This window comes from Chlamydotis macqueenii, chromosome 4 (genome assembly GCF_036417535.1).
Source record: "Chlamydotis macqueenii isolate bChlMac1 chromosome 4, bChlMac1.mat, whole genome shotgun sequence".
Lineage (NCBI taxonomy): Eukaryota > Metazoa > Chordata > Aves > Otidiformes > Otididae > Chlamydotis > Chlamydotis macqueenii.
Window position 1 is genome coordinate 59,996,122 of NC_141559.1, and position 288,358 is coordinate 60,284,479.

Below are 288,358 nucleotides of genomic sequence, written 5' to 3' on the forward strand. Positions count from 1 at the left end.
TCTTTAAAAGAAAAATTAAAATCTGTGTGGAATTTATCTATTTCCGGGTTCCTGCTTTCTTGTTAGTGTTTTGATTGCTTAACTGAAGAATTCGCAGTATGAAATTTCAGGTTCTTCTATTGCTCTGTAAACAAACTTCTCCTATAACGTTTTCTCTAGGAAATAATTAACTTCCTTGGGTAGAGTGGACTGACCTGTCTTCCACACCTGTTGTCACATCTGGAACCTCTGCAGTGATCAGAAGATTTTATTTTTTTTTTCATAATCCAGTGGTAACCCACTGCTAAATGAGATGGTGCTAAACTTACTCTTACTCAATGTCTCTGCTTATACATGGAAAGATTACAATTTCCTTATAACCTGTGTTACCAGCTTTGGAGAATAACTAGTAAAACGTGAGCTTCCAAGATGCAAAGTCTTCCATAGAAATCCAACTTTTATAATAGTTTCCCATCCTGTTGCCTGTTCTTTATTGCTACCGGTGTCTTCACACTTACCTGTATAGAAATAAATCAAATATCAAAACATTAAAAATAGATGTTGGCCAACCAGATTCCTCATTAATTCCTTTTGTACCAAAGGAGAACTGAAATATTTAGGTTCTACTTAATAAGTGACCCATCTGAATACGGGGAGCATAATTGGTTGGCATCTGATATAACTACCCTCAGCATGGTGCTTGGGGTAATGGGGAAGGAGTGTCTTGCAAGCTGTGCAGTTTTTGAGAGAAATCTTTAAAATTTGCAGTTTACACTTGATTCCAGTAACTTGTTTTTTTTCTGTGACTTTGTTTTCTCAAAATACTAAATTTTACACGTATTTTAATTCTTGGGGAGCAAGATGAAAAAAATGCTGTGATTTGCACTTGAAGTTCAGATTAGAAAAATCTAATCGAGTGGATATTGAAAAACCAGATACCTGTCCTGGGGGCATTTGTTGCATTTATTTCTTTAAAGGTGTTTTTGTTTTTGTTTTTTTTTTGTTGTTGTTGTTGTTGTTTGGTTGGTTTCGTTACTTAAATAGTTTGTCATAGTTTGTTCTATAGTGCAGTAGGGCCAGCAGCTGCCTGAGGCTGGGGTGTGGGGAGTGGCAGCGGCTCCCCCGGGAAGGGCAGGACTGGGCCTCGAAGCCGGGGCCTGTCCCACCGCCCCATGCCAGTGGATATCGGGCTCCGCCCTCGGGCCGGGCCGAGGGTGGCCCGGGTTGTCAGCCTGCAGGTAGGCCCGACTGGGGCCCGTGGGCAGGCTGGGCGGGGCTGTGGGGAGCTGGGGCAGGGTCTGATGGCCCCGGGGGGCTGAAATGGGGTCCTGGGCAGGCAGGGGGAGCCCCCGGGGGGGTAGGGGGGGCAGGGGCAGTGACAGTGAGGCCTGGTGATGCTCTCCGGGCCCTCACAATATAAAAGCAGGCATATGCTATGTCCTGTCATAACCATAACTAGTGATATGCAATGTGCAAGTGGTCTTTCACAGTCATTTAGTATTACAGTAACCTTTGATACACAAATGTGCATATAAAATTTACATGCACTTATGAAAATGCTTAGAAAGGCCTATTAAAGGAGGACAGTGGTAGAGAAATCAACAGTACTACAATACTCTAAAAACATATAAAGCTTCTTTATTTTACAGATAAAATATGATGACTTTCAACTGTAGCTGAATATATTTCTCTTGAGTCTGAGACTTTAGGGTTTTTTAATTGCTTTTAGGGATATCATTAATGTTTTGAGAAACTGAAATCTTGATTTGGTCTTGCAGTATTTGGAGGAAAAGAGGGAATCTGTATTTAAACATAAATAATTTACGTATCTACACATTACTTAAAAGCCAGCTCCTAATATTCTGATCCTTATGTGTGTGAATGGTTAGACTACAATTCATCATCTACTCTTGGCAAATGCATAGTTGGTGTTTTTCATATATCCAGTGAAGTATATATCTTCTAGTACTTCTTTTATGCAGCTGTTATATAATCAGAAAATGCATAAAGCACAAAAGGCACAAGATAAGTTTTCATATGACTTTAAAAAATTTATTAAGAGTTTATAACAGACTCAGAAACCACAAAATTTCAGTATAAAATGTCAAGCACTTTCTAGTTCAACCATTAAGATCCCACTTTTGATGAAATGGTAGCACCAAGTTGGTCTCTATCTCCTTTGCTTCTGCAACAAAGGTTAACATACTAGAATGACATTCAGAGAAAGGATAAACAATCCAGGAATGCAGCTGTGATATTTTCAGATCTTGCACTTAATTCAACTTGGAAGTTTGATCCCTTTCCTGCTCTACGTTTAAGGACTGCAGCAGAGCCAGGGATGGGTCCACACTGGCTCTTGCTGTTTGTATATAAACAAAAGACATCTAGATGGGGAAGTCTGAGATGCAACCTATCTGCGAGCTGTATTGTTAAGGCAAGTGATGCGTGCCTGGAAAGTTTAGCAGAGTTGAGAGGTCTCAGGCTGTAGTTTTACAACAGTCTTAATCTATCCAAACTGGTGGGAGTGAGTTTTGATCCCTCACCTCTGATAGTGTGTGTGCAATTCTTACATGAGCTGCTTCAGCTTCTAGACTAACAGGTTACCCTCTCTCTTGGATTTGGCTAGGCTTCTGCTGTTTTAATAAACTGAAGCAGGTCACTTGGGGTATTGAATAAAATCTGGGAGAGGTGCAAGGGAAGAGATGAGGCTATCATCCTAACAACAACTGCACTTGCACAGATTTAGGCTTAATCCAGAATGGAACTGTAACCACAGCGAAGTGCAAGCCAAGCTGCCTTTCCTATTTCATACTTCATTAGATCATAGAACTTTGGGTCAGTTTCATTTTTTTTTTATGCTAACAGGATGAAAATCTGTGGCTTCTAATTCCATGGCTTCTATAGTTCTGTTTTAAATAACAGAACTTTTCAGAACCTGGAACACGCAGTGTGTGCCGACCCTCTTGAGGGTCAAAACCAAAGGAAATGTTTGCATGAGTCCAGGTGAGGTGGATATACAGCAAAATATCCTATGTGGAAGAAATGATGCTTTGCCCTCCTGGTTGGTCCCATAGATAAGAGTGTTAACATTGCCATCAGGCAAGGGAGACCTTCTGTACCTCAGGCAGTACAAATTAAAAGGCTGTATAAAACAGCTGAAGGGACAGAGGTTTAGTCCCAACCCCTTTTATATATGCTGTTCGTAACAGCTGTCCACAGGTGCTGTACATGTGTTCATATAGACCCAGAAACAAAATCTGGATCTTACCCAGTGTATTAGAAGGAAACATACATCTAGTACTTGTCGTCATCTTCCAGGTCTTCCCCTGCAGTTGCAGCTTCTAGCGCAGCCAGAGCTGCTGCAACTTCTGCATCTTCCTCCTCAGTGTCTCCATTGGTGTCTTTATGGTTGGGGTGTGTGGGTGCCTGTGCTATTGTGGTAACAGCCACGGCAGCGATACCACCAGTAATGCCCTCACTCAAAGTTGCAGAGTTAGTTTTTAAAGGTTCAATACTGCTCTCCTTCATAGGCGAAGGTGGGGTTACACGAAGGTCCTGTATTGCTGAAGGCCCAGTGTTTTGGTCTGAATGTGCACAATTGCCTGAAGAGCTGTCTTTCTCAACATAGTTCCTGGTTTGATTGCCGTTTTGGGGATAATCAACATCTGGCAGTTGTATGGCATTTGTTTGTGTCTCCAGTACTGTACTTGCTTTGAGAAAGATGCTATCTTCTGCAGACCGGGAGTTCCCATCTTCAATACTGTTCGGCTCATTGCAGGCTGCCTTCCTCTGACTGCCTCCCTCTAGGTCAAGTTCTTGGCCAGACCTATTTGATTTGGTGTAAAAGTCTCTGTTGCTGGCTGAAGAAGACGCTGGCTGGCTGGAGGTTCCCTGTTCCCTGGCTTCTTTCACTGGGTTTGTGTTGGGATTGAGCACGGGGTGCGCTCCAGCACAGGAGTTGCCACCATTGACTGCAACGTCAAGCTTTGCAACACACTTCACGAGGCCATCCTCTTGAAAATCATTGCCTCCGTGGTTCCAGAGAGTTTCTTTTGTGCTATTTACTTGATTTTTATTTTCTGTTCTGTTTAGCTCATCCTTCTGGGGTTCATTTTTGTGTTCTGGAATTTCACTGTTATCTTTGAATATGGATTTATTGCTGCCTTCCTCATTGTGTTTGTAGCTGTTTACTTCATGAATGCATCCAGGTGATTGTACTTGTTCTGGATCAAAAATATAGCTGGAGGAAAATTTGTAGAGGAAATGTTAATTATGCTGTTAATAATTAGAAAAAGAATTAAGCTTAATTTTTAAGCTGGAGATCTTGAGGAACTGGTGTCACTAAACTTTACCTGGGGTCCTGAGACTAAACTGAATGGAATGGGACTGATTGTAACTAACACCTGCAGTGAGATTCCGTAGGAGCATAAGGAGGATGTCAGAGAACCTTGTGCTGGTTGTTACATATTTCCAGCTTTATTTTTTTCTTTTTTCTGGGGGGTAGATTAGCTAATGAGTAGTCATCACATAGATTGTTAATTAACATGTCCTCATGTAGTTGCTAAAATATCTCCCCATTTTTTCCTGATGTTCTTTCTTTCAAGTCTTATCTTTTTGCCCTGTAATTTTTTTTTTAACTTTTGTCCCCTCCTATTTCCTCTCTTACTTAAGTTAGGAGCAAGAGGAAAAAATATCCTTGTCTTATTTCTCCTCTTTATCTCTCTCTTCTTTATCTCCCCTCCTTCTCTCATAGCACTTTTCTTTCCCACTTCCTTACCTGTTCTAGAGAAGGGAAGGAGTAACCGTCAAGTGGGGCATGAACTGTTGTATTTTTAAAACTAGCTAGTCTCCCTCTCCAGAGAGACTTTTAATGTGGGAATTGTTCCCACAACTATCTACATTTAAAAGCTATGATGGAAGCAAGGATCTGTAGATCATTTTCATTGCTTAGGAGAGAGGGAGGATATCACAAAGTCATTCTGCTGAAATGAGGAAAGCTCATGCTACCTAAATGAGAAAAAGCTTTGCTAAATATGAGTTTTTAATGGCAAGCAATTTTTCTGTGGCATAGGAATTCTGGAAATAGACCTCAATTACAGTAAATCAAAAGGACATTCACAGGAAATCAGTATGGCTATGCGCTGGCATGACTTTAAACACACTGTGAACTTCAGGAAAACTCCAACCTTGTAAATAGGCTTAATTTAATTAAGCAACAGGTGTAAGGGAGCACAGACCCATGTTTTAATGCATTTATTTTCTTCACTGTAAGCAACTCTTGTTTTGTTGTACCTTTGTATCATTTTGCAGCACCTGCACCCCATCTGGATTTTCTTTAATCTGAAATGAGAGAGGGAAAGCAAGGGAGAGAAGAAGTGAGTGAAGCATTATGAATTTAATGTATGGGCAATTGCATTGAAAATTATGCTCATGTTTAGAAGGGGTTTATTAGCTAAAAAGGAAGAAGTCTACACAAGAATGGATGCAGTATAGTTCAAGGTCTTCCTAGGTTGTCTCACATTGTCACTGGCCTTTAGTGGAGGAAAAAATATGGGGAAGAAATTAACAGTTCTTAGTGGTGTTCTAGAATATTTTCCTAGGCAATTTTATGATTTGGAGACTCCAAAGTCAAAGAGTGGTGTTCTTGTTGTTTGGGTGCTTCTAAATTTTTATTTGGCAGCTATTGATGGAATCCTCTTCCATGAATAGACTCAGTTGTTTTCTGAACTCCAATAAACTGCAAGCATCTACAGCATCCTTTACTCAGGAGATTCACAGCCCAGCCTTGCCTGTGTGAAGAAGCACCTGCTTTTGTTTGACTTCAACCTGATTCTTACTGGTGGTATTTGATGCCTTCTGCTTCCTATATTAGAACAGACAGTGACAGGCTGAGAGAGTTGGGGTTGTTCAATCAGGAGAAGAGCAGGCTCTGGGGAGCTGATCTTGTGCTGTGTCTTGTCATCCCTCACCCCTCAACAACATCATAGCAGGAATTCTGAGACAGGGTTTTTCATCTGAAGAGGATGCCGTAACTGGTGAGGTGGCCGTGTGTACTGACCTTCCTTAGAGGCAGCTGCTCTACAGTACAAACATGTTTGGACAGGTTTGACTAGATCTTGGGCTTATTTGAGCTGGCTGGCATAGCCATCTTTTCCAGCCAAAGAGGAATTCTTAACACAATTTGCTTTGAACATGTTAAAAGCTGAATTAGCTGTAGCCCTTCTTAGGTTAAGACTGATATGAAGCTAATTCAGTTGAGCTAAGCCCTACGTGGAAACTTTTTTGGTTTCACTGACATCTTTCTGGTTTTGCTTAAACCTGTTTCTAAACTGAAAGAACAAAAACTGCATAAAGTTGACCAGCTGTTGATAGACTCAACCTTCCAGTGTCAGTGGCTGGCAGGTTACCCTGTATTAGATAAGTCACCATGTGATCTCTGCTCATGAGAAAGACCATGTACCTTGGCTTATGTTAAGCCTCTTTCTGCACAGACTCTTACCATCCCCCAAGCTTGCCATGGGCTAAGAGTATGCAAAGATTATTTCAGCTCTGCTAAATAATGATAACTTCAGTTGCTGTCTGTTGCCATGTGAGCCCACTGAAATGCCCACACAGCCTTTGGCTTCGCCTTAAAGTTTATAGGTTTGGTGAAACCGGTCCTGGTTTGTGTGCAGACCAGTTGAGAACAGATACTGTGAGAATAGATACCGGTGCTAGCTGGGTGTGGGCACCTCAGGTCAGGATGCTTCTGTTTAAACTTTTATCTGACAAATTTCCTACTCAGTGCTTTTTTTAATAACTTTTTTTTTGGTGATTTTTAAATCAGAAAATCTTCCTTATAGGTTTTAACCATTGGGAAGGGCTAATTGCTGCCCTTTATTCAGTTGTAAAGATGCCTGTGATTGTCATAGAAGGCAATTATAAATGGAAATTACTGTTGTTGTTTTCATGGGAAGCACTTGCCTGGTTGTTTTTTAATTACAGTTAATGTTTGAATTATCTCTGCAGCTACAGAGTTAAGCTTTTCCACTGATTAGTTACAACTGGGTCTGTCCTCTGGCATGAATAAACTATTACATATGGAAAACACTTCATGTTGTATTATCTTATAAATTATTTCACATCTTTGAAATAGGAATATGGCTTTACAATGTCACTATCTGAACACTTGTTTGTTTTTTTTTTTTTTTCCCTTGCCCTTTCTTCCTTATTTATAATAATCTTCCAAGTCAAGCTGGAAAATGCTAACACACGTACCATGGGGAACAAACAAGAAGAGTTAGAGATGTGTGCACGCCTGCAGGGCTATGACCCTGCTGGCATTATCAAGACGTGGTGGGATGGCTCCTATGCCTGGGGAGTTGGAATGGAGGGATGTAGGCTCTTTAGGCAGGACAGGCAGGGGAGACAAGGAGGGAGTGTTGCCCACTATGTCAAGGGTGGAGTGCATGGAGCTCCACCTGGGGATGGAGAAGGAGCTGACAGAGAGCTTATGGGTTATGCCTTAAAGAGAGGGCAGGGACAGGTGACATTACAGTGGGGGTTTGCTACAGGCCACCTGACCAGGAGGACAGAGCAGACAAGGCCCTGTATACCAGATACGAGCAACCTCATGGTCCTGGGCCCTGGTTCTCATGGGGTACTTCAACCACCCTGATATATCCCTGTTGGAGGGACAACACAGCAGGGCACAGGCAATCCAGGAGGTTCCTGGAATGTGTAGATGATAACTTCATCCTGCAAGTGATAGAGGAGTCAACAAGGAGAGGTGCTATGCTGGACCTTGTTCTAACCAACAAGGAAGGGCTGGTGAGGAATGTGGAGCTCAAGGGCAGCCTTAGCTGCAGTGACCATGAGATGGTGGAGTTCAAGATCCTTAAGGCAGTGAGGAGGGCACACAGCAAGCTCACTACCCTGGATTTTAGGAGAGCAGACTTTGGCCTCTTCAGGGATCTGCAGGCGAAGTACCATAGGATGAAGACCTGGAGGGAAGAAGGGCCCAAGAAAGTTGGTTAATGTTCAAGGAGCGCCTCCTCCAAGCTCAGGAGCAATGCATCCCAACAAAGAGGAAGTCAGGCAAAAACGCCAGGAGGCCTGTGTGAATGAACAAGGAGCTCCTGAACCAAAAGGAAGCCTAAAGAGGGTGGAAGCAAGGACAGGTAGGCTGGGAGGAACACAGAGAAATTGTCTGAGCAGCCAGTGATCAAGTTAGGAAAGCTTGAAGCCCAGACAGAACTGAATCTGGCCAGGGACATCAAGGGCAACAAGAAAAGCTTCTTTAGGTACACTGGGGATAAAAGGAAGACCAGGGAGAATGTGGGCCCCTCTCTGAAAGGAAACGGGAGACCTGATTACCTGGGACATAGAGGAGGCTGAGGTACTCAATGACTTTTTTACCTCAGTCTTCACTGGCAAGTGCTCTAACCATACCACCCAAGTTGCAGAAGGCAAAGGCAGGAACTGAAAGAATGAAGAACTGCCAGCTGTAGCAGAAGAGCAGGTTCAAGACCATCTAAGGAATCTGAAGGTGTCCATGGGACCTGATCAGATGGATCCATGGGTCCAGAGAGAACTGGCGGATGAAGTTGCCAAGACACTGTCCATCATATTTGAGAAGTCATGGCAGTCTGGTGAGGTTCCTGATGACTAAGAAAGGGGTAACATAATCCCCATTTTTAGAAAGGGAAATCCCCATTTTTAAAAAGGGAAAAAAGGAAGACCAGGGAAACTACAGGCCAGTCAGCCTCACCTCTGTGCCTGGCAAGGTCATGGAGCAGATCCTCCTGGAAACCATGCAAAGGTTTCCAAGGCATGGAAAATAAGATGATTGGTGACAGCCTTCTCTAAGGGCAAATCATGCCTGGCCAATTTGGTGGCCTTCTATAATGAGGTTACAGCATTGGTGGATAAAGGAAGAGCAACTGATGTCATCTACCTGGACTTGTGCAAAGCATTTGCACGGGACATCCTTGTTTCTAAACTGAAGAGACATGGATGTGATGGATGGACCACTCAGTGGATAAGGAAGTGGCTGAATGGCTGCACTCAAAGGGTGTTGATCAACGACTCAATGTCCAAGTGGAGACCGGTGATGAGTGGCGTTCCTCAGATTGGTATTGGTACTGGCCCTATTTAACATCTTTGTCAGTGATATGGACAGTAGGATACAGTGCACCCTCAGGAAGTTTGCTGATGACACCAGCTGTGTGGTGTGGTCAACATGCTGGAGGGAAGGGATGCCACTCAGAGGGACCTTGATAGGCTGGAGAGGTGGGCTGATGCAAAGCTCATGAACTTCAACAAGGCCAAGAGCAAGGTCCTGCACATGGGTTGGGGCAATCCCAGGCACAAATACAGGCTGGGTGGAGAATGGATTGAGAGCAGCCCTGAAGAGAAGGACTTGGGTATGCTGGTTGATGAGAAACTCAATATGAGCTGACAGTGTATGCTTGCAATCCAGGAAGCCAACCACATCCTGGGCTGCAACAGAAGCATGGCCAGCAGGTTGAGGAAGGTGATTCTCCCTCTCCATTCCGCTCTTGTGAGACCCCCACCTGGAGTACTGCATCCAGTTATGGAGGCCCCAGCATAAGAAGGATGTGGACCTGTTGAAGCAGGTCCAGAGGAGGGCCAGAAAGATGATCAGAGGGCTGGAGCATCTCTCCTATGAGGACAGGCTGAGAGAGTTGGGACTGTTCAGCCTGGAGAAGAGAAGGCTCAGGGAAAACCTCATAGTGGCCTTCCAGTACCTAAAGGGGGCCTACAGGAAAGATGGGGAGAAACTCTTTAGCGGGGCCTGTTGTGATAGGACAAGGAGTAATGGTTTTAAAATAGAAGGAAGCACATTCAGATTGGATATAAGGAAAAAAAAATTAACAATGAGGGTGGTGGAACACTGGAGCAGGTTGCGCAGAGAGGTGATGGATGCCCCATCCCTGGAAACATTCAAGGCCAGGTTGGACGGGGCTCTGAGCAACCTGATCTGGTTAGAGATGTCCCTGCTCCTTGCAGGGGAGTTGGACTAGATGACATTTAAAGGTCCCTTCCAGCCCAAACTATTCTATGAAAATAATTCAGAGGAACAAATTGCTTTTATAACATGAAGAGGCATACTTTAATTCCTGCTTATCGTGTTCTAGGTACCTTGCTATAAAGACTTGTGTACTGTGTGATGTTTAGTGCCATTAACAGATAAGGAGTATTAATAAGCTTCTGTCTGGAGCAGTTTGAATCAAGCGTATGCTACAGACTTGCAACAAAAAAGGGTTAGAGAGCCCAAGCAATGGATAATGATACGTTATCTGATACTAAGTTTAGATACATTGCATCTTTTTTGTGTTAAAACTTTTTTTTTTTTAGTTTTATAAGACGCATATTCCGTTAGATATTGTGTCCTGCTAAATTGATGTGACAATTTCAAATGAACATGATGTGATCTGAAATGCTCCCTTGCAGAACACTTTGGGAGCTATTAGCTCCCCGTCCCCACCTGTCCCTCCTCCCCCACCCCGTCCCTTCTAAAAAAAGGCTGCCTGGCTAAAGCGGCATTAAAATACTTGGTCTGAACACTTAGATTTTCAGAATTCAGATCAAACAGCCATTAATCCTAGACATCATTCTTTCTCAGTCATGAAATTCCTGAAGACTTATAAATTTCTGTCACTGGTTACTATGCAGTCACTTAATCCTGAACACTAACACATCATTTGGCGTTAAAGCTCTACTAAAATATTAAGTACAGATTTTTTTTTTTTTTTTTAGACATGCACTGGAACACTTGTAGCATTTACAGGAAGGAGATGGAGCTGTTCAGGTGAGAAGAATGATAGAGACCTAGAATATTTTAATTTTTTTCTACTCTGCTTAAGTTTGAACTTTGACTTTCTGGCTTTGTGTAGCTGCTGAATCTTCTAAAGTGTGTTCTCTGAGGCTGAACTTGTACCAGTTTCTTGCAAAATAATCAGATTCTTGCAGCATGAGAAAGTAGGATAGCCTTGTGGTTTGCATATTCAGTGTCAGTGTGCTTCAGTTTAAGTTACGCTTTTTTTCAGTGAAAGAGATGGAGGGGGTCCAGCTCTGCCTGTGTTTCCCCCAGCAGACCTTTAGTTGACCATGCAAAAGATAGTCTGCATACAATGTCCTTGCAATATGTTAAAGGAGTGTTCACAGAGAGACTAGGAAGACCTGATAAGAGTGACTTTTGTCCTTTAAAAGAAAATCATACGGAAGAGCAATGATTTTAAAATCATTTGGAAAAAATCCTACTCTGGTTATTAAGGAGGAGTAATAAGACAATTTGAGGAGAGTAGAATACCAATCCAATTAGTACAACAAATGCTGAAAAAGGGGAGGCTGTTAAATATTTTCATGGTGGCATGTACTAAGAATAAAATGGGAATTTTCTTAAAGTGTGAGAAAAACAAGAATAGTGTCTGCCTCCAAAAAAAGTAACTTTGCATTACAAGCCATAATGTGCTTTCAGAAAAGTCTGCTTTGCTTTATGAGATTTGAGAAACACAAGGTATCTGATTTTAAATTATGTAATAACATAGCTTCTATTGTCTATTTAACCCGTAGCTGTGTTATGAATAAACAAAAGGCAAATGAAAAATAATGTCATGAAAATGAAAGGGCAAACGTTTTTTGAGAAATAAAACTGGTTTGATGACCTTTCTTGACATTCTTGGAAGTTTACATAGGAACAGAAAAAGGACAATCTTATTTTTGTTCATGGTGTGTTTTACTTCAGTCTCAATTTTTTTTTTTTTTAAATATCCTTCCAGGAGCAGGGGCAGAAAGGTGAGGGGAGAGAATATTAAAACAGCTTTTCTAGTAGGTCTCATTGATAAGCTCTGGCTTGGTGACTTTTGATCTGGGTCATTCTTTTTAATCTAGTTGTTTTTTTGTTTGGGTTTTTCCTCCCTCGCATCATGGTGCTTTATGAGCTTTTGATGTTTTTTTTTTTACTTTTCTCTCTCCTCCATCCTTTCTTACTCTGTACCAAGTAAGGAGTTTTTTTCCTACATATGTATTATCTGGGCTGCTGAGCCTGAATGCTGCATCTCCCAGGGGCCTGGGGCATCTCTTTCTGCTCACTTTTTACAAGAGAGGCACCTGGAGGCTAGGCTCTGCTGGTGTCTTCCCTGTCATTCTGCTGAGCTTTGCACTCCTTAGTGAAACCTGTTCATTCTCAGGGTACTGACCTGAGCTACCAGTCCCTTTGCAAGGGACAGAAATCCTCATTCATAAAAATTAAGCCTGGCTGCCTCACTGCTAACACAAACACAATTTCCTTAGTGTTTTGTTTTGTTTTTTGTTTTTTTTTTTTTCTGCTAGCAAGCTCTCGCATAGATGCCAAATGCTAACCAGCTAGGAGGCATTCACAAAAGCAAATGTGGGAAGAGAAGGTGTCTGCAGAGAAATATGTACAGAGGGAATATAAAGAATTTGGAGTGGGAATAACCTTAGAGAGCTTTAGGACTTGGCAAGCTTCTCTTAGTTGAGAGGTGGTTTGTTTTCTGTGCCGAGTAGGCATTCACACCTCTCAGAAGATTTCGGAGGCTGTCCTCAGCATGTGCCAAGGTCTGAGAAAGGGTCAGTTGTGGCTAGGTTGGAGGAGGGAAGTGCAGTGTGTTACTGAGGGGTGGAGGCAGAGGAACAATTGATCTGGATGACAGATCCAGAAGCACAGAAAGATTGTGGGACAGATGGTAGAGCTGAGAACTATCTTTAGAAATTTAGAAAACTAATAAACATACAGTAGAAAAAATCACCAGTCTGTGGTAGAGGAAGAGAGGGGATAATGGGGAAAAGAAAGAGCAGGGACATTAGCCATGCACTGTGCTGATCACTGCTATTGGATAAATATAATCTGTAAGAACTGTCCCACTTTGCTTAAAATACAGAGAACGCTTCAAATCTTGTGGGTTTTTTCCTGACCTTAGTCACTATTCTGAGGCCAGAGGACCTCCAAATAGAGAGAGGAAAAAAAAAAAACAGAACAACCATCCTGGGCCCAGAATCCTTTCCTGCTAATACTCTATGGAGACTAACACTGCAGATAAAACATTCGGAGCTGACAGATAAATGTCTTCTGAAAACACAAAACTCTGGATCAGTTCTACTCCTGTACCTGAAAGTTACAACCTAGTTTGTCTGGAACAGTCACATTTAGCATATAGGTGAGAACCAAAAATATTGTGCAAATTGAAGTGGTGTAGAATGCCTGATCTTTTTCATTGGGTCTCCAGAATCTTTGGCAACTCTTGTCTTAGTGTAGCTCTTATAGAGGCAACGATTTTATAACTAGTCTGTACTTAACTCTGCACTGGATCAGTACTTAAAGCTGAACTAAAATCTATCTACTTTCATTTTTACTGACTGAATCTTAGTCTAGAAATTTGTTTTTAAAATGGTCCAGGGAACAACTGAATTGTCATATATAATCTAAAATAAATGAACTAATCTGAAGAAGTACCATAACGTACTCCTTCATAGGAAGCTGGTCCTACCTTGTGGACTATTTTTGTTTGTCATTTTTTCTGTAGCCGTATTGACTTCAGTCTCTTTGTTCACACTTTCTTAAAGTGCAGCACTGAAGAGTCATTTCCACACTGCCATCTTGCAGTCCAGCCTTAGTGAGAATACCCGGCTGTGCCGTCCCGCTGATGGAGTATGACCTGTGGATTCACTCCAAGTCACCCTGCAGTCCCTACTGCCTGCATTGCTGTGCAAGAAAAGTGAACAGTGCAAGTGTTTTTCCTGGTGCAGCTAGGTTTATTCGCCTATTTGGAGGGAGGCAGGCTCTATATTTGGCAATAAGGGGTGTGAGAGTGTTTGCCAGAAACAGCCTTATGCTATCCTGCCAGCACAATGTTATTGCCAAGGTTATCATTGCCTGTCCTTCCTCTCATTACTCCTCCGCCTCAAATGTGCTCTTTTAATTTACTTTACAAATAAAGCTGTGGAGCTGCACAGGTCTACCAGCCACTTTTATTCTCTACTGAGGCCTTATTTGTCCACTGAATGGTTTGCACACATCTTTAGTACAGCTAACTGTGAAGATAAGAGAAGTTGACACAGAGGGACACATCAAAGATGTGTATAAAACTTCTTCAGCCACAGCCTAATGACAGTGGTGACTTACAGCAGTCAGCTTTCGATATTTGACTCCCATTGTCACTCTTTGCTTGTTTCTTTTCAAATCAGATCCCCTGTTTTTCCACAGATAAGTATCATCATTGCATGAATGCAAATAATCCTTACACTATCTTTAGCTGTTGAGAATAATATTTATATATTTTTTTAAGATGATTCTTCCCCGTTTTTCTCTCTGGCCAGGCTGAATTGAGCCCATCAATTGTATGTTATTTGAGCAGTGGCCTGATTCTTTATGTGCTTCCGTGACTGAAGTGTCAAACTTTTGTGTGATATTACACACTGGCGCTCTATACAGACAATGGCTGTTTGTTTCAGTGAGGGAAGAATTTGATGTATTCTGTATGCTATTCAAGGCATGAAGTTTGGGGTTGGTTTTGTGTGTGGGGACTTAAGAGTGTAATTTATGCTTCTTGTCAGTGAAGCCATGAAACTAATTTACACTCGTAGTTTTTTCAAGGGAGAAAAGTGACTTTAACCAGGGCAGGTATCAAAATCTGGAGATTTTCATGCCTCAGAAGCATGTCTTGCTTGTTATCTGGGAATTTTTAGGACTCACTCAGTTGTGGCTTCATAAACTTTGATGTTTTGTATTCTGACATGGAGTAATTCTTTTGTTAGGAGGTAGCTCTGATATCACAATATGTTTTTGCTTCAGCAAGGTAACACATGACAAGATAACAGAATCCTTAAATAACAAAGGTATGCGAGCAGTCATAGCAAGGGGAAAAGCAAACCAAGTGACACTTAAACAGAATTGTTTCTAATTAGATTAATCCCATAGTTTTCAGGAGATTATGGAGCAAAGTGATTGAGCAAAGTCAAACACCCAAATAAAAAACACTATGCTTGCCTGATGAACCATCAATAGAGCATCAGCTAATCACCAGACTATGGCCTAGTCACCAAATAACCACTGGGAATAATGTTATCATTATTTTAACCTCTATCTGTGTGGTGTCATCTGAAAATGTATGCAGGTATCAAGTGTTTATCCAGGAAATGTACAATAATAATTGAAAAAAACCTGCACTTACTGTGCTCTTTGTCCCAGGATCACAACGTTAGCAGTCAACACTAATTACTATGTACATGAAATAGTACAAACTGCTTATTATGTCTTTGGATTATTCATAACAGCATCCAAGGGAGAGTGCAGTCTCCTAGCTGAGAGGTGTGTCTGCTGTGCAGGAGTCAATTATGTCCCCTAATTGTGGGTGCGTGCTGTGGCATTTCTTAACACTGGGGAAAAGCATCCTGCCAGCGTGATGTCTGGCTACAATCTGATGAGAAGCGACTCTGGCAGTCAGGATGCTCAGAGTAATGGAAATACATTTGTATTCTCACTCAAAGAGCTGAAAAAAGGTCAAGTCTAGCCTGATTTTGCTGATAGTAGAAAAATATATGCTAATTATTTTACATATGTGTAGTTGCAATACCAAGAAACTGTGCCAGTATAGTTGGCAATGGCAATACCTGCCAGTTGTTCCATGCCAGTATAAATACTTTACCTGAAACGAGGAGCACCTGAATTGAAGCAAATGCAACATGAGAAACTGCTCCCCTTCTTTACAGCTGCTCTCTCCCTGTGCCTCCAGGCATCTAGCTATGTTTTCATCAGATCCTGATGGTATTTCTGCCCCTACCTTGCCCCTTCACGTTCTTGCTTTTTCACGCAGCTCTTTTGCGCCAAACTGCGCTGCAGTGGCAGGCAGGTCTCAAGGCAGGGAAGCTCGAGTGTTGCCAGTGCAGCCTGAGCACAGCTGCACGTGTTTGCAGGTGTGCTGGCAGAAGGGGAAGGTAATGAAAAGTAGATGCTATCAGTTTTACAAAAGGTGTTTTGTTTTGAGTTGTAACTGTGGGTTATTACCTAAGCTGATCTTCCAAAAAATGTAATAATATGCATAGCTAGGTTAAGTCCTGCTAGCTCCTCCTCAAAAATGTCCTTTCCAAACCAGTAAGGTCAGCCAGATCTCCCACTTATCCCTAGTGGCTTCCTGACAGTATCAGTCAGTATATGAAGTCTCATGTTTTATTCTCATCATAGCTTCTTCTTTCCACTCTGCCAATGTTTTTTATTTTAAAGCCATTCTTGTACTATTTCATTCACTGACTAATCTCTCTGGTAGCTGTAGGCTTTTTTTTGTAAGTACCTCTGAGAAAGTAAGGCCAGGTTCCAGGCAAGGTGAACCCTTTTGTGGGGCGTTTGTTACCGCAGTGGAGTACCTGCCCTAGAGCGCACATGGGCTACAACTTAGAGGTGATCTGAATGTGTCCTTTTTTTCCTGTTATGCTCTTTGCAATTGATTTTAAATATTTATAAGATATTTAAGAGGAAATGCATTCTCTCTGACTAGTTCCTCGTCACTCAGCACTAGGTCACAGAGCATTTCCCTACTCCCATTATTTACCATACAAAATGTTTGTTTTATTTTTGATGATTAAAAGGAAGACCGGGGCAAAGGGTAAAACTCTCACAATCGTTATGCAGTTTGCACAAATGAAAAACAAATATAGCTTGTAGCATAAAAAACACTCATTTGGTCTTCAGCCAAGCTTATTCCCTACATCTGGTCTTCCCAAACTTAGATCACTATTTGGTGTTTAAGTTACTGAAGTTTATATTTCCTGTCTTTTAAAATTGTTAATCCTATGAAATATAATAGCGTGTACTCTAGTGGGGCCTAAAACCCTGAGTCTTGCTTAGCTCCGTATTGTGCAGAGGCAAATGTAGAAATGCACTCCTTCCCAAGCGATGCATGGTCTAAATGTGTGACAAGGCAAAAAAATGGGTATGATAAGCAGATGGTCATGTACTTGTGAAAGAAGGTATCAACAGAGACACTATATTAAATTCAGTAATTCTGTTAGACTAGGCCCAAGTAGGGATCTGTGTTTGGGAACACAGCTGGAACCTCAAAATAGCTATAGCAATTTTTTTTTTGTGTAACAAAGAGGGACTGTATCTGAAATCTCACCTCTCTCAGGAGGTTAAAGTGTCTCTTTGTGACCTTGTGCGACTTTGCACTTTGGAGAATGGATTCTTGGGTTCCAACTCTTGGTCTGAAAAACCTTGGTTGTATCCAGTGTCTTTTTAAAGCACTTAAATAGAAAGAGCCCTAGCATCAGGGGCTGAGATAGTGCTGCCACAGGGCTACAATTCACAGGATCCTTTGCTTACACTTTGCCTGGAACAGCTCCTTTTCCCAGTGGCAGGCTTCAGCAGCCTTCTTCACAGCATGCCATCAAGGATGTGACTTGGTCAGCTGCGAGACATGGCTTTGAGGCGGAGAGTCAAACTACACCAGGACTTCTAATTCATGAGGGAATTCTCTAACCCTTTGAATACTATTAAAATTATCACCGCCTCCCCTGTGGTTTTGGCTGGAAATTGCTGTGGCCGCTGTGTTTTAGGTTGAACATTGTGCTCTAAGTCTGTGAGAGATGTGGCCAGGCTTTGGAACCTCAGCAACACCATGTGGTTTCAGGCCATGGGAAATCTGGTACAGTCACACCCTAGGGCAAGGAGTTCATAAGCTCTCAGCAGACTTGGCTGTGTATCCAGCGAAGTGCCTTGTCCATCCTGGCTTTGACACGTGGATATTTGATTATAAATCCTTATTTTTAACTTGGACTCCCTGTTCTATCATGTATTTACCTGAACAGCCTTTCCTGATTCCTAATACAAATAGTCTGCTTATTTTACAATTTCCAGATGAGAATTGGCAGAGATATTTTGCTGAGACCTGTCAAGATGGTTGGAGCTCTGGTATGTCCATCAAAACAGCTTAGGCAGCTAGATACCTGGGTGGAAATGCGATGTCTGCAGACTTCAGAGAGTGCACTTTCAGTTTGCGCTTAAAATTCACTGAAGTGTCATCAGGACGCTAAAAGTATTAGAGTAACCACAATTAATAATGGAGTTGGAATAAGAAATCTTTTAAAATGCCCTATATTCTTGATTCTACTTAAAAGACTCTGTTTGACTGGATGATATACATCCATGTCATCCATGTGATATACAATAGATTGTCCTGGACTTAGTGAAATGGAAGCCTGAATAGGGTCTGAGGACAGGTTGTCCATATGGGTAACTGCTTTTTCTGCTAGCTAGGTGTTACATTGCAGAGAATCCCACTGGCACAGCAGTGTACGGGTAGAAACCGAGCATTGGCCGTTGATTTGTGCCTTTCTTCCCTGAGGACAGTGGAGACTTCATGTGCGTCATATATATGATGTAGTGAATGTTTTCAAGAGAAAAGTGTGGCTCATTTGCCTCATTTGTCCAGTCTTGCAGGACAGCTCAGATTCAGCTGGAGGAAGTGGCTTATCATTTGTCTGCCGTGATCTTTGTGATAAAGAAATGACATGGCAGGTTATGTTGTAAGGTTGCATTTCTACAAACATTGTAGAATTGTGTTTCAGTGATATTCTGTAATTTCAACCCTGTTCAGCAGCCTGGTCTTAGCATCCTGAAGACCATGAGCCTTTTACAGTGGGTGCATCCATATTCTGTGTGAGAAACAGTCGTACACTGAAATAAGGGGAGACATTTTGGTTTACTTAAAAAAAAAAATTGAGAAGTCCCTCCATTGACCAATTTCTGACTAGTTGTCTGTTTCACTGGAAACATTGATGTTTTTATAGGTATGTTACTGTTTTTGACACTTTCTTTTTCCTAACAGTTTGAACCATTTTCTTGGCATAAAAACTACATACAATTCCAAATCTGATTATTTTTTTTTTGTTTGCCCCAGTGGGTCTCTGAGACCTATCTTTAAAATATTACATAAATGAGAAAAACTGAAGGCTTTCTTACAGATGCTTCCAGTTCTGTCTACAGGGCTAGCTGAAGAAGTGAGATTTCAACTTTTGGATGAAAGATGAGGTAATGAAGAAGGATGTAATAACTTTACAGGACTTGATAAGTTTAGGTCTCAAAGAGTAGAGAGACAGGACAGAAGCGTGCTGCTTGATCCATCAATATATTAAAGGCTTCGGTAAATTCTGAGGACAGAAAATTCAACAGTTGCTGAGAGGTCAAAGACATTTGTTAAAGATAGCAGTAGCTGAAAGATGTTGCTGTACCTGGTGAAAGATTAGATTGAAATTTTAGCTGAATTTGAGGAAGGGCAGATGCTGAGGTCAGAAAGATACATTTGAAGAAAACAACAATATGTCAGGGTCTGCAGTTGCATCCAGCCCTTGGCAGATTTACTTTTGGCTATGTCCCTTTTTGGCCATGTGTGAGATGCTACTGAGCAAACTGATGAATTAGAGTGCCTAATAATAAGGCATGGCTGGGGGATCTCAATACCTGTGTGTGACTTAAACATGAAGTAGCACTGAACTCAGGTACTGAGCTGAAAATTGGAGAATCACTGGTCACTCAGGTCACTGGTTTGAACTGGTATGGCAGTCCCTAAGACTCTGTAGCAATGCAGGATCCATGTGGCAATGTGAATACAAAGCAGATTCTCTCCTGGCTATGATGTAGCCTTAGTTTCCTGCACCCTTACCAGATGGGACCAGGAGAATGCAAATAAGAACAGAATCTGCCTTTCAGAATATTTATTGCTTTGGGGCTGAACAAGCCAGAAACTGCACAGTTCGTTTTTTTTTTGCAGTACTGACAGGAAAGCAAACAAATCCTTGGACTTTAATTTTGTATGCCAGCACAACTGGCTATGGAGCTGCTTGTTTTACATCTCGTGGCTCAGAAGTCACTTTTCCTTAGACTTCCATTTGCAGAATCAGCTGCAGACTATGAGCCTGCTTAAACATAGATGTGGATTGTTTCTCAAATGAAGTTCTACTTCTATATAAATATAATATTAATATATATAAAGACTGTTTTTGTAGCCTCCTGGGATAATTTCATTTTTATTATAGCAGTTTTGTAGATGCTGATATAAAGGAGAAATTCTACTTGGGACATTAGGAAAATGCAAATATCAGACAGTGAGCATGAAGGCTACAGCCTACTGCCACAGGATGAAGTCTGTGGGAAAAAGTTGGCAAGCCAAACTGGTTCCCAGCTACTTCATGCAATTGTGCCATGTACACCGTCACATAGCTGCCAGTAGCTTGCAGCATAGCAGCACACTGTGCACTGCTATGAAATCCAGCTCTTTGTTGATCCTTCATCTGCTGGAAGCTGTTGCCTCTTGTGTTTGCCTGTGAGTTCTGTGCAGCAGCAAAACCCCAGAAAAAAAAAAAATTCCTTCTGCAGCAATTTGGGGTTATAGATAGCAGAACCTCTTAAAAATGCTGTTTAAATACTTTGAATCTTTAGGTGATCTGGGAAACACTTTGTGAACAATGGAAGATAGAAAAGGAGAGAAGGCGGAGACCTCATGTTTTAGATGTTGTGAAATTCTTGTAAGTTAAAATAATAAATCCTATGAAAACAACAATTAATTGTAAGTGCACTAAATGATACAAGTTAACTCATGTTATTTTGGCGTTCTAGCTTATTGAAAACTTCTTTTTTTTTGTTTCCACATCAGTTTTGTGGATAGGCTCAGTGCTTCTTTGGTTGGTTTTATGCTTTTTTTCCCTGTTGAGTTTTTGGAGGTGGTCATTGAAGAGACACTGCTGGGGTTTAGCAGGTGTTTATCCTTTAAGTATGCTATACATTTTTATTTAAGTGAGCAATATTCTGAAAGTAGGGTTGGATGTCTATGGAGATTGCTTCAAATAGATACTGGATTTTTTTTTGTGTATATGCCTTTAGGCAGGATTGAGGTCAGGTAGGATTTGTGATCTCAGCTGTGGTATTCAGTTGTAGCTTTGTGTCCCCAAAAATCATCTTGCCCTGAATATTTCAAATGCTTCTGATTTTGTTTATTTCATCTGAAATATTGCTAGTGGCAGGTATTGTAGTGGTGGTGTTGTACTGCTTAGAACGTCAGCCTCCCTCAATACAAAGAAAATTGGATAAAGCCGTAAGCAGTTAGTATGAGTCAGTGATTCTCTTCTGTACAAAACCCCAAACAACAAGTGGATCAAGGAGCTTTCTTAAAATTGTCAGGATATTGCATTTGACCATTTAATGGAATAACCTGCAGCTCTTTGTAAGGGAATTGTCAGAAGTCAGCGTGCTCTCCCTCTCCAGCCAAATCAATCCTTATGTTTTCCAATTTGTTCTCCTTCCCCAGATCCCCCTCTTTCTTTCCCCTCCTTGCCTTAGCTTGTTCTTCCTGTACCATTTGCCTGCATTTCCACATTTTCTCCTTCCACAGAGAGAAAAATAATCCAGTGATATTCTCCGTTGTGGAGTGCTGGTGTTACAATAGTGAATGGCCATTAAGTGTTAAACCTACATAAGGAGAAAAAAAAATTAATAATCCTACCTTTCAGATTGTACTCCATCGATTGCTTGAAAGGTTTGGCTTAAATATGTTGATCCTACAATAGCAAAACAACACTTTGTGAGTGGTTTCTTCATGTGCCCACACAAGTAAGAAGGATACTCTGAGGCACAGGCTGCCTACTGCAAACAACGTGGAAATATAACAACCTCCTCTTCGTGTCATTGTGAATTTTTAATTTAGATAATGATCAAACAAACCACTTGAGTAGTATGCTCATCCCCTTGAGCTGAACTGGAATGCTAACCTGCTTAAAGTGAGCATGAGCTTGCCTGCTACAGTGGATTAGGACTCATGTGAAGTGTTTAAACAACAACAATAAAATTAGAAAATTTTCAAATATGCAGTATTATGGGATTTTGTTTTACTTTGCTGGGAGCCAGGATATTTATAGTATCAGCTAAAACTTTACCTTTGCTGTGTGCTTGTCAGAATTTTCCCCTTCAGTTTTTCACAAACTTTCAAACTTAAGAAATGCCTCTGGCATTTATGATTCTAGGTATCGGTAAAGCTATTGGTCTTTCAAATATATGTGCTCCAGGCTAAATGGAAAATTCAGCAAAATGTTTTGTATTAAGAATTTACAGAGAGACAGATAAATTCATGAGATGATAGAATGAAACAATGCAGATGCCTTTTCTCCTTTAAAAATATTAATATTTTCTGTATTCCTTATGGTGAGTGGAATGTGGGCATATGCCTATGTGGATCTGTGTGTGCATGCAAAACTGTAATGAATATTAATCACCAAGTTGAGCTTATTTCTGTGAAACGAGTCGTGTATTTTGCTGTGGATTTTAAAATTTGGGCCACGTGCTTTCTTTCGTTCTCAGCATCTCTCTGCTTGAGTGACAATAACTTGAAAAATCTCTTACATGACAAGCCACAAATCCAGACAGAGTTGTGCTTGCACCATTCTTGAAACCTGCAAGGCTTTTCTTGTAAGAGAGTGAGGTTTTCACTGGCCTTGAGATCCCTTTCAGCAGAGCTCTCCTAGGATCTAAGCCAAGGCAGTTTGTTCCTGAATTCAGCATCCATAGATAATGGGGCTGGAGAGGGACAGTACAAGGCAATTTCATGGTCATTGCTGTTGCTGCTGGTTTTGCTATGCTGTCTTTACATACATATTCCTTGCAACTATACTTTTCAGAATTGATGGGTAAACTCTGAAAAGTTTTCATAAAGTGTCTCTGCTAGGTTTCAGGATTTGAAAAGTACCTGTGGCTGCACAGGTAGTTTCATGGTTGCTGTTGGCCTACAAAGTCAAGGCGACAACAATGCATAGTGTCTAACCCATAGGTCATGCTTAGAAGATTTTCTATTAAAAGCCTGAAATATGACTGAAAACTAAATGCAAATTGAGGTGGCCCAGATATCTGATGTCACTCATCGCTAAGGTCAGCCTGGGAACCCTTGATTCGTTGCTTTGCTCCATTGCCCTACAGCAAGTCACTTAAATGGTGGCATACAAGACAAGGTCATATCCTTCTCAGAGCTTAATGTTTGTGCAGCACTTTGGAGATTCATGGCCCTATTCAATCTTATACTGTTGCAAAGGGTTGAGAATGTTTCTGTGCATCTGTTAAAGGTCATGTGTTCCTATTTTTATGCAACTTTTGCAACTTTTTGTCTTGTGTCTCTGCCTTAATTCTATTCTTATTTGATACAGCTGTCATTATTAATTACCAAGTAGCTTCTTCCATTTAATTTTTTGTTCCAATCTGTAATTAATCTTTCTTACAGTGTAATTCTGTCTTGATGTCCTTATTTGTTTTGTATAAGCCATGGCCTAAACATTAATGCGTACAATGAAAATAAAATGAAAAATAAAATCCATGGCCTCTTGCCACATGGTGAAAGGATGCAGATTTTATTTAATAAATGCAAAAGATGTAGCCTGCCTAACTAAACCTTACAGTGCATTTTTATCTCCTGTGAATTGCTTTTGTCTCTTTAATACATTTTTAAGTAGTAGGTTAGCTATAGGGTTTTCTTTTTATTTATAATTGAATTTTGTTTGTTTATTTTAAATCTTCTGGGAAATATGTTTTTATACTTCCCTGGAAATTTAAAATGAAAATGCCAGAAAGGAGAGTTGAAGGGAGTCATAGCTGTTGGTAAGTTGTAAGCTTACCCATTATATCATGTCAAGTGATAACTGATTTCACTGTGAACTTGTGTCTGATGTGTGTGACTGACTTTTGACCCAAAAGTAGGGTGTGTTTTTTCTTTAAGGGAAAGGAAAAGCAAGGAATTAGTAAAACTGTTTGCCTATAATGTTAAAATGAGTGCTGAAAACTCAGTCTCAAACGCTGGATGTTTAACAGAAGAATATGTGCAGAAGCTGGCTTTCAATTGAACCAATAATTCATTTTCTCTGTGTCAGACACGATCAAGCATACCCCATTCTATATTTGTACTTAAACTTCAGTTAAAAATAACCCCTTTTCATTGTATTTGGAGCTTTTTCCTCTTCTTCTTGGTAATAGTTTGGAACATGGCTGTTAGTCCTGCGAATTACACTCAGACATCTTAATTAAATACTCTTTTTACCATCCTCTTTGCTTAGCAACATCCCTTTTGAGATATTCTGGGAAACTTAATACTTGTCTGATGTGTAAAACAGTGTTTGTAAATCAAGGAATGTTGCCACATCCTGCTCCCTTATGTCATTTAATACTTTTTGTATTAATCTTTTTGAGACAGAAACATGAAGCCTTACACACTCAGTCACTCCAACTTATTGCACGACACAATTATGAGTGACCCGAGACCCAGTCTTTGGAATATGGCTTACCATGTTGGTGTAGATCGTTAAAGCGAGTGTATAGTATCTACATGATTGTCATGGATCCAAGCAGCAAGTAGTTTTCACATTCCAAAATAACCTGGAATTTAAACAAAATCATTAGGCTCTCAGAAGCTCGTATTTGCATTTTCCATTTCATTTAGTTGCTGAACAACATGCTATCTCAAAGTCATATAGTCAGAACCTAAATGTGGTACCCTAAGCCTGCTTAGGCATAGACCCAGGGTATGCTTCAGACCTTGCGTGTGTTTTGGCATGGACAAAATTGACCTTTTGGACACTGAGCAGTCATTTCTGTATTTACCTTCTAATGCTGCTGTTTAATCTCTTTCTATGTTTTTGTTTTCTAAGACTGTATTTGTGCTCTGCTCAAAGTGTGTGTGGGGGTGCTGCTTCCTCTGCGCAGGCTCGGCAGTTGTCACTCCAGTCCACCTGTTGTCCTGTTCCATTAGGAGCTCCCACCATGAAGTTTTCAAGCACCGTACACAGTTTCTGTGTTGTATAATGTGTGAAGTTGACCAGCAGTTTTCGTAAGAGCCTCCCTCACCCTGAAGATCAAAGAGAACTAACATATATTTTACTCAAACAATACAGGGTTTAACTCTTTCTTTCCTGAATTCATAGCTTGGTCTTCCAAGCTGATCTGAAGATCAATTGGTTGTAGACACTACTTGTTTTTCTTTGGTCAAAAGTATTAGAACTCCATGCTGTCCCTGACAGTTTCAGAAAATGTTCAGCTATCAACAGTGGTTTTAATTTATGCCCTGAGGTTTGCAGTCCCCTCACAGTTTCCTTCCCTTCTCTAATGGCCTCGGCCCTGCTTCTTGTGTGCTTTCGTGGTATTGTTCAAATACTTTCTTTGCTGCAAATTCTGTTGTCAAATAGCTTTTTTGGGGATCTTTTTTGGTCAGTTCAACTCTTTATCTCAATTCAAATTTCAGTGGAAGAAACCTCTGATTTCCATGCATTCTTTGTGTTTCTACCCATATGTTTCACTATAATTGTTTATTTATGTTTGCATTAATGTGTTCTTTGCGCAAGGCAAGCTGAGATGTGTTTTGTATGTGGGACACTGTATAAAATATGGGCCCACTGCATGTTGATGGTAAAACTGTGATTGACCTTGCTAGGAGTGGAATCAAAGCCTTTAAAATTTTGTTGCAAGGTCATGAAAGGGAGGAGTTTTGTGAAAGCAAAGCTGAATTTAAAAATCCTAAATTGTTTCTATGAATACTGGGAGTGAAGAAATAATCTTTCAACTGTAAAACTGCACACTTCTCCCTCAGGCTTTATAGGGATGACGAGAATTAAAAATGTAGGTAACTAGCTGTTTTGGTTGGGGGGACTGAGGAGGAAGAGAAATGAATAGTCAGTTTTTCTTTACACAAAGCACCTAGGAAATATAATCATGTTGATGTTAGTTATACTATCAATTTTTCTGGAGTTCAAAAAGGTTTTCAAGAGTTTTTGTATATATTTATCATTATGCTAGTTCTTGAATTTGTCTTCACTCTCCTTGTAAATATTGAATATTGTCACTAGTGATGTGAAGAATGCAAGTGGGCAACAGAGGTACCGTGCAGCAGGTAACACTGGAATGAACACTGGCTAACAAATCTTTGAGATCTGACCAATCTCCCTGATTTGTGAAGAGCCTGATCAGTAACTGAAAAGGCCCAAGTTGTTTCCCGAGTGGTAAAAACAAGCTGACAAAAGGAGAGATCTTGATCCACAGCTGCAAATAGACAGTAATCATCTGAAAGAGCTCTGTGATCTTGCCAGTTCCTGGATGAACGGGTTGAACTTCCTGTTATCACCTGTGTGAACTGAGTTTTGCTTATTTTGCCATAAATTGAAAATACAATAAACTGCTGGTGTGTTGGACTGTAAGAAGTGGTATATTCAAATATCTACAAGAGATTTCTGGAGAATTACCACCTTTCCGTTAGCTGAGGCAGCTTAGGATACTGCTGTCTTTTTTTAGTTGATCTTGCAGTCCATTATCATGTGCCCATTTGTGTCCAGATACAGGTTCTTACCTATAGTTTTCTTTTAGTGAGGCCCCTTTGGGTCACTGGCAGAAAGAGATATTTTTATGTTCTGTTTGTTACACCACTTTTGTAAACCATGCTGTACTACTTCTTCCTGGCAACTAACGATCATGAGCTGTTTTAGATGGTAGTATCCTTGTTCCTAGCAGACTTTCTGCTGCCTGGACTCTGAAACACAACAAAATAAATTTGTCTTATGTTTTATGAGGAGTCATACAGAATCATAAAATAATCGATTAAAAGGGAGCTCCAGAGTTCATCTGTCCCAACCTTCCACGCTGTAGAGGTCAATACAGGTCTACAGCATGGTAAGAAACATGTAGCACCCAGGTTTAGCTTGTTAATACATGGGAAGCTTTGATCTTTATTGGCAGTGTCTGCAACAGCAGCATATGGCTCTGCTGGGCAGGTGATGCCGTGTCAATATACTTTGACTCTGTTTGTATAGTTCTTTATTAGTAAAAATCTCCCAGAAACCAGCCTAGGCTGAAATTTCAGCATCCAAAATTTTCCACTTCTCTAACAGTTCCCTGTTCTTAGCTTGAGTGTTAAATGTGTTCTGATTGCTTACCTCCAGATTTCAGCCTAAAATGCTAGCAATCTGTCTTCTGTTTAAAGAACCTACAAGAAGAAAAGAACATACTGTGTATTGCTGTATATGGCTATTTGCATAGATCACTGTGTGCTGAGGCAATACAGAGACATTTCTCTTCCCTCTAGAAGGTGGTATTTCTGGCATGTTCCCTGGGTCTGTTGTTAAAAAGATAATTTTTTTTTTTGTTGTTGTTGCAGTAGATTACATTGCTCCTCAGGTACGGCTTTTTCATTTTAAAGTTTTTGTTGTCAGGACAAGCAAAATAACGGCTAGATAAGAAATGTCTTATGAGTGGGACATTTTACAGCTTCATCCTGCAAGTTGCTTCGGCACAGGGATGTTCAGGTGTCTAATTCCTGTAGACACTATTCAGCCAGCACTGAGAAACCATGGCAATCTGACAGACTGCTCTGCGTGGAGCAGCTTCCTTTTCTTATTTTGTAGAAGATGAGGACATGCAGCCTTTCATACGATCAGAATCTGAGAAATCAGCCTACCCAGATGCTTAAAAATGAATTAAGGGGAGGGAGTGAGTAAAACCAGCTCCTGATTCCTGCAGCTGTCAGTGCCCATAAATCAGCTCTGGTTTTACTTTTTTTTTGGCAGGAGAAGAGCGTGAATTTAATTAATGGGTTTGACTTGCTCTGGAAACACACAGTAGAGAAATTGCCCGATGCACACCTTTCACAGATGCTGTAAACATACGAATGTTATTGTGTATTTACTCATTAATTGTGCTAGCTACAGCTGAATGCCTCAGGCAGGTGGCAAGCCAACGACTGCAACAAATCCTTGTTCTTTGGACACCCTGATCAGAGCCAGAAAGGAGCAGCAGGTTAGCTCCTGGTTTCTTGGTTCCACCCGAGTTCTGCTCAACAAAAGCATTAATAGTGGCTGCTGGAGAAGACTCTAGGGGAAAACAAAAAGAGTGGGTTTTTGTCTGTTTTCCATGATTGGGAATTTAATAATAATATGAAAAAAAAATCAAGTAGAATTATCCTGCCAATCTTTTTTTTTTTTTTAAAAAAAAAAAAAGGAAAAAAAGCCTATTCTTTTTAAAACTATCCCTGCAATGGATCATCAGTAGTATCTTTGCATTCTTTGATTTATCTTGTATTTTTAATTCTATCTTAATATGTGTAATGAGACACAGAAACTGTCGGACTGGATCAGAGCCCAGTTCAGTGCTGTAGTCAGCATCAGATACCTGAGCAGAAGTTGCACAAATACCCTGTTAGGAGCTGGTATTCTGCAGCTTTTACATAACATCAAGCATGGCTTAAGTCTCTGACTTTGAAGACATACATTCTCCTAAAACTTTTACGTTTTAAAACTTATATTTGATTTTGTCATGTTCACTGTTGTGATGCTGGATAGTGTTTGTTGTTTTCTATGGAAACCTCATTATGCTCTTTCCTTCTGTAACAGATTTATATGCAGCAATTACCCAGACTAGTTATGCTGGAGGAAGAATTTTGTTTGCTCCGTTCTGAACTGGTCCTTTTTTTGATCTGATTGAATGTTCCCTGGTATTTATATTGTATAAGAAGATGGTTACACTTTTCCCTTTAGTCTACAGTGCAGTGTAGGATTTTGCTGTCTAGACAGCTTGAGGACTTTGAAAAATGTATACTGAGAAATGCAGCTTTTTTAGAAGAGTTATTCAAAGCATTATTTGAGGTCTTCTATATGGATGGGTCTTTTTGGTTAGCATGGATGTCTCTGAGATGTGGAGGTAATCTTTAAGTAAAGAAAATTGGAAAGTGGTGCTTTATTCAAATACTCAAAATAAGCTTGAAAATGCTGAAAAAAATGGTTGAATGTTGCTTTATATTCCCCATCTGGCCTACAGGTGTAAGAGCATCCTGGAAACTTTAGGTGCAAAATGGCATCGACTCTCCTATGATTGCTTACACCCTGTGATGTTGTACTAACAGTGTGAGTTCTGTGGTTTTTGTTGGATTTTTTTTTCCATTTGTTTGTTGCTTAGGTCCTGCCCCAAAACTCTCACTGTCTGAGGATTTAAGGAGAATTTCAGAACATTATCAGACCTGTGGTGAGTGCATTTATGAATATTTATCTGGAACTCAGGATTCAGAGTGAGTGTTAAGAGTGCAAGCCACTGCACATTTTATTCAGGCAAAATACGCAGACTTCTCTTCCTTTCCCTGTCATGCTCATATTCTGACAAGATCCATGATCCTTGGTTTTTAAACACACATGCCAAAACAAGAACATCCATAACAAATTTCAGTCAAAAAATGCTTCTTCTTATTCTAAGTTTAAATATTTAAACACACTTATAACTTCCCTGGCCAGACATGACATTGGTAATTCTGGGAAATGTTCATAAAGAATACCAGACTCCGGGTGATGGGCGCGCTGGGTCTTTGTGTTTGTTGTAAGAGAACATTTTTTTCATTTCACTGTAGAATAAATATTTTAGCTTTCTCGTCTATATATAACAGCTTTAATCAAAAGATTTTAATAATTTCTTAGATTATCATTGAAGCTATACCTAGCAGCATTTTATCATGAAAAAAATCTTCATCACTTGATTTCATTAGCACAACTTCCTGTAAAAGCTGTGCTGCACACTCTGGGGTCTTACGTAGAGATGACTGAAAAAGTAAATCATTGTCCCCAGCTATTTTGCTTAGGACCTGGCTCTGTAAGCAGTATTCCCAGATACCCAGTCATCTCCCAACCTCTGCCTATTTTCAGGCAGTGGTGACAACGAAACATCTAATTTAGCTACAAAAATTATGCAGGTTTCCGAGGAGTGTAATGCACTGTCATAAGCTCATAAGCTCTTCTGTCAGCAAAGAGCCATGGGGAACCTCCTGTAGGAATGGGATTTCCCTCCATTCACATTTTTGAGGATGTGTGAATGAATGACATTAAATCATGGGCTATAATTTAGACAGTGAGAAGATTGCAGACTGATTCTATAAGTAGAAAAATCCTTTGAGGAAAGAAATTATGTGTATAATCCTGTCAGTCAGAAGATAGAGATTCAGTCAAAAACTAACTTATATAAATGGCTTCATGGTAAAGATTGTGCTAATAGAGGTAAGAAATGTATTTTGCTGAAGACTACAAAAATTGAGAAACATTGAGGAATGATTTTTCTTTTCGAGTAGATGTAGTAGCAAAATATTCTGAGCTATAATTAGTTGACCATGACTCTTCTGTTGCAACATTTGAAATAATTGTCATTACGTAGATTTGTAGTTTAAAGAATCCTGATGTGCTTAGCATTCACTTACACATTTGGATAAGATATGCACCCTTTAAGGCCACAACTTCAGAGTGGGACTTGTTCATTATAGTTCATAACTGTGTGAATATTACAGTGACACAATTGAAGAATAAACTGATATGGAATAGAGGTGCTTCAGGTAACATTTTGAATATTCAGTGCTAGCAAACACAGACTTGGAAGCAGGTTTTCCCCATCACTTTTGCTATGTGCATGCATATATATATTTGATAAACCTTAATGTGCTTGTAAGGGCCTAAAAGGCACATAAAATCCTGCTGAAGCTAGCTTCTCCTGGTCCATTTGAAAGTTCTAGCTTTAATGATAGCAATATTTTCATCCTCCAGCCAAATAAAAGCTCAGGAGGATGTATTAGCAGTGAGTCCTTTGAGCAAAGCAGGCAGTAATGACGATGATGATTTTGAAAATGAAAACATTTCCCTAATGTGGTCTTTAATGCCCTTTCAAAATGGGCAGCAAAGGTGGTTTTCAGACGAGCTACTGCCATTCAATTAGACTGACCTAATTTATTTTCTTCTCTCTCCTACAGATTTCCACAGTGATACAATTTAACTTTCTTAAGATCACGTTGTAGCCTGGATGGGGCTTAGGTTACAGCACCATTAACTGACAGAGTTCAAATACGGAAAATATTCCCTGTGTGGTTGTCTTGTGCGTATGCTCATCTGAGCTAAGAAAACTGAAAAAGGTTTTTTTTTTTTTTTATTTGGGCAGGTGCAACTTTTTAGAAGGAAAGTAAATGCTATTGCAGCCCAGAGCAAATGCTACTGGGTATGACTTATGCAATGTATATACTTTTTTAATTAGAAGAAGTGGAGATTATAGGCCCAGACTCCTATATTTATATCATTATCTTTGTGCTGTCTGCTCACAGTGACATACTAAATGGCACAAAATTCTCACTAAACACCTATAAACTCAGTCGTATGCATCACATCTCACAGCAGAATTGGTTATGCATTTAAAGCAGTTTTATCTAGGAACAGAAATTCTTACTGGGTGTTTCTTCAGCAGCATCTGTTTTCTTTATTTAACTTAATTAAAAGCTGCTTTAGAATGCATTGATGACATCAACATTTGGCTAAGATTATGGAGTGATTGTTCTAGGTTCCAAGCCTTTGCAATAAATAAAAGTTGGTTTTGAAGCATGAAATTACTTTTTTCTTGCAACCTATTCCTTAATTTAAAATTGCTTATCCTATGAGACTGACAGTCCAAGCATCTACTTAAGACTGAAGCCTTGTTTGCCCACAGAAACGACACTGTTGTGAAGCAAGAGTGAACTAATCAAGAGAAACCAATTTTAAATTGTACATAACATCATTGTTATGTACAAAATGGCTTCAGTTTAACTATGTCAGTGCAACACCACACTTTTTTTTAGAGGTCTATGTGTAGTACACACTGGTCTTTCCATGAGCTGCTCTGAGCAATGGTATTGCAGCTGAAGCAGTACCACTGTCGTGTTTAACACAGGCCAGATTCTTGTATCTCCTGTGCCAAGAGACCTCTGCGGTGCCCTGGTGTGAGATTGGCTTCCTTGGGGTTTGCCAGGTGTTGGTATTTACATGCAAACTGCATATGCAGGATTGAAACCAAAGGGATAGTTTAAACGGTGAGAGACATCCTCACTGTTGGTAGTCTTTGATCACTTCATCTATAAAGAAGGTCTCAAATTCAGGTATTTATTTTTCTGTTGTAGGTTTAACTTAACTAACTGGCATGATTTCTATGTATTCCTGGGATTTTAAGAAGTCAATGCAAAGAAGAAATTGATTTTACACTAACAAATACTGTATATAACATTTTTCGGAGTTTCTGGGGATGGTTAAATCTGTAGCAAAGACTTCCTTTTTCTGCAATGTAATCAGGTATGACTGATACCAGTCCTTCGATTGTGTGATTTGATTCTCAGAATCAATAGTTCCCTAGCTTTGACAAAACATAGTTTTTTAATGTTAGAATCAGTTAAAATTAAAATCCTGGACTTCCATTATGCATGCCCAAAGCAAATATTGACACAGTGCTTTTTTTTTATTCTACAAATCACCTATACTTGAGGTCTTAAGTGATCTATGGGAACTAAAAATGACCCCATAAAGGTCTGTGCTGTCCCTTGCACCACAGTGGTTGTAGGTCTTTTGTTATGGTGGTTCACCATAAGCACTTCCCAGAATGATATCTAGAGACATTCACATTTACTGTATATATTTTTCAAATGGCATGTGGTAATAAGGATCAATGAGGAATGTAGCTTTGTTCCAATTGAGAAAACATACATTTTTCTTTGTAGTTTCTATTTAAAATTCTCTGTGAAAAGACCATTTTCCCCTTAACTTTATAGGATAATCTCTGTGGTGATCTTTCCCTATTTGAGAGAATTTTGAGGTTCTTGTACCCCTGGCAAAAAAAAACCATCAGGGCTTAGTTCTTGTGCTCCTTGTCAGGCTGCCAGTTTGATTTCCAAAGAACTAAGCTTCTTTCCCAGTTTGGGTCACAGTGCTGGTAAGATGAGATGGTGAAGTGACAGGAAAGTGGTTGAGTTGCTGATGGAGACCCAGATAGCTACTAGATTCTATCAAATCCTGCCTTGTTCATGTCAAAAAGACACCAGAACTCATTTCAGCTAGGATGGACTGGCAAATCTGCATAAAAATGTAGTCAGTGCTTTCCTAACCCTTCTGCTATCTGATCTAGTTTCAGTCTACATGGCTCATTGTGAGGAGGTGAGGAAGGTGTCTGAAGAAATAAGATATTTTTGTCCTTTACAGAAAAGAAGGCTTTTTCACACTGTGCTATCTGGGATATTACCTCTTTAAATCCTTTAAATGTATCAGGCTTATATTTTTATTTCCTCTGAAGCAAAACTTTCTTCCAGCAAAACTGACATATGAGTGACTTGCGGGGTAGTTTCCTGTCACGACTAAATTTCTGTGATGTTGAACTGCTGCCAAGAGATGGCACTTTTCTCACCTGCTCCTTGTGCTGTGCTGTATGTATTCAAAAGAAAAAAAAAGTGAATTTGAAGATTCACAATGAACAGAAGTCCTCAAAAAAACTCAGTCTGCTGTGGCTAGAGCTTAATCTGAGCCCAAAAGGTAAGAGCCTGTGAACCAGAGGCCTTGATACCCGCTGAAACTGTTGCATTGTCCTAAGATAGCTGGAGTTGGAGGTGTCTCAAAGGTGTCCCCTTGGGCACTGGCTCTGAGCTCAGCCTCTGGTAACCTCCAGCAATGGTGGGAGAGGTTTTCCCCAGAGGTGAGAGGGCACAGAGACAGCTCTCTGCTGATTTCTTCCTTTCTTTCTCTAACAAAGGATTGTCCTTATTCAGGTGGTATTTAATAGTCAGAAAGCAACAAGGGAGTTGGCAAAACAAGCCTGCTGTTCAATTTGCAACACCTGCGCTGTTGTGACATTGTCTTAAAATGCCAGCTCTTCTGCAGCTTGTGTGGTGAGAGGGGAGTGGAAACTTCACTGCTGTGGAAAGGAATATATTGTGCATCATGTTGTGCAAAAGAAACAAAGCTTGGCTAGCTCGAGCTATTTTGAAAGATCCCCTGATGTTATTTTTTAATTTTTTTTTTACTTTTTCAGGTAGTAGAAAGTTTTACACACATGAAAATTGTGGAACCTTGGGAGCTGGGGCTTAGGGAAAGGATGTCTCCATTGGCAAAGCAAAAGAAGAAGGAAACAAGTGGAAAACGTTAATACTAGGGCAATTAGCTGTGTGGTTTGGGTGGAGCAATGATTGGGGAGGACAGCTTTGTGATTAAAAGGCCTGACTAACACCCAGCAGTCTGTTTGTGGCTTTCCTGTTGGCACTACCTGTGCTCTCAGCTGTTGCCCCAGTGGTGGGTGGGCTGCAGAAGCAGCCCGTGGGACATGGCTCCGTCCCAGCTCCAGCGTCAGTAGAGTGCCACATCATGGCAGAACCATTCACAAAGGCCCCACCTAGATGTGTGGCATTTAGTGCCTATTATATATAAGATTTTGCCCCACAAAATCTGTGTAGCTGTCTAGAGTCCTGTTACTGGGAATGACAGTAGCATGCTTGTGGCAGGTACCCTTCTGTCTGAACTAGGCAGCTTGACAGCCACATTGTCCAAAGCAACTGAAAGGTCACAAACCTGGTGTTTCCTTGACCTGGAAGAGTCCCTGCTGCTCTGAGTGAGCTCTAAACCCACTTCATGCACAGGGCAACAACCAGAACCTGCTGCTGTCAAAGCCACATGAGGCAGTGGCCACCACACATTGTATAATAGCCTCCTGATGTCACCCATCACTTGGGATTTCAGGTACCTGTGGTTAAGTGCCTCCTAAATCCAAAGGGATTAAAACCCAGAGCATTTATTTCTCAGGGATGGTGTATTCTTTACTAATAAGCAAGGTGGGATTGGGTTATGCTTCCTTATTCCCCCTAAAGTAAGCAGGTGCCAGAAGTCTGGGTCCAGTCTGGAACTGTCTAGTTCATCTGTGTTTAAACAGGGTATGTCTTACTAGGTGTCTCTGTGACAGCCAGAGCAATGAGGCCTCTATCACTTCTGGTGCCTGTGGATGCTGCTGTAATGCAAACAAGGAAATATCACAAAATCCTGAAGGTAACTCGGAGGCAAAGCACCTACAGCATCTTTATATGGAGAAATTATGCAGAAAGAGAGGGGGAAAAAGCCCTGAAGTATAACGGGAGCTGGGTAAGAATAACAAACACCTCAGAGTCTTCCAGGCATTGCACCCGAATACTTCCAAAAGGCCATTCATGGAAAGCTTTGTGGCAATCAATTGCGATCTTTGCTTCCATGAAGAGATCTTTAGGCTTCCTGGAAAGCAAAATAGATGCCTGGAGAAAGAAGAAAGGTGAAGCCCAGGCAGTAACTTTGTTACCTGGCCGTTCAAAAGAGTTCATTGACACAATGGTAAGTGGTGTTTGTGTTGGTTTTTTTTTTTTGCTGAACTAGAAATAAGAGTGTTCTTAATGGGAGAAAAGTGCATTGGCTCAGTGGGGAGAAGATTTTCTCATACCAGGCTTTTCCAGGCTTTATGATGCTCTAGTCGTAATTTTCCATATAGGTGTGTTATTTTTGCCATGGGAGGAAAGTAGCGAAAGATATCTCTGTGTGGGAAGGTGGCATGGGAGGAGAGTGAAACTAGTTCTGCTAACAGGCTTGTTTCAAACACTACCCTAGAGAGAGACTGCAGATTTTTAGACACAGGGCTCCATGTGGTAGGTGGGACAGGATTTCTATGCTATTGATTAATTCCAAATTGTGTGGGATTTTATTGGCATAAATGAATGGGGTCTTTGCCAACTTAAGCTTAATTTTCCTTCTGTCAAATGAGCTAAGGGAGCTGTGTGATGAGGCAGTTTTGAGGATGAAGGACTCCTGAATATGCAGGGCTTGATGGAATTAACCTTTCAATTTGCTTGTGAGAGGTAGCATGGCTTTTTCTTGGTGGTAATATATTAACTCACATAATTTCTTTTGCAAAGTTTCCAGCAGCCTTATTCAAGAAACCCTTATTCAAGAATCTCCTGGAGCACAGAGGGGTTTTTTTTATGATATCTTTGGATGTTATGCTCCTTACTGGGGATGCCATGGAGATGAGAAAAGCCAAAACAACCTGAATAAAGTACAAATCCTGCAGGGTAACAATAGAGACTTGCACAGATTGGGAAACAGAAGGCCAAACCTAGAAAACAGGTGGCTTTTGATGGACTTAGTCCTTGGGTTAGGGAATTTGTGCCAGTATCTAGGTGAGCTACACACTGCACAGTGAGCTCTGTGGACAGAATATTGCAAGCTGTGGGAATGTGAGATAAAGTAGAATTGAACAGGCTAGAAAAAAAAATCTGTTTTACTGAACAAAAAAAAATCTCAGTCTATGATTAACTTTATTTCATGTCAAGAGTCGAACATAAAAATCTAGGTTCTTCCATGGCAGGATATTGAACAATAAAAGCCCTGTAGCATGGAGAGCATACCACTACTGGATTATCTGCACTAAACGTACTCTAGAGAAATTCAGTCAGGTTTCCTTTATTCTAACAAATACTTACTTAATGCAAATATTACAGCAGTGCAAACCACAGGTTTGCAATAAGCCATGCTTCTGGGGCTCATCTCAGATACTGGTCTTATGAAACAATTTTTTTTTTGCAGATTTGTCTTTTTGCATCAAGCTGGAATGATACAGAGAATGGAAAAAATTTCATAGGGTTAAGAAGAATCAATGATTTACAGACTTAAAAATGGTGCAACAAAGGCAATTTAACATGTTTGGCAGCTTAACAGGTTAAGGCTAAGGTAACTCAACAGGTTTGGGGGGAAAATATGACACTTAAGTTCCCTGAAGTGCAAACAGAACCCACAGGGAAAAAAAAAGGCAGTGTTAGTTTCATTGTTTCAAAGGAAACTTAGGATTATACAGGGAAAAAAAAAATGTATTTTGTGTGTCTGGCAAACTGGAAAATCTTTTGGGAAGATTTCAAGTTATAACTGGATCTTCAAATTGGAATGTAAACAGAAAGAAAAGTTACTGAAACCTGTTTGTAAATAGCTGGAATTTGCAAGAGTTACATCCTTGGTTTGTTACTGCTAGTCCAAAGTGAATCCTACCCAGAGTGGGTATGACCCGCAAAGCACGTGCTAGGAATTCATTGTCCAGTATATTTTCCTGGGAAAACTGACAGAGAACACTATGAATGAATAGCTTGGCCTCCTGCACAAATTCATGGCTGCTAGCAGGCCTGAGAATCAGAAGGCTGTCGGTAGGGCACAGTGTTTGGGCGAAGACATATACAGAAGAATCGTGTGGAAGAAGTAAATGGAGCCTGGAGAACAATATACTTGGCGTAGATGAGTCAGTGAGTTTGAAAGAAAAATTTGACTTGCCCATCTTAAAAAAGAAACCAACTTCAAACTCAAACTTTCCTTACCCAGTTGTTCTGTATGGAAACAGTAAAATCAATTTTATCACTTTTGTCAGGATTTCTTATCCTTCTTGCTTTTTAATTGGATCACAACATGAAATCCAGATAAGTATTGTAGCTTGTCTTGGGAGACCTGAAGAAGATCCTTTCCTCAGCAGAATAATTTGACATGTTGTGGGAGCAGAGTTGGTTTATTTTTTGAGCAAAATGTTAACATTGTTAGTTGTGTCAGATATTGGTGGTCCACAATTTGGATAAATGCCTAGTGTGCAGGGGCACCAAATGTTTAGAATCTGGTATTTCAGTGAATGGTAAGGTATGGAAGCTATGGTGTGCCTGGCTCAAGCAGTTATTTCTGACAAGATCTTGTAGCCTGTAAGTAGAACTACTTGGACTCAGTCAGCTATGGGGATGATTGAGAAGAATCAAATACAAATACGTGCACTAAAAATAGGAATCTTTCTCAACAGTATAAGCCTTGTACATCAGTTTCTTTATCAGGTTATATTTGTATCAGATCTCAGATCAGACATAGCCTGGAAGATACTAATACACCTGATACATTTATTTTTCCTTCATCCTTTTTGAGGGAGTGTCTTTTCCCCCAGTTTCATTGCTCAAGATGCTCCCCCTACACGCTACTGCTTCTACATATCAAGTGTGGGAAGCATACTAGGATGCATTTTTACCTCATTGTTCCTGAACATTCACATAAAGAATGGTCAGCAGAGAGCAGAAAAGCAGAGGATTATTTGGGCTGTAGTTACAAAGTACTACGAAAGTGGATAACAAACCTTTTAAAACAGAAAAATACAGAAAACACAATCACACTCAAAAATCTTCAAGAAAGGACTGATGCAATACCTTAATAAAGACCCTTTTATGTGATGACTTTTTCACTTGCATGAGTTCTTTTTGACTCAAAGGGTTTTTATTTTCTTTTAAATAAAGCACTTAGATTAGTGTGTAAAGCATAGAGATAATTTAATCTAGAGCTGTTTAGAGTGCGTGTCAACTTTTCCATTTGGTTATTCTAAACCAATTTCCTTCACAGACGTTGCATGATGATAGGTGACTAAGGGAATGATTAAACACCACAGTTTTGTGCACAAGAGCAAAGAGGTTTTTATGTTAAATTACAAGAATTATTTCTCAGCACAAGGCAGCCCAAAGTATTGACCAATGCATTAAGAAGGTCCAAATGTGGCTAAGATATGGTGATGGTGAGATAGCAATGAAATACAACTGCATTTCTGTTGTATTATGGAATTGGTTATCTTGATTGTATTTGCAACCTTTTACAGTCTCTCAGTAGAACAATACTTGAAAGCTATAGAAAAGTATTAATTGCCTTAAAAGACTTAGTGTTGTCTGGCATCAAGCCAGTTTAGTAATCCTTTTTTTTTTTTTCCCCTTTTAATCCTGTGCAAAAGAATGGGCTGTATTCACTGAAATTATCAATGAAAATTGCACAATTAAGTCTGACTTGTGGGACTCTGTTTCAGCAGTGAAATAGCTCATGATGCTGTATGCTAACAGCAGGCTGACATTTCCAGCAGAACTCCTTGTTCCAAAGAGTTTATGCCACGGCTGTAAATGGTGTGTCTCAGGTAGCTCTATCGTAAAGCAAATACCCGCTGCCTGTGTGTTAGAACTTTATTTATCGGCCAGTCTGATGTATTACCCCATGACAAGAAAGTTATTGACACTTTAATTTTTAAAGGGTGTTAGTCTCTAGAGGGAGATTTGGCTCTTAGAGCATTTGGGAGACTTGGATTCAAATTCTGCCTCCTGCACAGAGCCATGGGGCTGATTTAGCTCCTTGCTTCTCAAATCTGGCCTTCCCCCACACACAAAATGTGGGTAACAGTATGTGCTCTGAGCTAAATAGATACTCTCTCTCCAAGGGGAAAGTCCAGCCTCATTGATTTCAGTGGAATTCTTTATCGTGGAAGGATGACAGAGAAATGAAATGAAGCTGAGGCTGTAGTTTGATGAATAGTTGGTGCTGGTATTGGCCCTGAAAGCAGCCAGCTGGCATTCCCCTAGCATCTAGCTCTTTGTCCTTGGCTTTGCTCTGTTTTCTTAAACTATCTTTGGGGCTTTTTTTGATTACCTGTGCATTAGCAAATCTGTATTTTTGTATGCTATATAAACATAAAGTAAACGGAAATGCTTTTATAGAAGGTAATTCATTGGATAATTGCACTTGGATAATTGCACTGAGCATTAGTTTTTAATATATATTGGTAAATATGGACTAGCCTTTTAGCAATCTGTGTGCATTCATCCGAAGCAATGGAAAATATTCCTAAGTGATTTTAATTTAGAAAGAGATGTTAAGGACAGAAATTGGACATTGTGCTTGGCTGTAGCTTCTCAGGCCCCTGGAGGCCTTCAGTTCAGGGCTGATGACTGGAGCTTTTGTTTCATTTAGATTGCAAATGAAATCTTATGGTATTTTTGGTCTTTATCCACGTTTGCCTCTGAAATGGTGCCTGGCAGATGAATCTGTATCTTTGCTGCACAGACATTGCCTATTCATTACTAATGTTCAGTGGAGACATACACGTACCCTGACAACAGAAATGCAGGGCTGACATCAAGCCGTGCAACATCTGCTAAATTCACATGGGGAAAGAGAATATGAAAACAAATACACAAAGGGCACAGCTACTGGGATGGTAAATATTGTTTTTTCCATGCCACACCCAAACCAAAAATAGAGACAGAAGAGCCCTTAACAAAGCTTTATTCAAGTTCCTAACAGCTGCCAGTAACTGCTTGTTTTCCACTGAGCTGTTAGTGAAGGAGGCTGCCAGCTTTATTCAAAAGCCTGAATTTGCCTGAGACTTATCCTTCTTTTACCATGAGTAGATCAGAAGTAGATGAGATGAACAGCTACGTGGAAATTTATAGTGTTAAAATCGTGTAAATGTGATCACTATAAAGCTTGCATGTCATAAGAAGAGTAAGAGCCGATAACGCTTTCTTGAAGGGAAAGAAACTGCTGCAATGTGGAGCAATGTGGACTTGCTCGGTGGGCAAGAGGAGCAGCCGGGAAGGGAGCTGGGGGGCTGGCTGCAGGCCTGGAGCTGGGAGGTGCCCTGGTATGGGGTGGGGGGGCATTGGAGAGGGCCCCCCACACCATGCCGCTGTAGGAGAGAGGGCACAGCCCATGGAGGGAGAGGAGGAAATTGTTGGGCAGCGGGGTCAGGGCATAGGCTGTGCTTTCAGCCTCCTAAACTGTTGCACAAACCTCAGGTGCTTAATAAGGGCGATAAAGCTGGGCACTCCCAAACCTACTGCTGATAAAACAGCGTTGCAAAGTGGCTGTGGGATGAAGGGGGAAGCGTGTGTAATAAATAGAGCCCAGTCAATAAGTAACAGTCATCGCAATAAATACAGCGGGGAGGATAGGCAGTCAGAGGCCCGCAGCCTGGCAGGACCTCAGGGCTGTGGGAATGTGGCTCCATACGGCTCATTTGGGACACTCCCTGCCTCTCCTGCCTGAAAGCTACCTTCAGAGACTCCGCATCGGAGTGTCTCCTAAGAGAACATTAATGCCTGAGCAAAGTGCCTTAACATCCAGATGCACCTGTCTTGAGTGTGGGAGATTGGGTGGAAGTGAAATACGCGTGAGGATTTGATACTATGCCCACAGGAGCCAGTATGAAAATTTCCCAAGGTGGACTTCAGGCTGAAAAGGGTTTTCAGTCATGGGGTGTGTGTTCTTCTAGACATGGGATACTCTTGTCCTTGTTACTCAACTCTTTCAGAAAAGCAGATTGCCTGCTATAGCAAGGCATTGGACCTTGTTTACATAAAATCAGACAATTAAGTGTCCTTAATAGAAATACATTACTATATTAAATAGTTGGGAAATGATGGAAAGTTGAGCCAGGCCTGGTTGTTAATACCGAAAAAAGTAAGCTCCAAGGAGATGTCTTACTCCTCGCTATCCCAAATGGAAAAGTAACTTACGTGAATTAATAATAGCATATTCAAACAGAAATATTTTTCTAACCAGAAAGCATCTGTGGCTTTTTAGCAAACATCTGTGGTTAAAGTGAAAAAATAGAAGTTAAGTAAACTTGTACAAATACTGCAGACAGAAAAACGTCACACAAAAAAGAAAACTTGGGCCTTTTTTCCCTGCTTCCTGCTGTAAGTGATTAAATGTTTAGTTTCCAAACAATGTACTCAGCTCTTAATAAAACTTTAAAGTTCCTCCATATGTCTAAGTGAAAGTGACTCAGAGGAGAGCTTAGAGGAAAATTGCTGCTTTTTTCCCCCTTTTCAATAATCCCTTTTGACCTTTATGCCAAAACTCATTTATTTTGTCCATTTTTTTTATCAGACTTTCAATAAGCAAAACTACATTGTGTTTACCTATTCTTAGCAATACATCCTGCTTGCCAGCACTCTTCTTCTGTAGCTGAGCAAAAATCCACGATTTCTACGCATCATTGCCTGGCTGTGAAGTTTTGCTGTTGCTGCTCTAGCACGATCAGGTGCTAAATGAGGTGCTCCTCATGAAGGAGCAGTAGAGATTTGGCACCCTGCTCTGCGTTAGCCGTGCCCTCCCCCCAACTTTGTTGTGTGGAAATCACGGGCATACTCGGCTGACAGGTGACCATATATAATTCTCAGATAAACGGGGTCTGAAGGAGGAATTAGACATTTCAAACACATACTTATTACATTACTACATTTCATCATGTTTCAGTGCGTTGCGTGTGTTGAGTCCCCCCCACCCTAAGCCTTTTGTGAAATGGTATCAGTGGAAGATGTAGACAATGCTGAGGCTGTGTTTAACTAGATACTGTGCAAACATAGCAAAAGACTGTCCCTTCCTGGAAGATGTGAAGAAAGGCTTTCCTTGGCTTTCATTTAGTAAAGTCTGAGAGCAAATACTTACTTTAAGTAAGTTTGTTTCCTTGAGAACAGATACAAACAACAGTGTGGTTAGAGAAGGGCCTTAACCCTCACAAATATTTACCTTACACGGTGACCACTTGCAACTGGGCTTTCCAAGGAAGCCACAGTTCCCTTCACTGGCAGGTTTTGCTCTCTCTTCCCACCTACCTAAAGCTGTGCAAAAATCATCAGGTTGGTGATTTTCAGTATTAGCCTTAAACCTGGTACAAGTTTCCTGAGATGTGCAAGCCTTTTGGAAGATCTGGATTAGCTTTTGACCAATGCTCTGGTTTTGGGGTAAAGAGAAGACTATTCCAAACTTCTGGTAGTGTTTTCATTTTTATGTTTGCTTTACTTCCCTCTAAATCCAAGTGAAAAAAAAATCTCTCTTGGGTTTCCATGAACCTCTCTCTTTTCTTGTTTATGAGCAGGAATCACTAATTTGTGTGTCCTCCCCATGAAATAACACTACATCTCACTCTATATTGATGTGACAAGACAAGCGAATAGATTGGATTATTTAATTAGGAAAATAAAAGTAATAAAGCAGTGCAAATTCCTGTAATGAGTGTAAAATTGTGGGTATAAAGAACATCTGAACTGCTAGGGAGCCAGACAGCAAATGCCTTTTTTGTATTCCTTTCTTTAGGAAAGGAGTTCCTGCTCCCTCTCTGTCGACGGCCAGCCTGTCTTTGTGGTTGCAGAGTCATTTCAGCGTTTGTCCTACCTTCCACCCCACGAAGATACTGTACATAAGAAACATTCAACAAACTTAACTGCAGTGTTACTACGTGACACACCCAGTTTGTACAAACACTGCTTTTAAAAGAGAGACTGGCCGTGGCAGGCTGTTCCTAGCGTGTCAGGTGCAGTGTTGCTCCTCAGAGAAAGCCTGTGGAATAGGATCGCTGTTTATTTGAGAGCTGGTGCATTCCCCTCACTCCCTTAAGATTTAAATTTAGCTTAGCAAATAAGCCCCTTATCTACAAGAATTTAGGAATAGATTTTTCTAAATAATTTAAGTTCAGAGGTCAGCTATAGTAAATTTGGAACAGTTCTTTTAAAGTGTAGTGGCTTCTTGCTATATTCCCCCAGCACAGTTGTGTGCTGGTTAGGAGGTCAGGAGTAAAATTAATTTGATTTAAAAAGTTTTGATGTCTCAGGCTGAACATACTAGGCCATACTAGGGTCCCGGCCCTTCTCAACATTAGACTTACTGTGTTTTGAGATGGACACCCTGAAAGTGAATGACAGTATTTTTTTTTTTTTTAAGCTCTACTGGTAAATTCGTTTGGGCTCAAATTTTCTCAAATTTATTTTAAGTACTTTAAGTATTAACGTATCATTTAAGTAAATGATAAAACACTTTTTTTTTTTTTTCAAAGAAAGTTGAGAGAGTTTATCTGAAGCAAGGTACTGTAGGTATTATTATTCTCTACTTCTTTTTAGTATCCTTTAGCATTATATGGGAAGAAAAAAAAGAGATGAGTTTTATAGAATAAACTGAGGAAAAGATACATTTCTTGCAATCATCACCCAACCATTGTGGGAGTAAAACAGTAAAGACTGCTTGTTGCTTTTGTGCTATGAGAATGCTCAGGGAGTGGAAATTTTATAATGCGCTAGAGATCTTTTAGTAAATATAGATTCCGTAGCTCTATACAATGTAGTCCCTAAATAAATTCCTATAAAGGGATTAAAATGCTGAGTATTTAGAACACTGTCTGAAAACAATTACAGTTTAAAGAAAAATTGTGATTAAAAAAAGTCTTTATGATAAAGTGGCTAATGCTGTACCCTGGAAAAAAATCCTTCAGCATAAGTAAAATAAAGTGAACTCATGCAATATTGCCAGCAATTGTCAGTGAAACTTTATCACTTCATGTGAAAATGGATATGCTTTAATGTCATTTAAATTCTCGATCAACTGGCTTTTAACTGACTTGCCTCTTACTGCCTATTTTTATTTTTTTTTCTTCTTTTACGGAGCAGTGTAATACTCCCATCTGCCTTTCATTTGCTTTTGTAAGATTTTTTTTCTTCTTTAAATGCACCAAATTCTAGGAGGGGAAATCAGAAATTGTGTAAGTTCGGTGAGGAAACCGCATTTGTTAAAGTACACTTTGGTTGAAGTGACAGGGAAACAATGCGCAATTCATGGTATAAGTAAAGTCAAAAGAGTTCTAAATCCCTTCGTTTCAGACATCAAAGACATATTAACTCCCCCTTACCCCACATGCTCTAACACAACCATTTCAATAACTAAGAAATCTTTAAAAATGTTACTTTTTAAATAGATTTGGCTTAAAAAATGGTTTTGTTTGGATTTCTGCTGAGCCCACTGTTCCTCAGTACAAAACCAATACTGACTCTGCAACAGGTGGAACAAGTGAGATCAGATACTTTCAGGATAAAACTATCAGACTATTCTGAAAGCTAAAAAAGAGAGAGAGTGCAAAATATACCCTGTAAACAGTTTCTCTTGAAAGCACAGTATTGCAAGTTTAAAGGAAGAGGAAGCTTTCCTACCTGTAGCTTTTGTGCAGATCAGGAAGTGCAGCTTTTTTCTGATTACAATCTTCCATGGCTTAGCTTGGCTTCTGCATTTGAATGTTAAATATGTAAGAATGCCTTGTTTAGCTTGGGAGTTTGCATGACCTCTTAATGAGACACTGTAGTTAGTGTCATTGGGTATTAAGGCATCATGTGACTGTAGATGAAAATAAAATCCTTTAAAGTTTGCATTTAATACTTCCTAGAATCTGTAACCCTTTACCTGCAAGCTGGACAAAAAGCTGACAGAGCTCACCGTTTTCTGCTCAGGGTTAGAAAAAGGAGAAGAGGAAGAACACATGCCAAATCATTCTTTTTCCTCAGGGACAGTTGCTTACAACGACCACAACAAAGTCCGAGCCCGTCAGTGTAGGAATGATGTAATTTTCCTATTCTTAAAATTAAATCTCACCGTGTCACAAACGGCGCTGGAGAGGTTTGGCAGAAAGTTCCTCTGTTACATTAGGTAGTTTTGCCTAGCAGTGACATTTAATCCCCACTGGTTTGGGTGATGCTCTGCGGAGGAACTCTGTTCTAAGGGATATTTGCAGGCATCGCATCACGTTTACTTGTGAAAGTTGCTGACTTTCCTGGAATCATTTTGGTTTGGGTGTGATGTTTCCAAAAGTGTTATGAAAGATGTTCTGCTGCCACAATCCAGTTACCAGAGCATTCCCTGTGCGTGAGGAGAGACTTAACTTAGGCAATATCTGCAAGCAGTTGGGTCAGGTGTTTCCCAGCTGTAATCTTTAACATATATCAGTGTACCTGGAAACTGTAAAAAAAAAACCCTCTCGGAAAGAACTGGCACTAACATTGCATCAGCCAACTGCCTGTGTCACAGCCGTGGGGTCCAAAGCAGCGCCAACAGAGCCTACTCCATAGTGCTTTGGAAGTGTTCTACTAAATCCTTGGTTTGTCTGTCTGTGGTGTTTAGCTGCACGAAGGCAGTTATATGAGGTTCAGCTGCTGTATGAGTAGGTGTGCTGTTCTCACCCTAAATAATGCTGGATTTAGAGTTACCTCCCTGCCTGGCAGGGGTTGCATCCTTGCCTGCTACGTGTAAGGGGCGTGCTGGAATCCTGCTTGCCTTTCTCATGCAAAGTATCTAAAAATCTCACTTCAGCAGCAGTGTTTCCCCTCTCGTGTGCTGCATCAAGTGAATGACGAGACTGTCAAACTCATGTCAGCAGTGGGCTGCGGACAGCAGGCAGCCGTGGGCCAGGAGCAGAGACTCGACTGCGCCGCCTGCCCCCAGCCTCCCCGTGCCAAGTCGCGCACCCTGGGCGGAGACATTGACTGCCAGCAGCCGAATTCATAAAAGCTGCTTTGGGTGTGCTTACTGTGAACAGAGAGTTATGCCGTAACGTGAAGGCCAAATATAATTTACAGTCTGTGAGCTAGTGAACTGCAAAGCTCTGCAACAGCTCACTGGCATTTTTTTTTTTTTTTTTTTTATTCCTGCAAGCTTTTAGCATTCACTAAAAATAGATTTTAAGAGCCAGGAAATGTCTTATTACAAGACCTTCACTAAACTGTCCCAAAGGCTCTCTGGTCAGTAAGGAAGTGTCAGGGTGACGTATCCCCAGGTTGTTAGAGGCGGTGAGGAGGGCGGGAGATGCAGACAGCTAGGGGCTACCTCTGCAGCATGGAGCGCGCAGGCCCAGGCACAGCGCATGCTGCGTACCCACCTCACAGCCCTGCCAAGCTGCAGCCAGCCTCCGCAGGCCGGCTCTGCAACCAGTGGTGTTTTGCTGTTACCCTCATGGCGGTTGGGTTAATAGGCTGAGAAATGTCCCAGTCAAAAAGCTGTGCTGTAGGCCAGGAGGCCACTGGAAGGGACCTCGGGGAGGCTGCCTCCCCTTCTTTCCTGATACCCGGCCTCCTTGTCAGACCCTTTTCAGGGCTGCTGTATTTTTGACATTCCAGAGATTATTTGTTATTGCAGTTTCTTGAACCCACACCCGGTGTTTCTGCAGTGGCAGAGAAGTTCTGCCCCAGCCCCTGCAGTCCCAAGCGTGCTGTGCTCCCAGAGTACTGTTCCTGAAACCTAACGTTTTCTATGAATATGTGCAAACTGCTGGGATCTTTTCAGGCTGATAGTTTGGTCAGGTTTTCACAGATGTGTTTTGCCTGAAATGATCACTTGTCTCATGAACCCATAGTCCTTGTTCAAAAACACAGATGTGACAACATTTTTTCAAAGGAAAAGCAGTTGAATCATTCAGCCTGCAGAAATCTTCTTTTTCCTCTAATCTCATTCTTGTACCTTAGTCGATGGTTTTGGCTGAGGTTTTCTGAAGAACGTTTGTGCTGAGGTAGAAGTCAGCCTTGAAAAATTACAGCCCAAAAGGTTAACTTTGTAACTTCAGATACTGTCATCAACATGGTCTTAGAGCAGGAAGTGCTGGGCAATTTACTAACAGGCAATGCAATAATGGAGACAAAGGCAGCAAATGATCGTCTTGCTTTTGGGATCTTCTGTTTTCATCTGTGCTACAGCTTGTCCAGATTTTTGTTTCATCTCTCGCCTTGCAAATGTGTGTATTTCACTTTTAGCATGTTTGCTACATCTATTTTAGTCCAAAAGCTATCTCGCGTGTAAAACACACCAAAATGAATCTGGAATCTGAGCTGTGGCATGAAAGTATGGAGGTTATTTTATTTCTCTCTCTTATATGCTACATAAAAGTAAGACCCGTGCTGGCATGGCAGTATTGTGTAGTGGAAGCTGTGAAACCAGGAACATGTAAGTGTGACTTAAATCTGCTTTTGTATATTCCCTGCTGAAGCTGGAGATGGAACCAGTGTGCTGCTGAAAGGGCAGATGTTGCAGGTGGAGGCTATGCCATAGCTGGGAACACACTGGGGACTTTGCTGAGTTGGGATGGATGCATCACCCAGCCTGGTGAACAGGAGCAGCATGGGTCTGGGATGATGGGGCAGTAGAGGAAGGGAGAAGAACTTGCTAAGATCAAATTTTAACAGTCACTTTGGGAACCACTTGTGATTTTAAGAGCTTGCTCTGCTGGACTGGACATCTTGGGAGAACATTCCCTCATGCTTTTCTGGCCTGGATTTTCAAGTGAATTTAGTGCTGTGCAGGTGGTTCTTGGTAGTGAAAGATTTTTTTTTTTCACAGAAGGACGGTGGTGCAAACTGCCCCTTCTGGACAAGCATGATAAAAATGCCTCAACCCACTCTGTGAAGGATTGGGTTGACTGTTCCTTCAGCCTTTGACCCCTCTGTTGAAACTGAGAATTGAGACTATGATTTAAATCCACACGAAGACCACCACTTCACTTCACTTCATGTATGTTTTGAGACTACCTCCAAAATGCAAGGACTAGTGTTCAGTGACCACGTTGGAAAGGTAAACCATGTGAAAAGACATAGCCCATTACTCTCCCTGCAGCCATGTGGGGTTCCAGAAAGAGATATCGAGTAACGTCCTTAACAGGATACAAAAGCTTTGAAGTAAGTCATATTTGTAGCATAACTGCTTGATAATCACAGAATCATAGAATAGTTTGGATTGGAAGGGACCTTCAAAGGTCATCTAGTCCAACCCCCTTGCAAGAAGCAGGGACATCTCCAACCAGATCAGGTTGCTCAGATCCCTGCCCAACAAATCCTTAATAACCAAAACTATCCAAAGGCCCTAGTCCACATTTGAATGATTACATAACCAATTTTATGTTACATAAAAAATAATGTGTGAACAAGTAAGATGTCTTTGATTTTGTAATGAGAGGAAATAAAAGTAGGTTTCAGAATGCTGTCATTTTGCATTCTTAATGTTTATGTTAAAAAGGTATTTTAAAAATCCTTAATCAACAAAATAAAACAATGCAGATTGTTGCTACTAGCCTAATGGTAATGAGCCAAAGGACCCATTTTATGATGTATCATACAGGTATACATAAGTTTTTGACAAAGGGAAAAATCTCAGGATTTTAAGCTGATCTGGGGCTGAAATAGCCCCCCCTACATATGAACATCCTTTTAGCAATAGATTTTTGTTTTGAATTCCCTTTCCTAGATGGCCAAAACTTGTTTCCACAGGTTTATGTACAGGGCTTGAGTATGCAGCATGGAGAAATCAGAGCTGGAGAACCACTGAAACCTGAAAGCCTTCTGAATGCCTTTTCCAGGCTACATGTTAACTCACATTTTGATTTTATCTGATAATAATGTGAAAAAAAGTCAAATGGCCACAGGCCATATGAAATGAAGTCACGGGCCATGCATTCCCCAGCTGTGGTGCAAAGGAAATGACTGATAAAAATATTTTTTCTAGCTGACCTCCGGCTTACCTTTGTCTGCCAAAGAATTTCCGGCTAATTCCCATCTAAAGCTTTCTTGCAGCTACAGCCTGTTCCTAGAGTCTTCTGTGTCAGAAAATACCGACCCCATCTCAGCCTGTTTATTGATGCACTTTAGATAAAGATGACAGCTTTGTTCTAGATAAGCAAGAAGAACTCCTTAAAATCAATTGCTTTATTCCTATTTAGGGATAGAACAGTACTTGGCTTTTGGATGGCTCATTATTAGAGAAACTGTTTTGTCTTGTACAACTGCATAGAGGTGCACGGGGACAGGTTTGTGAGGGGCAGTGGAATGCTCTCTCTTGCAGCAGCAAGTATGTGGATACTGAGCAGCCTAATGGCACTCAGAAACCTGAGTCTGCTGCTTAGGCTTAATGTGTGAGGAGTCTGACCCCTAAGAAATAGATTCAGAAAGCTGGAAAGCTGAACGAGATAGTCTATCTACTAAGACATAGATAACTCTGAGGAGGGACAGGACTTAAACAGCATCCTTCAATGAGACTAGGAACCCAACACTTGGCTTAAGGTCTTAAATGGATTAGGAGTCATGTTCACATTCATCTGGCTTATTGTTTTACAATTAAGAATAACAGTAGTGCTGCCTGACTCTTGCTGTCCATGGTTAGAACATAAAAGACTGAGGTTCAAAGCAGGACAAGAACACCCATGCCGTTCTATATACAGCATCACTGCTTTCACGTGTCAGTGTATTGCTCTGACCAACAATACAAGGGCCTAAAATCAATTCCCTCTTTCACTTGAGATGGAGGGAAGACTGCTCTCGCTTTTAGGCTGATCCTCTTTTTTTGCTGGGGACTATCTACTGCCCCAAGAAGCCGTGCCGCTGTGCAAAAGACTGCAAAGTTCACTGAGCCAGAAAACAAGAGGAACAAGCCTGGTCCCCTATCGATAAGCTACTCAGCTAACCTGAGACTAGCTGGGTTCTGGTAGTGCTTCCCAAAAAAAGAAGAACATTTCTCTGTGTTTTGCTTTATTTCTATGCTATAGTCCTTTACTAACCATAGTTAGCCATTCTTCTGGCAGATAGGAGATGTATCTTCCAAGATAACGGAGGAACTAACTGTGATGGTTTAGCCCGAATTACCACACAGTTTCTTGCTCACCCTCCCCCTCCCCAGTGGGATGGGGGAGAGAACTGGGAAGGAAGGAGAACTCGTGGGTTGAGATGAAGACAATTTACTAAAATAACAAGGGAAGACTACAATAATAACAATATAAGGATATTAAAATATACAAAGTGAACGATATATGTTTTCTCACCACCCAATGTCCCAATGACCGATACAGCCCGTCCCGAGCAGTGATCACGGAAACAAAACCGAGCGGCAAGCAAAGGAGCAAAAGGGAGCCAGCAAGGTAGGGGGAACGATGCCAGCAAAACGAGGAGCAAAGATGGATGCCAGGAAGGCAGATGCCCACTCTGGCCTGCCCCCACTTAATATACTGAGCATGACGTTGATGGCATGGAATACTCTCTTTGGCCAGTTTGGATCAATTATTCTGTCTTTCTCCCAGCTTCCTGCATCTGCAAATTAGCGAGACTTGGAAAGCCGGACGGTGTCCTTGGTCTCATTCACAACAACTCATATCATCAGGGTGTTTTATCAACATTCTTCACACACGAAATCCAAAACATACCAGCTACTGAGAGGAAAAATTAACTCCATCCCTGCCAAAACCAGGACACTAAGTTTCCAACATGAAGCAGGTTATGCACAAGGAGGTCAAGGCTGAAATGTGTGAGTCATGCCCAGTGTTTGACAGAAAGTGGAAGTTAGTTACCTTCAGGATAGGATCCCGGGAGGCGTGGATCCCACATCCCCTTCTGGTAGCTCCATAGATCTGAAGGGGAGTGGGATTTCAGGGGCTCCTCTCTTTTCTGTGCTTTCTACTGAGCAGGTTACACAAGCCTTCATGTCTGTTGACTTTCACATTGGCAGTATGCAATCCAGTCATAAGCAGCATCTAAGCATGGATTTTTCTAGTGCATTTAATTGTTTTTTGAATGCTTTAGTTAGTTAACTGAAGTGGGAAAATATTGGGCTTTTTCCTTACGAACATAGCCTTTAAAAATGATTGAAATACAGGCTAATGGGAACTACAACTGCCTTGTGTCCTTCTGCCCAAGTGTAATTTCCCTAAAATTAAGGGACACACACACAAGCCTGTTTCCTTAGTTTATTAGTACAAACAATGCATACACAAGACTGTATATTGTTTGAAGACTGCAATAGATTTCTAATTTAACAACTCTGTAACAAAATTTAACTAAATTTCACATTTATGAAAATATAAATCTCTGATTGGGTAGGTTTTCCCAACAATACAAAGTTTACATAAAAACATTCAGTATGATCTATTAGTTGCAAACAAGTTAGGAAAAATCATTCAAGTCACTTAATATACTATATTGGCTTGTACATTGAACATTCACACACTACATTAAGTTCTAGCTTAGCATTCATTTCTTGGAAATTTGTGGCATGGAGTTCTGATTTTAAAAATAAAATTGTTTTGTTTAAATAATTTGAAAAAAAAAATTCCACAGGTGTGCCATCTTTAAGATATGTAAGTAGGGAAAAATCTTCTTATCCTTTCAGATGTTGTCCAGTATTTTTTTCTACTTGGGCAAAATGTAATTTTTTTAAAAAGCATTTGTCATTATTTCACAATTTCTGCCTTGAAACTGGTAAAACTGTACAAAAGGCTCAGAACAACTTTAAAGCAGAAAGTGAAGCTTTTAAGTATGTGGAAGTAAGAAAAACCGATTACAAATTGGACCAGTAAAGAACCTTTGGACAGCCTTTATATTTAGTGGAGTATTTCAGCACATATACAAACAGTCCCAGAGTGTTTGGTCATCTGATCTGTATTTATCATGGGAAAGAACAGAAATGATAGTAAGGCAAATGTTATCAAGATTAATATATGGCATGTCTGAAAACTTTCTATTAAGATTACTTTGGGGACATAGGAGATAATTCCTTGCAACAAAATGGATAGCAACTTTTTAACATAAAGAAATTAATGTGTTCATCTGTAACGCTCTTTCTCTTTGAAACAGTTTTCATTATAACCTGTACTAATACACACTGTAAAGACAAAAAGATTCCCCAAACCAAAAATTAAACCCCAAACCCTATATTCCTTTTATGACCTAGGTTTTTATCATTTTTATCACAATACAGAAACCTGAAATCCCTGCATGCAATTAAAAAAAAAAAAATCTTTCAGTCCATTCATTGAGGTAAACAAATCCTTATCACCTCACATGTTGACATGTTTGCAGCTGACTGGCGCCTACTCCTTTCGACCCAAAAATTAATCCCAATTAAAAAAAAAAAGGTAGGTATTTTTTAAGTGATGATGGAATGTATCAAGTGTTCCAGGTTGGCAGGTGACATCTTGTCATTGCACCATCAAGCAGAAAAACTCGTTTTTGCAAGTGGGTATAAAGTTGGCTGTTAGCTATAGACCCATCTAGGCGACTTGGTATATAAAAGAGTGGTCTGCCTCTCCCCACCAATCATGTGGAACTTTAGTTCTAGTTAAAACAGTTTGTCAATCCCAGATAAGATCACCTAACTTCTGTGATAGCATAACAATTTTGATAGTATTGCTAGAAATTTTTAAATCAAGGCCCTGGTGAAATCCTGGACTGAACCTTGTATTCCGAAATTTAAAAAACCCTGCAGCCCATTTGTTCTATGTTTGCTTTTTACGTTTACAGAAATGTAAGAATATTTGTCGAGGAAAAAACAGCTGGTCTGCCCTCTGCTGTTTGTCTGTCTTCCAAGAAATGCACTGATTTTTACTGGAATTCAGAAGACAAATCTATGCATGTATACTATTATTCAGGTAAGCTAGTCCCGACGGTTACTCAGTTGTCAGCAGCAAAGCTGTGTCCTCTGCAATCTATGGCTGAGCACACCTTCTCATAGCAATAGTTGTGTTTTTTGGTTGGTGTTGCTTCACTCACCTCAGGTTCTGCAACTGTAATGGGGCTATCCCTTGCAAACACCTCTGTTGATTCCCTCCAAATGCAGTCTGCAGTCAGTTTGAAGCTATAATTGTGACATTTTGGCCTAATCACTTGTGTTGTGTTGTTGAAAATCTGACGGCTGTTTGAAGTAGCAATTTTGATTTTCAGTGCAGCGTCGACTCGATCCACGACAGTGTAAGTACCTATACTTCCGTCATCAAATCCAATAATAATATTTAAATGTCTCTGTGAGAGTGCAAGAAAAGTGGGAGTTTTATAAAGAGAACAGGCACCGATGTTTTTGCCATCCGCTAACCTCATTACAATTAAGCTAGAGACTGCACCGTTATCATCATCTTCTTCACTGCGAAAACAGATGTACACAAGATAGCGGCCATCACGAGACAGCCTCTGCCGCCAGATGACACCTGGAGCATGAACCACACGAAGTTTTCCGCTGTATAAATCAAGCACATTGATGTTCTCATCACCACGGGTTATAATTCCTAGCTTCCCATTTGGGGATATTTCAAAGTCTTCTAAATTTTTTAAGAAATTGGTAGGCAATTGTACACGTCTGCAGATGACTTCCTCTGTTAGGCTCCAGATGTTCACAGTTTCAGTAGATGTTATAAATACTATAATATCTGGGCAGTCTGGTATCAGTTTAATATCAATAATGCTTGCACCATCATCACAGCAAAACTTCTTGGTTATACTGCCTGTCCAGAGACTCACTGCCAGCACTTTATTCTTCGCCATTCCAACTACGAATGTATTTGCAGTTGTTATAAATGCATTCTGTAAGGCAACTAAAATATTGCAAACCCTATGTCCTGTAGCCAGTCGCCAAACTCTGGATGCATTTTGCTCACAGAGAGAGACTACAAATTGATCATTATGAGTAATCATTAGTTCTGAGATTTTTTGACCATTAATGCGAAAGAGATTTTCACCACTAACAGTGTGCCAAACATACTGGCTGCATTTATCATCTGATGTAATCATTATCTCTCCAGAAGAGGTCAGCACACAATTTTCAACGATACCTTCATGCTTGAACACAGCTTCAATAAATCCAGTGCTGAAGTTCCACTTATGGACAGAATCTGATCCATCCAATGTGTATATTAATTCACCTCTGGCTGGCAACACCAGTCTTTGGATAGGCTTGCCAGATTTGTCAATATTGGACATAGCAGTTATGATGTCTATATCCCAAATAGAAAGGACACCACTGGTGGATAAGGATAGCAGCATGTTATGATGATTTGATTTAATTAGCCTGACTATAGTTCCTGAGATTTCCTGTAAGCTTGCCATACACTGTCCTGTATCTCTTCTCCAAACAAAAATGGCTGAGGTATTTTCCATTGAAGCAATTATACAGTTGCCATTTTTGGACAACACAGCAGATATAAAGCGCTCATTGTGTTTAGCTCTAAACTTTTCAGCCACCTTCCACACATGAGTGTCAAGAAGTTCAATGCTGAGAGCCTTACAAATTAAAATTGCACTTTGGTCTTCAGAAAGCTCTATGCTGACAACTTCACTGTCTTCTCTCCTGCAGTCAAAGTCATCCGTAAGCTGGGGATTCGCGATTTCCTCCGTATTCCAAACAGAAAGGCTACCCTCATTGTCCACCATCACCATTTCTTGGGCTGTGTCCAGAATGAGAAGGAATTTCACAAATCCACTAGAAAATTCAGAGGTCACGGTGGCCAGCTTCTCACCGCTGCCCAAGTGAAAAATGGTCGCGGTGTTCAAATACTGTCCGCAGAACGCATAAACTCCATCTGGAGAACACTGCACACAGGTCACTTCATACCAGCAGTGGAAGTGATAGAGAGGCCAACCGTAAAGCAGATCTATGACAGTAACATCTTTGCTGGCCTCCAGCCAAGCAAGTGCATGGTTGACTGATAATGTAAATCCGTTTATAAAACTGGAGCCCCCCACAATTCCACAATGTTTTGACCCCTTAATTTCCACTTCAGACAGAAGACAGGAATTTATGTTATCGTATATCAAAAGAGTATTTTTTGTGGTAGCCACTACAAGATACTTTTCATCACTAGTAAGCTTCATCCCTAAGATAACAGATGGAGATGTTGTAATCTGCCTTAGTAACTGGCGAGTCTCTACGTCCCAAGTGCTGATGGAGCCATTTTCTAAAGCAGCAATAATTGTGCTAGGATTAAAAGTAGGCAAAATCTCAGTGACGTGCATGCAGCTGGATGACAGTGGCAGGCGCTCAGGGCTGTAAGTCACATCCATGGAAGAATGCAAAGGGACGATAGAGCAGTATTTGGGTCCGTCCTTGTCACATTCTAAGAGGAGATGTCTGAGTTTGGGCAATGAACTTACTACCGGGAGAAGCCTCTGCTGCAATTCAGCAGAGAGTGAACCTGGGTATTTTACTACTTTGAACTTGATACTGCGGAGGGTACTGGCCAGAAATTTCAGCTCCTTTTCCTGCGTGTAGGTGTAAGCCAGTTCAATGTCAGAAAGTGCTTTATCAAACTGCCCTATTCTAATCATGGTGTACAGCCAGCTGAAGTTCATAATGACTCCGTACAGAAGATCATCTGTTCTTCTGCATCTTGTCAAGTGATGAATAAGCTCTGTCATTTTTCTGTGATTGATAAAAAAGATATCAGGCTCTAATGGATTACACTGAAAGACCCACGGCTGATCAGGTGCCTGCCTGTCAAAAGCAGTCTGGTCCATGCAGTGCTTTTCTTCCTCACTTAAGCCTCTACTGTCATGGTCAGGACAACCATTCAAATATTGGTCATTGCTGTAAAAAGGTTTTCTTCGTCCACCTGACCAAACACCAAGGAAATACTCTGCCATGACTGTGTGCATTTCATGCAAGTCGTCTTCATTGTGCAGGTACAATTTCTGGGCAATTAGTTGCAAATGCCTATTTGCCCAAAGCAGCAGCGTTACATTTTTCACCTGTCGCTCTATTAAGTACCCCTGTAAGCCCTCCTTAAGCCTTGCAATGTAGATATATGGAATTCTCAGTGGGTTACTTTCCCTGACACTCTCGCGCAGTTCATATATAACACTGTTGTCAAGGGCTAAAATATCTTCCAGTTCCATTTCACTCAGGCCAGATTTGGACATAGTGATGTAGCCAAGTGCTCTTGACAACAGTCTTGAACCACACTTGCTTTCCAGTGACCAAAACAACTGCTCTATGCTTTCATGGACAGTGACACACAGGGAGGACTCATCCACATCTTTGTGAGATCTCCAGTTCCGGACCTCTCTGAAGGTTAAGTTCACAAACATAGGCAGTGTGCACTTGGAGAATGCTTCATTGACATAAATTTGTTGTCCTGATGTTACTTTTCTTTTAACTCGCAGGAGCTGATGTTTCAGTACTTGGCTACACATCTTTCTGTCCCTTGCAGTCAATTCAATGTAGTTGTCTTCTTCATGAATAAGGCACCTCAGTTTTTGCAGGATCCCATGCTTGTTTGGCAGTGTTGACAAAATTATCCGTACTGAACGGGGAAGGTGAATGGGAAGCCACCAGAGCTTCCTACCATCGTCACTATCTGTTAGCTGTTCCAGGGCATCAAATATTATCACCAGTGGCCTGTGGAATGAAGACTCATTCAAGAGATTGATGAACAAGTCCCGAAGGTCATGAATCTTTTTTGGGTAACTTTGTATGAGGCAACGATAGTTGACTGCTAATTGTTCACAGATGCTTTGAAGTATATTCTTCAGATCTGTAGTTGTTTCGGTGGATCCCAAAAATCTTATAACTACCACAGGGTCAGAATCTGGTCCCATCTCTTCTTGCAGCCAGGAATAGGCCTAGAATGTAGAGCATAATTTAGTTAATATCTAAATGAAGCAGAGTAACTGAGTTTATAAATAGTGACTGCACATATATATATATGTGTAAACATTTAAATGTTACTGGCTGAATGGAAATGCTCTCACTGGAAGTGTTAAAGGCTGGTTTGATTTATATGCACTGGATGAAATTTATATGTGCATTGAAGGAAATTTGTATCATATGTTACCCTTGTTTAGCACAGGTAATATCCCAAAACACTAAATCCCTTACATCTAAGAGGATGCGGGTAGAATGTAGTCCATAAATCCCAGGGTACTCTGCAAAATCTGTGTCTCACTTCTGAAAGCCAGTAGAGAGATTCTCTTATGCAATGTCATCCTTGGCCAGGCAGACCAGAGTGCCACGTAAGCTTGTTTAACATTGATTCCCAGCTGAGTGCACGCCCTGATGATTTTGGAGGACAGGGATAAGAATACAGGATTGCCCTTTACTAGCTGGTTACCTTAGTTGCTATACCACAGAAGTACGCTCTGTCTTGGAGGGCCTGTGACTTTTACACAAGGGGTAAAACGTATCTCTTGCTGTTTTTTGGTTAGCATACTCTAAGGAAGTGAAGAATGTGGCTTTAAATCCTCTCAGTCCGTGCAGGCTAACACACTCAGCTCTCTTACTTGCTAAGTCTTTTCACCTCACTTTAAGTTATTACAGAATATTTTAAAAGAAAAGCATAACCAGAGTCTCTAAGTTAATTTATGTACTCAGATCTGAAATGAGATCTTGAGCTGCAAATCCCAATTTCACGTAGGCAACTCATGTGAATTTATAGGAAGTCACACTTGGGAAAGATACGGGATTTTGAACATTATTGTTCCCTTCTCCATTTCCTTCTGGCTGATACAGCTGTTTCTAAATGTGCTAAATTCTCTGAGCACTCTGCAGGGAACTCAAAGTTGTGACTCCCAGTTGAAGAATTAGGCTCAGAGATGCCACCTTGATCTTTTTCTGCATCTGGTCATGCTTGCACAAAGTGTTTCACTCATCTCCCTGAAGTACTCCGCTCAATGACTGGAACAGCATACGTCAGATAAATAAGCACAGGTATTTTTGCAGGTTATTAAGGACAGATTTGTAGCAAGTGTATCAGCCTAATTCTGGAGTAATTTCTGATGAGAACATAAGATGGCATGACTTGGAAAGACACATTGTATTTGTGAATAAGACTGAAACCAGCATATGATGCTTAGGCTGTTCCAGATTCATAGGACCTTAGTGGAACAAGAGGGAAAGAGATACTTCTAAAATACATGTTGTTAACTCCAAAATATATTGATTCCTATTAGTTTTTTAACAGCTCTGATAAAGTATTTTTGTTTTGGCTAAGCACATGATACAGACACGTTAATATTGAAAGTTAAATCTTTTTCTGAATATAATAATATGCAGGATATACTTTTTATTTTATATATTGAAGGCTGATATCAGATCTGTTGACAAAAGGAAGAATGAAAACTAAGTTGGCCCTTACACACTAATGCTCCTAACATCACCATATTATGTAAGGTATTAATTTACCTTCTTCGCCACTTCAGCTAATAAAAGAGTCTTCCCTGTGCATGGTCCTCCGTATATGATAAGAGGGTTAATGTGTCCTATTTTGCTAGGTAGAACGTACTTGTGAACTATGTTTAATGCCTCACATCTATATTCATAAAAAGTGGAGTATGTTTTACATAGTGATGAGTGTTGAAGAACTTCATCGTATAGCAAGTCTGTCTCGGTGTCAAAATTCTGCTGCACTGTCGCTTGGATTATGTCAATCATGTCTTCATAGAACTGTTTACCAAGTCCTTCAATGTAATGGTTCTCCACTTCTTGGGAGTAGCCCAGTTTCATGTCACAATGAGTGACGGACGTGTACACTCTCAGATTGGATGATGCGACAATGGTAGGAATGAATTCATCCCTGAGCTTGATCAGTTTCTCATGGGCTTCGGGATCTCGTAGAAACTTCCCAGCTGTATGTACCACATCCATGTATTTTCCCATCTCTGGAATTTTAACAAAACGCTCAATGTTGGCAATTTTCCGAATGTAGCAAACACACTTCTTTAGGAAAGCTGGTGTTTGTTTACCCAAGGCAAAATCAAGTTCATCTTCAATAGCTGAGGATGAAAGGAGAACACAGAGTCTCTGTTATCTTTTCTTTATAAACAGTTCAAGAACATCCCCCACCCTCAACGTGCAGGCGCTTAAATGATTGCATCTGTTTTCTGTAAAAAAAAGAAAAAGCACAGAAAAATCACAGGGTGCTTTTGTATGGATTTTGGTCTCAGACAAGCACAATGAACATTTTTTTCTCTTCAATTATAGGAGAAATGCCAACAGAAATATATTTTCATGTTTGTGGAAAGGTTGATAGAAAAGATAATAAATAAATATATTGAAATAATTAGTCTGAACTTTACCAGAGGAAAGATATCTCTTTGCTTGGCTGTGCTTCATTTTTCCTTTCTCATATAGCAATTTCACAGCAGTCTTAAAAATCTTCTTAATCTCTTCTGATATATCTTGCCATTTGTTCTCATTCGTAGAGTTTGAAGAAGTTTCCGTCTTTTAAAAATATCCATAGTTAAACAGTAGCTGTAATATACACATCTACAACTTCAGAAATAAAAGTCTGATATTCAAGATCATAAATAGCAGGTAGCAGAGAAATACATACACTAAAAATAAATAAATGAGAGTTCAACTTTTTATACTGCAGATAATAATAATGTATTCAATTTTAGAATTATAAAAGTCAGCTACTTTGAGTAATTTCTGAAATCCTACTGTAGGCAGCTAATGCAATAATACAGTATCGTTCAAGAATAAGACCAATAACACCTTTATAGAAAGAGGATTTTGAGAACCAAGCCTGAAATAATGATAATAAAGCAGCAGTAATACTGCTAAAATTATCACTCCTTTAATGAGAAGTAATAATAATAATAATTTCAACTTGGATCTCAAAACTGAAAATGAAGTTCCTGGTACCTGTAATTAAGCACCTCATATTAGCTACCATATTTGAAAAAAACAGGATTATATCTGACATTAGTTTAGTTCATTCATTGCTATAGTAACAGTAATCTTACTGTCATCAGAAGGGACTCTAATATAAATTCACTGATCCTTGCAGATGGTGTCTTGCAGATGCCACGACGGAGGTTTCTTTAAGGCAGCTGGAGTCACTGCTGCATTACTTACTGCAGGTGAAGTGTTTAAGGGGTCTCCAGTTTTCCTGGAGGGTGTAATAGGAAAATGAAGAGCCTCCAGGATAAGCTCCCTAGCAACTCTTTCTTGACATGCTCAGAGCTGTGTATCTTTTCTTACTTTCTGTAAGTAAGTTTAAGAAATGTAACTCTATGTTAGTTTTAATGTATGAACATCCTTTTGCTTGCTCCTATGAATCAGAAGCTTGAGGAAAGGTACAAATAATAACAAAATAATAACAAAATTTTTGTTTAATAACAAAAAAAGTCAAGCTTTATTCAAAGGGATGCTGTGGGCATTAGCAAAACAATCCATAAAGTTACAAAACTTGCTTTCTCCCTTGTGATCCAATACTTCAGAATTAGCCACATTATACTGTCTTCAACTCCTTAAAACTCTTTGTGTGTCAATGTTTTTAACATTTTCAATCTTTTTCATGCAACAGAGAAAACATTCTGTTGGATGATAAGGGAATATAGTATAATATTTTAATTTCATTCACTGTATAATACGGTATGCGCTCAAAATGAAGTGAATACTCTGTTAAGGACTTCATTTTTTTGTACACTGAAATCTGTCCTTGGGTATACAGGATGTGTAGGAGGGTAGAACTAAGCCCCAGGTAATACAGTTTTTATTGTCATCGATTAAAGACAAGTGCATGTTTTAAAAAATGATAATTAACTATGTTCAAAAACCTTCTGTTAGAATACAGTTAATAAGTTAAATGTATGGGATCTGATTTGCTGACTAAGCACTTGTCTGATTGTTGAAGAGCTTTCTTGTATGGGAATAGAAGGGAAGATGTATATTTCCTCTGCAAATCCTGTTCATTGAAATCTAGCAAAAGCACAGTACCAGGGGAGGATGAGAAAAGCCGACACTCTCCCTGTTCTAACGTCAGGGAAGGGAAGAGAAATCTGTACAGCTGTCCCACTAGCCCCAGCAGTTAATGATGACTCCAGTCCACTTGCTCTAGCCGTATCAGAGAGCGCATCAATGCAGGAGCCACAGCCCATCATTTTCCTTGGTGTTTTACAGCTGCTCCCTTCACTGTGTACAGAAAAGAAGCATCACTGCACCAGCTCAGGTGTGCACAGGGCTGTAGAAGCCAATTCAGAGACAGCAGATGCCTGGCCCCAGAGACTGCCCACCACTTTAACAGAGAAGATTTTTGTAAGGAGGTGACTATGACTTACTGTATTCTGGTAGTTCTTCAGCATTTCAGATTTTGGTCTGAGGTAATAGGCTGGTGGCACTGCATTCTCATCCCTGCAGTACCACTCTTCTAAAATCCTTGTCTCTAGCTTGGCTTCTACAGCAGCATCTAGGATCATTTCAAATTCCGCTGACTCAACTTCCCCTGGGATTCGGATGTTGCCGTACTTCTCTCCCAGTAGGCCCTGTGTATTTGCAGGAAAGTAGGGATTAAATTTTTATTTTTAGTTACGCAAAAACCCTCCTCAGCATCTGAATTTCATAAAAAACAGTGTGGTAATAACTTAATGACTTTGACATTACTAGGAAGGGAAACATATAGGGTAAGATGAATTACTGTTAAGGGTACTGTACTGAGCTGCATCCTACTACGACGGCTTGGTAAAATTTCAAGTAGATGCATAGTCTTTCATAATATTGACTGGTAATAAAAATACAAAAGCATTCAAAAGAAGTAGTTAAAAAATATCCAACATACTTAGCACAGTACTGACTCGCGTATTATTGATTCCTTTTAGTCCCAGGTTAGGATTAACCTCACATGCAAAAGCAAATGTGGAAATCCTTTTCTCTGGACTCAGGATAAGGATGCATCTCTGAATTCTTTACCTCTTGGCTTTATTCTTAGTTTCCACAGTAATGGAAGAGAAGATTTTTTGTATTCTGTTTGATGAAAATTCACATGATGTTACATACAGCTCATACTGGTATTATTAAAGATGTGGCTTATACCAGCAATACCAAGAATCAATGTTGCAGAACCACAAGCAGCTTTGCTGTCTTGTATTCCCTTGTTGCAAAAAATGTTCAACATCTTTGCCCCCCGTAGCTGTCCACTAGACAAAGGAAAAGTTTTGACCAAATACCAAGTAGAAATGGATCAAACTCTAATTTAGTACTTAAATGCATATTTTTTTTGTACAAAGGTAAAGGTTTGTCGAAGTCAGTTCTTAAACTGTGGCACAGGAGATACTTCACCTTCAAAAATGAGGATTAAAATATTAACTGTAATGCTCTGAATACACATTTTTAGATTTATTTCTGTATTTTGCTGTCCATAAATATTTTATAAAAATACAATTGTAACGTCCTACAACTTTATAGAAGATAGAGTTGTGGGACGTTACTGCATTCTTTTGACATTTTTTTTCAAATTTGTGATCATCAGATTAATTCTGCATTCAGATCTTGGTCCACAGAAGTCAGTGAGAATTCTCACTTCATTTAAAATAGGATTTTTAAATTTCTTTCTTCATTTAAATGTATTCAGTAAAGATTTTGAGCTAATGAGGAGTACTTAATGTGGAGACGAACCAACAGTATCAGCATCTTGATTTGAATCAGAAAGATCTCTTAGTAAAGTAATGCTAATGCAAATATAGTAGTACTCTAAAAATGTAAATGACCTTGTCTGTAAATAATAAAAATCTAAATACTCATTATTTTTAAACTACTTATCATAATGAGAAGCTGTTTTAAACTCTTCCAGCTGAAACTAAACCCTGAAAATCAATAACTGATTATGATGAGCCTGCTTCACCGATTATAAAAGCGTGAAGCCGCAGACCACTTTTCTGAATCCAGCTGTGTTGGCAGAAGGGACTCACGCGGATCACCATAGCGGATCACCATGCTAGGTGCTGTAACTTCAGCACGGAGATGCCAGGGCAGTGCATGCAAACATTTCCTAACCTCTTTCAGGGAAAACCTCCTACAGTAGCTTCATTCAGGAGTCAGGAGAAAGGAAAAAATGTGTTCAGTAACTAGAACTCAATAATAATCATTGTAATGAAATGATCCAGTAATTTTTATTATGTGAATTTATTTTTCCTACGTGATCATTCTAACTAGTAGTCCCCCTCATAGAGAGAGCTGAGTTACTTCACACAGTGAGATAACTGGGGAAAATTTCTAAGTTTTTATTGTTCTGATCTATTCATAGAGCCTTATAAATTTGGAACACTGAAGCTGCAGAGGTTAAACAAAACACAATATTATTTTCCTTCTTTATTCAAATGAGGTTAATAACTCGTATCAGGCTGAATTGCAAGCCTTTGCACTTTCAGATTGATGTAGAAATCTCATAAATTTATCTCAGAGGAGCTTTGCTATGCAAATTTTGCAGTTACCTTGTATAGCAATTATTACTTGAAATTCATTAGGCTACACTTTTTCTGAACTGAAGTCCAGTGGATCAATAGACAGTTGCCCAAGCAAAGATCAACAGCTGGGCCCTTCATTAACAACACTAAAATGTCAACATTAAAATGTCTGGTTTTAATGTACTGCATTTAATCAACTAAATTTGTTTTGGAATTATTCTGTGTACTTTTCTGCTTCTCTGGTACAGTTTGTGCTGTTCTCTCTCCACTATATTATAGGTAAATAACAAAAGGCAGTACTTTAAAATTAAAAGATGGATTTTTTTTTCCTTGTATCTTATCTGTCATTGCCATAGAAGTTTTGTAAATAATCCTGTATTAGGGATCATAGAATCATAGAATGGTTTGGGTTGGAAGGGATCTTAAAGATCATCTAGTTCTGACCCCCATGCCATGGCCAGAGACACCTTCCACTAGATCAGGTTGCTCAAAGCCCCATCCAACCTGGCCTTAAACACTTCCAGAGATGGGGCATCCACAACTTGTCTGGGCAACCTGTTCCAGTGCCTCAGAACCCTCACAGCAAAGAATTTCTTCCTCATGTCTAATCTAAATCTACCCTCTTCCAGTTTAAAGTCATTATCTGTTGTCCTATCACTACATTCCCTTGTCAAAAGTCCCTCCCTAGTCTTCTTGTAGGCCCCCTTTATCATTCTCCTGGCTACTAGAGCAAAACACAATAAAAAGGAAGTTTGGTGTGATCAGAATACTAGAATCACTATGGATGACTGTATCATGAGCTTTTAAATAAAATGGAAGCCTATGCATGTACTATTTGAAAGTTTTAACATTTTTAAAAATCAAATGTTAAATAGTAGAGGACATACATTTATCATGGTGCATCTTGGTGCTATAGATGGCATTGCTAGTATTTTGCTAGAAGTCTAGCATTAGTTGAGGGAACAAGAGACGTACCTAGAAGAGGAATCACACAGACAAGAGTGTCCTCCATTTGGGATGATGGCAGTGAGCATCCGTAAAGCTTAATAATCAACAAAATAAGCCTTCTATTTGCTTTGACGTGTTTCTCCTCTTCTTGTTTGGTTGTGGTTTATGCAAAAGTTTTAAGGTTAATCTTAAAAGATGACAGATGCATTGTGCTAGGAAGAAAAGGAATGAGGAAGTGTGGAGGAAAGAGAAGTCTGAGCAAATATATGGCACACTGCAAGGTGAAAACTGAGTCTAGCTTGTTACTGTTGACATCTAGTGTTTAGGAGAGCCTGAAGTTAACAGCTGTACCAAGAAAGGAACACATCAGTTGAACATCATGTAAGGATCTAAATGCTAAAATATTTAGTTTTAGAAGTTAAAAAGAGAACCATGGGAGAAAGGAAACTGCAGAGGCCATGTCAGCACTCCACTGCCACATATTTTTTCCCTAAGAACTATTCCCTTAGGGAATAGCAGGCAGCACAGTGCTCACCGGTCTTCTGTAACGGTGCCCACTGCACACCAGAAAACTATGATTGGGATTGTGGTAGAAGTCCTTCATACAAGCTGCATGATGTTCTGGTTTTGTTTAGTGAGGGGGGGCCTAAGGTGGCAGCTTCTGTAGGAAACTGCTAGAAGTCGCTCCCCTTTGTTCAGTGGACTCGGCCGGGCCTAGGGCGGACCTGCTGCTGGCCAAGGCTGAGCCAATTGGTAGCAGAATGTCCCGTGATAACGCCTCTGTGATAATGTATTTAAGAAGGGGAAAACAGAAAAAAAAAAAAAAAGAGAAGAGAAGATGTGAAGCAGCTGAGCAGGGGCAGAGAGGGGGAGGCATGAGCCTTGTGGGCCTTGCAGGCCTCACCCTCTGGCCTCCTGCTGGACAGCTGACTGGGCCCAACTCGGCCTGGCCTGGCTGCAAGAAGTGGAGAGGAGATGAGAAGTGAATAAGATGTAAAAAAGATCCTGAGAGGCATCTGCCAGCCTGTTGTGAGGAACGGCTGCAGACGCCAAGGTCAGTGAAGAAGGAGGGGGAGGAGTAATGCGGCTCCTGGCCAAGATCCACCTGCAGCCCGTGGAGGACCCCATGCCGGAGCATGTGGAGGCCTGAAGGAGGCTGTGGCCCGTGGAGGGCCTGCTGGGGCAGCTGTTCTGGAGGGACTGCACCCCATGGAAGAGATGACCCACGCCAGAGCAGTTTCACGAAGGACTGTGGCCCGTGGGAGGGATCCCACAATGGAGCAGGGGAGGAACGCGAGGAGTTCTTCCCCCGATGATGAAGTAGCGGCATAAAACAACGCGTGATGAACTGACCGCGACCCCCATTCCCTCTTCTCCCCCGTGCCGCTCGGGAGGGGAGGTAGTAGAGATAATGTTAAGCCTGGGAAGAGGGAGGGGTGAGGGAAGGTTATCTTGTTCTCTGTCTCATTCTCCTGCTAGTTTTAGAAATAAATGAGTATTTTTCCCCAAGTTGAGTCTGTTTTACCTCTGATGGTAACTTTAAGAATTTCTCCCTGTCCTTATCTCAAACCTCGAGCCATTTTTCTTATATCATCTCCCCCTATTTTCTCGGAGGGTGGGGGGAGTGAGACAGAGACTGCGTAGTCTGGTCCCGATTGGGGCTGAACTACGACAAACGATTTGCCCAGGCTCAGAGCACACCTGTGAAACTTGGCTATGTTTAACGCAGGAATACTGCTTCACGTGGCTGTTGTGAGCAAGGATTCCATGTTTTAGCCAAAACGTAGGCATTTGTGCAATTAAAGGTAAGGAGCAGCTGAACAGATATTCTGGGGACACCTGTGGCACCTACTTGGTGAATATATGTCTTTAGAAAGGCAACTTCAGTTGAGTTAGTGTTTTTGATGTTGTAATACAGTAGAATTGACAAGTAAAAAAAGATAAATAGAAACAGGAACAGGACAGGGAATAAAAAGAGCAGCAGGATCGAAGAAGGGAATTGATCACACAAGTAGAACCAGCGAATTGTAAATACTGTGCTGGGCAGGTCTGTCATTCAGAGCAGGGCAATCCCCAGCACTGCACTGCAGGCTCTGTCCCTCCTAGTGCCCTGGCGGAAGTGAGCTGAGGTTCTGCTATTAGTACCTAACTCTCGTGTAGCCATTTGAAAAATATTCTGGTAAAAAAATTTTATGTGGTAAAAGGCTCTTCATGGAGTCATTCCTGTGCCTTTTGCTACCTCCAGACCAGCCTCAATCTACAGCCCAGTTTCACTGGTGACTTAACTGAGGTATTGAAACACAACTGCTTTTCATTTTTCTGGAGAGAACAAAAGTAGCCGACACTGTTTTTTTGAAGGACTGTGATACCTCATCCCAGGGATGGAAGTAAGAGGCACGCTGAGTAAGTGCAGCTGTTCTCTACCGAGAGACAGATGCTTGAATGCTGGTTTATGTCACATAAACACACCGCGTTCCTGGGGAACAGTTCTTCACCCAAACACACCTTCCTCTGGATGCATGGCATGTTTTTCATTAACAGCAGTCACTAGTGGAACAAAAAAGAAGACTAAGGCCTATAAACAGACTATATGTGTTCACTGGAATCTTAATAAACAGTTTGTAAATCTACATGACAGCTTTAGGATAGGTGCATAGCACAGCACAGGCTGTGAAAACAACATCTTCCCAGGCTTAGAGACAGATGTGAGGCTTGGCAGTATCTCCTTCTAGCTGGTACCAGGGAACAGCCACCTCCTCTCCACTCTTTGGTGTCCCTGTGCTTAAATTTATAGCTGGCTGTGTAAGTCTATTCTATCAGGGTACCACATAAACACTCAGACCTTGAGAGGCCTACATGAGAAGTTCCAAGTCGTGTTTTTCCTCCAGGGCCTCCAGGGCCTGAACTGCATCCGTGCCAGAGGCTTGCGGCAGCCTCTGGAAACATATGGCCCTCTCTCCATATCCCCTGTACATTCAAGTAAATGCAATTTTTTTTTCATAGAAAAATGAAGAAAAATGAAGCAATAGAACTGAAAGAAGATATAGTATCTCACAATCTTGATGTTGTTTTATCCTAAGTCTGCAAATAAGAATACTGTTATTTCAGACCTTTATGAAAAATATCACAGTTCTCTACAGTAATAACCTAAAACTTCAATTGTGATAACAACATTGCAGGAAATTAGTATAGGAAAATTCTTGTATTATAGGAAAATTCCATTGCAGGATTATTATAGGAAATTATTTTTAAAGGGAACAGTAATGTTTACGCTATACTCAGTACCAAGAGACAGTTTTATATGTAGACTCGTGAATTAAAATCTCCCACCTGATGAGTCATTTTCCTTTAATAGTAAAACAACAAATTAAAGATTCATTAGATGGAAGGTGATTGAACTGTTTAAAGCTACCAAGCTGGCAAATATGTATAAAACCCTCACCAACCATTTGTATCTAACAAAACTTTACAGAATTAACACAGAGCAACCTCAGCAGTAGTCTTGTTAGCTTTGTTGAGCCTGAGGCTGAAGTTACGATTAAATGAAGATTAAAAAATTACTGTTTAGACCCAGATGGGAAGTATTTTCCCCTCTGATCTTCTTGGTGTGGAAAGATGTTAAAATTATAGGCACAGTCACAATAATGACCAAAAAGAGGAAACTAACCAGATTTGGATTTTGTCTTGATATGATGGATTCATAGTGATTAGTTCAGACATCACCACTAAAATGTTCCTGAACCCTAAATACCATACGTTATATTAATACAGAACAAGTTGAAATTTTAGATATATTTAATTCCAACTAAGATATTTAAAGGCGATTTTAATTTAAAAAGCTGTCAAATAATAGAAAGTGATATTCATTACTGATTGGTTTCATTAATATTTTTAAACAAAATTTATATTTTAACATCTGCAAGCCAAACCATTTGAAAAGTCAGATTTGTAATGTTTTGTGAAGTGATTTCAGATACTTGTCAACTTAAGAGCAACATTTTTATTGCTGTTTTGCCAACAAAGAAAGCTTCAGATTCACTGAAAATACAGTTTTGTAGCTGGTGAATGATCTGATCCAATGATCTTTTGCTGGGATTCATGGGATCAGTCCTACCACTTCTACTTCTTGGTCTTTGTGCAGTTCCACGTGTGACACTGAAGCACATACATATGCACTGTCTCTTCTCAGAGCAGTCTTGGATTGCCAGCTTTTTGAAGAGTAAGCATTCAATAAATCATCTTTGAAGGAATTAAATCTAACCGCAATCAACTTTTTAACCTGATACCTCTGTGTGTCCAGATCTAAGCCCCGCAAAAACAATTTGTTTTTGCAAGATCCATGAGGGATTAGGAAGTAGTATTGTCCCTATCTGAAATAGGAAGCAGGTGCAGGGAATTAAGCCCGGGCAGGGTTCAGAGCTGTGGCAGGTATGCAGTGGTTAGCTCTCACTGGGTAGTGGAAGTTGTTCCTAATTCTCAGCCCTCTCCTTCCCACTGCTACAGCAGGAAAGCCTTGCCCTCTCATGAATTAGGTCTTGAGTGACTCACATTTCAGCCTGCTAAATTAATGTCAGCTTAAACTGAGATCACTTATTCAAAGTAGAACAGCCCCATTAGGAGAGAGTATCTCACATTACTGAAGATGCAGTGAATGCTTCATGTTCTGGGCTGAAAATTGCCTGCAGGTGCCCAATGTCAGCATTTAGGTGCCACTGAGATGCAGGAGTGCTTCTTCAGCAGCTGCTTGACTTGTAGGGACTGAAGTGCTGTTAAAATGCCTTGGGATGTTCCATTGTTTATCTGTTGTCAAAGGTTGGGAAATGCTGCTCCCACTGATGGCCTGGAGGTGTCCTTTTACCATCTCCAAGGGAACTGTGGTTTGCAATCTGCTAGAAACTCATGCGATGCCTCCCCAGGAGGCCTCAGGCTGAAAACCTGTGAGGAGCAGGCTGCAGTCCATGGGTCATAAGCAAGGCCGGTAATGAGGGAGCTCACCTGTGGAGCAAGAAGCCTGTTTCAAAATCTTTCCTGAACTGGTAGGACAAGTCTGTGGTCACCAGGTGTGTACCCTACTCCTAAGGCTTCTGGCCATCAGTGATGGGGTAACAGCAGCATGTCAAAGCTCCTGCTAGCGCAGCTTCCTCCCTGCATATGGAACCGCATAGCTTTGTATAAGTAACTGAATATTAATTGTAGCAGGAACATGAACCTTATCTTTCCACAGTTTGTGTACAGAGTGCCCTATCGAAGCGCTACAAAGTCAGTCCTCTGGATCCCTGTCTCTCCTGTGGTCACTTGCTCTTCACTGCCTTCTGTGAATCCTTGGGTTAGAGATCTAACTCTCTGCTTTCTCAGCCTGTGCTTCTAGGCTTCCTTCCTCTTGTAGTTAAACTTTTTATTACGAAATAAAAACTTTTTTCCTCTTTAAAGCCATACATTTCAGTCAAATAACCATTTCACCCAGAGAAATGTGTTTTTTTGCACTACGGCTTACTGTGATGATATATCTGCTAGCTGATAAAAACTATGTTACTCAGTAGTAGATCGGTCTGCTGTAGACAAAAAAGACACGTACGGAAAAAATACAAGTAGAAGACTGATATTTCCATTTAACACCAGTTTCAAAAGACATCAAATTTCTTCTAAATATTTTGTCTATAAAGAATACTTATAATTAGATGCTAATACCCACCAATGACTTTATATAGATAGATATATATATATGTATGAATGAATTAAAGACAGAATCACTTCAGCATAGCTACAAGAAATGCTACATTGTTTTCAAATCTTACTTTTTAGATGTATACTGGCCACATTCTATGTCCTGTCTTTCATACTGAATTTGGAGGTAGGCACAGCCAGAGATATTTTGGGGAAAAAACCCCAACAAAGTAACAAAATTAGCTGGAACTTTGTTTCTGAGAAATAAATATTACTTGAATTGAAACTGAGAATTTACTAACAGAAACAAACAGAAAAAAATGTGGGGTTTTTTTTTTTTAAATTACGTAAGGGAACAATAGCCAATTCTTCTCAAACTCAAAGCAAAAATGCTAATGGCTAAACAACAGTGAATCATCTGAACTGAAAACAGAAAAGTATATTTACTTAAATTTATTTTCAATGCACTAATGGTTTCAGTAAGAAGAAAAACAAATACATGACTTAAATTAAAATCTCAATGGAGTATATATGTTAACTGCTTGTTAGGGCAAACTCCAAGCCTTTAAACTGAACTGAAGCGAACAACTGAAACCAAGATGGAGAGGGCTGTAATAACACTATCTAAACCAAATTTTACAAAGCTGGAGTTCCAGAGTAGCTGAGGCCCAAGAGATGTCCTGAAAATAGCTGCCTCTGCTCCTTTTTTTTTCTTTCTAGCGCCAATGCGGAACAATGTGAGGACATCCTGATACATGCACAGAGAGAATATTCTTCGGTTACATACATTTGACTGCTTTTTTTTTTGCCTCTTCATTGTAGTGATTAAAGGACAAAAGTTATGTTGCACTGGAATTAAGTCTCCCCAAAATACTTCCATTAGAAGTAAATAATATGAAAAAAAAAAGGCAAAACAGTTGTAATCTGAGATGTCTAGAATGTACAAGTCAAAGTGCCTTCAGAATAGCATTTTTCTTCTGCTGCCAACAGCTGTAAGGCAGAGCAACTCAGCAACCAGAACACCAGAGCTGCTGCATCTTCTTTCCATTTTTGTTTCATCTCCGTATGGAAACTGGTAACTTCCTGATACTTTTGCCACTGCACCAGATTGCCTATCTATAAAATGAGGCTAATGACAGCTTGCAAAATAAACATTTCTATTTTGAGTGCCAATATGCAATGGTTCTTGTGTATTTATGTACCAGCAGGGATGGGACTGTTGCTTTACATTGTTTGTCTTGTTTAGCTTTTAAGGGAAAAATGATACCATAGCGCAGTATCAAACATTTTCATTTGATTTTTCTCCATACCTAGGTGATAATAAGTGTCCATGCCTAAATCCTTTAGTTGAAGCGTATGGATAGACAGATATTTAGATCTTCACCTGACTGTACGAAAGATAAAATATGAAATATAACGTTAAATTGAAATTATTGAAGTGAACAGAAAACTGAAGGCATAATAAAGACATTTCTGTGCTAAGAAATAGGTATTTTATTTTTTTGCACCTGTCTGGGTATGCATTTATGTTCCTTGGCTTGAGAAATATTGCTGTGCATTGCTTCACAGAGCCATGCCCTAATTTTTGTCTTCCTTTTTTCCCTGGAGGCACTGCAGAAGTACACTGAGGGGGGCTACAGGTATTTCAGAAATTTGAGATGGGTATTGGTTTCAGTTCCATGACAAACAAAAAAGGGCTGCTGAACTACCTTGTAAGAAAACTGACTGGAATTGGGACTTGAAGGATGAGGTGCAAGTGCTGAAGTCTTTTGCTATGAGTAATGTTCCTGACATAAGGTGTAAGAAGAAAATGATGGTGGACTTACACGATACTTAACCTATCGTTCAGAAAATTAGAGAGCAGCTGAACCCAGCTGTAAATGAACCAGTTCCCTCAACTCGGAACTTCACTCACAGTGCAATATTTTTAAATCTCAAAGGTTTTCCCAAGTGGTAGGGAGATATGAAACAATGATGAGTAATTTCTTGAGTCATGCAGAGTGAATATGCTTCCTCAGAAGAAATTAATGACCTACTTCCTTCACCAGAACTCTCCTTTCTCCTGGCTGTGAAAATATCAATGGTCTTCCTCCACGCTCTTTCTCCTGTCTTCTGCATGATCATGAAGCACCAGTTTAGTTCATGTTGTTGCCTTTTCCTTCACCATTTGTCCTTGCTCGGTCTTTAATTTCCCTGAGCATGGGTGCAGGTGAGAAAATCAGTCAAAAACAATAAAATTAGGAAAGACGTCTGTCAATAAAGGTAGGGTTGAGGAAGCACCGGAAAAGATTTTGCCTACCTCTGGCTATAGATTTGAGCTGCTCACTCGCTCTGATTCTCCTCCAAACAAACATATCATTCTCACTTTGCTCCTTTTTTGAAATTGATTAGGAGGTTTCCTGACAGGCATGTATATTTTTCCTCTCACATAAAGCTCAGGACCTTGCAGGTAACTCCTACTGCAGTCCAGATTCCTGTCAACACTCTGACAGGTCCCGTAACACTTTATAACAGTGGAGGTGGGTAGAAAAACAAAAAAGGGTAAGGTTTAATAAAAGACTTGAGCACCCAGTCCAGACTGGAGTCAATAACTTTGTCTGTGGAAATTACTACCCTTCCTACAGGGAGTGGGAAATGTACCTTTCCTGGAAACAGCAAGGAGATCAATCTTGTCTTTTAGAGAAGGGCACGGTGGTGTAACCTCCCCTGCTTTGCAGAATAATCACAACACTCACCCAAGCAGGAAGGAACTGTGAAAGGGTTTGAAATCCTGTCTTGCATCTCATAGGTTGCTAATTGAGAAAAAGCTTTTCCTACTGTTGCTGTTCACTGTGCCTTACTGAGCATCCAGGGGTACAGGCATCACGGAGCCAGAAAGGAAGAAGATACTCTGAGCCTGTCAGCGTAATCAACTGGGAGGAAAGGGCACTGGCTTTTGGACACCAACTCCAGGAGTTAAAAACTAGGACTCTTCTGCATCCCTGCTGCCCTCTTTGGTATACTCCATGTGTAAGAAAGGATGCTGCCTCATGCTGCACCTGTGCACCCTCTAAAAAGGAGCCGTATCTTTGTTTTCTGGGAAATATGATCTTGCCAGGGTTTATCAGAAGGGCTGCTTCGTTTCTAAATTCCCATTTTGGGATAGTATTTAACTGACAAATGATGAGCCAAAGACCTTAGATTAAGGTAATGTTGAGCATGGCAAGAAGAGATGAATTAGGCACCTAAGGGATTAACAAAGAGGCACCCAGTCTGTAGTCACTGCCAAAGTTGCAGCAACTGAGGAGGTGTTTTTAGGACTGCAAAACCTATCCAAATCCTACTGTGGGCACATGCACACATTATTTACTGGAAACGGATCTATACATATATATATGCTTTTCTGTAACATGATTCAGCTATGTTTCCCAGTAACATATATAGCCACTAGGAAGGTATTAGAAAGTGTTACTTAATGAGCATTACCAGAGGCAGATTATCACTGATGGAGTTTTTAACACCTCTCCTAACTTTAGGAAGACTGAAGCTAGTTGTAACATGATATGAGATTTCACTGCAAATTTCCTTTTAGGTTTTTTTTTCTCCTTCTTATTAGAGCTAAACAGATTAATTTAATCTACAAATGAAAAACTAACTTTGTAATTAAATGTAAAGAAAATTATTTCACAATTTGCACAGAATAATACAGTCCCCATGAGCCTGATATGACCCATGACTGTGTAGTGCAGCACCTAAAACACTATTATTAAACATGTTTTGCAGGGATATAAAATAAATGAAGGCCCAAAGGCAAATTTTCCGTATAAGGGACATTAGCTCTAGCAGATCATGCTGCTACGTCTCTACAGCACCCAGAATGTGATGGTTACCACAGTATGCATAACAAGTAGCATAATGTGCTTGCAAGTACACGTGGCATGGCCTATATTATTTATTTTGACTCGTTCCTGGATTTTGACAACTTTTACTTGATTTCTGTGTCCTTATGTGCCAATTGTAACGAAACATTCTTTTCTCCAAGCCAGCTGGCATAGGTTTCAGGGATTGTTATTTGGTACTCTCTGAACAGATACTTTATCAATCTAGTCCTTCAAAGGTGAATAGAAATTATTAGATAATTCCTTGCACAAGAAGACACACATCTAGAAATAGTGTAATTTTCCTTCCCCACCAATGCCAGCAGTATGATGGCCCAATAAACTGAAGAGTGATGTGTAAGTATCAGTCCCTTCTGTACGTTCTTCAATTATTTGCCTGTGTTCCCTACTTCTCTCATGCTTGGAGGGGAAGAACCATTTTTTCTGGTTCTCTTTCATGATAAATTTGTAGGAGGCTAGAAAGGACAGTAGCATAGTTGCAGGATGAAAGGAACGAATTCCTATGAAAGGAACTAATAATCTCAACTGTAATAACAGTTAAGAAGAGAAAGAAAAATGTGGAAGGGATCTTCAAAAAAGCTGAACTGAAGGAAAAAGACTAAAGCAAGCACTGTGGTAACAGAGATTAAAGCTCTCCTTGGCTTCATAAAACACACCGCTTACACCCTTGACAAAGACTGCGGCTTATTAAGAATAGCATTACTTAAAGTATTCAGAGTGTCAACAGTCTTTACAGTTAATTCACATCACCAAACATTACAATTATAATGCTAACCCTAAAAATGTAATCTATTTTAAATATAAATCCATCTTTTCATAAAACCATCTTCAGAACAGCCACATTACAAAAACTATTGTTCCTCGATACGACCCACTATTAGTTTGCCATTTATAATATAGATGAAAAAAATCATCTTTATAAGTCATCCTAGCTTTCACTTACCATATTTCTGCACTAATGCAATAGGTTAAAATGGAACCTCACCTATAGTAGCTTTCTGCTGGGATATCTCCATACCTTTTCTAACAGCAGTTTTTAACTAAAAGGAAATCAGACCTGAAATTAATGGTAAGTGTACAAGCATTAAATACTAATTGCTGCCTGCAGGTATTAGGTCAAGTCATTAGCCAAATGTTTAAAAATTCTGTAGCAAATCCCCGTGGGAAAGAAATGAAATACAGCAAAGAACACCAGGTCATGACACTTCTCTCAATAAAAGCACGGTCTTGCCTATGCCATGCAATGGCATGACCGAGGGGCAGAGTATATGCTCTGCAAAAATACGTCACCAGGTGATGCGCTGTTTTTCCAGCCATGAGTAGCACTACTATTCTAAATTGTTTTTAAACAGTATTAAGCATCAAAGTAATTTCTACATTATGCAAAACAGTTAACAAGAAAAGAACATGCAGTTTAGTAATAATAATTGCAGTCTCCATAGCATTCTAAGCAAGTATTTTCTGCTTCATTTTTTTTGAGGTAGAATGGAATAAAAAGTTACTGTGAGGTTTTCCAGTTATGAAAGAAAGCAGCATACGATAATTAGTTGCTACATTGTATGCTAAGAGAATAGTAACTCCAAAAAAAGCACCTTGCATTGAAAGCAAATATTTTAAGAGAAATGAAGCCATACCTTATGGGTGCGTATCAGTACCACTGTGAAGAACACTGATACTGGCTCTTATTTTACTTTTGTAAATTAGTATCTTTCATGGAAGAAAAAAGTATACTGTGAAATTACACATTCTGATTATTTAAGAAAAAAAAAAAAACTCAGCTACTGCTAGCTGGACTGTTTGTTTCTGGGTCTGCTATCAGGGAGCCAAATGATCCTTGAAATGAATCTCTGTATTTGAGAAAAGGGAAGGTATGTATGTTAGGTGCAAGCACTAGCATTAAGAGCTCTCTTTGAACTTATCAGCTGCCTGCTAATTACTGCAAAGTATGCTCTTTCTTTAAACAGAAGTAGAATTGCAATGTTCAGGATCTCCATCCCCCCCGCCCCTGCCGACTTCTGCAGAACAGCTCATGTTGACTTTCTGATCTACAGTTTCATTTGGAGATCATTACATCTAGCTGATTACAATACTACCTCAGAATTTGGTTTGGTAAAGCTCTTGAGGGTCAAGAGAAAATAAATCTCATAAATCTCATGTAGCCTATTTCTTCCTCTACATGTTATACATAGAATGATAGAAATCTGAGTTCCTGCTAATCTTGTTCTCACTAATATGGTCATTGATATTAAATGTAATGTTAACCTTTCTGGAAGGCAGCACCAAAAATTCTATTTATGTCAAGAAAAAGAAATACAGTGACTTGGCAGAAAATACGTACAGTCTTCTGACTGTAGGCTGAAAATGCAAGCTATTTTAAGACTACATCAAAAATCATGCAGTTTCTGTGTTCCATGGAAAAGCTGCCTGATGAATCTTGCAGCTATTTTCAATGGGATATGTTTAAAAAATGAGTAAGCATTTTTAGATCCTGGATTTTAGATTTAGAAAATCAGAGATTATTCACAGGAAAATACATTCCCAGCCCTAAAGCAGATCAAGGAACTCACTTAAAATAGCTTAATCACATAATATCACCCTGTGCTTGATTCCACGCCATGTTGTTCAGAGACAAACAACATGGAAAGGGATATATATACGATTTGCCTGATAGTCTGGAGGCTGTGAAAGAAGACCAAGGTTTGCTGAGAGGGAAGTTGCATACTATGCCTTTAAAATTTAATCACTATCCATTTTGAAGGGTTTCAAATAATATACAAAGCTCTACTTTGACATTCACAGAAAAATCTTTCCTGTTGGCCAAGTCCATCTAAAACTGGATTAATGTCTGCAGACATACACTTTACTTCAGATTAATGCCAACAAGTCCCATGGAGCTGTTCCTGATATGTTGTATGACCCCAAACTCGCTTGTGGTAGAGGGAGTTCTTATTTGGACAGGTTTTGAATGAGATGCAGAAGAAAATTCACAGTTTGGAATTTGTTTCTTGGAATATACGTTACTGGGAGAGGTGGGCTGTTGTGCCGTGTCTGGTTCCAGCTATTTTTCTTCATTCACTTAAAAACTATATATAGAGCTGCTTCCTTGAGGAAAATTAAATTCTGAAATCTACCAAGCTCTCGTAACTTCTCCTGAATTCCCAAAGAGCACTGGGTGCTTAGCATTCCCCCTAAACTGGCTGTTTTAATACAGACACATTTGACTGACTGTAGCCTCCCTAACTTAAAATATGTGGCAGTTTTCCCAGGAGAGCAAAAGCAAAATGTAACTAACTCAACTGTTCCAGAATCTGTATGTATTTGGTTTTCACATGAGGAAGAAACCCTAAAGTAGCACCAGAACTGAAAGAGGAGTTGAAGAGATTCAGCAGAGCTGGAGTAGCATAATTTGGAATTTTCTCTGAGCTGGAATGCACTCAGAATTAATTATCAGCCATTTGTACTAAGCAAAGAGAACCAAGTAGCAGTGTACTTCATGGAATAATTAAAGCATGCATTGTACTATAAGAACAAAAATATTCAGAGACATAAAAAACATTTCACTCCTCAGTTTACCATATTTCCTCTTCAATTTCAGGGTAATTTAAGGATGTGCCAAATATTGTAAATTGCTAATACTCTTTTAAAATCCTACTGGAATTTCAGTTTCATAATGCTAGGTCTGTTTTAAAGCATCATTAATGCTGAAATTAACAACCAGCTGTCAATAATTTGAGAGGGATAATGTAAATTACAATGTTTCTTCAGAGTAGGTAGAAAATGTTTTTACTATTCTTTGGATCAGATGATTTGAATGATGGGTGGAGAGAATCTCTTAGGTTTGTACAAACCCAAACATACTAAATTGAGCAAATAGTTACAGGCAACAAGCTAACATTTCATTTCCATTTCTCTCTTTCATTTTACAGTTTTTCAAGATATAGTAATGCAGGAACAGCAGTTCAGGCAGATACTCTGTAGTGCCACACAGATGGAAGAGAGCACCCACGTGTTGTAACTTGCAGGGTTTGTTTGAAGAGAAGTGCAGAGAAGCCTGCCAGTTCTCTCATCTGTGCTAAGGAGTAACCAACTGCAGGTTAGTACTGGAGTATTAGCTAGGGAACCTCAATAAAAGGGCAGTAAACTTATTCAGCAAATAGTCACTATAGATTAACGACACCCTAAATAGCTAAAGGCCTTAATTGATCTCAAGCACTGTCCTATATTAGCAGTCTAACTCCCTAGTGTCTCCTTACTGTTAATGAAGAAACAGTCCTCCAGAAGATGACTCAGATATTAGTGGAGGTACCTATATCTTCCTACTAGCTGTTAAAGGTGTAGAGAATAGATCCCTAATGGATGAACCTATACATGATCAGTACTATTTGTGGGATGATATTTGCCTTTATTGCCACTCTATTGTACTGTTTGTATTGCCATCTCTTATTAATTTAATAGGAAACATAACCCAACAATATGTAAGGGGTCCAGTGATGTACTGAATGTGTTTTGTCTTTGGTATCAGTATGCAATACAGAGTATTAAGCAGTTTGTAATTTAATAAACAGACTGCATTTCAATCTCCCCATGTAGATTCCAGAGACCACCATAAAATTTGTATGGAAAGTATTTTTCCCCACAGAAATAGTAGTTTTCCCCTCATAAGTAAATCTTGTTAGGTTATTCTGTAGATCAAAAATAGCAACGTATGTATTTACCTACCGTAAAGGCTACAAGTTTTTAAATTATCACGTATAATAGGCACTGATTTTACACAGCAAAAAATCAACCAAACAAAAAACCCAACCTAACCACAAAAGAAACAACTCTCCTCTCCCTTAACTGGATCAAGTGTTGACAGAGCTCAGGCAGTAGGTAAGAGGGACTGTATATTCCCAAAGAAACTGTCACAGGAAATGAATTACCCATTTTGTTTAGAGCTGCTTCCTCCTTTGTGTTTATGAATATGTCTTCACTTAGATTTTCTTGTTTTGTATCTGAAGAGTTGCTTAGGACTTCCAACTTACGCACTGCGCTAATTTAAGAACTGAATTTCATTTTCTCTCCATCTGATATCACAATGCAGGCACAAAGTGCCATAAAGGAACAGTTTCTAAAATCAATTCATATCTGCTATTTAATGCTGAATAGTCCAATTTAATCCCAGATCTGTGTCTGAATTAAAAAAGTGGTAATTGAAAAGTAAAAAAAATACCCAGCTGAATGGAAACAGCACATTTTATAGAACTTTCTCAAGAAATGGGAAGTTGCCCAAAGCCTGCAGTGCCAAAGTCAGTTTCTAATTATGTTACTATAAATTGAAACTAATTATGCTTGTTGGAGTAGAATCATCTTCAATTTGTATTGTAAATGAAATAAACCCCATCCCACTAAGGTACAACAAAGCGAAAAACAAATGTGCATAAAGAGATTTCTGTAGCTTTGCCAGTGTAGTCACTGGGAGAGCTATTACACTGGCCCACACTTGAAAAACCTGGAATAAATATTGAAGTCGTCAGCTCACTGCAACCTCTTTGCTAACTGTTCTGTTCTGTTTAAAATTTCTGATTTGGCTTGATTTCTTTCCTTAGTAACAATATCAGGCAGGCAGTTCTTAACAGCTTCAAAATTCTGAGCTGCTAAAATATGCAGCAATGGTACACGATGAGGTTTCCTTCACTGTCAAAAGATTTTAGAACATCCATGTCTAAGGACACTGGGTGCTCCTACAGGAAAAACGCCATGCCTATCTGTTCCAACTCTGTTTTTTTTTCTTCAAAGGGAAGATAAAAAGTAGAAAAATAAACCTAGAAAACTAAATTTAGTCACATGAGATGGAAGATACCCAAACTCTCTAGAGATCTGGGCCAGTGTGTGCTTGTGAAAAACAGTGTCATGACAGCATCAAACACAGCCCAGACTCAGTACTCCAAGTGCTCAGCTCTTTATGGTGAGGCACTGAGGATGGCCTTTGTTCAGGGCTCTGAAGCTAAATGACAGAGTGAAGCAAGCAGGAGAATGAAAAAGAGCCAGTGAGGTGGTTCTAAGGGTGTGATAAAAGTACAGAACTACACATGCTACAGCTTGCTCTTTGCCTAATCTTTGGCATGGAGGGAAGTGATCTCCAGCCTTCACAACAGGCAGCGTTTTGTATCCCTTCTCTCCCCATGGGATTGTGTGGTTTCAGTTTGCTAGATATTTAAAATTTTTCCCTTAAAAAAAAAAAAAATCAAGGACTTGCAGGTTTTTTAAAACTTGTCTCTGCCTTATTATGACACGACTAAGAATTAAGAGTTCACTTAGCTATATTTAGGTATAGAGGAGTAATCTACCTTTCCTAAATTATTTTCTTAGCAAATATATTATAGAAAAGAAAACTTGGAATAGCAAAAGTGTGGTCTTAAAATTGCTTCCATTGAAGTCTAACATCAAAACACAGGTTAATAAGTTGGAATTAAAGCTGTCAAAGGAGAGTGGCAGGTGTCCTTTGATGCTTGAGTGACAAGCATTTCCACTGCCCTTCCAGGTACACGAAACAAGTGACTATGGAGAGGACAATCAGAAATATATCAGTAGGAAACAGAAGCAATGTTTTTTTACTTTCAGACCGATCCTTGAAAGCCTGTAATAAAGACATGTGTTGTGGTTTTGTTTAGTGAGGGGGCGGCCTAAGGTGGTAGCTTCTGTAGGAAACTGCTAGAAGTTGCTCCCCTTTGTTCAGTGGACTCGGCCGGGCCTAGGGCGGACCCACTGCTGGCCAAGGCCGAGCCAATTGGTAGCAGAATGTTCCGTGATAACGCCTTTGCAATAATGTATTTAAGAAGGGGAAAACAGAAAAAAAGAGAGAAGAGAAGATGTGAAGAAGCTGAGCAGGGGGAGAGGCGGAGAGGGGGAGGCGCAGGCCTCATGGGCCTTGCAGGCCTCACCCTCTGGCCTCTTGCCAGGCGGCTGACTGGGCCCAACTCGGCCCAGCCCGGCTGCAGGAAGTGGAGAGGAGATCAGCTGGATTATGTGAAGAGATCCTGAGAGGCATCTGCCAGCTTATTGTGAGGAACGGCTGCAGACGCCAAGGTCAGTGAAGAAAGAGGGGGAGGAGTAATGCGGCTCCTGGCCAAGACTCCCCTGCAGCCTGTGGTGACGACCATGGTGGAGCAGGTTGTCCCCCTGCAGCCCATGGAGGTCCATGGAGGAGCAGAGATCCACTTGGAGCCTGTGGAGGACCCCACACTGGGGGAGATGAATGCCTGAAGGCGGCTGTGGCCCGTGGAGGGCCCGCTGGGGCAGCTGTTCTGGAGGGACTGCACCCCGTGGAAGACATGACCCACGCCGGAGCAGTTTCACGAAGGACTGTGGCCCGTGGGAGGGACCCCACGATGGAGCAGGGGAGGAATGTGAGGAGTTCTTCCCCCGACCATGAAGCAGCAGCATAAAACAACACGTGATGAACTGACCACAACCCCTATTCCTTCTTGCCCCCTGTGCTGCTCAGGGAGGGGAAGTTAGTAGAGCTAATGTTAAGCTTGGGAAGAGGGAGGGGTGGAGGGAGGTTATCTTGTTCTCTGTCTCATTATCCTGCTGGTTTTAGAAATAAATGAATAGTTTTCCTCAAGTCGAGTCTGTTTTGCCCGTAACGGTAACTTTAAGGATTTCCTCCCTGTCCTTATCTCAAACCTTGACCCGTTTTTCTTATATCATCTCTCCCTATTCTCTTGGAGGGTGGGGGGAGTGAGAGAGAGACTGCATAGTCTGGTCCCAATCGGGGCTGAACTATGACAACACGTAATAGCAAAATGCTTGCAATTTAGTAAAATTTACACTGACCATTAGTATCATGATTGATAAAATTAGTTAGGTAAGATTAGGCATGTTTACTTGAAAACATTCAGCCTGATGGACAGATACGGAATGAGTTGATCTTTTGCCCTGTATGCTCTGGTACTTCTGCAGCACTAGAATGAAACTGGAACTGAATTTATGTTACGTAGCCAGGATATCTATTTTTTAAACTGTACACGCTTTGTCTTGAAATAATGTTGGTTGTCTTCTTAAATACAAATAAATAGTGCCAGTGCCTTTCAGCTATTAGAACCCTACACAATGTTTGGCATGACTTCATAAATTCATACTGCTTTGGCTGTAAAAGCTGTGAGAGATAGCTGAAGACTGTTGAGTTTGATGTAAAACAGATTCATCTACAGAAAAAGACCTCTCTGATATTAAAATAAATATGTAAAGCTTTATAAACCTGTCCTGTAAAATTGGTGCTGTCTCTCCTTTAAACCTAACAGGAAAAGCCAGTGAAGATCAATCTTTTTTGCCAGCTTTACTGACTCTTGAAGATTCCTAAAAGCAACGCTTGTTCCGGCAACAGTAAAGAGAAGGCAGAGAAATACAAAAAAATACAAAGACTCAGAGCCTCCTGAGGTTGTCACTGACCTCCACTTTTCACACGCTAATACCTGGCATCCTAACTTGTCCTGGCTCTACAACACAGTACAGCAAAACGCAGATCAAAGCAGACGGTTCTTCACTGCTCCTGTGCTTCTGTAAGTCCTTCTAGGTCAGCCAGTAATACATGTGTGAGAAAAGCCAAGAACTAATGGTGGCCTCCTTAAACAAGTAGTCCATTCTTCTGTTGTGACGGTAGTACAGTCATACCTTGTGGTTTCTAAACCCACCTTGCTATGGGGACTGATCACGAAAGATCCTTCTTTCCTCTCCACTGATACTGCGTGATCGCTGTTAATCTACAGGGCTGTGTAGGGAAACATTTGGATGCAGTACAGCAAATGTACAGCGAGGAATATCAAATATTTTACAAAGAAGAAATGAATACATTTGTTACTCAATTCATGCATGTTAAGATAGCTAACATATTTTTGTTGTAAAGTAAAACATTATTTTTATACCCACAACAAAACATGGACCTGCAGAACTTTTCAGGCAATCTTCTAACAGCTTCATACGCATCTTTTGCAGCTCAGGACTGTCCCATTCATCTGCTTCAACTCCCCAGTATAAGTCTATGACCTGGAAAATAGTATGCAACATTGTTACTTTATCATATGCCCTTTCTACCTATCAAATTAAAAAATAGCTTGGTCAACAATTCATGTACTGAGAAGCATTGTTCTGCAGTGCAGCAAAAGGCAATGAGTTCTGGATGCTGTCCTTACACACACTGGCAGGGTTTCCTTATGTAAATGACAATCCAAGCGTCTTATTTTCTCTCCTGGATAGTCCCTCCTGGGACAGTCTCCGATTTCATATTCATATTTTTGTGCAGAGATTAGCATGACAAGATCTTGATTCGATGTAGTCTTTATTTGCTACTGGATTGCATATAATGGATAGGTAAGAATAATGACAAAAGCACTGATAAAATCCTGGCTCCATGGAAATTAATAGGAGTTTTTCTGTGGATCACAGTCAAGACCATGACTTGACACCCTGTGTCACTTGTCTCCACAGGATATAAACTCATCCTGCGCAGGTGGCTCAAAAGAAAGAATCTGTGCAGTTCTGTAATATCGTCCTTCCTTTGTTAGCTGGTCCTTGCTACTTTGGAAGCAGAGATTGTATAGATATGCAGTGGCACACAGCTTGCTCTTCAGCCTTTCATCTGTAGCTCCAGACACAGTTTTGTCATAGTAATTAATTGCAAACAAACTCCTGGAAGAAACTGGACTACGGATGCTAAACTTATTTGAAGAAATTAAGTGATGAAGTCTGATTTCATGACATATTTTAACTAAAAGGCTGAATTCTTACTGTAGGAAATTGAATTTAAAAGAATAGGGATCATATGTATGCATTTCTTTTGGAATAAAACTTATGGTACATGTTACTACTCTCTCATTTAGGCTACTATTGATTGTTTACATCATGTATGTAACTTGAACAAAAGAAGTCCAAATGGCTAGATTAAAAAATAATTAAAGTTGTATTAATACATGAATATATTACAATATTGTTTATTGTAATATTATTTGTCCTGTGGAAGCACTCTGCTGTTTCCATAAGAAACAAAACCACAAAACTAGCTGTTGTCTAAACAGATAATAAAATCAGCCTGAAGACCTAATGTAAGAACTAATAATGAGTTGATGTAAAAGTAAAATTCACCCGTTTACAGCTGGTTAATCTCCTCGGGAAATTTCTCATAGCAATAAATGCCAAGGTTTAAGACCTAATCCTAGAAGTATTTTTGCCTATGTTTAATTTTACTTCCAACAGTCTTGTTGGTTACTTCTACTGAAAAGCTTGGGACGTGTCAGTGCTTGCTGGAGTAGGCACACTGTTGCTAAACACAAGAAGTACTGTACTGTCTGACTGATGATGAGTGAAATAGCCCAATGTATAAAATGCATTTTAGCTTACACTGCCAACAAAATACACTTAATATCTTTATTTTTTTACAGAAACTGTTTCAAAATTTTGCTGGAACAAGCAGCTTCTGCTTTACAAAACTGCATCTCAAACAGCCTTCGTATTTCCCTTATTTGCACTGATTTCTTCTCTGTCCTTTTCTCTTTTAGTCTCATTAGGAAAAAAAGTCTTCCTTTCTTCCTCTCTCCCTTCTGTTATTTATCTATATGACTTCACTATTGAACTTCACATTGTATTCAGCTGCCTGATTACTTGAATGATGTATGAATGAACTTAAGTATTCTAATCATAAAATTAGAGCATCTTAGCATACAGTCAAAAATATTTGAATTACTGGTTGAATGAATTTATTGTGCTGCTGAAGTTCATCTGAAACATAAAACCAACTTCTATTTTAATTAACTGTTCTGAAATCATATTAACTGTAAATGTGAAGAGGAAATTCTCTGGAACAGCAGATATTGTAAGGGTTCAGAGGCTGCCTTCTGTGTGTTATAACATGTTATTTTTATTGGGTAACACAATTTTGGCACATAGTATCTTAACATGTTATACTTTTGTCCTGCAAGAGGAAATATTTTAGCCATCAAACTTCTGAAGACACCAAGAATTTCAAAATGAGGGGCTTATCAGTTATTCTTCATGCTAACTAAAATAAATAGGATTTACAAAATTGAAGAAATAGAACAAGAAGACAACTACTGTGTCTGATGTGGAAGTAGGTTTTTACTTATGCTTGGAAAACCTGGGTGACAAACACCCACTCTAACTTTCAGTAAGGCTGCCAAGGCGAGATGACAACCAGTGCTCTGTGCAAGACCTCGCACACAGTGGACTGGTGCTGGTCTAGTTCAGCACACCAGTCATCTAACAGAGACTTTTCATTCATAATACAGTGTTTTCTTTTGCTTATTTGAGCTTCTGTCCTATGAATATTACAGTTTCACAGATTTTTGTAAGTAAACGAAATAATTTTATCTTTCTTGCTTCCAGCTGTTTAAAAAAACACTAAAAAATTTAATTCATGCAAAATTCCATCTTCCTTCTAGCATATATCACATATTGAAAATGATTTGTAACAGTTCATTGTTCTCAAGAAGAAAAGAGTGTGCTGCTAATTAGCTATGGTTAGTTATCCTCCAAAAATTTTCTGTTACAACTACTTTCTTTAACCTCTCTGTCCTCCCCTAAAAAAACCACCTGTATTTCAGGTACAAAACACTATGGACTCTGGAAGTCTTTTTCTCAGTTTACTTGCTTTCTGTCTTCACCAATACCTGTTTTTCAGAAATATTTTCTGATTCAATGGAGAAGTGCACTGAGCAAACTGAATGAATATATTCAGTTCTGCTTCCACACACGCAGTGGTTGTGTTCCCTAATAGCTCCCACCAACTTGAGGACGCCTGACAGGTCTCATGCTTTGTAACAACTGAAACACTTATCAGTGCAGCCAGATGAGTCAGAGGAAGCTGGAGCAATGAACGTACTCAAACGCATTTCATCTGGGACATGATTTATCAGGAAGATGATGTCTTCAGAACACCCTATATTACAGCACATTTGTGATAGTCACACACAAGGTAGTTCACGTTTGGTCAGCAGAAGATTACATATCAGGATGAAAAGTTACATGTTCTGCTCTGTACAGGGAAACATATGTTTATCCCTGTATCTGAAAAGTACATAATACTTTCCTGACACCACTGCACTGAAAACTGTAGGCTTGATTTTGCGTGCTAACACAAAAAACTCAGTGTATCAGGAATGGCAAAGGCAAAAAAAAAAGTTTTGATTAAGTCTACCTCAGAGCCTCCTCCAAAATGCTTTACTACTTTCCCTTGGTATTTTTTTTGTACGTTTTCCTACTTCCACAGTAATGTGACAGCTTTCCAGCTGTTTTCAGAAATGTGTCAGTGGAGCTGTCTCTCAGACCTATCACACAAAGTGTTGAAACTATATAATAATTTGCTTCCATGAATATCAACTAGAATAAATGTAATTATTCCTCCCCTAGAGACTCCATTACAATCCATTTGAAGACAGACATGTTTCCTCTCACAAAGAATTCAGTGGATTATGATCTACTTGGAGGAGACAATTCCCTTCTGTCACTAAGATGTCTCCTCATTGATGACTGAGAAATAAAGAGCTTATATTTTCCATTAATATCACATGGTAGCAACAGGAGAAAAACACTTTATTATTTAAGTATCTTTTGCTATTCCTTGCATGTAGTGCTGCAGCTGGGACTTCCCAATCAGCAGATGAGCTAGGACCTTCAGATGAAATTCTTTTATAGCCATAATCAAAAATCACTCTGGAATTAACCACCATGCAGATTCAGCAACTCCACTGTGACTCAGGGAATTAAAACCAAATATCCTAATTTAAGAACTTGTTATTTTGATTAAAAACCAGCTGCATGTGCATCCAGAATAATACACTGGGAAGAACAGGATGTTGTCTAAAAGGCATTAGCTGTTTCCAAGTAAGCTACACTCTGGAGAGCTGAGCTTTTGGGGTCACTGAGATGGGAGTGACTAATACTAGTATGTAAGGAAGGCTTGAGCATGTAGAACTAGAATTTCTGAAAAACCGAACAACATTTTTATGACATCGCAGGCTGTATTTGTTTCTCTTAGCAGAGAGCCAGTTCCAGGCCTGGCGACATATATGGGGCTTTACTGGATGACTTTACGGGACTGTGAACTAGGATATACCTGACTTAAAAGTACCAGTGACTCCTACTGTGATGCCAAACTCATATGTTTTAAGTTAAATGCAACTGTATTTATTACCAGTTGGCTCTTACCAAAGATGTGGATGGGTTTATGTCTTCCACAATACAAAGGAAAATATGAACTGCCTGAAGCAATGTGAATTTTACAACTGACATTAAAGGAAGCAAATTTGATAGTGTATAATCACAACAGAAATGCTCCACATTCAGTTAATTTCCGTAATGAGTTTCAATATTCACCTGGTTACATTATTTTCCATGTTACAGTGGAAGATAAACTTGTAGTTAGAGTAGATATAATAGAACAGTTATGTGAATATGCAGATGCTGCTACTTCAATGGCGATTACAGGAAATTAAAAATAGGTTGCATGAATGTAAGTGTGGTTTCTAGAACAGTAATTCAGATGTAACACTACTTCTTCTTAAATACTTTGAATATCTAAAATAGAGGTGGTTTCACCAAGTGTCTAATGTGAAATTTGTCAGTTTATTGCCATATTGCTTTTACCACCAGTGCAATGTTGCATTGCAAACCCGTATTTTTTAAAATCTATTCAGAATCTACCTCAAATCTGCCTGTAAAATAATTTAAGTACATCAGTTTGGTACAATTAACATGTGAAATACAATTTTTTTGCAATCTTCTATTTTACCAATGATATTTTAAAATGTTATCTATTCTAAACAGAGTTAATTGCAAGAAAAAGTAATGCAAGATTCAACACGACAAAACTTACCTGAAATTCCAGCCCATAGTTTTCTCTGCAGAATTCTCTCAGCTTAGGATACACATGTTCTCTTAGGGCACTCCTTTCTGCTATTGTATCTGTGGTGGGGAAAAAGATGTTATTAACAATAGTTACATGAACTCTGTTCTTTTAGTCAGAGATATAGATTTATCACATTAAAAAGAGCCCTTAAAACACACACACACAAAACTAATGAAAATCAAGTGCTGGGATTTAATCTCCAAACTGTACATTGTACAAACACATACATGTGTGGTATGTGCAACATCAGGCTTCATACACATCTTAATATTGCAGCATATTTCAATACAGCGCAGCTGAATTAATTTTGTAATTCAGCAGTCAGAATTTATCAGTTTGACTCATATCTACTTTTCAGGATGCTAAATTTTACAAATTAGAAACACCATGGACCGAAGAGATATACCAAAGATGAAACAGATCTCTATACTTCGAAATCAATAACATGGATTAATGAAATTATGTCAAACACTATCACTTTCTTCACCATTGTTAATCTGATAGTATCTAAAAAGGAAAAAAGCTGTTAATAGGATTATTTAGAACATCTTTAAAGCATTATTTATAGTATCGTACTAAATCTGCAGTTCTGACATGTTATTCTCACCATGCAAAATGACATGTGTTTTGACAACGAAGTACAATATGGCAATGGCGCCAAAATTGTTATTAAGTTCTGTCTGTCCAAGTCAATCTGAACACATTTATATAAAACATATAACTCAGGAAATATTCTGTCAAATTTGAAGCAAATTTGGTTAGTAATGAAATCTTGCATTGTCTCTCCCAATAAGACTACGATATGTGATGGATTTTGCTAGGTCTGGATTGTGACCAGTGTCGACGGAAACACAGAGGGATGGCACTGTTATTATCAAAAATAAAACACAGCTGTTGTAAACTATGAGATCTGAGCACCAGGCGATAAAACTTAAACTGTGTTAGCTTATGAATGACAGAAAACATCTACTGCAGTTACAGCAATATTTATATAACTGCACTGAAACAAAACGATAGGTTAAAACTGATTTAACAATCCCCATATTGTTGTAAACCAGAGATATGTGTGCAAATCTAACAATGTTTTGTTTAGCAGAGCGCCAGCTGATGCATCTACATCAGAGGTCTGTTCATAGTACCATGGTCACAGATTTATATTCTTTCTTATTTTGACAATTCTAGGAGAGTGTGAAATCTTTAATTTAATTAATTACACCAAAATCTAAATATCCTTCCTCATATTTAACTATACCTTTGAAATATACATAAATGTGTACTGTAATTATTGTTTATAAACAGAAAACAATCCAGAACACCTCCAGAGAAATTATTTCTTATGAAATCTGCATCAAGGTAGAAAGACTATACCACAAAGGCTCAAAAGTACAGCCATGAACTTAATTCAATTTATCTGAATTGCCACAGTTCTTCCTTCACAAACTTTTGATGGGGAAAGGGTCTAAGGCATAGTAGTTTCCATACAACATCCTCTCTAAGTGCAACAACATTATATATTTATGATTTCGTGTTTTAAAATATACTAACTATGCTAATGTGTTCTGAAGACAAAAAATGATCCAGAAGCATTAGTAAACTCCTTGCTCCATTGCAAACTTTCTGTTTGACTGTGGGCACAGCACTCAAGGCGAGATCCTAAATCTGCAGTGCACAGCTTTTACACAGCCAGTTTGAACACTGCAAATGAGACAGACCCTGCTCTGGGCTACAACGGAGGAGTATGGCCTCACTCGCTCTCTCCTCACTTGACTCTCACAAAGTTATTACCCTCCTTTCCCTTATGCACCGAAGAAGCTGCACCAGGAACACTGTGCCCAGATCTGGGCACCCCAAAACAGAAGGATGGGGAGGAAACTGGAGAGGCTGCTGAGATGGTCAAGGGCCAAGAGCACATGTCCAACAAGGGGAGAATGATGGATCTGGGCTTGTTTAGTTTGGTGAAGAGTGTAAGGAGCACCTAACCGCAGCCTACAACTACTTCTAAGGCACTTACGAAGATGACGGAGCCGAGCTCTTTGTCGCAGTGTTAAACAGTCCAACAATGGATGCAACAACAATGTATTACAGCTTGGGAAGTTCAGGTTGGACACTAGAAGCTTCTCTGTCCTTGGAGCTCTTCAGGACTCGACTGGACAAGTTAATGGTTGACTAAGTTACTGTTGGCAGCACTTCAAAAGGGAGGTTAGCCCAGATGACCTCCTGAGTCCCCCCTGCAACCAGCAATGATCCTGTCTCTCAGAAGAACCTGCAGGTTTGGCTTAGTCATCCAGGCTTCTCATACAGTGCCTGGGAAGACTTTTGCTACTGCGTGGGCCAGCAAAACTGTAGAGTAAAATAGGTGGTGCCAAGGACCCAATGTCCGTGCCATTTGTATTTCAGGGGATTTTACTCTGGATTGGGGTCAACCCCCACAAACATGTGGAGTGCATTAGGTGACATCCTGGAGTTGTCTTCCTGTTTTTCAACCAAAAGGAACCCAGTTCATGCACACCAAGACCGCTCTGCGGTGTGAGTCTAAGTATATTATATAGTGATGATCAAGAGATTCACCTCAGAAATGTACTCCACATCTGGATGAATACAGACACATCCTACAAATATTTAGGAATGGAGTGCAAAAACCAACACTCAGCCCTGAGTTAGTCCTCAGAGCTGCCTGGGTTAGTACACAAGGAATAGAGGGACAGATGAGTTGCTCCCTCCTTAGGATCCACAGTCATTAATTTTCTCTCATACTTTAATGCCTAAGTCAACCTTTTATTGCAGAATGCAGTACACAGCTAACAAGGCTAATTAGCCAGAAGGTTCAACTGTGCCAATGCAGCAGTATTATTTTGTCTCCAAAGCAACTTTTCCCAGTGCTAGCTTGGAGTCACTGTCCTGCATGGTATTGCTGTATCTTGTGATAACAGCTACCTGCATACTTTGCTTCATTTGAAATACTTCACTTTTAAAATTTACCTTCACAGCAACAGAGGCCCTTAAATCGGTCAGTAATAGAGAACTATATAGTCTATCTTCTTTGCCTTAACACAGGTTAATTTTGGCGTGCAAGTCTATGAAAACAGAGAGCATAATAGTATCTCCATGACTGACTAGAATAAACTGTTGAAAACCAAGTTACTACTCAGTTACTGAGCTGAAACAAAATTATTCTTGCCTCTCTAAATAGAAATTAATCATGACTACAGTTTTGTTATTAAGGAAGGAACAATTCACAGTTACTGTCTGCAGTTACTTAAATGATCAATATGCCAGCAGACAGAACAGTCTTACAATGAAACTAAAATTGGCTAAGTTGCAGGAACAAAAAAAACCAAAAACAACAAAAAAATTGGAAAAGGGCAGAAGTTAGAAGTAAACATGATTAAATGATAAATGGGAAATATATTGTCTGAGGTATACAACAGACAAAACCGTATTCTGCTGCTTTCCATTTACGCCCCAGGACTCACACTGCAGAACCCCACTGGCTCTAGTTTTAGAGCACGCTGTTGTTCCCTGCAGCGTAACTTGCAGAGTCTTGTTCAGAAAATGAAACAACACGCTGCAAGAATAGAGCTACATTTCTAATGCCTTACAAATGAAATAGAAAGAGATAAAACATTCCTCCAACTAGAACTGTGTCCTGGATAAGACACTTGGCATACCCATCCTGTATTTTTACTCCTGCCTCAAAATCTAATGGAATGTGCTTTTCTAAATGGAATTTGAGTCTGGTGCTTAAATTAATGAATTTTAAGAATTTTAAGAATTCCTGTATTTGTGAAACTTTGAGGAAACAGAAGTACATATAGTTAAGATGAACTACAGTCATTAGTATGGCTGGCAGATAAGCTGCCTTAATTAAATAAAATTTAACCTGATTAACAGTGACAGCAAATCTGTGAAGCTGGCAGACCCTAACAACAAAAATGTCACACAGGCAAATTCCACCTTCCAGGCTGCTGCTGCAGATGAACGGATTAACAAAATGTCATTCTTCTAGCAGCCAAAGTGTGACAGTAGCTGTGAGATGAGCTTTATCCACCTCCTAATGTTAATTCTGATATTCCAAAATCCAAATGATAGTCCACAATAAGCTGTGGGAATGAAACTACATCTGCAAAAACATAAGACTTAAAAAACCCCCCTCAAATCTAAACTTGTCTCCAGTATTTAAATGAAACAAACAACAAAAAAATGACAGTCTTGAGCAAGACAGTGACTTGCTGAATGCCTGTCTTCCATACAAGTGCTAGCTCTTGCAGATGGTTGCCTCCTAAGCCAGTTCCTAGCCACACTGTCCTGCCCACCTCTACACTTTGAACTGACTGAGAATGCCACCGCAGGCCTCCCTCTCCCTGTGCATCCCTGGCGTAATGCTGAGGACCGAACTGAATTACCCCCATACGCATTTACGGCCTTTCTGCCAAATAACAGGCAATCGTTGCTTAAACATGACTGACTGTGTGAGGTGTGATTTCTGAAGGCTCGAAGCTCAGTTAAACCACTGCCAGTTCTCATTAGAGTACTCCAAGGTGCTGCTTCTCTGCGTGAACTATTTCCATGCCAGAGTCTGACCTTCAAACACAAGCTGTTCCGCTATTAAAGTCGCTGATTTTATTTTTAAAAGGGAAAGTACATTTTACATTCTTGTGTTAGTAAACAGATGATGTGTGTTTACAAACAGTTGCCAAACGTTAATCACTGGGATAAAATAAGTCATGGAAAACAGCCTAGTTGAAGAAAATTTCAAAACGTATATGCAAGTGAACAGAAAGCGTTAACGTGGAAGTCCAATGGAAACTGCCCATTTTCAAGCAGGAATTATTCTGTCCTAAGACCAAACAGTTTCTCTTCTTGCAGGTGGTCGTACTGGTCTGAGTTCAGCCACAGTGATGGGAATGGCTGTTTCATGCACGTGGGCTGCAGTCACACGATGACTCTGATTCAACCAAGGCTTAATGGAGGTTGCTTAGCCACATCCTGCTGTCATGGCACGGGGGCTGCCAATGTGGGGACAGTGAGCCCCACTCAACCATCCCCAAAGGAGCAGCTCATTCAAGTTGACAGTCTGCTCACAGAATTGTAACCCATGAGTAACCTTACCCATGCGTGACGCAAGCTAAGGCCCTCAAGCAAGTGAAAATCCTAAGCAGGGAGGATGCTTGCACTGCCACTGTTCAACTGACAGAGGAATGCTGCATTACCCTGCTCATGGAAGCTGGCAGGAAAATTGTTGACATTACAGTTTGAGGCAGGCAGCTGAACCTGGAAGAACCAAGGCAGAAAAAGAAGAAAAAGAAGAAAAAAGCTGCCCTTGCAGCTGTTCAAGGCACCACAGAAATGAACTTCATATGGGGTCACAGAGCTGCCTGCAGGTTTCATCTCCAGCCTGTCACCCAGGAAAGAGCAGCTCCTTGTAGCCACAGAAGAAACCATTTCTGTATCACTCCCTTGTTCTTGGTGTTCCTGCACTTTGCAGTGGGGCAGGACAGAAGCTTGCTGGGGGTTTTGACCTCACCTCTTTCACAGCCTACTTCTCTGCTAGCTTAGTCTCCTGCACAGATGCACACAGATTCATTTATTAACACATAATGTTGGAGTCTCTTGTGCAACCATGGAAGCCCTGGATGAGCAGATAACTTCTAATCTAGTCCTGAATGCACATCCACTAAGATACCCAGCTATTTGCTTCCTCTAAGTATTCTAAATGCTTAGATTTGATGGATGGGTAGGACAGGTTCTTGCCATGATTTTTTTTAAATGCACTGCGATATTAAGAAATGGAGGTATTTTATAACCATTGTCTATGAACTGCAGTGAGAATTTCTGCACTTGAATTCTCTAGGGATATGATGCAAATAAGGTTAAAAATTCCTTAGCAGCAATATCAAGTAAGGAAGTGGCTGCCATGCCTCTTAATGCTAGTACGTTCTTGTCACATATGACTATTCAACTGAATTATTCCTTTTAAACTGCCTTTTTTACTAATAATTCACAATAGCTTTGTGTATTACCTCTGCTACTAAAAGCTTTGAATAACAGTAGGTAACAAACGTCCCTAAATATTATGGAAACCTTGTATCTGAAAATAATATCATAATAATAAGTCATTTGCATTTCTATGGTGCCTTTCATCTGAGAATCTCAGAGCATTTTGCAGGCAATGAGTTTGAATCATCTAGCTGGCAAGAGAGGGAAAAACAACTTGAGCTACCTAATAGTCTTGCCTTCTGAGAAAATTAACTTCATAGACTCTATTGTCATTTCCTTCCCTTGGGGTGTCTGTGAGTAGAGAGCATTAAAATAAGCATCCAAATCTTCCCAAGACTCTTTTTAGGTAGACTGGGAATGGGAACAGATCAGTCCGTGTCACTCTGGGAGTGTCCCTTCCTCAAACAACACTGCCAACCTTCAGGTTTCTACTGGCTCCCTAAGAAAGCAAATGAGAAACTGCACAGATCGACGGCCGTTCATTAATTAAACTGAAACCAATCACTGACTGTAACCCTCCAAATAAATCCTGACTAGCAAAATACTGCAACACGACTGTGATGTACACAGTTGCACGTCCTCACCAAGCCCAATGGTGGGAGTTCTCTTACGAGATGCGCAGAAAGTGTGTGCGACTCCGCTGGACTGGAGGATCTAGATCACAGCCCTTCATTCAGCTCAGAGGTTAGCGCTCTAGCACCAGGCTATCGTATACCAACACAGGTGGCACCTCCCTCTCCTCAGCCTCTCCTCAGTTCTTAAAAAAAAATAAAATACAACAACAGTGGGCTGAGCATTTGATTCCACAGGAAAGGCTGCTAGGCATGAAAGTCAGAAGAAATAATGGAAAATAACATTAAGATAGTAGGCAATCTTGAAATGCATCTTGCAATTGTGAAGAAATGACAGGAAGTGACTACAAATTTGTGGTCTACACCAGAACATTTAAACAAATGCATGTTCCAAACAAAAGACCTAACTATCTGAGGCAGGATTCAAAATGTAGGGCATAATCATAAACCTAAAACTTCTAGTTGTAGCAATTAGCTTGTCTTTTTTAGCCTAAAATCAAACAATACCTCTTCTTAAAATGAGGTGTAGTTTTAAAACCTATTTCCCTGAAATGTTTCCTACTGTCAGTTCTGTAAGATGACAAATTCAAAACAACAGGTATAGAATATGTATTTATTTTTTTTTTAATTATAATGTTTAATAGCTGGCCACATTTCACAGTGACATCTTACTTATAAAATACCCTGCATCTTGACAGTTAATGTGATTAACCAGTGCCACCTATTGGCTTAAAAGTAACTCCCAGTTCTCAATTTATATGCATAAAAAAACATAAGGCAACTAGTAAAATCAAAGGGGTCAAGACACTTAAAATACAGAATTTAGGGGAAATACCAGTATGGAACTGACATGACAGAAGGGAAAAGCAGTTCCTATATCCAAATATCAAGACTCAAATTTTTGTTATTCACACATGATTGTCTTCCCAATTTAAAAAAAATGTTGGTTTCTGAGAGTTCTGAGTTTTATTAGGTGCACAGTATGCTTACACGAAACCAATTTGGAGTCTGATCCAAAGGCTGGTGAACTCAATGGAAAGATCTGTTAATCTCAGCAGGTTTTAAATGAAGTTCTACATTTGTGGCACACACTGAAACCCTACCTTCTGATGCCTTACTGACTTCCACAGAGTTTGGATTAAATCCTTCCATCCATCCATAAATTAATAAATGAACAAACACTAAATACTCATTAAATCTATTGAGTATAGCATGGGTGAGGAGTCTGAGGTAGAATTTTATCTCATCATGTATCCTAATAACTAACCTCACATCCCCCCTTGGGAACATAGCACCCTTACATGTAGGTGTTCTTAAACATAAAAGAAGAGTTAGGTTGACCTGGAATCCTTTCCCAATCCTGCAAATGGTCCTTTGACTGCAGCCTGGGTGCCTTGGTGCCCTTGCATCCCTTGGCTATGAGGTGTGGCAAACACTGCAAAGGCAAACATCTGCATGCAAATGCCAGTGCACCGTGGGAGCTTTAGTGGCACCACGGGCCGCAGGCAGAATCTCTACAGGGAGAGAATCTTGCATTCTGCAAACTGCACAAGTGGAAGAATTGACCCAATCTCATTCTTTCATTTAATAAGGGAAACTAGGAAAAGCTCTTGAAAACACGACAACTTACAAACAATTATTGTCATACAATTAAATGATGTGACAGGAGAAACTGAAGACACAGCACATTTAGAGACACCAAAATTAAGTCTGAAAATTATCTCTGCAGAACACCAAAGCTTATTACAACTAAGCACTGGAAAAGAGCAAAGCCTGCAAGGACAGGAATTTGCAACTATAATCAAAATTAATGTGAAAGAAAAACTTCTTGTGAAATCTAAAAGAGGACTTTTGAGTGAGCTGTGAAAAAATGCATAGCAGAAGACATAAAAAGGACCAGTGCAGTAACAAACATATGTGCAAAAATCCTACTAATTCATCTAGAGGTGTCAACTCACACTTCAAAAAATTATGGAATTACCTAGAAAGCAGAAAAAAAGCTGTACATTATTGGAAAATGTTTTTAACAATTAAGTTGTGTGCACTGCAGTAGCTTTACTATTTTTTTTTCTGACATCACTACACCGAAGAGACAACAATCAGGGTACATTACAAAAGCACTTGAGGTAACGAGGCAGTGGCAATCAATAAAGCAAGGGAATGTCACAGACATTTTGCCTCCCAGCTGAACTGCAGATTCAAAGGCTGGAAGCAAACGAAGTAGTATGTTGCGGGCTTTGAGAAGGCATAAAGAAGAGACGAGCCATAAAAAAACAGGAGAAAGCAAGGCTCGTAAAAGCAGACACGTATTTCACAGTACAGGCCGGTGCAGGCCTACTAAATACACCTTGTTCTGAAAAAATTCCAATAAACACTCCTATGTGACTTTACATCTGGCAGTGCCGCAAAGCTGTGAAAGAGCTCTGCAAGCACTGTTGTCTCCCTTCTTGAAACACTCAATTTACGTTTCACAAGCCACAAAGTTCTAACCCAGATCGTATTCTTCCTTAAGTCTGGTGGAACATGGCCACAGTTTGGGTCACCACAAAACTGCTGAAGTCAGTCAGGCCAGCTGGAAAAGCATGACTGAAGTAGCCCTAGCCTACTCTATGGGCTTCACGTGAAAGACGTGAAGATTTTTATGCCAGAAGATGAAAAAGTCTTGAACCTGACACTTATGGGTGTGCAGAGACACCCACAGAAGGAGTGAGAGGTGCTGCTTGCTATCAGTGCAGTAAGTCTGCATTGATTAAGTAGTTTTCTTTGCAACAGACTTTTTTTTTCTTGATGGTAAATGCAGAGAATTAAATGACATAGAATAGTCAGAATAGTTCTTGGCTGCTGTAGAAACGCTTATCAACGATGAAGAAACTAAATGACAATCTCAGCAAAGGAGAGCAGCTGCAAGAGGGCATTAAGCCCAGAACAACGGGACTACGTGAGGGAGGGATGCCAGAAACTCAGCCACGCCTTGCCTAAGTAAGAGAATCTCTACTGATGTCTTACAGGACTATTTCACATACTGACAGACAACTACCTAGCTATAAACACCCACTTACAGGAATTGCGGTACAACAGTTTTTAAAACTGAGAATTCCACGTAGGGTCTGTGCTAAAAGTTATTGAACATGACCAAATAATTCACAAAACTGGCTCATTTTGATGGATTATGTAATGTCTGAGAGGAAAACAGTGACTGACATGTACAGGAGGAATGATTTATCCTACCTCCGTTCTCCCTTACCCTTTCCAATTCTAATGATTCATCTAAGCATTATTTTTAGTGAAGATTATATAATCCAGTTGAAAAGGCCATTTTTTAATAAATTCTATAACGTATCTGTTTTTATGAGTCAAATATTTTTCTGATGCCTTGATTTTACTAGATATTGTTTTCTTGCTCCAGATCTTATTAATTTATTCTGCTTGCTAATCACATTTAGTTGATTTTATATATCAAGGTAACAGTAAATTTGCAGTTTAACAGTTTTGAAGAGTTAGTAATTGAAAAATGAAATACATGTTCTAGTCACTTGCTCCATTTGAGAAGTAGATGCAGTTGAAAAAAACTAAGTTCAATTTCTCACAAATGTGATACAGAAAATAATATTTGAAGAACTTCCAGAAGTGGCACACCAATGTAATGAATCAGTGACTGAACTGCAGACTGTCTTCCAAATTAGTACTTTCAAATGACTTTAGCCATCTTCCCCACCTCTTTGCTTTTATTTTCACAATAATGAAACCCAATGAGTTACAAGTACTTTTAAAGGAGGATAAAGATCTTTTACGATGCTCTACTCTCAAGGGCAGTGTAGAAGATGACTGAAAAGATGGACTTGACTTCATTTTCATTTCTCACACTGCCAGCCACCATCAGTTTCTCTCAGTGCCTGTATTTGCACCTCAGCCACAGAACAGATAAAAACATGTGCAAGCCATCTTTTACCTTCCACACCTACATACAGTTAAACAGAACTGAATCCACAACTGAGGATCTAATTTATTTTATTTGAAACAATTTTGAACTTACGTAATGACTATGAGGAGCTGACTGTGGTATTAACACTGGAACAATACACCAGCAATTCAACTGCTCAGTAGAATCATAGAGTATTATACATGGTCGATTACAGAAAGTATAAAATAGAACATTCATAATTAAAACAGGTGGAGTGTAAGGAGAACATTTGCATTTTTAGCTCTGTTTTCTAAAGAAAGGAGGAATAAATGGTGATCTGTGTCTTCTACATGTCTTCTGATCTCGTGAAAAATATTTTTAACTCATTGAATAACATTAAACAGATCTGACTGGATGTTATTAATCTCAAATATAATGAATATTCTACATGAGAATAAATCACCGAGTAAATAAGAGAAATCCTGTGAATTAGTCTCCTCCTCCCATTCATAAACAAGCCACCAAGGGAAAAGCTGTAACATGAGCTATTAGACACTTCATAAATGCCTCGTTTGCAGGAAAGCTTCACCTGAAACAAGCAGGACATACATCCATGATAAAGTAAATCTTGGTGGAGTTTATTGCTTTGTATTATCTGTCTTCTGCATGGAAGCACAGGTCGGCTTCCTGACATATTAAAAGGATGAAGAGGCAGAAATTGGATTTGAGAAATTTATGAATAATGACATACACTAGTGAAAGTTATTCAAACTCATTCTAAACAAGGAAACTTTCAGGGAATTTTAACCTTTGGTCAGTTTCATGGACTAATGAGCTTATTTTGTGTCTCTGTACATTGCGGTAAGCACTACCGGCAGTGCTATGGAAGATGTAGTGCAGCAGTACGCTGTACAGTCTGGTTTCCTGTGTATTTTCTTAACTGGTTTGGAGACAGCCCATGAAGAGCTAGACAATCTTCTGTCAGGAACGGCTCAGGTATGCTTGATCCTGCTACAGGCAGGAGGACAGACGCAAGGGCCTCAAGAGGTCCCTTCCAGCCTCCTGGTCTGTGATTTGCACAACAACAAACAACGGACTAATGAACTGACCAACTAAGGTCCCTTAGACCTCTGTTACAGCCACATCTACCTGGTTTCAATGGCATGTCACTTAACTCAATGGCACTCATTTTGCTCATCAGAAATTGCTTAATTCTTTATAATCCCATGTTGTAAATGACTTGCATTTCGAAGTACATCAACATGTGTACTAGCTAGCATTGTGATGTACCAAATTAGGGACCACATAAACAGGAATGCTTCAATAACTTGATTCAAGAGCATTGCATAATTCTTCATCAGATTCAAATGTAATCCAATAAATATACAAGTAAATCAAGACCATTATCAAACAATAAAATTATTTTAAAATTTTCCTAGTATTTTCCAGTGGTTACTGGAATCAAAGGAGGATCAACAGTTACAGCTCACTGCTCTAACTATCTGAGCTATCAGAAATATTCTAGGGTGGAAAATGAAGAAAACAGGCATTTTCTTCAGAACAAATAGCTTTGTCTAGCCGGGACAGTTCAGACTATGAATCTAGCCACCAGGACTATTATCAAGTAAGAAAATATTTTTTCCTCTGATCTCCTTTTCTAGAATTTGTGGGGCCTTTATTAAAAAAATAGTGGGTATGAAAAAATAAAAAGATTAAGTCCTTCATTTTAAGAAAATAACTTCTAAAGCAGTCATACATGATTTATGTTATGTTTGATTATGACAGTAAAACAAGATCCTCTAGATGCGTCATGCTGGCAATAGGTAGGTGTGAAAAATTCTTGGTAATAAAATAAACCTTAGAGTCCTGCATGACACACTGCACTGCTTTAGATTAGACTCCATACCTTAGGTTCCTTATATAGAACACTGTCATTTCCTTATTTATTTCTTAGTATGGCTCCATTTTAATAAGCCCATGGAAACAAGGACATTCAGATAACTAGGTCTGCAGTTAACCTCTCTTTCTATATACAGATAGACAAAAATGGATCATTACAATGATGGTTTTGGATAAAGTTACTCTTTTAGAGAGATCTGCTTTTAGGTACCCCTACTCCACAGATATTTCCACTTTTGGTTTTTGAGATATCTTCTTTGGATGAATACACACAGTCGTGTTCACACCAAATTCCCACTGAAGTTAGCAGGACTAGGCATTTCACTGGGCAATAATCTGTCGCAAGACTTGGAAAGGTTGTTACAAGTACCAAGACTATTGACTAATTAGCAACTAGACAATTCATGGAAGCAAAGGACCTCACAGATTATTAAACACAAAGACAAAATCTTTACCATTTTGTCTCTGTTGTGATCTCTTATGCTTTCATCATGCATCTGAAACTGTCAGGGTCAGAGGAGGGGTATTGGGTTCCTTTGGTCTAACTCGCAAAGTCCGATCTTACTGCACTTGCTTCTCGTTTATCTTACATACTATAGCTGATGTGCATAACAAATATAGATAACTCCCCTCATCTAAAAGTATTAAACTCACATGGCTATTCAATGTTTCTCAAGCATTTAAAAGCCATTGTAATCTAATAAAATCCAGTCAGTGAGATTGCTTGTGATAAACACTGAGTGTAAGCTCAGGCAGTGTCAGGCTTCAGTTAGATATACTCTGAAGTACTGATTTGTTCCTACATTGCATGGTCAGGTATCAACCAACACAAATAAAAAATACTAACAGATAATATATATTGAAACCACTATGCTAAAAGGGATTTTTGGAAGGTTTGCACAAGCCATTTATTTTGCCAATGGTTTTTTAACTTTGAACTTCTGTGTGCTTCTGAATGTCTATTTTCTACTTTTATGAAGTGCTGTAGCTTGTAAGAAATGCAAATGCTCTTTAATAGTACGAACACATCAAAGGGTCTGGGCTTCAGAAATGCCCGCCAATAGCAAACACTTCAGTTGGGGAGCTCTCTGAAACTAAAGCTGTCCAGATAGGGCTCTTAGTCATTAATTTTCATTTCATCTTAATGTTTTGTAAAATGTTACTAATTAGAGACTCTAAATAATAATTTTACAAATAACATTGCTATGTTTCACACATACACTATGATAACTACATGTCTCAATACCTGATTCAGGTAACAGAGAGTTGGAGGACAAAGGTGAAGATTTATAAAGCATAAGTGAGACTGGGAAGGCACTCAATTGCTAGTAGGGTGAAATGAACTCTGTTAATAAACATTTTTGAGTGCTTCATCGTAGCACAGAGGCATGTTACTATACTGAAGACTGCAGCTGTGCCACCCCAAGCAAACGCTGGGAGCAGGTTGTATCAGAGTATTTGTCTGACAATTTGAAATCTGATCTGTTGAGCTATTTGATCGGTCCCAATGACTGACACTTAGCAACAGTGTCACTTAGCAACTTGTTAACATCCAGACTCTGGATTAAGTCCAGTCTGGAAGTCCTGACATTGGTAGTTTTTCCAGTTTCTGGCACCAAGTGTTTTGAACAGCTTGATAAATCAAATCTTTAATGGTGACTTTTTTTTTCTCTAGATCCAGATTCTATACAAGAATGACTGCAGCTGGTCAGGCATCAGGTCTGACCAGCACATCCTCTTGTCTCAATCAACAGGCAATAGCAGATGCTTATAGAGGGAGTTTAAGGCCAGGTCAAAGATAGAGGCGGGCATGTAATTATGGTGGTGATGGCGTGGCTTCCAAGAGTTGCATGTGGTCCATCTCCTGCTCGCCCCACACAGCAGCACGCACATGGTACTGACTGAGGGCTCCCTCCTCTTTACCTTGCTACACTCCATGTTTTAAGCTACCTGTGATTTAGTCCTACTCCCCTTTTGACTAAAAATTTTGTAAGTAAAAGCTTCTCTCTGATAAAAACCTAAATTAATAAGAGTAGCATCAGGATAGTGGAGTTATTTTAGAATTGCACTGGCACAACCATGATTAAACTGGGTTCTCTAATTCTATCTATTATTATCCTTCTTTAATTAAAATTCCAGTAAAGGGATAAAGCAGTTGTCTTGAACTGCACTGCCTATACTAAAACCTGCCAGATTTTGCTATATTCCATACACACGACTATCTATGACTACAGTATATTTATATCTACCACCTCCAATCTATTAAAACCTTAAATTACTGGTAGCTAAATATTACTAATGTATTATTACTGCAGCCTGAAAGGATCTCTTATCACAAAATACTCTTTCAGCAGATGAAAATTCAAAGAAATTTCTCCTGTTTCAGATAAAAAAAAAATTCCCTCTCAGGCACTGCCCTCATATCTTGAATTAGAAATTCAGTAACTCCTTGATCTAAAGTTTTCTTTCTGTAATAAACATTTTAAAATTCTCCAAACAAAACTTAAAGTCTAATGTAGGATTTTATCTTCTGTGTTTACACATCTGTGGACACATGCATGTGCCCATGGAGTCATGTACATAAGTCTCTTAAAAGGAGTTATTTCGCTACGTAAGCTTAGAGATAGAGTGCCAAGTTACGTACCCTGTGTACTACACTGTTCTTGCGCGATTACACAAATCCCGCCACACAATACACGTGGTCCCCTTGAAACGCAGCCTCCGAAATCTTCTTTAGTTTGCTGCACAGCAGACTGTTGGTCAGCTGCAGTCACCCCACTGCCCTTGACCAGGCAGGAAAGAAGCTCCCCTGGGTTGATGGGGAGGACACTGTAACGCTGTCCGCACCGCGCCCCCTCTCATTTCAAATTAGGTCTCATACCTTGCTGAGGGAACAGTTCACACTAAGGACTCGATTTGATACTGCTGCTATCCATCATCTAACATATTATTTGAGAAATTAGCATCACATGGAATTTGCACAAGCATTTCACTGTCCCTTGGTGTCCTTAGAAACTGTGTCAAGTCTACGGGGGCCGCAAGCTCCTCTTCGTCTGTCGTTGAAGGGACGGCCACTTTGCACAAGAACAAGGTACGCTCCCATGTCCTACGCGCATCTTGACTGCTCTGTATTTCTAGTTTAATAAAAAGATGCACGGATATATATGTATGTATATATACACGAACTACAATATATGGAACCAGTCTAGCATGCAAATACCTCTAGAAATAAAGCAACATTTGCAAAGTTAGGAAGGAAGAAAAGAAATTGTAGTTACTGCTGTGTTTTAGTATTATTTCTTCAATGCTACGAAAAACAGTCATAGAACCTAAGCTGCAGGTGCATACAACCCTGAATGTTTACAAGCTTATTTGTGGATAAAATCTAAACTCCTCTGCAAAGCTTTTGCTTTTAAAACAGCATTTAACAAAACCTAGGCTGTTCTCCAGTACTGCTAGAATTACAACCTGTAATCCTAGAGTGATGCCCTTTGAACAAAAATACTCAGTTCTCACAAGGGGTTCTAACAACAAGCTTGAAAATAGTCTATGAAAGTGCAGCCCGAGTTTTACACATCCATTTATACCATTTCATCTGATTTAGTTTAGCTTATACTATTTTATATAATTTGTGTATACGTATGCATGTGTGTGTATAAACAGTATAGATAGATATACAAAAGTTATAGAATAATACAATTTTAATAATTTTTTAATTAAAAAAGAATGGTTATGTGGTTAAAAATTGTAAGCGCTGTTTTTAAAGTAGATAGGGTAAATGCTTAATCCAAACTTTTGGAGCTGATAATTCCAGATGCTGCTTAGCAAGAAGGTGACTGAGTTTCAGGTAATTTTACTTATTTCTAAATATCAAGAAGAAAGAACAAGAACAGCACACTATATAGCTTGCTGTTTAACCAAGAAAAAAAACCCAACAAACTCACACCTCTTGATCTTAGTCTTGTTCCCCAAATACGCATCCTACCCTTTGAGTACATGAATGAAAAATTTTGTTGACAATTAAACAGAAGTTCTCAATGTTTTCACTTGCATATTTGGTATAATTAAAGCAAATCCTTAGCCCAGACCCAGGCTACATAAGCAAAGAATCCACAAAAAGAACAGGGGGACATGAAGAACGGTTCTTTTCATACAGTTTATCAACGGTTTCTCAACTTTATCTGACAGAACTTCAGTTCAATTCAGTCTCCATCCTACCTCAAAATGATCATTTCCTGTAACAGGAACAAAGGCTTGAGGATCTGCTTATTAAAAAATCATCTTGTATTGGTTCTGCTTGACATCTACCAGCCTTGCCTTGCAAAAAGGTTAAAGCCTACATAAGACTTGGTCATACCGTCCCAAGGAGAGTCAGATCTTGCTTTCTGCTCAACCACACAAAGACAGTTGTTCTGTGGCACAAGAGGAAAGAGAGAAAACTTCACATTGAGGCAGAAATACTGAAAATGGTAGGCTTCTTTCCAACCTCCTGAACTAGAGGTATCTCAGACCTCTGGGCCTCCTGAAATAAGATATATTTCAAATCAAGGCCCATACCAAACCCAAGTACTTGAACCATGCTGCTCTCCCAAACTCTGTGATACTCAACTTTATCTCTAAAACTACTGAACTTTTTTTTTTTCCCCAAGTGTAGCTTGTTTTGTATCTCTTAAACACTACAGTGATGTGCGTCACATAAAACCATAAATAGGTACAAAGTTAGGTAACCAGAACTAACACTTAGCATAAAAAAAGTCCTGAAGTTATTTGTCTCCACATCTCTGCAACACCTCCCTTGCAATTTCATGCACTTGAACATCTGTGTTTTCCTTTAGCTAAGGAATAAATTCCACCCAGATTATATAAAATTGTCTTTTTATAAAGATCTTCATGCAATGTATCCAAGTAGGGACACCATATGGTATTTAGGGGCTGGCCAAAATGGACCATCATTAACTAAGCTTTATTCTGGCTTTTGAGTATTTTTCCACATTAATGTTTCCTCATTTATATTTTTCTTGTGGGAAACAACATTTCAGGTAAAGATAATATAACACACTTGGAACATGCTAAGAATGCAAGGTTGTACCTTTCTCTTATCACATATGGCAATAACTTTGTAATTAAAGCAATCATAATTCTTCATCTGTTTTGAGTTATCCACCGTCATGTTCAGTAGCACTAAACTACAAATGCACATAACATTTTTCTTCTTTCACATGTGCATCAACATGCACGAAAACACACACAATTCCTGCAAAGCAGCCTACAACAATAGGTCCAAACAAAAACATTGGTAAGACCCATTTCTGTGATCATTATTGACAAGACTAATCCTTTTCTAGTCAGCAAAACTAACTGCAGGTGAGAATTTTGCTTTAGGTATCATGAGAAAATAAATAAATTGGGGACCAAACATTTGTAATTTATTAGAATTAAATGTTTTTCAAATTATTACAGTGTTCTGGATGATGCATTTCAGTGGAACTAAACTAAGTTGAAAAACTGTATAATAACTCAAGAAAACTCAAACTGATTCAATAGCGTAAGACAAGGAAATCTCGCTCAGGCAATCTCTGAGGAAGCTGGTGAAGTTCCAGCTGTGCAGGTTTGTTTTACACTGCGCTTGTACAATGGAGGCATTAAAGTGGTAACAGCAGTAGTATCTTATGTTAGAACAAGATCTTCCTTTTGCATGTATACACAGGACTTCATACTTGTTAATCACGACAAAACCAGTATTAGTTAGGTTCTTCACAGATAGTTGGTTTTAGAGTTTTAAAAAACGGATACCGGAGGCACAGAAACCATGAAGAACATAGCCTTTCTGCATTAAAAAAGGCTGTTAAAACAAAGCTTGTTCATCACAACTGTTTCTGTCTGTATAGACGAAATGTTTCAAATCGCTAAAAAACGGCTAAAGAGTACTAACTGCCAAGATCCAGTAAAAGCAATCCTGTGCTGGAACCTGGGAAAGATGCAGATGTGCTGCACAGAGGAGGCTGGGCAGTATGCAGCTGAAATAACAGATGGAAAAAAGGGAGCATCCTTACCATGTGAACTGCTAAATGCAACCCTGTTTACAGGTGGAGATAGCGGTGGCTACCAGCACCTCTGTCAGGACCCGCTCAGATGCTGTGTAAAGGTGTTACCATCCTGGCTTCAGTGCAGCCACCGGTGTGGAGGATTTGGCTTTATACGGATCCTTTGTCAGTGCATTCCTTTGTCTCTGCTGAATTACAGACGTGAAAGGCACCTCCACAACCAAAACTTAAAGAGCTCAGAGTAAAAAAGTATCAATATCTTAACTAACAGAAGCAATAACAAGCAATTTCATTTTCAAGACAAATTCCTAACTCTGGTTAAGGCATCAGTTTCAAGCAGGGCTTGTAATAAATACTGCCTTACATCACCACATCATGTCCTGAAATTGCAAACTTTGCAACTCAAATCATTTTCTGTTTGAAGTAGTGATGAGAATCATTGGAATGTTCTGAACCTATATACAGAGGTCACAGCATTCACAGGTGTGTGTAACGGGACCGAAGGGAAGCGTACTCCTGTGGTATTTCATATGAACTGTGTGTTACTGGCAGGCATCTCTACAGGCACTACTGAGCAGCAGGGAAACTGTCATTGCCTGCTTGCTGTTACGGTCCACAGATTTCTACACGTAACAGTAAAAGTACTTATTACAATCAGGCAACTAAAACTTACTTTCCTTAGCACTTTGAAGCACTAAAAATATCTTGAGAAAATCAATAAATTATTTATTTTAAAGCAAAATCTTCCACCTCTCTCAGCCAAAATACACATTTAAAACACGTCAGATTGCTTGTATCTACTGAAATGAGAAACCAGACATATTTATATTCAAATAATAAAGCAACTTCAATGTTTCTAAAGATCCAATAATCTTCAGCGATATGAAGATTGATTAATTGATATCAACAATCTGAGCAAGACAATCCCGTTAACTACTAGGGGAAAATACAGTTGCACTTATCTACAAAATTTCCTCTAGAAAACAAGAGACTGTAAAATGAAGCAATTTTGTTCCTATTACCCATGCTCACTGTCGCCACTTATTGTTCTTTTTAGGGATTTCTGTTTAAGAAATTTTACCAATAACCATTCCCTTAGTTGTATAATAAAAACATAACATATTTCAGTCATACTGAAGTATGTTCACAAAGAACAAACCAAACACTAATTCACCAGAGTTGTCCAATATACACTTATTAAGTTGATATAATTCCAGAAAACTACTTTTAAGTTGGTACTTTACGTGGCAGATAAAGTTTTCCTGTGGTTGCTAGCAGGACGAATCCCTAAGCTTCTGGGGCACCACGGATCTGACACACAGAGAGCACAGCTGGGGGTATTCGCTTTTGCCTGAGGGAGTTTGGGGACTCACAGGTATAAATAACATTGACACGCTGAAAATTAACAAGAAAGGCCTTGGTCATGCAAATATACATTATGGTTTGGGGCTTCAACATGCAAAATATTTTACTAAGTTGGAAGAGTTTAACATTTTTTTTTCCAGAACTCTTGCACTGTGAACTCTTTTAGGTATTTTGCAAGCACTATTTTTATTTCCAAGTACTTTACTAGATGCTATCTAAATCCCATTGCAGGCTACTCTTTCCTGTTTATCCATATATTCTTTTTTTAAGGTCACATGCCGTTACTAATACCTCTGTCAGTGATATCACTGATAAACAGCCATGGTTCTTTCTCATCATTTAGAGTCCCTAAATGCTCATAATGAAAACCTGTAACCACTCTGAAATTTCTGTCCCATACTCTCATTTTTAAAAGCAGGAGGAATGCTGCAGATAAAATTTTGGACTTGAGAAGTGTTAACCACTGTGACCATGTGAGCCTGCAGGGAAGCTAATGTAAATAATTCTAAACTGACCAAATTATTTTCTTTCTCTGAGTGTTTTTTTTTTTTTTAAGCTGAATTTTTCAAACAACAATGCAAGGGTAAAATGCTTCAAATGGACATACATAGCTTCAAACCCCAACCTTTATAATTACTGGGTTTTTTTCTTGTTTTAGCAAATATCTAACTAACATATCAAGCTATCTTAAATGCCGTTCACGTCAAATACGGAGGCATCAGTAGCTCCACAGTTAAGGCGATGCTGGCAGAAATCCCTCTCTAATGAATAACGCATCTTCTAAAAATCCATGCCAACTTTCCTTCAGAGCCAAATAAACAATTTTTTTTCCAATGATCGCTAATCATACATCTTTCCTTAGACTGCAACAATAAACTGGAAGCATTTTCATGCCCTCCTTAAAGAATGACATCTTTTTAAACAAACAGGAATGTCGGAGGTGAGAGCTAAGAGCTTCCTCGTGTCGAGAGCAACTGGGAAGACCTGGAGGTGTGGGAATTCTTCAAAGCAGCGCTATGCCCGCTTTTTTTTTTCGCTTGCGAGCGCAATTTCTCAATACTCACGTAAGTATTGGTGCCAAGGCAATTTTCACTTCAAAATTCAAACTATTTTGTCATTTCAGGCATGATTTTCAGATCTCTGATGTTTGCGTAAAAGGTGACTGTTGTTGAATTAGAAGCGTTGCGGGGGGGGGAGGAAAGGCGGTGGGTGGGGGTGTGAAAGGGAATTGGGAATACAGTGGGCTCATTTTCACAGACAAGGGATGTCATAGGTGTGAACGCTTCATTTATTATCTCCGTGCTTCGAGTGGGAATATGCTTCAGCAACTTCAATTTTATGAGTGGGAATGACACCTCCTGAATGTATGCAAATTCCTCCTATCAAAGGGTAATTTTAAAAATAGGCTGTAAGTGGCAGGACGCCTAACTACTTCGGACACCTAGGATGCGATCCCGACTTTTAAAGCTAAACCCGCAGGTTTCAGTGCCTGCTTCCTTGGATTTCTGTCACTATGCTGTGACATCAGTCGCAAACCAGCCTCCCCAGGAGAGCTCCACCAAACACCCCCCACGGAAAGGCTTCCCCTTGCCTAGGAGACGGCCCCTTTCCACGTCCCGAGCCCCCCGCGCCCCGCTGGTCCGACACTGTGAAAAAGAGAGACCCCCGCCCCCGCCGCCTGTCAGACCCCTCCGTTCCAGGCGTCAAACTTCAGGAGCGCGGTGCCTCGCCGCCTCCAAACCCTCCTCCGCGCACGCACCCCGGGACCCGCACCGACAAGCGCGCTGCCCCACGCCTCGCCCCGCCACCCCCAACCCACCCCCCCCCACACCGCTCCGCCGCCCACCACCCGGCGAGCAGCGGGCAGCGGCGGGGCGGCGGCCGGGGCGCGGCGCGGGCGCTGCGGGCGGCAGGGGGAGCTGCGGGGAGCGGCGGGGCCCGGCGGGCCGCGGGTTACCTTCGGGGTTGGCGCTGATGAAGACGCGGACGCTCCTGCCGCTGGGCACCAGGTGGGACGGCAGCGCCGAGAGGTTGCCGGAGAAAGCCGCCCGCCGCAGCGCCGCGTCCCGCGGGCAGGGCAGCCTGCCGCCCGGCCCGCCCGGCCACATCCCGCCGCGCCGCAGGCCGATCCTGGCAGGCGGCCGCCGGGGCCCGGCTCAGGGCAGTCCCCTGACCGCCGCGGCGGTGGCGGCAGCGGCGCTCGCCCTCGCCTCGCCGGCAGCGGCCATGCGGACCCTCCGGCTTCCCGGGGCCGCCGCCTGCCTCCTCCTGCTCCTCGGCGGCGGCGCGGCTGGGGCTGAGGCCGGCGCCGGGGCGCAGCGAGGAGGGGAGACGCCGGCCGCCCCCCGCGGAGGGAGGGCGCGGGAAGAAAGTTTTGCGGCGGAGGCGGCGGGACGGCCGGGATGAGCGGTGGGGCCGGGGGTCGCTGGGGCCGCCCCTCCGCCCGCGAGGGTCTGCGGTGCCCAAAGCGGGGATGTCTGCGGCAGGGCTGGCGGCGGCCTCCCTCCTCCGAGCGCCTCACAGCCCCGCGACCGGATTTTTATAGGAAAACGGCGGCCGGCTCATCCTTCGGGCTCTGAAGAGTTCAGAGCCCTTCTGCTGCTGCTGCGTTCTGTAATCGCCTGCACAGGAGTCCCTCCCGCTCAGATACAAAAGAGAGGTGCTCTTGCTGCTTTTTTTTCCTTTCTTGCTTTCTTTTTAATCAGTTATTAATTTATCGGAATAAATGAAAAGCCCCGGTTTGAAGAATGAAAGAGGAAGGAAGCAGCCGGAGCAGCCGCCGGCGGGATGCGGTCCCTTTGCAGCAGTCAGTGGCGGGGCATCCCGTCGGGCAGCGCCCATGAAATATTCAGGAGGGCGGTGGGGTCGGGGCGGGGGGGGGCTGGCAGGCCGGTCCCTCCGGGGGGGTGGGGGGGAGGAGCGGCCCCAGCGGGCGGGCGGCCCTCGGCGAGCGCCGGAGTTTGGAAACCGCCCCGGGGGGGGGGGGGGGGGCAGGCGGGGACCTGCGGAGGGGAGGGGAGGGGCTGGGGGGGCGGAGGGGGGTGGGATCTGTTTCAGAACCGAAGGTGACAGGCAGATGGGTTCCTTAAGTGTTGCTGAGCATAATTCCTTTTTAAAAAAATTCCAGATTTTTTAAAGAAATAAGCATATTTGCATCCCGTTTGTATTTGCATGTGAGTAATTTTGTTGTTGTTTGCTTGCCGTTGCTTCATTAGTTCTGCACCCTGTAAATTTTGGGCCGATTTCAACCAAATGAAACAGAGGAGAAAATTTTAAGATATTGATTCTCAAAGGGATAACATTGCTGTAAGTTCTGTGTACAGGGCTGGGCAGGGGAGAGTGTGCTTATCCGCAGAGAGGAAAAATATGCAGCAGACGTTGCAACCATTAATACTGAACTGTCAACACCGGACAGAGAGGTTATGCCACTGTGTTGGGAAGCGAATGCCTAGGAGGTGGAAAATCCCCCTTTCCATCAAAATGTGTATTCCTGTAGGATTTGGTGATGTCCAGTAAGGAGCAAATCTCGCCTGAAGCCTTTCGTGGTAATATGCCTGTTTTTCTTCTCCGTGGTTTCTCTGGTGTTCTGTTTAAGACAAGCTTGCAGCTTTGTTGCAATTCGGTTTTAAAATCTGACAGTCATGAGATGCAGTTGAAATGAGGCTTCATATATGTCACTGCTTACAAAACTATTGGTCTTATCTGCACTTCACTTACCCTTGGTATCAACACGCCTTTTTCTGGCTGTGTCATGAGCAGGTAACTTCTCTAATACAGAGCTGAAAAGCAGCTCCTTGAGGCTGCAGACAGTTAATGAACGCACGAAGGAAATGATTTATAGTGTTGGCTGAATTACATCTTACGTACTTTGTGCTGGGACCAACTCTCAGCTGGGCTGTCGCCTTTGCTTCTCCAGTATAAAGAACTGGGCAGTTCTTCAGTACGAACTTGCTTGTGGAAGCAGCGCCTGGTGAGGATGCAGAGACTCTCACTTCATATTGCTGCTGCCTTAGTGTTATCATCAATAAATTTCGCAGACAGCTTCTTTGGAAGATGAGGCTCATTGATCTACCTCCTTGCCACGCCAGCCATAATGCAGCATTTTTTTAAGGCTCTTTTTGGCAGTCATCTTTACTAAGTTGTAAACTTGAGTTTGCATCATTTGAATTCTTTCGGAATTTTGTCTTTGACAGCATTGACACCAGCGTCAGCTTTTTGCCAAATGTATCTTCTCACAAACCCAGGCTGAGTGAAATGGGACCTGGCTGGTCATTTCCAACGGTTCACCCTGTCTGTCTGTCGCCTGGGTGCCACCGCTGCTGCAGCAGGCGTAGTTGCGTTGCATGTGAAGCAGGTAGTCCCTGCAGCTTGCGGGCTCTCACTACACGGTCCAGAACCTGTGCTAAACTATATTACTGTTCTGATCTGTAAACTGGATTGCCTTTATGCATGACTCAGCTTCCTGTCGCGGTAGCTTCCACCTCTCGAAAGCTGAAGTGGACAGATACCTCAGAGTGGTAATCTCTTCAGCTGTCTGCCTTCAATCTGCCCACATTTGGGGCTCAGCAGCCTCAGATTCAGCGCCCAAATAAAGTACAATGAGGCTGAAATGGAGAGAATAAAGGAATGATTACAAAGAAACTAATTTATTGCTTTACCTCAGACTTTATCAGTATGAAAGCACTCTGGGTTAACTCAGTTTGGAGATTAGTTGGTAGCTTTTTTTTAAATTTAAAAAAAAAAGGTTAGTTCAACAAAAAGAAAAAGAATATCAAAGAATATTATGTAAACCCAAATACAAATCGTAAAGAGGGCACTGCTCTGTAAAACATACATCAACATTATCCTGCTTCATATTGAATAACAGATTTTCTAAATTTTTCATTTTTAGAAGTGATATTTTAGAACTAGTGTCTGTATTTGAGTCTCAAACTAGGTATGTGGAAGCCACCTGAGCAGATTCTCCTCCTAGGTGCTTAAAATACCCATCAGTTCTCCTCAGATGTTTAGAGCCTGGTTCTGCCAGGGGCTGCACATTCAGCCTTCCTATTGTCTTCTTTCCAAAACGGTAGCTATTTGCAGGAGTTGGGAAGGCAAAAATTAAAGATCGGGTCAAAAATCAAAGTTTAAGGGTCAGCAAATTGACCAACATCTCCCCTTCACATAGAAGCTAAAAGACTCCTGTGTGGAGCTCCATCTTCTGATTGAACATGGACTTAAAGCTGAATGGGTTTTTTTGTGGCTCCCTAGCAAGCTGGCCCAGTTTTAGGAGCAGGCGAAGCAGGCAGTTGCCTAGAGCGACAGACGAAAGGAGGCAATAAAATCACATTTTAAGCAAGAAAGAGACCCTGTGAGTCTGTGCCTGTTTCTGCCTGTTTAATGAGGACTTGGTGCGTCCCCCGGGCGTCATTCTCCCCAAGCTACTGAGGTGCTGAGACCGAGCAAGCTCCTTACCACAGAAACTGTGACCATGGTCCTGTTGTTTGAACATCCTGTCTATTTGCTCGTGTCTCTGCTTCAGCTTGCTGCAGCTGAAACTGAGGGGAGAAACTTTCTGGGCTCCTTCTCTGCTCCTTTTTCTTGGCAGTGCTGTGTTACTTTTGCCGGGGTGGTTGGATTGGCAGGAGAGCAGGGGCAGATGTGCTGAGACTAAATAGCTCACAGAATTCATGCTTCACTAAAAAAAAAAAACCAACCCTCTGTTATTATTATCCTTGCAAATTAGGAATGACAGGCTGCCTGGACTTCCTGAGTTTATGTAAATAAACCAGTTGAAAGAAATAAGAGGTGTCTCAGCAAATCTTACATGGGTACTGGGTTCCTATTAAGGACCTTTTACAGGTATTTCAGGGCTCGGTTAACTCTTCTTGGTGTAGACTTCCATTTTCCATCCACTTTTGAGTGCTAAAAATACTTGTTTCTCCCCCCGCAAGCCCTGCTTGTGCTCTGACACCTCTAGGCTTTTGGGATGAATCTCTTCCATGCTGTGAATAGGTTGCTGCATCAGGCTTTGCTGATAGATAGACTCTATGGTAGCCTTCAGTCTCACTGACAACGTGGTTACAAGCTGTAGCAGAGAGCCTGTCCAGAGTGATATTTTGCTCTACTGTTCTTCAGAGGAGCTACTTGGAGCAGCAGTTTTGTGAGCTGACCATAAGGTGTGAGAGATGACGCTGTGCTGATTCGTGTTAGGTTCACAGTTAGGCTTATCGTGTCATCCAAAGGCACGTACCAAAAATGTTGGTAGGTCAGCTTTCACCACACGTCAAGGTCCTTAATGGCAAAGTAGGAAATGTGTATGGATTACAAAAAAAAAAGACAATCCAGTCTCATCATAAGTAATAAGAATTTGAAAGCATATTACATTTCATTGGACTTTGCAACTTTAGTCAGTCACTGCGTCACATCAAGAGGAGGTTTATGGGAGGCAGATTATCCCACGTTGGCCTGCTGGAATGTTCTTACACTTTCTCTGAAACATCTACATTATGACATCCAAAAGAGGATGCTAAACTTTGGGCTTATAAAAGAGGAACAAGTTTGAGTTTCTGTGTTTTTTAGTTCAGAAATACATTTTTCTTGTGAGTGAGCCTGTAATAAAATTCTGGTAACTTCTCCATGTTCTCTGCACAATTTAATAATACAAAAAGTTCTCTTTTTCTGCTTTGCTATTTTGCTTTTGAATACACAGTAATGGAATATGTGTTAAGCCTTCAAACCACATCACTTTCACAAGAGCTGAGGAGGGGACTCCAACTTGGAATCAGATTTCTGAATAAAGAGGCATAAGAACAATCCTGGTTTTCAGGAGCTGCCAAGCAATGTAATTATGCACCTGTGCATTATATGGATTAATTTATATTTCAAGGAAAAAAGAGAAGATAATACCTCCAAGATGGTTAGTTTTGTGCCTTTGTAAGCACAGCGGTGCTTTGTTCTCACCTCCGAGTGCCAGTCTTATTTGCCAGCTGGCGTTGGCACAAGGAATTCAACTTTATTCTAAAAACAGTGCACACCAGGAATCTGCCTTAACCCCTGGAATGACAATGATCTCGAAATGGAAGAGGTCTGCATGGATTTTTTTTTCTTTTTTTTTTTTTCTTCTTTTTGAGTTTCTATAGACATTTTCTGTTTTTATTGAAACCTAGCAAGGCAAACATAGCTTTTTCTCTTAAAATGTTGTAAGTGGCTACACCACATCATTATTTTTATCTCATGTCACACTTGATTGAAAGGTTCTTCGCAGCTAAAATAACATGATGAGGGTCTGGAAATTATTTTTGCCTTCGTTTCTACTGGAAGCTTAAAAGAAACCTCTCTCTTCGTACAGAATTAGTGTTCTCTTGCACACATAGACAGATGTACGCTCCCCAAGGATAGGTGTATACAGAGATGTACTCATACACTTAGAAGACACACAAGGACATATGGATTGCTGAATTCACACAGGGAGTATGCAACAGTAAGATTTCCAAGTTAGAAATTCAAATTTGCCCATATAGCTTTGAGTTTTACCCTGTTGGCACATATACATTACAGCAATCTTTAATTAACTGACCCAGTATGCTATTTTACCATCTCTTGACATAACTCAGTGCAGAAAAGACACGTGTTCACTTAATGAACAGTATTCAGTTCTTGGCCAGTGTGCGTTTGGTGGCATACTTGCAGCTCGCCGTTCAGACTCTGCTGGAAGACAGCAGCAGTTTTTTTCTCCTGAGCTCTTCCATACAATTTCGCAAGCTAGTAAGTATATAAGCACTTCCAAAATCTGAATAACACCCAAGCTGGGGAAAGTTTCATTCTTGAGGCATATTTGTTCCATTGAAGCACAGGAAAGTTAACACCTAAAGTATCTGTTAATTTTGGATGCCCTCTCTGCCATACCAAGGACTATGGTTTTTTTCAAAGTAACTGGTATTAGGTACTAAGTACAAGATGCAATTTTTATCAGCTTCAGTTGTAGCTGAGAGTGTTCAGCGTTTTTGTGTTTTAACCTTCAGACTTCAGATGCCCAGAAAATGAAGAACCTACAATTAGTGACCACCCCTGAAAAACTTAAATGACTTAATTAGCATCCTAGGGAATCTGTGGTGGAAGCCAAGGTAGACTGTAATTCCTTCTCCCTCTGGAGCTGCATTCACTTTCTTAGCCATGAAATTATCTTTTCTTTTCCTGTAATTCCTTGCCTCATTCCTGCACCTCCTAGCCTCAGCTAAAAATAAATCAGCAATCTGCTTTGTTTTACAGTCCTGCATAATCCTTAAAGGTTATCCATAGTTACAAGAAAAGGCAAAATGTGCTCCCGTGTGTTTTTAGCTTACTTGGGAAGCTGCAATTTCCCTCCTCAGCTCACTGTCACAGTCTTCCCACAGGCTTAGTCTCTTTTCTTAGGGACTTTATCCTACTTCACTCTCCACTTCTTTATCCCGTTCGACTTGTCTTATCCAGTCCTTTTATCCTCTTGCCAGATTCTTGTCCAATGTGTCTCTCTCCTTTCCACTGCACACCACCTATTTTTTCCCCTTTTTTAGCTACTGGTCCTAGTCTCCCATTACACTCTTTTTGTGCGGTCTCACTGTCTCTCACTTTTTTTACACCTTGTCCTCATCTCTTTGGCCAGCCACTTACACTTAGATCTTCTGTCCTCGTACTTTCGAGGGATCGTGACTTTGCGTAGTTGTTTTGAGCTCCCCTTCTCCCCAGTTCCCCATCTGACTTCTCCCCTTCCCCTCCACCTGCTCTGCTCCCTCGCATCCCCAGGTGCCATGGGATGGTCCTTGCCCGTGCTGCTCCCTGACAGATGCTTCTCCTAGGACTGGATAAAGGTGCTTTAGTCTTTAAAAATATATATTGGTAGTGGTGACAAGGATGTTGAAGTTCCATGTAGTGAGAACATTTGAGATGGACCTAGAAGTTGCTTACGGCAGCGAAGATACACATCGCACTCCCTCTGAGGAAATGCAATCCAAATACAAACCAGAAAGTAAAGGGGGAGGAGGGACAGAAGGCTGAGATGTTTCTCTGCAAGTCTGTCCAAGTTTCTGTGCCGCTGCTTTTGCATAGATTGTTATGGCAAGTAATCTTGGAATCGTACTCGAAACAGCAATTAGGGGAGGCTGAGCCTGTGAGCATGTATATGTCTGCAGCGGAGTTAAGAGAGGGCCATCTGCTGTGCAGGAAAAAGGGTTTTCTTCTTCTAAGTGAACGACACCTGCTGCACATGTGGCAAGCGAATTTTAAATAGACAAGTCAAAATATTCATGCTGCAAGGGTGCTGATGAGTAAAGCTTAACAATGTGTATTGTACATGTGATTATACAATGTGATTATACATGTGTATCTGTATGTTTATTTGTGCACATTCTATGGAAAACAAAATCGTTACTCTCTGATGTGTTTGTGCTAATAGAAAATGAAGCCATTTACACTCCATAGTTAATGTGATTTTATGGGATTTATTGACATGGCAAGTTTATTTTAGATGTATGAACACCCAGAGGAATGGGATTATAATAGCAACATTAATTTGTCTTCTTAGTGCTAAGAAATTAAAAAACCCAAACTTGCTAAGCTTTGCTTTACCTGCAGGGGTTCTGAAAAAGCAGGTGTCACTTTTTTTTTAGTCTTATTTAGTATATGCCATCATTTTTCATCTGGCTTTTGAAGTGATGCTGCAGCTGTGCTAGGGGAAAAAGAAGCTCTCCACCTGCTCCAAGTCCAGAAGAAAATACTTAATCTTGGAGACAAGCACTGAGAGCAAAAGGGAGTTTCTCTGCAGGAATCTGGTTGTTCTGCCACAGAAATGATGGCAGTGGATTTCTGTCTCTAGCCTACTGTTACTAATACTGATTTCTGTAAGTTGATGGAGCATGGAGTACCTTATTGCCAAATGCCATTGTAGACATGTTTTGCAACCATTGCTGTGCCACAGTTGTACAGCGCTGTGCTCTGAAGTGTTATGAAGGCCCTTAGGCAGCCTGAATTTAAAAACATTCGCTGAAGAATCATGAAGACAACTATCATCATCCAAGGGTGAATTTTAATTTGAAATAATCTTTATCCTCAAATAAAATCTGTCATTTGGGTCATTGCTTCCGTAAAATGATTTTTTTTTTTTTTGTACAGAAACAAGGGTAGTTTAGAAGTATTCTTGGCAGTTAATCATATTTGGTAAGCCATTTAAATAATTCAGCAAATCTCTTTTATGAGTTATGCATTGCTTATTGTAAAGAATGGCATCAGAGTCTGCCCTTTCATCGGTATAGGTGATGTGGAAAACCAGCAGATCCAAAAAAGTTTCGTAGCTCCAGCTATATGGTCATATTGAAGGTCGCTGGCAGGTTGACATCATGTACCAGCCCCTCCTCTGTATTTCTCCTGAGGAAAATCAGCGTGTTTGGGCTAGACAGGAGCAGCAGCAGGCACCAGACAGAGAGACAAGTGCCCCGACGCTTCCCGGCGGCTTTCTGCAGGCACCAGCCTCTGAGTATCCCTTTGCCAAGTATTCTGCGAGCAGGTAAGTGCTGAATGTGTGATTTAGTATCTCCTATTGACTGAGCTCCCTGCTGGGTGCAGTTGCCCCTTTTTTAGTTGTCCTGCAATTTTCCCTTGTTTGTCTGGATGCCAACTGAAACCAATTGGACGCCTTTAAATCTTTTTATAAAAAGATCTCTAAGTAAAAGCTTTGCTTTAAGGTGTCCAACTACCCACAAAAAAGGTAAAAATAATAAATTCCCTCTTGTTCAGAAATAAAGCTGTTCTCCCACTAGGAGCGCGTGAACTTGCTTTTTTGGCTTTTTGATGCCCCTCTTCTGTTGACAGAAGTGAAGCCTGGAGATGCTAAGTGACAGTTCAGGCATGTTGGGGGAACCGAACCACAAATTTCCGAGTCTCAATTGAAGTGACTCAAGTTCAGTTCTTACTCTTTTTCCGTTTAACGTAACATAAATACATGTTATGTATTCTCTTCAACTCACAGAGAGAATTGTCTACCGAATAAGGCCTAGTCAGAGTGTCAGGAGATTTGGGTTTAACTCCCAGGCCTGTCAAAGTTTCCTGTACAATGACCAAGCAAGTCAATTAGAAATAGATCTACTGAGAAATTTAAGGATGTGAGTCCAGGTGATCACAATCCTTCTTTGCCTGCTGCTTAATCCTTAGCTCCATAGTTACTAATTTGGGCCACTCAGCCTTACGGCTTCTGAGAGCCTCTTTCCTCAGAAAATAGTTCTTCCCATGGATGTTCAGGAGCCAGGGAGTCAAAGCTGGGGCTGAGGACTGAATAGCATTAGCAGTGGGTTTATGTACATAATTTCCTCATTTATAAGCTGTGAGGGAGCTAAGATACAAGCTGGAGTATTTCCTCACCTCACAGGGATGCTGGAAGCATTAGAGACCGTGGGCAGAACATAAGCATGAGACCCTCTGGGTACTAGTGGATGTCCTTACTACTTTCAGTGGTTGTGATCCGTAAAAAGGAAGAATTTAATTTAAAAAACTGAAATAAGTTAATTTACCAAGTCAGAGTTTGTCCAGGACGGTGGACTTAAATCTACTACTCTTGAGAGGATTGCTTTTGGTACTTTCGTAGTGCAAGTGCATAAGACGTCATTTAGCATTTCTCCTGGAAAATAGCATTTCCATCCACATCCCGTGCTAAATTCATCCCATGGTATCAAATCAGTGTGAGCAGATAGGTGTTACAAGTTACCATGGCACCTCCTCAGTGATTTCCACTTCATGGTTCCCTTGAGGAGTGGCGTTTTTTATGCGAGTACTGAATCTTTCACGACACTTCTTCGTGGGACAGTGTGTTTGTATTAAGTGTTCATTTTTCTGTTTTTGTTTTCAGGTATAACACTGAAATCTAGCTTTTCAGATTGAACATTTTTCTTTGAAGATACCAACTTCATGTATGAAACATCACGAGCTCAAACCAGGTGCTGAGGCCAGTGCCATCGCTGGGTCTGTCCACCTCTGCAGAGCTGCTTGGCAAATAATGTGGTCACAGTTTGGCGGTATTTCGGGAAGCCAACAGCGCAGAGGCTTCTTGGCATAGGGGTGGCCTGTATTTAGGAATGAATTAAAAGTTTCACTCTTCGTATTAAGGGTGTCACAGAGGTTGCTTGCAGCTCTCCAGAGGAGATGGGCAGCTGAGCTGTTCAGGAGATAAAAGCTTGCTGCCAGATAATCTGTTGAGCAGATAACTGGCTGTGCCTTCAGAGTGCGATGATACTGTGACTGTTTGGAGAAAAAGGCACTGAAAATGTCTGACAATGCCGAAGTCTCACAAACTTTAATGTCACAAGCTGATTACTTACAAACTTAATTAAATATCCCAGTGAAATGCATAAAGCTGTTTACTTTCGTACTCTTAGGGGCTTTTGTGACGTTTTGCAACAATATAGAAGTAGGTGGCACCATACAGCTATTACATTTCAGAGTCTTGCTGTGTTTTCAGGAGGCATTAAGACGGTCAATGGTGATATTATTTCTCTTAGTTGCGAAACTTTAATTTTATGTGTATTCCAGGTAAACAGGATTAGGTTTAATTAACTAGTTTTCATAGGTGTGAAATAATTTGCTATCATACCTATGCTATAATTTAATCAATGTCTTAGTGGATACTTAGATTAATATTTTTTTGTCCCAGCTGCCCTGCTTTCCCTTGCAAATAAGCATCCATGTTATAGTTAACAAAGTAGAGGATGCTGAAGAACAGAATTGCCTTTTCTTCTGTGTTTCAGATTGCTTCTGAAACTCAGAAGTGACAGCAGTGGAAGGGCAGGCACCACTAAGTTACAGGGATTGCATCCATATTCAGTTTGGGTTGAAGTGCCCATTTGAGATGTCTCTCCCAGTTGTCCCCACTTAGTGGCTTTTGGGGGGCATCACACAGTAGTCTTGGAGTGCATGAATCGGATTCTTTTCAGGTGATACTAAGCTGAAAGACAAGACTGTGGGGCCAGACTGGAGATAATCTGAAATAAAATATCAAAACCTAAAATATGTGTGCTGTTGGTGTCAAAACTTCTGAATCAACAGTTTTACTCTACAGAGTGGTCCACACGACTTGTCAGTTTAGACATAGCTAAAGGTAGCACAAACTAGTGTCTTCTTCTGTTGATGATTTCCAGAAAACAAGGAATAGAAAATATCCCTCATCTGTAGAAAGACAGATCTCAGGATTTGTATTTTTTCAGTAGTCAGAAAACAAATAGCATTCCTGTGCGTTATGACTGATTATTTAAACTACATCATTTGAATTGTTATGCAGTTGAAAGAGCAGAAATAAGGATGCCAGGAAACAGTTTAATTTGCTGCTCCACTTTCTCTCTACTGCTAGATAATCAGTTTTTGATGGAAAATGTGGCAAATATATTGTCTCCTTTATAGCCAGCATCTTTGGCTTCTTTAATTTTAGTTTCCCCTGTTCCACTGTTCTTAAAAAATAAAATAACTTGTAATGAAACTTAAGTAAAGCTGGTTTGAATCAGCCCAGCCATGTGCATTGTCTGCTTAGAGCTGTGATAAATGTAGTGGGTGAGGAGGGCTACGTGATACACCAGCACATACACAGCCCTGTATGCACACACAGGGCGGATCCAAAATGATTAGCGTTCCAGTTGTTGCTAATACATCTAAAGCCATTTAAAGCCTGACATTTATCAGGTCACTTCTTATAAGATATAGTATAAATATTTAATAATATGTAATAACATGTAATAACATACATATTATTATAGTACTATGTGATAATAATATAATACTATAAATATATGACTATATTGTATTGAATAAAGTAAATGTTTAGCCTTATAAATGGCAAGTGTTTTTCCCTGGAAAATTTTTCACAAAACTTTCAGTTCTTACCCTCTGTAACATGGTGTCCGTAATAGAATAGAATGCAGAGAAAACATATAAATATAGAGCACAGTCTGTGTATTTAGTTCCTAATGAAGCAAGGTAGAGCAGGTTCCTTAGGTCCAAACTGACTTTTCATTGGCTTCAAAGTGTTTTGGCCAGGTAGATTCTGTTCTTTTGAGCCCTCTCATCTGCCTCACTTCCATCAGCTGGGGCCGGCTTCTGTCTCTGGCAGGATGTACTGTAACTTGAGGATTTTAATTATGTTCACTCAAGTCACTATTTCTTCACAGGACGTGTTCTTTTCTCTGAAATCCTCTTTTCTTGGACCCTGCAGGAAAGCATCGGATTGAGACATATCATGAATTATTTATTGGAGTGACTGGGTCAGGCATGTGGCAATAGTTTATTCTAGGTGCGGAACAGTGTGCAGTGAATAGAAACAGTTTGATGTGATTTTCTGCTTATAGTGGCTTTTCAGTCTCTAAGAACCAAGATTGAGAGCACTGTCTTAGTATAGCCAAACATTCAGCTGTGCCTGCGGTTTCCAGAGGAGGAGCACACAACTGAGGGAGAGGGAGACCTGCTGGGAAAACAAGTTGTGGGAAGACCAACCTTTCAGGGAAAGAGGCTCTGGACCTGGAACTTCCTTGTGGACTCCTCAGTGAGAAGGCCACCTGGGAGGACTTGCAGAAGAGGATCCTGGCTGTGGTCTACAAGAGGTTTTGTCTGGACAAGGACAACAGAGGAGGCCTAGGAGTATGTTCGGCTGGGAAGGTTCCTGGGAAATAGTGAAGCAGGTCAGATTTACCACTGGAAAGATGGCTTGCCATTGATTTAATAGGCTAAGTCTGTGGTACTACGTGGATAACATAATACTGTTCTCCTGGTATTCATGCGGAGGTGATGGCAGAGAAGGACTCCTAAGCTTTAACAGAGGCTACAAAACCTTGATAAGACAGGAAAAAGGGAGCCCTGGAATATGGACTTACTGGGAACAGCCTATTCCCTCGGCTTGTCTAGAATGTTAGTTATTCCTTGGAAGAAAGGGAAAACATATTTGAAGACACTGTAAATCCAGACAGCACATAGCTGTCATTTATTCATCAGGAAAAAAAAAAAAAGAAAGGTCTCTTTTTGTTCTTGAGCAATCTTTTCACTTTCTTTCTTCCAAAGCACAATGACAGTTAATGATTAATAGACACAGTCCGCAGTGGCCAGCAGGAAGCCAGCCTAAGTGTGGGAGAAGTCTAAATAATTGAAGCAAAAAGGTGACAGAGGCAGCCATTAGTTCTTCTGGATAAGAAAACCTTCGTTGCCCAGCTATTTGCCTGAATAAAAGGGAAAATTTAACATTTTTGTAGTCCAATCTGTAGACTTCATGATGCACTTTCTTGGGGACAAAGAAACAACAGGGCTCCGTGTTTCTAAATTGGTAGAAACTGATGCAAACCCACCTCATTTTTAATTGCGTTACAACACATTAACAAGCTTGCAACATAACCGGCTTGTCAGAACTAACTGGGCAGCATTCCAGAAAAAAAAACCCAAACCCTAAATACTCCATAGCAGCACGAATTATGTTGTGCTGGGCAGCTGCCTTTACAGAGAACATCTGGTGGTCATGGCAGACCCTGTACACTTGCAATGAAAGTCCGTAATTTTTAGGGCTGACCAAATCAGTGGCAAATGTTGAGGAGAAAACTAGCTTCAGTCTCCCCAAACCAGGGGATTAAAAACCAGAAGTATCCAGAATAAACAAACACTTTTCAAAGAGCAAGCTTTAGTTTGTTTGCTGAACTGTCCATTCTGGAGCTCTGTGTCATGGAGATAAGTGTAGAATATTATTTCTGATTCTTATCAGGAGAATAAGAGGATTCTTTCCAGCATTTTTTGAACAAACTGTGGACTACTGTCTCATCTGACACTTTGCATAATGTAGTTTCCTTTAATTTTGCGGAATAATTTGGCAAGTGCAATATCACAGGCTGTCCTGTCTTGTATAGAGAAAGTTTTCTAGAGCCTAATTAGTGCTTTTTGCACAAACAGTAACAACAAGGCAATTGTTAAATGCATTCATTTAACTGGTGATGTAAAACAAGAGAGTGCAGTCGCAGTTACATTCAGCCCTTGACAAGCATCGCATCTTGGACAAAGCTGTTCAGACCTGTGAGGTGTTACAGTAGTAGCCGTACCCTGCGCAGTGAAAGAGAGGTATGTTGATGCCTCTCCCTGTGATGTGACAGCTGAGTTTTCTGTCAGCTGTGGCATTCTGGGAAAAAGCCGTTGTCATGGTTTTGTTTAGTAGGGGGGGGCCTAAGGTGGCAGCTTCTGTAGGAAACTGCTAGAAGTCGCTCCCCTTTGTTCAGGGGACTTGGCCAGGCCTAGGGCGGACCCACTGCTGGCCAAGGCCGAGCCGATTGGTAGCAGAATGTCTCGTGATAACGCCTCTGCGATAACGTATTTAAGAAGGGGAAAACAGAAAAAAAAGAGAGAGAAGAGAAGATGTGAAGAAGCTGAGCAGGGGCAGAGGCGCAGAGGGGGAGGCGCAGGCCTCATGGGCCTTGCAGGCCTCACCCTCTGGCCTCTCACCAGGCAGCCAATTGGGCCCGACTCGGTCCGGCCTGGCTGCAAGAAGTGGAGAGGAGATGAGAAGTGAATGAGATGCAAAAAAAGATCCTGAGAGACATCTACCAGCCTGTTGTGAGGAACGGCTGCAGATGCCAAGGTCAGTTCAGAAGGAGGGGGAGGAGTAATGCGGCTCCTGGCCAAGATTCCCCTGCAGCCTGTGGTGACGACCATGGTGGAGCAGGTTGTCCCCCTGCAGCCCATGGAGGCCCACGGAGGAGCAGAGATCCACTTGGAGCCCGTGAAGGACCCCGTACCGGGGGAGGTGGATGCCTGAAGGCAGCTGTGGCCCGTGGAGGGCCCGCTGGGACAGCTGTTCTGGAGAGACTGAACTCCGTGGAAGAGATCACCCACGCCGGAGCAGTTCCACAAAGGACTGTGGCCCGTGGGAGGGACCCCACGCTGGAGCAGGGGAGGAATGTGAGGAGTTCTTCCCCCGACCATGAAGAAGCAGCGTGAAACAACGTATGATGAACTGACCGCAACCCCCATTCCCTCTTCCCCCCTGTGCCGCTCAGGAGGGGAAGGTAGTAGAGATAATGTTAAGCTTGGGAAGAGGGAGGGGTGGGGGGAGGTTATCTTGTTTTCGGTCTCATTCTCCTGCTGTTTGTAGTAATAAATGAATAGTTTTCCCCAAGTTGAGTCTATTTTGCCCGTGACGGTAACTTTAAGGATTTCTCCCTGTCCTTATCTCAAACCTCGAGCCGTTTTTCCTTATATTTTCTCTCCCTGTTCTCTCAGAAGGTGGGGGGGAGTTGAGAGAGAGACTGCGTAGTCTGGTCCGATCGGGGCTGAACTACGACAGCCGTCGTAATATGTATAAAGAGAATCATTCAGCAAAGTAAATTTGAGATCCTTGACTGTGGCAGGATTTCTTGAAGAATTTGTGTCTGCTACCATCCTGCCATCTTGATAAGGTCTTGGTGCTAGTTCTGGGATGCTGCTTGCATAAACTGATTTTCCCACTAGTGTATAATTTTTCTAAGAGGAGGATGGTATTGCTCGCGTCTTCTTTGGCTTACTGCTTTTGAAGGAATGTGTGGGATCTGTCTAAATCAGGTAGACTCACTGCAGCTGTGCTAGCCAGGTAGGTGATTGCAGAACAGCTTGGTCATGGGGAGGCTCTGTTAAACACTGCAAAGATTTCAGAAGTTGTTTGTTGTACACATACACTTTACTGTAATTCAGGGGACCTCCCTAAAAAAAACCTTTTTCCTCTAACAGTTTTCATTGTGTCTATCACTTCCAAGTTGCAGTGGTAGCACCTTTTCATGTAGAGATTCTCACTCTTGAACGATTTAATTAGGATCCTGATGCATGTGCTGTGTGGAGAATAAGAACTGGAATTAATTTTAAACACTTTTTCATACAGTAACTCCTAAAAGTTTATTGTTTTTTTTTTCAAAATCTATTAAAGTACAAGGAGATCTGCCAAACATAAGCTTGTACTTCATATCCTAGTGAAGAGGATATTCTTGTTGCACAACTTATTTCTACACAGGCATTCAGCTGTTTACACACACTCACTATGTTTTCATCAAACGGACTTTATGTAACATTAAGTGGTTCTCCACAACCAAAATTATGTGTCTGCCTGAAGTGTTCCAGAAAGATACTCAAACAACATAAAGGAGGATGGTAGAGGTTAATGCCTTTTTCAAGGAGTTTTTAAGTGAAGAGGGATCACAAATGTATTTTTGATTTGTTTCCTAGAGGAATCGCATGCAGTCCAAATGGTAGGAATGCTAGGAACAAAGTCCTAGAGAGAAACTGGAGTTGAGAGACTTTATTTGAGAGCAGAAAATACTAGTGATTCCTTGGATGGCAATGAGAAGGAAAGATGCCAAAAGAGAAAAAGGAGAAGTAAAGTGACAAGCAAAGCCAAGCAAGAGGAGGTTATGGAGGAGGAAAGAGGCTGTGGCTGTGGCAGGAGAAAGATGGTTGAACGCACAGGAATAGGAAGAGCTCAGTGATACAGACTCAGAAGCATTCAGCTAAATTACAGACAACTCTGATGTATGAAAGTAAGTCCATGATATATTCTGTTGCTTATTTAAATGTGAAACATCTACAATAGTATTGCCTGGAGGCATTTTGCCTACAGAGACGCAGGATATAGCAGCTACCAGCTACCTTCCCACAGTGTCAGCTGGTGTAGAAAACTGCAGAGAGGCCGAGTCCTGGTCGCACCGTTACTTCCCATCTGGTAACGCTGAGATGATATCCCTTGTTTAACAACCTTGCTGCAGAAGGTGACTTCAGTCAGGTACCAGAGTGGTGCCTGAGTGAAGGGTGTCAGAGAGGCACTACAGGAGGATGTGAGGCAGGAGCAGGACTCCTGCCAAAAAATCAGCTTAGAGGATGGAGAGACTGGAGCCTGAGGGCTTAATCTGAGACCATCCAGATGTTGAAAAGGGGGGCATGTCTAGTCCTGATGGAGGGTGAGCTGGAAACTTCTGTTGCATTGGGTTTTCTGAAGCAAAACTCCTGTGTTTACTGTGATCTTTTAAACGAAGTGGAATATAATCATTTATTTTGAGCAACAATTTTTATGTGGACAGTTTGTATATTTAAGCTGTTGACAGCAGTTCTAATGCTACTCCTAATAGAGCTGAATTACACAATAGAGGCTTCATTTTTATTCATCAGATAACACATTGTAAGTTTCTGAGTGAGACTGGGGAAAAAAAATCGGCGTTTTACGTGTGACCTGTTTTGATTGCTACATCTGTCATGTTTCTCCTCTAATCCTGATTTTTCTTTCCACTAATTTAGTATCTTTGATTTTGATAAATTATTTCTAAACATGGAAATGATGAAAACAACAAGAACTGGCAGTAAGACTGCTGAGATATTGCACTTTGCGAGGACAGTTTTCATTAAAACCCCACCATATTTGCAAAGTACTCAGAAGCTGATTTATTATGTGCCCTGGGCACCCTGCGCTTCTCAATGGATATTTTCCTGAGCTCCCGTGACTTCTGGAAGTCTGCTCTCATTTCAACACATGAGAAATTGATGTACCAACGAGCTTGCTTAAGCTGATGAGAAAATCTATGTTAGAGGCAGGTACTACCACATTTAAAATCCAAGACTGATGTTTTAAACCCACATTTTAAACAGGTCAGTGCTTGGCTGGATCATCATAGTAATTTCAATTTGACTTCCTCACATGAAACTGAGTAAAGGAATATTTTCAGTGCATTGAGATCCTTAACTTATTCTGTTCTCCTGTGCTTTTCTGAGGTAGGAAAGGTGCTGCAGGTGCCTTCTACTTTCATTTTTCAGTTGGCTTGCAAAGGACTTTAACCAGCTTTTATTCACTGAAGAGTATCTCCATCTGAAGAGTTCACTTACTGACAGAAAAGTCAACGAAATCATAAGGGAAGCATCAATGTTTCTGTTCCACATCCATGCTGTAAAGTGTAAAGGCACTTTTATTCTATCTGCTAGCAAGAATATCCTCAACATTTCCCAGGAGAAAAGGACAATCTTTTTCTTTGTTCAGTGGAAACACCTATCTTTCAAGCTTTCCTCTCTAGATTCAGAAAAGCAGGCATAACTATAGGCTTTTCTGAAGATCAGGTGCTCAGACACAGGTATGCAGATGTGGATTAGTTGTTAATAAGCAAAGTCACTGGTGAGGGCTGGGTCCTTACCTTCTGTAAGCATATGATAATGGGATTTTTTTTTCAGTTAAGAAATAGACCAGAACCATTTTGGTTTTGAAATTTTCCAAGTAATTTTTTTTTTAAAAAACATCTATTTATTTTCAAAATTAAATATGCTTGCTATACCTTGGAGCCATTCTGTGAACATGAAACCCTTGTCTAGTTTGTGTTGGCCGATAAAAAGAACGCTGAATTCACTGAGCTGCCATCTAAAATGCCAGGGTTTGTGGTTTTGGCTAGAGGAAGGGATTTTAGATTCCCAGCTCTGCTGCAGAGCTAGAGTTTGGGTTGTTCATGAAAAGATTCACCCTGAAAGCGTAGATCTCGAAAGAGCTGGGCTCCTGACTTTAGGAAGGTCCTGGGAACAGGCACACCTGGACCACGGAGGGCTCTTGATTTCACTAGGTTCCCTGTCCTAGAGCACTCAGTCAGCATTTGGGAAAAAGCTTGTCAAACCCGAGATATTTTTAATAAAACAGTTTGTGTTCCACACATTGACATTTTCTGACAAGCATTCATCAGAACATTTCCAGTGAGTTTAATTCCTGAGTAATAGGAGCCTTGAGGTTTCACCAAGCAATTCTACAACAATAGGATCTATTTGGGTCAAACTACAGCATGCATCTTCAGTGCTAAATTAATATCCTCTCTGCTATTGTTAGTCCAGGCTGCTCATAGCTGGTCAAAGCAGAAGAGAAGCTGATATTAAAAATTACTGAGCAGTGGCTAAAACGGCCAGAGAAGTGGTAGTATGTAATGAAATTATCTCCATACTTGAGGACGCACTATTCAGGTTATGTACTTTACATATCTGTAGAAAGCCACTGTACTATGACTCTGGACTGATTTAGATGCCTTTGTCTAGTCAGAATTAGATGCAAATTTTATGAGAAAAGTAACCTTGAAATGCCCAACAAAAAATATTCAGAATGTTCAAGTATTCAGAGTATAGCTTATGAACAAAGATGATTCTCTATTGAATTAATTATAAATGATGTAGGCAATAACTCAAACATGTTTCCTTGAGGCACCTACAATCAGATTAAAAAAAAATACTTTTATAGTAGATAGCTGTAGATTTTCTAAGGAATTAAGCTGAAGTTCCATATTGTGTTATCACTGCCATATGGATTATCTTTGCCTCACCCACCTAGACACCACAAATTGTTGGTGACAACATCCATAGCTCCTGCTCTGATTCTGCGCTAGATTATTTTGAAATAGAGATAACGATGTTTCAGAATTCCTGTCTGTAGATGTGACTCTGCTGTGGGAGCATAGCCTGACATAATAGCATAGCTACTTTACTACATTGCTATAAGGATAAGATTTTAATCAGCTGTTCAGATATGAGTGATACATTTACTTCTTATATCTCTACACTGAAAACTCATTTTGCTCCGAAGATAAACGTAGTTCCTCCTGCCAAATCCCCAAACACCCTAATTTCCCCCCGGGAACCTGCTGACCCCTCAGAAGCAATCTGTTCCTCCCAAACTCAAATCAGCTGGTTCCAGATGGAACAGGTCTGTACATCAGAGCAAGTTTTTTGAAGAAGGTGATTGGAGTAAAGCTACATACAGGCTTTGGTTGCCAGTCTTTAAAATTACCCTTAATATATCAATCTGTTTAGAAAAGATACTTACAGACTACTTGTTGCCTGCCTGCTTAGGACAAAAAAAAAAGTATTCAAGCTTTTTATGAGAAGTATGTCAGTCCTGTTAAAAGGTTATAGAACATGATGGAAAAGGTTTATTTAGTACCCGGAGAGCAAGTCACAAATATGATGGAGGCCAACTGCCAGGTGAAAAGCAATCATCTGGCTTGATCTCAACTTAGTTTTTATACTATGGGTCATATTTTTTATTGTGTGCTTGGATTACTCCAAGTCCAGTATGTGGTAATGCTGTGTGCTCTGGTAGGTGCATATGGGTACAGAGTCACCATATAGAAATGCTCAGAGGCCAGTTATAGGGAACAGCCTATAAAGCCTGGACTAATGAAAGTGTGTTCTTGAACTTACACTGGAGTAAGCTCTGCATGTAGTAGGCCAGACCAAGTCGTCTGTAGATAATATGAAAATGCCTGCTAGGGAGATACTCAGTCTGTAGAAGTAATTCATACTCAAAAGTCCAGAAAGCAGAAATGAAGAGGATACAAGAATGTATCGTTCCCCTAGGAATGTCTTTGCTGTTATAAAATCCAACTCTTCATGTTGACACTCAAGTTTCTTTTGTGAATCTGTACTCTAAACGTGATTTTGAGTGAGGATTTTGTTTAGAAGTCAGAAGAGAGAAAAAAAATCAATGGCAAGTTAGATATTGTTAAGCTAAATCGTGCTGTGCAGACCTTCTGTGAAAAACTAGCTCCAGTGCTTAAATGAAGCCTGTAGTAAAAAGCAAAATTATTTGCACTACGAGCAGATTAATTCGTTCCCTATTCTGTGGGACATGCCTACAGTGGCAGTAATTCTTCAATGTCAGTTTAGCAACAGTATTTATATCTATCTGTACACCTCTTCTGAGACAGAGCTGGTAATCTATCCCATTAAAGGCTTAAATACTTCTTTGATACTAAAATATTTTTCTTTATTCCATAAATATCTGGTGTCACTTATTCTAAACTGAAGAGAAGTGGGATATACTGCTTAATGTGACAAAGCGAGCTACGAACTTGGAGCCAATCAGCAATGTCAAAGTGTGCCTTTTCAACTCAATTATTTTGATAAAGCTTTCTTTAACACATTCTGTAGGCCTATAAAAAATGTGTCAACACCACAGACGCCTGGTGTAAGTTTTTCATTACTACAGCTGGCTTTAACAGATCTAATGGGTAATTTTTAAAATTTTCTTTCAGGAACTTTCAGCAGTGCTGATCCCAGCAGAACAATGAATACAGTGCCATGTAGTACAAGCACTTCCCTCAGCATTTATCCGCCCACCATTTCTGTCTTGACCCAAATCTCCAGCTGCGCTGACCTCTGCAGGAACCAAGCCTAAAGGATTACTTGAAATGGAATTGACGGCAAACCAGGATCCGAGTGTCTGCTTAGCTGTGGCTCTTCTGAAGAAAACCTGTGGGACTCAGCTGACCTTCTTTTGAGAGGCTCTCATTAATTTCAGTGCATATTGGTTCAAAGTCTTAAAGTACCTAATCTCTTTCTCCTCCAAGAAGTGGACCAACCCTTGTTCCTCCCCCTGCCCTAGTATCCCCAAACCAGGGGATGAAGCGCAGATGGGCTAACTGGCCTCGTTGATGGTTCTTGGGATGGGTTTTGTCCAGTCAGGAGAAGGTACTTATGTCTCAGACTTATTAAGATAAAATATGGAATGTCACTAAAAGTAGCACAGTTGTGGTATTTGCATTTACATACTAATAAATGCATTGTGCACTTGCTTCACAATGAAATAAAAGTTTCATTTTAATTTGGTTATTAGTAGTGGTCAGAGGAATAAATGTGTCGGTTCTTCATCAAGCAGATGAAAAGTTAAATGGCATTTGAAAGCACTGACTTTGTATTTATCTCATAGGATTTTACCTAAAGAAAAAATACATGGATTATATCACTGTCAGGTTGCTGCCCTATGTAAGGTATGAGGACAAACTGGATCAAGGTAATGTATGTAAAATGCAAGACAAATGTTATTTCAAATGCATGCTGATATTTATTGAGACCTTGTGGAGTCATCATTAGACTTAATTCAATATAAAGATCTTTGATAGAAACAGCAACAGCAGCAACTCTTGCGGTGCTGCTGTTGCTGCTTTGAGGATTTTGTCAATATGAAAAAAACTTTAATGAAAGCTCCAGAACTATTGCCAAGGAAGAGAAAAAGCTGGAGCCCTCAAATTGTAGTGTTGAACCAGAACAAAATAGAAATGAGCAACTTTTTACAAAGCAGTCTTACATTTCAGTTGGGGGAAAAAAAAATCTTAACACATATCAGTAAATGCTAAGCATACTATATAAAAGTAATTTTAACTTGTCAACTATTAAAGGTTAGTAGTAGAGCAAAATGAAGGGGAATTTACCAATGACTTTGCATTAGAGATTGGTTAAGTCTGAAATATTCCCTTTATCTGATCTATTTGACATACTACGTGTACAAAATTTATGGAGGGTGTTTTAATGTTTTCACTGTGTATCATCTGTTTAGAATACAAGACATCACCTCAACTGGTGTTACTGTCTGACAGTCCAGGTGTATTTCTGAATGGAAACTCATGAAGCTCATTTATTTTGGAAATGCTGTGATCCTGGCATTTGTGGAAGCCTATATAATTTTAGGGTTTATTTTTATGACACTGACATACATTAAAAAACATACACTGGTATGACATAAAGGACCTGTACTGACTGCATACTTTCACATGAATGAATGTGAACTTAATACATATGGTGTGTCCTTTTCCAGCAGATAAGCCAATTTGTGCTATTTAATTCACCAAGAGGTGGCAGCCTTCGCTCAATTCCCTCCAGACTTGTCCTCTGAGGCGGGTTGACCAGATGTGTTCTGGCATCGACAGGCACAATGGTTGGTGGATGTCTAGAGATGTATCCTCAGGCTGCCTCAACACTGTTGGTATTCTGTATTATTGAATTTATAATAAAATAACTGGAATAAGAGAAAATTAAGTTAGTTTTGAAGAAGACTGAGCACTGCTTCACCTTTGCTGCCATTCCCGGTCCCTGATGAGGTACTGGAAGGTTTGTTCTACTCTCGCTTGGTTTTGGCGAGAAATATTCACCTGCTTCTCTCTAGAAGTTCTGGACAATGACAGGTACTCTATACATTCATAAGAAATGCATAGAAATACATAAAAAACATTAACAAACTGATTTATGTGCCCTTGTGTTGCTACATATTCATTATTTTTAAAGCAGTTAAGTTATCAGAAAACACATCCTCTGGAGGAGGTATGATGACCTCTCTGTGCAGCTGTAATGGATGTGCCAGGATGGCATCTGCATGTGAGACAGCTATGAAAACTGTCCAAATATGCCTTTCTTTGATGACACACTGACAATGTATTGGTGAACATGATTGTTTGTTAATTATTATTTCTCTCTGGGTAGGTAGTATGGAAAATCTAACATAAAGAATTTAGGTAGGATTTTTGTAGATTAGTTTTCTAAGAGTCAGACAGTTAACTTAAACCAATGATTTGGGCTGTGATCATTCATGAGGAGAGAAAATATCTCCACATGCTCCACATTGCATCCTGAGAGGCTTTAGGTTATGTGAATTGAATAGCTGGTTAAACATGCCCATCTCTTCAGGCTGACTGTGGACAAAACGTAGGTAGCTAGTGTAGATTAGATCTGAATTTGAAGACATAGGGTGTCCTGAATCTTTGTGTCTTTAAATTCTATTTGAAGGCAGAGGCTGGTATTGGGAGCGGCCCTGTTTAACATCTTTGTCGGCAACATGGACAGTGGGATAGAGTGCACCCTCAGCAAGTTTTCTGACAACACCAAGCTGTGTGGTGCCGTTGACATGCTCGAGGGAAGGGATGCCATCCAGAGGGACCTTGACAGGCTGGAGAGGTGGGCCTGTGCAAACCTCATGAAGTTCAACCAGGCCAAGGGCAAGGTCCTGCACATGGGTTGGGGCAATCCCAGGCACAAATACAGGCTGGGCAGAGAATGGATTGAGAGCAGCCCTGAGGAGAAGGACTTGGGAGTGCTGGTGGATGAAAAGCTTAACATGAGCAGGCAATGTGCCCTTGCGGCCCAGAAGGCCAACCGCATCCTGGACTGCATCAAGAGAAGTGTGGCCAGCAGGTCGAGGGAGGTGATTCTGCCCCTCTACTCTGCTCTCATGACACCCCACCTGGAGTCCTGTGTCCAGTTCTGGAGTCCCCAACATCAGAAGGGCATGGAGCAGGTCCAGAGGAGGGCCACAAAAATGATAAGAGGGTTGAAACACCTCTCCTGTGAGGACAGGCCAAGAGAGTTGAGGCTGTTTAGCCCCAAGAGAGAAGGCTCCAGGGAGATCTTCTAGCAGTCTTCCAGTACCTAAAGGGGGCCTACAGGAAAGATGGGGAGAAACTTTTTAGCAGAGTCTGTTGTGATAGGATAAGGAGTAATGGTTTTATAATACAGAAAGGTAGATTCAGATTGGATATAAGGAAAACATTTTAACAATGAGGGTGGTGGAACACTAGCACAGGTTGCCCGGAGAGGTGGTGGATGCCCCATCCCTGGAAACATTCAAGGCCAGGTTGGATGGGGCTCTGAGCAACCTGATCTGGTTGGAGATGTCCCTGCTCCTTGCAGGGGGATTGGACTAGATGACCTTTGAAGGTCCCTTCCAACCCAAACTATTCTATTATTCTGTGATTAATTTTGTAGATTAATTCTTCTAAGATGTTGTGAACATCTGTGTGAGTGAAAAACACAGAAACGTAATATTCCTGCAGATCTTTGTTACCTCCTATTTACATTGGGAAGAGATGGTGGGAAAAAGCATGTCCCTTTTTTTTTTTTTGACATTTTGCACTTTTAAGAATATGTTGTTTAGTTATTTCATGAAGATTCTGTAAAATTTATAGCTAACTGAAGCTTCTAACGCATGATTAAGGTGAAAGAGTATCTGAGGTAGGACTGCATAGGACTGCATCTTGTGAGATTTTGATTCCTTATATTTTGCCTAGTGAAGCATATAAAAGCTTTGATTTTAGATTTTCTGACCGATGAGGAAGAATACTGATAGAAACCAGATTGAGATATGATGCTCTGTTTGTGATTTAAGCTCCCATATGCCATTTGAAAGAAGATCAGTAATTTCCATTATCATTTACATTAATAAAATTCTGGGAAAACATCTTAGAGTGATTTCTTTCTTGGTCATAACAGTTCTTGACATTTAAAGAATTCCTTCGGTAACTGTAACAGAAACATCACAGATGAAACAACGTAAGGGCAGAGGAGTTGGCACAGATAAACCAGATGCAGTGAGTGCTGTGTGAGCATGCTGACAGTGTCTCATTAGATCACAACACTCATCCCCTCGTTCTGTGACCTACTCTGGCACTGTGCTTTAGCGCATTACTAGCTTTCATGTCATTGTGGAGGTTCTTAGAAAGGTGATTTAAAACACAGGGAGCAGTCTCCAGTTTTTAAACCATTCCCTCTTTCCCCAGTTTTAACACTATCAATTTTAAGGGAAGTAGATGTGTTTTATCTGTGATGGGGATGCTCCTCCGAGTTTTCTTATTTCTAGGAATAAGATCTGCAGTATATGTTTGTACTAAGAAACTCTGAAGGATGTTTATAGTGTTCTTAGTCTTGTTTGTGCACTTCAGAGGCTTCTCATTCTGACTGGAGACAACATATGCATGTCTGAGACTATTTAAATAAATGAATGTCTGGGCTGGAATAATCTGTGCAGGGATGAAAAAGAGAGGAAGGTTAAAAGCTAAATGAGATCATTCAGAAGATTTACAATCAGCCATGAAAGATGTTTCCCTGCACTAAAGCTAATCAAGACAATGAATTTTCATGTTTGTCTTGTACTACAGAGGAAATTGAATCAGACATCTCCTGGGGATTCCTTTATTATTTGGTATTCACACACTGGCACCCACACTTCTTCAGCTGCTGGCAACGAGATAACTTCGATGCACATATGGTAACAAGGCTTCTCGCAAGAAAGCAAGGCAGCAACATTTCCCAGCAATCCCAAACTTATGTTATCTAACGACAAGAGATCCAGCACTTGGACAAGGAATGCGTTCATTTCCTATCTGTAGGGTGGTCCCATTTTGTCAGCTGCATGGGACAGATCTGAGTTTCCGGATCCCTCATGGGCTATGTTTTGTTCTCACTGCTGGGGGAACGGCTGTTGCCTGACACCAAGAGCAGATTTGCGGTGCTGGGCTGTGGATGGGGCAGTACTTGTGAGTAATGGCAAGAGGTGAAGGCTTCCCATCCATAGCAGCAGCCACACTGGTCCCTGTGGCAACCCATGGCTGGTGCAAAAACAGGAGGAGACACTGCTTGGGCTGAGTTCACTGAACAAGCTGGTTCCGTTCTCCTTTGGGTAAGAGGAATCAAGCCAGGGTTGCATAAGCATCGTGTGTTTGTAAATCAAGGAACACTAAAAAAATATACAGAACAGTATTATGCCCTTTTTTAGACATAAGCCTGTTAGTCTTCTGCTGTCTCATCTTTTTTTTTTTTTTTGAGGGACACAAAATGAATAGTGACCCTTTAAGTGCCTTGCTTGGGTAAAGAGAGAGACTACAAAGTCATAATTCAGCTGAAACTATGAAGTACAGGTCGAACTAGAGTTAAATCTGGCTCAGGTAATCTGTTTTAGAAGATTAGTCTCAGTTGGGATTAACTCGCTCTGGTGCTAGCACATCATGTTTTGGTAGTGAGGACTTATTCAGTCAATTTTTTTTTCTGGTATCTCAAGATTCATAAACTTTCAGCCAATCTTTGACTTTTCAGGATCTGCGAAAGGTTTAAATCAGTAAAAGCAGACCATTCAGCTGTTCCTGGCACATGGAAATGTTACAGGCTAACTGTCCTGTTTTTATTCAGTCCAGAAGAGATAATTAGGACATTTTTTTTTTCTGCAAAAAGAATGTGAGATACTATTTGATTAAAGAAAATGTGTTCCAGATTGCACAGAACTACAGTTTCAACAGATCATTTAAGAACAGCTATAAAAAACCCCAAGCTGTTACTTCATAAAAAACCATTACTCAATACAAGCATTTTTTTTTAAAAAAAAAAAAGCAATGCCATTAGCTTTCTCCAAGTGAAATACCTATGGAAATCTGGCAGGGTTTCATTAGAATTAGCTAAGTTACTGACATTCCAGCTCTTTCTAATCTACAAAAAACAGATGAAGCTGATGTGGACTCATTGCATATAAAGAAAAACAGGGTTAGCCCATGCAGCAGGTGTTCCCTGTGTGGCCCTGACAAGGTGGGCAGGCTAGGTTGCACCTGCACTTAGCAATGAGGAGAAGAAAGGCACCTTAATGTTCACAGGGCTGTTTGGGGACTGCCTTCTGCTCTTGGACTCTCCTGAAACATTAAAAGTAAGATTGGTTTGCTGACTCTGTTTTTTTTTTTTGTTGTTTTTTTGAAGGTAAATGCATGGGACATAATTTTCTGTTTCCTTGTTACCTGGACATTGAAGGAGAAAAGGGTAGGTAGCAGCTCACTTTTCTAGGAACTAGGGAAGAATAAAGGCAGACAAAAGTTCCTAGGAAGGGGCTGTGGGTTTCTTATTGAGAAAAGCTCTAAGAGGCAGGATTAGAAAAAGTGATTAAAAGGACAGGGAGATCCTGAAGGTATGGGTGTATTTATGTTGTTGTAATACACTTCAGCATGTTCTCACTTTTAGTCCTGGATGTAGGAGAGGTACCCCATCAATGTTGCTCCCTTTTATATAAACTGAGAGGGAGCACATGATTCCATTAAAATAAATTGGAGAAAAATGTTATTAGGTGTGCAGCTGCATGAGAAAAGAAGCTGTAGCTTATCTGTGATAAAGTAGGTGTGATCTACTGGCTTGCAAAGAGGAGTCTTCCATGGAAATAAAATAGGAAGGAGGGCAGAGTGGAGGCCTATAAAGGTGTTCCTGGGTAAAGTTTTAGTTTTAATGATTTCCCACTTGAAATGAACTTACTCTGTAATGCAAGGAATATTGCATGGCTGTCTTAAAAAGGGAATGTGCAAAGGCTGAGGAAGTGCTTTCCTGTGTTATAGGTTTTGTAAAACAGTTATTATTAGTAAAAAGGGTCACACAACTGCATATCTAATACCTTTGTCAAGTGGCAGTGCTAGAGGTATTGCTCAGATTTGGAAAGAGGAGTCTATGCAAAAGTGTGCAATTCAGTCTGAGAAATATCTGTGGTTTGTGGTGTGGGGTTTTTTTTGTGTTTGTTTGTTTTTGTTTGTTTTTTTCTTTAGAACAACTGGAGCCCTAATGCTGTAGTCACATTTGAATAGGCTCTCCTGTGTAGATGCTTTTTGCTAATGTGCATAATGGTCTCCTTTAATGATTGGGAATATTTGTAAATTGTGGGGTACTGAACAATCTCCTCCTCTTCTGTATGCAGACCCCATGCATACTCGTTTGCTTCTAGCATGGTGAGGTGACCTTGGATGTCATTAAGTGTGTAAGTGAATTTGACTCTGTGGTACGCTCACAGCCCCTTTGCATGTGGCTGAAAAGAGAACAGGTCCTTCAGCAGGTGGAGAAGGTGAGGGGAGAGGAAGACTTGCTTGGTTTTCAACACAGTCAGAGACTACTGAGTTGTGCTGACCAGCAATTATCCCCACTTGACTGCAGAAATTAAAATGTTGTGTACTTCTCTCTGGCTGTTCTCTCAATTTAGCATGTTTTACTTTGTATTGAAGGCTAGTTTTCCTCCAAGATAAGCATGGTAAGCCCCTCTTTAGTGTGAGTGCTGTTCTTATCCTGTTTGCTCACTCAGAGGCTTACACCTGGGTTCCCCTGCTCTATCCTGGGGTCTCTCCCACAGGCTACAGTCCTTTGTGAACTGCTCCAGCATGGGGTCATTTTTCCACGGGGTGCAGTCCCTCAGGAATGGCTGCTCCAGCATGGGCCCACCACAGGCTCCTTCAGGCATCCACCTGTCCCGATGTGGGATCCTCCACAGGCTGCAGGTGGATCTCTGCTCCTCTGTGGACCTCCATGGGCTGCAGGGGGACAGCCTGCTCCACCATGATCTTCAGCACAGGCTGCAGGGGAATGTGGGCCAGGAGCTGCATTACTCCTCCCCCTCCTTCTTCACTGACCTTGGCATCTGCAGCTGTTCCTCTCACAAGAAAAGTTCTTCACAACAGGTTGGCAGATGCCTCTCAGGATTCTTTTTACATCTCATTCACATCTCATTTCCTCTCCACTTCTTGCAGCCAGGCCGGGCCAAGCCCGGCCCAGTCAGCCGCCTGGTGAGAGGCTAGAGGGTGAGGCCTGCAAGGCCCGCACCTCCCCCTTTCTGCCCCTGCTCCACCTTCTTTGCATCTTTTTTTAATTTTTTTTTTTTCTATTTTTTTCTTCTTTTTAAATACACTATCACAGAAGTGTTATCAGGCAACATTCTGCTACCAATTGGTTCGGCCGAGTCCACTGAACAAAGGGGAAACTTCTGGCAGCTTCTTAGAGAAGCTACCACCTTAGGCCCCCCTGCAACCCCTCAACCAAAACCAAAACAGAAGGTAATTAATACAGAAAGATAATATTATATCATGATGTTTCCCCTCTGCCCCAAGATTTTTTTCAATAAAATGTTATTTGTATGATTTTTGAACTTCAGAAGAAAGTAGAAAATGTTAGGCCTTTCTGGAGGCACCTGCCATGGAAGTATTTTTGTTGGGTTTTCTTTGGTCAGGGTAGAGAAATGTATGTAGCTATCTTATTTAGATTTATTTTTTTTTTTTTATTAAGGCAGGTGACATGCAAGCTCCCTAACTCGTATCTTTCTGTAACTATACCTGTAAATTATTGTACTTCCAAAACAAATAACTGGATAGGAACACTGCCTAGTCTAGATCTCTTTCTAAGTAGGATTTGTGCGAGGGGAAAATGTTAGACTCTACTTCTGTTTAATATGTTTCCAGGGAAGGATTTAGTTTCTTCTTGCATGCCTGCTGTATCTTTCCACCTCTTCCTATCTTTACTGCAAAGCATTTCATGACAATCAATGACTTTGGAGTGCTTTTAATGCAGTGTGGATTAACTGAAATAAAAGTAGTTCAACTTTAATCAGGCAGGATCCCAAGATCTAAACTGAAACATGGAGTTACTTACAATAGGAAGGAGAAATGAGCTTCATATAGTCAGTTTGTGTAGTTCTTCCTAAACTGACACAAATTTGAGTAAAACTAAAAGTCTTCTGTACCTACATATTTCATTATTCTTAGGAAATGCTTTATTTAGTACCTTTAGTTGATAATTATGGATATTATCTGTGATGCCAGTTGATGCAGTAGTTATAGTAGACTTGAACAGACAGGATATGTCATCTTTGCAGGATGCTTGAGGAAGCCTCCTGGGGAAAAAGTCACAGATAAGTATAATCTTGACTTCTCTTATATGAGTTCTCTAATGACCATTGACTAGTATGCACGAGGAGTACAAAAATCATAGGTTTATCCCAAAACAAAAAATCAGGTTACTTAAAATGCTATGTGAAAAAGATTCACCTTGTGTTTGGGGGAATATTCATTAGACTGTGAACATATTGATAGAGTGTTCTTGGAACACTCGGAAAGACTGAAACTATTTCTAAATTTTGATGCAAAAATGTGTGATACAGAGAAGCCTCTCTAATCACAAGAACTGACATGCTATGGAGGCTGCATTGTGCTGGTTATGCAGTGATAAATTTTTTTATCAGTTTTAAAGTTTTCCCCAAATGCTTAGAACAATAATATTTCAAAGCATTCCTGAGGCTTATTAGTGAAGAAAATTGAAATAGGTCACAGCAACATTGACCTTTGAAAGAAAACTCGAATTGGATTTGAAGAGGAGCCTTAAGGCTTTTTTTTTTTTTCCAGCCTGTCAAACTTGACCTTTCATCATAGTCATCATTGTTTTGAACACAGATTTTTACTTATCTACATATTAATGTCAAACAACTGCTCCTGATGGTGGTTACCCAATGAGATATTCAGAACAGAATAGCAAATGCTTTTTGGTAGCTAGCAAGCATTTTGTACAAGATGCAATCACCTAATACAGAGTAAAATCTCATTTTAGCATAGCGCCTGTTGGGTGTTGTATAAATGATAAGTAATGTGCATGTTGGGATAAGTAGTTTTAAAACTGCTTATTCTACTCCTGAAGCTATTTTTAACTTTTATTCTTGCTATGGGCCTAAGCTATGAAAGTTTGCTTTATTTCTGTCTCTGTAAGGCTGCTTTTACAGGGCCAGATGGTAGCCCATGACATGTGGTGTAGCTAGGGAGAAAATAGGCCCTCATTACAAGCAGCTAGTCATGAAAATTTAAGGGCTGTGTTAGTTTTGATATAAATGGGCAAATAAATCTGGAGTAACCATAGTGCTGATGGGTATAATTGTGCTGGCTCAAATATACTACTGTGTTTGCTAAACAGTGAACTAGCTGAGGGTAAAGCTACTCCTTGTCCTCAAAAAGATGATTTTGGGCTAGCTGGAGTGAAGCAGGTGTGCTCGCACTTTTAGCAATTAAAATCTTGACTTTGTCTACCTGGTGGTGGGCCAAGTTCAGTGGTGGAAGTTCACCGATTTTTTTTTTTTTTAATAGTTTTGCATATGTCCTTACAATTGTAGCTGCTAAGACAGTATTTTTGAGTGGATAAATGCACTTTTTTTTTTTTTTGCAAATGTGAGCACTTTGAGATTTAAATTAAGAGTGAAATTAACATGTTGCATACAGTAGACTCAAACAGCAATAATTGGTAGTTTATATTCAATTTCTACTTAGATTTTAACGGTAAACTGTTGAAGGAAGTTTGCAAGAAGGTAACATGTATTTCAGATGGTACTCACCCTTGTCTGTTCTTTTGTGCTTCCATGCAAATTCTGTGCTCTATTTCTGGAGATGTCGCTAATGCATTCAAATATAAACATTTTGCCCTTGCTGTGACTTGTGCTGCATATCCAGAGTTTGTATTATGAGAGATGTTTTCTGTGATTGGTAGGGGAAAACGGAATTGTGAATTTATATACAGGTATATTGAGATGTGCTCTTTCCTGATGGTTCTAGCTGAATTGCCTTCCAACATAATTAGACATTCTTTCTATGTTCTTGTAAAGAGGTAATCTATGGAAGTCCTCTGAGAAGTGGAACTACTGAAGTCTAAGCCTGAAGTTGTCTGCCAACCTAGTATGCAGGGGACAAGTGTGAGTGGAGAATTAGATTTTTACCTTTCTGCTGACTTTACTGAAACCTGAAGGGACTTAAGTTTTCTGAGACTGCTCTCCTTTGTTAAATTTCAATTGATTTGGGCTCTAAGGCTTACTCTTTCTATCTTCTAAGCACTTGTTACGGATGTTGAGAGTAAAATTTTAAGCATGCTGGTTTAGTTTTTCTTCCCCTTGGGAGATACGATGGCTTGAGTCAAGGATGTGTTATGAATGAAATGACCACTTCATGCCATACATGTTAGTGCACTCACTGTAGGGGGAGTGATCCTGAGTCTTGAAGCCATACACCTAAAGCTGCTTGTGCCTGTGCCAGGGAGTCAGAACCTCAGCAGCTGATGCTGCTGTCTAACAGGTGTGCAGGCAGGTTATTTTCTTTAATGTTCTGAAGCTGCTGGAAGATTAATAGAGAATACTCCTGTCTGGACGGAAACCTATAAGCTTAAATGAGACAGCTTTTGAGTTGAAGGATACTGTATTTGATTTGCTTTTATGATTAAGACTGAAGACAGGTGATTACCAAAGCATGTATGGTTTGTCAGTTGTGAACTGACACCTTTATGTGAGAAATGAATTTGGAAACAAGAACGGACTTGACGCAATGGGTCTCATGTGCAATCCTACCAGGGCCTCCAAATAAATCAAAGGAGATCTCTTTAGGTAGGATTTGAGATATCTTGGAGCCATGTCAGTTAATCTTGTTAATCTAATCTGGAGCTGAAGTAGTAATCCTCTTTGACCTTGCATGGATTAACTTGTAAGTACCTGGACTTGTGGTCCTGGCTGGAACCATAATGGGGATGCATCGTTCAGCACATTGGAGGTGGGAGATGAATAACAGCCCAGTTCTGTCACAACACAGCTTTGGCAAGCTGACTTGTACTACCTGAGCAGGCTTTGGCAGCCGTGCTGAGCTCTGTGTTGCTAATAGCTAGTTCAGAGCTATCTACCATACTAATTGCAGATTATTAATTTAGAGTGTACCTGTATTGTTTTGTCTGCATCTGTTTGAAAATTGATCTGTCTTGCACATGGCTTATGTGCATATCAAATGCAAGGTTAATATACTGTGACCTACAGAGCTGAGGAGGAGGAAGGAAATAAATAGAAATGAGGAACTGGCACTTTACATACTTTGCGAAGGAGCACGTTTGGACAGGGATATCCTATTTTGAACAAGGTATTAATTAGGAGATCACTTGTGGAATTGTTTGTGGGTAAATCTGTCCATCAGTGAGGTTTAAGGAAGCAAGCTATGGATGTAGTCATACAAAGAACTTTATAGTTCTTTACATATAAATGCAGGTTCTGTGAAGATGAATGTGCTTGATATCAAAAAGGTCATGTGCTTATTTAACTGGTGATATGAAAATTAGTAAAGCAGATAAGAAAGCATATCAGACTGGAAGTCTTAACTCTGGAGATCAGTAGGAATAAAAGTACTTATGCTCTGCTGTATGAGTTGTCATTTCACTGAAGTATTTTTTTCAAGAGTGAAGAATCTAGAAGAATTATTGATGCATATGCCACCATACTGGCTTTCCAAGAAGAAACAAGCTCTGTAGAAAGACAATGTAGCAGCAAATTTAAATGCAACTGCACAAAAGGAGAGTTATATTAATTCATTTTTATTGGCAGTAAACACTAGTATAAACTGAAACACTTGTTAAAAATGTGCTAATTAACGTTTCAGTTCCTCTTAATGAAAAGCAATCACTTATTGCTTCCAGTATATTATAATTAAACTGGTGAGAAGTACTTATACTCTTATTTACAGTGAAATGCACATTTTTGACTTGTATTTGTCCACTGGCAGTTGCTGTATTACTATATTCCAGCATAGTCACAAAGTTTATTTTTTAAAAATAACAGTAAAACCCAATAGACTGGGTAAAAAGAGATGTAGCTTAAGAGCAAATGATGATTTAAAAAAAAAAAATCATCTGAGAGCTAATTAATATCACAACTAAATTTGCAATATGCTTATAAGCAGATGAAGAACCAGTTGGCAGGCTAGTCTCTTGTCCCTGCCAATTAGTTACAGTAAAACTTCCCTATTAGTCTTTCATCTTGCCAGAAAAAAATAACCTTGTAGACATTAAACAAGAAGTGTGGAAAAATGCTGTATTTCTCCTACTCGTACTTTTTTATTATAGTAGCATTTGAATAACATGAACGTTTAATCTTTAGGTTGTATGAGGCAACACTTGAATTCTGTATTAAAAATGGCTTCTAAGTGATGTAATGTCTTCCTGGTATTTTCTGCAACTGTTGAAAGATATAGGAATTAACAATTTAAGAGTCATGTCCTTATTCTGGGGAATGAAGATTTCTGGATTGACTTTAGTGGCTACTGAATCAGTCCCCAGGAATCATAGAATGGTTTGGGCTGGAAGGGACCTTAAAGATCATCTAGTTCCAACCTCACTCCCCTGGGCAGGGACAACTTCCACTAGACTGGGTCACTCAAAGTTCCATCCAGTCTGGCCTTGAACACTTCCAGGAAGGAGGCATCCACAACTTCTCTGGGTAACCTGTTCCAGTGTTCCACCACCCTCACAGTAAAGAATTTCTTCCTTAGTTTTACTCTAAATCTACCCTCCTCCAGTTTAAAGCCATTACCTCTTGCCCTGTTCACTATATGCCCTTGTCAAAAGTCCCTCTCTAGCTTTGCTGCAGGCCCCCTTTATGTACTGGAAGACTGCTATAAGGTCTCCCCGGAGCCTTCTCTTCTCCTGGCTGAACAGCCTCAACTCTCTCAGCCTGTCCTCATAGGAGAGGTGCTCCATCCCTCTGATCATCTTTGTGGCCCTCCTCTGGACCCTCTCCAACTGGTCCATGTCCTTATGTTGGGAGCTCCAGAGCTGGATGCAGTACTCCAGGTGGGGTCTCACCAGAGCAGACTAGATGGGCAGAATCACCTCCCTCAACTGGCCGCGCTTCTCTTGATGCAACCCAGGATACGGTTGGCCTTCTGGGCTGCAAGCAGACGTTGCTGGCTCATGTTGAGCTTCTCATCCACTGGCACTCTCAAGTCCTTCTCCTAAGGGCTGCTCTTGATCCATTCTTCACTCAGCCTGTATTTGTGCTTGGGATTGCCTCAACCCGTGTGCAGGACCTTGCCCTTGGCCTGGTTGAACTTTATTAGATTCTCATGGGCCCACCTCTTGAGCCTGTCATGGTCCCTCTGGATGCCATCCCTTCTCTCCAGAGTATCAACCCCACTACACAGCTTGATGTCATTGGTGAACTTGCTGAGGGTGCACTCTATCCCACTGTCTGCGTTGCCAACAAAGATGTTAAATGGGGCTGGGCCTGATACCAACCCTTGAGGAATGCCATTCATCACCAATCTACACCTGGACGTCAAGCCATTGACTGCAACTATCTGAGTGTGACCATCTAGCCAATTCCTTATCCACCGAGTGGTCCGTCCATCAAATCCATGTCTCTCCAGTTTAGAGACAAGGATGTTGTGTGGGACAGTGTCAAATGCTTTGCATGAGTCCAGGTAGATGACCTGGTAGGAAAGGTCTACTCCTACTGGTAGCAGTCCAGTTGAGAGGCATTTAAAGAGTGTTGGGATTGTTTTCCCTGTTTTTCTGTAAAATAAATCCTCCTTCTCATAGGCCTGTGAAGAACTGTATTCACAGTGTAGGTATTTATGCTCATTTAATCTCTGAAATTAGGTCAAGGAATTTTTTTTTTTTTTGCAAGATTTGTTGACAACTTTAATGTAAGAGGCCATTTTTCAGAGATTGTGTTATCTGCTGATGTGAGCATCTTCAAAACTGAATTGTGGAGAGAGCTGACTGAAGACTTATAATTCTGTAGTATTACTGAATAAGAATGTATGACTAGAGATTATGAGCCTGGTCCTTCGTTTGTTTGCACCTGGTAGTCATTTAATTAGAAGTTAAAGTGAATATTTGCCACTGTTGCTTTGATTTGATAAGTTTGCAGTCAATTTGCACAGATGGAAGTGGTACATGTGTTCATGTAGAATGATTTACACTTCTTGTAAGTAAATCTAAACCAAGTTTTGTCATGACTGTTCTAGAGTTCCTGTAGTCAAAACTGAATGAGAACGTACCCCCACAGCTACTGCCCAGTTCCTCTTAATAGCTAGAATCTCCCTTCACTGTAAGTTTCCTGCTGTGGGGAATTTATTTAATTCTGTGTCTGTACAGTACCTAACGTGGCTTTGTCCTGAATCATGGCAAGGACTAACGAAATTAAGTGGCAATGACGAGCTGCTTTAGAAGGAGGTGCTAGTTCTCTATGCCTGTACTGTACCCATGGCATTGTGCAATACTTTCCCAAGAACGTGTTTCTCACTTGGCTGTGATGAGCTCATGATCTAATTCTGGATATGGTTAGCTCTTGTAGCTTTGCATTGTCAGTATGACTGCAGCTGCTATTATTATTTGTGTAAATGCCAGTTTTTGAAGAAGCTGCCTTGCTGCTGGATAGACTTCACACTTGGAAGGTTGTGGTCTTCACAAGAGCTAGAATACTGGAATAAGTGTTTTTCTTGTGCATGGAAAAGCAACAGAATTCTCAAAGGTGCTTCCAGATGGCATAACTGCATTTGCTGTGAGTAAATTAAGTAGTAAAAAAAAAAAAACCAGTTAATTCAATGACAGCAGATTTGGAGGCATTTTTTAAAATGGCTGGAATTCAGTAGGTGCCCCACACAGGAGTGTGCTGTAAAAGCCTCAGAGCAAATGACAGCAGAAGAATGATCAGTAACACAAGAAGTATAGTCAGGGAAATGATCAAATATTGGTCACTGTATGTCCTCTTTGTGGTATTCCTGAGATCTCAAAATGGGAATATTTTTTTTTACGTAAGTGTAACTGGTGCCCACAAGCAAGCTGAGTTTGCAGAAAATGTAAATAGTAAAGTTCCCATTTGAATGCAGGCTTTCAGGCCCATGTGATTAAAAATAAATGGTGATGTGATAGAAACTCCCCATTAGTATCAGGCCACAAGAACAACACTTTGCTTTTCAGAAATGCGTAGTAAAATCCCAGTGTCAAGGCTTTGTGACCTAATGATATCATGGCTGGGTTGTCTCAAAGGTAGCTGCAAATGCAGCTTGGCATGGAGGGTGATGAAGGTGCAAACCTTAACTGGGGGAAAGTCAAGAGGCAACTGGATGAACAGATTTTTAGAAGCAATAAAAACTGAATTATCCAAAAGGAGTAGACTTGCCTCTTCGTATTAGGTTTTTCTTTTTACTGGACAATATGCATCTCTGCTCTGCTAGAGTCAGGAGTGTGAATTGCTCATAAGCTCAATTTTTAGCCTAGTGAGGGGGTATTATTGTGAGAGTTCAAGCAGGAGGAAACTTGCTTGTTTTCAGATATACTGCTTTAAGTCTTTGTAAATGCATGAGTTAAAGGGGAGGTGTGATACAATCTGCCCTTTCTCTTGACTTGCTGTCTCCTCTATCTGTAGACATTTTGGGCACTTTTCTAATTTAGGTTTAAAAAAAAAAAAAAAACAAAAACAAACCCCAAGCAAACAAACCAAAACCCCAGAAAAACCTCCAAATAACAACCAACGACCCAAACAAAAAAAAAACCCAAAACAAAACCAAATACAATAAAAAAACCCAAAACCCCCCAAAAAGAGCAAAGCAAAACTTGACAATAGCTTTTTGTACCTGAAGAAGCTTTTACCTTCTATGAGTAGTTCTCTCCCTGGCACTGGGGAGAGGTGGACGGGATGTGCCACGGCAAAGAAGTCTTAACATTTGAATCCCATAAACTTTTTTTTTTTTTGGTCTTTGGAATACCCCTTTTTGAAGGTGTAAAAATCTCTGGAAGTTATTTCACCCTGCATTCTACCAAAAAACCAAGATTGGTGTGAGAGGCAACATGTGAGGTAGCAGCTCCTGGCCAGCTGTGTCTCCTAGTTGGTGTGCGGGTGCCCCAGTGGTGCGTGCGCAGGACGTGGTAGCTGTAGTCCCTGCTGTCTCTTCTATCTACCCGCTCCCCTTTCCTGTAGGGTCAGTAAAATTAGAGGACCTCCAAATGAGCTGGGATTATTGCTATAAGATTGGAAGCAAAGACAACAGGTCCATTTGCTCAGGCCTCCCTTCCCCCAGTTTAGCATAAGGTTCTGTCTTCAGACCTGTGGGTATCTTCTGTTCCTTCTGAATTTCTTTTTTGTTGTGTATGTTCATAAGCTTTTTCATCTGTATTAAATGAATTTTGCAGGGAACTTCATGCTTTAATAATGTCCTTTTTTGATTTAATATGTTGAAAGAGGATAAAAATATTGAAACAATTTGGAAGAAGGTCTAAGTGTTTAGGACTTTAGGAATAAAACCTCCTTGACAGACTGCTGGAAGCCATGCAGGCTGTCGATCCCCTTAAACCCTTACAACTATTCTGTCTTGAAAGTAAAAGGATGTTATTTTGAAATGTTAGAGATGCAACATCAGCTTAACTGAAATATCAAAGGTAGCATCAGTGGACCATTTTAATATACTTGATTTGCAACCTGTCATTGGCTGCATTGCAATAGGCTTGCTGTGAGGTGACAAATACACAGGTAGTTGTAGTGAAGTAGATATCAAAACAAATAGTGTAGACTCATCACGAAGCACAGATGGAAGACCAGTTTTGACTGATGGGAAGCACCTGTATCTGAGAATCTAATTGGTATCTGAGCCTCTCAAGTGTGACTGGATTACACTTCTGGACTGCATGCTGAATCTCAAAAGCTAATAACCTTAGATTATTTTAAAAAATAATGATTTTTCAGTTGGTTTTGTCTGGATATGTGTCACACAGGATCACATTTTTAACATAATCTCGGGTATTGTAACTGTAATATACTACTTATTGACATATCTGGCATTTTTGTGTCATAGGTATTCCAGCTGGTTAATTTATAGAATCATAGAATCATAGAATGGTTAGGGTTGGAAGGGACCTTCAAAGGTCATCTAGTCCAACCCCCCTGCAAGGAGCAGGGACATCCCTGACTAGGTCAGGTTGCTCAGAGCCTCATCCAGCCTGGCCTTGAACGCTTCCAGAGATGGGGCCTCCACCACCTTTCTGGGCAACCTGTTCCAGTGTTCCATAACCCGCATCGTAAAAATTTTTTTCCTAATTTCTAATCTAAATCTACCCCCCTGTATTTTAAAACCATTACCTCTCGTCCTAAATTTCACCTGTATGAAGGTATATATGTGTATATCTACAACTTGAATTCTCTTTATTTTGTGCTTATTTGTGACCTCTCCTTAGGCCTTTTTCTAATAATGTAATTATTGCCTTTAAAGATATTATTCATTCTTCATACTGCTTCTCAAGCAGGTCAGAAATCAGAGTTTGAGAACTAAATTTTTCTGCACTGGTAATTTTTTTTCAAAGAGGTTAATGCAAATATGCAAACTTAATAAAATCTGTCAATTTAGAAATTTAACTGACAGTTTATCACTGTCTTGACACTGAGAAAGTGACAGGCATGTCCTTTCACAAATCCTTTTCCAGCCAGGGAAGGAACTGTAAAATAGGTCACAAGGTTTTATCAGAGAAGCTGCTTTATGGCTGTGGGGTTAAGTTTAGTATTTTCACCTCAAGAGATGCTCTGTAGTCCTGAAACACCTTTTGTGGGTGTTCAGATTCTTATTAATATTGAATTAGAAAATTATCTCAGAAGAAATATGGTGAGCAGGTTGTATTAAAGAACTGAGAAATAACTTAATACACAACTTCAGGTTCACTTAAACCAACAGCCTGTTTGATTTGCATGTCTCCTGCTCTCTGCAGAATTTTATCCGTATATTGTTTGGGAAGAACCCCCCACCAAAATGCCAAAACAACATGTGTAAGTTGGATGAGTAACCTTTTTATTTTGTTAATCTTTCTTAATTTACTACTGCCCTCAAAGAGTAAGTTTACTCAAAGTAATGTTTTTTTTTTTTTTTTTTGAGCAAATACAGAACAAGGCGCTAGTAGTGGTTGCGTTGGAAAACAAGGAGACATCTCAGCAAAGTAGATGCTCGATTAATGAGAGACAGACACAGTGTATACTGTGAGGGAAAAGGTGACGTTTTGTTGCATGAATGCACTCTAGGATTCCTGGTGACATTTGCTGCTTTCCTGCCTGTCTTAATAATTTAAAATCAGGCATTGAGTAATGGTGCTGTATTTACCAACCCTATTTAGATTGCTAAACAACAAATCACCTTAAGTTGAGGGAAATCCTCTAGTTTGATCAAAACCAATTCAAGTCCAGCTCAAATGTAAACCTGTAGAGATCTTAACTGGGAGAGTGTCTGGGTTGATATTAAAGGTAACAGCTGAGCTTCAAATTCCTTTCCGTTTGCAGTGATGGCTAGAACTTTATATTTGCTTAGTAAGTAGCTGTTATTTCCTTGAGATCTGATCTGCATCATTGCCTTTCACTATGTTAGCTGATTTTTTTTTTCGGGGTGGAGCCTTGAATCTATAAACTTCTAAATGCTCCACAACTGGCTTTTCGGATAGTCTTGCAATTCTTAACAAAGAGACCCTTGGTCAAGGAGAGACAGGATAACAATTGAGGTATTTGTGTAAGTGACCTTGAGTACTGGAATTCATTTCAGGCTGGTGTAAACTTGCATTCTGTGAATGCTGACATGCTGATTACTTCCTCCAGAAATGCAAGCTGGGACTGGAAGGCTCTCCTAGTATTCCTTATGTTACCTAAAATATCTAAACTGATGGAAACTGGAAGATTTAAAGGAAGAATTTAGACAAAAAATGTCACTCTGGTCTCTCTGACCATGTTGCAGGCTTTTAAGCTTTTGACTTCACATCAGCAGGCTTTCTTGTAAGAGGAAATAGTGATGCTGCAGTATATTTCTCATTCCCCAAGTCTTTCACCTTCATGTCACTCTTCTTCATACTATTAGTAATGTTTGAGGGTCTGAAAATGTTTACTTTGCTACTGGCAGCAAGGATAATCTAGCCTTAAGAACACTTGTGAAGAGAGGCTTTCAAGTTTCTGGCAAGTATAATTGCATCGTTTCCCCACTTCTTTCTTATAGAGCTCTGGCATTTTGGCTATGCACATCAGCATGTGAGGTGCTCCCTGTGTTGGAGCTACTCTGTACCAGAACAAGCTAACTTAAGAAAGAAGAGCGGGAGTAGATTTCTTCTAAGTAATTAAGCCAGAATTGTTGACTTCTGTTTCATTTATGACTCCCTTCATGAATGATGGCATTGATCCAAAGACTTAGAGATTGTACGAATCCTGATTTCCAGAGGATCAAGTCTTACATGTAGGCCAAGTAAAGCCTAATTTAGACATTCAAAAACATTAAATGGTTTGAGATGTGCTGATATTTCACTTCAGTCATTGAGACTCAGGGTTTCTTCATGTTCAGGAACTAAGTGAGTGTATATTTCAGAATCCATTTCTGGGTTTAAAATGTTTTCTACAATGTAGTGCACTAATCGTGGAGGTTAGAGCAATCAACGCTGAGGTTTGAAAGGAATTAATGACCTTTGTTTCAAAGAGGCTAAAGAGTTTTTGAAGATGTTTTGTTGGAAAGCTACTTTCAAGCTCTTTGCCACTCAAAGTGGCATTTGAAAGTTAGCTGCCCATACAAAAGTGCTAGACAGGCTTTTTCCGGTCAAAATAGCACACACTTGACTGACTTTCCCTTAAGAGATGTACATTATGTCCAGTGCACTTGAAACTGCTGAGACTCACACCATAAATAATGTAGTGAACAATGTCTTGGAGCTTGATGATCACTATAAGGAGAAAACAGCTGGTTGCAGTAGTCAAAGATAATCTTAATGGTTTGTGTGCTCTTAGGAAGCTCAGAAGCTAATGGGGCAGGGGTGGCAAGGACAGGAATCTTGTACCTATGATTTTTATCAAGCTAGAAATTAAAAGCTAGAGTGTATCTTGTTGGAATGTTTCATGTGTATTAACCATATGGTTTCTTCGTCAAATTCTTGTTTCTTGTGAATTTGTGGAGTTGTGCAAGATTTGTTAGAAGGGACCTAGGTAGGTTATCTAAACCACACTGCTGCTCAGTGCAGGACTGTTGTTAATGTTGGGTCAGCTCAGTTGTGGCTTTGTTCAGCCAAATCTTGAGAGCCTTCAGGGCTGGAAATTCCATGATGTTCCTGGGCAAACCTGTTCCAGTGCTGTCAATCAAGAAGCAGCATCTAATGTTCAGACTGAAACTTCAGAAGTTGGCAACTGATCCAAGTGATGCATGGGAGTTGCATCCAGCGTGCGTGGTTTAGTTTAGTTTTCTTAGGCAGGCTTGTAAAGATGTACACTAGAATTGAAGGATGCTTCCAACTGCTGTTTTCAGATGCTTCCAGCAAGTGTTAATGTACGGTTATGGAGCAGCCTCTTGCCACAGGTAGACAAGATGTTATTTTCTATTTAACAAATACTACTTTTTCAGAAGGTATGTATTAAATTTGCTATTCCTTAAAGTTACAGTAATAAAAGTTAAAGTGAGCTTTTCCCTGTCACCGGAAACTCACATCATGTAAACAATGCTAATTTTTTAAATTTTTGGATCTTATATTATCAATCTCAGTTTAATGCTTTTGCACTAATCTATGAAAGGTGACAGGTGTCATGTAAGTTGTCATAGAAGCTTGACCAAAGGAGCCTGTAAGGAAATGTAATGTGGCGTGACTGTCAGTCACAATGACATCTTGAATATACTGTTTGTTGACAGTATCATAAGTGGTGTAGATTTGATTCTACTTTTAGAATACCAAATATTATATTTTAATGTACTCCTCATTTTCTTGCAACTTACGGAATGCTTTCTATGGTATCTTAAATCTAGAGTTTAGCCGCTATTCTACTTTTGAATGGCTTATCTCTGAGGACCTTACAGTGTTTCTACTATTTTGTGGCTAGGAAAAAATCAGTCCTATAACTTTGTTTGCTGTATCATGCATAATAATAAAACCTACTAATTACTGTGGCTATTGCTAAGAACAGAGAATACAGCCATGCTTAGTCCTTGCGACTTTCCTAAGTAGAAGAAATTTCCAGCCTAAATCCAGTGCAAGAGACTTGTCTTGGCTTAACGGAAGATACACAGTAGATGAAGATGCTGTTCTGTCTTTCCACAAATACCTGTGATGTGTTATCTTTTTTCCAGATGCTAACGTCTAGGCTGTATCTACATAACATGATGCACTGCCCCTGCAGAGCTCTGAATGAGGGTGCTTAGATTATCACACAGTTACAGATGCGTCACAGCAGCATGACGTTTGGGATGAATAGCCCTATTGAGAAGCAGAAGGTATTCTTCAGAGAAGTGCTGTGCTAATTTTGGTTTCTTATTCTGCAGATATACCCTAAACTCTTACTTCTTCTGAATAATATTTAAAATATATTTCTTTTCCTTATCAACCATGAACCTACCAATTTTTTCTAGAAATTTCCCTGGAACTTTAAATGAAAATCTGATCCAATGAAAGAATGCTTAAGTATGAATCCAGCTTAGCCCAGGAGATAACCAACTTTAGTCTCACTTTTTCACAACAGAGAAAATGTGGCAAATGTGCATATCTTTTCCTGCTGTGAATGAAGGCCCTGTTATACTTTTTCTGTTCTTTTTGAGAAAGGCAATGTGAGTGTATGGGCCAGGGAGGTTCTTTCTATCGATGAGCAAATCCTCACTTCGCTTTATTTTGCACAAGTGATAAATTCTTTGATATTAGGAGATGCATCAGTGAATTGGTAAATCTTTGCTTGTGCTTGCACTAAATACAGTAAATGGATCAGTTTTGCATGCAAATGAGGCTTATGAAGGTCACTTCTGTCCCCCACCCCCAGATGTATATGCATTTTAAAATACTTTTTTACAATTTTACTAGGATTTTGTTTGATTAAAAATAAGTTTAATACTTTAAGATATTATGTTATTGTTAGTAGTGTTCTGGAAATGGTGTTGGTAGCAATATGAGAATAAAAAAAAAAATAGAAATTTCTGATGTCTGCAGGTAAGCTTGTAATAAGATTTAATTTTTAAATGTAGATGAATTCCGATAAATAAAGCTCTATTGGTTTTACTTGAGCTAGATTTTGTTAACATAGATGTTAACATAGATGTTCTATAGTCATGCAAAACTTGTTCTTAATGCAGTGTTAAGCCTGAAAATATACTCTGGAGATAATCTAGTGTTAAGGTTAAATACACATCTTGCATTATGCTTCTTCATAACTTTAGAAATTCACAAATAATGTGTTCTTACAATTGTAAACAACTCAATATGTTTTTTCAAACTTGATTTGATTTCAAGTGTAATAGAAATGATACAGTATTTATCTCCTTCAAGGAAAAGAACCTTCACCTTGAGTCTTTTATAGGAAAATGCCAACTGTAAGAACAATATCTGTTTTTCTTAGTAATGAAGTAGACCCTATGAAGTCTTTCATGCATCATGTGATTATGGATATTTTGATTTGTTTGGTTTTATTGGCAACCAAAGAGTAAAGTTAGTTAAGCTTTGTTTTACTTGCAAATCTCTTGCATGTGTTCATTCAAGGCTTGTCTTTATTTTAGCAAATATTTTAGGTGGGTAAAAAACAATGTGTTTAGTGTAAGACCACTGTATCCCAAAAACTTTACTGAAGAGCTCTACATAGTTGCATCCAAATAATTTTTTATGACTTTTAAGTCATATCCTTAAAAGTCTGGGTTTGTGGTGGTATTTTTTTTTTTTTTTTTTGGTTTAGGTATGTATTGAAGCACAGTCTTTAGCGTAATGGCAATGGGAGTAGCACTGAGTAGAATGAATTCATTGCTTCATTCTATGATTCTATGTGCTCACTTGGTAGGAAATAATGACCTAATGAAGCTGCTGCATTGATGTAGAGCATTTGATTCTGGCCTGTGTCTCTAACTTAAACATTTGTAAAATCAGCAGATCCATGTTAGTTTGTAACACTTTCCTCTGTAAAAAGACATACTTTTTTTCTCCTTAGGATTTGTTTTTAGGCTTGCTTGCTTAGATGATTCGATGATTTAAAAAAAAAAATTGCTGAAACCAGTCAAAGACTCTTAGATGCAGATTGCTTTAGAACTTTATCTTTTAGTAGAAAGTTAGGGAACAGTTTCAAAATCTAAGCCTCAATGTAGACTGAAACTAGTGGTTCCTTTTTATGGTCTAAAGATTTGAATGTACTCAAATTTGGAGATGCTTGAAATATCCCCACCTAAGATTAGGTTCCGTATCATCAAGATTATACTTACTTACATAAGCAAAACCCATTCATTTCAACATGGGAAATGAGTTAACACATTACCGTAGCTTCTTGAAGTGCATGCCTGAGTCAATAACAGTAAATTCATTTTATGTTTGAACATTTAATCTATCTAAATGTTTTCTGTTAATGTTCCAGAAGTTAGTAGGCAATACAAAATTGAGCTTTTTTTTTTTTTTGGCTTTGTGCTGATTTGTAATTAGTGATATTAAAAAGAAAAGGAAGAAATGTATGTAATGTGTGTAATTTTTTTCTGATTACCATCATTACTGTAGTGATTTTGGTCATCTGTGAAAGTTATCTGCTTCTGTGTGTTGGAACCAAATACACATTACAAGACTTCAGTTGTGTATAGTAGAGAGCATATCCCAAAAGATTTTTTGCCTCCTGGTGGCCTTAGCAGTGGCTGAATATTGTAAAAATATTGTGTGCTTGGAGCTACAAAGTGTAAGTACCAAAATCTAGTGTACAGATAGCTCTGTAGAAGGGCCACAAGCAAGTGGCAACCAGGATGCAACAGAAGGACAGGAAGGTCTTCTGCCTTATGCCACTTTCTGAAGCTTACTGGGGGAGATAGGAGGCGATGGCTGTCACACTTCCCCTCTCCCACTTACTTTTCAAGTGTTATGCTCTCTCCTTGTTCTGTTGCTTCAGGGAGACTATAGGAAGGACAGGTTCCAACTTGTTTCTGTCCTAATAATGTGGATTTATCATCATTAAAGTTTACTGAATTATAGTAACTCTGTAGTGTGGGATCTAGCTCATCCAAGTAAAATTTTGGAGAACTGGGAGTTAGGCCACCCTCTCTAAAGTCAGAGAATGAGCAGTTAACTTTTTTTAGATTTTTTTTTTTTTTTTCTTAGGAGTGACAAAAAGGACAATTTATATTAATTCACCTCATTGTCCATGGGGCATGGAGTGTGTGTAAATCCACCAGGTAACACAGCGGGGAGCGGAATTTTGGCATATATTCAACCTGTGTGTGTTCTGGCCCAAGGTGACACCATGGCTTTCTGACAGACTGTGAAACTGTTCCAAAGAAAAAAAAAAGGGGGGGGGGAAAAAAAAAAAGAAAAAAATCAGAACCCCAAAGCAACCAGAATAGTCCTTAGAAGAAAAAGGAACTTGTAGTGGTCGAGGAAGAAAGACTGAAAAGATGATCTGAAGTGAGTCTAAAGAAGTTGCTGTTTGAGCATAAGACTTGAGAAGTAGCAGCTGTGCATGTAACTCTTTATTGCCTTAAAGTTTTAATCCATCATCCCTGTAATGGTATTTAAAAAAAAAAAAAAATTGTTCCAAGAAACACTGCTTGAGGAAGTTTGTTTAGACACTGGGTGTCACTTTGCTTTAGGAACTTTTAGTGAGTGCATGCAGTTGTCAGCCCTCCCAGAGGGGACAGAGGAGATGCCATTCTGGAAGACAAGCGGGTCTGTTGTTGGGCTGTGGCTCGGCTCAGCCAGCTGTGCAGCAGAGCAGGACCATTGTGTTCAGAAAAAGAAGCTGAAGGCTGAGATGCAAGGTGAACAAATTCAAGTGCTGCACTTGCCTTGCTTTCTTAGCTGGAGTTCACTGCTAACCCGCTACATCAAGATTGTACTATCTGTGCATTGACATTCAGTCTGGCTTTAACTTAAAGCCAAGATGTAGTTCTCTATTTACTGTCAGGAGGATCTTTCCAGGCTTTAGAGAATCTTGTGATTCCAAACATCCACATAATTCTTCTCCTTTAACTTTTGTACTATCCTAGAAGAGGAAAGGGAAAACAAAACTGGAAGCAGAAATCCTGGTTATCCTAAATATGGCTGCTTGTTTTTCACTTTTGTCTGCCTCTCTTTGGAGAACAACTTAGAGGTGCACCTTAGGGAGACATCTACTCAGAGGACTAAACTGGCAAGATTTTAGTACTTTTTATGAAGATATAATATCAGTTAGCACAGATGGCTTGTTTCATTGTATAAAGGAGCAAAGTGAGCATTCTTAAAATATTTGCTTGTTTTAATGCGATTTAGTTAAAACAGCTGCTCAAAGGCTTCTTTCAAAAAGGCAGGTCAATGAATCACCCTGAAATTCCAAATTTAAATTTGCTATTTCTTTTTGTTATGATTGGCTCATACTGCTTTTCTGGGCATACATGGACTATTCTCTTCAATGTGAGAAGTGATTAGTATTTTAAATTACAACAGCAACATGTCATTAAAATCATTAGATATCTTTGAAACTGCTGGGAATGCCTGAACAAGTTCTGTCTTGCCAATTGTGACTCAGTCTTTGTTATGCTACAGAAAGTTTTGGGCTGGGCAGTTTTTTGTTCTTTGTTCAACTCAAGTGAACCTTGTTATTCTAAGATTGCAGGAAAAGTGCTGCTAGAAGTCTGCGACTGAGTCAATGAGATGATATTTTTGGCGCCTGCATTTCCTTCAACTGTTATCTGATATGCAGCTGCAGGTTGGGGTGCATGAAGTGGATTTCTGGAGGGCAGGTGCTCACCCACTGCTCCCAGCTGCGTGCTCAAGGACCTGTTTCCAATCCCACTTCTTCTGGGGATCATGCTTTATGCAGCTTTTCTCAACTAGAAAATTCTAGTACAACTGTTTTTTGTTGTTGTTCCCCGCCCCCCCCCGGCTACCAAAATACTTTGTTGTATAAACAGCTTCACCATTTGCATAATAACCTCACCATTTGGTATCAGGAAATGAGTATGTAGGTGTTACATACTTAAGATCTTATATTTTTAAAGGGGATCATCATTGCAAACTGCTGAGGAGTTACCAGCATCTATCTTGTGGAGAGCAAACATGAGTTAAAATAATCAATGCCATCTGCAAGGCACTTTTAACTTGTGTTATTTGAAAGCTGTAGGGTACTTAAATATATGAACATCAATAAGAATATAATGAGGGATTAAATGAAAGCTAACTTGTAAAGAAAGCAAGCCTTATAGTCTGATTTTGGAGTGTGATAATGTCTCGCATATGCCACTCTTTGAAGGATTATGAAAAAGGTGCTGTACACTTTCAGGAGTGTCCAACTTAAAAAGAAGAATTTGACAAGCTGTACCCTATTCTTTACATAGATTGCAGTCATTTGTTGTCTTTATGGGCCAAAATGGTCCTTTCACTTACCTGTCAGTTACAGAATCATAGAATAATTTAGCTTGGAAAGAAGCTGTGGAGGTTGCTTTGAACCTCACTCAAACAGGAGGCTGGTGATGCTGAAAACTCACCTGGGCAATTGGGTGTTTGTCCAGACAAATTCAAAGTATTTCCAGGAAAAGAATTTCCACAGCCTCTGTGGGCAACCTGCCCCAGTGTTTGACCAGTGCCACAGTGAAGTTTCTATACCTAAAGAGAATCCCCCTTGTGACTTGTGTGTTGCTGTGCGATTTGCAGAAGAGTCTGGATCCATCTTCTTTATACTTTCCCGTTAGGTGAATGTAATGCAATTGCATCTTAAAAATAAATAAATAGACTTCTGTAAAGTGGCATAATAGGAAAAAAAAAACCCAACAAAATACAAAGCAGAACATGCACACATAACTCAAGATAGAGCTAAGGCAAACAGCGTCTGAGGTTTTGGAATAGGCATACATTAGCATGACCAAACTGATTTTGCAACTAAAGGTATGTGTTTGTTCCACTACTGAGTTTATCTGCAGGTAGGGGGGAAAAAAAAATTAAAATCCACTAACTTAACCTGGACAAAACTCAATAAACATTATGTTTACAGAGGATAGAACAGTCTGTCTTGTGTACAAGTATTTTTTAATGTTTGATAAGGGCCCCAGCAGACTTAATTTTAGAATGTACTTAATCATTTTTCACCAGCAGTGAGATTCATCTGCTGTATGCTGCAGTACTGTCGTGTTGCATTGGAAGCGGAGCTTGAAGTAGGGATTTTTGCGTACTATCAGCTCTAAACACTTGGACAATTGACTGTAATTAGCAAAACAGGGAAACAGAGGCTTTTAGCTTTCTTTGAAAATACATGGTTCTGTCACTTCTCAGACTCTGTGAGAGATCTAAAGTTTGAACTACTTTTTATGTTTGAGCTATTATGAAGCCATAAGCGTAACAACTGCGTACTGTATTTCAATACCATGAACTCTAATACTCTTCCAGTTTGCACTTTGAATAACCTCATCTCACACAACAGATACTGTATGTCAAGCCAAATTTTATCATAACTTAGAGCCGTTAGGACTTTGTGACTTCAGCTCCTGTAGTTGTCTTTGTTCTTTTTTCTTTACTTGAATTCTTGATTCATGCTCAGTAATGTACAGTATTCCTCTTACACTATTTTCTTAAACCAAACTTACTTTGAATTTTATTGTGTGTCCTGGTTTTGGCAGGGATGGAGTTAATTTTTCCTCTCAGTAGCTGGTATGTTTTGGATTTTGTGTGTGAAGAATGTTGATAAACACTCTGCTGATATGAGTTCTTGTGAATGAGACCAAGGACACTGTCCTGATTTCCAAGTCTCGCTAACTTGCAGATGCAGGAAGCTGGGAGAAAGACAGACAGCATAATTGATCCAAACTGGCCAAAGAGAGTATTCCATGCCATAAACGTCATGCTCAGTATATAAGTGGGGGAAGGCCAGGGTGGGTATCTGCCTTCCTGGCATCCACCTCCCCCGATGTGGGGTCCTCCACAGGCTCCAGGTGGATCTCTGCTCCTCTGTGGACCTCCATGGGCTGCAGGGGGACAACCTGCTCCACCATGGTCATCACCACAGGCTGCAGGGGAATCTTGGCCAGGAGCCGCATTACTCCTCCCCCTCTTTCTTCACTGACCTTGGCGTCTGCAGCTGTTCCTCTCACAAGAAAAGTTCTTCACAACAGGCTGGAAGACACCTCTCAGAATCTCTTCACATCATCCAGCTCATCTCCTCTCCACTTCTTGCAGCCAGGCCGGGCTGAGTCGGGCCCAGTCGGCCGCCTGGCAAGAGGCCAGAGGGTGAGGCCTGCAAGGCCCATGAGGCCTGCTCCTCCCCCTCTGCGCCTCTGCCCCCGCTCAGCTTCTTCACAGCTTCTCTTTTTTTTTTCCTGTTTTCCCCTTCTTAAATACATTATCGCAGAGGCGTTATCACGGAACATTCTGCTACCAATTGGCTCGGCCTTGGCCAGCAGCAGGTCCGCCCTAGGCCTGGCCGAGTCCACTGAACAAAGGGGAGCGACTTCTAGCAGTTTCCTACAGAAGCTACCACCTTAGGACCACCCTCCTCACTAAACAAAACAACAACATTGTGTTTACAAGTAAATGCTTTTTCTCTCAGATTTCTTGTTTCTAGTCTTGCTTATTAAAATGCATTCATTGTTTTATAACAAATATAAAGAACACCACGGTCTATTGTGTTGTATTAAACATTTTACATTGACCTTTCTGATAGATTCCTCTGGCTGTTCTCTGAATTGAGACTTTTTTTTCCCACAATTACTCTATAAACTGCAAACCAAAATGTTGCTGAGAGCTGAGACATACCTAGGAGTTATCTGGATTACCAGTTTTGTCTTGCATGCATTTTCTCTTTGATTTTGAACAGTGACATTAAAAGTTTTTGCTATAATAGACCACCTCTTTAAACAATGTCTGTTTAAAATATGAGTAAATAAGCATTCAAAATACATGAACCAATTCTAGGTAAATTTTTCTTTTAACAGTTCTGCTGTTAGCATCAGCACTGGAACTTGCAGCACTAAACTGTAAACCACTTCGGTGAGTAGCACTTGGACCTTAGACTGGGTTCTTCCCACTGTTGTCTCCATGCGCTCGAGACTTCATGCTGACATTGATATGAAACATGAGCTGAGACATAATATGAGGATTCTATAAAGGCTGTTTTGCATTCTGAAAACAAAAGCCTTTTGCCTGAAAACCACAAACTATGTACCTTGTAGACAGAGCATAAAATAAGGTAAGGAATGGGAGGGGAAGTACTGCAAATGAAAGAGAGAAAAATAGTTTCTTCTGAACATAAAATTTTCTGATAGAGACTGGAAAGAAGAAAGGAAAAGTAGCTCACAGGAGTGAAAGAGTAAAATATAAAAATGCATTCTTGGAACACTCGTAGCTATGACCATGAATAAATAGCAATTAAGAAGGATACTGTGAAGCATCTGACTTAAAGGTCAGGCTGACATATGCTATAATCAGTATATCAGTAATTGTATTTCTTCTTCCAATTTCTGTAGTGAGAGAACTGGTTTGTGAAAGTAAGGTGTGTGGGTTTTTTTTTTTTAAGATCATTTGAATATGCTGATATTGTTGACAGTGAAAAATGCTGTGGAAGAGAGTAAGAGACCAAGTACTGAATACAGAATAGGGAGAGGGGGGGAAACAGGAAGAAAGACACAGATGCTTTCTTTAAGGTTGCAAACTTCATAGAGACATGTATAGAAATACATTAGTTCAGGCGATCAGTGCAATCTAGCTACGAAAATATAGTAGCAGACTAAAGGCACCTCTTGTTCCCTATGAGGTCAGTGTACATCCTGCAATGTGTACACTTCTGCAGCTCATGATTTCCCTCCTATATAGGATATGAACCTCCTGTGGGTTTACATCAGCTGGGGAGCAAGTCTTGCATAAAATCTTTACCAAACTCATGCAACCCAAAGTGAATTACTAGCATGAGGATAGCTGTGAAATTGGAGCTGAGAATAGAAGTTCCCTGGTAGGAAAAACTGTATCATTAGTGCTCTGCAAACCTTCTCAAAGTGATGCACAAGGCAATAGAGAAGCTGTATTGGTAACGTTGATGTCAGGTGCTCTTGCTGCAATGGGTAAAAGGCCAATAAAAAGGCTTTTGAAGTCCTCCTTACAACTGACTTACACATAATGAAGCTGAAGGGAAGACACTTTTTTCCTTCCAAATTTGAGCCCAATACATTGCTTTACAGATCAAAGCCACTTGAATTTACAGTGTGGGGATAATCCTTCTGATACAAGAGATCCGCTGCGACATCAGGCAGCACTTGTTTGTGTGATGTGAGCTATGGCAGTAGTTGTCTGACAACTACTTGGTAGTTTTTTTTCTTTTTCTCATAATTCCAGTGGTTTCAGGCTGTGACTGTAGGCGTGTGATATAGATTTTGCTGTCTGTTGCTGAGAGCCACATTATACAATGCCTTTGTATAAACATGCAATCTGTAACATCAGCAGTGTTACCATGGTGTGTCACTGCTGGGTTCTGCCCTCCAGCGTGTGCATTGCTAATGGCCAAAAGCTTTGTATAGAGGAATAAATACAATATGATTAATTTTGCTAATAAATTCGGGTATTTTAAGTGTCAGCTCCCTGTGGAAGCTTGGTTTGTCTTTATTAATGAACTCTCCTCAAGATCAAATTACCTTGGGTAGAGAGGTGTCCAGCAGCAGTTCATGAGTATGCCCTTAGCTCCCCACACCATGGCCAAGAGCAATCAAATCATCTCACATGGCTCAGGCAGCATACTGTAATTTCTAAGCCCATAGTAGGAGGTCACAAATCCTAACCCCAACCTAAAGACACCAATAATCAGTATTCTACCTAGTTATTCCTGCTTTCTCTGTTCAAACTCACCACCCACCATATAACCATAAGCTCCAAGGACTAATGGTGTAAAAGTGGCTGTAGCTCTATTTTCCTTGATCTCTTCCCCAACAGCACTGAAGTCAAAGTACCAAAGGAGCCTCTCCTGCTTGGGTGTAAGTTGTCTGGCTTTGATCACAGTAACAGATTTGTTGTTCTAGGGTTGTACGTTCAAAAAAAAATTTTTTTTTTTTCATTTGATATTACTGCATTCTGGGAGGAGGAGGAAGATCAGGTCATTTTGACTCCCCTGCCTGCTGTTTTCAGGTTCTGTTAAGAGCCAGTCACCTTCTGGAAAACTCCATACCAAGTCTTTAAATAGCAAATGACTATTTGCACATTTTTTTTTAAATTAAAAAAGCATTATAAATGCCTGTTCACTGTAAATTGATGAGAGCAGGAATATGCAATTTTTTTAATGAGTTGTTGAGAGTCCTGCTCTCTTATGTGTACCAGTAGGATGATCCCAGTCATGGAGCTGTACCATCTTTCTCTGCAGATGACTTATTCTACTGGAAAAAAAAATCTCATTAGGATTATGGCCGTTTCCCATGACTTTCAGAGGTGTTTCAGACTTGGACAGGAGGAAGGTCAACAAGTAAATGAATCATTCTGACAGTTTTCCTGGCATTTCTTTTTTTGCAAACCTTTTGTAGCCTCTCCATGCTACTGAGGGTGTTGTGAAGTGGGCAGCTTACACATGGCAGGTGCTTTCATTTTGATGGTAAAAGGCCAGCCTGGAAAATGTGCTTTGCATATCTCCATGACAAATGATCTGTCTTACTTAAATGCTTGGATCTACCTAAATGGACTATATAGATATGAAATGAAGCCAAATCCCCTCTTGTGTCACTTTTGGTTAGAATAGCTCTGTTACTTCTGATTTTTTTTTTTTTTTTCTGTGAAAATGAGGTTAGATGTTTTGTATTGAACACATGTATTCTTAATGAAGACCTCTTAAAAGTGGTCCAATGGCTGCAGAGAACTGAAATGCTTTCCTTTGTATTGAGTCTGCCCACAGGTAGTATCAATTTAATAGCTGCTGTGAGATACCAATGATGAGTAAATTCAAGTGTGTTTTGAGACTGTTCAAATGACAGTTTTAAAAGGGAAGGAAAACATTCAGAAACTATTTCTGTAAGGAAAGGTGATGTGCTATACTGTTGATCTTCAGGTCTATTGTTACACTTGTTTTCATTGCAAAATTTTTGTGATACATGAGAACAAATCCCACTGAGACTTTAAATAAGATCTCAGTGGCTCTCCTAAGCTAAAAGTCAGGAGTACTGAACTAATAGCATTTATTTTTATTCTGGATGAAACAAACATGTAGACTAAATATATTTTCTGAAGTCAGCTTCTGATTAAAAAAATTGTGAAATCCTTTCTTTGGAGCACACTCTCTGGTCTGTATCTCTGGTCCGTGTTCAGTTCCAGGGGCCTGTCCATCCAGGAAGGAGCAGCAGTGTGTGCTCCCGGGGCAGCCCCTTCTGCACCTCTCTAGAGAGTCTGTGGGAGGGATGAGGTAATTCATGCTAATTGTTCTTGTAAGGTTAAACAGGAAAGTAGTTTCTGATTAGGTTTAATTAAGAAATTCATAGAGAAGTGATAGAGAGATCTTCCAGAAACAGTGGACTTAACTACTGGACTTTGGTTGTAGTATATAAAAAGACTTCCTATTTTGAAATGGGCTCTAAGTTGTCACTTGAGTAGAGCTTCAGACTTACTTCTCTGACGTGTTGTGGTGACAGCAGGCACTGAATTTGCTGCAGCAAGGAAATCTGTTCTGCGTTGCTATATCAGGTTTGCTCTTGGTGTTGGTTGTGGGAGTAGGCTGTGTGTATTTACAATGCAAATGAGAAAGGACTTCTTTCACTTTGCTCTTAGTAGACGTAAGCAGCTTTCACGTTAGAAGACTGAAAAAACATAATCCATACGTTGTAGTCCAGTGGTGTATCTTACTTCTCATTGATCAGCTCATTTTTTACCAAAGTCTTTTATTCCTATACAAAATTAACATGTAGTTACTTAACCCAAACCTACTGTTGAACTTCTATTGTAGGAACATTTGCTTGTTTCTGTGAATCTTTTAGGAATACTCAAGGTCTAATTTTTAAAAAGCATCTACCTCTGCAGCTGGGAATCTCATTTGATTTCTCTCTTGAATTATTTCTTGCTGATTATGTAATAGATGTTTGGCTTTAAAAAAAATGAACTATACAGTGCAAAAATGATGTGAAAAATGTAGACATGATTGACTTGAAATGCAGATTGTATCTCCCTAATCCTAACAGAAGTGGGGAGTTGTCTGCTTTTAAGAACTTTCAGTTCTTTCAGGTGGGAGTGAGCTCTGTAACAATTTAACTAATCCACAAATCAATTTTGAGACAGAATAAGCAGCATGACAGAAGTATGCCTTTTAGAGAGATTTATGTATTGTCAAAGTAGTGACTGCACAGAAGAGGTGAGAACTGCATCATTCGCAGAGGGCATGAGGATGGAGCAGTGACTTTATGAGAAGCTGACTACAGGGAGAAACTCTGACAGAATAGAAATAGGAGCGTATGTGTAGCTAAACTTTCCCTTTAGATCTTCAGCACCCTCTCAGCTAAATATTGGGATTGAACAATTGTGATTTTTATTTAAGATTCACCAAAAATAGGTCTCAGGAGGAATTTGAATGAGAATGCGTGTGTGTGGGAGGGGGATGGCATATTGGAGTGAGAAGGCTTTTTCTTTGCAGAGTGGGCAGCACGGAGGAAGTGTGAAAAAGTAGCAGGAGAAGGAGACAAATAGGCATTTCTGACTAAGTTGTTGTGACAGGAGGCAAGTCCAAGAAATAATGTAGGATGGTGATCCTTTAAGATCAGACCTGATCTGATGTGGTAATGTGGAGGAAAGTACTGCAGAGGTTTGAAGGAAGGGCATGATTTGCACAAAGAGAGTGATTGAACAGATGCTTTAGAGTTAGCAGAAAGCAATTTTGAGTACTGAGATGAAGTTGTGATGTTTAGGGTATGGATGAGTGCTAAAAGCCATTGGACAAAGAAAAGTGTTAGATATCTGTTATGCTGGTCAAAGTTCAGTGAATGAGATACAAGCAAAAAGCTTTGTGCTGCACTAGTGAGTAATGGGGTAAACAGAGGGTTTGCCAAAAGGAATGAAAAAAATACAGAAGGGGCTGATGTGAGATGAACAAGAGGTTTATTTTGTCCGTGCAAAGCTTTAGCTTGCCATCACTCATTCAAGCTATGTGCTAGCTGACAAAGGACAGAGCAAATGAACTTAGAGGTGTGAAAGCATCAAAAATCTGAGGAGTAAAGCAGATGGGAGACTGTCAAATTAGAATCCAATAGGTGAGAAACAGCAGACTTGCAAATTCTTGGGACAGAGATACAGTGAAAGCTGAATCTCAAATATTTTGCTGCCCAGCAGCCGTTGTCACCTACCTCACTCTTTTAATATCGCAGTTCGGGCTGTTGTTTCCTTGCCTTATGTTGTACTGTGAATCCCTCATTCTCACATACAGGAGAGAACAATCTATCTCATGTTGTATTAAGTTACATGCAGTTTAATAAGAATAATTTAAAGCTAAACTCCTGTAGCTGTTGAAACACTGAGGACCTGAAACATGTATTTTGGTGTATTGGAAAATCTGTAGGTTACCATTGATATCTGGACTTTCCTGTTCAGCCCTTGAAGGATGCTATCTATCAGGAGAGGGCTTTGTATCGCAATTATCGGCCGACTGATTTGCTTCAGTCTCAAACTTTCAAGTAGTTCAGAAACGCATGTAAAGCCCTGAATAGAGGATGTTATAAAAGTGCTATTTAACACAGCTCTGTATGATCCCAGTGGTTACACAGTACTTACTTAAAGCAGTCTGGCTCTGACTCGCCCAGAGGATCTAGCTTCCATATCAATAAAAACCTAAGGTTTCTTGGAAGAAAAGTCATAGGTGAAGATGGAAGAACCTGAGCACACTGCAACTGATGCAATTCCTTATTCAGATAACTCTTTCATTGTTTTCTTTTTTTTTTTTTTTGTTATATCTAGTTATCTGTGTTTCACAATTCAGGCTTACGTGCTCTTTCCCCTTTCTGTTTTGTCTTTTGTTTTTAAAGATCTTCAGAGTTAAGAACAGCCTACCTTTCTAACTGTTTGAGTCAGGCATTTCTGCCATTTAATTTGAATACAAAAAGCTGTATGTTTATCTCATTCCATTTCTAGATAGAAAGCTGGTGCAATTTGAAATGCAGTTTAAATGGAAAGGGACTGAAGGCAGCCAAATAAACTTGGAAAACACATCTGTTTCCATTTTCTGGGAAAACAAGAAGCTTACTGAAGGCTTTTAGCAAACCTTAAAAGGTGCCTGTTATAAGATTATGTACTGTAATATTCTGTTAAAGAAACATTCTAAAATAGTGTTAGGAAACCATTAAATCTTATTAGATTATTTCATTTGGAATTTTTTGTATATGGGTTCTTAAAGCGAACTTGGAGATTGACAAAAAGTTTGCAAGGTAGCGCAAAGACTTGGTGGTACCCTGACAGGGACACTTGTGTGTACTGTGTGAACATCTAAGTGATGGCTGTAACAATCTCTGTGACTGAGTTCTTGGACACTGCATAGGTAACAGTGACGAATCTGTGCCTTGTGCTTTGTGTTTCTCTGAAACCCATGAAAATTGGACATCCTCAGTAACAGCTTTGTTCACATACTTCATACTTGTGTACATACTTCACTCGTATGTACCCTGTGTGATTTGTAAGAGTTACTCATGGAAAAGAGAAATCTAAAATATCTGCTCTGTCTGAGTCTGGCAACAACATGCTTTGTCCAACGGTATCTGGGAGAGTGCTATGGTATAGACACATCAGCTTTGAATTCAATAGAGAACACTGGCATGCTTCAGAAAAGCCACTCAGCAGATGGTAAATTAAAACAACTTCTGTTCCCTAACAAGGTGGGATGGCTTTAAATCACTGACCTGAAAGTTTAAAAAAAAAAAAAAAATTATCCAGTCTGCATTAATATTTCATAATAGCACAGTTTGCATTTCTGGACAGAACCTGTATTAGCTCTGAGGTGACCAACACACAAAACAGCTTCCAAAGTTTGCCTGAGTTGTGATCAGAATAAACTCATTAGTTGCAATATTTCTTGTGCGCCTTAATTTTTTGGTACTTTCTTTTTGTGCTTGTTCCCATGCTTTTAGTGTGCCACTTAGAAGACAGCTAAACCTTTTTTTTTGCTGTGTTTTTTTTTTTTTTTCTTTTTTCCCCAAACAATAGAAACAGATAAATCTCCATGGAGATCTGAAGCACCTATTCTAAATTTCTAGCATCAGACAGGAGGGAGACTGTCCTCGTATCTACTCTTCGGATGTGCCCATCCAGCCAATTCCTTATCCATCAAATAATCCATCAAACCCTTTATGTCCAATTTAGAGACAAGGATGTTGTGTGGGACAGTGTTGAAGGCTTTACAGAAGTTTAGGTAGATGACACATGGCATCAGTTGCTCTTCCCTTTTCCACCAATGCAGTCACTCCAGTAGCTGGAACGAAGTTCTTTGATAGTAACCAGCAACTCGTTAGTTGGAAATAATAATCTGATGTAGTAGTCAGGACTGTAGATGTTAATATAATAAAAGTAAATTCAAAAGTAACTCTAAAGTTTAGCAGGCCATCTTTGATAAAATTAACACTAAGAGAAGGAAGGTTGTAAATTGGTATTTTAACTAAGGATTATGCTCTACGAAGTTTTACAGTGTTTACTCTGTTATTCAGGAGCTAGCAAAAGCTATCTGCCTTGCAGATTCCCTACCTTATAAGCACAGACCTTAACAGAATAACTTAAAATCCCAGATACATTAATCATATTTTCAACTGCCGGAAACTGGCACGGCTCTGCTTTTAGTGAAGTTATGTTCATTTAAAACAGTAAAAATTTTTAGCTTTTAGTCTGCAATAACCTCTAGCACATCTGCTTCATTGTGCTTTTGGGACAAAGGCTTATATTTACAGTTAGAGATTATAACCAGGAGCATGAATGGAATAATAGTGCTTTATTTATACTTAGTTATTTTTCCTACCGCTTTTCCTTGAAATAGCTCATCTATGGAGAAACAAAAAGCAGCGCAAAGTCGTGAAAATAGTTTTTTTTTTTTTTTACTGTTGAATGAAATACATGAAACGTGCAGTGCTTTGACAGCAGATTAAATCAGTTTTCAGAGGTGGTGAGGAACGATAGCTTGAGTATGTTGCTCTTTCTACTACAACTTATTTTAAGTTTTAGTGAGTAATAAAAACGAATATAGTACTTGATGGTAAATTTCTGATTACTTGCATTTGTTTGCTAAAACGCTTCTTGAAATAGATAGGAAAGACTGTGCAAAAAAAGTGACTTAGAGTTATAGTCAAATCTGCCTCGGATTATACTTTTAAGCCTTAATATTTTCCAAGGTCTCATCTTATCATGCATTTTTTCATTTGAATTACTTGAAAGAGAGAATATTTTAATAATATAAACATTTTTCTCTAAAAAAATCAGTTATTTCTTGCTGAAATAATACCCTGTGCCATCTCTTTGAATTCTATTTTAGAAAATAATTTTCTTTAAAGACACTAACAGGTCCTCTTAAAGTATGGTTATAGTCCTTCTGAACTCCTCTATGATGTTTGTTTTGTTTACAACTGGAATGAGGAATTACTGAAAATAAAATGGAAAATAATCTTAGGTGGTAAATATATACTCGTTATTCTGAATATATATTAATTATTCTGCTATACATCATCTAAAACCTGATCTCTGCTGGAGAGACTCTACTAAAAGGGGAAAAGATAGCTGATGAAAAAGAGGCCTTACAAAAATGGGAGAGGCTCTTCTAAAAAGTATACAGATATCTAGATCGCTTTATCATGGTTTCTAGGATGTGCTGCTAATATTTGTCTGAATACTGTAGATGTGTAGATGTATTAATTTTAGTAATGCATCTATATTAATCATTCATTATGTACATTTGATCTGGATGAAAACAATGTTATAAAGGAGGAAAAATTGTATATGGAAATGTACCAGCTATCCTAACAGTGTGCATTTCAGTAACAGAACTTCTTTAAACTTAATATTAACAGTTCAAATCCTTCTTATTACTTAAATTTTTTTTTTGGTAGAAAAAAAGTATTAAAATAGTCACTTCTTGTTTAGCACATGTTAATTCTTATTTTCTGCATTGCTTCAAATCACACTTCAGACTTGTGGCCATAGGAACTCTGGTAGCTTATTTTTACAAAATCAAACAATTTACAAATCTCAAGCAATCTGAGAACATCACATCAGCAATTTGGTGCTTACTAAAGCAGTATCTTCTTTTGCTGCAAAATTAAAAGAGCAGTGCTACTGACACCTGAATTTTGACTTTTGCAAACATTTCTTTACTCTTTTATTGCTGCACACCTATGACTTATTGGGAATGGAATTAGAAAAGATGTTGTCTACATATAACCCTACATCACTGCAGAAACACCTGAAAATGAAAGTATCTACAGTGCTTTAAAAAAGGTGTGAAGAAGAAAAAAAAATCTTATATCAGTATACAAAAAAAACATATGGAAAAAAGTCAAGATTTCTTTATTTTTTTCTTCATAAAGATTAATTTATGCTGAGAACTGTGAGGCTTATGAGGTCGCTAGAGCATTTCACTTTTACATTAGGCAGGAAAGAAAAGTGACTCTCTCACAAAGGAACAAGAGGAAATGAAAAGAAGAAATAGCAAATTAAATCAATAGGGATTAGATTTCAGGAATTTCTTCCACTCTTATTACCAGCTGCAGTCATCTTGAGAATTTTTAGTTTCATAGGCATGCTAATTCCTCATCTATAAAAATGTACTGTTCTTAAAATACTCAGTTCCTTTCCAGTATAATGTAAGGCTTGGTTTTATATAAGTGTATACATACGTGAAAGATCAGATACATACAACACCTTTTTTTATAAGTCTGTAAACAAATTGTTGGGGTGACTCTTATTTTGGTGAGGGTGCCAATCCACCACCAACAGAGCTTTTGAAACCACTGAAATTCTTAATATTGGCATGATGCTGTGGAAGTAACTTGTGAAAAGAGGCAAAATAGTAGAGGCAATACCTAACAAGTGATAACTCATAACAACTTGGTAAAATGTGAATCAAAGCTCCATGTATGTACGTACATATGTGTGTATATGAATGTAGTTACTACTAACTGTGTTAGAGTTATCATGTGCTGATGTGCCATTGTAGCAGTTAGGATTTTGCTGGCTACCTCCAAGCTCAGTGACAGGTAAGTAACAGCTTGGGTTGGATGTGAAAGGAGGTGCACAGGCCAAAGGGACTGCCAACGAAAGCTGATGGCTGCAGAAAGAATCTATCCCTGAGGAATTTTTTGAGTTGGGAACGGCTGGGTTTCCTTGTCCATTCTAATTGACAAAGGAAGCCTGGAGCAGCAGTTGTAGCAGAGTTGGAAAGTTTCCTAAGTGAAGTGAGGGCTGGTGCTGGAATTCTCCTTTTTCTGTGGATAATGGGCACCAGGAATTGTTGCTCAGGTAAAGGTTGGAGGAAAATGAGTAAGATTTGGAGCTGGGCTAGAAAATGCCTTGTTGTAGGTTAGGCAGAGTAAACTTAAATTGGATCTAGATGTTGAGGTGTATCTAAGAGCAGACGAGATGACAGCTTTTACCTTGCTTGACTAGCTCTCACATGAACTTGCTTGCTTGCATGCAGAGCTCTCTGCATTCCCTAGGTCTCACCTTCCCTTCCTGGCAAAGAGATGGCTGCTGGTCCAGGGAGGCTGGGCAGAAAGTTGCAGGTGGTTCCTGCTGTTTGGCTGCTCACAGCTATGCAGTTACAGTCTCTGGCATTACTAACCAAGGTCCCTGGGCACCGCTGGCATCTGTATCCTTTGTCTCCAGATCTTTCCCCAGCAATGGATAGTTTTCTTTGCCTCTCCTAGCTCTTCTCTTGTTTTCTAGACAATCTTTTTTTTTTTTTTGGGAGCCCTTCCTTTTTGCATCAGATCATCTTTATAGAGCCTCAGGTCCCTGGTTTTCCCTGTCTTAAACAGTCTGCATGCAGAAGCACAATGCATGAGCAGCATTCCCTGGTTGTCTCATCTCTTTTTTTTTTCCTTTTTTTTTTTTTTTTTTTTTTATGAATTAGAGAATTCAGGATGTGCTGCATTTGTTTAGATGTTGTCGAAGTATGCAACCAATGCATACTGGTTGCAACTAGGAAATAGGCTTCCGCTTGAGAGTTAGAAGTTGTGTTTTAGATGTTCACCCCTGCCTTGCACCACCTCCCCAATTATCTGCTCCTGTGTTTTTATTCACAGCTTAAGCTATGTGTTGTCTATGACAGGCAGCTAGAGTTCTTCCCTGGAGAAAATTGAGTATTTTGATGGAGTATGAGTTCAAAAGTGCCTGTTCATTTTTAACTTGAGACCAGGGCTCACTCCAGTGTATTTGAGTATGCAAATATCCACTGCCCTTTAGTCAAGGGAACCAGAGCAGTGACAGGCCGTTACTCGTTCACACTGTATTTACCTTTCTAAACTGTAAGTACAAGACATTGTTTTAGTGCCGGCTTCAACAGCATTAAGTTTAATCTGTTTTCTCAAGCACACACAATTGTTTTCTAGATTAAGCTACTTTTGCATCTCCTTGAAAGTAAAAAAAATATTTTTCTGATAAATATGTGATAAATTGCAAGTTGGGTGAACTTGTTAATTTTTAGCAGAATTTTTCTTTTTGTGAGGTGTCAGCTGTACTGCAGGTGAATGTAAAAGTCTGGCTGGAGTTAAAGTGAGTTCAAGCAGAGCTGGTGACATTTTTGCTTTGAAGCCAGATTTACTGGTAGAAAGTACCATAAAATGTTTTTCTTAAAAGTTCAAATTTTGCTTTTAAACAGCTTGAGGTTGATACTAAACAGATCTGAATTTCCAGGTAATTAGCATAACTCTCTCAGCGGGAAGATTGTCCTTCCTGACAAAGATGTCACTGTCAGTGATATTTTATCTTTGACTCGCATCAGCTACAACTGCTGTGTTTTTATTCTGACAGGTCAAACAGGTGGATATCAAACAAAAGCTCTGTCTCCCAAGGGGGTATCAGATGTGATTCTAGGAGCAAGTAAAATTGTTAGCGTTTCCTTGTTTAATTTCTCTTTGTGGGTATTGTGTGCAGAGCCCAGAGTGCCACGTTTTCTAGGCATAGTCTGCTTACGGTTTCAGAAATATGTTGTCATAGCACGTACAATTTATTCGGTGCCCATGAAAGCTGTTAAGGAAATAAACACACCTTTCCTTTGCAAATGAACTGAGTATGACTTGAAATGTTGACCACTTGGACAGAAAGCACATCACATAACTGTCCTGTTATGGGTTTAGATTGACCATCCTAAAGGGTAAGTATTACTTGCATCCTGAAAAAGCACAGCCAGTGTAACAGTATTGATTTTCCAGTGTAGATTGGTCTGGGGAGTTGATGATCAAATTTCCATGATCTCCCTGCAGACATGACCAGTTAGAATCAATTAATGTGAGGGTAGGCTTGGTGATGAGCACCTGAAGAAATGCAGTTGGTCCATCAAACTGTTAAAGATGATGATTTTAATTAAAACCTGTTAAGAAGGGTTCTGAATGTGAAAGGTCCTACATCCTTGAGAAGCTATTTTTGCCTCCAGGTCTTTGGGAAATGGGGCATGTCGTAGTTCAGCCCCGATCAGGACCAGACTACACAGTCTCTCTCTCACTCCCCCCACCCTCCAAGAGAATAGGGGGAGATAATACAGGCATTAATAAATGCTGTGAAATTATCACTAGTACTTGGTGCAGGTGGAAGAAAGCAACATGAGTTTCTAAGGACCTCACAATCTCAGGAGGTAGTAAACTATATTAGAGAATCTTAAAAATTCCATGTTACTAAAATAATTTCCATTTCACTTACATTGCAATTGATAGTTTATTTCAATAATGCACTTTTAAATTTTTGTTTCACTTTAAAAATAACATAAATGTCTATGTAAGGCTTTCAATTGCAGTTGTGACCACTTAAGTAGTTAGACAATTGGAAAGAGAAGGAAAGCTTTGTGATTGAACCAAGAAATACAAAATGCTTCTTGAAGATGGGCTAGCTTCTTAGGTACATATATAATTAGGGAGATTCAAAAAATGCTTAAGGAAAGGTACTATTTGTGCAAATGACAGTAGTTATTTTGAACATTCTACATACTTTACCATTCTCCCTCCTGCTTCCCCCCCGCTCCCCCCCCCCCAAAAAAAAAAGCCAAACCAAACAAACTTAGTATGTAAACTGTACCCGAATTAGTTTTATCCTTTTTGAGTGGATTTCTTTGGAAATAGGCCTTCATTTCTCTTTGGATGGTACTGCCTGGTGTAACACCTTGTGACTGGAGATGCATGGCAGTCCTCCCTTTCCCAGCTGTGATAAGTCTGTTGGCTGTTTGAGCCCTTCACTATTTCCCATTATGAATCTGACAGAAAACAGTGTTTTTGAAGAAAAATGTGATAGTCTTTCATACACTTAGACTATGAGAGTGTTACAGAATCGTTGTCATGGAATGGTTGAGGTCTGAGGGACCTCTGGAGATTATCTTGTCCAATGCTTCTGCTCAAGCAAAGCCATCTAGAGCCTGTTGTCCAGGATGATGTCCAGATATCTTTTGAATATCTCCAAGGATGGAGACTCCACAACCTCCCTGGGCAACTTGTGCCAGTGTGCAGTCACCCTCTCAGTGAAAGAGTTTCATGATGTTTGGAGGGAGCCTCCTATGTTTCAGTTTGTGTCCATTGCCTCTGGTCTTATTACTGAGTGCCAGTGAAAAGAGCCTGGCTTTGTCCTCTACATACCCTCCTTTCAGGTATATCTATCTATACATTAATATAGTCCCTCATGAACCTTCTCTGGGCTAAACAGTGCAGCTCTCTCAGACCTGACTCATATGAGAGATGTTCCGGCCCTTTTGTGATTTTCATGGCCCTTCACAAGAATGTCTCCAGTGGTCCATGTCTCTCTTGTTGGGGTGTGCGTCTGTCAAGAATTTGACACAGCACTCCAGATGTGGCCTCACCAGTGCTGAGTAGAGGGGCAGGATCACCTCTCTCGACCTACTGGCAATACTCATCCTAATGCAGCCCAGGATACTGTTGGCCTTTCCTGCCATGAGGGCATGTTACTGGCTCATTTTCAGCTTGGTTAGTCTTCCTTTACATGCACGCTATGTTTTGTATCTCTCTGCTTTCTTTGTCTCTTGGTTGGGAAATTAGGCTATTGGCAACATTTATTTCAGTCTTCCTGGCATTGCAGTTCTCACTGGCAGATGTTGGACAGCTGTGTCCTTGTTTACCTTCAGAAGGCTGCCAGATGAGATGCAAAATCCCTCTTAATCTTGTTCTTCTAGACTTCAGAGGACTTGCCTATTGTTTTGGTTCAACCTGGGAAGAATAGTCCCTTGTAAACAAGACTTGTGTAAGGCAAATCAGTATTTTTATTTATTATTGTGGCTTCCAGAACTTTGTCGTGGGTTTTTTTTTTTTGTTGGGTTGTGTTGTTTTTTTTGTTTTTTTTTTTTCCTTTAGAGATTCAGGCTGGAGGTTATCACATCTAACCTGACATCTATTGCTATCAAACATATGATGTAATATAAGCCAAACTGTTTGTATGTCACTGTTTTCTTTTACCATGTCTATGTTTTGCCAGTTTAGAAAATTAAACCCAAGGGAACATCCAGATCCATCTAGGTCCTTTTGTTGCTTTTGTGTATAATTGTGCTAATCAACTCTGACTACTGGAAAAAATTCTGTTCAAATATGTATTTATTGTTCTGCAAGAAGAACTGCTAAACCAACACAGAGCCTATGGCTATTTCCAGGATGTTGTTATTAAGAGTAGAGATTATTTATTGTCATTAACACTAACTGTAGGTAGGTAAACTGTATGAAGTCTGCAGTTTTACAAACCATCTCTTAGGAGGTTTGCAGAAATATTAAAAATCAATATAGCTTCCTTTTTACAGTATTTTAAAAATCCACAGATTTTCCTTCTCCTTCAGGGTAATTCGTCTTTGTTTTCCAGCTCAGAGAAAATCTTTGTGCAGTGGAGATGTCTTGTACAAGTGAGCACTGTAACCACTTAATCCACTGTACTTTTATTGCATGCCTAATATGAACTCCCATGTGTGCCTCAAAATTGCTATGAGTTTAATTCCCATAGTGTAAAGAAGTTCTTAAACGGTTACAGATGCACAATCTAAATTTTGCTTATATCTCTAACTCAGGGAGAACGAATTAAACATGCCAGACAAAGGAAATGGTGCAGCTGTTGGCAAAATATTTGGCTAGCCATAAATGGGAACATCGGAGATCTCTCACTCATCACAATGACAGCACAAACAGCCAGTGCTATATTTATATCTTAGAGATTTTGCTCATTCCTTTCTCTTTCACTACACTGTACTGAAGATGTCGGAATTCATTGAGTTCACTGTTTTGCCCAAGTCTGGATTTTCAGATGACTGATTACGTTATTAATCTGCTCATCTATGTCCTTAGGGAAGTGCTGAATGGGAAGGATGGAGAATTCCACACTTTTGAATTTTGAAGCGTGGTTCTGATTTACGTTTAATTAAACTTTCCAGCTACTTGCAGGTGCTTGGATGGATATTTGCCAGTGTCTAAATTTCCTAGTAAGTGTGAAGTCTTAAAAAAAAAAAAAAAAAATAGTTAATATAAATGTGCTCTTTCTATCAGGATGACAGAAGACAACACTGCTACACTCCCAAAATTATTGCTATATGACTTAACTTGAAGATAAGAAAATTTGAATCGTATCTAATGATAATGGGTTTTTGTGGTACTGCATCTTGATTCTACTTCTAATCACAGAATGATTGAGGTTGGAAGGGACATCTGGAGGTCGTCTGATCCACATCCCTGTTCAAGCAAGGCTATGTAGATCCAGTTGCCCTGGACTGTGTCCAGATGGCTCTTGAATATCTCCAAGGAGGGGAGCCTCCACAACCTCCCTGGGTGACCTGTATCAGTCCTCAGTCACCCTCACAGTGAAAAAGCGTTTTCGGATGTTCATCTGGAGCCTTCTGTGTTTCAATTGGTGTCCATTGCCTCTTGCTCTGTTACTGAGCACCACTGACAAGTGCATGGCTCCATCCTCTTTGCATTCTCTTCTCTAGGCTAAATGGTGCAGCAGTCTCCGACTTTCCTCATTCTCCAGTCTCTTACTCATTTTCATGGGTCTTTGCAAGAATCATTCCAGTACGTCCATGTGTCTTTTGCACTGGGGAACCCAGAACTGGACCCAGCCCAGATTTGGGCTTACTAGTGGTGGCAAGACTCCTCCTAATGCAGCCAAGGATACAATTAGCCTTCCTTGTCACAAAGGCACACTGCTGGCTCATGTTCAACTTGGTGGTCACCAGGACCCCGGTCCTTTTCTGCTGAGCTGCTTTCCAGCTAGTCAGCCCTCAGTGAGTACGGGGGGACTGGGGTTATTCCTCCCCAGGTGCAGAACTTGGCACTTCCCTTTTTTGAACTTCATGAGGTTCCTGTCAGCCCATTTTTCCAGCCTGTTGAGGTCTCTCTAAATGGCAGCACAACCTTCTGGCTTATTATCAACTCCCCCCAGTTTTGTGTCATCAGTAAGCTTGCTGAGGATAACTCTACCCCATCATCCAGATTATTAACGAAGATATTGAACAGGATTGGACTCAGTATTGACCCCTGGAGCACATTGCTAGTTACTGGCCTGCAACTAGACTTCATACAGTTGATCACCATCCTCTGGGACCAGCTCTTCAGCCAGTTTTCAGTCCACCTCACTGAGTCCTCATTCAGCCTGTATTTCATCAACTTTTCTATGAGGACCTTGAGACAGTGTCAAAAGCTTTAAGGAAGTCAAGGTAGACAATGTCCAGTGCTCTTTGGTAGTGGGTAGGGGAGAGGAACCTCATCTACCAAGCCAGTCATTTAATCATAGAAAGTTATCAAGTTGGTCAAGCATGACTTCCTCTTTGTGACTCCATCCTGACTGGTTCTAATCCCCTTCTTGCACTTCATGTACCTGGAAATGGTTCCCAGGATTAGTTGCTCCATCACCTTCCCAAGTATTGAGGTGAGGGTGACTGGCCTGCAGTTTTTTAGGTCCTCCTTCTTGAAGATAGGACTGAAGGGAAACAAGTGTCGCTCCTGAGACACCTCTTTTCTTCAATGGGACTTTGTACAAGAAATGCACTTTTCTTCTATATCCTAGAACTGCTTGCACAACTTGTAACATCAATGTTGTCTCCATGTAAAATTACATTCCTCAGATTTTTTTTTTACATTAGCTGAAGTGTTAGGATTAATCAATTTATGCTCAGTAATGGATCCATCCCTGTGACTGTATAAAATTGGGTATGTGTTCATTTAGAACTCTGACATGTAAGCCTGAAGAGAAAAAGATGAATATGAATTAGAAAAAGGTTAAATACAAAAGGGATCAAAATGCTGTAACTGAGCATATGCACAAACTGAATACAATGGACATTTTCTCAGTAGCACGTTCTCATTTTTCAGTAGCACGTATACTTATGTCTCTGTACATGAAATTGAACCATTGACTCCAGCAGATGCTTGCTGCATCGTAAACTTTTTAATATACAGAAGAGTCATTCTGGGTGATTTAGAGCCATTCTGAAGATGGAGAAGACTGGGCAAAAAAAGGTGAGGGAAAACTTTGAGCCATAATCATAATAAATCCTAGAAGCTGGTCTTTGAGTCTAGAAGGAAAAGTGATCTTTTTCCTAGTGAAAGTGAAATCAGAACAAACTTGGTTGTCACCACCGTTAGTGTGACTATGCCTATAGTAGGAAGAAAAGCAGAAAACATAAAATACAGATACACACTCTGAAATGGTAGAAAGAACATCAGGCCAAGCTACATTGTGTTGTGAACTCCTTGTGTTTTCAGAGTTAAATTGCTTTACTGTCTTTTTTCAGATACTAAGCTGTTTGCATCTACAGATCAGTAAATTACATATTTTGAGTAAATAAAAACAACTGTCTGACTTACTATGGTGAAACATTAGACTTTCTTTGGGGTAGAAGAGTTATTTTTTTAGTCTGAAATAATCATGAGGAGGGTATGTTCTGCTACCAATAAGAATTCCTTGGAATGGTAAATTTGAATTTGATGGACTTTTTAACAGTGTATGCAATCATCTCCCATGTCCAGATAAAGAGGGTTTTGGTGGTATCTGTGTGAGCTAGATTTTTATATCTTTGAACACCTTAAGCTTTCTTTATATACATATAAATAATCAAGGGAGAGGTATATACCAAGATATAAAATCTGCACAATGAATAGCAATTCCTGTCAAATAGGATTTTATTTCACAGGAGCTCAAGAAAAATTTTCAGTTTATTATGACTGGAAGCAAAATTGACCCAGACAAGATATATGCTACTGCACAACTGCTGGGTTTGAAGTTGCTAATGCTTTGAAAATTGGTAATAGGACTAGTACTACTGATCTAAAAATAACTAATAAGGATTCTCTGAGATTCAGCACCTCCTCCCCTGCCCCCCCTCCATTATTGCGCAACAAAGATTTCCATTACTGCACTAATAGTGTTGGAGTATCTTTGCTTTTAACTCATTCTTGTTCTCCTAATCCTAGAAATAGCACTGTTACCCACCTAGATCAGAATGCTTAGTCTCTGTGAAAAGGAGAACTGAAAATTTTCTCAGGATGAAAACAAAAAAAACCCAGAACATGGAAGTTTCTTTGTGTACCAGAAATCTATTATGATGTTTGCAAACAGCCTAGCACAGGAGCATACTAAGGATGCAATGCCTATATTAAGAACCTTGATGTGAACATTAATGCACACTACTCCCTCACTGCTTTATGACTTGGATTCTACACGAAGGAAGCAGATAATGCAAGGATGTCAGTGTACGAAAATGTATCCCACTTTACCAGGGGAGTTTGAAACACTCCCTCAAGTCACTCTACCCTGTAGACAGTCCTAGAGCCCAAGCGACATTCAGAGGTCATCGAACTTCTTATGCAGCACCCATGAACATGATCCCTTTCAACGCAGATTTCTGACAACTTGCATTGAGCCTGGTGTTTGTGCACCAGAAAAGTGCCTGAAAGCAAAATTTTTGTTACATATGTTTGCTCTGCTTCTGTGCAAGCATAATGTGCATTAATGGGTATATATGTGCATGCATATACGTACTCTCAAGACCAAACATTTCAAAATGTGTTTGTCTGAATTAGAGTAATGTAAAAGTAGTAAGCTTCTAATTCTGAACTAACAGGATTAGTTAGTTTCATTAGTCAAATGAAAACAAGTAATAGCAGCTATGCTTAAGGCAGGCCAGATTACAGTGGATGTCCGATCAGCAGGCTCCAGGATATTGCTGTTAATCACAAGTGGGATTTCTGTTTCTAATATGATATAAAAACAACACTAATATGAACTTTCTTAAATGTTTCATCTAAGTGCTTTCATGGTGGAATAAGTTGATATGTCTTGCTTGTATTTTGACACATCTTCACAAGAAGGTGGGGTGCTTGGGTTAGAGCTCTCTCTTAAACTGACTTGATCCTATAGTCTGTAATGCTTTACCTTTTTGCTTTTTGGAGAGTCAAATTTGTTCGTATTTTGTTTAAATATAAGTTTCAAACTCTGCCTTTAGTGAAGATCACTGCTGGCAGTATGGAGTCATGTTATTTTGAGGCTAGGAAATCTCAGCTGAAGTATTTAACTGTGTTTCGTAGCAGAAATCTAATGGATATCCATGAGTTCAAAATGTGTCCCTGAAAAATACATCAACCATTTCACTCTAAAGTATCTTTGGGAGACAAGACGCATGCAAGATTTAGTTAGTTGAACCAGCTTAAGTAAATAGGGTGCAATTATTCTATTAAGTCCATGAATACATTAAGATACAGTACAGGAATAAATTCTTCCACTTATACTTATGAAGACAGATATTTTCCCCATGAGTTGATACCTTTCAAAAATCTCAATGGCTGATATCAAGCAAACTAACTGTGAGCTGAAGTAATTACTGGTACTGATTTTGGACTAAGTCACTACTGATTATGAAAACATCTACATAAAAAATCGGGCAATCACTGAGAGGTCCTTGTATCCTGAAGTACTTTAAGAAGTACTCTTATGTTGTAAGTAGTATTCACAATCTTTCATACAGATAGTTTTGTACACGTTTCGGAAATGAATGAATTAAGAAGAGTTGAGTACTCACAATTCTAGCAGAATTAGAAAAAGAATGCAGAATTCTGGATTCCTTTTTTTTTTTTTTTTTCGGATTAACCCTATGGCAATATCCTAATTACTCTTTAGATTTATATGAAGGATGTTCTGCCACTGAATATTTAAAAATGTCCATGTGGATGGTTTTCAACATCTTTGGTTAATGATGGATACAGTTTAAACTAATACTTGCTGCACCAACACTAACTCTTCTAGAAGTGCTTATTCTGTCCATGACTTGAACTGTCTAGAAACAAGTCTGGAAGCCAAAGGGAAGTCTGCTGTAACAATGATCTTCAGTTAAAAAGCACTCTTCATGATCAGGAACTTGATAATACAGACACAGCTCCAATATGCAAAATGCATCAGTTGAAAGTGGAGGGAGTGTGGACCTGAGAGCCCGCACAGGTACACACCTTCCTGTTGTTGTATCAGAATTACCCTCCTGTGGTGAGTGTTCAAACGATACCAGTGTGTTATAACTGCATTGTGGCCATAACCCCTTTTTTCAGGTTAAGGATTAGCTTGCAAATGATTTTTGTTGGGTCATTGTGCAAGACGGATGTTATAATGTGGACGGACATTTTCAAGCCATGAGTAGATGCAATGGACTAGAAGAACAGACTCATTCTCTTAGGGCTAAAGAATTCTGAATGCTTTTCTGTTATGTACACTTGCAATGTCTTACATGTACACGTGCAGATTTGTGCAATACATGTGTATGTATTCTAAAACCCAGATTCTATTTCTAGATTGATCCAAAGTAGATTTCCCAAAGAATTACAATGCAGTTCTGACTGTTAGGGTTAAAGTTCCTCATATGGGATCATTTAGCTAAGAGTTTATTTGTATGACAAAGTTGTGCATCAATTGTATAGCGTCCTGGAAACCCTAATTAGCTTGTTTAGGAGGTTTGGTTTTGAAAGCTAGAGGAACAAGTGCTGAGCCCACTAGCTTAATGCAACTTTTCATGTTGGCATAGTAAATCTATTGCTCTACATGTTATTTATGATACGATGGTTTCTTCTCTTACAATCTCTCTCCTACTGTCATTTCCCCCATGTCTTTCTTCCAACATAAACGTGTATTCATATTAGGGATTCTAATATGTTGTTTTTTTTTTTTTCTTGAAAGGACTTCAAATTCAACAAATGTGAATGAGAGCTAAAGAAAAAAAAGCACACTATGCCACAAAATAATGATCATATAACTATTGCCACCTATATTACTGTCAAAATGATGATATTACCTCATTACCTGATTTGACATTGAGGAATTAACTGGCCACTGGTTAGAATTGAACAGAGTGAACAGGTGGATAACTTTTTAGTCTTTTCTACATCTATTAAAAATAATATTTAAATATGTCCAAGTATATTTTAATAAAAAATCGTTATACTGGCCTTGAGACCAAGAAGGCAGATCCTAGGCTATAGTTCTAGTTGTACTCCTTCAAGTTAATGGCCAACTGTCTTATTGCATATAAGTCACTGTGCCTCCAAACCACTCCCTGAAGTTGTTTTTGAAGCAGTGACAATGAGATAGGCAGACAGAATAACAGGTGGTAAGACTTTCAAAATATGGAAGTAAGAATTTAATGTCATAGTTGTTTGGACATTACAATGTCCAAACATTATTTTAGTGGATCACTATATCATATGATTTGTTTCTGTCAATCTTTTCAGCATCTTAGTAATTGCTGTAGAACAATGACTCCTTCTGTGTAGTTCAGCTGCAAGCAAGTCCAGTGCAACATATAATTGCTTGATGGGCAGCTCAGCATTTGTCTTTTTTGTTGGTAATATTATAAAATATGGAAAGTAAATGTCCAGGGTGCTGTAGGACCAATGTGAATATGGTAAGCTGACAGTCAATCTGCAGAAAGTAGAGACTGGAACATTTGGGAACTTAGTCTTGTCCTGGGTTGAATGAGCAGTCTGAATTGTTAAAACCCCAGAGAGTCTTGAACATTTCCTATATCTACAATGCATTTTGTCTTTAAGCTCCAACATTAATCTTCTAAATGGCTTTAACCTTACATTTCTGCTTCATTTAGTTTCTTCTAATTCCGCTTCCTACAACTGCATTAAAAAATATTATTAATTTAATTCTTCAAAACTGTATGAGGAAACTAAATTTGACTTCTTCAAACCTATGAGTGATCAGCTGCTGATAAATACTGTTTTCACAATTGTGTTTATCTGCAAGTGGTTTTGCGCTCTGAAAACTGGAAAACATTCACACTCAATCATCCTGTCCAATGTTTCACATAGTGTTTCTTATATCATCACAACCTCATCTAAGTCACAATACAGATATAATAGGGAAGACTGAGGAAGGCTGTGGATCTTCCTATATTCATTACTACTCCTTATCTTCTGATAGGTTTTCTTCCTTCCCTTGGAAAATTTCTCTTCAGTAGACCCAAGTAGTAGGGAAGTTGCAGAGAATCCAGACAGATAATTATTTTCCATCAAGGTTGCACATATTCCTTGAGCTTGGCTAACTGGAAATTTTTTTCTGAAGTTTTCCTAGCTACCACTTTTATATGCAGTGGACAGAATACCCATGATGAGAGAATATATGCATACATGTAAGAATACAAGATAATAGGAGAATCACACCGTAGAGTTTGTAAGAGACCAGAAAATTTCACTAAAAACTTTCAAGTTAAGAACTACTGAGAAAACATACTTACCTTGAAAATAACACAAATGCAACTTCTGAGTTCTCAGTAAAATTAGAAAAGTAATGCTTTACTTCATCTTCACTTTATGGGAGAAAGACGAGTTAGAAAGGTCTTGTAGTAGAACAAAAATTCTGCAGAAAATCTACCTCAAGTTACCAAAACCAAGCTAGTAATAGATGTTCTTTGACTACCTCCAGAATTTTTTGCTAAAGTGTAGAATCATGTTTACGATGGAATGCTTTCGAAGATGGTTATTTCAAAGTTGCTGAGAATCCGTGTCTTGGGGCATGGGATGTAAATGAATGAGTTTTGTATCTTCAGCATGAGGCAAAAGGTTTAGAATATTAAATATATTTTTTTTCCCCAAGGTTTTCTGAGATGTGAGCAGATGGGACTTTGATTTCAAGCATAAACCCAATGATAAAAGATTGGAAATCACACCATTAAAAAATTATAAGCAGTAGGTTATAAATTTTTATCACTCACTATTGTTAATTAACCTTTAAAAGCTGATCACGTAGAGAAAGCCTGGGGTTTGGTTTCTGTGGGAACACTTTTTAGTAGTAATGAGCACCTGAGGATTCTTTTCTCTCCCAGAGTGAACATGACATTTAAGTTCTCTAAGATGTGTGTGTGATGCCAGCACCTTTCAGTGTTTTAAGCATAGCAAGTAAGCTTGGTATTTTCCATATAGATGCAGAAAGGGCAGTGATTTTCTTCTGTTTAGGCTGGATGTGATTCCAGATTTTCCACTCTCACATTCAAGAATTAGTCCCAGGAATAGCACTCATTTTCAAAAGTGTTGCTGGGAACCTTTTGCCGACATTTTGCTGTCAGCAGGAGTGAAAATGAAGGCTTGTAATGACTTCTTCACCTTTGTTCATATTTATCAAACTGGATATGCTTGCATTTTTCACGCTATAAAATACTTTTTTTCTTTCAAACAGATTGAATTGTGCTAAAATAGGCATTAAATATAAGGGCAAAATAATACTATTTCAGAATCTTGAATTGATGCTTCAGATGGTGCAGATCACTGGACTATTCCAGTTGTATATGTAGCATGACCTGGATCCTGCAAATGCTTTGCATGAACTTGACTATTAAGAAAAAAAAAAAAAAGTCTTCAGAATGAAAGAGACTGGGGGCAATGTTTGTAACTTGTTTATACATAGACTTTTCCGTACAGAAGACCCTATGCTAATCTCCTACTGCCACCCACAGCTCCAGATCTCAGTTTGACAGTGGGACAAGCTGTTCCAAGGAACACAAATGCATCATCATAGCATCATAGAGTAGCTTGGGTTGGAAGGGACCTTCAAAGGTCGTCTAGTCCAGCCCCCCTGCAAGCTTTAAGTATTTAGCAAATATCTGATGCTGTATGCAGATGTTAAACAGATGAAAGTGGAGAGCTATCTTGTGTGTCTGTATACATATATATAAACACATACATTGGCTTTTGCTTTTTCCCTTGTTGATTATTATTTTTCTAAGCTCATTCATCTTTCATCTAGAAACCCAAGGTAGACAATATAGTGAATAAAATGCTTAAAAATGGTTTTGAAAGACATTTTAGTGTAAAGTGCTTACAGTTTAAGAAAGTTGCAGATGTTTTTGTCTGTGTGAATGTGGTGGTCAACAGGAAAATATAAGGAAAAGGTTGCAAATACTTTAAATAGCGAGAGGGTTAAAATTCTGTATTATAAACACACTAGTGTTTGGTACCTTTTCACTATGATTAAAACAAGCATTTTTCTTCTCCATGGAAAAAATCTAGTATACCTAGTGTGGTAAGAATTAGGAGTTATCTGGAGCTAAGTTTAATATCTTCTGACTCTATATGGCTATTCTGTGATGTCTTTCCTTTTCTTAAACTTCTCTTTAGGCTGGAGAGAGTTTTCCGACATTTCAGAGACATTAATTAAATTAAGAAAACAAATCACTGCGTATATAAGAATTTTTGACTTATTATTATCTCTAGCAAATACTGTACATTTGCTGTTTGGTTTTCAAAAAATATTATTTCTACCTATTGCAGTATAAGATTAGATGGAAATAATGGCCTGGTTGCTTGTTTTCAATCCTTCCTTTCTATTAAAAAAATCTCATTGGCTTTCATTCCCTGTATTTGTATTGGCAGATGCAAATGGCCAAATATGTTGTGGTACAGACATGAGCCTGAGTCTGTTTGGAACATCTGACCTTTTTATAGATACGTTAGCCGCGTGAGGAAAAGGTCTTCCGTTTAGTATATGGCCAGTACATGGCTTAGTGTTCCCCACAGTATACGGCCAGCAGTATATATCCCACACAGGACGTATGAATGAAATCTGCAATGTCAAACTTGCGGAAAATGCTGATCTTCCACTGTTTGGTTTTCATACAAACCCACACCAAGGGTCTGAAACTCTTGGGCTTTTATAAAGTGGAAATTCTGTCAGTTTGAGTAGAAAAACTAAAAATATTTTGACTTGAAACTTCTTAGAAAGTAAGCAGAAACTGAAGTGACCCCCTCACAGGTAGGGTCTCAAGACGTGATGCCACTAGAAAGGTAAGACAGCAAAACTTAGCAGTAATGTGTGGTGAAAACCAAATTGGATACACAATGCTTTTTAGGGGAAAATGGAAGGCTCTGCTAGTCCAGCTGGTCAAGTTTTACCTCAGCCTTAATGAAATACTTCAGAGGAAGTGATAAGAAAAAAGTATAGAAAATTACAGGAGAGTATTGCGTAAGTCTGGAAGAGAACCTTATCCTTACAATTAAAATAAACAAAAAAACCCCCATTTTATCCTGTAAAAAAAAAATTAAACAGCTGAATCTGATTGTTTATTAGAGGAAGACATTAAAAGATTTTTTTCTTTTTCTCTTGCCCTATGCCTTTCCCTATCAAGCATTGCTTTGTGAATCAAAGCTCCCATTAACTGCTGTTTGTATGAGTAGCTCACAAGATAAAACTTCTGACCCCATCAATAAACAGACTTCTCATAGACTTCATAATAGAAAAAAAATCTTGAGATACTTAGTTTCTGTTTCTGACTCTGAGACAACAAAAATAGTACCTGAGAAATAGGGAAGAAAAAAAAATAGTGTCTAGTTCTGTGTGTAGTTTTTAAAAATAAAAATACAAATACTCTGTCTCCAATGCTTAATATCCCTTTTCATTTTTCTTCTGGGTCCTTGTAATTGTGTGCTTCAAAATAAGATAGTGAGGATTTATATTTTATTTTGTAGCTTTAGAGGCTTGATACAGCATTTATGTGTAATTCATAAACATCATGTTGTGATTTACATTTGTATAAATAATAAGAAATGCAATCCAGAAAAAAAAATCATAATGTGAAAGGAAAATTATAATTCAGAACCTGAAGGAATGTATATCCAGAAGTTAATTCTGTTCTGTGATCCATTGTATCCTAATGGTTTAGGTATTGGAAAAATTTTCAAGTAGGGTAAGAGTTTGAGTTGTAAAAACCCTGCTTTATTGAAATTAGCCGTGAAACTCTGTTTTATTTTATTGGAGACATATTGTCCTGTAATTTGGATGTGAGTTTTGGTATTCTAGCACTTCATGTTTCTCCCCACTGTGCCAGGCTTTCTTTCAAAATGCTGAAGCCTAGCTGGAGCTAAAAAAATTAGATTATGGTAGCAGCTTCTGAGAAGCAGCCAAAATATTCTCTGCAGTCAGAGGAGGTTTTTGATGCACCTGGCTTCTTCACTGTTAAAAAACACCTACTCTTTCTCAGCTTTTAAATTAACAGCATCAAAAGCTGAACCTGAAGGAATATGAGAGGTTGGAGAGGCTTCTTCTGGTGTATGAATAAGCATCTCTAGTGTTGTCAGCTACATCTCTTTTCTGCTAGCTTTCTATAAGAGACTGTTGAAAGAGGGAAACCCTGTGGTAAATCACTGAGGAATATCCCTCAGATTTATTCTGAAGTATAAAAAAAAAATTAAATGTATGTTAAAGATGATCGAGGGTGTAAATCTCTCTTCTCACTTTACTTCTGTAAATGCTATCTGATGGAAAAAATAGGAGAGGATGACTACTAGGTGTGCCTTAGGTAGCTGCAGTAGGCACAGACAGCTGGCAGGGCACTGTAACAGACTGGCCGCGCTTTGCAAATGTCGTTCCCGTGCCACGAGAGCCGAGCGACCGGCAGGGCTACCAATATTGGCAGCAGCTCGGACAAAATTAGTATCGAATCAAACTAAGTTTACCCATTTCAAGAATTGTTGCCTTCTGCTCCAGTGATTATGTAATAGTACTCACATTTTTAGATTGGTCATCATAAGGATTTTTCACAATCTGGAACATTTTATCAAGTGAGTAGAAAGTAAGGGAGGAAGTATGATTAGATAAGTCCTCTAGGTTTTTCTGACTTCAGTCTATTTGTTATGCATAAATCGTACTTCGAAAGCTTGCTTTTCACTGGCTATGTACAATTACTTTAATCCGAAGATACCTATAGGAGGCCCTTTTGGTCACAAAAGCAGCTCTTCGTGCAGCATCTCTCTCAGTGAAATATATGTCTGTGCAGCAGCTTGTTTAGTATGTTGGCAGGAATGACTTTTTGCATTTGGGAAATAAAATCACATGATATAGATGACTTTTCTGAATTTACGTAAAGCAAAGTGTGTGTCTTCTCAGGTCTGGGCTTGTGCTGTTTGCATACTGAATCACTTCCTTCAGGTTTCCAAGGGAATTTCTGTTTCTAAATACAAGGCTATTTTCGCTGGCTAATAAATGCAGAAGATGATAAACTTATCTGACAAACTTTTTGGACAGCTCTTAAATGAAAAATGCCAGAAAAGAAACACACCAGACAAGGAACAAGTATTTTTTTTTCTTCAGAAGTCCTTGAAGACTGTTTTAGCACCAAGGAACATAATAATTTGTAACCTCTCTGATGTCGATTTTATTGGTTACTGGTTGGCAAATGGCAGGGGGCCAATAAAAACACTCATTAGTTTCCCATCTGTATGTCTGTGCATCCATCCATGACTTGCAGAGTATACATTTTCTCCAGGTAATGCATTTCCATGTCAGAATCTATTTTATACTGTATTTCAGATCCTGCTTAAGTAAAAAAAGAAGCTGTTGCCTGAAGTTGCCTTCTCTATGTTACGGGAAAAGGTGATGGTGATGAAGTGATGTGCTTTTTCCCTTGTGCTCTATTATATTAATGTATCACCTGCAATCATATAGCTGTTCATAGCAGCGGTGCATGCTTGCAAAATTACTGAAGTACTGAGAATTTCGCAGTCCCTCCCTGCAGTTGCTATACCTCACAGGTGTTGAAAATGGTACCTTACTGGCTCTCTATTGTAGACAATAATCTTTCCTTGTCTCCAATTACAGAAGCCTTGGGTTATACATTTTCTATTACTGAACTTTCAGTTGAGGCTAGGAAATAAGTAGAAATCAGAAATATTACAAGTCCTGTTATTGCTCCAAGGTTGTGTCAGGGTGAGTTTCCTACTTGCTGCCTCGGAAGTGATTAGCTAACTAGGATTTTTTAAAATCTTATTCTGTTCCAGGTTTTCCCCTGCCCCCCAGGATTTCCAGGGAGTCTTTCTATGTACAGAACAAGACGGAAAGACTGTTCTCCTAAATTGAACAAGACAACTGTATTTGATCCAGTATGGTGTATTCTCCTATCCAGGATACATATACAACACCTTGGAGACTCTCTCTTTATCCTATTATGCCTGAGTTGGCATAGACTTCTGGAAATAGCAGGGGCGAGTGACCTAAAGTTCTGCTCCAGGATATCTAGGTAGCACCTGTTTCAGGGTGTGTATAAAGCTATGTGAACAACCATGGAAGAAGGTGATCTCCTGCCACCACTCTCTTTTCTCTTGTGCTTCACGTACAAAGTGAAATACAACAGCAGGGATTTTTTTTTGTGGCTTGCTAATACTTGTGTTTCCCCAGTTCTAAAGGTGTCAGGGATCTGTTTCACTCTTTTCCCTTGCTCTATCTGGAAATGAAAAGGAAAAGCAGAACTTGGTTCATCCTTCTTTGAATGAGAGAAGGGAAGGGAAAATCTCATATTACTTCTCCCCTCACAGTAGGAAAGAGGTTATGTTTTCTTTCAAGTATGCCTCTTGTCGGTCAACCAGTATTTTGTCATGATGGTATAAGGTTTATTTGTTTTGAGCTTCTTCTTAATGGTCTTGTGTGATTTTAGTTATAATGCCTTTGTTATTTTCAGGTCTTAGCTCTTTACATGTAGCATAGTGTTCATTGAAAAAATATTTTTGTGAAAGACAGACTTTACTTTCCAAAGCTCTTCTTTTCCATAGCTTAAGTCTTCTGTAATAGTAAGAGTTTGAAAATAGTTGCATGAGACTATCCTTGTTTCTTAAAGCTTCATCTTGGTGCATCTGTGGAGGTGCACTTGTTTTGCACTAACCTTTATTTTCATTCAACTGGAAAACAGAACTGTTTAAAATCAGTTCTAGTTAAATACCATTTTCCTTCTGGTTAAATACCATTTTTCTTCTGCTTAAGAACTATTTTCCTTTTTTTAATTAGAGACTGAAGACATCTGAGTTTGGCTTTTGTTATACCACCAGCTGTAGGAACATAAACAGTCTTGGGCTCCGTGGTGAATGTTTTACTATGGTCTATAGAGGAGAGGAAAAAACCAAACAAACCCTAAACCAGCCCCTCCCAAACTGTATGCTGTTGAGTTGGGTAGGTATAACATGACAAATATCAACATGGCTACCTAAACATCAGTAAAATTATGTTGATTATTTGCTGTTTCATGAATAGTTTCAGTGTGAACAGGTACTGTTTGTATTTACTCCAAAACAGACAATGCGTGTATGTAGAAAGCCCAAGTGCAAACAAGCTCCAGGTACATATCTCATCTGGGGTTTGGCATTATTTAACAAACTAGCAGGAAGCAGTTCTAGTGAAACTTAACTTTTCCTCTTAGAGTTGTGACTAAGGCTGCTCAGTTTCTGTCTTAGGAATATAGAAGTGTCTTTCATCAAAGTGTTCAGGCAAATCATCCGTACTGTAATACTTGGTAACGTTTTCCTGAAGAGATCTGACAGCTGCTGAAAGAACTGACTTTCAGTTGCTCTGTAATATTTCAAAACTATTTTTAGAACAAATTTCCACAGAGCTTGTGGAGATTCCTCTCGGTTACATCAAAGAGGTGCAGCTCAAGTCAACAGAATTGCAACAGCGCTGCAAAATGAATGAGAGAATTGAGCTTCGTGCTCTTAAATCCACATTCTGGATTTTTACAGTTATGCTTGAATTGTGTAGAGCTAGCCATTTCTACTGTAAATACATCCCATTTGGAAGATGATGACTCTGATTTAATCAACTTAATAGCAGAAATATTCTGACATTCAATCTGAAAGAAATTGAAGTTCATCAACCTCTTACTAGAGTGATTATCCTAATAGTTATAAAAAGCATTTAGATATTAAATAGTTTTGAATGGATTGCAGTAGTTTTAAACAGTGACATTAATCTGATGTAACTACCAGTTTTCATTCTTTACATTTTGTTAGTCTAAGCAGATCAATGTAGCAAGGAGAAGGTAGAAAAGAATGATCTGTTTCTTGAATATTTGTATGATTCTGAACACTAATGTCAGGGAATTTGCTGTATCTGAATAAGGTAGGGTCTCCCCTGAACGTATCTTAAGATATACTGACTCCAGATAAATTTTGTTCTTTAGCTTTTTATGAAAAAAAAAAGGTTGAGAAAGATTGCTGAAGGTCAGAAGACAAAAGCGATAGAAATCAAATGACCTAAAAATCAAGATGATGCAAAGATGTCACTCTCTTCTCTCTTAAATAAACATACATAGTAGTTGGGCTCAGGTTTTGTCTCTGAAGATGCACCTTGTGTTTCTGTCTGTTTTATGTGAGCATCTTACAAGGCTTTTAAATAATGTCATCTTTCACCCCTATTTCAATGGAAATGGAGAAGATGGGTTCTGCGTTACATTAGGAAAGGGAAAAAATGATTTCAACTGATTAGAGGAAGGCTCAAGGGATTCTGGAGATCCAGTTAGCCTTCATGTGATCCTTTAGGAGTAGGCCCCCTTTGTCAAAGAGAGTATCAGTCCATCTGACCACAATAAAGGAATGTGAAGCAAGTGCTGAAAGATCTGACTGGATCTATTTGTTATAGATGGGTAAAATTGAGAATGGTGAAATTATAACTGTATAGCCAGGGACATTGGAGACAAAAAGTCTGGTTTTTATTTTGTCTTAGTTTTCCTCAGAGCATACAAACAACTGATGGTCATCAAATGAGCCCTGACTAAAAGAGCTTGTTGCTGTCTTAACCATTTCATTTTTACAGTGATTGTTCAATATGCAAAATATAGATGTACTCAACTGTTCTACAGCAGCAAAATCTCAAAATATTTGTTTGAGAAAGACAGTAGAGCGCAATACCTTACGTTACCTGGTGGAGTTGTTCTTAATGTGCATTGAGTATGACACATTTTAAACAAATCTCTGAAAGACTTCTGTTTTGTAGTTTCATTGCTTATAAATTTTGTTTGATCACCCTGGAAAACTTATGGGGAGAGCTCTGAGAATTTTTACCTTTCTAATCATACTGAAGGTGGAAACACACTGGAGAGGTATGTTTTAAGTGTATTCACAAGGCCTGTTTCAGTATTACTGCCTCTTTATTAGCCAAGTCCATTAAATGCTCTTTTCCCAATGGCAATAAGCAAACTTTCCAATAAACCTGTGTAACCTAGTTTACTTCATAGCTCAGAGTCTGGTGCCGAGATCTCATGAGGAGAGATGTGCCACTTTCTTGCTATTTTGGGAAGAGTAACTGGAGCATTTACCAGTTTGTAACACAAACACGCTAACATTCTTGCTGCTCCTTAAAATTATTCAGTTATCCACATTAACAGTGTGGGTGGCCTAGGTAGATGGGCTTTTGCCTTTGGTTCTCTGGTCTTAATACATCATCTTCTGTTCTACTTCTTTGCTCTCTTCATCTGTTAGGCTTGCTTTTAATTTTCTCTTAGGATATGCATTTATATCGCGTTGTCTGTTGTATGTCTCTGAGTATGTAGGGAATCAAATGAACAGCAGAGGAAGACCGTGTGGGTGAAAAGCTTGCATTAATAGGTCCTAAAGGGATTACTAGGATTTGTGACTACTTCTATTAGCACTAGAATAAGTATTAAATATTGAGGAGTCAAGTAAGTGAGAACTCTGTAACTTATCTAGCATGACTCTTTTTTTTTTTTTTTACTAGAGACTAAATGTATTTTTTTTCTGAAGATAAGTACAAATTTTCTCAACCTTCACACTGTGCTTTTCCTTGCCTTTGCACATGCGTCTTCAGATGTATGGCACTGACTATGTAACAAAAGCACTGACAGTTTTGAGTGCTCTTCTCAAAATGTGCTGAGATGTTATACTTCAGAGTATGGGCCATTATAAATAGAACACCACAAGAGGCTTACTTGTCCAACTTGCTGGAGCTGCAAAATTATTTCAGTTCATTGATAGAATGATGATTCAAGTACAAGTGTTATGAATCTACTAAAAGAACTGGTAAGACTGTGCAATTGCATACAAAAAGGACTACTGATAAAGTATATAGGGATGTTGTTAGTCCTTTATTAGTCTTATGTCAAGTGACTTTTCAGTGCTATTTTTCTGAGTGTTCAGAGTTGGGCACGTTTTGATGTTGACCTAGTCAGAATACTGCATGGTGTTGCTACGTTATAACAGAACTCTTTGTCATTTGAACATAATGTGTGGGTTGGAGCCAAGAACAGTGAGCTGGAACACAAACAATGATCAGCAATTTAAACTATTAAAAGATACTTTCTGAGTTTAATCATATTATTTTAATAAGTATTCTGAATATTGTTTTTAATCTCCACAATATTGGTGGAAATCAACACTTTCAGGAGAGCTGGATTCTAGATAATGAGTCAGTTTTCCTGTCCTCAATTTTTAAAAGTTGGTAAAGCTTTGGGATTTATCCCAGCAAATTTAAGCTACCTACAAGCTGCGTGTCAGATGTAGCTGGCTTAGAGATAAGTATTTCCACTGGAGGCAAGGAGGATGAATCAGTGGGGATGAATCTATAGTTTTCTATTGATTGCTTAGGCTAGATGCTAGATGATTAAACTTAGGTACGGAAAGTTCTACCATAATTATTTTCATTTTTTTCTTAAGAAAAATAGTTTAGTAACTCTGAGGGAATAATTTCCAGAGGTTGAGTTGCTGGTGTCATTTTGATGCTGTTAATTAAGAAATACATGCTTACTTTTGTACCCTGTCCCATTAGTTTTTCTTCCTGTAAAATGAAACTTTTCCAGACATGCTGAAAGGGAGGACAGAAAAATTACTAGAGGTAAAATATGATGGAATTTTAATATGTATTTTGCAATCTAGCCCATGTGCATTTTGGACAATCATAGAATTATAGAATGGATAGGGTTGGAAGGGACCTTTAAAGGCCATCTAGTCCAACTCACCTGCAAGAAGCAGGGACATCTTCAACCAGATCAGGTTGCTCAGATCCTCATCCAACCTGGCCTTGAATGTTTCCAGGGATGGGGCATCCACCACCTCTCTGGGCAACCTGTTCCGGTGTTCTACCACCCTCAGTGTAAATTTTTTTTTTTTTTTTCCTAATATCTATTCTAAATCTCTCTCCCTCTATTTTGAAACTGTTACCCCTAGTCCTGTCACAACAGGCCCTACTGAAGAGTCTCTCCCTGTCTTTCCTGTAGGCCCCGCTGAGGTACTAGAAGACTGCTCTAAGGTGTCCGCGGAGCATCTTCTTCTCCAGGCTGAACAGCCCCAACTCTCTCAGCCTGTCCTCATAGGAGAGGTGCTCCAGCCCTCTGATCATCTTCGTGGCCCTCCTCTGGACCTTCTCCAAGTGGTTTATGTCCTTCTTATATTGGGGGCTCACATCAGATGATGGTATCACAATGCTGTTTTTCTCCTACTTCAGACTTTGAATGTCTCTGTCTTGCCCTCCCTGTGGGAGCAGAGTATGCTTCTTTTCTTCAATCTGCAATAGCTCCCTTTTTTGGGGGAAAAAATGGTTGGGCTGAAATTTTCGAGGCACAGGGAAAAACTTTGTTGAACTATGGCTATTGAATAGGAAATTTTGAGATAGGCCTGTTCTTCTGTTCAACTCAGACACTCCATCATCTTTTAGCTGTGAGAAATCATGGGCATGTAAACAAGGCTTTGCTGCTATTGTCACTGGGACACACAAATTAATAGCTACAACAAGCTAACACCAAGCCAAAACGCATATGTATCTTTTAAAAAATATGGCACAAAGATGATGAGCTGCAATATTCTTGTTATTGTGGTTCAGAGTATGGTTTCTGTTTTCCTCCAGAGGATCACATAGCAGTCAGTAGATAAACTCAATACTGATACTTTTGTCCAAAAGATTGTTATTGTACTGCTGAGTTGCGATAACAGCAATGAGAATGTTGTTTTTTTGGTTTTTGTTGTTATTGTTTCTCTGAAACACGTGCCCAGGAAACATGAAATGTTCCTGGAAGAGACTGGTATCTTCATATATTTAAGGCCACTTAAAAAAAATGATATGAAGTGGCTAAGGTCATTAGTCTTCCAAGCAGAAGCATCTTCAGGGGAATGCATATTAAGTGGATGTTAAAGACTAAATGAGTGAAGGAGAGGATCTGATAGGTAAGTGGAATAATATTTGAGTGAACTGGGGGAGGGGGAAGAAAATAAATGAAGAGATGATCTACTTATGTTCAAATGCAGCAGGACTAAGACAGAAATGCAACATGTTACTCCCTGTAGTCAGACTTTTAAATAGGTTGGATGCCCTCCAATAATTTAAATGAATCTTTAGCATGACTCATGACCAGGCAGAGCTTTGCCAGTTTCACTACAGGGAATTCCTCCTATGTGAAGGTGACACTTTGTGGCCTGTATATTTTTGTTGTTGTATGTCTTCTTGCCAAGTAATCATTTTAATAGAAAGATGTTAGTACTTTAATATCGGTTCTTATGCTTTATGTAAGATTACAGCAATCAGTAAAATGATTATGGGATAAGATGGAAAAGTACTGAATTAGGAAAGTTTTTTTTTTTCTATTTTTGTTACCAAATCATAGCCCAGCATACAGGGGGAAAAGTGAAATGTAAGCTTCTACTATTCAGAAGAAAATTCCCCAATTAGAGTTATTCCAAGTTGTTTGTGGTTGTTTTTTTTTTTTTTTGTTATTTATTCCTTTTGTGCACCTTTTTTTTTTTTTTTTTTTTATTAATTAGCTATATGAATTTTGAGACAGGAATTATGACTCCACTTTTATTCTATTGCAAATTCTATCTCAATCTAGAATGCCATGTTTTGTAACTCCGTGAAAACAAAAAGATGACTGGTTTTGGACCAACTCTGAGAAAAACTTTGGATCACTCTGTTCAGTTTGAAACATGTTTATCTTTCAAAACACTGTTCCAAAAATAAAATTATCAAAAAGAAAACAAAAAAAACCCCAAACAATCAAACAAAAAAGCCTCAACAAACCAAAAGCTAAATATTTTCCTGAATGTGCTTCTCTTTTTTTCTATATGCTGAATATGTACTTGTCATCAGGGTGAATTAGGTTTTGTCTGGTGATACAATGCATAGCCAGAAATACACTTCCCTATCTCAAATATTGTCTAGCCTGCAAAGTTGAGGGCACAGTTACAATAGCATCAGCTCCTGGTTGAGAAGAGTGTAGGTTCATCTTTAATGGGGCCAGCGGGGGACGAAAACCAGGAGCGCCTTGCAGCAAGGCTGGGGTGCTGAGCTGTCTGGTGTTGCAAGTCCTGTCAAGACTACAAGGCCCAACAGAGAAAATGAAGTTTCCAATTTCCGTTTCCTGCCTGCTTGAATCGGGTTAAATAAAACTTCAGTAAATTAAAGGCTGTAACTTTAATCTGATTTTTTTTTTTTTTAATAAGTCTAAACTTGTGTAGTTCCCTTACTTTCAGGTATTGCTAAAAGGAAAACATTACTGATTGGTATGCATGCCCAATCGGAAGCTCTTTCCATTACTTAAACCACTGGAAGAGGCCAGCTAAAATCCGCCAGCTATACTACATAGCAAAGCCTTTTTCCTTCCTTAGCTGGTAAGATTCTCAAATGGCGGTACCACCACTTTGTTTGTGGTGGCTACAATACTTTTAATCAGTTTGGACAATGGGTAGATACATTTCCCAAACAGGACAAAAAAGTCTCCAGGGTGAGTTAACCTATGTTTCTGAAGCTATGTCTGTAACATTCTTTTGTAGACAGACTTAAATTTACATCTGGCCATATTTGGGCACATCATCTCAAGTCATTCTTTACTTTTGGTGAGGAATATCATAGCTCTGTTACAGTAATATTTTGGCTGAGCCCATCAACACTTTTGACAGTGAGCTTATTCAGTCAAGCAAAATATCGCAGCCATGTGGTTACACAACTTCTATCTGAGAAGTGGTTGCCAATAACAACATGGTTTGCAGCCAGGATGAGTGTGGCTATATCTGCAAAATGCTGTAAAGACAATCTAAGACTTCAAAATGGTGGCCTTTCGTGGTCTGTGGTTACCTCAGTTGATTCAGTTCAGTTTACCATAGGTCAGTATGCTTGTTTGTCAGGTTTCCATTCTGTACATTCAAGTAGGTTACATCATCACAATATGCTTTCTGTAGAGTTATGCTTTGTTGCCATTCATAAATTGATGCTAGCACTGAATTTTTTAAGCTTCCTAACTTTAATCCTATAAAATGCAACCATTATTTTTAAATGTTGTCATTTTGCTATAGCTATATGTTAATTTCTTGTAGGAGTTTAGAGCCTTTAGAAACAAGTAAAGGATTCTGGTCACTTGCATATATACATAAAGGTATATATACCATTATATCAGCAGTACTGGTTATTTGAGGTGGATTTTTATTACTTTGGGGCTTTTAAAGCATCAAGTTTGCATAAAGGTAAATGGATTAATACCTTATCATGCTTGGTAATAGATCTTTGGTTCAGGAATTTGCTTAAATTTCTAAATCTAGTATTTAGTGGCATAAGAGACTTACCTGAAATTTCATGGAGCTTTTGGGTTCAGCAGAGGTTTAAATGGCGAACATGTTTTCTTCACACCATGAAGTTCTTAAAACATCTGTTCCTTTCACAGCATAATTTCATATTTTTGTTAAAAGTTCATGCTTTAATGTCTATTATGTCCACTGAACTTTTGATAATGATTTTTTAAAAAATCTAAATAAATAACAAATGTGTAATAACTGTCTTTAACACAAATTTAATGAGGGCCAAAAGTTATTATAACGTCTGAATGAGTATCATTTGGCTTACTGCACTAACTAAACTCTATTCATCTTAGACAGCTGCAAGAAGCAAAATACAAGGCGCTACGGAAGAGATTATTTTGAATTAAGCCAGTATTCTAATAATAAAAATAGAAAAATAAGCCCAAAATAAGCCTGCCAAAGAATGAGAGAATCAACCACATCCTTCCAGCATCTATGGCCCTAACATAGCAAGATGCTGATATGAGGTGCTTTTGGTCTGATGACTATTTGACTCTATTCTCTTATAGTAAATTTATAAAATTTAAGAAAAGCATGAAAAGCTTGTTTTTTAATTGGTAGATCAAACCAATAGTTGTAAACCAGTTAAAAAACAAAACAAACAACAGGCAATCTTCTGCTCTTGGCAGAGTTCTATAGATTTAGATGAGTATAATTTAATGCTGTATTTTTCCACATTACTGTTGATTGTGAAGGAAGTGCTTTGTTTTGTTTTATTTATATCACATAGCTAATATTACCTTTATTTTTAGCCGGTTTCTAGATATTTAGTGGTTAGGGAAACAGTCAAACTAACTATTCCAGACACATCTTTATGAGGATAATGCTATATAGGTCTTGCTATGCTTAATTTAGATCAGACTTGTATATAAGCTTGATCTTGCTCTGAAACTGAATTTGGAACAATAATAGTTTCTGTACCAGTAACTTTTATAACAGTTTTGCAATAAAGAAATTGATCTCTACAATTAAAATATCAGATTTGTTTCCTGGAGTGGCTGCCTGTATTTCACATTTCAGAGTAGATTTTATATTAATTACATACAGGATCTTGTAGTTGCCCTTAGAATAGAAACTAAAGGAGACCACTAGGATATTGGAGATTGGAACAAGCTGAAATTTGATCAATTATGATACTGATATGATGAAAAATTGTCTATGTGGGTCTCATATGAGATCCTGAGGGTAGATTCATCTTACCTAAAAGTTGGATAAAGTTTTTTTTAAGCTTCTTTCATAGTCATTGGAAATACCTATGTGACATTATTGCCTTCTGGAGATTTCTTGTTTCATACAGAATTAATTTATCCTAATACAGGTTTAAAATAAATATTCAGAATGAACATTAAAATCAGATTTTTCCAGTAAGCAGATTTTTCCAGTAACTACAGGTGAAATCTAAATGACTTGCTTAATCTTGATGACTATCTTCTAGACAGCTGAAGATATGAGATGAGTCCTGATCTTGGACACTGGAAATCAGAATGGAGTCATAATATTAAGCTTCAGATGATACTTACTAATTTGTATCCAGTAAAAAGGAGAAACAGTAGTGTCAGTATCATCAAATCTGAACACTCTTCTAGACCTGAGCAGAAAAGACACATCTAAAAGGTACAAGAACATAAACCTCATAAATTTTTAGAGTCTTTAGATAGTGCACTGTTTTAAGAGAGACAAAAATACAGTTTATCCTCTTCAGGTCACTTAAAATACCTTTAACATCCAACACTTACCAACAAATCTGAGACTCCTTGCTATACAGACAGGAATAAGCAAATTAAGATCGTTAACTTTTTAAATAAGCTTGCTCAAACATGCAGTCATTTTGTAGGTGAACCTGGAGCAGGCATTTATACTTGACTATAATTTCTCAGCACTAAACTATTTATCTTTAAATGTGTTTGACCTGCCATAAGGTTACTCTCTGAAAGTTTTTAACATTAGATGAGACATTGAAAGAATTGATTTGACATACGTACAGTACACTTACACCTATGAACTCAGGTGTTCATGCAAAAAAAAAAAATAGTCTGATATAGAAAGGCTAAGTGGTGTACTTGTAGGAAAACATAGAGAACTTCTAACAAGGTGTTTACATTTAACTGTATATTTAGGTTTAATATGATCTCCTTGAAGTGTCTTTATAAATTTCCTTTGAGACATACTTTAGAGACATACACAAGTCTGTTACTATTACTCAGTGTGTCAACCCACTATGTGTGCTATTACTGAAAATACAGCAAGTATACCATGCATACTACTTGGTCCTTAATTTTTTTTACCGGGATATGTGTTTATTCCCATTGGCTAAAGTAGCAAAATCTCTTAGTGACCACCCAGGCATTTATCAAGTCACCTTGAGAGGATAACTTGCTCTTTGGAAAGACCTATGTATCTCTTGATGGAGGAAAGCCAAGCTATTACTTAGATTAACTATTCCCTTCAGCTGCTGAGAGAGGATAGTTGATTCTTATTTTAAAAGCTGGGAGATGTTGTCCTATCCTAAGGCACTTTGGTATGTCATAGTAATATCCAACAGGCAGAAAGGGTAAATTATAGAGAAATAAAGTACTGAGACAAAATTCCCAATCAACACATCCGTGATTAAACTCCCACTGTCTTCCTTTGGGGTTATAATTTTTAATATGCTATTAAAAATATATTCTAGTTACTCAGAAAAATATTTGATATATTTATGAATATTTTCAGTTAGGCTTTATACTAAGCATCTGTTTCTGAGACAAGCTGCTTGGAAGTTATTTAACACTGCTAAAGAAAGACAGCTAAATCCCTTTTCAGATTGGAAATTATATCGAAAACAATTTTAAACCCTCTGTTCTTCTAGACTATTACATAAAAATCAGGTTTTCTACACACTTCAGTTTTCACAACACATGATGTCTATGTCTGCTCTAATGACTGTAATTTTACATAACACACATTAGATCCATGACAGACCACCTGGAAGTGTCATTTACTCTAAGTAACAAAATTTTGTGGGCCACTAAATAGTAGGACAACATACATCATACCATAGGCACTTGCATGCGCCTAGTGAAAGCCAGTGCAGACCGAGGCTGCACCTTTAAAGAGTTGGGGAAACAAAGTTAACTGCTTTAAGTCCATATTTAAGAACTGACATATACAGTCTTCTCTTGAAAAAAAAAAATATATGCTCAACAGCTTTAAAAATACAGTGATGTATTTAGTTATCTCAATATGGATTTGTGTGCCCAATTTTTAGGGTCCAAAGTTTGCAGCCATTGGCCTTTGGGCTGTGTGAAGTGTAGTTCTTGACTGCTTGAGGGAAGCTGTTCTCAGCATTCTGCTCAAGATGTCTGTATTTTTCTTCTCAGTTTGCTATAATTTTTTTTTCTTCATTTTTCAAATCGGTCTGTATAAATGCTTACTATAAACCAGATGGCTGCACTTCAGTGGTGGATGAAGTGCTGCCTTATATATCTAATTTGTAACCTTAAATGAACAGAAGCTATTTCTTAAATTGCTGATTTTCATGAAAGCAGACCAAATCAATTCACTAACAGCCTTTACAGAATGATACCCTGGCTTGCACTAAAATGGCAAGTCCTTAGTTTTGATTAAAAAGAAAACCCAAACAATCAAACTCTAAATAGTATATTGTTCTTATAACCTTCCATCTAACATACAAATATATGTTCTCATAGCCCCATATCAGGTGTTGGAGCTATTTGTATGATCTCTCTTCTAAACTTTCAGTCTGGTTTTTACTGTCTGTGTTTCTACCTTATTCAGAAAGAAATGCTACAAATTGTTGCATTGTTGATGTGAAAATCACATTATTACACAAACTGTTTAACAGCATAACACCTGCAGAAAAGTTACCCAAGTATTTCCTACTTTCTAGGAGTTGTTCAAACTAGTCATGGCTCATGTCGTACCGAAAAATCATGGGAGAGAAAAAAAGGTTACTTTTCTTCAACCTACATGTCCATTTTTCATAGCTCAAGTAAGCTCAGTGTAGCCCAGCTTCTGGGCAGAGCGAAGTAGATTGGAACGCTGTGAGACTGCAGGTTGATTATAGAGCACCTGCAGCTTTAGGATTCCTTACACAACAAAATGATATAAATCTCTGATCTAGTATCACCACGTGCTGCTGTTTCTAACACCTCCAAAAAATACCAACAGATTAACTTTGTACTGGTGGTCTTTTTGCTGGATGGGAGTCTGGTTATTACACTGCTATGAGCAGAGACGGTGTAAAAAGCTGAGGTTGTTGTGAGAGTGTTGTACACTCTTGATGATTAGAAAAGCAATGTATGTTTGTCTGACATGGGTCAAATTTATGCTATGACAGTGCATGACTGCTGTTAAAGACTGTAAAGTTGCAACTTGAACACTTCTGTATATGTCTGTACTGCTTAAGTAATGAGTAAATGATTAATTGCCAACTTTTTTCTATTTACAAGCTAAGCTGGATTCTAGAGCTGTTACTTGCTTACCTGCAGATCAGAATACAATGTAATAATTTATCACAAATGGTAGATTGTGAACTTTTTTTTTTTTTTTTGTGTGGTAAGAAATACTGACTGCTGGGATTGACAGAAATGTTGTGCATTCTAATTCTGTGGACAACCGACTCCTCTCTCAGCAAGCTGAGGTTTTCTTGTAACTTTCTTGTGTTTGTAATCAAACAGCTTATAATTTACATTGCAGTTTATATGCGTATGTACAAAAAGACAGTGCTATATATGTGTATATATTGCTTCTGTGTTCTTTTCTCCCTCTTAGAAGAATGGTATTTTTTAAAAATATACTTATTGCTAGTTAAAAAAAAACAATCATGGAGAGCTACAAAATTCTAGTAAGGGTATTTAAAAAGAAGAGTCAAGAAAGGCAAAATAAATATGCCCTTAGAACGGCAGATGCTGGGACATATGGTTATGTCAACAAGGATTGAATGTAAAGTATGGGGTTACAGAAGCTGATGGCAAAAAAAAATGGATCACAGGAACTCCTCAGATATATACTCCTCATGAAGTCAAATTTGGAAGCATACAGCTGGAGTTAGGTAGAACTGAAGAACCAATGTTTTAACGGCTTGTTCTGTTCCCTCTCTTCTTGCTTGCTTTCTCAGTCCATCCAAACTTACTGCATTTGCCTTGGTTTGAGGAAGAGAAAGACGTTTGCCTGATTGACCTAAAAGTCACCAGTATTTTCCATAAGGGTTTGGTCAAAGTGGATACTAATTGACATTTTTGGAGTGTGCTAAAACTTCAGTAGATTTCTAGGTTCTGTGGAAACTACTGCTTTCTTGCTGTAAAGCCTTAAAAATTACCTCTGGGGAGTTTATGTGGGTGTAAAATAGATAAGGGAAAACAGATAAAAAATCCAAACCTCACCAAGTACTTTGGACAAGCTTACAGGCTTTTCTCTTGTTTCTTCTGTTGAATGACTTCTTAATCTGGTAGAGAAGGGAAATTCCCAAAAGCCTCCGGGAAGAGTTATAACTAGGTAATACCTATATTGTGGAAGACAGAAAAGCAGGTGCTTGTAGTGCCCTGATAAGTCACTATTTTTGTATGATTAAAGAAATTATATATATAGCTCATTGCTTCATTTGTCCCTGAGGAAAGGATGTTTCTATTATTATAGTTACAGTTAAAGGTTACAAAAATATGGTTACCACAGAACACTTGTTACTTTAATAGCTTTTGTACTCTGAAGAAAGCACTGTTGCTTTATAAATAATAGCTTGGGTCAGGTTTAGCATTGCTTCTAACAGTGTATCTTAAAAATACTTGAGGTTTCTAAAATCTCTACAGAGTAGTGTCATCAGGATTAGGCTGAAATCTCAGGAACTGAAGATCGATCTTAAATATTTTGTATTGTATCATCCTGATAGCTTTCCTTCTGCTGATCAGAATAAAGCATGGAGTGAAATTAAAGGATATTCTCTTGTTTCAACATGGATTATTGGATATATTCTTCAAGTTCTCATTCTTTGTGTTCCCTACTCATTAGGACAGAGAATGAAAAGAGGATTTCCAAAGCTTATTTACCAAAATGTAAATGAATTTGGTTTTTTAGTTACAGTATCTGATGTTCCTAAGGCGTTTCTAAATTATACATCTTAGTATATCACAAAATTAACTTTTTTTTGGTAGCCTTTTTCTAGGAAATAGCTAAAATTTCCTTTGAATTGTTGTCTTTCCTTGCATGTTGGACCCTTCCAAATTTCTTCTTATCTAATTGCTAATCTGTTATAACATTCTTGGCAGGGGATGGAGTACGTTTACTATTAATTGCCTATTCCAATGTAAATAATATCAGAAGATACAGCTGATATGCATGCCTTTTAAAAGTCAAGATCTAATAACAATTATGGTTTGTTTTTTTTTTTTTTTTAAAAAAAAAATTATCCTTGGATAAATATTAGCTTTTCAGAGTTATATAAGCTCATTATGATTATGGAAAATACACGCTATTGCTATAGGGATATTTCCTTTGCCAAAATTAAAATTAACTTCTTAAGCTGTTCTAATATTCTATAAGCTTCTATTCTGATAAATTTCAAAGACGAAGTATTGGTAAAGGAAAGACTTTTTGTTTCATCATATGGTATTTAAGTGGATGAAAGACTCTGTCAGTAAAACAGTAGAGTAGAAAATGAAGTGTTCACAAATCATTACGGAAAACAAAGAAAATGTTCTGAAAACTGAGGTTCTGTTGGCTGTATGTAATGAAGTAAGGAATTTAGATACATATGTTGGGTTGAGGGTTCCCTGAAATCACAACAAAACATGGTATTAAATCCTGAGCTCTGAGAGATATTGTAAAGAATAATTAGACCAGACTTCAAGAGTATTTGGGTACAAAATAAATGCAGCACAGTCCTCCTCTGGAAACTGCATCAAATGCAGGTGCATTGTAGAGGCAGCAGTTATCTTGGAAGTTTAGTTTTTGATCTGTCATATTGTAGCTCTGTCAAAATGCAGGTTCTTAGACTGGTAGTTTGTATTAAGGTAATATTGAAGGTTCACAGAGACAGAAGAATTTTCTGGATTTTTTTGTTCACAACAGGAAAGCCGTTGTGCGTATGTATAGGAGAGGGTGAGGGGAGGAGGAATTCAGCGTCCTTCGAGGCCAAGGAAGAGAAAGGAGTGGAAGAAGGCGTGTACATCCAGGCAAGCCTGTACAGGTAGAATGTTTTACACCTGTTTTTTTTTTCGATCTGGAGCATGTGTTACTCCATCTTTGTAAACATGTCCTGTAAGTGTTTTCTCCCAAAGCTGGCTGAACCATCTGGCCTACAGGGATATAAAAATGTTGCCTAATAAAAATTGAATACATTATTTGTATAAATAATTCATGACTAAATGACAGATTTCATGATTTTACCATAATACTTGAGGTTGTTATTTAAATACGAGACCTTGAAGGCTTCCACTTATATCAAGCTGAACAGTTTTAGAAGCCATTTTGGCAAGCAAGATATCCTTACTGTTTAGTGTCCAGCTAGAAAAATAGGTGAATAGTACTTCAGCACAAGTTTTAGATTTTTGAGACTGTGTCCTATATTTTTAAGAGGTAAAAATTACTCAGCCTAGAGACTATTTAAAGGGAATAATCAAATCATTCATGAACTATGTGAAATCTAGAGTCATAAATTTGAAAGTTTAGTTTTGACTTACAATAGATTATGCTAGTGGTGTTTTCTAAAGATCTTCTGTATTTCACAGATGAGTGTCTATAAGGTTTTCTCCCTTCCACATGTAAGTTCTGTTCTGCAATGTCTGAAATAAGAAAGCTGACAGTTATCCCTAGATATAAACCTAAAACTGTGTTTGAAATTTAAGTTTTCTTTGTGATTTTTTTTTTTTCTTCTTTCTCAAATGTCTTAGAGGTCATGGCAAATATGCCTTTTTTTTTTTTTTTTTTTTACAGAATAGCCAACATATACTATGCTAACCTTATCAAAGCTTTGAATGCCAGAGGGTTGTTTGAATATGATTCATAGCACCTTTCTTCTGAAGCTGATGCAGGAAGCAAAGGCACGTAGTAGGAACAGGAATATAGATGCAGCCAGAAACAAAACAAACAAAAAAGAGAGAAAATTCTACTTTCTGTGGTTGCTTTGTAGTATTACTATAGCAGAGATGGAATTTTAGACTTAAACGCCCCCCTGCCTTTTTTTTTTTCTCCACTTGAAGGGATTACTGGTGTAGTATTTTCTTTTTCAAGTCTTGGAAAGTTTCTCTTTGTGTATAACTAAGTGAAAACGATTGTACTGAGTTTTCCTTTTAGATATCATACATTTATCGTTACTTTATAATGGATCATTCCATACAAATGAAGTCGTGCTTGTCACACAGCAGTGCCCAAGCCAGCAGTGGCCAAGTCTCAAAAGTGTATTTTCATCTCCACAGCTCTGATCTTTTTAGGCAACAGTGAAAGAGTCTGAAAGGATGTAAAACTGCATAAGAGTAAAGAATGAGCCTTGCACTGATTGTCATGATTTGATAATCAAGGAACTGGTTGCCTGAAGTGAAGTGGCCCATGATGTTTCATAGGGCAATTTCAATTATTCATGCTATTGTGGGAGGCATATTACCATGTCTATTGGTGCTGCTTGTACAGTGTCAAATTTCTGCTCCTGACTTGAGGTTATATTTTGTTTCTTGGAAGTAACTTTGAAGATGAAAATCAAGTCATAGCATAAAACCCAAAAATAACATGTGACTAAAGGGGTATGTTAATTTTAAGAAAAATACAACAATCTTTGTAATCCCGCTCGGGGAGGGGGGAAGGTAGTAGAGATAATGTTAAGCTTGGGAAGAGGGGAGGGGTGGGGGGAGGTTATCTCATTCTCTGTTCCCATTCTCCTGCTGGTTTTAGTAATAAATGAGTAGTTTTCCCCAAGTCGAGTCTGTTTTGCCTGTAACGGTAACTTTAAGGATTTTCTCCCTGTCCTTATCTCAAACCTCGAGCCATTTTTCCGTACATCATCTCCCCCTATTCTCTTGGAGGGCGGGGGGAGTGAGAGAGAGACTGCGTAGTCTGGTTCCGATTGGGGCTGAACTACGACAGTTATTTTGGCGCCCAACGTGCGGCTCGAGGAATTTGAGGTAAGGATTGAGTTTAACTGGGAGCAGTAACGGGCAAAACAGGGACTGAACTCGACAAAAGAGCAAAATGCTTAGGGGAAATTTATGTTCTGATTGTGGTGAAGGGGCAAGTGGTGAATGTGTGTAAATTGTATGGTCTATCCACTGTTGGTGTTGTGAGGATATTATTTTGATTTTGGTGTGGGGAATTATTTTTTTTTTCTGTTGATGTTTGTGTATTTTAATTAGAATTCTTAAATATATAATTTGCAGAGGCAACGGGTGGAATGTTGTGGTTTTGTTTAGTGAGGGGAGGCCTAAGGTGGTAGCTTCTGTAGGAAACTGCTAGAAGTCGCTCCCCTTTGTTCAGTGGACTCGGCCGGGCCTAGGGCGGACCTGCTGCTCGCCACGGTTGAGCCGACTGGTAGCAGAATGTTCCGTGATAAAGCCCTTGCGAGTAACGTATTTAAGAAGGGGAAAACAGAGGGGAAAAAAAAAAAAAAAAAAGAAAGAAGATGTGAGGAAGCAGAGAGGGGGAGGCGCAGGCCTCACCCTCTGGCCTCTCGCCAGGCGGCTGATTGGGCCCAACTTGGCCCGGCCTGGCTGGAAGAAGTGGAGAGGAGATGAGCTGGGTGATGCAAAGAGATTCTGAGAGCCGTCTGCCAGCCTGTTGTGGAGAACTTTTCTTGTGAGGAATGGCTGCAGATGCCAAGGTCAGTTCAGAAGGAGGGGGAGGAATAATGCGGCTCCTGGCCAAGCTTTTCCCTACAGCCTGTGGTGATGACCATGGTGGAGCAAGTTGTCCCCCTACAGCCCATGGAGGTCCATGGAGGAGCAGAGATCCACCTGGAGCCCATGAAGGACCCCAAACCGGGGGAGGTGGATGCCTGAAGGTGGCTGTGGCCCATGGAGGGCCTGCTAGGGCAGCCGTTCTGGAGAGACTGCACTCTGTAGAAGAGATGACCCACACTGGAGCAGTTTCATGAAGGACTGTGGTGTATAAGTGGGACCCCACAACGGAGCAGGGGAGGAATGTGAGGAGTTCTTCCCCCTATAGTGAAGCAGCGGTGTAAAACAACGCGTGATGAACTGACCGCAACCCCCATTCCCTCTTCTCCCCGTGCCGCTCAGGGAGGGGAAGGTAGTAGAGATAATCTTAAGCTCGGGAAGAGGGAGGGGTGGAAGGAGGTTATCTTGTTCTCTGTCTCATTATCCTGCTGTTTTTAGTAATAAATGAGTAGTTTTCTGCAAGTCGAGTCTGTTTTGCCCGTGATGGTAACTCTAAGGATTTTTCTCCCTGTCCTTATCTCAAACCTCAAGCTTGAGATCAGGCTTGTTTCAGGGACAAGGTGTAGACGTCTATCTACCCTTCAGTAGTCTTATTCTCCTCTCCTCTTCACCATTTCTATTCAAATACGGTGCAGGGAAAAGGGAACCACAGCATATTTTAACACGTCTCCCAGTTCAGGTAAGCAGAGGACAATGAGTGAGAATCATGGTATGCAAAAAAACTTCCATTATTTCAAGTTTTACCTATCCATCTGTTCTCATTTAATAATGTTACAACAAACTTAATGAGTTGAAATGTTTCTCAGAGTTAAAGAAGTTACCACTGCCTTGGGCATTCTTCCTTCTGTGTTTCATTTAATCTAATTTCTTGCTCTTATCCTCCCTTTAACCACCAAATCTCCTAACTTGCTGGTGAATACTCCTTCAGGCTCCCTTGCTCCTTCCCTTTTGTTTGCTTTTCTTCTCCTGTTGGGATGTGTTTTTGTCGTAGTTCAGCCCCAATCGGAACCAGACTACGCAGTCTCTCTCTCACTCCCCCCACCCTCCGAGAGAACAGGGAGAGAAAATATAAGGAAAAACGGCTCGAGGTTTGAGATAAGGACAGGGAGAAATCCTTAAAGTTACCGTCACGGGCAAAACAGACTTGACTTAGGGAAACTATTCATTTATTACTAAAAACAGCAGGATAATGAGACAGAGAATGAGAGAACCTCCTTCCACCCCTCCCTCTTCCCAAACTTAACATTATCTCTACTACCTTCCCCTCCTGAGCAGCACAGAGGGGAAGAGGGAATGGGGGCTGCAGTCAGTTCATCACGGGTTGTTTTACACCACTGCTTCACGATAGGGGGAAGAACTCCTCACATTCCTCCCCTGCTCCGTTGTGGGGTCCCACTTATATGCCACAGTCCTTCATGAAACTGCTCCGGCATGGGTCATCTCTTCCACAGAGTGCAGTCTCTCCAGAACGGCTGCCCCAGCAGGCCCTCCATGGGCCACAGCCACCTTCAGGCATCCACCTCCCCCGGTTTGGGGTCCTTCATGGGCTCCAGGTGGATCTCTGCTCCTCCATGGACCTCCATGGGCTGCAGGGGGACAACCTGCTCCACCATGGTCGTCACCACAGGCTGCAGGGGAATCTTGGCCAGGAGCCGCATTACTCCTCCCCCTCCTTCTGAACTGACCTTGGTGTCTGCAGCCGTTCCTCACAACAGGCTGGCAGACGCCTCTCAGGATCCTTTTTACATCTTATTCACTTCTCATCTCCTCTCCACTTCTTGCAGCTGGGCTGGACCGAGTCGGGCCCAGTCGGCTGCCTGGCGAGAGGCCAGAGGGTGAGGCCTGCAAGGCCCATGAGGCCTGCGCCTCCCCCTCTGCACCTCTGCCCCCGCTCAGCTTCTTCACATCTTCTCTTCTCTCTTTTCTTTTTTTTTTTTTCTGTTTTCCCCTTCTTAAATACGTTATTGCAGAGGCATTATCACAGAACATTCTGCTACCAATCAGTTCGGCCTTGGCCAGCAGCAGGTCCGCCCTAGGCCTGGTCGAGTCCGCTGAACAAAGGGGAGCGACTTCTAGCAGTTTCCTACAGAAGCTACCACCTTAGGCCCCCCCTCACTAAACAAAACCACGACAGTTTTACTTCTGGCTTTTGTGAAATTCTCAGTGGTCTGTGCCAAGAGTTTAAAACACCAGATTTGATTAAATTCAAAGTATACATTTTAAGCTCTTTGGAAAACAGATTGTCTTTTGTGCACAGTTGTCATCTCTGTTTGGAGCTTCTTAATTCTACAGACAAACAGATAATAATAGCAAATACTCCACAATAGATAACGTGGCATTTTATGACATGTTTTCCTCGGTTTGTTTTAAAAGTAGACATTTTAGTTGCCATAATCTGCAAATTCTTAGAGGAAGCAGGAAACTTAGTCTTTGTACAATTAAACAAAAATCCTAAATGATTCAAACGATGCAAATCCAGTGAGCAATAACCACTGAAAACTGCACTTTTACCTATGTGTGTTCTGCTTTGCTCAGAACAACTTCTCTCTCCTTTCAGCTTATGAAGGGGGTTTACTATTTTAAGCACTTGTAAGGGTTGGTCTTTCAGATAGTATTACGGGGGAAAAAAGACAGGGATACCCACACATAGCACCTCTCGTGCATTTTTCTCACCTTTATTGGTACTATCATATTCTTCTGTTTTGATCTGTTTCGTCCTTAGGATGTGTTGAAACTGTTGTTGTTAGGAGTGTTTGCTCTCAGAGCAGGTGAAATCAATGCTGAACATACAGAAGATGCAATTGTGAGAGACTTCTGGGCAAGAGAAGCTTTTCTGGATATTAATAGAAGGGAAGTGCTTCAGCACTGCACAGTAGCTGGTAATTACCTTCTAAAGGGTTGTGATTTTCTCTGTTTGAATCTGAGCTTTTCTTTGGCGTAAGGCCTCTTGGCCATCACAAACATTCCTATCCTAGTATAGAAATGATTAATTGACAGAAATTTGGAGGAGCATTTGAAATAATTTTCTACAAATGTATGCAAACATCTGGAAGGATTTTACTAGGTGGAGCTGGCTTGTGAACTTGGTCATCTTTCTCAACTTGTATGTTATGGACTGTTGGCCATTGCAGGCTTTTGGAAATGATCATGTCTGGCACATTGCTATCCGCTGAAGGAAGGTTATAAATTGCTTGTAAACCCATCTCTTTTCTGGTACTAATTGAAATTTTTGGAATGTAAAGTAATTTTCAAAATCATTGTTCAGCTAAGGCACAGTAACAGTAGATTGGATGTCCTCCAGATCCTTTTAGGCTTTTTTTTCTCCTTGATGATTTTGAAAGGAAAAAAACAAACCCAAAATTACTATGAGTCACAGCTCCGAGTAGCTGAAGAAGTCTGTTGACCTGCGACTCCACACATTTGTTAGACCCATACTATTAGTATCGGTGTGATAGTTCTCATAATTTTTCTTTCAGTTTGATCTTTATCAGATTGTCTTAATCTTTGGAAAGATCTTAAATCACCTCTGATCGGGGAAAATTTTACTCATCAATCCCATCTATAGTAGACTAGACAAAATTGTCAAAAATAGTTTAAAAAAGCAAATCACACAAAAGAGCTAGTAATTGGCAACTTATCAGTTCAGACAGATATGGACTGGTATGTTAACACTTGAGCTGATATTTTAACGTGGTGGCAGCTCACATGTTAGAGGCTGTGAACAACTCCTCCCAAATTAATTCATGTAATTAACAGAGTAATCACAGAAAGACAGTGCTGTTTTCCTCTAGGTAGAGAAGGACACTCTATCTGTTTACAGATGTGTTTGAGTGTATAAAAGAAGATGGCAGAAAATTGTGGTTTCTTACAATTTGATAAGAAAAATATTTCATGGGTGTTAGTGAGCAACGCTGTATTAAAAATGCATATATTTTGTGGAAGCAACAGTGTAATTTTATCCTAAATTGATAATGGATAAAATGCTTCTGAGATCTCATCTAAAACAGTCATGTATAAAATTTAGATAAATTAGGGCCAAGAAAAATGGAGGGGCCAAACAGAAGCATGCAACAGAATGGCACAGGTCAGTGACAGCATCAAATGCATGCCTGCTCATGCCTCTCAAAGGACTGTATGTTCTCTATGGTGGTAGCGTGGTTAAACTGGATGAACAGAGACCTGTGGTAATATGGAATATTTCAAGAAAATAATACATCTTACAAAGGTGCAGGTGTTTTTTTTCTTTTTTTTTTTTTCTTTTTTTCTTTCCTCACCTATCAACTATAGCTGGAATAGGTGGGGCAAGGAGGTATTGTTTGTCCATCTGGGTGCTGATCTGTTGTTTACCGTGAGGGTGAGCGATTGCTGACAGATATTGTCCAAGGAGGTTGTGGAGTCTCCCTCCTTGGAGATATTCAAAAACCATTGGGACATGGTCATGGGCAACAAACTGTAGGTGGCCATGCTTGAGCAGGGTGTTTGGACCGGGTGACCTTCGGTGGTCTCTTCCAATCTCAGCTATTCACTGATAATTCTGTGCTCTGTCTTTTAAAGGCACTCTTTTTGAAATTACAGTTGCCTATAACTTTAGCAAACAGCATTCTTTCTAGCTTAACAACATGCAGAGTCAAACATTGCTGTGTGAATATTGACAGCAAATGCTGAGTTCAATCCTAACCACATTCTCTATTGCTTTCATCACTAGATATCCAGGCACATTTCAGAAGTATTTTGCTTACTCTTCCTTCTTAGGGGAAAAGTTGTTTTTACTTCCATTTATTTTATGTTGTTGTTGGTTTATGTTTATACTGGCTGTGGCATGTATTAGGCTTAAAGGTGAACCCAAAGAAACACACCTTTCCTTTTGTTGTGGAAAATATTAAGGTTTTTGAACTGAACAAATTTGCTTTAAAGTCAGCAGCTGTTGTTTCTTATCCTTTTTTTCATTCTCTTGAAGCCCCCTTTTGTTTCTTCCCAGTTGTGGAGACAATTTGGTTACACCAAAAATTAGGTTTATGCTGACAATTTGAGGGGTTCCTTCTGAACCTTAATATGTTGCTTTGATTTAAATTTACCTGTCCTCTTGAGTATGGTCTAATTAAAAAAGAGAAATTAATCTGCAGGGGGAAAAAAAATCAGTACTAGTACATTAAATATTTACTTCTTATTTTTTGGTTTTTTTTTTTAAAGAATTTGTTCATTTTATCTTCATTATTAATAATGTGATATATGACATTTCTAGATACTGGAAGGAGCAGTATTTTATGTTAGCATTAAGAATGTACAAATAAGAAAATTATTTAAAATACAATTATAAAATTTTAAAAATTAAATAGTTTTTCCAGACATGTCAAATTAAACTTCACTTTTTTTCAGAAGACTTTTTCTTACTGTTGTAATGCTGAAGAAGTTAATAAACAAAAATTCCTCTTTTAAACATGCAATTCATCATTTAGAATGCTTTTTGCACGATTTTCTTAAGCTTTGAGCATCAATATATGACAACGAAATTGAAGAGCTTTTCCTAAGTTTTTTTTTATAAAGATCAGAGAGTTTCTATCCACACATAAGAAATGCCGGAGTTCGTGTCAATCTGAGAGCAGCAGTTATGCATCCTCCCCTCCAGCATGAAAAAAAGATGAACCAGGCAGCCAAAAGTTACATTAACGTGAGGGAAAGCTGGAAGTAAAAATAATGCACCTTGTTAAAAAGTAGGGCATGCTGTCTTCCCCTTAGTGCTGTGTTGGCATGGTTACGTATCTTCTGGATTAGAGCTGATTTGCATCGGATTGGCTCAAGGACTGGACAGAAGGGATATAAGTCTTTCTACAAGTCACCCTGTGGACATGTCCTGTATCATTCAACTGACACTGAGGTTTAAGGATGGTAGAACTTGACAGTATTTAACAGACAACTGAATAGTCACCATGGCTGCTGGGGATGTAGTTTCTTTTTCTTAATCTCAGTCTTAGACAGTCCCAGTTGTATATTTTATTGAAATAATTAATTTGTAGCTTGCTTGGATTTGGGCTAGACCTCTCTTATTTACTTAAAAAAAAAAAAAAAAAAAAAAAGAGGGGGCTATAAGAAGAGACTTGCGAGGAATCTAATTATGAGACCAAGTGTCATTGATTGGCATTTGCTGAAATTCTGATTTACATTATAAGCGAAGATGTGAGAAATAAAAACTACTCTTTATATTGTCATTCACTTCTCTGTGTCATCCAGTTCTCCCAGTTCCTATTGTTACCGTTGTGGAAAACAGGAATTATTTTCTATTTGGAGGGCAGTGGTTTTGCTAGCTTGCTTGCTTCTTCTAAACAGTGTTATTTAGAAGAGTACATCCTATTTACTGTAGTAACTTAAAACACGTAGGGACAGATTAATTCAGAAATAGAGTTTAAGTTCTCAGGGACTCATGCATAAGGTCTGAGTTTGGCGCTCAGAGAGCCAGTAGTAGAAGCCCATTCAGAAAGAGGCTTTCATACTATTACAGGGAGATTTTTGCCTCCTATCTGTACCTTATAATGTGACTTAGCACGGCACATTTGTCTTGTTACCTGACACAACCACCTCTGAAACAGACCACTGAACATGAGTGGTATGACTTGGAGAATGAATCCAGCTGGTCTGGAATGGGGTTGGATCTGTTGTGGTTGCACAGGGAATGTAGGTGGCAGATCAGCACAGGTGCACCGGGATCGCAGCATATGAATAACAGATTTTGCGCAGTAATCCAATGTATCTTGATTGTGTCAAGTTTCCAGAGATAAGTAGGGAAAACTAAAACGTGTTTTCAGAGTGAGGTTAGCTCTGCTTCCAGATTTTACTGGGAAAGTTGGGGGGTTGTAGGGCTGATAAGGAAAATTTTGCACCTCATCCTTACTGAATGGAGAGGTGAATAATTTTTTTTCTTTTTTTTCCTTCTCTGCTGCAAAGAAGTTTCTGGTTGTAACTTCTGAAATAGCTTTAACTCTCAAACTAAAGTGTCAGTGGCTCTGCTGTGCTCATTACAGGAAGCACATTAACTCCCTGTCAAACCAGCTGCATTGTTCTGCGAAGGCAGGCAGTTATTGATTTGCACATTCAGTAATGCGTTTGAGCTACGCGGTATGTAAGGAGTGCGGTACGTTGCTATGGTCTGTCTTATTTTCTTTAATTAAAACATGATCCTGGTCGAGTGAATTCTGTTCTCTTGCATTTCTTCTTTGTGATGAATTGGATATGGTATTCTTTTTCTCACAGCTGCTGGTTTCTGTAAAAGTCATTGACATACAAGGCAGCAAGCCAGGCACTGGTTCGTTTTTTGTTAGTTTTCCAGCTCTTTTGTTAATAAGTCCTAAAATAAATACTGTCTTTGAGGTAGGCTGTGCCGTACCTACTTCCATTGGCTGCATTTGCATCTATTGTGAGGATAGTTACACGACATTGAGCTTCCTTTATATGTATTTTTCAGTAATTTGCAATAGCTCCTTGCTAAGAGATTCCTCCTGTAGGAGAGCATGTTACCTTCCTGGCATATAAGGACTTGCTCCAACCATTTCTTTCTGTAAACATAGACAACCCCTTTTTTCACTGAACCTTTAGTGGGAAAATTAAAAATCAGTACTCTCATCTGATTTAGACTTGTGTAAGTCCATATCCCAACTGATGAAATTAGCAAGTTTCACTTAATGGGATTAACACAGGTAACTGAGATCAGAGTATTGCACAGGGGATACTGAGCAAGTTCACTCTTTTTAGAAGAGATACAAACTAAAATCCAGTACTGAACCACATAACTCAGATGGCCTCATTGATATGTTAGATTTTTGTGTAAGTTTTGGTGAAATTTACACTAAATTCTTATCTTAATTTAGTTGCAGTAGATAATTGCAATATTGTCTTATTCTAACTTAAATTATATATATATATATATATATATATAAAGCAAAAACCCTCAGATTAGAACACAGACAAGTAAAATTAAGTAGTAACCTTTGCCACAGAAAATTTAGAAGTTAATTTCTCTCATTGTTTTGTCTTTCAATTTATAATCAATGTATTTATATTTTTTAAAAGGGCAGCCTGTTTATTGACTATTGGTATTCCCTAAGCTCCAGATAAAGATTATTTTCCAAGCTCGTAGTAGGTATAGGATGAGGCTCTTGAGCGTCAGTCCTGCGAAGGCTTGCATGTATTTAAGTTCTTGAGCTGCTTACATTAAAATACCTGAATGAGTAAAGTTACTTCCATGAGCATACCTACAGAGATTGTAGTGTAATCTGCAATCACGTTGAGCTATGTGGAAATTTATAGAGCAGTGCAGTAATAGTGCTGTAATTGTAATCTATAATTATTATGAAATTACCTGTACCTGTTCTGGTCTACCTCAGCTGCTACCCTATGACCTGAGTTTTTAATATGTGAGCAGAAGGCCTCCACCACTGGCAGTCATTAATATTTCTACAAAAGCAGTTCATGGGGCAAGAAGGAAATTAATTCTACTGATTAACAAATTAATTAGAAGGTCTAATCATCCTCCAAGTGTATCAGTGAACAATAAAATAAAATAATTAATGTCAGGGGGTGGCCAGCTTCTGGGCAACCGTAATTTATAAAATGTTGGCCTTCAAAGTTCCTCAGAAGTTTTATTATAAGACTTTTGTCATTGTTTACAGTATTTGCTCTTTCTGTCTCTTCTGGATGAAAATACAAGAAACGGATACCTTAGAGTTGAGTTCGATGTAATTAAAATTCCTCCGTCTTAGTGCATTATCTTTGTGTCTTTACTGAATGATGGTTATGGCTAGTTGCTGTGTTATGTACCACAGCTCTTCACAGAACAAAAAGCTTTTTATACAATGAATGGATTATTTTCTAAATGCCAGCTTTTGATGAGCAACCCAAGTTGGCAATTCCTGTCTTTTCAAACTCTCACATCAATCAGGCCCCAAGCAGTTAATTTAATCAAAAGTAGAATATGTTGCCCAAATGAGCCAAAGCTATTTCTAGAAGAAAATGTAGCAACACTAAGTACTAAGTGTACAATAAATTACCTTGTATTACTTGATGGATTATGATTATAGACTTAGTGCAGCAGCTTAACAGCAGCTGCTAGCAGTGTGGTCTCGTGGATTTTTCCCACAGATCAGCTATAACAAATGTAGCAGTGTGGGAAACATAAGAATTAAGATTCAAGAAGTATCCCCTCAATTTCACCTACTGTTTTACATCTATTTTTGTTTTATGTTTTAAGACTTATTCCTTTATCATCAGTTATCCAATTTCCTTTTTTCTACACTCAGGGTCACCTGCATTGTGAGGCACCAGAAAGATTTTTATGCCCTTGACTGCTCACCAGGCCGAGATACACATCAACTTTACCGGCCTTTTTTATGTCAGATGTGAGCTCTGATAGTGATGGGGTAAACTCTGCACAAGTCACAGTAATGTTTTCTGGCAGGTTCTCTGAATTGTTTGTTTTTTTTCTTAAGTTTTATTCTTGTCAGTATTGCCTCTGGCACTGTGAGCAGAGTGACAAAACAGGCAGTGCAGCTCCACTAATGAGCTACCTGGGCTATTCATACAGGAGAGCAATCAGCCTTCTCTTATTCCCCCAGGACATTAAATTAAGGTTGACAGTGCATGCGTAACTGCTGCTGAGGCCTGATGACTAGGCTTAGTCCACAATCCCCTTACTTGCATCTATACCTGTAAGCTTATAAAATAGCCTGCTTGCACCTGCTGAAGGCATAGCCAGACCAATTTGGAAACACATAGGTACAAAAGCAATGTTTAGTGTAACTTATATATTTTGCAGAACATGAACACACAACTTGATACCAGGCTGAGTGGTACAGTTGATATGTTGGAGGGAAGGGATGCCATTCAGAGGGACCATGGCAGGCTGGAGAAATGGGTCCATGAGAAAAACTCATGAAGTTCAACTAGGCTAAGTGCAAGGTCCTGCACATGGGTCAGGGCAATTTCCAGTATCAGTACAGACTGGGTCATGGACGGATTGAGAGCAACCCAGCAGAGAAGGAATTGGGGATACTGGTAGATGAAAAATTGTATGTGAGCTGATAATGTGTGTTTGCAGCCCAGAAAGCCAATCATGTCCTGGCTGCATCAAAAGAAGTGTGGCCAGCAGCTCGAGAGAGGTGATTCTCCACCTCTGCTTTGCTCTCGTGAGACTCCACCTGGGGTACTGCATCCAGCTCTGGAGCCCTCAGTACAGGAAAAATGTGAACCAGCTGGAGTGAGTCCAGAGAAGGACCACAACAATGATGACAGGGCTGGAGCACCTCTCCTGTGTAGAAATGCTGAGAGAGTTGCGGTTTGTTCAGCATTGAGGAGAGACCTTATTGCATCCTTTCAATAGTTAAAAGAGGCTTATAAGAAAAATGGAGCAAGACTTTTTCCTGTAGTGACAAGGACAAGGGGAGATATAGATTGGACATTAAAAAGAAATTCTTTACTATGAGGGTGGTGAGACATTGGAACAGGTTGCCCAGAGAAGTTCTTCATGCCATATCATCTCAAGTGTTCAAGACCAGGTTGAATAGAGCTTTGAGCAACGTAATTTAATTGAAGATGTCCCTGCTCATGGTAGGGAAGTTTGGATTAAATAATCTTTAAAGGTCCCTTCCAACCGAAACCATTCCACGATTCTATAACCTCTTTCTCCACATTGAAATAAATTGTTTTTCCGTTCTGTTACTCTCTTTGACTGGGCATCTTACATAGACAGTGATACTTAGCAAGTTCTTTGTGGAGGCAGATTTAAGTATTCAGACCCATGAGACAAATTGAAGAAGTGAAGAGGAAGGCATTAGTAAACTTGGATACGGTGTTCAGAGAAATGTCAGTATTTTGTGTGTGTTCAATTAGTGTTTCAAAGAACCCCATTGCATCAGGCTCTCTCTTTTCATGTAACAAGAAATCATTTGTTGTAAGGAGCATATGGAGATAGTGTGCCCTGGCAAGCGCAGTTGCAGCTGCAGTTTTCTGCTGAAGCCTCCATGAAGCAAGTGCAGAGCTGCTGGAGGTACCTGGGTACGAGCAGGCGGACTGCACGTGGACCTAGACTGGCGCTCACTGATCCTGCACCTCAGTTAACAAGCCATGATTAGTTGTGACTTGTTAGCTGTGAGTTATAGAGCTGAATTAACGTGGTTAGACTGCATCCAGAACTGAGCTTCAAATCTCGCGTCCTGATGCACTCCGTGAACGCTTTGCTATCTTTCTTATTTCTGTGTTGCTTTCAGTTGGGCAGAGCACTGCATTTGCAAATGACTTACTGAGGCCTCCATGTGAAGTTGTTATTTAAAAAAATCACTTTCTTCTGGAGATTTCTGCACCAGTGGTGCCTTTTAGTCTTTGAGAAACTTTTTAGTTCATGTGCTGTGTCCCCCTACCCTTTCAAAAGCGTTAATATCTTTTAGATGATATACACTGCTGATATTGTAGGATCAGCTCAAGGGGTGCATTTCTTTTAGGGATAGAAAAATTGGAAATACTGTCTCAACAAAATCCACAATTTTACCACGCTTACTATTCATGTGCCTGAAGATGCAGACATTCTCACCTAATCTTAAGACTTCTGCCTACAAAACTGTCTTTACTGTTTCAGCTTTTCAGTTTTGTGTTACCAATTTTGTTTAGTTATGAGATTTTTAGCACCTCTCTCTTTTTTCTTTTCTTTTTTTTTTTTTTCTTTAAATCAGAAAGGTTTAAACCAGAATGGGACACATCTGTGCACATCTAACACATACAGAATGGTATCTAAAATATCTCTCATATGAAGGAGATTTGCTATACAGAACTAAATTATGCACAGTAAAACCTAGTGTCCCTGAATTAGCTGAAGGGCTTTCATAGGCTTTTCTGTTGGTTTTTTTTTTTTTCCCCTTATGTTTTATAAGCTATTAAATTCCAATATTGCAGTTTTTTTTTTTTTTTTTTCCAGTGGCTAAATCTAGATATAGAAATTGTACTTTCCACCCCCACTGTGGAATGTTTCTTTCCTTTGTAAGGAAACACAGGAAGAAAGTTAACTCAATCTCTGGCTCCATGAGTCAGACTACATATCTTCCCTCTTAACTATTTGCTTGTTGCAGCGCAGAAATGGAAGAACAAGAGTTACAACAGCAGCAGCAGTGATGTGTTACATTCAGAGGTCTCTAACCTTCTTGCAAGTCAACTGTGTGTTGCGTGGGGAGGAACCCCATGACAGAGCAATAAACCCTATTTCTTCCATTCTCTTATTTCTTGCCGGCCGTGATGGCTGCTGTTGCCTGTAGTGGGTGAGGGGGACAGGGTATTTCAAAGAGACAGCACAAGCAGTCATCTATGTCCTCTCGGTTCTGATGGAAATGGATTACTTCATGTTGTTGGTGGCATCTTTGGGGCTTCTCAGTAGACAAAAAGAGGAAAAGAAGAGAGAGTACTCACTGTGCTATTTTGTGAAGGAATATTCTCGTCTGAGTAGTTCATGTATTGACTGCTAGACATATTCTGTTTTCTTTTAATGTCAATAGGAAACAAACATTTTTAAGATGTGTTTTCGGCTGTTTATTAAAGCCTTAGGAAGAATAACAGCAACACATTTTAACAAATTGGATGAAAACTGTGATCTCTTAAGGGCCATTTGGGAAGCTGTTAGACTTGTGGTAGTGGGGAAGCCATACAGTCTGGGTTGTGGGGTTTTTTTTGTTTGTTTTCTTTTTGTTGTTGTTGTTGTTGTTTTTTTTCCTGTTTTCCCCTTTCTGGTAAGAAGCCAGTAAAGCTTGTCTCTGAGAAACTGATTTGCAGTAGATATGATGTTCTAGTTCTGCAAATTTTATGGAAGTGGGGACGTGGGGGGCATTAAAGAGATATTACAATGACTTGTGACATATTTAAATAAGGTTTCTGAAGAAAACCCACCTGTAACTGCGGAGGATGCTTTTTGAGGGACTAAGCAGTTGAGTAGGGCAGTCTTAAAGTTGTGTAAGAACCTATATCTTGGGTACTGCCCAATAAATGTCGTAATAGCACAGTAAGCAGGATCTTTCTTTTTGGATGTGAGTGGGCATTGCTAGCAGTTGCCACGTGTGGCTTCTTGAGAGGTGGTCTTCCACGAAGAGCACACTTGACTTTGTAAAGTTTCCAGTGCAACAGCATTTGCAAATGTGATTGATAGACTGATCTTGGTGTTTTCTGTTTATTTAATGTAAAATGAAGTAGCGGGGAACCACAAAGTGTTAAATAACAAACCTGCCCTAATTACCGCTGTAGTGCCTGTTTTTACAGAGAACACCCTAGGAGATGCACAGCTATTTATACCAGCTTCATCCTTCTTTGTCCTCCTTCGAGCATGTACTGTTGCACATTTTCATGCCTCTGAAGTAGACAAGGATATTCTGTGTGGTGAACAATCTGCTTACTTCCCCACTGCCCCTCTGCAGAAAGCTATTGCTCTGCTTTATCTGCACTGATGCTCCAGTACAAGGCAGTGGTGAATTTTTAAAAATTGATAAAATAAACTGTGTGTGTGTAAATAAAAGGTACTAAACTCACCTGACTGGCTTTTGAAGCATGGGAGTGAAATGTAGATAGACTTTATATTGTCTGGATATAACATGTTTTTATATTTGCTTATTTTTAGCTTAGCTATACTGATGATATATTGGCAGAATCATTTACTACCTCTTGTATTAAATATTATCTTATACCTAGGATTTAGAATCTGACTTTTTACTCAGATAAGTGTAGAGGAAGTAATAGTGTCCTAGGTATAACTTGCATGCTGAACACTTCTGGAAGAAGCTTTTATAACTAATCAACTTTTTCCTTGTCTCAAGTTTCAGTGAAGAATATTTTTAGCTGCACACACTCGCAGAATAATTCCTTGCAGCCACATTTCTAGAGAGTACAATTCAGAGTTTATAGAACTTTTCTTGCTCACAGAATTATACAGTGCCTTAGTTTTATTTTGCACTTATATCCATACAGTGATAGAATACCTGCAAGTTCTCTATTTAAGAGCTAAGCCTGTAGATTCACCTTCTTCGCTGATTATGATTAAAACTAGGGCTTGCTTGGTATAGGAAGATTTAATGAATAATTGTAATTCTTTCCCTATTATTTTCATATGTATTTGAAAGTCACTTCATCTTACTTTCTTCTGTGGAAGTTAGTACTAGAGCAGTATTCAAAGTAGCTGATTATTTTAAATAGCAGTTAGAAGTGTTAGATCATGCTTCTTTAAGATATTTTAGCTTAATTTAAAAAAATTATCTATGTCATTTCTGTATATTTATTTTCCTAAAATATCTTTGAATAATTACTTAATAGCACTTCCTCATAAATTACTAGTGCTCAGGAGAAAATAGCTTCTGTAAATCAGAGTGAACTCTGAGTTTTATGAATAATATGATAATCTGCTTTCCCCTCCTTTCTCACAACTTTATTTGAGAAATTAGGCATATCTGCAGCCACCCAATTTGATGTGAGTGCCAGAGTTTAAATGCGATAACTGATTTGTATTGTCAGGATTTTGGCCATGGGTCCAGAGTTTATTTTCCTTGGGCACTTGTATGCTTTCATTAAATAAATGTGGAACTAAAATTATGGTCAGACAGAACCCATTCACACCAAAAATGATGTTTAGAAGTCCCTGCAGTCCTGTATGGAAGATCTCCCTTCAGCTTTCTAGTATTCCAGTTCTGAAGGTGACCTTCACAGAGATTTAACCAGGGACTTAGAGGAACAAAAAAAAAAATATACTTGCAAGGAAACTAGAAAACTGGCTGAGAAGTGCAGCATGGTCCATCATCTGTAAGAAATACCGCACTCTGCTTGTTGGAACTCTGCTCTGAGCACTTCTGCAAGAGTCTGATGAGACTTGACAAGTGTAATTCTGGAGGAGGCTAGAATTTTAGCCTTTATTTTTAGCCTGTAAAATATTTTGGACTTCAGAGAAAATATTTCTGAAATCTACTAGCTAATTTAAATCGTTATGGTTATATGAACTGCCACAGACTGTATTACTTATGAGCTAGCTAAAATCAGGGCCTAAGAAGATCTAACATGCTTATTGTGTACTTGATTATTGTATTGACTTTCATATTTCAGCACAGTGAAACAAAGCTAAGCACTGTACATGTAAGAAATATACTGAGAAAAAGATATCGCAACAGCTCTAATGTAGCAGAAAAGTCAATGAAAATAAATAATGGTGTTACCTGATGGATTATGCTGTAGAAAAATAGTGACCAATGAATACAGAGGAAATAATGGCAGAAATTTAATTAAACATTTTACAATAAAGGAGTTTTAGTTCTAAATATAAGATGCAAGCATTTAATTCTTTCAACTTTTAAATGACACAAAACAATGCAAATCAAATTCCAGACATATTTTGTGAAGTCCCTTGTGTTACACATCATGTAATATACTTAAAACAGACAAAAAGCACCAAAGGCATAAAATGGCAGTTGCAGCCAGCAGTCTGAAGTTCAACTCTTTTTCAATGTTACCAGCGGAAGAATTGTCAGTAACCTTTGTGCAGCTGAAGCTTCAGTGCAATTTCCAATATGAAGGATATAAGAGGCAGGAATCTTTCCAATTGTTTGTTTGTTTTTTTTTTTTTTTTCTTTTTCACCAACACAAGTTGGGATTTTTATCTAGTTTTAATTCAGCCATGCTTATTTGGTGTACTGCATTTCTACTTTATTTCTGCAGCTTAGTGTTCAGTTACCTGGCCTCAACATGGACATAAAGGGGACATGAGGTAATTAAAAAGGGCATGGAAATTCAAAGGCATGTGAATAGGTCAGTTGTCAGCCTGTGAAAGACTATTTCTCCCATAGGAAAAAATTATCTCATAGTTTTTCAGGTAGGAAATGAAGGCCAGGAAGCCAAGTGACTGCTTTAGCTAACCAAGCCCTTTTTTGCCTGAACACCATGATGGTTTAGCCATTGAATTTATTGGCAAAAGTGTCACCTACATGGTTTCTGCTTGTCCTGCTTTGTTCTAGTCTCAATGAGAAGATCATAATGGAGTTTTATGTTCTAACAGCCTCTTAGGCTACTCCATGCAAAGGGAGTGGAGTTATACAGCCTAAGAAGAAGCTCAGAGACTGAGCACAGTCTAGTCCAGATAGAAGACCAGATTATGGGGCCTGCTGCTGACTGTATGATAACCACAGTGATCTGCTCTTGTGACCTACCCAAGGTTGCCTGCCTTGCTTGGATCACTGCCACCTTTGAAGGATTATGTTATAGGTAGAGGTTGAAGCTGAGAGGTATGGTGGAAAAGAAGATAAGCAAACTTGGCAAAAAGAGAAATCAGATTCACTTGCTTTCTCCCAGCTACCTTTTCTTTTCTTCCTTCTCTCAGAAGAGGTATAGCAGGAACTGTTGGGATGGTTGGTAAAGGATTTTTTAAGGAAGCAGGCAGAACATTGCAATGTGGCAACTTCTACCGAAGAGACAAAGATGCTTTATGTCATCTTTTCCCAATAATATTAATTGGCACTGTTGTCATTCCTGTCTTGTCAAACTGCCCCCTTCCTCTTCCCTCACGCATTCAATTTAATCTGGATTTGCATCTTCCCTTGAGAACTGGACCAGACCAAAACCCAATCAGGAATTGTCTTGTCTTGAAGTGGTTGATAATGCATGTATGGGGGGAAAAAGGGGTGCAAGAGAATAATTCTTAATACATCTTCCCATACATAAGCAGTTAGTGTATTAGAAATGTACTTATTAACTACTGCTGGACATTGAGCTAATGCATTTAGAGAATTATCAACAATGTTTTCTATGTCTCCTTTTTTGAGAGATAATACTAGGTATAGCTAGTTATTTCTTTTCCTTGATATGAGATTTTCTGTGCCATTTCTTATGCAGGTACTCAGGACTGGCAAATGCTATTGCAGCTCTTAGCAGGCATCACTTAAAAATATATTTTATTATTTGTAAGATTTTTTTAAAACATTACTCACTGTCTTTGCCAGGTCATTTATGATTGCTAAAGATCAGATCCTGGGAGTATTTTGCTTAATAAAACAACTATGAGGCAGTCAAAAGGCTGCAAGATATTAGAGTATAGTTTGATGAAAATGGAATGCAAAGGGAAATGTAGCACTAGATACTGGACATATCTGTGTTGCTTGTCTCTGGAGAGAATTAGAGGAGCTGATTAGAGAAAGAGGCTTTCCTTTCATTGCTATTCAGTGAATCTTCTGTCTATAAAATGAAAGAATGTGAACAACAAAGACTTCCTTCAGCCCCAAAACCAGCCAAGGTAAAGCTGATCATCTGTAGTGGAGGTTCCCACTGATAACATTCCCAAAATTATTAGATGACTTTTTTTTTTTCTTTTAATTCAAGAAATTTCAAGTTATCTATCTGCTTTCTCGCCGCAAAGTGGTTGATGCTTAATTCTACTGGCATTTGTATGGTGTAAGTGTTCCCTTATCGGGCAACTTATGAGTATAATAGAATCATACAGTCATAAGATGATTTGGGTTGGAAGGAACCTTAAAGATCATCTAGTTCCCGCCCCCCCCCCCCCCCCCCCCGCCCCCGCCATGGACAGGGACACGTTCCACTACACTAGGTAGCTCAAAGCTCCATCTAAAATGGTCTTGAACACTTCCAGGAATGGCCCTGCTCAGGACTTCCTCCAACAGGTCCATGCCCTTCTTATGTTGGGGGCTCCAGAGCTGGACACAGTATTCCAGGTGAGGTTTCACGAGAGCAGAACACAGAGGGAGAATCACCTCCCTTGACCTGATGGCCGTGCTTCTTTTGATGCAGCCCAGGATGTGTTTGGCTTTCTGGGCTGCAAGTGCGCATTGCTGGCTCATGTTTTGCTTCTCATCTACCAGCACTCCCAAGTCCTTTGCCTCAGGGCTGCTCTTGATCCATTCTCCACCCAGCCTGTATTTGCGCCTGGGTTTGCCACAACCCAGGTGCAGGACCTTGCACTTGGCCTGGTTGAACTTCATGAGTTTTTTGCATGGATCCACCTCCCCAGCCTGTCAAGGTCCCTCTGCATGGCATCCCTTCTCTCTAGCATCCAGCGTGTCAACCGCACCACACAGCTTGGTGTCATCAGCAAACCTGCTGAGGGTGTACTCAATCCTACTGTCCATGTTGCCGACAAAGATATTAAACAGGGCTTGTCCCAATACCGACCGCTGAGGAACGCCACTCATCACTCTCCACTTGGATATTGAGCCATTGACCACAACTCTTTGAGTGCAGCCATCCAGTCAATTCCCTATCCACCGAGTGGTCCATCTGCTGAATCCATGTGTCTCCAGTTTAGAGACAAGGATGTCATGTGGGATAGTGTCAAATGCTTTGCAGAAGTCCAGGTAGATGATGTTGGTTGCTCGTCCATTGTCCACCAACACTGTAACCCCATCGTAGAAGGCCACCAAATTTGTCAGGCACGATTTACCCTTAGTGAAGCCATGTTAGCTGTCACCCATCACCTCCTTATTTTCCATGTCCCTTAGCATGGAAATTAACTTTGGTTATATATGATTTCCTTTGAGGCAGTGTGCAAAAACAAGGAAAGTAAATTCAGCCTTCCTTATTCAGCTTGTCTGCTTGTGTTGCCTTGAATCCATTGCTTCTTTAACCAAAACTGTGCGAAGTCCAATCCAAACAAGTCTAAGTATACTCCAAGAAAGCCACGGATTTATCCCAAGGCAGAGAATGACCCTACAAAGAAGGCCACAGGAGATTCATTGCAATAGACTTGCTGCCTCGTCAAGAAATTGCTATCCAGCCTCGATGAAACCTTCTAAGTGTGTCTACGAAATGCTAAAAGAGACTCGGTTCAGCTTGGGTCATGGCTCTGATTGGCCCATAGACCCTCATTTTCCAGCGTTATATATTATAGTAGCTCTGCCTCTAGTGCAAATCAGAGAAGAATCAGCTTCCTAAAGTGTTCTCATTTTTTTCATATTCCTTTTTACTAAAAATTTCACCTTGCCAGGAACAGCTAGAGCTTTTGTGCAGGTGTATTGTGAGATAGGTAGCTACTGGCAACCAGGTCATCGCTGATCTTTTCTTTTTTCCCCATAAAGAGTAGCGTAGCAAACTTGAAATAGCAATAAATAGAATAAATGATTTATTTTCATTGTAGATAAAACTCTCACCATCAAATAGTTACTCAATGTATTTGAATAAGGAAGGTTAGAAAATAATGTTTGAATCATTCATCGTGAAGTGTTCTAAAGCTAAAAGGTTAAAGCATTCTCACATCTGTGAGAAAACAGTCTCCAAAGCCAGAAGATGACTGCAGGAAACATGCTCAGCCAAACTTGATTTTGAGCATTGGGAAGTGCTGAAAATGAGGCAAATAAAGTAAAAGAAAGCAGCCTTCAAAGTTAAAGGGGAAAAGTTATTTTCAGTTGCACATTTCTTAAGAAAAAGTCATTAAATGGTGGTCTCCAAAGCATATATGCAGCTCTGAGAAAATGTGAATCCTATTAAGACTTAAATGCAGATAGAGATAAAAATTCCTGCAGCCTGCATGTTACCTTTTCTGTGTGCTTCATGAGATGAAAAGGTGATATTAATAAAAGAATGAGTCAAAGGGTTCCTGAGTCATGGTGACAATTCAATATATCTTTCCGTATTACGACTTAAAATATGAAAGATGGTGATATCAGATTTTATGTAATAAGAAAGAAAATCTAATCTTGCTAGAGTATCTGGGGATATTATAGTATTTGGAAACAGAAGATATTTAAGTGATATTTTACTTTATAGCAAACTGTTCTGGAGAATTTTGGTTCCCTACAAACATTTCTGTCACTGATTCTTCCTCCCTGCCATCTGCACATTTTTTACCTACATTTTGCTGTTCCATGGCATATCTCCCTTGCCTTTTTTTGAAGATAAAAGCTTATCATTTCTTTGTAGGGTAATTTTTTTTTTCTTCCTTTTCTGTGCTGCTTTACTTGAATAGGAAAATTTATTGTGAAGAATACAGATTTTGTCTGTCTTTTTAAAAACTTATATGTAAAAGCATCTGACTGAGAACAGGGAAGTTGCTGAGAGAAGAAAGGATGATTGCAAAATGAAACAAAGTAGTGAATAGTAGATTTGTGAAAGCCAGCCACAATTACTGTGATTTTGATTTTCTCTCAAGAGTGGATGGATTCCTGTTCTAGTGATGGGTTGGGTAGGGGCATTGGTGCCACCTGGTTGTGTGGCAAAAGAAAGCATAAACCACGATGGACAGTGATAATGGGCAGGTGGTGACAGCTCACTGGCTTCATTTCCTTGAATGTTTCAATATCTCCTCACAATAATACGGTTTGTACTACCCATGCCTGAAGATCTGTTCTGAACCTTACCCTACAATGAGTTATTGAGTTCACTGCAATGTATATTTCTGAAATTTAAGTTGTAATTTAAATGTACGTTCTGAATACTTTGTCTAGGAAACCTAAAAATAGCTTGATTGTTTCATTTTGGGGGGGAGATATAGGCTGAAATTTTGATTATTTATCAAGCCTGACTCTAGGCCCTGAAAATTACTAGTCGCGTTTTAAAGTGCAGGTTGTTGAAAACTGCAAAATCCATACACTTACCAAAACAACATATTTTAATCCACTCACACATAGTTATGTAAGCAAAATAAATTTATTTTCTGTCATACCAAAAGAGGTGCATTATTTTTCACCTAGTCTCTGCCTAGACTTTTAGCTCTGCTGTAGGTAATTAATCATGTAGGCAAAATATGCAGTCAAATGGTTTGTAATACAAATCTGAATTGGATAGGGAAAATAATAGGAGGCATGAAGCTCAAGCCTCCTAAGTAATATCCAACAGTAAATGTGAAGTCATACCTAGAAATTCTTCTACTTTTATATTGTCTATTTAAAATATATGAAATAAATAATATTTCTATTTCAAAGTGATGATATATGGAAATGTATATGCATGCAGTTAAGAATATTTCTTCCTCCTTTTCCGTTTTATTGCTAGCATATTAGATTAGCACATTACTATATTTGGGTTCTTACTTCTTTTTCTATATTAGTGTATTTCTATTTTTTAGACCCATTTCCAGACTTTTATTATGGATTTTTTCCTGCATTTGTTTTTCATTTTTCCTACACTGATAAATATTAACATGGGAAGACAGCCAGCTCTGACCTCTTCTGTCGCCTTACAAACCCTCCAGGGATTTGCCATGCTGTCTCCATCTTTGATATCTACTTGCAAATTTTTCATGAGTGGTCTGTAGTTATGTGCAAAATTCCTTTCATTTCCAGTAGGGTTTTTGCTGATCACTTTAGGTAAACACTATATGTGTATATATATGAGATGTATTATTTTAGTCCACTTCTCTATTGCTTAGACTTTCTGATTTCATGCTTATTTTACTTTTTCGCTCCATCACTCTTTTTCCTCACTTGTTAAATTGTATCTGTCTTTTTCCCCTTTGAGCTTCTTCCTCACGCTTACATACGCATATGAATAATATCTTTTGTTCCCGGAAAACATATCCATTGCAGTTTCCCTTGCTGATTTTTCTGTTTCTACTGCATGTTCTGGTAATGACAAACCATAACATGAGCTACATCAACCTCTGCTTCCTGTCCGTGCTGTACCTTTACGAGTCCTAATTACTTAGCACAGAGTGATGACCTTTATCTTTGGCTGCAAACATTCTATGTAAATAAGCAGCCTTTCACGACATCTGCAAACTGCAGTGTTATGCGTAAACCCTGTACCATCCTGCACTTGAAATTTTGGGAACTGCTGACTTGCTCCTGTGCTGGAGCCTGGAAACAGGAGGAGATATCTGGTGGAAGCCTTTTTCTAGGGCTCTGGGACCAATGGCTATCTCAGAACAGAATATTAGAAAAACCTCTGTTTATTCACTCAGATGTGTTACATCCCAGGTAAACCAAGCCCAGTCTCTTCACCTGAGTCCCTTTCTTTCACTCAAATCTTGGATGTGTTTTGCTTGCCCAGATGTATCTCTCATGGCCGTGGACTGCTCTTTGTGAAAAGTCCTTTGAGGACTGAATTGCCATCTTCTCAGAAAATGTTTAGAATATTTTCAATGTAAAGCTCTAAGATTTAGGAAATCAGCCACAGGCTTTCTGAGCAGTAATTACTATTTTAGCCATTACTGTCTTGACTCAATTTCTTATCTTTGGCTACTGTTGTGTTTCCTCGTTTGCTTTTCCATAGCCTCAGGCAGATGGAGATACAAGCGTCCTAAAATGTAGATCCCTGTTCCTGACTGTACAGAAAGGAGCTTTGCGTGCCTAGAGCTTGGCAACAGTAGCTCTCGGTAAATGTGATGAGATGGCTTGAGTATGTTTTTCATAGCAAGAGCAAAGCTTCTCAGAGTGCTCTAAATAGAAACTGAGTTACAGAATAATTAGGAAATGGCTATTATAACTCAGATTGTGTGTGTATCTGGTGAGGAAGGATTACAGAGAGTGGGGAGTGCTATAATTTCTTTAGTGTGCGTGTTCTCATAAATGCAAAGTGTTTTCAGAAATGCCAGTTGCTGCTAAATTCTGGCTGGCAAGTGATAAATGCTCAGTATATTTTTCCTACTGCTAATGCTTTTTTTTCTACCAGCTGGAACTTAACCTTATGCAATGAATATAACTTTAGCATGTTCTTAAGGGCTTTTTTTGACTTAGGCTTAACCCATAGCGTATGCTTCCTTGCAGGGGATAAAAACATTCTATTTCATGTTTTTGAGCTAGTTTAGAAATTCTGGAGGGAAAATAAAAAATATTTTTTTTTTTTTAAATTAAAATTGTGCAGAATTGTCAACCTATGTTTTCCTGAGATAAACCAAGAAGCAATTTCTGCTAGTGGGAAGAATTCTGTGAATCTTAAGAACTATCAAGTCTGCAGTAAAAGCGGCATTTACACTGTGTTTAACTTAGTCTGTAGGAATATAATCCCTGCACATGGAACCTTATACCTAAATCCGTTTCTCTGTTTTTACAAACTGGCCTTCATTTGGTATCCTGAGACATGTATCAATGCAACTTGTATTTTATTTTCCTCTCTGAATTTTTATAAAAAGTATCTCAGCCAGATGCTTGTAGTTAGATTGCTATACCTGTGGCATATTTACATTTACTTCTCTTTCAAATTTTGCAGAATCGAAGCACATGTTTGTGCTTTGGATCCTTACCAGACATTACCATTTTGAATCCCCCAGCCAGGATAGATTCCCTGGGTTAAATGAAGCAGGTACTGAAAGGTCACACCAGACAGCTGACATATCTACTCACTATTTGTGTAGCAAAACCTTTTTCAGTGAAGTATTTTTTAAATAAATGCAAGCAAAGACTTCAACATTTTGAGAAGATATACAGAATAGTTAGAGACAGTCAGAGCTAGAATACTATGACTGTCCCATCTGTAAGTGTAATGATTCATAAAGGAATTAAGAGAAAATGCTCATGTATTTTGTGACAGGAATAGCAATTTCTAGTAACGAGAGTTTAATAAAAGTCAAAATGTACCCACTTACTACTTTAAACCCACATATTTAACGGAAAGATATAGACACAAATTACAGATAACAAAAATATTTATTCCATTTACAGCACAAAATTACTCATTACCTGACTTACAGAATGCTCAGACTCCTCAAATTGCCTAATATTTTGCACACTAACTAGCAGATATTGCTAGCTTCCAGTATACTTACTCTTACTGCACAGTTTCTCTCTGTGCAAAATATTTAAAAGAACAAAGATTTTTGTCTAGCAGATGGGCCAAAATAGCAAGAAAAAAATTATATTCTTATACTAATTTTTCTGAATATCTGAAGTCTGCTTGCAATAATTTGTCTTATAACAAAGGCTTCTGAGACCATGCTGCTTAATTCTTAAGATTGTGATAAATACTTCAGGACTCTGTCGTACATGGTAGAAGCTACTCCCACACAGCACTGCTGGAAATGATAAATCCATTTCTATTAGTGTTTCCATTATGACATTGTCTGAGAATTTTGGTAGTCTGACTTAGTTGTAAAGATTTATGAATAGCTGTTGATATAAGTGTTGATAGACAACATAGAAGGATAAAGCAGGAATCTAAAAAAAAAGGAAAAATAAGGAATTCTTTCCTCTGAATTTCTGCTGAAATTTGAGTAGGAGTAACTGTTTTGCTGACTGCTGTCCCCAGGCAAACAAACATTTATCCCAGGATGGCATGTTTGCATTAAGCATATGGAATAGAGGGCTTGCTTCCTGCATATTTGGTGCAGAATCACTGACTTTCTGGACTGCATTGTAGAAATGTGCAGCAACTAATCTCCTGATACAATTTTAGTAAGAGGTGATACAGCAAAGGGAACGGAGTCCAAGATTGCCACCATGCTGAGCTAGGGAGCTGAGACAGATGAGGGCAGTCAACATCCAGTTACCCTCTGCTCAGTCACTGGGCTGGACTCGCCAGGCTTTTATCAAGACTGTGAAAAGCGGGGCCAGGAGCTCTTATGAAGGCAGGAGTGTATCCCCCTCTCTGTCTCTCTTTCCCCCAGAATAGTGTGGATTTTTTTTTTTTAAATTAGTTAAACAGTGTGAAAGACGTGATTAAAAAGAGTGAAGAAAGTGCTTTTTCATGGACAGTACAGTAGTGGCTGGAGAAGTTCCTTGGCCACAGGGGATTTCCACCCATTCCTGGTGGGCTTTCTAAGGGCCAGGGTTGTATTTTACACTAGGCAGCCCTGCAGACAGTCCGTGCTTGCACGTGGTGTAACCTGAAATAGAGAGTAGCTGGTGGGGAGAGGAAAGGTAGGGAACTCTGCCTCTCCTCTCACTAGCTTGAGGTCCATGTCAATAACAGCCAGTTGAAAGAAGACCCGCCGCTGGCCAAGGTCAAGCCCATCAGTGACTGTGGTAGCACTTCTGTGATAACATACTTAAGAAGGGGAAAAAAAAAACCTGTGTAACTGCAGCCAGAGAGAACAGTGAGAATATGTGAGAGACGCAACTCTGCAGACACCAAGGTCAGTGAAGAAGGAGGAGGAGGAGGAGCTCCAGGTGCCGGAGCAGAGATTCCCCTGCAGCTCGTGGTGCAGCCCATGGTGAAGCAGGCTGTCCCCCCGCATCCCATGGAGGGACCCCATGCTGGGGCAGACGGATGCCTGAAGGAGGCTGTGGCCCTGTGGGAGGCTCGTGCTGGGGCAGGCTCCTGGCAGGACCTGTGGCCCCACGGGGGACCCACGCTGGAGCAGTCTGTTCCTGAAGGACTGGATCCCATGGAAAGGACATATGCTGGAACAGTTTGTGAAGAACTGCAGCCCTTGGGAAGGACTACGTTGGAGCAGTTTGTGGAGGACTGTCTCCAGGGGGAGAGTGTGGAGCAGGGGAAGAGTGTGAGGAGTCCTCCCCCTGAGGAGGAAGTAGTGTCAGAGTTAGCACGTGATGAACTGACTGCAACCCCCGTTCCCTGTCCCGCTGCACCGCTGGGAGGGAGGAGGTAGGGAAAATCAGGAGTCGAGCCTGAGAAGAAGGGAGAAGCTGGGACAGAAGTGTTTTAAGATTCAGTTTCATTTCTTGTTATCGTACTCTGATTTTTGATTGGCAGTAAATTAAATGAATTTTTCCCAAGTTGAGTCTAGTTTTGCCTGTGATGGTAACTGGGGAGTGATCTCTCTGACCTTATCTCAACCTATAAGCCTTTTGTTATATTTTCTTTCCCTGATCTAGCTGAGAAGGGGAGTCAGAGTGGCTTTGATGGGCATATGGTATCTAGCCACGGTCAGTCCACAGCAATATTACAGTGTATCCTGCTCTGCTTAGTGACAGAGCGTATTGTAGCTTTCTTTCACCAGTATGTTTACTGAAGTAGGGCACTCTAGAAGTGTGAAGCAGTGCTTGCAAGCTTTTGAGTTCAACTGCTAGAATCCAATCTGTATTCCAAAAACTTCTTTTTTCTATTTCTGGTGACTGCTCTTTTTCTGTTTAAGTTATATAATGTTTCACTGAGACTTTAAAAAATAAGTTGAGTGTGGTGGATGCACTGAGGCAAGAGGAAAAAAAATTCTTAATCCACCTCCTACTACTGTAGTGGCTTTCCAGGAGGTCTACATTCAACCTTCTTGCACATATTCTTCCTCCACTGTCTGTTAGACCTCAGGGGCCATTCAGAAAGTCTGTGATAGACTAAGAAAAATTTTAAGATTAAAACACCAAACCAGTCAAAGAAGCCTTTAATTTAAGCAAAGATAAATTAGGTTATTTGTATGACATGTACTTTATATTTGTGTCTCAGGTTGCCCCTTCTCATACTGGACTATATATAGAATTGAACATGCTCGTTCTAGTCCATGTCTTCTACTGTTGGGTTTTCCGCAAAATAGAGGCTTTTGACTACAACTACTAAACATAGACTTTTACTATAAATTATTATTCTTCCACAGCTTTTATTATCAAAATAGTGGCACTAGTTACTCTTCAGCTAGGTGCCGAGAAAAGCAAACTCATTTACCATTTCATCTTCTGGCAATCCACATGACTTACATTTTACAGGGTGTCTGCCATAGCTGTCGCAAACCTTTTGCAGCTCTTTGCCAATAGTGGAAAGTATTATCCAATAAAAATAAATTAAGACAAAGAGAGTTGATAATTTAAATGTTTAGAACTGGAAAGTGGTCCAGATTGTGGAAGGAGTCTAAATAGCCTGAATGTGCTTATAGCAAGTATGGAATTAAAAAACAACTCCCCTGCACGCCCCCTCCAAAAAAATCCAACAATAAACAAATCCTGCAACAAATAGTCTTCCTATTCTCAGAGGATGGAATTTCTGGTTACTGAGCTAGCTTCACATCCTGTTGTGCTCCCATGTAAGGTGTAGAGAGGGGAGCACTTTTAGGGACAAATGAAGCAGGTAGGCCAGCCCAGTGACACTTAGACAAAAGTGATTAAATAGATTGTAGCATGAGCATGACTAGCAGGGTAAGAAATTGCTTCATCCCCTTGATTCATCAGTTGTGAGCCTGCATCTGGAGTACTGTGTCCAGTTTTGGGTTCCCAGTGTGACGAAGATGTTAATGTAGTGGAGTGAGTCTACCAGATGGCACTGAAATGAATAAAGTGTAGAACATGCAAGGGGAGACAGGCAGAGATGGCTTTGTTCAGTCTTAAGAAAACTAAACAGGGATCTTCCTGCTGTTGTCAGCTACCTGATGGAGAGCTATAGAGAAGATGGAGCTGGACCCTTTCTGGAGGTGCACTGTTAACAGAAGGAAGAGGACACACGGTGCAACAACAGAAAGTCCAATTAGATATTAAATATTTTTTCACCATGAGAGTGATCAAATGCAGGAACATTTTTCCCAGAGAAGGCTCCGTGTGGAGTCTCCCTCCTTGGAGATACTTAAAATTCAAATAGACAAGTCTCTCTCTGAAGAAACTGATCTAACTGGGACTGATATGAATCAACAACTGGTTGGTCTCCAGAGGTCCCTTCTGGGATCTATCTGTGATTCTATGAACAGAGTACAACGTTGTCTAAGAAAAAGATGCAATAGCTCCTTTGACAGATAAAGTTTGCGAATGTTTCTGAACAGAGCTAAGTAGATATTACCTAAAATGAGTAAGGAAAGATTGTCACAAGTGATGAACCATGGGGCTCTTCTCTGAAGACAACTGGATTTGCACCTTTTAGATGTTCCAGTGTTTTTTTCTGTACATTCTCAGACATGTATGTGGTCATATAGCCTCAGTGAGACAACCAATAACTCTAAAGTTGCAAGTGAAGCCTCTGGCATATAAGTCAGGCTATTTTTTGCAGTGCAAATTGTTCTGCTAGGAGAATCAGAACTCAGAAGTTAGGGTTGCAAATGATTGCAGTGATTATTGATTAAATGGGGAACTGCGTAATTGCTTCACCACAGAACATGCTTAATTTGATGTTAGTGGTTTAATACTGCTACAGGAGCATAAAAAAGCATACATTTAATATGATTTCTGGGTTGATTAACACAGAATTTTTTTGTGGTACTGAAGCTTTATGCACACACATAATTGTAAATAAAGTAATTTGTTTTAATGCCATTGTACATATATGTGTTTTTATAAGGAGGCTTTAAAAAATTTGAACATAAAAAGGAAGCATCCAAGAGGTAGAAGCAGGGATAGGTGACCTGGGAGGAATATGGAGACACTATTCAGGCATGCATGGGAACAGGGTTAGGAAAGCCAAAGCCTACCTGGAGTTGAATCTGGCAAGGGACAGGAAGGGCAACAAGAAAGGCTTCTACAAGTTTATCAACAGCAGGAGTATCAGGGAAAATGTGGGCCTGTTGCTGAATTTATCTGGGGGCATGGTGACAACGGACATGGAAAGGGCTGAGGTACTCAGCATCATCTTTGCCTCTGTCTTTTACATAAGACTGGGCTTTGGGAATCCCACGTCCCTGAGATCAGTGGAGAAGTCTGGAGCAAGAAGGACTTACCCTCTGCCAAGGGAGATCAGCTTAGTGAACATCTAAATAGACTGGATGTATATAAGTTGGATAGTCTTACTGGTGCTGAGGATGCTGGCCTATGTCATTGAGAGGCCACTCTTGATTACATTTGAAAGGTTACAGTTCCTGGGAGAGGTTTCTGAGGGCTGGAAGAAGGTAAATGCCAGCTTTCTATGATGAGATGATTGGTTTGGTAGATGAAGGGAGCGTAGTGGATATCGTTCATTTTGACCTTAGCAAGGCTTTCTGATGCATTCCATCCTCATAGACAAGCTGAAGAAGTATGGACTAGATAAGCTGACACTGAGGTGGACTGAAAAGTGGCTGAACTGGGCAGGGTTCAAGGGGTTGTGATCAGTGGCATGAAGACCAGCTGAATAGTGGTATACCCCAGGGTTGATACTGAGTCCTGTACTGTTTAGTAGGTTTGTTAATGACTTGGATGATGGGTCAGAGTGCACCCTCAACAAGTTTGGAGATGATACAAAACTAGGAGGAGTAGTTGATAGATCAGAGGGTTGTGCTCCCATTCAGATGAATCTCAACAGGCTGGAAAAAATGGGCCAATAGGAATCTCATGAAGTTCAACAAAAGGAGATGCCTTTTATGATAGGCTTGCTCAGATTACAACTCTAATTATGATACCTGTTAATCTATGATAATTCAGTTGATGCTGTATGTATGCTGATGTATCTTCACAGCTTTAGACATCTTGTTACACATACCAAATATATTATTAAACTTTGCCCTTTTAGACTCTGTTTTTAATTATGAGTTAGCAATTAAATATTTCTGTTGCATAATTATAATAATGCCCACATCAAGTAATGAGACTGAACTGTCATGTACAAAACACATGGATTAACAATGTTTTTCCATATTTACTTTGATTATAATAAATCTCTTGGCAGTCAAGAAGTCTTAACTTGCTTGTTGGCATTTTGTTTCATGACAAGAAGGATAAGGATAATTATGTTTTCATTATTTTTATTACATTTATTATGTTAATACTTTTTTAGTGTCTCAACTGTTGCAGATTTAAGTGACTGAAAGCTTAGCTGGAAGAAAGATTACTGTATTTATTCTTACTTACTATGCATTGTTACTATAATATATGATATAAATATTTAGAAAACTACTTTCCTGCTTTATACCTAGTTCTTTAGAGTGGCAGAAATCTCTCTCAATCAGGTGTTTTGGTTGTCATATGACTCCATCATTTCTCACCTTCTGTTTGTTGTCCATCAGCTTCAAGAACGCTGTAAGCTTCCCCAGTGTATTTCAGTCTGCAAGGAAATAATTATGGTGTAAACATCATGAGTCACATGTGTTTAACCTGATTTTGTTCAGAATACCATATCTGCACACAGTATTTACAAGCTTCAGCAGCAGTTACAGCAGACAGCCCAGTGACTACTTTGGGAATTACTGGACTTCAGAAAGTTTGCTGATGACACCAAGCTGTGTGGTGCTGCCGACACGCTGGAAGGGAGGGATGCCATCCAGAGGGACCTTGACAGGCTGGAGAGGTGGGCCCATGAGAACCTCATGAAGTTCAACAAGGCCAAGTGCAAGGTCCTGCACATGGGTTGGGACAATCCCAAGCATGAATACAGGATGGGCAGAGAATGGATTGAGAGCAGCCCTGAGGAGAAGGACTTGGGGGTACTTGTGGATAAGCAGCTCAACAGGAGCCGATAATGTGCACTTGCAGCCCAGAAAGCCAACCGCATCCTGGGCTGCATCAAAAGAAGGGTGGCCAGCGGGTTGAGAGGTGATTCTGCCCCTCTGCTCTCATGAGATCCACCTGGAGTACTGCATCCAGCTCTGGGGCCTCCAACAGAAGAAGGGGATGGATCTGTTGGAGCAAGTCCAGAGGAGGGCCACAAAGATGATCAGAGGGCTGGAGCACCTCTCCTATGAGGACAGGCTGAGAGAGTTGGGGCTGTTCAGCCTGGAGAAGAGAAGGCTCCAGGGAGACCTTATAACAGCCTTCCAGTAGCTCAAGGAGGTGTACAAGAAAGCTAGAGAGGCACTTTTGACAAGGGCACGTAGTGTTAGGGTAAGGGGTAATGGCTTTAAATTGGAGGAGGGTAGATTTAGATCAAATCTAAGAAAGAAGTTCTTTACTGTGAGAGCCGTGAGGCACTGGAACAGGTTGCCTAGAGAAGTTGTGGATGCCTTCTCCCTGGAAATGTTTAAGGCCAGGCTGGACAGGGCTTTGAGCGACCTGGTCTAGCGGTAGGTGTCCCTGTCCATGCCAGGGGAGTTGGAACTAGATGATCTTTAAGGTCCCTTCCAACCCAAACCATTCTATGGTTCTATGAATTTCTTTAGCTGAAAATCTCCCATCATCACATGATTCACAGTAAAAATTTCTTGTAGGAACTGCTGAAGACTTCTCTACTTTTATTTTTTTTTTTGGATAGTTATACTGGGAATCACTAGATGACTTTGCTAGCGATAGTCTAGCAATATTGGCTACAACAAACGCATGTGCAGTTACACCTCAGAAGACTGTAGAATATGTGATACAAGACAGGTTTTTCATTCTGCCTCTGAGCTAATTTTAGTATACAGTCTAAAATAACTTGCAGTTCTAGATGTCTTTGACAATCTCTTTCAGTATATGGAAGTACAAATAGACAGGTCCTACATCTCTAGTCAATGGACTATGTCACTACAAGAGAATAAATCCCAGTCATTTAAACTGGTTTACTGTTATCCCATAATTTCATTTATGAGAATGAAGTGAAACTATGACATTAACTAGTTAAAGGAAAATAGCACGTACTATAGTGTCCCCAGGTGGAAACTCTTTCAGGAATAGAAAGTTACTTGTGCGGAGTTGGATGTAATATTATTTTGGAATCTCAGATTCAGGTCTTTTTGGATAGTATCTGTCTAAAAATGACTAAGTTATGTTTATTTATAAGCGTAACTGAACTTCCTAGCATTTTTTTCAGTGTATTTCTTTTTGCAGATGTCACTCTGTCATCACGATTTTTGTTTCAGAAACATAAATAATGCAAATGGTAACTTTAGAGGTCAGCTTTAATCTGTAGTATGACTTTCTAGAACGCATTTAAAGATTCCTGATAAAAATATTTGTCTTTTGTGAATAGTGAGAATGTGATCCTACTATAAACAAAATATTAAACTGAATGGATTTCAAAACCTAGAGACAAGGCATCATTTGAAGTGTGACACAGTTGCCACATTGCAGCTGGGGCTTTGCTATTGTCTGAAGGAAAAAATATCATAGAATTCAAAACCATGTAATTTAGAGTCAAATATTGTCTGTCCTTCTAGAACGTGGATGTTGGAACAGAGAATTCTCAAGAAATTATAGCGACTGAAATGTATGGCTTTTCATGCCCTGTAAGTGCTGGAACAAGTCATTGTGTATAACCCAAAGTTACACTCAATGCAAAGTTACTGTTTTATACTTCAATTATTTGGTAATCCTGTTACTACATGCTTATTTTGAATACTCGTTGTTGCAGATTTTTGGGAGTCCTAGCTAAAACAATGGGACCTTCCAACTGAACTAATGCTGCTAGTGACATTTATTACAAACATTAATAACTTGAGAGATCAAAACCAACACCAATATGCAAAATTTAGTACTGTGCCCGAGAAGCTCAGACTCTGCATTAAACACAGTTTAGTATCTGGTGACAGACCTGAGCCATGGATCTTTAAAACCATCATGTATGTCAGTGAAGTATTTTGCAGGAGGAAGAACTGCTGTACCCATGTCTTTAGCCATCAGAGCCGTGGGACAACAACAGTGAGTGGTGCAGAACTGAGCAAAGCCAATATGTGAGGCTGGAAAAGAAGTCTCTGCTGCCCGTAAGTGAAACTGCAAGCACTGCTGGAAATTTCAGGCTGAAACATTAAATGCCTATGGAGATGGGATGCTTTTGGGGTTAGGAAAAAAATGAGATAGTGGAGGACTGCAGTTTTGGTTTTGAAAGCAAGTTCTGTGAGATTTAGACTCTCAAATGTTTTTCTAGCTTTGTCCCCGAGTCCCTAACCCCATTATATACTATGTCTATCTGTGAAAAATAGAACTACTTAATGAATAGCTGTTACATTGTAAGAAGGGAATTGAAAATCGTAAATTATTCACAGAAGAATTTTAGAACCTTACTAATCCTGAGGTTAAAACACATTTCTGATCAGGCATGTTATTAAGTGTCTATTGTGGAGCACTGATAAGGTACAAAAGATTACCTTTTAAATCACTGCATTTTAACCTATGAATACAGTCAATACCTGGGGACTTCTTCACTTTCTGCAAGGATGAAAAAGCCTGCCAGTGAAATGATTGGTATTATGAGCTAAACTGTGCAGAATTAATGCTTTCAATTTAATGAAGATACATATATAAAAAAGAGTGTTTAAGTGACTTCTCGCAGCGTGGTTCAAGCTGAAACAATACTATTGTACTCCTTGAAGCTTTTCTTTTTCCTCTTTTTCCATGAAAAGGCTGACAGCCAGGGCGTGCATTTTTGGCCATTTGGCATACAAGCTCTGATCCGGCAGGAGAAAGTTCCCTGCTTCTAATAAAGTCAGCAGAGTAGCAGTTAGTCTCCTTTATGCTACACAAAATAGGTGTTACGGCTGCATAAGTCATCAGCTGCTTCCTAAGGAAAGTCAGTTTCTTCCAAGCTCAGATTCAATCTCGAATTTTTTTTCTAATCCTGATTTTTTTTTTTTAAAAAAGGGTATAGGAACTGTAAAACTGTTCATCCTTTCTACAGAAATCAAGCTTGATTCTTATTTGAGATTGTTGTAAGCACATGTAAGTAAAGGTTGTGTTGGGCTATATACATAAAAGGCGCTTGAATTTTGGCACTTAAATTATAAAGATGAGTGAATAAAAGTAGTTTTCTGTTGACACGGAAGTAACGGACACTGCTGACGATCAATATGATCAAGCAAATGCCAATTTATTGTTGATACATCCCGGTTAATATAGCCCTTCTAATTCCGTATCATGCGCAAGCTCTCTACTAATTGGTTAACTATATCATGCACGCGCTCTTAGCTAAAATATGATTCGTTAAGTCTCTATGTTCACGCGCACGGCTCTCTCCACCTGCACCCTGCTTCACATTCAGCCCCCAGTCACGTATGCCAGGTGTTTTCCTTCTTCTCAAGGTTGCTTCGTTTACTTTCTCACAGGAAGCTTCATTACTTTCTCACAGGCGGCCTCATTATTTTCTCACAGGTGGCTTCAGTACTTTCTTACAGGCAGCTTCAGTACTTTCTCACAAGCGGCTTCAGTGATGTCCTTGAGGCCTGCTGCTCACAAACATAACAATTCTATTTGGTCTGGATTGTTCACTAAGTGCCCCTGGTACTCCAGGTATCCAACAGTTTTCTACTTCATGGGATTTTTTTTTTAATGAAATCTTGGTTTCAATCCTAACTTATTCATAGGTCATTTCTACCTACCCACTGACATAAACTGAAAATTCTGACAGTGTCATCAGGGGAATGTGAGGATTTCAAATGTTTCAAAATAAAATGTCCCACAAATTCCACAGCTGCTTAGCTAAATTTAAACTTTGTGCTATTAACGCAAATTAAAACTGAGAACAAATCAATTTCACTGATCAGCTGCCTATGAGTTTCCAGTCTGGAAACTTTAATCTCTGGGGTGTGGTGGAGAATATGATTGGACCCAATGGAGATGAGATTCAGACATCCCCTGAGACTCTGCCTTTGAGAGTGAAACAGAAAATTCGATTCAGGTGACCTGTCCCGGCTGTGTCCCCTTCCCACTTCTCGCCCACCTCAGTCTACTCGCTTGTGAAAATTTTCACATATATAAAGCTCATTCTTTGGAACTCTTACTACGTTTATTTTACTCACTTTCTGAAGCTAAATGCAATTTAATTAAAATATGCTGAATTTTTGGCTCTCAGGTATGAGAAACAGAAATTTGGCAATATGCTTTGAAAGGCTGGATTGATCTCTGCTTGCACTTGGGTGTCTCTGCAATTTAATCTTGTGCTTTCATCAGTTGTATCTTTTCTTTCTAACTGTTCTCAGAAAAAAAAAAAAACATTTTGACCTTTTATATCTGTCAACATTTTTGTTTATAGATTTTGAATGATGGGTTCTGAAGAAAGTTGTTTTTCTGAAAATCTTTCTCCAAAGGGTTCTTGAGACATAAACAAAAACATCTGATCTGCTGCCTAAAATTTTTATTCTTGTGTGGCTATTTAAGGAAAAAATGTTCTTATTCTTTTATATATATTTTAAGTTTATTTATGCACGTTGTTGTATTATGTATACTTATTATTACAGTACTTTAATGATGGTTCTTTCTTATCAACTTTAAGATCCTATTTCCACTACCATATGAATGCTCAGATAGCAGAGCACCACACTAGATCTCAGTGCTCTGAGACCACAGAGCAAGCCCAGAGCTTGTCAGGGGTGCTGATTCTTGTATAAATTTAGCAGAGTGAAAAGAGCAAAGGCTCTAGAAGTAGGTGTTTAAGGTGCATATTAAAGACTCTTTACCTGATAAAAAAGATTCTCCGTTTACTGCCTGGTAAGCTATTGGCACTCTCCTAAAACTGCATCTTCAAATGTCCTTGCCTTGGCAGCCTATGGAGATGCTATTGTGAGGTAGATGAGTTAAAAATGCACATGACAAATGTCTACTAGTCATTCTCTAAATCCCACATCAATAGCAGAATAACAAATTAGTAGTTTTTTTCACTTTTTCCTCAGGTAGATTTTAATGGCTGGGTCTTGCTGATGGTGCAGACCTGTAAAGGTTTGAAGTGCAGAAGGGAAGAGAAATGAATCCCGATACTCAGTGTATTATAGCCATTGTAAAATAACTTCTGTCAGGTCACTGGACATATAGTTATTATAACTAGTATCTCAAAAGTTCAGTCTGAGAAATATGTTCTTGCAACAACTTCTCCCAAAATATTCCTGGTTTTTAGAAACAAGCTATCAAGTTATTCATTCCACCATCTGTATTTCATTTGGCAGTTTATAATCGAAGCCTCGACTAATGCTTATTCTGCTTCTTTTCATTGTCATTTTGAATGATTAGCTGTCACACTGAAATTTTTAATTGTGTGTGCTGTTTACATGTTTGTGTGGTTTGATGGCTAGCAGAAGTTCTGAGGTGACCTGGCTGCACTCCAGCATTGACTGTTGTGAAGGGCACTGGGAGGTGAGTTCTCCAGCAGTATAATGTTTTTGCAGATTATACTCTGGTGTAGCGTGACAATCTAGTTTAGTTTTTAGGCTACAGTGCTTGGTATGCTGTGTTGTTCTACACAAGATGCTGGCTTTTATTAGAGAATTAAAGAATTAAAATCTAAATCTGCATTAGCTATTCTATTCATGGGCCGAATTTAAGAAACACTTTGATGGTTTTGAGGTATGATGGAGACCTGTGACTACACAAAAGGCATAGCTAAATTCACTTTACACTGAAGGTGTACTGGATGCTGCTCTGTTATTCTGTTGAGGAGTAGCATTAGGTTTGAGCTGCACCTCATTCTGCTCTGAAGTGTGGCTAACAGCCAGGGCTTTCTTCAGTAGATGAAAGAAATTGTTTCCTTTTTTGAGGGGAAAGAACTCTGAATACATTCACACAAATGACAAAAGAGCTGGAATAACCACCACCAAATGCTGATGAACTTAATGAAAAATGAAGTTGCAGTTTAAGCCCTCTCACTGCTTCTAGAATTGGCTTTCTGCGAGGAAAAAAATATTCTTGACTGCTGAATTCAGACTTTCCCCGCAACACCTTGCAGGGGAGTTAGTCTCTTAAATGGTTTGATTGCTTGTTGAGTGCTTCAGTTGCTGCTGCTATGTTTGTTGTTTTCTAAAGATGGAGCACATCCACTGGCACGAGCAGGGCTCTCAGCATCCTTATACCCGAATGAGCACCACTGCTGCCTCTCTGCCTCTGAGTCATCGTTGTTAAATTCTGTACTTTTCTCTGGGACTCCAAGGAATGGCATGTTTTAGATTAGAATTATCCAGGCGTGTTTAGTAAACCTTGTTACTAACTGAAAGCAAAACAGCTTTATTCTTCTGATTTGCCCCTGATCACAGCTACCAACCATGGAGATCTTTGCCCCATGGTACCAGAAAGAGCATTATTACACCAAAAGTGTGTAAAGCCTGAAGAGCACCTCTAGTGGGATGTTCTACAAGGAATTTAAAATTCTCATGCTTGGTTTGAATGTGAATTTTCTATACATGCAATTTTTATTACGACAATGATTTCTTTTTCTATTACAATATTTTTTCTTTTATTTTAAATTTTGTTTTATTTAGCAGCATATCCTCTAATAATTAAACTGTTCTGCCAGCCACATCTTAGCCTGTTCTTTATGTCTTTAGCTATTTGATTTTCCACTTTTATTTATTTTTTTTTTTTTAGAGAGCATATTTAGAACCTGTAATTTCAGTGGTTTCTTTCTGGCTATGTTGTAGATTGGTATGTTATTACTAGTTATGGCATGTTATTACCAGTTATTCAGACAATTCAGTGACATGAAATTAATCTACAGATAGCTTTAGGAGATAGTCTGCAGGTAAGCTGGTAGGCCAATAAATGTACCTTGCTGTTCTTAAATGATTGTTTAAAGCACTTTGAAAGAATGTTATAGCAGTAATAGAACAAAATAAAGGATGTTACATGAAAAACTAGCAAAGAGATCACCAGCCTGAACAGACACAGATTTCAAACTATACCAGCTCTGCATTGCAGCTGAAATTGTCTTTCATAAGCAAATCTCTGCCTGTTATCTGTCTATTCTGGCTGACTAGATGCTAGGGAAATGGCTATTACATGTGACCAGTTTTTGCTGTCTAGAAGCTGCCAGATTGTGACTGAGAGATGTAAGCCAATAAAAACCACCATTGGTCTGTCAAACTCAGCTGACCTCCTATGTCTTTTGAGTTTCTTCCTAATTAGCCTCAGTGCTGTGCTTAACTTAAATAATTACCTGTTTCAGTCATCCACAGGGATTCTCCCCTACCTTTAACTAATTAGGAGGGCTGTCCATAAGAATTTTGATGATGTGTATAATTGTCCAGAATAGTTGTCTGGGGATTTTGTGTGTTTTATCACACAAGGAAAATGCTGAGGTCTAAGTATAGACCTGTGGAAGGGAAAGGACATGGCCATTAGCTTCACCATTCATTATCTCTTTCACTTGGGAAATGTGCAATTTCATTCCTTCTTCTGCAATAGAAGTCTCCCAGGCTGGGTCTGATTTTGCTGCAGCACAGTGGAGCCTTCCTAGAGTCTACCCTGCCATGGACCAGCAGTGATCAAGACCACCCTACTTCCTTTCCACTACCAGTTTTCTCTTGAGATTTATAACCCCACTTCATCATTCCAGCAATGTGAATTACTAGGTAGTTTCTTCATGCTTCCTTCCTTCTACACCAAATAATTTGTGTAAGTATTGACCAACTTTTAAGGTCTGTTTTGCTAGTGAAGGAAGAAAGCGGGGCTTGAAAGCAGAGTACTGTCCACTAAACAGTAAAATATACAGGACTGGGCATGAAGTACAGCTCCACTTCCTCTATACCCTCAGAGAAAAAAAAAAACAAAACCAAAAACAACCGGCAGTTTAATTTATTACACTTTTGGTGTAATAATCTCTAAGTATAGTGCAAAAATAAGGTGGAGATTTAATCTGCATTGTGAACAAATCTTTTTAATCTGTATCTTTGCCTGAATATTGTAATGATTTCATTCTACAGCATTCTACTGCATCTACTGTAAGGTTTCATTTTTTTTTTTTTAAGAAACTGAGAGACAAGGCCATATTAGATTTCAGAAATTGAATTTGGATGAACCCAGATTTCAGAAAGCTGGGTTTTTAATGCAATTTCCAGACTGCCTGTTTGACTGTGAGCCAAAGACATTGTGCTTTGTGGACACTAAACAGAAAGTTGAAAAGGAATCTGTAGCCAAATCACTCAGTTCACCTTCATAGTCCAAGAAATGACATATGCAACTTGTTAAGATAAAAAAAACTTAAGCAGCCAAACTTTGGAAAATGACAGGAGAAAATTTCTTTATGCAAACTTCTTTTTTGCCTAGTTGCAAAGATAGGCCAAATAAGATTCATTGCAATGTCTTTGCAAAAGCTACTAAATGATGCAGTATTTTTTTCCTACTAGACGTAGGTTTTAGGATTTAATCTCTAGGCTGCTTTAAAAATAATGTATGAATTGGTAGAAAAGGGTAGGGAGAGTTAAAAGGAGAAATATTTCCATGAAATTATATAAGGCATAACAAATTCAGATATTTAGATCGATGGCACATAGATATTACTTTCATTTAGAGAAGAAAAAGAGAAGAAGCAAGCCCCTAGAGGAGATGTAACAAATAGCTGTTTACTATCAGTTGACAAATAGGCTTTCTCAGGAATTTTGAATGCAAACTCTGTTAGAAGCTGGAACTGACTATGTAGCTAGAGATGGTTTTATTCATCTCATCTTCCTCCACTCTTTTATATGTGCCTCATTTTCTCTCTTTTCCTTCTCTCCGAGTTCATTAATTGCTGTCTTTATAGCCCTTGCTCTTTAATGTCTGCAACTCTTAATCCTTCTATGTTCTTCCATCTCACTCTTTAGACAGACTCCTCCTGTATGCAGCCTGAGCATCCTGAAGGGAAACTATGGAAGATGCATCCTTTTTTCTTATGTTCAGTGCTAGAGTTCAACACTTGGCATCAGCAGAGAGAGAACATTGACGAGGTTCTCCACAGATCCAAAACAGACCATTGGCAAGGGCCTGTTTGGTCTCCACAAGCCTGGCTGGAATGTTCATAAGATAGAGGGGGCACACTCTAGTGATATGCAGAAGAGCTGGAGCATACTGTGTAGGAATAAAATCAGAGGTCTCTTAATTTTAAGAAGTTGTGCTGTGCACGTGTGAATGTAAACCTTCTTATAAGCTGCTTCTAAGTTGCTGGTGTCTTATAAGGAGGGATAAAGGCACAAATATATCTCCATTTCCTACTTGCAAAGTGTCTAGCTTTTGTCAAAAAGAAAGTCAGAAGCTTATTTTATTCAGAGTCTAATTTTAACTCAGTTTCTGAATGTTATTTTTCTGATAGTCAACAGGATAGAAGAAAGGCCCAGTGAAAGTACGGATACAGACTCAAAAAGAAGAGTTCAAAGTGAAGTATTTCAGTCTGAAGAGTAAAAAGTTGACAGAGGTATAGGAAACTGCAAACCCAATCTCAAAGTGAAATTAGGCATTGTGGTGCCAGCTTTCTACCTGATGGACAACATAGAAATGGAGTAATTTTTTTTTGTGCCGCACTACACTGCATTGCACTGCGCTACTCTACACTGCATTATGCTACACTATTCTACTGTCTTGCTGCCTCCTTTGTCTGGCATGTTGTCTTCTGGCTTTCTCTGAAGAATATTTTTTTTTAATGCTTACTCTCCTTTACATAACTTGTTTGCTGTTTTTCTCCTCTCTGCACTTCCCACAGCCGCCCCCAGCCTCTTTCAGGTTATATCAAGTTTGGCCCTGTTCCAGTTATTCTGCTCGGAGGAGAAGGGCCATTTCTGAAAACACATTTGCTGTGAGGGGTGGAGTTTGCCAAAGCGCCTATTCAGCTTAAGGGACAAATAGTTGGCTTGCTGCCAGTCCTAAATGCATACTTAAGCGATTGTCCTAGACAAAGCCAGGATATTGAGAAACTTCATGATGAGCTGAAAGCTCTATATTTCCACTTTTTATTATGCCTTCAACATCCTAATGATCTCAAGTTATAGTTTAGTCAGCAATATAAAGCCTAAGTTAGATGGTTATGAGAATAATATTTGATGCAAGAGACTTACTACGACCCTGTGGAAAAAAAAAAAGGCAATTGTTCTTTTTCTCCTTGAGCATGCTCTTTGCTTCTGTATGTGAGTGAATAAGTGACAAATAAATAATCATGGGGTTTTCCTTGAATGGAATCTCTAAATGTCTCTAGGCATTACCATGAATTGTATTATCACAACCTTAAGTTACTAGCTCTGTGAATAATAGAAGCAGGCAAATAAAATGCTATCACTACACATAACTCAGGAAAAAAAACCCTTACTGATAGTGATTACAAGTGACAGTTTCTTTCATGCAGTCCATAAGCTGGGCTTTGAACGTGTAGTAGTGCCACATCTCATTATGCAAAGTGATTGTGGTGAGGGAGAGAAAAATAAACAAAAAATAACATTCATATAACATTGAGGAGCACTCCATTAAATAGAAATGTTTAAGTTCAGCTCAGGAGTGTGTTGTGACAAGGACCGGAAATAGTTAGGTGTCACATATAAATCAAATTTTTGTGCAAACCTCACCTGACATGAGCATATAAGTAGCACACACTTTTAGCCCCTGTAGCTTAAGAAATGGCAGCAGAAATATTAGGGAAATAAAGCCTGAACTATATAGTCTCTCAAATAACCAAAAAGGAGAAATCAGTTTCTCAGAAAAATGAATACAATAAACTCTATTCTGCAGCTTAGTAAGATTCTGAAACCCAGCATCTAACACAAGAATAGTCAAAACTCAAATGTCTTTCAATGAAAATTTTCAGACATTACCTTTTTTGCCTGTAATGTGACCAAGCATGCTCAAAGCTAGTTCTGAAATCAGAGTTATGCTTCTTGTGTGCCCTAGCCAGTACAATGGGTTTGTTCTTGCCTGCTTTCCATTTGACCTCAAGACTCTCTCTCTGGCAGCACTGCAGTCTGATTCCAGGAAAAGTGTTTCACCTGGTGATCTTACCTGATATGTGACTCTTGTGACTCCAGGTATTCTTCTGGCTGGTTTCAGCCTGGATCTCATGTTCTCCTTATTGGAGGAAAAGTTTTTTGTTCTTCAGATTATCAGGCAAAAGATCAGTCTTTTCCATGTGAAAAAAATACCTATTTATTTTCTCAAAGAAAGATGATGCTGGATGATTTAGTGCTGTTAGAGACCAAAAGACAGAAAGGGAAGTGTCTCTTGCTTGGGTTTCCATGTGAAGGCCCTTAGAAACACCCACTAAGCGCCACTGGTTGTAGAGGGAATACAGATGGGTAAGGTTTTACACAATGCCCTTTGTCAGGAGGTGAGGATTGTTGCCTCCATTCATCTATACTGAGTATATTTTTACTACTGAAGTAAAAGTGCACCTCAGGAGAATGCATCATGCTATATTTACGTATATTGTGTTCCACGCATCAGTTAAAAATATACTTGCATCTGCTGCAGAGAGCCTAGGAAATTTTGAAATGTGTCCACGCAATGAAATTTCTTATCACACTGTGGATTCCAAGATCCAACACTTATCCGAAGCGTTTATCTGAAGAGCAAACAGGCAAGCCTTGAGATCCACCTTACTTGTAAAAATTTTTTTTTGGTATCATCTCAGGTGGTCATCAACAAGAACTGGAGTTTACCGTGGAATTATTTGTGTCAGGCTAGATTGTTGATAGAAAGTAAGGAATAAATACCAGTCTCATTTTTTGCAAATATGGCGATTACTCGTCTCCTAGTATGTGGCACTGTTTGTTTGAGGTTTTCTGTTTATCCTTCAACACCATAAGGGAGAAATGCACTAGAACAAGTCTTGTGATTCTTGGGACTTCTTTTGTTTTGTGAGTATGTGCGTATACATATTTGAAGTGAATCTGTGCAAAGGAAAATTGTTATTTCTTTGAAAATATATTAGTGATCTTGCACATACACTTGTCAGAAATGCCAGAGAGTATTCTGAAAACCTGATATTAACAGAAGTAACTGTCTACTTGATAGTAGATAAACTTCATAATTCTCTGTGTACAGAAAATGTTGTAGTTCTGTCTTAGCATATATTTTCTCCAATTGTTCACCATCCACAGATAAAAGTGGTTGCTAGAAATATATTTGGAATGTTTTTCATCTATTTTTAGAATTATTGCATGGACCTGAATAAATACAGTTGACTGTAAGTTATGTTAATATATTGTTCTGCTGGAGTGGAAAAGAAACACATTAATGATTTTTTTTTTCCCCTAAGTAAATCTGTGTAACTTCAATGCATTTTAAAACAGTGGGGATGAATATTCTGTATTGCATGACTTAAACGATCCTGCACAGATGGTTCTCAGCGTCTTGCAGGTTAAGGAGCAATTTACAATTAATACCTAGAGTTGACAAATTTGGCATACTGCTGTTCGAGTCTTTGCAAATACTTATTAAACGTTTAATTATCAGGTGCCTTGTGCACATGATTAATTTGCCTTCCCATAATTTTGTGTTATTGTGCCTGTGTCATAGTTAATATATAAAAGTATGTCTAATTAAAGAAATAGTTGTTAGATTTTCTAATGCATCCTTCTTTAAAGGCACAATTATTCTTTCTGATATTAAATATACTTCATATGTTTGTATATCAAGTGCATATGAATATTGTTCATTGGAAAATATAAGCCAACATAAAGTAAGACGTGAAGCCATGCATTAACTCTCATGTAGTTGTAGAAAATGCTAAAATTTTGCAGAATCCCACAATAAAATAGTTGTGTGTTTTTTTCAAATACAGTGTAATTATGTAAAAATATATGAAAAATAAATTTCATTAAAAATGAGTGTCAATAATTCTCTTTTTAATTCCCATAATGCATCCTACTGCAATGGCTAGTGTCTCCTCCTGTGCACGGTATGAGCAAATGACTGTGACCAAGAGGTATCAACACATACCACATAATTTATGGACAAATTCTCCTTGAATTTAACTTTTTAGGATGCTCAAATGTCCCGTCAGCTACCCTTTAAGAACACAAGTTGTGTAAAATAATTACATACAAAGTATATCATTCGGGAGTGATATAGATTTTCTGCTGTAAACGTTTTTTTTCCATCTTCAGTGAGGTGGGGATGTTGTAAAGGTATTGTGATACCTGGGGTTTTTTTTGTTTATTTGTTTCAAGAGATTGTTTGGCTCAAATATTTCAGCTGTAAAATGAAATTGTTTTAACTGGAAATGTAATTTTTGTTCCCACACCACCTTTGTTCTTCCTGAAGAGGAAATTGCAAAATGTTATTGAGAAAAGCATAATTCATGTAGTAACTGCAATTTATAAAGCTGGAATTATTAAGATAAATCTGCAAGCCTGTATTTTTAATTTGAGAACCTTAGGTTTCCCCTGGAAAACTTTGGTTCAGGGTTTTCAATGAAACTTCAAAATTTCATATTTGAAGTTTCATTGAAAAATACATTCAAATTGAATGTAACTTTAAAAATCTTTTAACATTTTTAATGTAATATTTGCATGTTACTGTACAGTATATTCTGTACTGATCTGCAAGGCTTTGAAATGTTTTTCTGATAAATTCTTACATTCAATTTCAGTATGAAATACTTGACAAGTATTTCATACTTATTTATATTGTAATTTTATTTGTGTGTGAGATGGCTGTATGTTTTTGTTTTGTTTTCAAATAGATTTGCTATCTCAAGTTGTTTCCTGAATCATCCTGTCAGTCATTCCAGGATGCAAATTATATGTAAAAAACTTCTTGTTGGTATCAAATATTTGAAAACCTGGCTGTTGGGATGGACTCACCAGTCAGTGCATGCATTTCTCTCTTCTTCCTAGGAGAATTCTTTACATGAAGGTTTCTTAACATTCAAAGTTTATTTGTTGAATATTCACTGCAATTGAGTACAAAGTGAGTGACAGCATCAGTTTGGTTTTTGTGGGTAACAATAAGGGAAATGTGCTGGAGAAATCCTGTACTTATGGTTGCTTTTGAATCCACCATTGCAATCTTCTTGACTCAAATATCTTCCTTGACTGGAAGGAGCCATTTCTTATCATCCCGAGTCAGCAAGATAACACTCCTTTCTCCTTTCCTCCTCAGAAATGAGGTATACAACTCCAGTTAGCCTGATTGGCATATTTTGCTTTTGGCGGTAACATCAGTGCAGCAGACTAATGACTTACATCTCCTGGTTACTCTTGGGAAGGAGCATCTCTCTGTCTTTAGGATAGTAACAGAGAGCAGGGGGATGGAGTGGGAATGTCATGGCCTTCCTGCCTGCATCTTTCTCTCCCAGACGCCACCTGCAACCTGCTGTATGTGGCCAACAGAAATCTCTGCTGCCTTCTATCATCTGGTGATATAAAAGAATAGCAAAGAAACACATAATAAAGGAGGATGGAAAAAATATCTCCAGCTCCCCCTTTTTGCCTGCCTCTCAACACATGAGGAATAACATTGATCTTTGAGTGAAGAGAGGAAGTTAGAAATAATAGAGATGGCTTACTGTTCATGTCAGTTCTCATTCTGTGGGATGACATACTCTCTTTACTGGTGCCTTAATGTACAGCCCCAAATCATACTGGTGAATTGAACAGATTCTCAGTTGTTTTAAAAAGACTTCACTCAGTGAAAGCTTGGTGTAGCTAACTCTGGTTAGCTGCCTGATATACTCCATCATGTGGGTATGTTCGTGCACATATGTAAGACAAATTAATAATACACTTTCAATATTTGAAGAGAGTTGGATTTAAATATGAAGAGAGAAAAATATTTGGAACAGGTTTACGTTGCTCCATACATAAGTGTGATGTTTTAAGGCTTGGGGTAGGGTTCTGTTTGTTTGGGGGTTTTTGCATTTTAAATTTGTTGTAAAAAATAGTGAATAATGAAAATGAAGCAGCATTAAAAAATGGATATTATCATTAAAGAGATTTGAAATAAAGCTAATTAAGATACACTCAAAACTATATTTCCTATCAGAATTTTGTTGAAACCAGTGCATGAATGAGAAAATTTATATTTCTTGAATGCAGGTCAGAATTTAGGTTTCAAATTAACAGATTCAGAACTTTTTCAATACACAGATTTTTTTTTTCTATTTTATTTAAAGCACATGGCTTTCTGACAAATTAACAGTCTCCAGAGGAATACCATTATGAATAAAACTGCTCTTAGTTATTTCTAATTCCAAGATTTTTAAAAAATTGTTTCCATATGGAAAAATGAAGGAACTTATTTGCAAGTAAAAATTGCCTGTATTAGCTTATACTGATGATTCACTACTTCTAAATGAATTAGAGTTTTTGAACTGTTAATTGCAAATAGGTCCATGACTTCATTCATTTTTCAGGTAGAAATGATAATTAAATACCAGAGTGTAAAAGTTAAGAGAATTCTGAATAATATTTTTACTGAATGCTGCATAACTAGAAAGCCTGAGGTCTTTCCTAACTGTAGCAGACACACAGGTATACCAGCGTACAGTGTTTGGAAAGATGAAGACTGAAACAAAAATATACGAGAAATCATTCTGTAGAAATTAGTCTGAAGTATTTCTATAGTAAGAAGAATTTGTTGATGAGTGCCAAAGTTTCTGGTAGTGCCAGTTAGTTACCAAAAAATCCTACTTGTGTTCAGATTAATGCACCTGTCTTCGAGAAATCTGAAATAAACATGAACATGTAAGCATTGTTTACTGCTACTTAACCATTCTTCACACATACAATAATGTATCTGAAACATTGTTGGGGGGACATAACATTTGGGTGAAGGAAAGCTCATGACTGGAAAACCTAAAAACCTCAAAAAAACCCAGAAGAAATATTAGTAATATGCTGAAACACAAGTCAGTCCAGAAGAGAGGCCTTAGCACATATTTTAAACAGAATTTATGTTTTTGTGCTTAATGAGAGAAAGATTCCTTGAGTAAGGAGTAAAATTGGCTGCTGTACTATGTGAAGTCAATGTGACTGAAGATCAGTAGATCAGTCTTGGGATAATGCTTTCCATAGAAGTGAATAACCACATGAATTTCTGCTAAACTTAAGGCAATTCTGCCTTAACTTCTGTAGCTACAAGAGTAATTCTTTTTATGTCTGTTTTGTCAGGGAGAAGGTTAAAGAAATTTGTGAAATGCCAGGTTAGATTTATGTGATTTTGTGCAATAGCATGCAAGGTACACCTTTAATACCAATTCTGCAACTAATTCAGTGCTGACAGATGCATTTTCAAATGCTGAGAGCATCAAGAATTTCTTAGTGCTTCAGGAAGTTAGCACAATTATCAGAAAAGAGTAGCAGACTGAAATTCTGTATCACAAGTAATGAAAACTTTTGTGTTATTAATAATGGAGAAACCATGTAGTTCTGCCAGGGACCAAGGCACATGCGTAGTGTTAGACATGTAGGTCTTATTGCTGAAAATAAAACTACCTCTACAGATTACAAGACTGGACTAAGAAACTTAATTTTGAGAGAGTTTCTTGTTTGGTTGGTTTTTTTTTTTTTTTTTTTCAGAAAAAAACCTGGTTTTGTAAGCATACCTTATACATTGAGAGAATTACTGTATTAAATTAGGAATTGCTAATAGCTTATGTAATGCACAAGAAGTTTAATTTTCTCTTGAATTACAGATGCCTCTCTTGAAATTATGCAGGACATGAATGGTAACCTGCACCGGTGCTCAGTAACCCTCACAAATTGTTACCTGTGGTGTTGAAAGGAAGTTAGCCATAGCGATATTGAGCTCAGCTTGGGTTGTTAACTTGCATTTCAGCTTTTGCTTTTTCTTCCTTTAATCCTCCTTTAATTTTTTTTTCTTGAGATTTCCTACCTTTTTAGATGTTAAGCATCTGGGAACCAAGACTGTCCTTTGCCACGGTGTGTGTTCTCTTATGACAGATGCTGCGTCCTGCTAAGCCTCTTCAGTATTACTGTAACATCCGGTTTTTAGTGTTGGGCAGCATATTGGAGCATTTTCCAGCACTAAGATGGCTACTTGAGCTTTCAGATTTTGTGTGCTTATCTAAACTAACCTTCTATTCCTTTGAAGTGTGCCCATTTCTAATATTAGTCCAAATTATGAATTTCAGTGTCAAGAATTACTAATAAGAGTGTATTAAAAAATGTGGACTCTTACTAAGCTTCTTAACTGGAGGAAGGCTGAAGAATCCTTTTCATACCTTTTCATACTAACTTTTCTTACCTCTCCATTAGAATTTTGTCATGGAAGCACAGAAGGAAATTAGATAGTCTCTCTACGTCATCAGTGAAAACTGTGGAAAGTACAGCATGACTTCTTGTTCTTGATTCTAAAGATTCAAATGCAGTCCTCTTCTGCAGAAATAAAGTAACCAAAATCATTCCGGGCAGTAAGCATTCCAGTTATATTGCTCACTTGCATGCAGATAAAAATGCATTACGTGATTTTGTGTGTCATTCAATTTAAAACTGACTTGCGCAAAACTGAATATTAATAAAGTCAGGATTTAAAGAGGCAGCATCTATTCCGAAATGAAAAATATTAGAAGAGAGATTGAATGGTTCTCTTCCTGTGTCACAATATGCTATTAAATTCCCTTTGTCCTTCCAAAGTAGCTGGAAAACAAACTGGTGGCAACGATAATTTCTGCTTTCTTATTAAGACAGACTATATTGCTATTCAATCCACATTTTCACAAGTATTTAAAATAAGTAGGAAAATAACACTCACTGTGTTTGTCTCTACATTACTGATCATTGATCAGTATTATAGAAACTATAGTACAATGAATGTAGACTACAAGCAGATTTCTGCCGCAAAATACTGAGGCAAACTAGGAAATTAATTAATCAACTCTGTATAATGTATGAAACATGCAAAACCTAAGCTATTTAGGTGATATTTTAACTTGAGTAAAAATACACTATAGTTCAGATCATTAGTGAATATCTACGCTGTATTTTGAAAGGACTAACTTAGCAATTAGAAAGTAATTTAAGCCCATTCAGGTGGAAGACAATTTAAACTGAATTAAGGTAATATTAATTGGGAGCAGTTTGAGAACATTTAATTTGATGCCTTCAAAGCCCCAATTCTATAATTGGAATGAAAGCCATGCTGCTTAAAAAAGAAGCTATCTTATATAGGGAATAAATCTTATTTAGAAAAGCGATACCAAGGAAGAGGAAGCAGAAGAGGTGGAAGAGAGGATAACTTGATAGGAACCAGTGTTATCATAAACTGCTAATTTCATTTAGAAGCTAGGAATTTGAGGAAAACTAACAGAAACAAACTTTAAAAAACTTAATGATTAGTGAAGCAAAGGCTGATATCTTACTTTCTAATATGTAATAGCGATCAGTAGCTGCAAGTTGTGGAAATCTCCATAATAGTGACCAAATATAGATTTTTAAAATAGTTATTATTGTCTGATGTTTGTGGGTGGAGGCTAGATATTCCTTTAAGTCCTCATGAAGAAGAAAGAGTTTCTTCTCAGTTAAAATATTGTGAGTGAGAAACAACAGCTAGATACTTTTTAATGAGGAGAATGAGTTTTGCGTAATTTTTTAATCAGGAAAATGACAAAATTTCTATATGACCTGATCTTTTTGGCTTCCTAAATTAGAGTAAGTCATAATGATGGCACTTTATATCAGTTTCCTGGTGCAAAATTTTCCAAATTCCAGAATATATCACTCTGTCTTACAGACACAAGAGGCTGCAGTAGAATGTGACATTGTCATGGTTTAACCTCAGCCAGTGACTAAGTACCACTTGCTCGTTCACCCTGCCCCATCCTGGGTGAGATGAGGGACAGAATTGGAAAGAAAGGAAATCTCATGGGTTGAGATAAAGACAGTTTGCTAGGGCAGCAAAGGAAAAGATAACAATAATATATATTATTAATAATAACAATTTAAATATATAATTATAATAGAATATACTAAATGAACAGTGCACAATTTCTCACCGCCTTACACCTGATACAGCCCGTCCTGAGCAGTAATCATGGAACAGAACCGAGAGCAATCTCAGAACAATCCCAAGAGAAAGAGTGGGAGAGAGCTGCCCACTGGCCAATCCCCACTTATATACCGAGCATGACACCTATGGCACGGAATACTTCTTTTGGCCAGTTTGCGTCACCTATACTGACTATATGCCTCCCAGCTTCTTGCACCTGCACATTAGGAAAACCCAGGAAGCTGGAAAAAGTCCTTGCTCTCTAAGCAACAACTAACATCAGTGTATTAATGAACATTCTTCACATATCAAATCCTGTCTATATCCAAAACACAGCAGCTACTGGGAAGAAAATTAGCTCCATCCCAGAAAAAAAACAGGACAGACATATTTTCTGACGTTATTCTGATAATGATGGAAAATCAAAAGAACTCTGTTATATTTCCAAGCATTTTCTCAAGTATTTTACTATAGTTTTCACTTGCTTGTTTTTATGGGAAATCTTGAGAGACAAAAAGGGCAGTGGAGTTGTTAAATGTTTTAGAGAAGGTAAACAGAGAGAGGAATTGTTAAGTTAGAAAAGGTCATGTTTGGGCAGATTGAATTTGGGATGATAAGACTGCTTCTAAAATGTGGTGTCTGAGAGGAAGAAAGGAAGAACTTAAAGGCAAGAAATACCCCTGAAGATCATTCTTGTAAGTCTAAATCCTGAACTACAGAAGAAGTGATTTTGAAAGCAAGCCATCTTCATGCCTATATCGTAGCTCGTGTAGCATAAGTAAGAATTGTTCTGCAGCTTAAAAATCAGATTTGTCTTTGTAGCCCTAATGATCTTTCGATTTGGGAGGATGAGTTGTAGTAGCCTTGTATTTTAAAGGCTCCCACACTCCCTTCTAGCCAAATATGAAGTCTTTTTTTGTATCGCTATAAAAAGTTTTAATGAATTGCTGCACAGATGCATGTCCTTTGAGTAGCTTTAAAATCCACAGCCATTCTGATGCAGATTCCACTCCAAGTTGTCCTGATTCCTGCCGCTTCTCTGAGAAAGTAGTAGAGTATATTGCATTATCCTGGTTACAATCAATTAATTCTCAAGCTTTCTATGGAGGGTTTTCTATGCCAATAATTTTCCTGCAAAGATGTTCTTGGAGGATAATACTATCCTATCCTACTAAATCTAGGGATGTGCACAGCATGCATTCTCTCTTATTGTTGGAATTAAAAGTGATTATTTCTGTGGGGTTGGGTTCAAAACTTTTATATCAGCATTTGACTGATGAAAGCAATCACTAATAGAACTAAGTGTTTGCTTTATATATATCATGTCTGATTGCCCTGCATTACTTATCGCAAACTTCTGAGCTGGCCTAATAAGACTATCTAAAGTGAAGAAGATGAAAGTATTAAGCAGCACGTATTTAAAAAACACTCAGCTCTTACTAGCCAAAAATCTGCTTTGGGAAAGCTGTAGCTGCTGATTTTACTAAGTAATATGACAATTAACATAAGTTTGAGTAAAAGCCTTTTAGCTTAAAGTTAAGGTTCTGGCCTGACCTTTGTTTGTTTCAATTTGTTTTATGTCAAAACTGGGGAAATTAATACTGAATTGAACAGTTGTTGACATAAAATTTAAAATTATATCTTCTAATTAAAAAAAAAAAAAGTAGTATCTTCTATGTTGTGGTTTCCTGGTAAAGTAACAAGTATGAGGCTGTGGGTGTTGAACTTCATCCAGGAATTTACAATATCTGGACAGGGCATGTAGCTTTAGCTGTTAGCTCAAGTAGGCCACTGCTTAGAGTCTAAGAGATGTTGCTGGAAATGCTTGACTCTTGCCTCTGTTCTAGGCTGGCTGTGCCAGAGAGTGTCTGAAAGCCCTTACTACCTATCAGATAGTACGCACATGGGTAGGCAAGTTTAAGTGCTCCTGTCATGGAGGAATAGGTTGGGCTGTGACTGCTGCCAGCATGGTCTCTCTCACCCCCACCAGCCCCTCGCCTGGCAGAAGCAAGCATTACTTTCCAGAGCCTTCCAAATCCCTCCCTGATTTTCTATACTATTTCTGTTCTCAGGTTGTTCCTCCTCGCCCTCCTCAGATGACAGCAGCCACGGGTGTAGGAGGAGGTGTGAGACTAGTGCAAGGAAAAGTATTACCCATTATGTGTGGAGAGCTGGAGAATGAGAGGCTGGAGCTGCAAAACAATGGCAGAGGTAGGGACTGGATTGCCCAGACGGAAAGGAGGTAGGAAGATACGTAGGGAAGTCCCAGGGTAGGCCAGCTGGACCCAGTCTTTACTGGTATTTTTGGTTCTAAACAAAATTGTGTATCTATGCTTGTCTTTTTTTTTTCTTTCTTTTTTCTTTTTTTTTTTTGTTGTTGTTTGTTCTTCTATCATTTTACAACTTGATTACTTCTATTTGTTGTTTGTATGACATCCTGGATGGTTTTCTCTGGGGAAGAATCATCACAATACCTTAAGTGCATTGTTTTTAAAAGCTCTATTGTTTTCAGCCTGTGTCTGAATAACTCCTCCTTAACGTATTTACCTTGATAAACAAGCTTTCTTGAGTCCTGCAGAATATTTCCCAGTAGAGCAGACAAGAGCTCAGGATGTTCCCGGAAGATTGCTTTGTTTAATGTCAACTTCTCTTCAGTTATCCATCTTCATTTATGAATTAATCAAGAAGTGCATTTTTCATATCCTTATCTACCTCAAATAATGGCTTAGTAATACCAACACGGGGACTTTGGGTGTTGTTTCCAGCTGATGAATGTGATAGCTTTAATACTAATGAGCATATTCAAGTATTTAATACTAATGAGCATATTCAAGCATACTTTTCATAGGACAAGTAGTCCTGATGAAAGATAGAATATTGCCTCAAATGGAGCCCACTTTAGATTTGTAGTAACTGGTAATAAGCCCATTAATAACATTTCAATATCCTTACAGCAAAAAAATGCAAATAGAACCAATGACTATCCTAAATAGAGTGAGGCTCAGGCATTAAGTGCTCTGTGAAGCAGACAAGTGCTTTGTTTGGGTTACTCGGAGAATAAAGAAAACCATAGTGTTACGTCTGTGTTGTTCTTTACTATTCTCCCCTATTTGCCTGGTAGATGCTCCGCTTGTGGGGGTTTTCAAACCTGGTGCTGTCTGATTTGAGAGGGTAAAGGTGGCAAAATGAATAAGAGAACACTCCTGCCCTGAAAACCTTGCGTCTACTCCGAAGATTGTGATATATTTTGTGTCACATTGGGCACAGGAAGAAAATATCGCAGGCCTCGTGCACACAGAGAGATGGTTCTCAGCATTAGAAGGTCTTCTGTTTTATTTATATTATGATCTTCCAGAGAAGACTTGTTAATGGAGAAAGACAACAGAAGGGGATAAAGAGATAGTTGGGTGCTGGAGACCTAAAGCTGGGGTTTTCTGGATATCCTTTTTGGTGACAGTTTTGAAGATGTTTGTTCAGTCTGGTTTTGGTGGTTATTTTAATTCTGGATCTATTACATCTTGCTTGTTGGTGGTAATAAAGCAGCTCTGCCTTTACTGAGGGAGTGATGCAGGAATGACTGGCTGGGACAGGAGGCATGACACGGCAATGAAAGAGAAAATGTACTGGTGCCTCTAAGGAGAGCAATGTCCATGGCACTCTTGTCTGAGATCTGGGAAAAGGAGTATTTAGGATTGACACAGCCAGCACTAAGTAGAGAGTGTCCACATTCTACATTGTGGAAAGAGGTACAGTAACACCTGAACAGCATAGTTCCAGAGAAATGCTGTTAATTCTTTTCTAAATATTTCTGTTCTGCTGTTGATCCTTCTTTAAATATTTCTGTTCTGCTGACATACATTTTCTTTACATAAATAAAACCAGCTCTAGTTGCTTGGGGTTTTTTTTATAAGGATGTATACCTACCTGCTACCAAAAACATTTTATCTTTTCTCTTCCAGATATTTTCTTTGCAGTCTTCTTTTGAGGGCATTCAGATAATTGATTAAATCACTGGAAGTGAGCCTCATTATTTGTTGTTGGTTTTGTTTTGCCCATTAGATCATACTTCATACCACAATTACTGTTCTCGGAGTGATTAGATGTTTTGTTAACTCACAATAAAAGATTTCTCAGCTAATGTTTCAGATGTTCTTTGCCTGCTTTTAAAGTAAATGCTGATCAACAGTTTTATCAGTTATTTCCAGTATCTGTGTAACTGTCCAGGTACATCCCCATTTACAGAGAGAGAATGGAAAACAAAGTAATCTCGATAGACCAAAATGGACAGACCCTAATTAGTATCTTTCTCATGCATAATGGCAGGGGAGGGCGCTGCCACACAGGCCCAGATAAGCAAGGAGCTTGGCGGACTGATCCCAGGTGGGAGGTTTCAGAGAGGAGAAAGCTTTGCAAACCTGTGTTCAGGAAACTGATTTCTCTCTCTGTTATAGATGGGCTTTTAAAATAAATGTTATTTTAAATGGATCATTGTAACTTGATAGAAGTCAGGCAATATAATTGTCATGTACACAATATGGTCTTTCTTCTCTGTCTTCAACTATTGTGCTTACAAAGGTGCGAGAGCTAAAATGTTGAGCTTTAAACATAATAGCACTGGTATTTTGGCACATATTCTTTGGCATCTTTTGTATGAACAAAATTATGGAAAGCAATTTGCGTAATAGTTATGCTCAAAGCATGAAACTATTTTAGTTCTCATTTATTGTTTCATCTTTGTAAGCCTTTTTCAGTGCCACTATTCTACCTAGGAGTCTTGAATAGGAGACTTGGGACCGGTAAGGAAGAGCAGGGAGGCAATGCCGAGGGGACTACAGGCATCCCTTCCCTTCCTGCCTTTATCAGCAGAAGAGACGGGGAATCTGAGTTACTCTGTGCCTCTCTTATATTTTAGAGCTTTTCTGATCCACTTACTTTCCCTGTGGTTTGGAATAAACTTTGCATCATTTAGAGTGCTCTGAGCAGAGGCAGATTAGCCACTACCAGAGCAAATGTTAAATGTTGGACTCTCTGCTTTTGACCTGCTTGAGGACAGGTTCCTATGCTGGTCGTATGGCAGCTGTGTAATAGGCGGGGTACTCTGGGCAATCCTTCTGCAATACATTTAATTCTTCTGCTGCAACAGCATACGCAGCGCAGCCCAGCCTTGCACAAGGTCTGCTGATGGAAGGGTACTAGTGCCATTTCTTGTGCTGCAGGACATGCAGAAAAACAGGTGCGTGTAGTCTGGATCGCAGTTTCGCATGCCACCACGGCAACCCTCCCTCTCCCAGCAAAAGTCTGTCTTTGGTTGCCTTATAGACTCTGCTTTAAACATTTGTGCCAATGTTTTGTAAGCATCAGGATGAGTTAACTGTTCAGCTGCTTTCTGAATTGATCCTTTCTATTTCACATGTGATTTTGACTAAGTGTACTTTGGAACTGTATTTATTTAAGATTAAGGTAACTTGTATGAGATAGTAGCACAGGGACTCTGGAGGCAGCTCTGCCTTACCTCTTTGAATTAGTTCAGGATTACACACGACATGTGGAAGATGTTACTTCACTTCAAGATGCAGGATGGCCTTCCATGGAACCAACTCATAGTCCGTACCATGGCACAGTTAATCTCCACCTGGATATAGCACCCAGAGCTGACAGAGAGGGCTTGTACAGCACGTGTTGAATTGAGACTGTCTATCACAGAGCTCCATCTTCTAGTGGAACTCGCTATTTAATTGTACTTCTATGGTCAGACTATTATAAAGCTGCCGTATAAGATGTAAACTTAAGAAAAATATCTAATGGCATCACCAGAGTAAGTAAAATTATTTTCCTATAATAGATACTTAATTGCATCCAAATGAAAATTTTCTCAGACTTTTACCAACAGTGCCAAATAGACTAATTTCAAAGAACTATACTATCAGCTAAGAGATTCAAAACTCTCAAGTTCATGGACAAAAAGAGGAGACATGAACTGTAAGGAAATAAAGATGTTATCCATCTGTTGCTTGTGTCAGGACTGTTTGCAACATGTTCCTTGACATATGTTGAGTGTCTTAGTGGATACTGCTTCCCTGGGCTTGGCAATGGACATTATGGAATTAGAATTATAGAATCATAGAACAGTTTGAGTTGGAAGGGACCTTTAAAGGTCACCTAGTCCAATCTCCCTGTGAGGGACATCTTCAACTAGATCAGGTTGCTCAGAGCCTTGTCCAACCTGTCCTTGAATGTTTCCAGGGATGGGGCCTCCATCACCTCTCTGGGCAACCTGTTCCAGTGTTCCACTACCCTCACTGGAAAAAAAAAAAATTCCTAATATCTAACCTGAATCTACCTCCTTCTATTTTAAAACCATTACCCCTTGTCCTATCACAGCAGGCCATGCTGAAGAGTTTCTCCCCGTCTTTCTTATAAGCCCCCTTTAGGTACTAGAAGACCACTATAAGGTCTCCCCAGAGCCTTCTCTTCTCCAGGCTGAACCATCCCAATTCTTTCGGCCTGTCCTCATAGGAGAGGTGCTCCAGCCCTCCGATCATCTTTGTGGCCCTCCTCTGGACCTTCTCCAACAGGTCCATGTCCTTCTTATGTTGGGGGCTCCAGATCTGGACACAGTACTCCACTCCAGGTGGGGTCTCAGCAGAGCAGAGTAGAGGGGCAGAATCGCCTTCCTCGACCTGCTGGCCACTATTCTTTTAATGCAGCCCAGGATGCGGTTGGCTTTCTGGGCTGCAAGCACACATTGATGGCTCCTGTTGAGCTTCTCATCCACCAACACCCTCAAGTCCTTCTCCTTGGGGCTGCTGTCAATCCATTCTCCACTCAGCCTGTATTTGTGCATGGGATTGCCCCAATCTATGTGTAGGACCTCGCACAAGAACAACAATTAGAAGTTTTTCTTGCAGCAGAAGAATGGTCTCTGTTTCAGCTTTATTCATAATCACTGAAAAGAATGGCATCATCAGTGAAAACAGAAACAGTTCCATATTTAATTTATAAGTCTTAAATAACTTTTCAGTTTCTTAGGAGCAACCTGTTCATAGCTAAGGTCCTTGCTGAACAGATTTTGATATTGAAAACACTTCCTATGTGATAAAATTGCCTCATTTAAAAAAAAATAGTTGTCACAAAAAATATTTTGATCTTGTATTGTTTTGTCTTTACAGTTTTTCTCAAGTGCTGAATTGTAAGCTTAAAATCTTTTACTTGTGTATTTTACTAGTTTGAAGAGCAGTCATGGATTCATTGCACTCCCCTAGGAAAGCTGTTAATGCTGTTGATTTGATATGTGAATACTCAGGCTCTTTCATAGTTTTTAGACCAAAATCTTTCTCAGAGGAACAGATGGGCAGATTTGAGGTGCTCTCTTATTTCTTTTGTAATTTTCTCAAGTTATGACTTGCTGCTTCCTGGAAACACAAATATGCAGAGCTTAAAGGGAATATTTGGAAATTGTAGACTGTGTCAGAATGGTCTGAAAGGGCCTGTTGCCTCCTAATACAAAATTCAAATGCATGTTATGAATAATACATTATACTTATTAGTGCCAGCAGGACATAAGTACAATTGAAAGCAAGTAAAATAGCTACTTAAATATCAGACTGTGAAAGTCTACTGCCTTCATCTCAAGATCATCCTGTGCAGGCTAGTTAGAGAATAATTCAGGAAAATTATGTTCTCCAGTACATTCTCTGGGAGACTTGTTTTCTGTAACTGTCTACTAATGACTCCCAAGAGAATTCCAACAGACCGGAGAAATAAAATGTGATCCAATTTATTCTCACCAATTCTTGCTACTTTCGTAGTAGTATACTGTATAATTAGCAAACTTGCTGTTCTGGGGTTTCGTCACATTTTTTACTGGAAACCCCCAAACTAATTTTACAGTATCTTTGATGAGATTTTATTGTAAGATATTGAAAAAATATTTGATTTTTGGGAAACTTAGGAGGGAGCTACTTTTGGAGGTGGACTACTGCACTAGTTCTGTGACAAATGATAAATGCTGGCAGTATGAAGATAACACTCATGTGAATTCCTTCAGTCTCTTGGAAAGTCTAGAACATGAACTTGACAAATACTCAAAGGCATTAAGCCATACAGAAGCCCAGGGCACATAGTCCCAAAATTACATTAAAAGGTCCAACCTAGTAATGACAAATCTTTTAAATGATGACCTTTCTGGAATCCACAGAAACATTCCTAAAAAGATGAGAATCTGGGGAGTAGTGTATAAAATCAGTTGTATTTTAAGCAATTCAATTTCTTTAAAGACAAAGCATTTCACTGAAAACTTTTCATTGTCTAAACTGTGTATAGTTTGATAGGACTTATTTTTATACCTATGACTTATATAAACCTCACTGGCATTAGATTCTCAGCTTGCAAAGCCACTGAATTTTTTTATGCTCAACAGTTGAGTGAAAGAGAAAACCACACCTAACAGTAGGAGATCAAAATTAAATGCTTGTGATGATATGACTTTGAATTTTAAGACTGTATAATAAGCATGATGATGAAAAAAGAACCTTTTTGGAGCCTTTGGTTTTTTGCAGTCCATAAAATTCTAAGTTAAAAACTAGCATCATAGATATAAGAACTGTGGTAAAGTAGTAAATGAAGGCATGTTATGTTTTTTCTGACATAGTTATCAGAGTAACAAGATAAGCGACCCTCAGGTCACTGCTTGGACTTTCTCTGTATAAACTGATAACTAGAGAGATTATTAACATCTCTCATATATATGTCCAACAGCTTTCCCAAGAACTTTCCTGCTTCTATTTTTCTTATCTTTAGCTAAAGGCATGATCAGTGTGGTCTGGTGTTTGCCAGCTGTCCAATAGCTTAATACAACTTCCTCTCACAAGAACTATGTTAATTAGTAATTTTTGCTTTGTAACTTGCACTATATTGGGATTAACCATGTCATATTAGGAAGACACTGTGGTCATAATTTTCTTTTAAAATTCACTATTTTATAAATCTAGCCCTCAATTAGCATTTTCTAAAGTATATTAAGTACCATTTATTGTTCTATAGCAAGGTAGAGTTTTGCTCTCAAAACAGTAATTAACCACAATAGTTAGGTATGAAAGATACAATGAACTTACTTTTTGATTCTAGACTTTTCAGAGATTTCACAGATACACTTTCTGAAGGATTTTTTTTTTGCATTTGCTGTATCTTCTTGGGCAAGCCAAGAGCCACAGCAGATCTCCTCATGACTGCCATTTTCTTTCCATGACAGACACCAACTTTATTTAGATTCTGGAACTGCTATTAAAAAAAAAAATCTTTCTTAAAATCTGTGTTCTGGATACAGCTTCTGTCATAGAATCCACAACTGTGTTGCTTGTTTTCATTTTATTATTTTATGACAAGACTAATGTTGGTATGTGACTTACCTGATATATGAAATTGCTTATTCAGACACCGAAAAGAGAAGTTTCCCTGTCTCACATGCAGAATATCCTTGTCTCAGAGTGGAACAAGCTGTATCATGGAGACCACTGAGCAGAAGCATTCTGGTATCTGCGTAAGTTATACACCTCTAAAGGCAATGTTCCTCTGTTGGCAAAAAGTTGTATGTGTCTAAGTCTTTTAGATATTTCTATTAAGCTGCCTTGCAGAAGCTCAGAAACCTCTGGTTTTGGTTCCTACTATTTATATCAAAGTCCATGGGATCCCAGCCCCTGGGACTCCTAAACTGAGATTCGTAAATAAGAAACAAATATTACTCAAGGGAGAGGGTCTTGAACTAGGAGAGGTGTGTTGCTCTGGTGTGTAGCTGCTCTGTCAGACAGACACACCAGGATTAAGTGCTTAAGCCCCAATCCTTTCTCAGAGTCTGTCTTTGATATTTCTTATCTTTCTTGTGTGAAATGATCAGCTTGTGAGCATCTCTCTTTAGCTGCTGCTGCTCTGTGGGGAGCTGAGTGGCTAGCTCAAGACTTCTGGATTTCATTTGATGAGAGGTTGCCAGGCAGTTATTTGTTGTAAATCTGAAAAGAATAAAAACTTATTCATTTTTCATGCATACGTTGTATCAAGGAAGTATGATAGTAATTAAACCAATGTATTGAAGACTGCTGTTTCTTATTATTACAGTTTTTATCAAGGCATCAGGCTAAGAATTACACCATGGAGTAGGTAAAGATGTTAAACAGTTTGTAGCTTCCCAAACAAAAGTAAAGCAGTCTGCCTGCCTTTCAGAGCTTTAGATAGTACACCCAGATAATGTTCTCTGTATATATCTTGTGGATATGAAGGAATTTTCTGGTGCAGTTTTCCAACAGATGCTCTGCTGCTAGCCCAATTGTAAAGGTATTTCTGCTGGTAATGTTTCTGTAAACAACTTCCTCTGGGCAGGACATTTTACAGGGGAAAAAACCACTGTGACAGTAGAACTTTGGAAGGAAGTCAGTTCAAAGAGGGAGAGAGTTCACTGATGTTAAGAGTGAACTATATCTACGGCTAGGAGAGACCAAAGTAGCTTAATTTTTCATTTTTATGGTTTTGAGGAGGTTTTTTCAGTATCTGTTGTGAGCATCTAAGCTTGGAGGTCAGGTTGTCTCATTTCCCTCTGCTGTTAATGAAGAGAGAGAGGCTCCTCTAGGCAGCATGTTGGAGGAGCAGCTGGATTTACAAGCCCTGAATATGTCTCTGGGGAGCCCTACCGCTTTCTACTGACAATAAATGAAGAGTGATGGAGACAGTATATAAATTAATAGCCCAAATCGAACACTGGGATGATAGATATCTTTCTCCTTGTCTCAGCTGTGTTGTATGCTATTTACTGGATACTTTTTGTGCCATAACAAGTAATTCAGTCAGCCATTGACCTTTCTTAGTAGCCTGTTTGCATGCAATTGTTTGATCAAGAGGAGCTGATCGGACTCATGTGTCAGGAGTTGGGCAATGGGCAATCTTTGTGTCCAAAAAATTGCAAGGAAGCTGATGAAAAGTCTAGAGCCTAAGTCCTATGAGGAGTGGCTGAGGGAACTGGTGTTGTTCAGTCTGGAGAATAGGAGACTGAGGGGAGACCTTATTGCTCTCTACAACTACCTGAAATGGGGTGGTGGTGAGGTGGGTGTTGGTCTCTTCTCCCAGGTAACAAGGTGAGAGGAAATGGCCTCAAGTTGCACCAGGAGAGGTTTGGGTTGGTTATTAAGAAAAATTTCTTCACTGGAAGGGTTGTCGAGGAGTGGAACAGGCTGCCCAGGGGAGTGGTGGAGTCACCGTCACTGGAGGTATTTAAAAGATGTGTATATGTGGCACTTAGGGACATGGTTTAGTGGTGGACTTGGCAGTGTTAGATTTGTGGTTGGACTCAATGGTCTTGAAGGTATTTTTCAACCTAAATGATTCTGTTCTGTGATCTATGGACCTGCTGATTCAGCAAGAGCTCTATCTGGTCTTTTTAATCATAAATGACTTGGCCTGGAGAGGGGCTGGAGATTAACAGTATTACATTCAAAGGGTAGCATGTGTGTTATAAGAGAAAATGTAAAAGAACTCTTTAGTTTCCCCTTCCCCCTTAGTGAAATGCTTTTAAAAATAGTTTCCTCTCATCAGAGCCTGCATGTAAAAATATATACCTTGTAAATTACATAGTATATGTATTTATAACACCAATATCACACAGGATTAAACTGGAGTGTTTACACACTCAAGTTCTTTGCACCTTCGCATTTATTATTATCATTGTGAATGTACATTGAGAGAGTTCAATATTTCCTTGATTTATGAAACTTGTTTTGACATAATTATTGTATCCGTGCTCTCCCAGCTTTAACTCAGTATTTAATATAGTCTTATGTTGAAAGATTGAAATTTCTGGATATTTCCATTAGAAAAGAGCTGGAATTAGATTTTGGAAAGGCGGAATTAGACTTTGGAAAGGCAGAATCAGACTTCAGAAATCTGCAATGGCAGAAACAACTTCCTGGGAATAATTCTATGTATTATTTTCTCACTATTTTAATCTTGAAATTATGTGGGATTTGAGTATGAGTGTCGTTAATTACCTTTTCAGGATGCTGCACCAGTTAGACATGTTAAAGTTGTTTGATTTCTCTTGTTTTCTGGTCATATGGGCTTCCTAAAAATTTTTTCCTTTCCTGCACAGATATATCACTAGAAGAATTTTTCATAAGAAGAAAAAAGTGTTTACCATCTAAATAAATAAATAAAATAACTCACCTTGAATCTCTTGAAGCATTCAGATAATTAGCACGATATACATGCCTGAACATAATTACCAAAACACATGGCCTTTTATCCAGAAATGATTCACAGTTACATGGAAATCTTTGATTAGTTTAATTACAGTTTTTCAAGTAGCTGTCCAGGCAGATTTTGAAAATCACCAAAGATTTCCTCACCCTGACACCTTTTCCAGTTGATAAAAAACTGAAAGAAACTGACTCAGGAGACACAGGAATCTTGAGAGCTGGTAGTCTTCAAGAGCAAATTAGAAAATCGTTGGTGAAGGTTCATGTGAGTGTTGTGATCCTGCCACCTAGTGAGGAATGGACTTTGACCTCTTGGTATTTTCTGTAGCACATGACTTTATGAAACACAGATATTTAAATATCCAACATCAGATATTAAAGCATATGCATTTTACATCATGAACACTTAATATTGGTTTTAACAAAGGAAATAAAAATAGATATCTAAATCCAGTCGCTTCTGAAAAGCTTGGCTTAAGAGAATTGGAAGGACAGAAGTAACTGGTGATTATAGCTGTTGCTTTTTCAAAGTAAAAGGTCAAACCCTCGGAAGTTTATTTTTCAGCAAATTTTGCAGCAATACAAACCTCACCTAATGCAGTTTTTTAAGCTTGTTTTTCCTGTACTAAAATCTTTCTGTTTCCTCCGTACAGATATTTAATTATAATTAATTTTGACTGATTGTATTCTTCTTAGAGTATTTCCAATCATAAAGAAAATTCAAGCAACATGCAAAACTGTCCCACTTCATTATTAGGTGTGGTAGGAAGTCATTGAAATATGGCATAACAGAGGAAAACAAAATTATTTTCTACTTCTAATAAAAGTAGAAAATAAAAAGACCGTTTTTTTTCTCTAATTTTTTAGTTTGTCCTATTGGTAGTAAAATACTTGAAATTTTCTTTTTATGTAATAATTGCACAGTATGGCCCAAGACAGGGAGCTTTTGGAGGGCAAGGGAGGGAATCAGGCTCCCAGCTCCCACTGGCTTTCAGAAGATCTGCAGGGAAATCACTGAACAATTGTGTGGCAGCAGGGAATATACTTCACTGTTTGTTGCCTCAGGTTTGTTTGAAGATGCTGATTACTAAAATGCTCTCTGTCTTCCTGCTGCCTCTGGCCCCTGATGGATGGAACAGAGCAGGTCTCAGCCAACGTTCTCTGTACATGGCACAGGGTGTGAGGGACTGTGCAGCTCGACGACCTCAGCTGCATCTGTGCGTCAGAGAGGTCCCTGCATCAGCTTTTCTAGTTTCCTCTCTCTCTTCCTGAAAGTCCATTTCGTCAATTCAAGCACTCCTGAAAGAGAAGGTCTTAATAGTATGTTTTAATTTGTTCAGGTTTCTTCTACTATTTTCTTCCAGATTTAATAACCAATACTGGAAATTAACTTTTTTTTTTTTTAATACATATTAGTTGCATGATGGCAGGATCCCATTCCTCACAGTTCTACAATTTTAGGACCACCAGTCTGCCTCAGTTTCTCTGACAGTTTTTGGTGTACAATGGGGATAAACTTCAGCGTATTGAGATGCTTTGTAGATACCAATACTCGAGCTAGCCTGTGATCAGGGAACAAATGTACTGACAGGCCCATTCATCTTTCAATAAAGTCTTCAGATACTATTGTCATCTGTGCTTTGCTTGATGCAGGGGACAAAGTGTTGAAAAACAGGATAAAAGAAGCTGTGCTATTCTAGCTACAATGAGACCAATAAAAAATATTATAATAAAAATGACCCGAATCAATGTCTTTTAGTAGCGAGGTCTAAGGTTTTGCAGGAGTATATATCCAGGGAGTGAAATGAAAGTGAATTATAAGGCTATTGAGAAAATACATACCAATAAAAGATGAAGAAAAAGTATTTCCCTGGCTACATCCACAGTTTAAAACCTTCTCAAGCATATTGTTAAGATACTTCTTTGCTGTAAGGTTTTACTTCACACTTCTTTAGCATAACGCTAAAGAATCAGCAGTCTGTCAGAATAAAGTTGCGACCAAAGAACACAGGAAAAACAAAGTTGTGTGTTTCCAAGTGTTGAACGGTAGATGATATTCTGTCTTTACTTGGAGACGCGATGTTGAAGAATTTAATTTTCTAGCAGAACTGACATAATTGTCACAGCATGTAAGATGTATTGTGATTCTCTCAGTAGGGTTATTTCTTATGAAGAATCTGGTCTGAGAACAGGAGTCCATCTCACAAAAAGAACACAGAATATCTATTGGAAGTAACTTTTCAGATACTAACCTTGATCAAACCAGAAGCAGTATACTGAGAATCATAGAATCGTAGAATAGTTTGGGTTGGAAGGGACCAGTAAAGGTCATCCCCCTGCAAGGACCAGGGACATCTCCAATTGGATCAGGTTGCTCAGAGCCCCATCCAACCTGGCCTTGAATGTTTCCAGGGATGGGGCATCTGCCACCTCTCTGGGCAACCTGTTCCAGTATTTTAACACCCTCATTGTAAATAATTTCTTCCTTGTATCTATTCTGAATCTACCTCCCTCTATTTTAAAACCATTACCCCTTGTCCTATCAGAACAGGCCTTGCTAAAAAGTTTCCATCTTTCTTACAAGCCCCCTTTAAGTATTGGAAGACCACTGTAAGGTCTCCCTGGAGCCTTCTCTTGTCCAGGCTGAACAGCCCCAACTCTCTCAGCTTGTCCTCATAGGAGAGATTCTTCAGCCCTCTTATCATCTTTGTGGCCCTCCTCTGGAGTCCATTCAGGAGGTCTATGTCCTTCTTATGTTGGGGGCTCCAGAGCTGGACACAGTACTCCAGGTGGGGTCTCACAAGAGCAGAGTAGAGGGGCAGAATCACCTACCTTGACCTCCTGCCCACACTTCTTTTGATGCAGCCCAGGATGCGGTTTGCTTTCTGGGCTGCAAGTGCACATTGCCAGCTCATGTTGACTTCCTCATCAACCAACACCCCCAAGTCCTCCTTCTCAGGGCTGCTCACAATCTGTTCTCTGCTCAGCCTATATTTGTGCTTGGGGTTGCCCTGATGCATGTGCAGGACTTTGCCCTTGGCCTGGTTGAACTTCATGAGGTTTGCATAGGCCCACCTCTCCAGTCCCTCTGGATGGCATCCCTTCCTCCAGCGTGTTGACCTCACCACACAGCTTGGTGTTGTCGATAAACTTGCTGAGGGTGCACTCTATCCCACTGTCTATGTCACTGACAAAGATATTAAACAGGGCCAGTCCCAATACCGACCCCTGAGGAATGCCACTTTTCACTTGTCTCCACTTGGACACTGAGCTACTGATCACAACTCTTTGAGTGCAGCTACTTCACAGAGGATACTCTGCATCTTGTTAGCATTACAATCCCCAGAACAACATGAGGTTTCTTGGTTTCCTGTGGAGTAGCTGGTTTACAAATTTGCAACTTTGGAAATTGTTATTCATAGTTTCCTAATGCAGTCTAAAATAAAATTTTCCAAGCTCTTTATGGATTCTTTGTAATTCTGCTGTAGGAGAAAAAACAATGTTACCACATAGGACAAATTTACATTATTCTGAATAAAACTGACTGTTTTAAGAGATCAGTATTAGAATATATACTAGGTTCAAAACTATTGACAAAACTGTACTTGTTAGCAAGATAATGTTTTTTAGGCTAGTGTAAACAATGTTTGCAGTAATTAAAAATGTATTCTGTGTTCACACGGGAAATTACTGCTACCCGATATCAAACGGAAAATGAAAGATGTTCATTTGCACGGAAGTTCCATTAAAGGTAGGACAAACCCAAAAACAGCGAAAGCCCACATATGGTCTCTGGGGACACAGTAGTCCAGCTTGCATGCTTTCTGGTGTTCTCCTTGATATGGGTAGGTGTTCCTCTTCCCTGTAGAAGCAGGTGCATGCTGTCAATTATTCTTGTCTATATTTCCCCATGGGATGCGTGCTGTCTTGTTAAGACTAATTGGTGAGTTGCTGAAAGCAATTGCAGGGCTTCAAAACTGTGAGCTGAGACAGTTAACCTTCTGTTTTCTAGACATTTAGACATTTCCATCCATCCCCATGACTTCTTACATACTTGTGAGCTCCATGTTCTGTTAAAAATATGGCTTTGTACAGACACCTCTTGAAGTGACTTTCCCGTCATTCTGATTTTCTGAAGGAACACAAGGAAATTCCACAGAATAAAAATCCTTTTTGCTGTCAGTGTTCTTTAAAAATTTCCCTGGAAGTTCCTGAAGGTGACTTTGCTTTTGAATGTATTGTTTCTCACTAAATAATAAAGTTTGTGTGAGTAAACTTTAAATTGGATTAACACTTCATGCAGTGCTACAACTACAAATGCATTTATTTTCAATAATTGGGAAGCTCTCTGGACTTCAGAAAGAATAATTTTTTTTAAATATTTCTGCTCTGAAAGGTGCTCACACAAATGTTTCATTAAAGGTATAATTTTCTACCTTGTGTTTTTCTACCTTGTCCACCTAACACATATGTACAGACACAAATTTTTAATATAAAAGGAGCTTTGTTTTCTTTTTTGTTTTCTTCCTGGTGATAGGGAATTTCAGCTCACGAGATTAGCAGCAAAATTTTGATTGAGCTTCTGTTATTCTGTGGGTCTATTATCTTGCTTTGTAGGATGTATATATCTGGCTCATTAATTTATTGGCAGGATGAAATATCTACTCAGTATGACGCTCCTTTCCTTTCCTTTGCTATCATGGTAGTGTAGACAATTATTAGAGTACATTTCTACTAGTACTAGTTTCTCTAGTTTCTTTTAGATGGCTGGTTCTCACTTAGGAGAAATGAAAATTCCTCTAAGTGTTGCCTTTTTAAATTTTCTCTAGATATTTAGGACTTTCTTCTCAAGTGCTTTATGGATTTTGTTTAGTGATTTTGTTAGACACGGCAAAAGGTTGCCCAAGAGAGCTTGTGAAATCTCTGTTCTTGGCGATGTTAAAAACTCAACAGGAGAAGGCCCTGGGCAGGCTGCTGGAGTTGGTACTGTCTGAGCAGGAGATTGGACAGGATGATCTCCAGAGGTCCCTTCCAACTTAAATTACTCTGTGATTCCATTAGCCAAGCAGAATCTATTCCCCACAGTATTTGTACTTGTATTGTTACAAGTATTTGTTACAAACATTTTATCAGGTATTCCTACATAGAAGTAGGAATAACTTTTTATAACTGTAGGACTGTAGGCTCAGGGGAGACCTTATCACTCTCTATAGGTACCTGAAAGGGAATTGTAGTGAGGTGGTGGGTGTTGGTCTCTTTCCCAAGTAACAAGGGCTAGGACAAGAGGAAACAGCCTCAAGTTGCACATGTGTGTGAGGGATTTCAGTGATGGTCCGTGTAGGGCCACTGTGGGAGATTACAGGCTGCACACAGCTGTGAGAAGGCAACCTTGGAGAGGGGAGTTAGGAGGGTTGTTATTGAGCAGTATGTTGCTGCTATCTGGGAACCGCTGTTAGCCAGCAGAGCACGTACTTGGCAGGCCTTGCTGCATGTGCTGGCCATGCATGCACCAACACCTGGACAGTACTCTTCCACTGAATCTGCTGAGGGTATAAACAGAGGCAGCTCAGTGCAGAGGGAGAGGGAAAGGTCCCAGAGCACACCCTGCGAACAACAGGGGACGCCCTGAAGGTGCTGCACTTACCTCCCTTCTCTGCTCTGACCCCGCTGATCATCATCCTCCTGCTCGGTGGTGTCTCCGGCTTAGTCGGGTTGGCAAGACTCTCACAAAGGAAAAACAACACGCTGGTAACTGCTTATGCTGGTAATTGCTTATGCAAGGCTATAATAGAGCAATAAATACTGTTGTGCTTTTAAATATCATATGCTGGGTGATCTTTGTGCATAGGAATCCTACGAACCAGTTACAGCATGGGAAGGTTTTGATTGAATATTAGGAAAAATTTCTTCACCAAAAGGGTTATCAAGCATTGGAATAGGCTGCCCAGGGAAGTGATTGAGTAGTGGAAGTGTAGATGTTGCGCTTAGGGATATGGCTTAGTGGTGGACTTGGGAGTGTTGGGTTTATAATTGGACTTGATGATCTTAAAGGTCCTTTTCAACCTAAATGATTCACTAACAAAACCACGACAGATTCTATGACTTAGAAAAGAAACTTAAAGACATGAAAAGAGTGGAAATTACTCTCAATGTCATCCAGTGTTGAAAAGTTGTTGGTTTTGTTGTTTTTTTTTTTTCTCGGTTGTGTTTCTTTAAACAAACAAACAGAGTATTACCATTGCTCTAGTGTCATTGAAAAGATGTGGGTGTATTACTCTTTTGCACTCAGGCTCATCATACTGGACTCTGATATGATAACAGATGTGCATCCACCCAGGAAATTACCATTTTCAATAAGAAGCAGAGCAGCAAATGGATTTTCATGCATGGAAAAATAATGTAATAAACTGAGCAAGTTCCTGGATTGATAAATTATATGGTCATAGAACGGAAAAAATATGATTTGTTTAAATTTCCGAAGCTTCAATAGAACTATAAAACAGGAAAACTTTATACTCCCAGTAATAAAATAACAAGCAGAGGCTTACCAGGTAAATACTTTTACAAGTCTCAAGTTCCACACCGTTTTTATGAATTTTCCTATAGACAATTTTATCTTTTAGTGTCAAGTACTGAAAATAGGAAATATTAGCTGTGCTTATTTATTAATTTATTTTTACAGTACACAGGACTCTTTCTCAGGAGATTCAAAATGGTAGGAAGAAGGAAAATAGCTTTCATTCCTTTATAAATCTTTCTATTCCCTAATTACTGAAGTAAATTAAAAACTTCACTGAAGTCCAAGGATGTCATATATAACTTGATGATTGAAAAGAAACAGGAGTATTGCAAGTGAAGAATAGTCTAAATCTGAACAAAAAAAAAAATCAGAAAGACTTTTTGTCCAACCTAAACATTATTTTAAATGCTTTTAAATTAATTTAAAGGGACAAATGATTATTCAGAGAAGGATATAAATTAGAATCCTATTAGAATCAAATAGAATAGAACATTCTATATTAGAATATAATAATTAATTAAAGTAATAGTAACAATAATTAGAATAATATTTATTATTCTAGAATATCTTATATGTAATATAAGTTAATTTATAATCTATTCATGTTCATTATTTTTTTTCTAGAAAACTAGCAGCTGGCTTGTGTGGCTGGTACTATAACTTTTGCTGTGGAAACTTCCTGTTCTCTCTTTGGTCCCTTGCTAAATTCTGTTGGTAACATACTAGTGATCATGTATAGCTCCATCTTAAACCTTGAGTCTCCACTGATTCCTAAATAAAGAAAATTTTTTATTGCTGCTTTAAGAATCCACATAGCACACCTCACCTGTTTCTCAGCTCTGCCATTTTATTTCCTCCCAAAACCTTCTTTACATGCATCCATGGGGATCTCTTTTCCCTATATCCATCTCACAACTCACATGCGTCGTTGTCCTTAGACATGGATCGCCTTTCTTGGTTCTCTTTTCCTATACTTCCTCTTGAAAGACAGAAAAATGTTTGCAAAGAGAGAGCATTCAACATAAAGCTTTTTTAAAAATGCTTTACAATCTGTTTCCTGAGTCTGACATTTTCTTTTGCATCCCCCTTGCTGAAATTTTCTCTTGTTATTTAAGTTAAGTTGTTACATTGATACAGTCTATGGAATCCCATCTTTTCCTGTACCGCAGCGCCATGCATATCGATGTTTCTGCACTGGTGGATGCTAACAATCATATTAATCATTTGCAAGTGGTCCCGCTTTTAGGATTACATATTTCAAAGCTGGGGGAAAACTTAGCCCAAATTTCAGGGCTGCTGTCCTGACCTAACATAAGAACACTCCCCAATGCTTTTGCTTTCGGCAAGGAAGTTTAGGTAATGAAAACATAGGCAGTTACTTTCATATCAAAATAAACAGTGACATACTTTAAACTGCTGTTATAAGAGTGTAATAATTACACTGCCTGAAACTACTACAGGCTACTTTCACACAATTAAGGTCCTTTCCTATCTTTGTCATAGATCTGCTTATGTGGCAAATAAAGGGATTTAAAAAATTCTTATTTGATGTAAATAAATTCAAGTCATTTATAAGTAGGGTTTCCTGAAAGTCTAAATTAAACTAGATTCATACCTTATATAATTTTAAACTTTTCACTGAATTTCAGTACCATTTCATTACTGTAGTTTGCACTTTGAGTTGCATTAACCATTCCAGATTGAACTTTGTCTCAATTTCTTTGGTCTCATTTAATGTTCTGTCCATTGTTTTGTGTTAGGATCTAATGTTGAATGTCACTGAATAGCCACAATGCCACAAGCTTTAGCAGATGTCTCACAACTCAAATATAGGTATTTAAATTTTACCCACAAAATATCTGCCATGACTACTATTACTCATTTTCAATTTGGAATCGATTTGAGTATATATGACATTTTTACGCCCATTAAAAAAAAAACACAAACAAACTGATTGGGCTATTGTGTTATTTCAGGCTTTTGTGATATATTATTTTTATTGACAAATCCTGATCTTTCTTTTCCTTGAGGAATCACAGAGTAAGTGGCAGATGTTTACAAACAGTAATGGGAAATTTCCTGTGGAGGAACCTAGCTTGGACCTTGCCCTGGCATTAAGACTTTAGTTCACCTCACTGCCTAGCAGCTTTCTTTTACAAAACTTCCACTCTTCCAGAACCAAACATTGGTAAATTAAGTATTCCAGTGTCTTGTTTCCTGTTTTATTTCCAAACTGTGAGTAAAATAAAGATGGATATAATCCTTGTGACGTAATGGGGTGAGAGCTCCTGACCAGTCCTGTAAGCTTGTTATGTTTGCACAGCCTAGACAGCAACCCAGTAGACACCTTGGGCATGCTCAACAATTTCTAAGCATGCTGTAATGTATTTAAGTATTATTGATGAGGACAGTATAGAAAAGGGACTGAATTTCAAGCAGCAAGGTATTTGCTAGAGACACTGGACAACCTAAAAATGGGTTGAATTTATTTTTCAGTGGTGAAGTTGGTTAATTAGATCTCATTGGGAAAGACTTGCCAATAAAGTGTGTCAGGTGTACAGCAACAGATGTCTTCTGGGCAGGGCTAAGTGAGTTGTCTGAAGCATTTCTCATCAGATGGAAAATGGGTTTCTCGTACTGTACTTCTGTTCTGACCACACAGTTTATTCCAGGGCCAGCCATTTCCTAATTTTCCTAAACCTATACCCAGCACACTGCACAACTTACAGTAACTATGACCATGAGTTAGGTCACAATTTTTATTTATTATTGATATACTGACAAAAATATGCTATCTGCTTCACAGTCTGCAAAACAAGGCCTCTGCTCCAGGGATTTTATGGTCTGTTCTACAGGTGGCCTTTCGCAAGGGAGAGTAGGAAAGGCACTGAAAAACTTTTCTCACCTTGTGTTTCTCCTGGTGTTCGATGAGCAACCCACCATATGTTGTCTGATGCTGATGTCCCAGCTGATGGCAGAGCGATTGCTTGGGAGGTGGTGCGCTCCCAATAACGGCAAAACGGCAGAATCAGACTCTGCCTGTCAGTCACGGAGCTGACCTACATTATGGGTCCCAGCCAAACAGGGGACAGTGCATTAAGAAAAATCTGTTAAACATCACAAAGGAAACAGAAGTAATTCCTTTTAAAACCCCTTGCATTGCTGTTTTAGCATCTTATAATCAATTTCTGAATTAGCTGAGTCATGCCGGCTATCCATTACTTTGAGTGTATTTATTGGAGGCTGCCACACCTAAACTGATCACTCTGATGCCTTTGCAATCATTTAAAACCAAGTATTAAAGCAAAATGCATTAAAACCATCTGTCATACTGCTTCATCAATCACACTTTGGAGCTTTCTACGGGATACCAATTCATGCATTTGGGACACTACTAAAAATTAATTGCAAGAAAGAGCACGTATTTTATGAACACCGCCTTTAATGTGTTTGCCAAAGTAATAACTGTAATGGAAGTCAGAAGCTTGGACATTGCTTTAAAAACTTGATCTCTATTTACTTTAAATTAATTTGAATGAAACATTGAATGACCTAATGGGTATTGCGTACTTTATAAATAAAAACATAATTTATCTCCCAGAAATTGCTCAGCAATTTGTAGAATTTAGAACTATCATATAGCTAGAGGCAGAAAAAAAAACCTAATAAACTTTAGTAGTAAAAAATATCAAAACTAAAGAAAAAAAAGATAGTTAATTTAAACCTAAAAAGGTACATATAGCACATTTAGAACTTTTCAAAAATTGACACAGAGAAGAAAACTTTAAAACAGATATCTTAAAAATTATTAGTTACATGAGTCCTCTTCATAGATATTGAAGAAAAAAATCTTAACCATTCTAAAAAAAAAAATTATTTAAACGTAACCACAGAAAAAAGACAGATAAAAAAATTAGCATGAAATATAAATGCGTGATACATCACAGCAATTGCAAATGAATGAATCATTGACAGAGAGTAATCTATGTGCAATAAAGATGCTGAAAAACTAAGAAATGTCATACCAACATTTAACTTGAAACCAATAAGGAAGTCATTACATGAGATCATTTAAATTCAACAATTCTGTGCTGAAAATCCTTACAAGATAATGTCTGTGCTCTATCCTGCCTCAGAAAAGCAAGATTTAGAAAAGATAGAAGTTAAAGTTGAGCGTGTCCAAGATGTCATCTTTTCAACACTATCTTATTTCTGATAACATCAATGTTTCTGAAGAGGAATTTTGAACCTAGATCAAAATCAACTTAATGGATATTAGATTTTCAATGAATTTTTTTTTGTCACCCTTTGTAACTGTGTCATTTTATTTGCTTTCCTACCTGTTGCAATTTTTGTATGAGCTGCTTCTGTTTTCACGGTTGTCACTTGTTCCCTTCAAGGGTCTTAAATGAGTCAGAGCTAAATAATTTCTATGCATTTCTACCTAAAATATTGGTTTTAATACAAACATGTGCATAAAAAGATTTACACATAAGTGTAGAACATACTCCAGAATGTGGTTTGTTACTAGTGTGACTGTACTGTTTGTTATTTGGTCATCATCAATGAAATATCTTGCTGCTTACATGAAGTGAGTTCATCGGGTAATTTTGGTCTTTCTGTAACACCTTGAGGAGGGGTAGCTGTGCAAATAAAAATGAAAGTTTTACAGGAATTTTTTTTTTACATGAACATGCCTGTTTAAATGGCCCTTTCTTAGGTATGTTACAAAGACACAGTGTGTGCCTTTCTTGAAGTCACGTTTATGGACACTTCAAATAGACTCTCCATCCCTGTCTTACAGTGTCAGCAGCTGTGTTGCCATGGTGATTGAATATTGCTTATTGCTTAAAAGACAATCATTTAAAGTGCTCTAAAATCCATTGGATTTTATTGGAAGTGCTCTAAAGCATACAATAAAGATCTAGAGAGGGCACCTGCTCTTTCTGTTTGATTTATTACAGGGAGCAAGAGGCAACAAAGGAAGGCTGAGTACTAAAGGAATGTTTCAAACTGTGATGTTTCTCTTGCTGTATGAAAGGTCCAGCGAGCACGCTTACAGCACTGCCCTTTATGTCCAAATGAGAGGAGGGTCCACTGCCTGTCTCCTGCCTTCCCACATATGCTGCTTTGGGGTGATGTGTTTTGTCGGCATCGGTTCTGGGCAGGAGGATCCCAGGCAAGCAGTGTTGAAACTGCTTTTTTTTTCATGCGCTCTCTACAATTACTGTGTTTCAGGCTATAAAAAAATTCTAACTTAAAATTTTTGTTTGTCTGGTGAGTCAGTCTTTCTGTTGATACCAGAGACCAATTCAAACCTTGGTGTGCATATCTCGACAGCTAGCCTACATTGCACACAGATTGCTAGGTGGCAATGTCTCTAATGATGATGCCTAGCTGGTGTTTCACACAGGTTGTATGCTTTCACTCTTGAAGTACAGGGCTGCTTTTTCCCCACACTTAATTTCAAATGGCAGCATATTAATAATTAGGTGTTGAAGGAATGGCAACAGATACTGCCCATAAATACCAATAAATGGTATCACTTGAGTTGGTGCTGTTTCTGTCCCCACGTCTGTTAGATTGATCCCTACCTGTATTAGCTCTGGGAATAGGTGCTAACTTTACATGCTTATCTTCAGATATAATCAGCTTCTATTATCCTTAATCTGTTTTAAGGAGTGCCTTAATTTTATCTTGAATTCCTCGTGAGAGAGAGATTTACATAAACTCTCATCAACAAACAATAAGGGTATAGGTAAGTTCATCTTATTTGAACTCTACTCTATCTGTCTTGATCTTTTTCTAATGTTAAAAGGGTGAGTGAAAGCATTTTGCACTGAAGTGCCTATTGCTACGTTACTGTAGAGCGTTGTTAGGGAAAGACACACTTAAAACTGATGAACTGTAGGTGAGCTATTATGCTTGTTTAAATGTTTGCTGAATCTCCTTGGGAGGCTGAATTTGATACCTTTTTCACAGCCTTCCTATCCTCCCTATTCCTCATTTTTTTGTGGTAGAGAAGAATGTTTTTTCTACCACATTCGAATGTGTCTGTGTGTTCACACACGCCTTTCAGCAATCTTTTATCCAATCAATATTTTGGATAAAAATTGATGGAAATGTACACTGGAGAGCAGTTTCATTTTTGTACTCTAAATAGAAACACATTTGAACTGGGTCATGTCAATTTGCTCCACCTGAGCCCAGGCACAGTGCAAAAAGCATAGTTAAAAGGCTGAAATATTTAAGTTTAAAAGATGCATGAAACAAAGGACATCTCGTCTTATAAGTGGAAATACTGATTTTAGTGATGTGGAAATTGGTCCTTGAAAGCAGGTGTGTTGTTTCTTTTCACAGTTTACAAAAGGTCTTTTCTGTAGATGTGAGTACTGCTAGAACATTTGTTGGACTTGGGAAGATCCAATACAGACTTAAATTCAAGTCCTGAGATAGAATCTGGGAAAAGAAAGAATTTGCTTACTTACATGAATGACAAGGGACATTTAATACTGAAATCACCAGGTGTCCGGGATGAGAAGTTTCTTGGATGGGGTCTGAGTGATTTGTTTCTTGAATTAGCCTGAATGAAAATTAAAATTATTTTTTAATTGAGATTTCTGGAATATATTTAACCCCAAAGTACTTATTATGTTTTTGCTTCACTTTAACTGAATCAATCTGGCAGCACCATAGAGGTTTCAGTGATTTTTTTTTTTTTTTACTATATGGGACTTTACTGTGTATTAAATAAAACAGTAAAAGTGGAATTCAAGTTTCAGGAGCTCTACTCACCAGTTATCCTACTTTGCATCTTCTTCTTCAAGAGAATGAACTGTTGGTTTTCTTCTTGCACTGCAAAACGTAGGAAGTGATAAGCCAAGAAAAAGTGTGAGCAGATCACCTAAGTTCAGGAAAAACATGCTCATGGTGGAACTGAACTTAAATGGATGGTTAAATCTATACAGGTCTTTACATTTCCAGTTAAAACTACGTTGTTTTACAAACTGCTCTGCCAAGCACTATTTGAATGATGAATAAATGATATGTTTATAACTGAAGAAAAATAATTATTTAAAATTTAAGTCAAGTGTATTTTATTTAAGTGAATTTTATTTAAGACTCTTATTCAAGGGACGTGCAAAGTCCTACACATGGGGGAGGTGAACTCCCATGCACCAGAACATGCTGGGGCCAAGTGGCTGGAAAGCAGCTTTGCAAAAAAGGGAATGGTGGTCCTAGAAGTTGAACATGAGCTGTCAATGTGTCCTTATGGCAAGGAAGACATCTTGGGCTACATCAGGAGGAGAATTGCTAGCAGGTCAAGGCAGGTGACCCTTCCCATCTACTCAACACTGATGAGGCCACACCTGGAGTACTGCATCCAGTTGTGGGCTTCCAAGTACAGAAGAGACATGGACATACTGGGGAGATTGTCCAGTGAAGAGCCACTAAGATGATGAAAGGGCTTGGAGTACCTCTTACATGAGGTAAGAGAGAAGAGAGCCTAGCAAAGAGAAGGCTCTGGGAAGATCTCATCAATATCTATAAAGATCTGAAGGGAGAGTGCAGAAAGGATGGAGCCAGGCTCTTTTCAGTGATTTCTGTTGGCAAGACCAGAAGTAACGGGCACAAACGGAAACACAGGAGGTTACCCCTGAACCTCAGAAACACCTTTTCACTGTGAGGGTGACCAAACACTGGCACAAGTTATCCAGGGAAGCTGTGGAGTCTCCCTCCTTGGAGATATTCAAGAGCCATCTGAACATGGTCCTGGGAAACTGGCTCTAGGTGGCCCTGCCTGAGCAGGACATTGAACTAGATGGCCTCCAGGGATGCCTTTCAGCCCTCAACTATTCCATGAGTCTGTGAAAATAATTGTAAAAATTAATGTCATAGTAAAATAAATGAGACAGAATATCCATCAGCCGCAATGTACCTAGAATGGCCCTAGTTCTTTCTCTTGCTATTTTTTTTTCCTGTTTTCTGTAAGCAAGCAAAATCTATTATGCTTTGGTTTCTGGTGGAGACTTCAAATTGGTTATATTTCTAGAAGGCAAAATAAAGTTACATTCAAAGACATTTTGTTGGTATGTTCCAACAGGTAGTCATTAGAAGTATAGTCGTCTAAGGCTGCTTCTGAAGATGCTAATTAAGTTGTTATTTTGCTCTATATGAAATGGGAAACAGGATCACCATAGTGCCCTTTAAATGCTTAAGATGGCAAATATTGGTGATGCTCCCTGTACTTAAAATGAATCACCACAGCTGCAACAAGCGCTTTATGACTTCTGTGGTCTTTCTGGAAGAGCTGACTGGGCTGCTCCTCTAAGTTTGGAAGAAAGAACAGTGCATATCTGGAATCAAATTTGAGAGCAGTTTTTGATGAGAAATACCCACATAAAGAGTGGATTTTCTGTCACTAACCATTAAGCAGTTGGTAATCTTGATTACTGTAGCATAGCTTAATACATTTCTTAAGGGCAAAAATGACCTTTCTTTTGCTTTCTTGAGCAAGCTGCCATTTTAATTGCCTCTTTCAACCTTCCAACTTTTTTCTTGCTTAATCTGTGTCCATGATTTTAATCAACCATCTGTCACCAGTGGTGCTTTACCCCGTATTGTAGCTACGAACCTGATTGTAACTGAAGAGGAGACAAGACCAAAAAAGGTATCTGAGGTAAAACAAAGTAAAGAAATAACAGTGAAATAAATAAATACATACAGTTCTGGAGAATATTTTATTAGCTTCGTTTTGTAGAGATTATAGTTGTTTATTGAGGATTGAACTTAACTGCTGAACTTCTTCATAATCAGCATTCATTTCTGCTTTTATAAAACACTGAGGAACACATAATGGAGGTAAACAATTCCACTTTAAGTGGGTGGGGATTGGTGTAATCAGGATGGTATCCTTTAGAATTCAATGTCTGAGAATATTATAGCAGAAAATTCAGAGCCAGAATGTGTTTGTATTTATTAGTGCACTTAGAGCAATGAAAGTAAATATTTTCCAAGGCCTGCTAAGAGTGGCACCCAACATCTCAAACTTTTTTTTTTTTTATGCAGGGGAAGCTCTAGCATCTCAAATACTATTGTGTGCTATAATTTCTGGCAAGTGCTGACACTAGCTATAAGGGCTATTGCTACATCCAGTCATGTTTTAATTACAACACAAATCTTAGCGCTTCCAAGCAGTACTGTTGTCTAAGCTTAAAAACGTATTCTACCACGTGAACAAGAGAATGATGCAATATAGGAATCCATACTCTATGGAGCAGTGTCTGATAAGGTCAGCGTAACAGTTTATGTGATGCTAGAGGTTCAGATTCTAAAAAGTTTTTTTTTTGTCAATGGACAAATCCAAAGAGGAAAAAGTAAAATAGCATTTTTATCTTTATTGTTTTACTTCTTTTTCAGATATGCACTTTGAAACTTCTTAAAATGTACAAAGGCAGGATAGCATAAATACTGACAGTTTCTTCCTGTTTCTGTAATCCAAAGACTCAAGCGCTGTGATGACAATCTCAGTTGCTAATTGAGTGCATGTTTAGTATGGATATTAAAAACAACTGGAAAAATCTAAGCATAATTACAGAAAGCTGCATATATGAGATCTAAATCTAGACTTTACTTAACACTACTAACAAACAACACAAAACGTTTCTATTGAACTAAAGAAAGAATTGATTGCTTCATTTTTGACAGGATACAGCTGCATTTTTTTTTTTTTATCTAGGTGAAGTCAAAGAGTAGTGATAATATAAGTGGCTTGATCTGAAGGTGAGCTGATTGGTTACAATAGCACAGGATTAAATTACTTTGATATGTGCTATAATGAACTTTATGTAATTGATATTCTTACATGAATTCCAAGATACTTTTTTGATTTGGAGTTAAAGATAGATTCATCAGCTTAAATTCTCCAGGTCTGAGGTGACTGATCAATGTAATTAATCTGTGTGTTGACTGCCTCAGAGGATAAAGCCTGAAAATGTTCCTGGATCCACAGGTAAATATAATGAGAGTGTCTGGAAAACAGCCAACTGTAGAATCAGTAAATTCTGCAGGAGCTGAGAAACCACAGAATAGCTTAGAGCAGAGCATTGTACATCTGCCAAGTGATGGACTGTTACAAGAGCAGACTTAACTAATTAGTAAGGCCTCCATCCTTCCCATCTGGAGATTTTACTCTGGTGTGTGTGCACAGGCTGAACATTATTAATCACAAATTGAACTAGGATGACTATGACTCCTAGGCAGCATTTCTATGAGGTGAGCCAAAGCAGTTTCCTTTTGGCTAGACAAAGAGTAACAACGTCATACAGTGACTCAGGGTTGTTTTTGTCTGTTCTACCTATGATGAATTAAGAAACAAATGAGAAAATGCAGGCATGTAAGCCATAGTTTTCATAGTGGTACATATATATACTTTTTATTGTGATACTTTATGGCTGTTTTTAAAAAGAGAGCAGGTTTCTGGAGTGGTAAGTGGTTCCAAATGGCTCTGCCATCAATGATCATTCTAGTGTCTGTATCCAAAACTGTGATGCTCAGGATCACCCTTACCAGTTAGTTCCTAGCTAGTCTGCAGGTGCTCAGTTTCAGTGCAGAGTTCCTTAGTAACTTGGATTTTTTTTTTTTTTCTGGACATGTCAAGAAACACCTCAATTTTGACAGGGTTTGACATCTGCTCTATACCTAACCTATCTTGGGATTCAAAATGAAACATTTTCTGCATAGGGCCTCATAGATCAAGGTCCCAAAAAACATAGCTACAGGAGGGAGGGGGTATCTTATTTCTTATCAAGTGGTTCAGAGGGAGATCTAGAAGACTAAATCCCTTTCCCTGATGGGGGCTCAGAGCCATATCTTTCATCTTCGGGGTGACATTTACCATCAAATGTTGAAACATTCCTCATGGCAAGGAGAAAGAATAAGGGAAAGTGCTGAGAATATCCACCTGACTAAAAAAAGCTTAGGCTTCAGGCCTTGCAAGATATTTTGATAGTTGATGTATTTTTGTAATTGCTATTAGCAAGCCATTAATTAAAATATAAACAATTATTTGAAGAGGGATTGGCAGTCATGACTAATCCATCTTTGTTTTTTTTTTTTTTTCATTTTTTAATAGAACATTTTGACATACCCCCTTAGAATAGCCTCAGGCTTGTTGATTAGAGCAGTCCTCATCCAGATGAGACATGTTTGAATCCAGAAAGCAGAAAGAGAATTGTGATTATTTCCACAAATGTTGTGCGTACCACAAAACATTAATAAACATGTGGTCTGTATAACAGCTTCTAATGGTGCTATATATTTCACAGTCTTGCAGAAGTCTTCTTAAATTAAGTTTTCCAGTGATGCAAAAATAAGTCGAGAAAACAAAGGACGAAGGATACTAGGAGAGAACAGAGTAAGAATTTAAGGTGTTAAGTGATCATTTGAGAGGGAAAACAAGACTCTTTAAGTCTTCTATATTGATAAAATTGTGTGTTACAATGTGAAAACTTAAGTTTTTCCCATTTTTCCGATTTTCTGTTGTTGAACTTTCAAAAGTAGAATGGTTGTTGTTGCTAAAGGATAAAACTGGAAGGTAAGGGTGATATTTTAGATCTCTATTTTCCACGTGAAGAATAAATACGAATTCAACATCTCACTGATGGGTTTCCTTTTAAGTGCTCAGTCAGAACAATGTGAGCACTTTATTTTGATAGGCTGGTAATAAAAATGACAAAAATCAAATTGAAGTTCAGAAAATAACATTTCTAGATCAAAGCTAGAAAAAGTAAAAGCAGAGTCTAAAAGCTCAACATCATACAAACCAGTGAAGGATGTAATTATGCATAGAGTGAAGGAGATTGCATTAGTGAAACCTTATGTTGTAAAGTTACAGAATGCTGTTTCTCACTCTGATATTGTATTTTCTGAAAATAGTACTTTCTGCTTGATGAAGATACATTGTTGAATTTGATGAGGCCAGTCTGACTTGGATGCTGAAGTCTGGTCTTTAAAAGTAGCTTGTTATTGCCTAGTCTTTTTTGGTATCCTGTGGAGGAACATATTTTCACTCTTGGGTCATTTATTTAGTTGTGCTAATAGTTTGTCAGTTAATGCTCTTACCTCACACCTTGTAAACCTTTATAAAATTATTTATAAAATCTTACCTTTATAAAATGGAATTCCATATTTTCCTCTTGAACCCTTTGTCATACTTTGTTCCAGAATGGGCAACATAAGAAGCCTTTCTCATTCACTTGAGTCTGTCACTTGTATTCCAGATAGAGGATGAGATGTCCTCTCTACTTTTGTGCTCTTCAAACGATGTCTAAATTGGTTTTACTTGATTCTGCTGATCACTTGGTTCTTGCCATCATGATTACTGTGAATGCTTATTTCTCCCTGAATTCAGTTCTCTCTCTCTGACTTCACTTCGTTTCAGATCCTAAAGTCAAAAATTTCTGATTCCAGGTGAATTCTGATAACATAGCAAAGAGTTCTCTCCCCACTAGAGAATAAACTTAATCCTGGAAAGCAGAACATTGTCCTCGGGGGTGAAAGGTGAGTTGAATATGACTGGGTTTTTTTGCAGGTTGTACTCACATTGATAGGCATTTATTCACACAAAGATTCATATATAATCTCCCTATGCCACCTGATGGACTATTTTTTTTTCCTGTGCCTTCCCTTCCCCTTTCTCATACTGCAGAAAATGCTATCTTTTGTTAATCTTTCTTCCCAACAGTCTTGCATAACTTTGCACCTCCAGTTTTCTACCTAGCTTGCTTTCTTTATATTGCTATTGCAAAAGATGTCTTTTATTTTTTGTTCCTGATATAGTCTCCTCCATGCATTCTTTTGCCTCTATGTTTAAAAACCTTTTTCTGAATTGGCTTATAAGGCCACTCCCTATTCAGGAATTTTCCAACACATCTATGACTCTCA

The 288,358-nt window shown here is 39.2% G+C and overlaps 2 protein-coding genes and 1 long non-coding RNA gene across 4 annotated transcripts; 1 reads left to right on the top strand and 2 right to left on the bottom strand.

Moving 5' to 3' along the window:
• Positions 1 to 2,015: 2,015 nt before the first annotated feature.
• Positions 2,016 to 44,695, bottom strand: PGCKA1 (PDCD10 and GCKIII kinases associated 1). 2 transcript variants are annotated; one of them, XM_086747146.1, is made up of 6 exons: positions 44,625 to 44,695; positions 26,941 to 26,990; positions 24,307 to 24,397; positions 21,492 to 21,546; positions 5,272 to 5,319; positions 2,016 to 4,219 (listed from the first exon to the last, which is right to left on the bottom strand). In XM_086747146.1, the coding sequence occupies exons 5-6, from the start codon at positions 5,301 to 5,303 to the stop codon at positions 3,274 to 3,276; spliced, it is 978 nt and encodes a 325-aa protein (XP_086603272.1). In that variant the 5' UTR covers positions 5,304 to 5,319; positions 21,492 to 21,546; positions 24,307 to 24,397; positions 26,941 to 26,990; positions 44,625 to 44,695; the 3' UTR covers positions 2,016 to 3,273. The 2 variants fall into 2 exon arrangements, with proteins under 2 accessions (XP_086603272.1, XP_010124214.2); XM_010125912.2 differs by lacking the exons at positions 21,492 to 21,546; positions 24,307 to 24,397; positions 26,941 to 26,990; positions 44,625 to 44,695 and having other exon boundaries at positions 5,272 to 6,503.
• A 6,466-nt stretch (positions 44,696 to 51,161) lies between these two features.
• NWD2 (NACHT and WD repeat domain containing 2) lies at positions 51,162 to 109,650 on the bottom strand. Its single transcript, XM_086747612.1, has 7 exons — positions 109,500 to 109,650; positions 87,732 to 87,820; positions 82,775 to 82,891; positions 61,254 to 61,457; positions 59,265 to 59,409; positions 58,372 to 58,961; positions 51,162 to 56,813 (listed from the first exon to the last, which is right to left on the bottom strand). The coding sequence occupies exons 1-7, from the start codon at positions 109,648 to 109,650 to the stop codon at positions 52,878 to 52,880; spliced, it is 5,232 nt and encodes a 1,743-aa protein (XP_086603738.1). The 3' UTR covers positions 51,162 to 52,877.
• An 8,053-nt stretch (positions 109,651 to 117,703) lies between these two features.
• Positions 117,704 to 131,043, top strand: LOC147601005 (uncharacterized). Its single transcript, XR_015258545.1, has 4 exons — positions 117,704 to 117,715; positions 117,811 to 118,061; positions 119,397 to 119,536; positions 130,564 to 131,043. It is a non-coding gene; the product is annotated as an uncharacterized LOC147601005 (long non-coding RNA).
• The last annotated feature ends 157,315 nt before the right edge of the window (positions 131,044 to 288,358 follow it).

Bases quoted from the DNA above. Each gene is read 5' to 3' on its own strand.
- PGCKA1 (XM_086747146.1), bottom strand. From the start codon at position 5,303: ATGGGGTGCAGGTGCTGCAAAATGATACAAAG. The intron at 4,220-5,271 runs GTACAACAAAAC...ATTTTCCTCCAG, and splicing joins TGCTGCAAAATGATACAAAG to CTATATTTTTGATCCAGAAC.
- NWD2 (XM_086747612.1), bottom strand. From the start codon at position 109,650: ATGTGGCCGGGCGGGCCGGGCGGCAGGCTGCCCTGCCCGCGGGACGCG. The intron at 59,410-61,253 runs GTAAGTCATAGT...TATTTTTAAAAG, and splicing joins TGAAGAACTACCAGAATACA to ACGGAAACTTCTTCAAACTC. The intron at 58,962-59,264 runs GTAAAGTTCAGA...TTTCATCCTCAG, and splicing joins AAAGAGATATCTTTCCTCTG to CTATTGAAGATGAACTTGAT.